General features: G+C 40.1%; 2 protein-coding genes across 6 annotated transcripts; one reads left to right on the top strand and one right to left on the bottom strand.

Annotated features, from left to right (window-relative positions):
* Positions 1–48,268: 48,268 nt before the first annotated feature.
* On the top strand, positions 48,269–144,604 carry Pds5a (PDS5 cohesin associated factor A). Of its 5 annotated transcripts, none has more exons than XM_057771286.1 (33): positions 48,269–48,632; positions 49,455–49,629; positions 79,181–79,384; positions 81,123–81,209; positions 81,682–81,779; positions 86,546–86,672; positions 87,769–87,849; positions 90,498–90,638; positions 92,169–92,284; positions 92,971–93,065; positions 93,690–93,835; positions 94,944–95,095; positions 96,327–96,440; positions 99,739–99,820; positions 100,660–100,708; positions 101,502–101,641; positions 105,337–105,452; positions 111,229–111,334; positions 113,954–114,114; positions 117,497–117,620; positions 118,691–118,849; positions 121,459–121,527; positions 122,878–123,014; positions 125,229–125,352; positions 125,565–125,769; positions 126,742–126,856; positions 128,016–128,148; positions 128,957–129,076; positions 131,771–131,833; positions 132,430–132,575; positions 133,519–133,627; positions 137,501–137,853; positions 142,138–144,604. In XM_057771286.1, exons 2-33 carry the CDS (start codon positions 49,495–49,497, stop codon positions 142,139–142,141), a joined length of 4,011 nt encoding a protein of 1,336 aa, XP_057627269.1. In that variant the 5' UTR covers positions 48,269–48,632; positions 49,455–49,494; the 3' UTR covers positions 142,142–144,604. The 5 variants fall into 5 exon arrangements, with proteins under 5 accessions (XP_057627269.1, XP_057627274.1, XP_057627273.1 ...); XM_057771287.1 differs by lacking the exon at positions 48,269–48,632 and adding an exon at positions 48,813–48,839; XM_057771288.1 differs by lacking the exon at positions 48,269–48,632 and adding an exon at positions 49,154–49,169.
* An 8,937-nt stretch (positions 144,605–153,541) lies between these two features.
* Ube2k (ubiquitin conjugating enzyme E2 K) lies at positions 153,542–214,297 on the bottom strand. The gene is made up of 7 exons (XM_057772542.1): positions 214,036–214,297; positions 184,850–184,943; positions 177,561–177,619; positions 169,502–169,584; positions 159,076–159,175; positions 155,302–155,430; positions 153,542–155,042 (listed from the first exon to the last, which is right to left on the bottom strand). The coding sequence occupies exons 1-7, from the start codon at positions 214,096–214,098 to the stop codon at positions 154,968–154,970; spliced, it is 603 nt and encodes a 200-aa protein (XP_057628525.1). The 5' UTR covers positions 214,099–214,297; the 3' UTR covers positions 153,542–154,967.
* Positions 214,298–238,922: the final 24,625 nt, after the last annotated feature.

Here is a 238,922-nt window from a genome sequence, read left to right as displayed (position 1 = left end):
TCTTCTAGTTAAAGAGCAGTGTGGAGGAACCAAGATCTGGGCACCAAGTGTGCTCATTGCTACAAGGCCTCACCATCCCTAGTCCCTCTTAGTGAATTGTTGAATTATAGCCATGTATATTAACACATGCCCACATTCTCATTTCAGTCATGTGGATGGTGTGGCTCACACCGAGCAGGCTGAGACACGAACATTGCCTTAAGTTCAACACCGGTTTGACCTACACAGTGAGTTCCAGGACAGCTTATCAGACCTTAAAGAAGAGTTAATGCCACGAGATCCCGGGGATCGAACTTGAGTCACAGGGTTGGTGGCAAGTATTTTGTCCACTGGACCATCTCACTGGCCCTAACCTCTTTAAAACACTTCCTCGAAACACGACTGAAACAAACGGAAACAAACCTCCTTTCCGTAAAACCAGGAGACACCTGTACCCACAAGTCTTATACCACATGATCATGAAAACAGAGAAAGGCAACTCCTAGGAGGGCAGAGGAAAACCACGCATCCTGGGAAGACTCAGCAACTGAATGCTGGAAGACTCTATTAGGAATAAGATCCTGCAAACAGGAGGGGTAAGCTGGACATGGCGGGTACACCTGTACCACAACACTGGGGAGACTGGGGCACAAGGATTGAAAGTTTGAGGATAGCCTGGGCTACATAATAAGTTAGAAAGGGAGGGTGTGCAGAAAAGAAGCCTGGGAGAGAGGCAAAGAGGGACAGGGGGAGAGGAGAGGGAGAGAGGAAGAGGATGTGAGGGAGGGCCCTACTTCCCTCCCCACAAGTCCTTTATCTGCGGACAACCAAATGCCTGGCCTGAGGCAGGGTGGGCAGGTCCCTAAATCTTCCCTTCCTTCCTTTCTCTGGGCCGCAGAGCCAGAAGTCGGGGTTATTCTTCCTGGCAGGAGATAAGTGACTCTCTCTCTTGAATCTAAATTGCTAGAGAGAAAATACCTACATACACAGACACGTGCGGGAACACCCCCACTCAAGCTGCTTAGCTACCTACATCTAAGAATCTCACAGGCAGCAAGCCCGCCCCCTCACACCCAGCCTCCAATCAGATTCACAACAAGTCCACTGAGAGCCAGAACAAACATCCACGGATCAACAGGCCTCCAAGGCTTACAGGAAAGCTTCCAACAATAAAGACGGACACCAAAACAAGCAAGCTGGAGGGGGAAAAAAGATTTAGAGATTGCAAAAATAATCCAGGGAGCAGAGGAAAAATTTTGAAAAGTAACTTTATATCCTTGGAGGTAAGATTTTACACCTGCATACTCACATTCTGTAAGGAGGAAAAGAAAAGGGGAGGATAAAGAGAGAACTGACGGAGAATGGAGAGAATGAGCTGGGCTCAGCGCCCTTGGTAGAGTGAGGGTCTAGCCTTCACTAAGCACCGAGTAGAGCCCCCCCCACCACATAATTGAGTGTGGAGCACACACTTGCAATGTCAGCACTCTGGGAAGTGGAGGCAGGAGCATCAGAAGTACCTGAGTCATTCTCAGGGACACAAAGAATTGGAGGCCAGTCTGGGCTACATGAAACCTATCTCAGGAACCTCAGGAACAAAATGTTTTAGGAATAAAATTGTCTTGAGGGAGAAAAGGTATCTTAAAATTTTATTACAGAGCCGGGCAGTGGTGGCACACGCCTTTAATCCCAGCACTCGGGAGGCAGAGGCAGGCGGATCTCTGTGAGTTCAAGATCAGCCTGTTCTACAAAAGCTAGTTCCAGGACAGGCTCCAAAATCACAGAGAAACCCTGTCTCGAAAAAAAAAAAAAATTATTACAGGAGTGGGAGGGGTTGTTTACTCTTTTTTTTCCTTAGCAAGATCTCACTCTATAGGCCAGGCTGACCTAAAATTCACTACATAGCCCAAGCTGGTCTTGAATTCTTGACAGTCCTTCTGATTGTCCCTTCCTGGTATTACCCAGTCGAAATTTTCTAAACACTGGGTAAAAGGAAAGGTGGGAGGGGAAGGTGAAAAATCTTTCAAAGGGAGGGAAAAAGGAGAGCAAAACTTTGTGAGTCAGAATGAATTAAACTTCTCCACAACAGAATACAATGGTTGTTACTCACAAACTTCAGAATTAAGAATAATTTTAACTTAGAATATGGCATACACACTATCCTAACGTTTCACTTCTTTGTCCCCCTTTCGGGATGATGCTGAAGGAGACGTCTGAGCAATGCAAGAGGGCAAAAAGGAAAGGGTGCATATGTCATCAAACCAGGACAGAAAGTGGTGTGGAGGTGAAGGCTGCACAGGAGCCTAACTAAAGACAGACGAGGGCCAGCCGGCTTAGGAGGCTGAAGGAGAGACCTGGCTCCTGTGGGCTCCAGTTCCTACCTGCTCTGGCCTCCGTGCTTACACTCCAAATAAGATAGATATTTAAATACATAAATAAGATGGGAAGACTTCTGAATCTGGTTAGAGGATCAATGCGAGCAAGAAGGAGAGAAAGTTGCTTCCGTCCTTCTAAAATCTGAGGCCCAGGGACAAACGTATTTATGTACTAGTAGTATATGCTCCTGAAACTCAAGGAGGTAGCTCATTTTCCAAATTCAGAAAAAAAATCCACAGAAAAATATCCTGTACATGGGCTGGAGAGAAGGCTCAGTGGTTAAGAGCACTGGCTGCCCTTCCAGAGGCCGCGGGTTCAATTCCCAGCACCCACATGGTTCCAGAGGATCCGACACCCTCACACAGGCATACATACCGGAAAACACCAATGCACATAAAATAATAAAGAAATACTCTATATAGTAATTAATTATAAAATCAGGACCTCATGTAGCCCAGGATGTCCTCAAGCTCATCGTGTACCAGAGGATGACTTACGACTCCGGATCCTCCTCCCTCGCTTGCTGTGCTGGGGTTACTGTGTCCAGCTCCCTCTCTTGCTGTGCTGGGGTTACTGTGCCCAGCTCTCTCTCTTTCTTAAGTATCTGAATACATGTAGGATTTAGTGTGTGCACTTATTTAGGACGAATTCTTAGAAGTGCAATTGGTAGGTCCGTGGTAATGCTGTCCTCTCCACTTTTGTGAGATAGTTTTTTTTTAATTTACTTTACGTTTGTTTGTGTGTGCGCGCGTGGGTTTGCACACATGTGTACAGGTGATTACCACAGCCAGCAGAGGTGTAGCATCTCCCAGAGCTGGAGTTACAGGTGGTTGTGAGGCTCCTGAAGTGGGTGCTCAGGACTGAACTCTTGTCCGCTAAGAGAACACAATACACTCTGAACTGCTGAGCTCTCCAGAATCTGGAACTGGCAACTTTGAAGCGCCACCTCTTTAATTCAGTGGTGTCCTTGGAGGCTGCTGTTTGGGTAGGTCAGTGTCTGATGACTTTGTGAAGAACCAGGGAGGTGCAGGCCAAAGGGTCAGGAGTTCTAGGCCAGCCTTGGTACTGAGACCCTGCCTCGAGGAAGGCTATTGTTTTAGAGTAAGCTTCTTGACAAACCAAATGAAACACCAAAACAGGGTCACTCATGCCAATTTTTGGGGATCCTGAGGCAAGAAGACTGCCTCCAGTTCCAGGCCAGTCTGAGTTGCTTAGTGAGTTCAAGGCAGTCTGAGCTATATAACAACATCTTATCTCAAGGAAAAGAAGAGGTGAAAAAAGCCAGGCAGTGACAGTCACACCTTTGATCTCAGCACTCAAGGCAGGCAGATCTCTGAGTCTGAGGTCAGCCTGCTCTGCATGGTGAGTTCCAGGACAGCCGGGATTACACAGAGAAGCCCTGTCTCAAAAAAAAAATAAAATCCCAAAAACCAAAACCCAAAAAAAAGCTCATCAGTCTTTCATCAAACCTCTTGAGAGGTCTGGATTGTAGAGATAATGGCCAGAATTTCCAAACAGGCCAGTTTTCACTGGCCTGATAAGAACCGTGGTTAACTTTGAAATGGCAGCACTCGGTTCCTCTTTCCTTCAGTCCTTTGGTTAGACCCTGGGGACGCTGCTTTCCTTCTTTTGTCCTTGCACTGGAGTCTGAACACAGGGCCTTGGGCATGTTAGGTGAGTCCTCTGTCTCTGATCTATATTCCTAGTCTTCCTATTATTTATTTATTTTTAATTTTGAGGTGAAGAACCACTCTGTGGTCTAGGAAGACCTGAACTTTCAATTCTTCTCCCTGGGCTTCTGGAGAAGCTGATATTACAGCCGGACAGCACCACTCACTTACTATGTGTTGGTAAATAAAGTCAAGAATGACCCATACACTAATTTTTTTTTCAAGGCAGGGTGTTTCTGTAGCTTTGGAGCCTGTCCTGGAACTCACACTGCAAACCAGGCCATCTCAGACTCACAGAGATCTGTCTGCCTCTGCCTCTGCCTCTGCCTCTAGAGTGCTGGGATTGAAGTCCTGGGCCACCACTGCCCAGCAGATCTGTAGACTAAATTGTTGTTTTTGTCCACGGAGCCTATGATTCTTCGGGGTAACTGATAGAGCCTGGAAAGAGGGTGACGAGGGCAGTCCATGGTGACAAACCTCCAGAGTGACCTGATTCTTTTTCCCTCTCAGAATTGTAGAACCAGTAACCAGATGAGGGAGCAGTTGAACAGTGAAGGAGGTTTTCAGGCTTCACCAGGAACACCACTGAAAGACACACTTCAAACTCAACTTCCTGGACCGGGCATACGTGGCACACGTCGAGCTGTTACACAGGAAAATCCTTTCAGCAAATCAACTCCCCAGCTCTTAGGGCTTCAGGGTTAATGAATGCTGAGTAAAATACTTTTTGGAGTTGGGTAGTGGTGGCACACACCTTTAATTCCAGCCTTCGGGAAGCAGAGGCAGGTAAATTTCTGTGAGTTCTGAGGCCTGAGGCCAGCCTGGTCTACAAAAGCTAGCTCCAGGACAGGCTCCAAAACCACAGAGAAACCCTGTCTTGAAAAACCAAAAGAAAAAGAAAAAAAAAAGAAAAGAAAAGAAAAAATAATTTTGGAGGAATATGCCAATAACTGGAGGGAACAGTCATGCCTACTCTGGGTTGAGTGGATATTGCTCTAGGAATTTGGACTTTGTATCCTTCCCCTGTGTTTATTAGTCTGGTGGTAACCATGACAACTGGCCTAGTACTAGAGGGTGTGTCCTTTAGCATGCAGGTGGAATTGTACACTTGGAGATTGTCTTGAAGATACTCTGACAGCCGTCTTAGTCCTACGGTCTTTGGCTCATCCAGCAGAACAGCAGCTTCTGGCCCACTGGCACCCTGCCCTCAAAGTAGGCTAGGGCAAAAATCAGCTGTCACTTAGGCAGTACTCAAGGTGACACCTTTTGCAGGCCAAGCACATCAGTCAATCAGTGACAGTGCCTTGCTATTCCCAGAAGCTATAAGCATGAAGTCCTGAAGGCTTCTGTGAGGTGTGTGAGGTAAGAGGCAAGAACCCAGAGGGTGACTCTTAGCAACCCCAAGCCCCAAAGTCAGAACTTTAAACCTGTTGTAATAGGGTTGTCAGATATTCCATAACTGATCAATTTTGGAGCCAACATCACCCTCACTCCTTTCCTTCCTTCTCTCTCTGTCTCTCTGTCTCTGTCTCTCTCTCTCTCTGTCTCTCTCCTCTCTCTCCCCCTCTCTCTCTCTCTCCCTCTCTCTCTCTTTTTCTCTCTTTAACTTTTGTTTCTTTGTTTTGTTTTGGTTTTTGGATTTGGGAGACAGGGTTTCTTTTTGTAGCTTTGGAGTCTGTCCTGGAACTCGCTCTGTAGACCAGGCTGGCCTTGAACTCGCAGAGATCTGCCTACCTCTGCCTTTCAAATGCTGGGATTAAAGGTGTGCACCACCACCGTCCAGATTTTTTTTAATACTGAGATAGACAGGCTAGTCTACAGAGCAAGTTCCAGAACAGCCAGGGCAACTACAAAGAGACATCCTGTCTCAATCGATCAATCAGTTAATGAATAAAATATAAAACTGAGATGGGGTCTCTTGTAGCCCAGACTAGCCTCACATTTGCTCTGTGGATGAGAACAGCTGTGAGCTTCTGCTCCTACTGCCTGGCCCTTCTGAGCCCTGGTTTCCAGGTGGGCATCTTCTCACCTGCTTTATGCAATGTTGGGGATTGAACCCAGACTCTGTGTATGCTAGTCAAGTACTCTATGAACCAAACTATAACCCTAGCTGCTATGTCGAATTTCCTATTCTTAGTTCCAGCTCTTAGAAACCCAAACAGATCCAATTCTCCTCAGCCTCAGTGGGAAATCACTATACAGAAAAGGGACTTCTCCACAGGGCAGCGTGGACAGCCGTCCCACCACCCTCTTAGCCGCTCTTACTGTGGCTCTTCCTTCTCTTTCCTTTCCTTGCCCGGTCGCTCACAGATCCCCCTTTCTGTGCCTCCTTGGGTCAGCATTGTTGCTTTCGTTATTGCTGATATTGGGTAAACCTCTGCCATGTCCCAGGTGCCCCCACTTTCTACGCCATCCTCTTTCTTCTGTTAGCTATTAGTAAACCCTAAGAATAAATCTGTTCCCTACTTGGTTGACCTTTCTTTAAAAGCAAACCCCTTCTCTAATTCTGTTGAGCAAAATGTTCTGTGGTTTCCCCTATTACCATCCTTTGACCAACACTGTTTTGGAGAAAGCGCATTGAGACAAGGTCTCTCTCTGTAGCCCATGCTAACCTGGAACTCACTGTGTAGCCCAGGTTGGCCTCAAACTCCTGCTCAGCCTCCTAAGTGCTGATATTATAGGCATGAAGCAAAGAGAATTGGATTTCTATGAGGTTCAGGACAACTAGAGCTACATAGTGAGACCATGTCTTTCAGAGAGAGAGAAGAAAAAAGGACTTTAACAAAAAAGACCTATTGTAAAACCATAGTAAAAATGTTGGTGTTGGGAATTAAACCCAGCTTCCTGCATCCTAAGCACACACTCCACTCCTGAGTTCCACCCCCAGCACTAGTTAAGATGCTCACAACATAGACCTATTTACTTCCTGTCTCTCGTTGTGCAATGTCCTGTGCTTAAAACTCTGCCAGCAAGAAGATCATCACCAGATGCACACCTTCAACCTTGCAGCTCCCAGACCATGAGCCAAAATGAATTCATCCCCACTCACTGCCCTCACTCCCTATTCCCTCCAACAAACACACAAGCCAATATAATCTTGGGTACAGAAGTCAACTTAAAACAGTGGGAAACTGCCAGGCGGTGGTGGTGCATGCCTTTAATCCCAGCACTCGGGAGGCAGAGACAGGCAGATCTCTATGAGTTCAAGACCAGCCTGGTCTACAGAGTAAGGTTCCAAAGCTACAGAGAAACCCTGTCTTGGGAAAGAAAGAGAGACACAAACAAAGAAACAAACAGTGAGAAGCGTTCTTTCCTACTCATCACACAGGACACAAAGTGAGATTTACTGTCTCAGGAAAATACCACCGAGTTTCTTCCTGCAGGCGCCTATACACTCCTACTTTCCCTATACAGCAACATCAGCTGGGGTGGACAGATAGGGCTGGAGAGATAGTTTAGGGTTAAGAGCACCCAGGGGACCAGGGTTCCATTCCCAGCATCCACATGGTACCAGACTCACAACCTTCTGTAACTCCAGTTTCAGAAGAACCGAGAGCACTGCATGATGTAGTACACATACATATGTGTAACCTACATGTAGTACCCATACATACATGTAGTGCACATACATACATGTAGCACCCACACATACATGTAGTACATATACGCACATGTAGCACCCATACATACATGTAGTAGCCATACATACATGTAGTAGCCATACATGCATGTAGTACATATGCACACATGTAGTGCCCATACATACAGGTAGAGCCTATACATACATGTAGTGCCCATACATACATGTAGTACCCATACATACATGTAGTGCATATACACACATGTAGTACCCATACATACATGTAGTGCCCATACATAAATGTAGTACATATACACACATGAAGTACACATAATTGCATGTAGGCAAAATACCCTTGCACATAAAGTAAAATAAATCACTAGAAGAACTCTCAGCCGAGAGAGAGTTTTCAAGGATATGGTACTTATTTTGGAATAGTAGAGCATTCCAGTTTCTATGACTATACATGTCACAACTCACAGAGATCCACCTGCCTCTGCCTCCCAAGTGCTGGGATTAAAGGCGTGTGCCACCACCGCCTGGCTAGGGGCAGTTTTTTGTTGTTGTTAGTCTAATCTTTTTACATTTATTTTTGCTTTTGTTTGCTTGTTTTGAGACAGGGATTCACTATGTAACCCTGCCTGGCCTGGAACTCACTCTGTGAACTAGACTAGCACCAAACTCACAGAGATCCGCCTGCCTCTACCTAGTGCTGGGATTAAAGGCGTGCGCCACAATGTCCACCTACACTTACTTGTTTGTTTAGTATGTACTTGTGCTGAGTCAGAGGACGACTTTTAGAAGACAGCTTTCTCCTCCTACCATGTGAGTCCTGACGCTCAAACTCAGATTTTTAAAGTTGTGGTGCGTGTCTTTACTCGGCGACCCTCCTCACCCACCAATGGAAAGGTTTTTTTGGTTGTTGTTTGTTTTTGTTTTTCTAGACAAGATTTTTTTTGTAGCGTTGGAGCCTATTCTGGAACTAGCTCTTGTAGACCAGGCTGGCCTCAAACTCAAGAGATTTGTCTGTCTCTGCCTCTGGAGTGCTGGGATTAAAGGTGTGTGCCACCATTGCCCAGGACACACACGCACAAAAAAAAAAAAAAAAAAAAATTAAGGGAACTGATGATAAAACTTTTTAAAATTTATTTATTTATTTTATGCATATGAGTACTTGGTCAGTATGAACACCTGCACACCAGAAGAGGGCAGCTGATCTCACTACAGATGGTTGTGAACCACCTTATGGTTCCTGGGAACTGAACTCAGGACCTCTAGAAGAGCAGCCAGTGCACTTAATTTCTGAGGTATCTCTTCAACCCTTGATGATATAACTTAATTAACCAAATAATTGCCTGACATGTACAAAGCCCTGGGTTTAATCTCCAGTACCACAGACATCAGGCATTGTGGTGCATGCCTGTAATCCTAGCATCTAGGGGGTAAGAAAAGGAGGATCAGATCAGCCTCGGTTACACAGCAAGTTTGAGGCCAGAGTGGGCTACGTGACATGCAGTCTCAAATAAAAAAGGGCTGGTGCTGTAGTTCAGTTGGTAAGACGCTTGCCTAGCACACAGGAAGCCCTGGGTTCAATTCCCAGCAACATGTAAAATCAAACATGCCTGCACATGAGAGGTGGAAATAGGACAATCAGAAATTTAGGGTCATCCTCTCCTGGGCTCTCTGTGAGTTCGAGACCAGCCTGGTCTACAAGAGCTAGTTCCAGGACAGGCTCCAAAACCACAGAGAAACCCTGTCTCAAAAAACAAAAAAACAAACAAACAAACAAAAAAAAAAACAAAGATATAAGCAAAACAAATTATATACAAAATAATCATAATAGCCAACTGTTATTTTTATTTTTTTATTTTTTTTAAAGATTTATTTATTTATTAAGCATACAATGTACTGCTGGCATGGAAGGCACCAGGTCTCATTACACATGGTTGTGAGACACCATGTGATTGCTCGGAATTGAACTCGGGACCTCTGGAAGAGCAGCCAGTGCTCTTACCCTCTGAGCCATCTCTCCAGCCCCAACTGTTATTTTTAAATAGCTGGTATAATCCTCATTTGAGTGAGGTCATCTTATTTGTGGAGGCCCAAAAAATGTGAGCCTATTTCTACCATTGATCAAAGGTCAGATAGTTGGAGCCTACCTCTAGATCCTTCAAGGTTATTGTGCTTCTACCTCAACAAAGGTTCCACCTAGACACAGGTCAGAGAGTTTCTGCTCTCTCAAGGTTATTGTCATCAACAGGTGTGGCCATTAGCCAGAGCTTGTACTCCAGGAATAGAAAAGTAGGTGTGTTCCTACCTCAAACAAAAGTCTATCCATCCAGCTAAGTTCCAGTGCCTTTAAGGAGATAGAGCTTTGGATTCCACCCAGGGAGTGATTTGCCTAAAGAATGTTCTAGTCTAGGGTGTGAGCATGACTTATTTTGTTCTAGCAACAGAATGTTTAATTTCCTTGTATCATGTTAATGTATGATTTTTGTCTTACCCCTACCTTTAGGGGTCAGGGATATTTAAAGCAATTGGAAATTAAACGTGAGTGAATTTAAGTACTCACTGGAATTCCCTTCTGATACTATCCTATATGTTTCTCCACTTTATTATTTTCTTTCAAGTCTTCATATTCTTTACTCTATTTCTAATCCCCATGCCTCTACCCTGGCAAGAGGTATTTTTGTCGAGGCTGGTCCCTGACACATATTTGGTTTTTATATTTATTTTTATTTTATGTATATGAATGTTTTGTGTGGGCACCATGTGCATTCCACAGAGGTCAGAAGAGGGTGTTGGATCCTCTGGAACTAGTGTTTTGGACTATCATGAACCATCTTGTGAATAATGGAAGCTAAACCAGGGTCCTCTGCAAAAATCACGTGTGTTTAACTACTGAGCCATCTCTCCAGCACCTTCGTTTTTTTTAAAAAAACAGGGTCCACATGTATCCATGGTGATCTGGAACTCACTTTGTATTCCAGACTGTCTTCACATTTGCGATCCAGCCAACTGAATACTGGGATTACAGGTGTGTGCCACCAAAACCCAGGTTCACAACATTCTATGTAAAGTTGGAGTGGCCAGCCTTTATGCACTCTGGGATTTCAGGAGAGTCTCTTGTAATGAGTCTTTTCTGTCCTACCAGCCAGTTCCCAAGTAATGACACAGAGACTTCATGTTAATTATGAAAGCTCGGTTTAAAGCTTAGACTTGTTCCTAACTAGCTCTTATAATTTAACCCACTTATATAGATCTACATTCCATCACACGGCGTTACCTCTCTTCCATCTTGCCCCTCCTGTTCCCTCTGTGTGTCTCCTGACATCTTCCACACACACACATTCCTCCTCCTCCCTCCTCTCTCTCCCTGGAAATCCCACCTATCCTTCCTGTCTAGCTATTGGCCATTCAGCTTTCTAGTACACCAATCACAGCAATGCACCTTCACATGGTATATAAATATCCCACAACTGTTTCTTGTCAAAGTTACTACCCAGAAATCTTTTTAAAGATACTTTCCTTCATAATTTTCTGATTCTATTTACCTCCCACCCCACCACTTCTGAATCCAGGGTTTTGTTTGGTTGGTTTTTTGAGACAAGGTTTCTCTGTGGGATGGTCCTGGTTGTCCTGGAGCTTGCTCTGTAGACCAGGCTGGCCTCGAACTCACAGAGATCCACCTGCCTCTGCCTCCCAAGTGCTGGGATTAAAGGCGTGCACTACCACTACCTGGCCTGATTCCAAGTTCTTAACCTGTTCCATCTTCAAACAGATTTCACCTCTGCATCTCCTCTTAGGGTCCTCTCTAGGTCTGCCTTCAAAACCATGAATTCAACCATTCTCATCTGGAAGTAAATGAAGCTTGTTTGAATGAGAACAGAGGCCATGACTGCACACAGCATCTGTCATGCGAGTTGGTCACCACTTGCTTTTGGTAGAGGCTGCAAGGTGAACAGGAAGTTATCTAGTGAGAGCAGAGAAGGCATTAGGTGTCGTGGGATTAAACATCAGATTCACAGAATGTGAGGAGGCTGGAACTAGGGTGACTAGAAATGAGCCATCTTACATGGTTGGCATGGAGAGCTTATTCGGTTTGATCTTGTCTTGAATTTGAATGGATGACTCGAGATCACTGGCAGAAATCCTAACCCTCTTGACCAGTTGCTGCAGAGGTGATTCAATATCTATTGTCGTATTTGGTTTGGTCAATGTTTATTTGTATATCTGGTGTTTTACTATTTATTTGCCTTGATTGTGAGTTGTTTTTTCCACTTTTGCTTGTGCAGTTATTCACACTGGATGACACCTTGCCTTTGGCCTAATTCCTATCTCTTAATGATTTTCCTACTTCTCCATTCCCAGCCTTACCGTCTATTAGATCTTCTATATCTGGTCTCATCTTTATTAGATTTTCTTCTCAGTGTACAAGTAGGATGTAGTCTTTCTTGTAAATCTTAATTAGTCTATGCTTACTCTCAGTTGTGGATCTACTGGAAGTCTAAGCACTTTCTTCTCTCCTTTGGGGTAGTCACTATTCTAAACCTTGATGTGTTTCTTTTCCCATGTGGATGCCACCATCTCATAGGCTGGGGTCCCACGCTGAGTATATGAAAAGCAAGCACACTGAGTACCAACCTTCATTTCTCTTTTCTGTTTGTGGATACAGTGTGAGTAGGCACCTCATGTTCCTGCCACCATGCCTTCCTGTCCTGGCGGACTGCCTGTAATCCCTCTTACAGTGTGAGCCACAGCAAATCCTGTCTCCCTAAGCTGCTTTCGGTCAGGTATTAGATCACAGCAGGGGGAAGAACAGCTGCTACTGCTGTGGACCAATCCTTCTGTGCACTGTGAAGATGTGCTGCTCTCAGTGTTAATAAAGAAGCTGATTGGCTGATGGATAGGCAGGATTTTCGGAAAGAGAAAATGTTGAGGGGAAGAAGGGTGGAGTTGGGAGAGATGCCACAAGATGGAGAGCAAGCAGGAAGAGAAGTATGTAGAAGTGAGCCTTGGGGCAGCACATAGATGAAGGGAAAGGTTTAGGTTATAAGAGCTACCTAAAAACAAGCCTGAGCTATCAGACATGAGTTTATAATTCTCTGTGTGGTTATTTGGGGCGTGGCTGGTCGGACAAGGCTGACTGGGCAGTCTAGATGGAAAACTCTGTCTACTTGCTATTCCATCCTGTTTTAATATTTAATTATTTGGAATTAAAAACAAGCTCATTTAGTTCAACTTAAGGTAAATACTATAGGCATTAAATAATAGATCCATTTTCCATCTCTAAAATTTGTCATTTGAGGAGAATCAGCAGTTAAAGGCGTTTGTCACTCTTGAATGAAAAGCTCAACCCCCAGGACCCACACTGTGAAAGGGGGAGAAGCAAATTCTGCACGTTCTTCTCTGACCCAAACCCATTCCTCAGCGCACAAAAGAAATAAAATATAATTTAAAATCTGTCATTTTGAGAAAGTTCTACAAGTCAAAGAATTCAGTGGATATCTTTTGAACTTGGCTCTTATTCCACACCATGTCTTGAGAGTCCCCCAAGTTGTTGCTTTACCCATTATTAATCCAGGGCAGTAAAACAGCTCTGCAGGCTAAATGTACTTGGGAAACAAACCTGATGACCTGAGTTTGATCCCTGGAAGTTACATAAAGGTGGAAGAAACCACTCCATAAAGCGTCTTCCGACAGTCACATGTGCGTTGTGGCATATGTGTTCACACACACATTAATATACACTATATATGCATATATTCTAATAATAGTAAGTAATAATAATTGTCCCACCCAGGAGCAGTGGCTCACATTCAGGAAACTGAATCAGGAAGATTGCTCTGAGTTTGACACTAGCCTAGGTCACACGGTTAGTTCACAGAAAAAGAGAAGAGTCCTTCTTAATACCAAATATCCATGGTCTTCCATGTCACCTCTTAGGCACATTTTTGGTGGCTTTCAGATTAGAGCTATTTTCTTTCTCCCATTTGCTTCTTTTTTTTTTTTCTTAGATAGAGTCTCATGTAGCCCATACTTGCTTCAAATTCTTCATGAGGCAAAGGATGACTTGAATCAATCCCCCTGCCTCTTCCTTCTCAGTGTTTGAATTTTGGTTTTGTTTTTTGTTTGTTGAGAGATTTTTTTTCTGTATAGCCTTGCCTTTCCTGGAACTCACTTTGTAGAACAGGCTGGCCTCAAACTCAGGGATCTTCCTGTGTCTGCCTCCCAAGTGCGGGGATTAAAGGTGTGCACCACCAAACCCAGCTAAGTGATTAGATTAAAAAACAAAACAAAACCTGTCAAACGTTTCCTAGAGTGGTTGACAATGAACTTGACAATGGTTCATCTATTTCAGGTTTTTATGACGGGGTCCCACACATCCCAGGCTGGCCTTGAACTTGCTATAGAACTGCTGATGGTCTTCAGCTCCTGATCCTGTTTCTACCTCCTGAGCACTGGGCTTGAATGGCAGGCATCTGCCAACCTGCCAGCCTTGTCTTCCTCCCAGGTCATTTTATTCACTTGCCCAGCTTCAGAAGTCAAATTTATCTCTACATACAAGATTTATCTTCTGCTTTCCAGATCTTTATCTCAATTCCAATCTCAACACGTCCACTCCAAGGCCACACACTTGGACATCTCAAAACTTGATATTATCAAACACGTACTTCTATTAAGCCTTGCAAACCCAGGCCGCACCCGTAAGGTATCCCGTTCCTTGGTCAACAGCCTCACAAAATCAACTGTTTCATGCTAACTCCTCGGATTCTGCTTCCTAATGCTTTCTTCTATGTTCATCTTGTAAGCCTTGCTTTGGTTTTATTTAGCTATTTACTTCTTAAAAAATGAGATGGGGGTCTTTCGTAGCACAAGCTGGTCTTAGAGTGGCTGTGTGGCAGACAATGACCTCGAACTTCTGAACCTCCTGCCTCCACCTCTTGAATGCTGGGATTATAGGTTTGTGCCATCATACTTGGTTGTTATGGTGCTAGAATCCAACTCAGAATTTTATTCATGCCAGGTAAACACTCTACCAACTAAGCTACATCCTCAACTCTAAATCTCTATTTCTATGCTTTTAATTTATTAGTATTGTGTGTGAATGATGTGCGTGTGTGTGTGTGTTATTAGACAGTTTTGTGGTGTCAGTTCTCTCCTCCCTCCCTTAGGTGCATTTGGGGACTCAAACTAGGGCATTAGGATTGCAAAGCAAGAGCCTGTAACTAACTGCTGAGCCCTCTCACTTGCCCTCAATCCTGCTTTCTAACTACATTTGTAATCTATCTACTTACTGTTTCTACGGGTACCACTTCCCTTCAAGATGTCATAATTCAGCTGTCAGACATGGTGGCACAAGCCCTTAATCCCAGCACACAGGAGGGGGATGCAGATGGGTCTATGTAAATTAGAGGCCAGCCAGGCTGTGTAGAAAGACCTTGTCTCAAAAAGCCAAAACAGGGGCTGGAGAGATGGCTCAGTGGTTAAGAGCATTGCCTGCTCTTCCAAAGGTCCTGAGTTCAATTCCCGCCAACCACATGGTGGCTCACAACCATCTGTAATGGGATCTGGTGCCCTCTTCTGGCCTGCAGACATACACACAGACAGAATATTGTATATATAATAAATAAATAAATAAATATTTTTAAAAAAAGCCAAAACAAACAAAACAGCAAAAACCATGAATCAACCTCATTTCCCCACATTTTTCATACAGCACTATACTAATTCATCTTTCCCCGTTTATTTTTGCTTTCTATCACTATATCTATAATCTTCTCTATCATCTGTTTTGGTTTCTGTGTTGTGTTCTGAGACAGAGTTCCCTACGTCGCCCAAGCTGGTCGCGGCAGTCACTCTGTGTCAGTCTCCTGAGCTCTGGGATTACAGTGCACACCACTGCACCTGGCTCATAGCCTTCTCTTTACAATAATCTGATTGTATGTAGTTCACCATATCTTCGTATGGTGTCTTCTCTGTCTGGAATGTTCTCTTTTCCTGCCTTGCACAGCTGACTTTTATGCACTTGGTTTAGGTATAATTTCTTAGAGGGCAAGGACTTTAGTAACACATCAAGACTTGCTCTTACCTGAAAAAAAAAATGAAGTGATTTCATTTGGACATGTAGTTGCAGAGAATAAACACTATATTTTTTCAGTCCTCCCCCTCCTGCTTTGTAACTGAGTATCAAAATGTCTGAATTCTTCCAGACAGTCTGTTGCAAGGAAAATAAATATGTACAACATCCACAAAGTGTTCTCTTTTTTATTTTATGTGCATTGATGTTTTGCTTGCACGTATGTCTGTGTGAGGGTACCAGAAAACCTGGAACTGGAGTTACAGTTGTGAGCTGCCATGTGGGTGCTGGGAATTGAACCTGGGTCCTCCGGAAAAGTGGCTCTTAGCCACTGAGTCATGTCTCCAACTCTCCATAAAGCGTTCTTTGTTGAAGTGTTTCTTAGTCCTTTCTGTTGGGTGGAATGGGAATATGACAACAGAGGCCGAGAAGCCATCTTGGACCACAAGGAGAAGGAAGGCAGAATCTAGGAAATAGTCCTTCTGCTAAGCCCTGGGATGCCTGCCTTTAGAATTTCTGGTTTTTAAGACTGAAGAGCAAGTGCTTTTAACTGATGAGCCATCTCTCCAACCTAGATGTGTCTTCTACTGAATAATAAAGTCAAATAAAGTGAAAGCCAGCTGAGCATCGGCATTTGTCTCTGTTCCTGGCTAAGGAAGAAATGTGATCGATCAGCTGCCTCACACGCCTGTCTTCACTCAGTCCCCGGCATGGTGAGTTGTACCAGCCGACCATGAGCCGAAACAAACCCTTTCCTCTTACTTTCTTTTTTTAATTATTATTTTTTGATTGTGTGTATTGTCTAAGTATGCGTATGAGTGCAGAGGCCCATAGAGGCCAGTGGTGTTGGATTCCCTGGAGCTGGAGCTCCAGGTGGTTGTGAGCCACCTGATGTGGAAGCTGGGAATTGAACTCAGGCTGTCCGGAAGAGCAGGAGGTGTCCTTAGGCACTGAGCCACCTCTCCAGCCCTACTTTCTTATTTAAATAGCTTGTGTCAGATATTTCATAACTGCATTAAGAAGAGTAGCTGTTGATTCAGATAATGTGTGTTAGAGGCCCGCTCCATCCTATGCTGAGAACCCTATGCTGTCACAGATAACTTACACCTATTTAGTGCCCTGTTACCAGCCTCAGTTCAAAGTACAGTCAGCAAGGGATAGATACCTGTGAGATAAGTGGATGACTGAAATGGATCACTGTATATTGCTATAATTTTTCAAAACTAATCACCCTTTAAGATGAAGACGATTTCATATTATTTCTCTTGGAGATAACCCAGTCTCTAATCTTTATATTTTTGGTGGTTTTTCTCCCCTTATTGCTAGCTTCACAAAATTTATAATGACACTTCAGTTTGTTTTAGCAACATCAGATGAACTTTTAGGATCACTGCTAAAGTTGGTACCCCCTCCTATCAAGTTTTCTTCACGTATAAGATACAAAATTTCCATGCTCGGCCTTGACAACAGAAAACAACAACGTGGGAATGTTACATTGAGAAAAAGAAGCCCGGCCCAGGGACAGAGAGATGCTCAGCATTGAAGAGCACTTACTGCTTTTTCAGAACCAGAGTTTGAACCTAAGCACCCACACTGGGGTGTTGGTGCACTTGCGCTGTGTCCCGGCAGTCAGCTCTGTCCTGCCAGCCTGCTCCCAAGTGACCACACAGAGACTTATTATTAATTATAAATGCACAACCGATAGCTTAGGCTTCTTACTAATTAGTTCTTACATCTCAAACTAAAACATATTTCATATCTACACTTTACCACGTGGCAGTACCGTTTTTCAGCATGGTTTCTTCATTCTCTGCGTTCTCTGTGTCATACTGATGTCTCCTGATTACCCCACCTTTCTTCCCAGTATCCTCTGTCTCCTGATCACCCCACCTTTCTTCCCGGTATCCTCTGTCTCCTGATCACCCCACCATTCTTCCCAGTATCCTCTGTCTCCTGATCACCCCACCTTTCTTCCCGGTATCCTCTGTCTCCTGATCACCCCACCTTTCTTCCCGGTATCCTCTGTTTGACTCTCCCACCTACCCTCTTCCTGCCTAGCTATTGGCCAGTTAGTCTTTTATTAAAATCAATGAGAACAACAAATATTCACAGTGTACAAAAACTTGTTCCATAGCATTTCCCCTTTTTGTCTAATTAAAAGCTAGTTCCAAGGCCAGCTGGACTGTGACTGAAGAAGCATGGGATAAAACCGGACTCTCTGAACATGGCGGACAATGAGAGCTGACGAGAGAGGCCAAGGACAATGGCACGGGGTTTTGATCCTACTTCATGTTCTGACTTTGTGGGAGCCTAGACAGTTTGGATGTTCACCTTCCTAGACCTGGATGGAGTGGGGAGGACCTTGGACTTTCCACAGGGCAGGGAACCCTGACTGCTCCTGGGACTGGAGAGGGAGGAGAAGAGGAGTGGGGGGAGGGGGAGAGGGGCAGGAGGAGGGGGAGGGAAATGGGAGGCGGGGAGGAGGCAGAAAAATTTTTTTTTCAATAAAAAAAAAATTAAAACAGAAAAAAAAAGAAAAAAGAAAAAAAAAAAAGCTAGTTCCAGGACAGGAACCAAAAGCTACGGAGAAACCCTGTCTCGAAAAATAAAAAAAATTAAAAAAAAAAGGAAAGTTTTAACTTTAACATAGTAAAATTATATACAACAAAAACTGTTATCAAGTAAGAATTACAAGGCGGGAGGTGGTGGTGCACAACTTTAACCCAGCACTTGGGAGGCAGAGGCAAGCAGATCTCTATGAATTTGAGGCCAGCCTGCTCTACAGAGCTCATTCCAGGACAGAGAAACCCTGTCTCAAAAATCATCCCCCCAAAAAGAATTATAGTTATAATATCCAGTTCATTTGTATTTGGCAAATTTAGAGAAAATATTCTATTATCTGTCTTATTTTGGTGAGTCTAAAGTTTTATACCTAATTTATTTTTATCATTACTAAGGAAAACTCTAACTTTAATTATTTAATCTTTTTTAATTAATTTATTTATTATGTATACAATATTCTGTCTGTATGTATGCCTGCAGGCCAGAAGAGGGCACCAGACCTCATTACAGATGGTTGTGAGCCACCATGTGGTTGCTGGGAATTGAACTCAGTCAGGACCTTGGGAAGAGCAAGCAATGTTCTTAACCGCTGAGCCATCTCTCCAGTACCTAATTATTTAATCTTTAACTCCATTAAAGACCACAGAAGACTATAATATTACCTAATGATGGGGACATCTGGCTGCCTGGACAGTCACCCAAAGTTCTTTTTTTTGGTTTTTCGAGACAGAGTTTCTCTGTGGTTTTGCCAAAGTTCTTTTGTAATGTTGGGGCATTCATCTTTGGCCTATTGGCCTAGTATATCTGACATATTTCTGACAAGCAGAGAATTTTGAAGGACTATCCGAACTTGTCTTGGTAAAGTTTGAAAGTCACTTTCTTTTTCATACTGCTGGTTCAGGTTGGATGCCATACTGTCAACAATTGAGGCAAGGGCAGTATTTTTGCTCAGTGGCAAGCTTTTGCCATAAAGAAAGCAAACTCCATATGGAGTTTCATCTCTGAGGTGAATTGGTACTACCAGGAGCTGATGTGTCTCACTGTCAAGAAAAGCCTTATATTAAAACGTTTTAAATGCCATATTCTGTAGGTCTTTGAAGTGTTTAAAGATCATCTAAGTATTTATGTTTAACCTTGAAAACATACCTAATATGACTACAAGTTTGATTATTATAGATGACTATTACCTGTATTTCTTAACTATATTTTTAAATGAGCTGCATAAGCCCAATACCCCAGAGTAGAAACATACATAGTTTAACAAAAATAGCTTTATATTAACATCAATAAACTAAAATCCATACCAATGTAAAATATTTTGAGATTAATAGTTGCTTTTAGGTTTAAAGTGGATTCAATAATCTACCCTTTTTTTTCTATCATTCCTATATCATTCTCTTTTTTCTTTTCAGAAAGAGATCCCTGAGTCTAGCCTTCTTTGAACAGTATTTTCTTGACCATGATCAGTAACAATTTACAAACAATCCCCACTAAATGATTATAAACATCTATAGGCCATATTTTGGGAATGTGGACACTGTTATTTTTAGACTGCTTCCTGTTGCTTAGGAGCATTGGCATCTTTGGGGGAACCTTAAGAAAAATCCGGATAAATAATTAAGTTTTGGCTTGAGTAGTCTATGAAGCTAAACCCCTTAGTCAGCAGCCTTGAAAGTATTCTGGAAGCAGAATTCTGGGGAGACTGTAACAGAGGCACTTTGAGAGACTTGCTCACCTGTCATCGTTTTCACTGGTCTCTGGACCCCTTGTTCTGAAAATTCATAAACTTTAAAGGTAACATGCATATCTGTATTAATACAAGCATAGACTGTGCATTGTACACAGTTAGCCAAAAATTGTTTTTTGTTTTTTGTTTTTTTTTTGTTGTTGTTGTTGTTTTATGTTTGAGCAGGTTAAATATACATTACATGTTTTATAGTTTTTCTGGGTTTATTACTATATGTCTGTAGCCAGGTTTTTCAGGAATGGGGTCTTAGTCCATCAACCATATCAACCTAGAATGAATCCACAGCCTCTCACTTCCTGTGGAAATAAAAGCACAATTTTTCTCTAAAGTAACATATCTTTTCAGTTCTATTTTGAAGTCAAGACATTTTAAAAACATATAGGTTGGCTTAATCCAGAAGCCTCCATAATCCAATGTGTCTTAGCAATTGTTGCTCATTCATCAACAATCAAAAAATTTAAAGAGAACACAATAATATACAGAATCCAGACTCCTCATGTATTTTTCATCTTTATGTGCATTTTCTTTTATATTACTTTATTTCTTTTTTAAAGGGCTTTATTATTTTTTAATTATTTTTTTCTATGACTGTCTATATTCCTTCTCTTTTTCTTCTGAAACCTATGTATATTTTTAAACACACTGGAACCTGTTTGGAGATCTCTTCCACCTAGATCTGTCTTTACTGAGCATCTGTATTGTTCTCTGATCGCATGAGCTGAATCTTAAACTACTATGTTAGCCATTGGCACAGCTCAGATTAGTACATGTGCTGGCACATGGTGGCTGGCAGCTGGCTCCATCTCACAAGCTTCTTCTGGGAGATGTGTCTCTGTACTGTTGCTGGTATAAGATTGTGAGACTAGGAAGCCATGTTTAGCTCTATTTCTGCAGGTTTGGAACCTTTTCTTAAGCTTTTTTTTATATGGATATACATTGGCCTGCATTGGGCGTTATTTGTTAGTGGACTTTCTCTGTGTTTGGGCAGTCAGCTCTGTCCTGCCAACTGGCCCCCAAATAACCACGTGGAGACTTATTACTAATTACAAATGCTCAGCAGACCGCTTAGGCTTATTACTAACTAGCTCTTATATCTTAAAGTGGCCCATATTTCTTATCTACACTCTACCATCATTGGTACCTTTTTTTCAGCATGGCATGTTCATCTCCTGCTCTCTCTGCATCTCCTGCTGACCATGCCCTTCTTCTTCCCAGTGTCCTCTCAGTTGGGTTCTCCCACCTAACCTCTTCCTGCTTAGCTATTGGCCAGTCAATCTTTTTCCTTTCTTTCCTTTCTTTTTTCCTCCTTTCTTCCTTTCCTCCTTTCTTTCCTAAAGATTAATTTATTATGCATACAGTGTTCTGTCTGCAGGCCAGAAGAGGGCACCAGATCTCATTACATATGGTTGTGCGTCACCATGTGTTTGCTGGGAATTTAACTCAGGACCTCTGGAACAGCAGTCAGTGCCCTTAACCTCTGAGTTATTTCTCTCTCTCTCTCTCTCTCTCTCTCTCTCTCTCTCTCTCTCTCTCTCTCTCTCTCTCTCCTTACATGCCAATCCCAGTTCCCCCTCCCTTCCAAATGATCTGATGCCAGATTCTGACCTCTGTGGGCCACTGTGGGTACTTGTACACACACACACACACACACACACAAATAATAAAATAAAATATCAGTCAGGTGGTGGTGGCACACACCTTTAATCTTAGCACTCGGGAGGCAGAGGCAGGCAGATCTCTGTGAGTTCGAGGCCAGCCTGGTCTACAAGAGCTAGTTCCAGGACAGGTTCTAAAACTACAGTGAAACCCTGTCAAAAAAAAAAAAAAAAAAAAAAAAAAAAACTTTTTTTTTTTGGTTTTCGAGACAGGGTTTCTCTGTAGGTTTGGAGCCTGTCCTGGAACTTGCTCTGTAGACCAGGCTGGCCTCGAACTCACAGAGATCTGCCTGCTTCTGCCTCCCAAGTGCTGGGATTAAAGACGTGCGCCACCACTGCCCGGCTTAAAATATCTTTTTTAAAATAAAAAAAGAAGCCAGCCAGGCATAGTAGTACAAACCTTTAATCCCTGGCATGTAGGAGGCAGAGGCAGGTAGATCTATGTGAGTTTGATGCTAACCTGGTCTAGTTCCAGGACAGTCAGGGCTACAAGAGAATCTGTCTCAAAATAATAATAATATTAATAACAACAACAATAACATGGCCTACAGAATAATTTGTATGTTTCAAAATCTCTTGGGGGAGTAATAAAGCTTAAATACTATGTATTGTTCTGTTTTGTATTTGCAGTGCTGGAGAGCTCAAACCCAAGGTCTTAGCATTGTTCATGAATGTTTTACTAGTGAGTTGCTATGGTATAGTTCCTGGAAGCCACTCCTATGCTGGGATAAATTGTAATGTCATCAGGAATGTAAACTACACAGACACACTCCGTTAAATCCTAAATAAATGTATCCTAAATACTACTTCTCCCCACATGTCCATGGGCTTTGTAGTATTGCCGATCATAAGGGTAATGCCAAATAGGGGCCCCTTGTCTTTGGTGGGGAGGCTAATCTAAGTTTATAGCTGTTTAAGTCACTTAGTAAATGGGTCTAGCTGCCATTTCTTTTTTTGTAAAAAGATGAAGTTATCAGTAGTGGTGGTACATGCCTATAATCCCAGCACTCGGGAGGCTGAGGCAGGAGGATAACAATTTAGAAGCAGCCTGAGTTATACAAAAAACTCTTACTCAAGAAACAAAATTAATGAAAATTTCAAAATCCTTATACATTAAAAAAAAAAAAAAGGCCTGGGGCTGGAGAGATGGCGCACAAGGTTAATAGCACTGACTATTCTTCCAGAGGACCCGAGTTCAATTCCCAGCACCCACATGGCCGCTGACAACCGTCAGTAACTCCAAGATCTGACACCCTCGCACAAACGTGTGCAGGCAAAACACTAATGCAAATAAATTAAATTTTAAAAATGCAAATTGAAAAAAATGAAATGTAATATACTTAAATTGTTACAAATAACTGGACTACATCCTTTCTGCAGCTACACAGTAATCTGTTCTGTGTGAGGCATTTTTCTCTCTCCCCTCATCGGCTAGCAGGCGAGCCCTTCAGTTTGCAGCTCTCTGCTATCCCGAGTGGTGTCGCCCTGAACACCGGTGTGTAGATGGTTCAGCATTGTGATTTCCTTTCCTTTGGATATACATCCAGTAGTGGGATTGTAGGATTAAATGGTAGTTCTATTTTTAACGTTTTGAAGAACTCCCATGCTGTTTTCCATATGGCGGTCCTGATTTAATTTCCATTCCCACCGATGGCGCTCTTGCACATCCATGTCCTCACCAGTATGCAGTGTCTTCTGGCTCTCATAACAGCCATTCTTGAGGGCAGCAGACTGTTTTGATCGCTGATTTGGCTTTGCTGTTTGTCTATAGTAGCTCAACCCACCTCACCTTTGGTGAGCCAGTGCCGCTGCTTGGCCTCTGTCACCCTGGCAGCCAGTGACTCCCACTGCACTTGGTTTTCTAATTAAATCGTGTGATTACAGTTTCCAAAATAAGGTCCAGCCTGCGAGAAGAGTGATCCCAGAGCTCTTCGGAGATGCTCAGGCTCCTCCCGCACAAACGTAATCTTCCAAAAACTCAACTTCTCAAAAACTTAGAACTTGGAAACTTGGGCTGAGATCACATGGAGCAAAGATTTCATAAGCGAAGACATGTGTTCCCGCTCTTAGACAGGAAGGGGCCAAGGCACTAAGGCGCTTGGCCCTCCAATGCTAGAGGTTTGAATCTGCATGAGGTTGGACAAAGCTAGCAGCTGCTTCCTAGAAGTCATCAGTCGCCCGTGTGGCTGCTGGGCTGGTTCCAAGAAGCTGCCTGCAGGGTGATAGGATTTCCCTCCTTTGTCTCTTATCTGGGTAGAAGCAGACGCTCAGGGTGAACCCAGTACTTTTCCACTCAGCTAAGACTAAGAGGCAGCTTAAAGGCTGGGGTGGGGGAAAGCCATCTTTGAATTTAGAGCCACCTGAAGTTTGGTCCTTTTCAGTACGTCTCCTTATTTCTCCCAGTGAAAAGGAATAATGTTACCGGAGTTAATGTCAGAGCTAGCAAGGCTTAGCCACTGTGCTGGCTACTTTTCTGTCAACTTGACACAGCTAGGTTCATTGAGAAGAGGGAACCTCCAATTAGAAAATGCCCCCACCACGTTGGTCTGTGGTGCAGTTTCTTAATAAGTGATTGGTGTAGGAAGACCCAAATCATTGTGGGGGTGCCACCCCCTGGGCAGGTGGTCCTGGGGTGTAAAAGAAGACAGGCTAAGGAAGTCCTGAAGAACAAGCTTATTAAGTAGCCTTTCTCCATGGTTCTTGCTTTAGTTTGTTTTTGTTTTTGCTGTTGTTGTTGGGTTTTTTTTTGTTTTTTTGTTTGTTTGTTTGTTTTTTGTTTTTGTTTTTTTGGTTTTTCTAGACAAGGTTTCTCTATAGCTTTGGAGCCTATCCTGGAACTAACTCTTGTAGATCAGGCTGGCCTCAAATTCACAGAGATCTGCCTGCCTCTGCCCCCCGAGTGTCTGCTTTAGTTCTTGGCTTGCGTTTCTGCCTTAACTTTCCTGGGTGATGGATTGCAAGATGTAAAATGAAATATATCCTTTCCTCTACAAGTTGATTTTGGTCATTTTGTTTTGTTTGCTTGTTTTTTTTTTAAGACAGGGTCATATTTAGGTCTGACTAAAACTCTCTATATAGACCAGGCTGGCCTCGAACTCACAGAGACCCCAAAGATCCACCTGTCTCTGCCTCCCAAGTGCTAGGATTAAAGGTGTATGTGCACCACCACACATGGTGTTGGCCATGCTGTTCTGTCACAACAATAGAAATCCTAAAATAACCACCCATTCTGAATAGATCAATTAAATGGGTAAAGCAATAGGGAAAAGCAGAAAAGGAGAATTTATTTAGTGAACACCATACTTTGGGTGTTCTTTGGGGTTCTGACATGAGGTTTAGGTTTATTTTGTTTTAATTAATCAATTTAATTTTGAGGCAGAGTCTTATGTAATATAGGCTGGCCTCCACTAGATCTATAGCTATAGAAGACCTTGAACTTCTGATCCTCCACCTTCCCCGCACTGGTATTAGAGGCATACACCACCTCACCTGTTAATGCAGTGCTAGAAATGGAACCCAAGGCAAATGATCTACCCACTGAGTTACATCCCTAATCCAATCGTGTCATGGTGACTGCCCTACTTAGCTGTACACATAAGCACAAGGACCTGCATTTGGACCTCCAGAACACATACAAAAAGCCAGGGCTGGCGGTGTCTCTGTAATCTCAACCCTCCAGTGTGGAGACAAGAGATCCCTGAACCTCATGGGCCAGCCCACCTAGCTGAATGCCAAGCTCCAGATTTAGTGAGCGATCACTTGATGGCTAGTTTTATATCATCTTGACACAAGCTAGAGTCGTTTGAGAAGAGAGAACTTTCTGAAACAGGGTTTCTTTGTGTAGCCCTGGCTATCTTAGAACTAGCTCTGTTGTCCAGGCTAGCCTTAAACTCACAGAGATCTGCCTGCCTTTGCCTCTTGAGTGCTGGCATTAAAAACATGTGCCACCATCTCCTAGCAGGCATGCTGCTCTTAACCTCAATTCAGAGGACCTGAATTCAGTTCTCAGCACTCACATCAGACAGCTCCCAACCACCTGTGATATACCACTGACCTCAGTGGGCCCCTTCACTCACTCATACACACACACCTACACACAGATAATGCTCATATTCCTAATGAAAAATAATAAAATGTGTTTTGCCTGCACTCGTGTGTGTGCACTGTGTGCGTTTGGTGCCCAGGGGGACATTGGGTCTCCTGAAACTGGAGTTACAGGTGGTTGAGAGTCACTGTGTAGGTTCTAGGGATTGAACACAGGTTCTCAACAGGAGCAACAAGTCCTCTTAATCACTGAGCCATCTATCCAGCCCCAATACATTTGTTTGGAAAAGGTGGAGATGATCCAGGAAAACAACCACCTTGAGACCGCCACTCGCATGCATGTGTACGCACACCACAAACATGTGTGCACACCACAAACGTATGTGTGCACATCACAAACCTATGGAATGCCACACACAAACTTTAAAACAAAAATAGATTAGGATAAAAGAGCTTGTGTTTGTCAACAATCATCGAGGGATATTGGGACAATAGCAATTTTCAGCCAACGTAATCATTGTATCTTGTAAATAAATTTATTGTTAATGAATACTGACATTGTGGAAAGACACAAACAAGTCCCTCTATGTTTCTGACATAGCAAATTCACAGTACCCAGACTGGCCTCAAATTCTTCCCTTGCCAGGGAGAATTCTCCTGAGGATTGGAATTAGAAGCATGCACTTCTGTGCCCATCTGTGAGGGCTTTGGTAAAGCCAATGGTGACAATATTAAATGTAGAATCTCTTAGTGGATTTGCATGAGTAAACTAGCCAGGTTCAGTTCTGTGTTCTTCCCATCATTGTCTGACACCTTTAACTGCCATTCTCTCATATGGTCCCTGGGTCTCCATTTACACTTAAGTATTTATTCAGCTGACTTTTTCCCCAAGGCCAGTATACCTTCTCATGGGTCACACTTGCTCCCTGCCTGCTGGGACCTGAATCTAGTTACAGTTCCAGAAACAAAGAGTGGTGACAGAGGTGGGTCTTGAGGTCTTTCCTGGCTGGCTGTTGCTTCTGGTTAGGTATACCATTTCCTCAGGCAACTCAGGGTTCCCTCAAAGCCCAAACCAGGAGGATGGCTGTGTGTGTGGTGCGGGCCATTACAGTGGGCATAGGGAGATCTCTAACTGGCCAAGAAGATTCAGCAGAATCAAGAAATCCCAAGTCCTGCAGGAACTTTCTGCCCAGTCCTGTCCCTATTTTCTTTAGGGAAGAACAGACTTCTTGGAGGTCTCTTTAGAAGGCGAGCTGTAGGGGAAGAACGGGACTGCCTTCATGATAGTCTTTCAGTTCTTCCCTGGTTACCTGCTGAGCTGTAATTTCACCACCCCCCAGGAGGGGGTCTCTGAGGCATCAGGGTGTCTGTCACTATCTCCCTCTTTTGCTGTCTACCTGTTGGTGCTGGCTCACACTACTTACTTTCCCGTTGTTCCTTACAAAGTGAACTCACAGGAATGATGGCGGTGGTAGTACGACCTGCAGTGGGCTAACATATGTTGAGCACATAGTAGGCTAACATATAATTAAACACACAGTGGGGGCTGTGTCTAAGTACTCTGGGTGCTTTATCTCATTAGATGCAGATTTTGTCTAACAGTTTTCTTTGTTTGTTTTGTGATGTTGGGAATTTAACTCAGGACTTCAAAGATGCTAAGTGAGTGATCTGCCACAGAACTGCATCCTGTCTGTCACTTCATTCATTCATTCATTCATTCATTCATTCATTCATTTTGCCAAGACAGGGTTTCTCTGTGTATCCCTAACTGTATGGAGCATGATCTGTAGACCAGGCTGGCCTCAAACTTAGAGAGCCCCCTGCCTCAAACTCCCAAAGTGCTGAGATTAAAGGTGTGCATCACCACCACCCAGCTACTTTTTTTTTTTTAAGAGGGGCTTTGTTACCTAGCTCAGGCTAACCTTGATTTCACAATGTAGTCCAGGATGGATTCAAATTTACAATCCTCTTACCTCCATAGACATGATCTTTGACACCTAGCTGTTATTATATTGTTTTATTTTTAAACTATTCTTATCTTTTTTTATAACTTATTTATTTTTATTTTATGTGCATTTGTGTTTGCCTTCAAGTATGTATGAGATGTCGGGTCCCTGTAACTGGAGTTACAGACAGTTGTGAACTGCCAAGTATTGCTAGAAATTGAACCTGGTTTTTTTGGAAGAGCATCCAGTGCTCTTAACTGATGGACCATTTCCCCAGCCCCTACTTATTTTATTTTATTTTTACTTATTTATTTGATTTAAGACAGGGTCTCACTTTTCAGTCAGGCCTGAAAAATATTCTGTGAAGACCAGGGTCACCATGAACTTGCAGCAATCCTTCTGCCTGTGCTTTCCTAATCCTGGGACCACAGACATGAGCAACCACACCCAGCTTGTCTGTCATATTTTTATTTCTTTCTATTTTTCTTTTTTAAGAAGGGGTCTCCCTATATACCTCTAGATGCTTTAGAACTCCACAGCAGATTGGCCTGAAATACACAGAGAGCTCCCTGGCTCTGCCTCCTGCGTTCTGAGATCAAAGGTGTGCACCTGGCTCGTCCGTCCCTCTTGTACCTGGTAGCATGCACGCGCCTGTAACCTTCTTGCTGCGGAGGCGGACGCAGGATCGCCCTAACCTGGAAGCAGCCTGTCAGCGTGATGAGTTTCAGGCTAGCCATAGCTACAGAGCAAGATCGTTTACCAAAATAAAAGTAAGATCCGGGGGGTGTAGTTCAGCTGGCAGAGTGCCAGTGCTTGCCTAGTATGCATAAGCCCTGGGTCTGGCCTCCAGGACAGCATACAATCTAGCACATGAGAGGTAGAGGTGGGAGGATCAGAAGTTCAAGACCATCCCCCACTACTTCATGAATTCAAGGCCAGCTGAGATATAGGAGACTTATCAAAAAAATTTTTTTTAAAGATTAAAAAGAAAACTTACTTCTTCTAGAATTCATTGCACAGTTAGCAAGACAGACTGGAAGGTTAAAACGATTGCTGTTAAAGTTGACTCCTAAGTTCGATCTCTGGGACCCATATTATAGAAAGAGGGAACTCGCTTCCAAAAGTCGTTCTCTGACCTCCATATTCATGCTGTGGTATGAGTCCCCACCCCAATCAAACAATCACTCACTAAATGTAATTTTAAAAATTAAGAAACAGAATGTTAAAGAAGCACACCTTTAATCCCAGCACTTGCAAAGGAAGGAGCAGAGGCAGAAGCAGGAGCAGGGTCAGGGGCAAAGGCAAGCATATCTCTGAGTCTGAGGTCAGTCTGGTTCATAGAGCAAGTTCCAGAACAGCCAGGGCACACAGAAACCATGTCTTGAAGACAAAACAAAAGAGTCCAACCACATTATCAGTCAACATGACCTCATTAATATTAGAGAGCAGTGCACCCAACATATCAGAGCAAAGGGGGAAGAAGAATTACAAACCCCAACTACTTCTACAAGATCCTACAAGATTTCTTGCTCTAATTAATTTCTTTAGCCTCTAGACAAATCTCCAATAAATGAACTCTGAAGTTTTTTCAAAACTGTTTATCTAGGCAGCCCATATTTCAAGAACTGGTTTCTGGAATTACCTAGAAATATCCATAAAGCAAAAATGGCACAAATCTTTGGAATATTCCTTGGATAAGTCCTATGGTACTGACTACCGGTTCTAAAATGGCTAGGGGAAGGGCTGTAGTGGTGCACATCTTTAATGCCAGCACTTGGGAGGCAGAAGGAGGCAGATCTCTGAGTTTGAGGCCAGCCTGGTCTACAGAGCTAGTTCCAGGACAGCCAGAGCTGTTACATAGAGAAAGCCCGTCTTGAAAAACAAACAAACAAAACCAAACAAACAAAAATCACTGTCTCAGGAAACAGACCAAAACAAAACAAAACAATCCAAAAAAGTGTACTTCTAAACAAACAACACTTTACCATTAAATAATTACAGTTAGCACAACGGAACTGCAGACACAGCTGATGGTTGGCAGACAGCCTCCACCAGTGCTAGGCTCCAAGCACGTCACCTGACAGGCAAAAGTCCAAAGCAGGATTTTAGAAGCAGGTTAGGACGTCCTGGGCTTTTCAAGAACCCCTCTCCATTTGAGAACACCAGCAGCAGCAGCAGCAGCGACAAGAGCGGCTGGAACGGATAGCACACTATTTAACACGATTTAAGTGTTCTGGAACCCTCCTTCAAAGGCAGAGGCTTCATGTTGGTGTGTACCTATGAAGACAGCTCTCAGGTGGGACCTCCTAGTGAGGACAAAACCCCACTGTCAGCTATATAGTGAGCTTGAGTCCACTCTGAACATGAGCCCTTCTCTCAAAAAACAAAACATGAACTCCAGAAAGATGGCTCAGCGGGTAAAGGTGCTTGCTGTGCAAGTTGAGAGACCTGAGTTTGATCCCCAAGACCCACATAAAAGTGGAGAGGACCAACTCCAGGGTTGTCCTCTGACCCTTGTACCGTGGCAAGTGAGCTTTCCCACCTAACAGTTTGTGTGGAAAGTACATAACAAGTAGATTTTTTAAAAAGTACAGTTCAGAAACCTCCCAAGTCAAAATAAACCCTTCCTTAAAAAACAAAACAATGACAACAGAACCACAGGAGACTAGAGAGATGGCTTGGTGGTCAAGAACACTTCCTGCTCTTGCAGAGGAAGATCCGAGTTCTGTTCTGACTAGGGCTCCGGTTCCAGGGAGCAATAGTCTGGCTTCCGTGGTCACCAGATACAAAAGCGGCGCACATACACACTTGCAGACAAAACATTTATACACGTAAAAAGAAACAAGTCTTAAGTGAGTAATCTTCCAAAAAAGGAAAAAAGGAGAGAAGGAGGGATGCATGAACGAACAAAAAAAAAAAAAAAGAAAAAAGAAAAAAGAAAAGAAAAGAAAAGAAAAAAGAAAAGAAAAAATCAGAATCTCCTTAAATTAGCTCAAGTTGGGCATGGGGTAATTCAGTGCAGTCTCAGCTGCTCATCTGAAAAGGAAAAAAAAAGGTTGAGATTAGGAGTTTGAGGCTCGCTATGGCAACACAGTGCAACCTTATCTAAGTAATTAATAAGCAAATAAAGCAGAAAGGACTCCTGCTGAATCTAAGGGCTGAATCTGGCTGAACAAGCACAGATGAAGGAACTCAGGTTTCCGGGGGACACCACCACAAGTCTGTCTCCGGCTCCCGCCTCGTGCAGGAGTGACGGCATTATAGGTGAACAACACCGCGTCTGATATTTTTCTAGATTTATTTATTTTTATTTTATGTGTATGGCTGTAATGTCTGCAGGTGTGACTGTCCACCAGTAGCATGCAGTGCCCCAGGAGGCTAGAGAAGAGCATGAGGTCCTCTGGGGCTGCAGGGACAGAGTGGGAGGAGAACACCCACCAGCGGAGTTCCTCCTGCCTCAGTACTCAGCCCATAGAATACACTGAGGCAACAATGTATATCACACAAGAGACTGTGCAGTGGATGCAGACGTTACAGCTTTATGCAATGTGCGTAGAGCGTGTGCAAGCTTCAGGACCATTTTATAGAAAGGTCCGCCATTCAAAGATGTTGCGTCTGCCCTGATCAATCTTCTAGGTTGCCTGTTTGTTTAGATTCTCTTAGTGGTGCCGGGAATGAAACCCACAGTTGCAGGCAAGTACCCTAACAACTGAGCTGTGTCTCCAACCCCAGAGTTTTTAAAATCTAAGTCATGATTTTAGAGATATCTAAAAAGACACTAAATTAAAGTCTTGCTTTTTCAGTTTGATGGTGTTTGTTGCATATGATTAAAAGTTCTATATAATTAGAGATATAAAGGTAACCAGGGTCTCCATGAACCAAACAGACTAAAACTGACTAAACCAAAGCTGTGCTCAATAGTTTGTCCACATAGTGAGTTCTAGGACAATCAGGGCTAAACAGTGAAACCCTGTTTCAATGGTGGCGCACGCCTTTAATTCCAGCACTTGGGAGGCAGAGTCAGGCGAGTCTCTGTGAGTTCGAGGCCAGCCTGGTCTACAAGAGCTAGTTTCAGGACAGACTCCAAAGCTACAGAGAAACCCTGTCTTGAAACTCCCTCTCCAAAAAAAGAAACCCTGTTTTAAAACAGGGCCAAAGAACAAATCAGCAGGTAGAAACTGTAGTTCTGTATACCTAGAGATATAAGGGAGATTCCTATGTATATTTGTGGAGGTTCATAGGATAGATTTAATTAATTGAATTTCAAATAAAAAAGCAACTTCAAATAAACAAAATCAACACTTCAGCATCCTGTAAAAACAGTCTCTCGCAGGGCAGTGGTGGCACATGCTTTTAATCCCAGCACTCGGGAGGCAGAGGCAGGCGGATCTCTGTGAGTTTGAGGCCGGCCTGGTCTATAAGAGCTAGTTCCAGGACAAGCTCCAAAGCTACAGAGAAACCCTGTCTCATAAAACCAAAAAACAAAAACAAAAACCAAAAAACCCAAAAAAACAAAAAACAGTCTCTCTCCATCAAAAGATAAAATCACAACCATTTTTATTTGAATGGCTTTTTTGATGATTTAGGAATTGAGGTAGACCTCATCCTACAAAATAAAAGGAGACCTTCCACTAAGCAATAGAATAACTGAAACGTTGCTTTTCTTTCTTCCCTCCTTCCTTCCTTCCCTCCCTCCCTCCCTCCCTCCCTCCCTCCCTCCCTCCCTCCCTCTTTCTTTCTTTCTTTCTTTCTTTCTTTCTTTCTTTCTTTCTTTCTTTCTTTCTTTCTTCCTTTCTTTTCTAAGAGAGTCTTGAACAACCCAAACTGGCCTCCAAGCTTGTTTACGTAGCTGAGGCTAACCCTTGATCCTCCTGTCTCCACCTCTCCAAGTGTTGGGATAACAGGCTCACATCACCATACCCATCTGGGTTTTTGTCTGTGAGATAGGGTCACCCTATGCAGCTCCAGGCTATTCTCAGACTGAATCTTCCTGCCTCTATCTCTCTAGTCCCTGGACTACAGTCCTGAATCATTTTACTGGTTTACACTGTATTTTGTTTTTAGAAACAGACTGGCTTCAAGCTAACTGATCCTCCTGTCTCAGACTTCAGAGTAGGCAGGACTACAGATGGGTTCCTCTACACCTATCAAATACCAATAATTTGAAATTATTGCCACCAGGGTCTCCATGAACCAAATAGACTAAAACTGAGAAAACCAAAGTGTGAAGATAATACGTGTTTGTTATGGTGAAACATGTCATCGTGAAATGTCATCTCCATTGGAAGGTTTTTGGAGGGCGGAATATGGGGCTAGGGAGAGAGTTCAGTGGATGAGACCTTTACTGCGCAAGCACAAGGACCAAGGTTCAGATCTCCAGCACACAAAAGTCAGGAGAGCATATAGATCCACCTGTAATCCCAAGGCCCAGGCCTCACTGAGGCAGCTAGCTAGCCATGTTAGCTGAATCAGAGACTTTTCCAGGTTCATTGAGAGACCCTGCTTCAGTAAATAAAGAGAAGCATAGTGAGGGAAGACACCTAGAATTAACCACACGAATGTGTGTGCACTCCCACAGTGCATCCCAAATGAGAACAGACATACAAACATGCTCACCACACACACACACACACACACACACACAGAACCTCACAGAAGGAAAAAAGAGGGTGGAGTCCTAATCTCACTCTGCTTGGGAGACCTCTGGGAGATAACTAACGTTAAATGAGGCCTTTATAAGAGATCTGATGTAGGATGCCGTCTCACCTCACAAAGCCCTGTACTGCATCTGGGGTTTGAAGAGAGACTCTACCAGAAGGAAGCAATCATCAAATATAACTTCCAAGTACTAAATAATCTTCAGAATCTTGGGACAAATAAACTTTTCTTCTCCTCCTTTGTTTCAGTTTTTTGGGGGGCTGGGAAGAAGACGACTCTATGTAGTGCAGGCTAGCCTTGAACTCACATTGGTCCTCTTTCCTCAGTCTCCTGATGCTGGATTCTAAGCATGTGCCATCAGACCCAGCACCTCTTTTCTTTATAACCCAGTCCTTCTGTGATACTTGCTGACACCAACAACACATGGACGAATGCCCCTCATTCTGAGGCAGGGTCTTAGAGTGCAGCCTGAGGATGAGTGGCGGCACTTATGTGTGACCTCAGCATTCTGAGGCTACGGCAGGAAGATCAGAGTTTGATACTAGTCTGGGCTACACAGTAGTTTGAGGGTGCAGGGTAGGGCTGCCTTCTTAAACTTTTTCCACTCATGATCTCTTTTCATTCAAGAAATTAATTAGATTTGAGACAGGGTCTCTATATAGCCCTGAGTGACCCGGAACTTGCTAGGTAGACCAGATAACCTTGAACTCCTAGAGATTTTCTTGTTTCTACTTCCTGAGTACTGAGATCAAAGGTGTGTGCCAGCATGCCCTTGTTTAAGAAATTCTTAAATAAGTATCCAAATCAAACATTTACTCTTAATATTTAATGAAATATTTTAAAAACTAATTTTCTTTGTTATATATCTTTTAATTATATATTTAGTTGCTTATTTATTTACTTTCTCTCTCTCTTTTTTTTGTTTTTTTTTTTTTTTTTTTTTTTTAGACAGGGTTTCTCTGTAGCTTTGGAGTCTGCCTTTAAACTAGCTCTTGTAGACCAGGCTGGCCTTGAGCTCACAGAGATCCGCCTGCCTCTGCCTCTGCCTCCCAAGTGCTGAAATTAAAGGCGTTTGCTTTCTTTTGAAACACGGTCTGTGTAACCCAGGCTGGCTTATAAGTTTCGGCATCACCAAGCCTGACATCAATGCCTTTGATCCCAGCACTCAGGAGGCAGAGGCAGGCAGATCTCTGTGAGCTCAGGGTAGCCTGGTTCCAGGACAGTCAAGGCTCTGTTACACAGAGAAACCCTGTCTTTAAAAACCAAAGCAAAATAAATAAAATAAGCCCCTGTGTGGCCAAGGATAGCTCTGAACTCCTGATCCTTCTGCCTCTACCTCCCAAATACTAGGATTACAGGCATGCACCATTATGCCCACTAAGTTCAACATTTATTAAAACTTAAAGCAGTTCCCATCCAAGGCTTGGGGACCACTGAAGAGGAGGGAACAGAAAGAATGTGAGAGTGGGCAGATGGGCAGGGGAGCTGAGAAATGACTTCTGGAGATGGCAGGGTTACTGCACACATCAAATCACAGCAACTAGGGTCACCTACACAACATGAAGCAGTCAATATCCCATCATGAATGAGGGAGGGGCTCAAGAGGCCCCACTCTTGGAAGGAGAGTCACTCTTTTGTGGGATCATGGCCCAGTGGGTGACCCCATATTCATGCATGTATGGGCAACACTCATTAGACGCAGGGGGTTATTAATACCACACCCCAGAAAAGACATTTGGGGCCTTTAGAGGACGTTAAAGGGAAGCAATGGTGGGTGAATATGGTCAAAATACATTGTATAAACGTGGGGGCTGGTCAGCTGTTAAAAGCACTTGTTGCTTTTGCAGAGAACCTGGGTTCAATTCCCCACACTGACATGGTGTTTACAGACCCGAGTTCAGTCCTAGCACCCACATCGCAGCTCACAAACTTGTATAACTGTAGTTCCAGAGGATCCAAAACCCACTTCTGGCCTCTTTGGACACTGCATGCATGTGGTGTAAGATATTCATGTACACAAAACACTCATACTCATAAAATAAAAATAAATAAAATCTAACAAAACGACAAAAAAAAAGTTGAACAATGAAGCTGAAAATGTTTTATCACTGGTGACAAAGTCATCATACGTAACACTGCAGCCTGACATATTCTCACCTTTGTGGTGATATTCAAATAAAATTATGGCACTAAGTCACGTCAAAGTTTTGAACACACAATTATGTACGGTACATAATACTTGATAATGACCGTGGTATTGATTTACATATTTTCCATGCTATGATTTTTACTTATTTATTAAACTATATTTTTTATCATTATCTTAGTGTGTATTCCAACTAACTCCGTTTTATTTTACTTTCTTGGCTTTTTTTTTTTTTTTTTTTGAGACAAGGTCTTATTTCACCTAGGCTGCTCTGAATTCCAGCTTCCATCTCAAAGTACTAAGATTATAGGCATGTGCCCACATATCTACACTCATCTCCTGATTAACAAAAAGTTCTCAGTGTGTATCGTGTTACGCTGGCTGGAGTCCCATAGATCCATAGATCTCACACTTACTTCGAGTCATAACTAAATCAAGAGGCCACGTCAGCGCTGTTGAGCTGGCTTAGCAGGTAAAGGCGTTCGCTGCCAAGCCTGCGAACCTGAATTTAATCCCTGGAGCCCACACACTGGAAGGGAAGCACTTACTCCCAAAAGTTGTCCTCTGGCTTCCACGCGTCCCACGTGCATGCCCACATGTACACAGACAATAAGAAAGGAAAGTCTGTGTCAAATGACTGACCTATATCATCTGGGTTTGTGCAAATATGCAATGTTTGAATAAATATTAACAGTGTGTTTCTCAGAAGTTATCCTCACTAACAAGGGACATGTGGTTATAGTTTATTTGCCAAAGATTTACCTAAGTCACAGGAACTAACATGTGATTCTGTCCATTTCTGGTTTTCTGGGATAATTATATCACTATTTATTTTTCTTCAACTTTATTTCCCCTATTTAATTTTTGTTGTAGTGGGAGTGGAAGCAGGGTCACAAGGTCTCCTGTAGATTTGACTTTACCTCCTAAGTGCTGGGAACATGGATTTGTATCTCCATGCCATGCCCTTACTACTTCTTTAACCAATGTTTTCTTTGGCATTACTGGGATCAAACTCAGGGCCTTCAAATTCTAGGCAGGAGTTCTATCACTGAGCTACTTACTAAACCTGCTTGTTTTTTTTGTTTTTTTTTTGTTTTGTTTTTTTTTTTGAGACAGGGTTTCTCTGTGGCTTTGGAGCCTGTCCTGGAACTAGCTCTTGTAGACCAGGCTGGCCTCAAACTCACAGACATCTGCCTGCCTCTGCCTCCCAAGTGCTGGGATTAAAAGTGTGCACCACCACTACCTGGCCTTAACCCTGCTTAAATGTCATTTAAATAAAGTAGTTTTTTGTAAGTTTTTCATCATTAAGGTAGAAAACTATTATCTATGTAATACATACATAGATATATCAAACAGCTCTTACAGCATTCATTAAGATTTTTCATTTACTGCTTTCCAAGTAATTCCTTTTCACCTTCCAGAGTATCAACCTTCCAATCACCCATTCATTTCTCTAAGAACTTCTCAGCTAGGCGAGTTTAAATTTTTACCTTCAAAGAGATGACTCCAAGGTGGAGCATCTACAACTCAGGCATGGAAAAAGAACTCGTTCTCTCTAAAGAGGCACCCAAAGCACCTTGCCTGCTACTAGAGGTCAATTCTACATAGGCTTTGGCAGATACTCTTAGATCTAAGCAGCCCAAAGGTTATCTGATGGACAAAACATCCATTTTCACTCAAACTGGATTGGGGAATTTTTCCTGATTCCTTGAGGGTTCTCTCCGGGGAGGGGCTCTGATTTTGAATCCAAGAATCTGGTTCATGTTTACAGTGGTCTTTCGAAGAACACGTCTTCATCCTGGTGGTCATTTATGACTATTACGTGGCCAGCCTAAGACCTGAACGCATAGGCTGTGCTCCTCTCTCAGGTCATTTGTTTATACTGGCAGACACCTTTGTGGGGAAACCTGTGTCTAATGTGTTCCTATCATGATAGCCGCACTCTAGGAGAGTTTCCTGTAAGAGGAAAGTTCAGTTTGTGTGTTAGTCCAGTCACAAGAGAGAGTTCAAAATGGACAGAGACAGCAGAAGTGAACTTCACTATAAATTTTACAAAGGCAGTAAGAATGGATGGGCTTCAGAGAAAATTCAAAAGCCTGTCTGTTCAAAGAAACCAGCTGTGAAGACATATTTTGGAGACCAATTTAGTTCGATTTGTGACTTTCCAAATGGTTTGTTTCTTTTCTTTCCCTTTTTCCTTCTTTCTTTTCTTTTTTTCCCTTTTTTTAAGACAAGGTTTCAAATCTTGGCTGTCCTGGAATTCACTCTATAGGCAGGCTGGGCTTGAACTCACAGAGATTTGCCTGCCTCCCGAGTGCTGGGATTACAGATGTGCACTGTAGGACCCAGCCGTGACAAGCTCAATAGAGGCCTGAGTCTCAGTAGTTTACCCTAAGGCAATACTTGGTTCCAAGAAAGACTACAAACTGACACTACCCAGGCACCAGCCAGGAACAGATTATTAAAAAGAGATTCCTAATGTTCCAGGTTCCAGACATTGTAGATAGGATCACCTCCCAGCACACACCCATTGCTTTTTACCAGGACATCCCTAGATAAGTGTCAGCCAATCAGGGGTCCTGAACCTTAGAAATCCCTCACTCCCACATTTGCTATTGATAAGACCCCAACCCTAACTGAGCTTGGGGCTCTCCAACCACTTTAATACAATGGACACACGGAAAGTCCAAGTTTGTAAACTTGTATAAGAATAAAGGCTCTTTGCTTTTATATACAAGACTTGATCTCTTGGTTGGTTTTGGAGAAACCAACAAGATGGTATCTGTTTCTCTACAGGATTATTACTGAGTTTATGGTGGATGGAGTTCATTAAAGTTTTGAGGCCCAAAAATGTGAGCCTATTTCCATGTTGATCAAAGGTCAGAGAATTGGAACTCACCTCTACTCTTCAAGGCTATTGTGTTTCTATCCCAAACAAAGGTCCCACCTGTAATGGTTTAGATAAAACAGTGCATTTCCCCAAGGGGTGGCAGCAGGCCACGAGGGACAGCGGGTTCCAGGTGGGGACCCGTGGCACATAGGTCACTGCAGGTGGTTAAGGGCAGCAGTGAGTGGGAGACAACAGAAGGTCACAAGGGGCAGCCCCGGTCTCACCACCCAGGCCTCTGTGAGCCCCAGGCAGGTGGGAGGCAGCAGGTGAGAGACCCTGGTGGGTTGGTGGGACAACTGGTCCCATGAGAAGCAGCAGTGGATGAGAGACAAATAGGTACTCCACCCAGAGAAAGTTTGGGTGTAGTTTATTTAGTTTATTATAGTTTATAGTGGGTTATAGACGGCAAGGGGAGAGAAGGGGGAGAGAGAGGGGGAGGGGAGGAGAAGAGGCAGAGGCAGCAGCCACCTCTTCAGAAGAGGGAAGGAAAAGAGAGAGAGCACAGACTGGAAGCAGAAGAAAAATCCACCTGCCTTGGTGGAAGGGGGAGTAGGTGGGGCTTATCTCTTAAAGGGGCAGGACAAGCCCACAACAGATTGTAACACCACCTAGACATAGACCAGAGTTCTGCAACAGGTGTGGCTAATAGCCAGACCTTGTATTTCAGGAATAGAGAAGAAGATATGTTTCTATCTCAAACAAAAGTCTAAGGGTCCAACTAAGTAAGAGTTCTCTTAAGGAGATAACTTTGGATTCCACCCAGGGAGTGGTTTGCCTACAGAATGTTTTGGTCTAGGGTGTGAACGTGACTTGTTTTGTTCTGTCCTACAAAATGGGTAACTGTGGATGTAACCAGGGCTATACAGAGAAGCTCTATCGCAAAGAAATCCAAACTAAATCCTCTAGGTTCATTAAGAGACCTTATCACAGACATCTAAGTGGAGCCCTTAGAGGTTAACCTCTGGCTTACACGTGTACACACACTCCAATGTGTACTTACACACATCCATGTGAGCATGTGCATGTACATATACTGAGTACACACAAATGTGAGGGTGGGGGGAGAAGAGAGAGGGAGAGAGCGGAAAGAAGAAAAATTCAAGAACAGACTGGGTTACAGAGTGAGTTCAAAGCCAGCCTGGGCAACTTTCTGAAACCCTGTCTCAAAATAAAAAGTAAAAAGGTAGATATGTCATAGTACCTGAGAGGCTAAAGCAGAAATACTGGGCGTGATGTTGTAAGCTAATTTCAACAGAGGCAGAGGCTCTTAAGTTTGAGGCCAACCTGGTTTCAGGATAGCAAGGGCTACAGAGACCCTGTCTTAAAACAAACAAATCAATTCTCCTGGTGCCCAGTAGATGCCCTGCCCATTCCAAGAGCTCATAGCTGTCAAATTAACTTCTAAATACTTTGGGTGCACCAGTCAGTGTTGGCACATGCCTTTAATGCCAGCACTTGGGAGGCAAAGGCAGGTGAATCTTGGAGTTCGAGGCCAACCTGATCTAGAGAATGAGTTCCAGAACAGCCAGGGCTACACACAGAAACCAAACAAATGAAACCTAACCTCCTTGGACGTCCTATAGTGCTCTAGGCAGAGTCATTCTTATCTCAGCAGTGACTTTATTAGTCTGGTTATCCTTTCTCCCATTTTCCTCTCTTCTTTCTTCCTCTGTCCTCTGCACTCTCCTCTTTTGCTTTTTGGTGGGAGTGATTTGTTTTATTTTAAAGATATATTCTTATTTTATGTGTATATGTGAGTGTCTACCTGCATGCATGTTCACTATATGCATGCTTAGTGTTACCAGGGGCCTAAGCGGGCGTTAGATCCTCTAGTACTGGAGTTACAAGCAGTTGTGAGCCACCGTGTGGGTGCTGGGAACTAAACCCAGGATTTCTGTAAGAGCAACAAGCACTACTAACTGCTCAGACATCTCTCTTGTTCCTGACTTGTTCTATTTGTGATTAGGTCTCATGAAGCTCCAGTTGGTCTTGAACTCACTATGTAGCCCCATCTGGTCTTCCAATTTGCAGCAACACCCTTGCTTTAGGCTCTCAAATACTATGCCACATTTACCTTTTACTTTTTATTTTGAGACAGGGTCTCAGAAAGTTGCCCAGGCTGGTTTTAGATTCATTCTGTAGCCCAAATGAATTCTTATTCTTTTCTCTTCCTTTCCCTCTCCTCCTCTCTCTGTTTGTGTGTGGTGTATGTACATGTCCATATGGGTGTGTGCATATGCATATGAGTATAAGCCAAAGGTCAGCTTCCCATGTCTTCACTTGTATGTCTGAGATAAGGTCTCTTATTGAACTTGGAGTTTGCAGATTCAGGAGGCTGACTGGCAATAGGCTCCTGGAATCCACCTCTCCCTCTCATATACACACATATAAGCATACAGTCTTTGTAAAAAAAATTGGTAGTTAGTGCACCCTCAGGACAAACCCCTGCATCTTACATATTAATACCACAAGCTTTTCCTGTACTGAAATTTCAGTTTATTGGTCTAATCATAGGAATTTGGATGAGGGGTTACCTATAGGAGCATGAGAGATCCCAGCAGGACTGTCTAATAGAAACTTGCAACATAGGAAGTTCTGATTTTGCATTGTTCAATATAGTAGTCATGAACCATAATACTATAGAAATAATGACTTTTCCTTTTTTTTCTTTTTTTGTTTTTTTTCTTTTTTCATTACCTTCTTTTTTATTGATATTTATTGAGCTCTACATTTTTCTCTGCTCCCCTCCCTGCCTCTCCTCTCCCCCACTCAACCCTCCCCCAAAGTCCCCATGCTCCCAATGTACCCAGGAGATCTTGTCATTTTCTACTTTCTACTTCCCATGTAGATTAGATCTATGTAAGTCTCTCTTAGTGCCCTCATTGTTGTCTAAGTTCTCTGGGATTGTGGTTTGTAGGCTGGCTTTCTTTGCTTTATGTTTAAAAACCACCTATGAGTGAGTACATGTGATAATTATCTTTCTGTGTCTGGGTTACCTCACTCAAAATAATGTTTTCTAGTTCCATCCATTTTCCTGCAAAATTCAAGCTGTCGTTATTTTTTCTGCTGTGTAGTACTCCATTGTGTAAATGTACCACATTTTTTTTTTTTTTTATCCATTCTTAGATCGAGGGACATTTAGATTGTTTCCAGGTTCTGGCTATGACAAACAAAGCTGCTATGAACATGGTTGAGCACATGTCCTTGTGGCACAATTGAGCATCCTTTGGATATATACCCAAAAGTTGTATTATTGGGTCTTGAGGAAGGTAGTTTCTTAATTTTCTGAGAAATTGCCACACAAAGGAGTTGTACCAGCTTGCACTCCCACCAGCAATGCAGAAGTGCTCCCTTTCCCCCCCAACCTCTCCAGCATAAGTTGTCATCAGTGTTTTAGATCTTGGCCATTCTTACAGGTATAAGATGGAATCTCAGAGTTGTTTTGATTTGCATTTCTCTGATGACTAAGGATGTTGTACATTTCCTTAAGTGTCTTTCAGCCATTTTAGATTCCTCTGTTGAGAATTCTCTGTTTAGGTCTGTACTCCATTTTTTTTTATTGGATTATGTGATCTTTTGGTGTCCAATTTATTGAGTTCTTTGTAGATTTTGGAGATCAGTCCTCTGCTGATGTGGGGTTAATTAAGATCTTTTCCCATTCTGTAGGCTGTCATTTTGTCTGTTGACCATGTCCTTTGCTTTACAGAGCTTTTCAGTTTCAGGAGGTCCCATTTATTAAATGTTTCTCTCAGTGTCTGTGCTACTGGGGTTCTATTTAGGAAGTGGTTCCCTGTGCCAATGTGTTCAAGTGTATTTTCCACTTTCTCTTCTATAACGTTCAGTGTGGCTGGCTTTATGTTGAGGCTGTTTTGGGTTTTTTGAGACAGGGTTTCTCTGTGTAGTTCTGGCTGTCCTGGAACTCACTCTGTAGACCAGGCTGGCCTCAAACTCAGAGATCTGCCTGCAGACATATTTTTTTGGGGGGGGGCACAAGCTCACAAAAAAAAATGACAGTGACATTATTATGAAAACTCAGCCTTAGCTTAGGCTTGTCTCTAACAAACTCTTATAACTTAACATCTAGTTTTTAATCTACATTCTTCCATGCACTCATTACCTAATCTCCATTTTGCCCATCCTGCTTCCTTCACGTCTGGCTGGCAACTCCACCATTCTTTTTCCCAGAGCTCTCTGTCCAGAAGTCCTGGCTATACATCCTGCCTAGTTCCTGGCCATTTAGTTTTTTTCTTTAAATTTTATTTTATGTGTCTGCATATATGTCTGTGTGAAGGTGTCAGATCCCATGGAAATGGAGTTACAGACAGCTGTGAACTGTCATGTGGGTGCTGGGAATTGAACCTGGGTCCTCTAGAAGAGCAGACAGTGCTCTTAACCACTGAGCCATCTCTCCAGTCCCAGCCATTTAACTTTTTATTAAACCAAATCACAATGACACATCTTCACGCAATGTAAAGGAATATTCTACAACATTTCCCCCTTTTTATCTAAATAAAAAGAAAGGTTTTAACTTTAACATAGTAAAACTATATACAATAAGAACAATTATCAGATAAGAATTACATTTACAATGTACAGTTCACTTGCATTTAACAATTTTGTTTTCGATTTTGATTTTTTTCGAAACAGGGCTTCTCTGTGTAATAGTCCTAGCTGTCCTGGAACTCAGTTTGTAGACCAGGCTATCTTCAAACTCATAGAGATCTGTCTATCTCTGTCTCCCAAGTGCTGGGAGTAAAGGCATGTGCCACCACCAACTGGCTGCATTTAGCAAATTTAGAGAAAATACTCCATTATCTATATCCTATCTTAGTCAAAGTTTTATAGCTAAACCATTTTTGTCATGACTTGTATTACCATTCTAAAAATATCTTTTAGACCTTAAAACATCTTTTTAAATAAACAAATTAAGCTTTTTATGTTTCTAAACTTTATATCTCTTATGTAAGTTTCTTTTTGAATTTGGTAATAAGGAAAACTGTAAAACGGTAACTATCTAATCTTCATTGCCCATCAAAGTCCCAAGAAGAATAAAATATTACTTGAGTAAAGAGGAAATGCAGAGAAAGAGACTTTTTTTTTGAGACAGGGTTTCTCTGTAGCTTTGGAGTTTGTCCTGGAGCTAACTCTTGTAGACCAGACTGGCTTTGAACTCCCAGAGATCCTCCTGCCTCTGCGCTTCTAGTGCTGGGATTAAAGGTGTGCACCACCATCGCCCAGCAAAAGAGACTTTTTTGTTTTGTTTTTTTCAGGACAGGGTTTCTCTGTAGCTTTAGAACCTGTCCTGGAACTAGCTCTGTACCAGGTTAGCCTCAAACTCACAAAGACCCACCTACCTCTGCCTCCTGAGTGCTGGGATTAAAGGCATATGCCATCACCATCCAGTGAGAAAGCAGCTTCTAAAACTATGCAATGATAGACATCTGGCTACCTGGACATTCATCCAGGGTTCCTCTGTAATGTTGAGGCATCAGTATTTGGGTAAAGTCTGTCAATATCTGACAGACTTTCTGTAAAATAGGAATTTTTTGAAGGACTATCCTACTTTGTCTTGGCAAAGTTTGGCAGTCACTTTCCTTTGCATCCTATTTGTCCAGTTTGGACAGCAGACTGTCAGCAGTCAAGGCAAGAGTAGTTTCTTGCCCAGTGGCCAGTTTTTGTCACAGGGAACGCAAACTCCATATAGAGGTTCTTTGATGCCCATCATCCTTTTTAAATTTAAATTGGTGTTGCCAGGAGCATGTATACAGATGTACACCTATATGGACCCATGTGTATGTATACAGATGTACACCTATATGGACCATGTGCATGTATACGGATGTACACCCATATGGACCATGTGCATGTATACAGATGTACACCTATATGGACCCATGTGTATGTATACAGATGTACACCTATATGGACCATGTGTATGTATACAGATGTACACCTCTATGGACCATGTGCATGTATACGGATGTACACCTATATGGACCCATGAGCATGTATACGGATGTACACCTATGTGGACCATGTGCATGTATACAGATGTACACCCATATGGACCATGTGCATATATACAGATGTACACCCATATGGACCCATGTGTATGTATACGGATGTACACCCATATGGACCATGTGCATGTATACGGATGTACACCCATATGGACCCATGTGCATGTATACGGATGTACACCCATATGGACCATGTGCATGTATACGGATGTACACCTATATGGACCCATGTGTATGTATACGGATGTACACCTATATGGACCATGTGCATGTATACGGATGTACACCCACATGGACCCATGAGCATGTATACGGATGTACACCCATATGGACCCATGTGTATGTATACGATGTACACCCATATGGACCATGTGTATGTATACAGATGTACACCCATATGGACCATGTGCATGTATACGGATGTACACCTATATGGACCCATGTGTATGTATACGGATGTACACCTATATGGACCATGTGCATGTATACATATGTATACCTATATGGACCCATGTGTATGTATACAGATGTACACCTACATGGACCCATGAGCATGTATACGGATGTACACCTATATGGACCATGTGCATGTATACGGATGTACACCTATATGGACCATGTGTATGTATACGGATGTACACCTATATGGACCATGTGCATATATACAGATGTACACCTATATGGACCCATGCGTATGTATACGGATGTACACCCATATGGATCCAAGAGTATGTATACAGATGTACATCTATATGGACCCAGAGTCTCATGTGCTTACAGGAGCATGGCTAAGTATTTGTGGCTCTGCTACTGTAGCAAATGTTTCTCTTTCCCCTAGAGACTATTAACTACCTATACAGATCTTAGGGAAGGGTGGGGCTTTGTGACCACTCTCCCTGAAACAGGATGATTTGAGCTTAGTGGTTCCAGACTAGTCTGTGCAACACAGACCATCTCCAGGGTTAAAGAGGAAGAGTCTCACACAGTGAGTCACACCTCTGAATCCAGCACTCAGGAGGCCAAGGCATGGCTGCAGGGGGTTTGAGGCTAACTTGGCATAAACAGAGAATTTCAGATCAGCGGAAAAAAAAAAAAAAAAGCAAAACCAAGCCAGGCATGCAGCACACACTTTTAATCCCATCACTCAGGAGGCAAAGAGAGGTGAGGATCTGTGAGTTCAAGACCTGATCCTAGGAAGTTTCAGTCAGCCAGCGCTACATAGTGAGACCATATCTCTAGAAAACAAACACAAACAAAACATTCAAGCAAATTTGTCAGAGGCTGGCAAGATGGCTTAGCAGGTGAATGGCTGGCTATTGGTGCCAAGCCTGACCACATGGTAGAGAGAACTGACTCTTTTTCTTTCTTTCTCTCTCTCTCTCCTTCCTTCCTTCCTTCCTTCCTTCCTTCCTTCCTTCCTTCCTTCCTTCCTTCCTTCCTTCCTTCCTTCCTTCCTTCCTTCCTTCCTTCCTTCCTTCGTTTCTTTTTTTGGAGACAGGGTTTCTCTGTGTAATAGCCCTAGCTGTCCTGGAACTAGTTCTTAATAGACCAGGCTGGCCTCGAATTTACAGAGATCTGCCTGCCTCTGCCTCCTGAGTGCTGGAAATAAAAGCGTGTGCCACCACCGCCCAGCAGAGAATGGACTTCTACAAGTTATCCCCTGACCTCCATAGGATTGACTGTTGTGATGTTCTCAAATCTACTCCACAAATAAATGAGTTAAAAATATGTGTAAAAAGACTCAAAAACATCAAGTAGGTGTCCTGCAGTATGTATGTTATTCTAGAAGTTGGGAGGCTATAAATGAGACAATGTCTCAAAAACAGCAGCAGCAAAACAATAAACAACTTTCAGTGGGAGGTTGCTTCTTTTTGCTCTTTTAGAAAGGATCTCCTTGGAACTCATGTTTCACCTGCCTTGGGCCCAAGAAGTTAGTGTAACAGGATTGCCCCATTCTGTGCCCAAAGACAGACATTCTAAAGAGTATCACAATCTGTATCAGTTATGTTACAAATCCCAGAGTTTACTATCTTTTCAGTGCTTACAAAACTATACAATAGTAGGAGGTTTGTAGAAGAGTGGCCCCCTATGCTCTCCCTGCCTCATGTTTTACTAGCTGTTTGTAAGTCTTGAGATCCAGAAATAGCTGCAACCAGAGGCTAGTTAAAAGGCGGGTATTTAAAAGAACATTGAATAAATTCAGCCACCGCTCAGTTTATTATTATAGGACACAGCCATGTCAAGCTCAATAGAGTCTCAGTAGTTTATTCTGAGGCAATACCTGGTTCCAGCAAAGACCATAAACTGAGACTACCCGGGCACCACGCAGAAACTGACCATCCAAAGGAAATTCCTAATGTTCCAACCACTGTAGATAGGATCACCTGCCAGAACACACCCATTGCTTTTCACCAGGACAAATGTCAGTCAACCTGGGGTCCTTAGAAATCCCTCACCCCCACCTTTGCTACTATAAAAACCCAACAATAACTGAGCTCAGGGCTCTCCGATTACTCCAATACGTTGGACACACGGAGAGTTCGAGTTTGTAAACTTGTTAAGAATAAAGGCTCTTTGCTTTTACACACAGGACTCGGTCTCTTGGTTGGGTTTAGGGGGGACTCCGTGATCTGGGCACAACAATCGTCACCATCATCATCATTATTTGCTTTTTTTTTTTTTTTTGATTTTCCAAGACAGGGTTTCTCTGTGGCTTTGGAGCCTGTCCTGGAACTAGCTCTTGTAGACCAGGCTGGTCTCGAACTCCCAGAGATTCACCTGCCTCTGCCTCCCAAGTGCTGGGATTAAAGGCGTGCGCCACCACCGCCCGGCCATTATTTGCTTTTTGACAGGGTTTCTTTATGTATGTAGCTCTGGCCATCCTGGAACTCGCTCTATAGACCAGGCTGGCCTCAAACTCAGAGCTCCACCTGCCTCTGCCTCCAGAGTGCTGGGATAAAGAGGTGCGCCACCACCGCCTGGTTTATTATTCTTAATTCATTTCCTGAAAATTATGTATGTATTGTCCTGATTCATTCGCTTCAATATTTACCTTAAATTACACAAGCACTGCTTCATTGAGTTTTCTTGGCAATCGTTTCCTTTGGACGAAAGAAAAAGTTAAGCTTTGGTGTATTTACAAGTTTTTGAAAAAAAAAAACGAGGCTCATAAACTCACACGAGTCACCCAGGAACTGGTAAATCTGTAAGACCCCACTCCCAGCTCCCATTTTTTTTCTGGGTTTTCACTGTCAGAAACTCCGATCTGTGTTTTTAGCCTGTACCCTAGATGACTGAGAGGCCGGAAGCCCAAGAACCATAGCTTGAGAGCGTCCCGTTGCCAACTTCCGATACTGCAGCTTTGAAAAAATCTTGTGAGGCGTCTAAGGTCGTAGGTTGCGATCTCAGGCGAAGACACAAGACTGAGCAAGCCCACGTTGTGCCCCTTCGTAAAACTTTGCCTCGGCTTCTAGAGCTACGTCTGGAGGAGAAACCAGCAATTTCTCCGAGCAATTAACCATTTTTCTAGCCCGTCCGCTTCACACGTCCCCCACCAGACAAGCTTCCGAGAGCCCCGAACTCCGAGCGGGCCGCGAGCGTCCCAGGTCAGCGCCTCCCGACAGCCGCTTCCCGCCACCGGGGCTCCTCCTCCTCCTCCGCGCGCCCGCTCGGCCGCTGGCCTCACGGAGGCGCCCGCGCGGCCAGGTCTTGGCGCCAAACGGGTGGCGGCGCTGTCCACCCCGGCGCGCGGCCGCGTCGAGCCCGAGGGAGGCGGGGGTTCGGCCGGCGGAAGAAGGGGCGGGAGCGAGGCGCGCGTTGCTCTCGCGTGCTCTCGCGCCGCTCGCGTGACGGGCCCTGGGTGTGCGCGAGGCTCCCGCTCCGCGGGGCACGGGCAGCCGGGAGCGCGCCGCGGCGAGAGGGCGGCGGGTGCGGGTGGGCGCGAAGTGCGGGCGAGCGAGCGGGCCGGCGGGCGGGCGAGCGCGGGGGACGCGCGGGCGTGCACCCGCGCGCGGGCTCTCGGTGGAGTCGCGGCCGAGGCTGCGCTTCCTCAGCCCGACGGAGAGCGGCAGTGTCGCCCCGGCCGGCGCACGCTCGGCCCGCGTCTCCCCCCGCGGCGGCTGCTCCTCGGCACCGCCAGCCCCAGCGCCGCTCCGGGGCGGGCGGGCGGCGGCGGCGGGACCCGCGGAGCCGCTTTGTGTGCAGGCCGACGAGGGGCGGCGGCGGCACAACCACCTGACAGAGGCCTGGCGCTCGCTGCACCGTCCGCCCGCATGAGGAGGAGGTAAAGCGGCGGCCGGGCTCGCGCCCTCGGCGGCGGCAGCGAGGGAGGGACGGAAGGGGGAGACCGCAGGGGAGGGCGCGCGCCGAGGCCCGGCGGGGTCGTCCGGAGCGGCCACTCAGGCCTCGGCGGTGCCGGCTGGCGCCGGGCGGCCGAGAGGCGGGAGACGCCGCCGGGCTCGGTTGCTGAAGTTACGGAACAAAATGTGAAGTGCGGAGCCTCGTCCTCCGCTTCCTGGCGCGGGGCTCGGGCCGGGGGCGGCTGGCGGGGGTGGCGGGCTTGCTGGGGAGGGGCGGCCGCGAGGCGGGGATGCCGGGGGCCCGGGGCTCGGCGCGGCCAGGGCGTTCTGCTCCCGGGCGCCGGCGTCGCGCGTGGGTCCTCTTGGGGACCTAGTTTTGCGGCCTAAGCTGAACCCTCTAGGCCTCGCGTCTCCTTTCCCGGAGGGGACCGGCCAGACGGGGACCCGGCCGCTTCTCCTGGGCCGAGTTGGGGCCTTTGGGTCCTCGCTGGTTCCTCGAGGCCACCAAACTTCCGACCTAGGTGCCCGGGGGTGCATTTCATTGTGAAAAGAGGGCTAGGAAACTCCGGGCGCTGTTCGGTACCTCCCGCGGCCGCGGCAGCCGGGAGCCCAGTGGCTCCGGGGCTGGAGCGGGTGGGGGCGGCGGACGCCTAGCAGGGTTCCGAGTCCCAGAGGTGGAGCGAGGGGTGGGGGGTTCCCCGGTCTCGGGGAAAGAAAGGGCTCTTCCCAGATTAGAGATTTTTGAAATGAAAAAGAGGTTACAAAGTCGCCCCTTTCCCGCTGAACTTTGGTTTTCTGACCGATAGAGGCCGGTAGAGGACTGTGAAAGAAAAGTTATCCCCCAGGATGGACTTCACGCAGCCGAAGCCTGCCGCTGCCCTCTGTGGCGTCGTGAGTGCGGACGGAAAGATCGCTTACCCCCCGGGAGTAAAGGAAATCACCGACAAGATCACCACCGACGAAATGATCAAACGGCTGAAGGTAAGCTTCTGGGTCGATGATCTGCGCTCCGGGTGGCTTGGTGACTCGTGGTTCCCCTGGACTATGCGGCGTGGCCTTTGGAGTTTTGAAATGGGAAGTTTTTAAAGATAGCTTATCGTCTTCTCTCTTAAAAGTATTCCAACTTGGATAGGTTCTGAAAGGACCTAAGTATGGGACATTTAAAAGGAGTGTGATTGTTTACCATTCCTGTTTATTAAGCATAAAAACTCAGATTTGGTTGCTTCTCATCTCCCTGTGATCCCTTTCATTTACTGAATATTGTGGTCTGTACCCTTAAGTGTAGGCAGTGATTTGCCCCGGAAAGTTCCTTTTGGGTTTTTCTGTAGCCTTGACTGTACTGGAATTTACTTTGTAGACCAGGCTGGCCTTACATGGTCCGCCTGCCTCTGTTTCCCGAGTGCTGGTATCAAATGTGGTCACTACTGCTTGCTGAAAGTTACTGTTTTTATCAACTCCAAATAAGACTGATGTGAGCCCAGGCAACCTTTTTTTTTTTTTTAACCTTATGTGTATTGGCGTTTTGCCTGCATACATGTCTGTGTGAGGGTGTTGGATCCCTGGAACTGGAGAGTTACAAGCAGTTGTGAGCTGCTGTGTGGGTGCTGGGGATTGAACCTGGGTCCTCTGGAAAAGCAGCCAGAGCTCTTAACCACTGAGCCATCATCATCATCCATATATCAACACCCCCCACCCCATTTTCACACAATTTTCGAATAGCTCGAAGCTTAACTATGTATACAGTGTGGCTAAATTTGAACTTAAAGTAAAATGATTTAAGTACACACGGCCGGGAAATTTGAGGACTGTATTATCGCTATTTCTGTGAGGGTTTTCTTCCTTGGTGTAAATGTGATAATCCTTAACGTCAGTGTTGTATGCTTCAATTTTGCATTGGTCGGTGTTGGGCTTTCTTTTCTGTGGACATAGATTGTGGATGGAGCCTTACCAAATGAGGGCAGTTTTTGTTAGTGAATCAGTTTCAGGTAGTGATAGTCACTTTGGGGCAACTTACATTCACCAGGGAATATTGTAGGCATTTTGGTTGCCATAGTTGGGGCTTGTTTGGAATAGGGAGATGGGGGCAATGGGTTCTGCTAGGAAACTAACTAGTTTAGGTAAAAGATTTTAAACTTTGTAAGTAGGGCATTGACAGTGGAAATGGACAAAGAATGGGTCAGATGAGCTGTTTGAGAGAGGATCTCCTGTAGCCCTGCTGGTCTTGAATTTACCACTTTCCTGCCTCCACTTTCCAGATGCTAGAATTACACCACATCCTGTTAAAACAGTGATTCTCAAATGAGGGCTGAGACCCCTTTGGGAGTCGAACCACCCTTTCTCACGTCGCATGTCAGATATTTACATTTACCAGTAGCAAATTTCAGTTTTGAAGTAGCAACAAAAATAATTTTGTGACTGATGTCACTACAACATGAGGAACTGTATTAAAAGGTCCCAGCATTACAAAGGTTGAGAACCGTTGTACTAACATGCTTCGAAGTTAAGTCAGACGTGGTGGAAGGCCAGGCAAGAAACATGGTTGACAACTTTTCTGCCTTGTACAACTTTATTTTATGTGCATTGGTGTTTTGCTTACATTTCTGACTGTGTGAGGGTTTTGGATCTCCTGGAACTGAAGTTACAGTTTTGAGCTGCTGTGTGGGTGCTGGGAATTAAACTGGGGTTCTCTGGAAGAGCAGCCAGAGCCAGTGTTCTTGATTGCTGAGACATCTGTCTAGCCCCTTTGTGAAACTTTATACAATGTATTTTTAGGGCCTGGTTTTAGAGTTGAGTATAATGTCTAGTAAGTTTTGTATGTTTAAAATATTTCTGTGGTTTCCTTTCCATTTGTTGCCATTTTGAAAGAATCAGTTTCTTTAATTAAAACGGGTCTTTTCTGTTTTGTTTCCATTCCCTTTTACTGGGGTGGGGAGGATGCATGTGTAGGCAGTGCATATTAACCCAGGCCCTGCTCTACCTACCACCCCAGCCTAAGGCAGGTAAATCTTTTTTGTTTTGTTTTGTTTTTGTTTTGACCTAAAACTTGCTATGAAAATGAGGCTGATCTTAAATTTCCCTCAGTTCTCTTGATTCTGTCTTTGAAGTGTCACTGTGCTCAACTAAAATTTTTATGTGAGAATGCCTATATGTCTGTGTTTGTGTGTATGTGTGTGTACTTGTGTGTTTATGTGTAGGTACATAGGCACTTTTGTGTAAGTTTGTTGTAATAGGAGGAGTGGGGCTGCGTCCCCGGCACCCAGCCGCCCACATGGCTAGCTTATGCCCCGAAATAATTACACGGAAACTGTATTCTTTTAATCACTGCCTGGCCCATTAACTACAGCCTCTTATTGGCTAGCTCTTACATATTGATCTAACCCATTTCTAATATTCTGTGTAGTACCACGAGCTGGCTTACCAGGAAAGATCTTAACCTGCGTCTGTCTGGAGTGGGAGAATCATGGCGACTCCTGACTCGGCTTCTTTCTCCCAGCATTCTGTCTGTTTACTCCACCACCTAAGGTTTGGCCTATCAAATGGGCTAAGGCAGTTTTCTTTATTACTTAACCAATGAAAGCAACAGATAAAATACAAGAACCACCTCCATCATAAGTTTGTGGAGGCCTGTGGACAGTCTTGGGTATTATTACCTTCTGACCTCTGGCCTTTGAAAGAACACCTGTGAAGTCCACCTCCTTTGAGACAAGGTTTCTGATTGTCCTGGAGTTCACCAATTAAGTTAGACTGTTGTGTCCACATGGAGCTTTTTATGCTGTCCTGTGGATTGGAGCTCAAACTTAGACCCTTATACTTGGAAGGAAAGCACTGGTCACTTAGTTTCTCCTTAGCTCTCCAGAGTGAATCTTGGTACTTGTACTGAGAGTTTGTTAATGCTTCATAAAATTATATTGGGTATTTCAGGTAAGACTGAATGACTAAGAAAAATAAAGCTGTTCAGTAAAATTAGAATTATACCTGTATGTGTGTGTTTTTTCCTGTTGTATTTTATTCCCTACCCCAGTTTGTTTTTTAGTGTTTTTGAGACAGGGTCTCTATTTGTCCCTGGCTGTCACAGAACTCATTATGTAGACGACCAGGGTGGCTTCCTCTGGCAGGGGTGCTGGGGTTAAAGATGGTGTTCCAATAAGGTCAGCGACTCAACCCAGGTTTTTGACCAGTTTTGAGGCAGGCTCTTTTTTGTTTGTTTGTTTGTTTGTTTGTTGATACAGGGTTTCTCTGTGTAAAAGCCCTGGCTGACATAGAACTCACATTGTACACCAGGCTGGCCTCAAACTCAGAAATCCACCTGCCTCTGCCTCCCAAGTGCTGGGATTAAATATATGTGCTATTACTTCCTGGATTGAGACAGTGTCTTACTGTTTAGCTCAGGCTAATCTTAGACTCACAGATCCTTCCTTGTCCTCCTGATATGAGTGTGCTGGGATAACAGATGTGTGCCACCAAACCTAGCAATCATCTAGTTTTGATTGTTTAAATTAAGAATATTGAAAAATGTCCCCTGATACATGCCTTATATCCCGGCAATTTGGGAGGCAGAAGCAGGTAGATCTCTGAAGTTGAGGACAGCCTGCTCTACAGAGTGAGTTCCAGGACAGCAAGGACTTCACAGAGAAACCTAGTCTCCAAAAAACAAAACAAAAATTGAAATAGCGAGGCATGGTCGTGTTCACATTTAATCCCAACACTCAAGGAGAGCAGGTGGATCTCTGTCATTTCCAGGCCAGCATGGTCTACATAGTGAATTCTAGGCCAGCTAGGAGTGAGTACACACTGACACCCTGTCTCCAAAAAATAAATAAAATTAGATAAAAGAATATTAAAACCTTGAATTCTTAGAGGTGAACAGTCTTTTTTTTTTTTTTTAATAAGACAATTTGGGTCCAACTTGGATCCTTTATTGTGGAAGGAGAATGTATTCCCACAATTCCTTAGACCTTCACCTGCAAGCCATGCATATTCTCTCTCTCTCTCTCTCTCTCTCTCTCTCTCTCTCTCTCTCTCTCTCTCTCTCATACACACACACAGTAAAGTGCAATGAAAAATTTAAAAACAGGAAGTTATGATATACTTTTCCATTTAAATAAAGATAGATAAATATTAGAAGCATTCTTGACTGCAAAAGGTCAAGGACAACACTGGGCTAGCTATTCATTTATTATGAATTCTTTTTTTTCTTTTTTCTTTTTTTTTTTTTTTTTTTTTTTTTTGATTTTCGAGACAGGGTTTCTCTGTAGCTTTTGGTTCCTGTCCTGGAACTAGCTCTTGTAGACCAAGCTGGCCTCGAACTCACAGAGATCCGCCTGCCTCTGCCTCCCGAGTGCTGGGATTAAAGGCGTGCGCCACCACCGCCCGGCATGAATTCTTTTGTAAGTTAAAGTTCATACACATTTTTATAAATTTTACTTTCTTTTTGGTTTTTTGAGACAGGGTTTCTCTGTAGCCCTAGCTGTCCTGGAACTAGCTTTTGTAGACTAGCTGGCCTCGATTTCACAGAGATCTGCCTGCCTCTGCCTCCCAATTGCTGGGAATTGAAGGTGTGCATCAGTTTTTGTTGTTGCTGTTGCTGTTTAATAAAGACAAAATCACATAGCCCAGGAGACCAGGCTGGCCTTGAATTTAAGATCCTCCTAATTCCACATCTGAAATGCTATGATTACAGGTATATACCACCATGCTTGAGGATTGAGTCTAGTGCTTCATGCATGCTAAACTGGCACCCTACCAATTGACCCATATCCTCAGCCTCTCTTTTTTCCCCCTTCATATTGTTTGTTTTTGAGAGATGATCTCTTCATGCCCAGACTACTCCCAGAATTCTGATCCTCTTATATCCTAGGGGTCACAAAAATGTACCACTACATGAGCTTGGCTCCATACTTTAAGAAGAAAGGCGTACTGTGCCTTGGTGTGCATGTGGAAGTCAGAGAATAATTGATAGTAGTTCTCTTTTTCTACCCCTTGGGTCCCAGGGATTGAACTCAGATTGTTTGGCTTGTTGCATCTTATTGCTAAGCACTTTTATTTATTACCGGCTCCATAATTTTATAGTTAGAAGGATCCTAAAAAATTCTGGAACCCACTCTTAGCAGATGACAAAAGTTATGTCTGTTGTATCTAAATGACTCAGTAGCTGGTTAGTGGCAGATTCAGGGCAGTCGCATTGTATTTGTTTTGGTTCTGATGTAACTTGCATCTAAGGCGTCTTTAGTAGATACGGCTAAATATTTGTGATGTTTTAAAAAGTGTCGAGAACCAGCCTCGGACAAAAATACCTCTTGCCAGGGTAGAGGCGTGTGTATTTAGAAAATATTAGTAAAGGATATGAAGACGTGAAAGAAATTAATAGAGCGGAGACACAAAGTATAGTACTGGGAAGGAGTTCCAGTGAGTGTTTAAAATTAAATATTTCAATTTAAATGTCCACAGCAGCTGGGGCGCACGCCTTTAATCCTAGCACTTGGGAGGCAGAGGCAGGCGGATCTCTGTGAGTTCGAGACCAGCCTGGTCTACAAGAGCTAGTTCCAGGACAGGCTCCAAAACCACAGAGAAACCCTGTCTCGAAAAACCAAAAAAAAAAAAATGTCCATAGCACATGTGTGGAGAGGTAGGACAATTTTGTATAGTTGCTTCTCTCCGTCTGCTTTTATGTGTTCCAGGGATCAAACTTAGGTTGTCAAATTTGGCAATTGCCTTTGCTCTCTGAGCCATCTCACCAGCCCAAGAGTTGTCATAGAGAGAGGAAGAGGGTGGGCTTGCTGGCTGATTTATCTGATCCCTAGCTTGCCGGTTAGCTAAGGAAGACCTTGAACTTCTTATTCTGCTTCTAGCTTCCCAAGGATTCTAAAGCAGGCACACCTCTTTGCTAGGTTTCTTCAGTCTACTCAGGACAATCCTCAGGTTTGCATAGTAAAATATATATATATTTTTTTATTTTTTGTGACATGGTCTTTCTATATAGTCCTGGCTGCCTCTGAAGTGCTGAAGTTGAAAGCGCACCATAATGCCTGGGCATAGTAAAATTTCAATTTCTGTTTTTCAGGAACTACTCTATTTTGTTAGATTTCATTACACTTGGTTTCCTTTTGTTCCCCTTGAATATACTAGGTTCATTTCTGCTTTAATAGATTGTTCACATTGTATAGCCCAGAACATCTTTTGCTATAGGTATCAGTTTTTACTAAGGGAAGTATCTTGTGTCTTAGATTTCTTACTGGGTAGTTAGTTTTTTTGTTTTGGAAGGAGGGTTGTTGTTTTGTTTTTCCCTGCTTTTTCCAGTTAGTGTTTGTCTGTGTAACATCCCTAGCTATCCTGGAACTAGTTCTGTAGACCAGGCTGGCCTCGAACTCAGAGATCTGCCTGCTTCTGCCTCCTGAGTGTTGAGACTACAGGCATGTGCCAACTCCTTCAGGTCATATACCTGAAGTTTTATTAGTACTGGACATTTGTTTCTTTGATTTGTCTTCTGTGCACTAGATCACATTTGTTCACTTATTGATTCTCACAGCATATTCTTCCATCTTAATACCTGGTACATGTACATAACAAATATTTGTTAAATGATTAAATACTTTCATGTAGGGGGATTTTAATCCCTCCTACTCTTAATTTAAATTTTTAAGAAAATTGTATGCTGTGCTCACTTGCAGATGTCAGAGACTATTCTTGGGAGTCAGTTATTGTTGCAGCAAGGTCTCTTTCTGCCATCTTGAGTACTCTGAAGTAGCTGTCCTGCAAGTTTTAAACAATTTTCCTGTCTTCCATTTTGTAGTAAGAGTACTAGAAATATGTTGTTTTGGGAGGAAATTAAGATGTTAAAAGTTCACTTTCCCCCTCTACCTTAATCTAATATAGGATTATAAATATTTATAATTTCTTTTAATTTTGGTCATTTTTCCAAATCTTCTTTTGATTCTGGCCTTTTATTCTTTCATATTTATTTTAAATCTTTTTTCCATGTGCTGGGGTTTGAACTCAGGGAGTTGCTCATGCTTGGCCAGTATTCATTCCTGGCTACAGCCTCCACGCTGATGTAATCTTTTTTATTTTTAGATATATTTATTTTATGTGTATGAGTATTTTGCTTGCATGTATGTCTTTGTACCATGTGTGTGCTTTGCGGCTTCTTTGTCAAAAGAGGGCTTGTATTCCCTAGAATTGGAGTTACAGATGTTTGTGGATTGCCATGATGGTGTTGAGACTGAACACCAGTCCTCTGGAAGAGAAGCAAGTCCAGCCCAGCATAACCTTTTTAATGCATTCATCTAGTATATCTTAAAGTTCTCTTACTATTCTGATTCTCTTATTTTATGGTAAGTATACTATTTAGGGAGAGTTGAATAGAATAGTCTTTTTTACATTATATTGGGAAACATGTCACTATGCTGTTTAATATTTGGTCTTTAGGTCTTTTTTTTTTTTTTTTTGGATTTTTGAGACAGGTTTCTCTTTGTAGCTTTGGAGTCTGTCCTGGAACTCGCTCTATAGACCAGGATAGACCAGGCTGGCTTCGGACTTACAGAGATCTGCCTGCCTCTGCCTCCTGAGTGCTGGTTTTAAAGGTGTGTGCCACCACTGCCTGGTGTGAAGCAAATTTCTTTTCCTTTGCAATTAGTAAGTAGTGCTTTAAAAAATAATTTATTAGACTACCTTGTTTTTTAACTGTTTTATTTGATTTTCTATTGCTGTGTTGGGAGAGGAAGGTATTTATTTTGGTTAGAGGTTACAGTTCATCTAGGGAAAGCCAAGGAAGTAACTGAAGTAAAGACCAAGGAGGAGTTCTGCTTACTGAGTTGCTCTCTATGACCTGCTCAGCTCTCATACATAACCCAGGACTACCCGTCCAGGAATGGCAGTGCCCACAGTAGACTGGGCCCTTCTAAATCAGTCATTAACCAAGAAAATACCCTCAGTGAGGCAGAGACAGGCAAATCTCTGAGTTCATGGCCAGCCCTGTCTGCATTAGCATTTTCCAGGCCAGCCAGAACTACACAGTAAGGTCCTGTCTCAAAAAACACAAAAAGCAAAAGCAAAGCAAAGCAAAGAAAATGCCTCACAGACATGCCTACAGGCCAGTCTGATGGAGGCTCTGTTTGTGTCAAGTTGTTAAAAGCTATCACAATTAGCCATGTTTAGAAAAAAATGTCACAGTTTTTTGAGTTGAGGTTCAGGCTGTCCAAATTTAGCTCTGGTATCCTTTTTAATATTAGTGTCTTTTTCTTTTTGAGATAGTGTCTTACTGTGTAGACTAGACTGGCATGGAACTTGTATTAATTCTCCTGCCTCTGAGATTTCTTGAATCACTTTGTCCAGCTAAAGAATCTCCCCTTTCCAAACTGAGAATTAAGTCAAGGCAAGAGCTCCACTACTACTGAGCTGCATTTCTCAGCTCGCGCTCCCTACTGTCTTTTTGCATTCTCTTTTACCTCTCTTTGACTGGCCACAAGTCTGTATTGGTCACAGCTCCTTCAGGAGACTGAAGCGGGACTACCAGGTGGCACTGATGTAGTCCAACTGTGCTCTGTGAGCTGATGTAGGTAGTGGAAATGGTTGAAGGTCTTGTCGTACAAGCCCACTATGCTTCCTAGCGCATATACCTCCAGCAGGATGATCTTGTCCCAAAGGTAGATCTTCACCATTTTTGGCTTCTCCATAGGTGGTACCTCCTTGGCCTTGTTGAAGCTGCTGAACACAGTGATTGCAGCATCCACTGCAGGCCTTGGTTTAGGGGTCACCTCTGGCAGGTGCTGTAAATTGTACCAACTACTCACAGGACTTGTCCAGCATAGTAGGTGAAATTGAAGAAACTCTACTTCTGCTCCATTTCCAACATCTTGCAGGTACTCAGAAAATAACGCATTGCCTGCACCAGTGCGATTGTCTTTTAAGAAGTGAGCCTTCACTTCTTGTCTAAGGTTTATTTATCGTGTGCTTCCTGGCCCAGATTTGGGAAGCTCTTCTATTCCAGTGATCTTATTTTCAGTTTTAGTAGAAGGTGGCATTAATAAATCAAAATCTAGGGTTTGTATTTGCCTATAGGATATAATCCTTTAAGTTCTCAAAATACAGAGCTAGGAAATGAATTTAAGTTTATTTAATCAGTAAGTCAAATGCCTGTTTGGATACCCCCGGTTGAAACTCATCACATAATTCTTCCTAGGCTTTCCTACTTTTCATGTTTAGGTTTCTTCTTTTTATAAAGTAGGCCTGGTTTCTATAACATTGATAAATTTTCATACTATCCTACTGTAAGCACAAAAGTAAATTCACATCTTTTTTTTAAATAAGTATCAACCATAAGGTTTCTTTCTTTGATTAAAAGTTGAAGAGCTAGGGATTCTGCCCATCTCAGGCTCATTCTATGACTCACATACCTCCTGCCTACAAGATTTCCTTGAAGTTCATTTTGCTTTATTACTGTGTATGTGCATGAGCACACAGGTGCTATGGCATGTGTCAGAGACAACTTTCTGGAGTTGGTTTTCTTTGACCTTTATGTGATTTCCTGGGATCGAACTTAAGTTGTGGGGGTTCATGGCAAGCAAGCACCTTTATTCAGTGAGACATCTTGCTGGCCCTGCAGTTTTGTTTTCCCCATTAGAGAACATGTGAAGTACAGTGTTTCTTAGTTAACTTGAAATTGAAACTTTTAACTGCTTTCTGATGTGTGTGTGTGTTTGTCCAGTTATTTAGAATATATATCTTCTTGAAGAACATTCATAAATACCTTTAAAGAAAGTGGTAAAACGGGGCTGGAGAGATGGCTCAGAGGTTAAGAGCACTGGTTGCTCTTCCAGAGGTCCTGAGTTTAATTCCCAGCAACCACATGGTGGCTCACAACCATCTGTACTGAGATCTGGCTCCTTCCTCTGGCGTGCGGGCATACATCAAGGCAGAATGTTGTATACATAATAAATAAATAAATCTAAAAAAAAAAAAGAAAGAAAGTGGTAAAACTAGGCAGTAATAAAATGAAGTTGCTTTTAGATCCTTGTAAAATAATTCTTTACCAAAATGGTAATTTTGGGCCGGGCAATGATGGCGCATGCCTTTAATCCCAGCACTCGGGAGGCAGAGGCAGGCAGATCTCTGAGTTTGAGACCAGCCTGGTCTACAGAGCTAGTTCCAGGATAGGCTCCAAAACCACAGAGAAACCCTGTCTCGAAAAACAAAAAAACAAAAAACAAAAAACAAAAAACAAAAAAAAAAAAAATGGTAATTTTGTCTATTCAGTTTTCATTGCTTCTTTAATTGCAATTCTTAATATTTTTATACCATGTCCTACTGTTACTATCTTATGGTTTACTTTTTTAATGGACTATTGTTTTTAGAGTAATTTTAGGTTGACAGAAAAGTTAATTGGAAGGGACAGAGTGCCACAGTCTATCCTACTGTGATACCTTTGTGTCCAGATTATCACATCATTATCACTCAAGTTCATATCCCTATTTTTTTTTGCTTTTTTAAAAATTGATATTTATTGAGCTCTACATTTTTCTCTGCTCCCCTCCCTGCCTCTCCTCACTTCAACCCTCCCCCAAGGTCCCCATGCTCCCAATTTACTCAGGAGATCTTGTCTTTTTCTACATTCTACTTCCCATGTAGATTAGATCTATGTCTCTCTTAGTGTCCATATTGTTGTCTAAGTTCTCTGGGATTGTGGTTTGTAGACTGTTGGGTGTCTTCCTCTATCATCCCTCCTTTCTTCCCTCCCTCCCTCCCTCCCTCTCTCTATCCCTCTCTCTCTGCCCCGTCCCTTTCCCTCCCTCCCTCTCTCTTTTTCTCCTTTCCTTTGAGACATAGTTTTTTCACTGAATATGGAGATCACCAAATAGCAAGATTGCCTGGTTAGTGACACCCTTCCAGTCCCCAGTCTTCCAATCTCTGCTGTTAAAGGTGTAGACTGCCATGCCACCAACTTCAGTTTGTTTGTGTATGTGTGTGTATATGTATTTGAGCATATGCACATATATGTGAGTGCCCATAGAGGCTAAAAGAGAAATTTGGATTCTCTGGAGCTGGAGTTATAGGTTGTTAGGAGTTGCCTGATAAGGGTACTGGGAACCAAACTTTTATCCTGGAAGAACAGCAAGGCAGCAAGTGCTCTTCTGAGTTATCTCTCAGTTGTTTTTGTCTGAGAACTCAGTCTGTAGATCAGCCTGACCTCGAACTCACATCCACCTGTCTTTGCCTCCCAAGTGCTGGGATTAAAGGCATGTAAGGCATGTACCACCACTTCCTACTGTCTCCACTTTCTTAACATACTAAAACTATACTTACATACTGTTTATCCTATTTTTGACTCTAAGTGGGGTTTATCACACAGTTCTAAAAATTACATTTATTTATTGTACTTGTTTGTGTGTGAGTGCACACAAGCCATGGTGCACATGTGAAGTCAGAGGACAACTTGAAGGAGTCGGTTATCTATTTTTACCTAATACGAGTCCAGGGATTGTACTCACATGGTTAGTCCTGATAGCAAGTACCTTTACTTACTACTGAATCATTTTTCCAGGCCTAAATTGGCCTTGTAATACTTTGTAGGTTTAGCTTATGTGGCCAAAATGAGCATTTAAGTGCCAATTTACTCATTTTAAATGGATATTAGCAGATTTTTATTTTTAAAAGATTTAAATTTTTTTTTTTTTGGTTGCTGAGAGACAGCCGTGGGTTAAAATTTTTATTTATGTGCATGAATGGTTAGCTTGGACATAAATATGTGTACCATATGTTTGCCTGGTACCTACAGAAGCTAGAGTGTGGAACTGGAGTTACTGATGGTTTGAGTGACCATATGGGTTCTGGGAACCAAACCCAGGTCAGGAAGTGTTTGTAATCCTCCCAAAGGATTTTAAATACTCTTGATGAACAGCATGCTGTAAAGTAGATTGGTTGTTAAGTTTTTGAATTCTTAAATGGCACCTGGTATTGTGTGCAGGTGTGTCATTGATCGCCCATGAAGTGCACATGAGTGCATGTGCCTTCATATGTGTACAGATGCCTTCAGAGGCCAGAAGTGTTGTATCCCCCTGGAGCTGGAGTTACAGGTGGTTGTGAGCCACATGCATTTTGGCCACTGAGCCGGATTAATACATGGTTTTAGCCATGAACCATCTTTTCAGCCCTCCTTTGTTCTGTATTTTTAATTTATGTGTAACAGTGTATTGTCTCCATGTGTGTATTTGTATCATGTTCATGCAGTGCCTGTGGTCAGAAGAGGGTGTTGTATCCCCTGCGACTGGGTTACAGACAGTTGTTAGCTGACCAGTGGTTGCTTGGAATGGAACCTAAGTTCTCTGGAAGAGGTGAAACCATCTCTTCAACCCTTCCCCCTTAATATAAAATAAGCCCCGAGTTGAGTTTTGTTTTTTCCGAGATAGGGTTTCTCTGTGTGGTTCTAGCTGTCCTAGAACTCATTGTGTAGACCAGGTTGAACTCAGTGAAATCTGCCTGCCTCTGCTTCCCTCAGCGCTGGGATTAAAGATGTGCACCACCACTGCCCAGCGGTGATCTTGATACAAAGAAATGATTGAGAACTCTAGAAATACACTTTTTAGATATAATTTTGTATCTCTTTGTTAACTGTCATTTTGCTTTTCTCAAACATACTATTTAAAAGGTGGTATTATTGTTATTATTGTAATGGTTACATAGCACAGGATGGCCCAGAACTCACAATTATCAAGTACAATTTTACTAGTGATTTAAAAAAAATGTTATTTAATGAAGGTAGTCTTCAAGTTATTTATTTGTGAAGGCAGAAACTCTGGGTCTCCAATTGTTTCTCATGCTATCCTGTTCCTTCTCAGGCTACAAGTACAGCACATTAGCACTTAAAGGAGAAGTTGAAGTGGCAGTTCCTACACATTTTGCTAAAGAGATTTGACATAGGGTCTGATATTGTAGCACAAGCTGGCTTTAACCTTTGAGCACAAGCCTTCTGCCCTAGCCTAGTGATATGACTAGAGTGTTGGGGTGTGTCATTTTTAGTTTCCCTTTTTATAAAGCGGGCGTCAAATAAAGACTTGCCTGTTTTTCACTGGTGTATTGCATTCCAGAAGTAATCATTCTTTGTTTTTTAAAGATTTATTTATTATGTATACAACATTCCTTCCATGTGTGCCTGCAGGCCAGAAGAGAGCATCAGATCTCATTATAGATGGCTGTGAGCCACCATGTAGTTGCTGGGAATTGAACTCAGGACCTCTGGAAGAGCCACCAGTGCTCTTAACCACTGAGCTATCTCTCCAGCCCAATTATTATTTGTGTAGTAGATGCGATCCCAGTTGGACTTCTGAGTCTTCAAAAATGAAATCTTTATATGACTTTATTACTTTTCTGTTCATTAGCAAACTGGTAATACTTAATGATGTTATTTAGCAGAATATTTGGGGTAACATATTACTTGAGTGAGAGCAGTTACAGCCAAGTGTGATAGGACATGTTGGTAATTCCAGCACTCAGAAAACAGAAACTGGAGAAGCTTGGCTTTGAGGCTAGCCTGGGCTACGTGCAGCAAAAAGAAAGACAAGATCAGGAGGAGAAAGAGACCTTTGTTTTGTGGTAGTTTTTAAGATTTTTTTTCTTTGCATTTAGTTTGCTTGGGATGCTCAGTTATTATCTATAGTTTATCTTTTGCTATTATTTGGCTGTGTGAGTGTGTGTGTGCGTGTATGTGTGTGTTTTGAATAGGATTTCTCTCTGTAGTCCTGACTCCTAGAACTTGCTGTGTAGACCAGGCTGTCTTTGAACTCAAAGATCCCCCTGCTTCTGCCTTTGATGCTGTGAGAAACATTTAATTGCTGTCTCTTCAAATGTTTCTTCCTTATCCGCCCCCACTTGCTTAATGTTGTTTGACAGTTTAATATCTATTCCATTTCTCTGTCCAAATTACCCTTGTTAATGTTTGTTGTTTTCATTCTTTTTCTACTTTAAATGCCTGTATGCACATTAGAGTGGAGGCCAGATATCACTGTTTAGTATATTCCATCTCCACTTTGTTTATTGATACAGGGTCGTACACTGAACTTGGGGCTCATCTTTTTTTTTCCCCCTGGAATGGCAAGCCCTTGAGATATTCTTGTCTTTACCAGTTCTCCCACCTTTCCTTCCTTGGATTATAGTTGTGAGCCACCACACCCAACTTTTACATGAGCACTGGTAATCTAAACTTAGGTTGTCATGCTTGTATTTTATCAACTGAGCCATCTCATCCCCCGCCCCCCCCCCCCCCCCCCGCGCACACCTTTTTTTTTTTTTTTTTTTTTTTTTTTAAAGCAGTAGACCCTGGAACTTGCTGCCCTCTTACTCGGAGATCATTGCTTCTGCATCTTGAGTGCTGGGATCAAAAGCACACACCACCACACCTGGCATCACTAAGAGTTTTTTCCTCCTTCCCTTCCCCCCCCTTATTTCTTTAATGTAAATAGGAGTTTTGTCTGCATGCATGTCTGTACATCATGTCTGTGCCTAGTGCCTGCAGAAGGCATTAAGTGCCCTGGAACTGGAGTTATAGATAGTTGTGAACCTATGTGTGTTTGCAGGGAGTAGATCCCAGGTTCTCTGGAAGAGCAGTCAGTGTTCTTCACCACTGAGTCATCTCTCCATCTTTTAGTATTGTGTGTTATACATTAGCTGATAGCTTGCAACAGGATAATTGTACAAATTGAGAGGAGCCAGAAATGTTACAGGAAATTGGCCATTTTCCAATGCAGTAGTATATTGACCAAGTGCACTATTTTTTTTTTACTTTACAAATGTATTAGAATTAAAAACAAAATACCTCACTTGACCACTTAGGATTTTTGAAATGTTTCTACACCATCTGATTTCCAAAGACATAATCTCTTGCTTGTTTTTCAGGGCCACCTGGCTTTCTTGTAGTACTAGGGATCATTCAGCTGAGTCCTTACTGTGAAATTCTCTTCAGCTGCTTCATTTGCTTGAATAGCTCAAAGTGGTTGGGTGACAATCTCAATTTCAGAGTGTGCTGTATTCTGTGGTAACCAAAACCATAAATTAGCTGACCAAATGTTAAGGTGGAACCAAAACAATTGACTACAGTCTTAGGTATAATAGTAAAAGGAGCACTCTGATTTCTATCCTTCAGTAGAGAAGTAGCAGTTTGTCACTAGTCCAGAGCATATATTACAGTTTGAAAATAGAACTGTGTTTCATGGGTGAAGTCACATATCTGACTGTAAGCCATTCTGCTGGACTTATCTCATTAGTGGTGCTGTGGAATAGGTGCAAAGATCGTAGGGTTCTAAGACTTTGAACTCCTTACCAGTTAAATTCTAGCCTTGTGAATTCTAACAGAACTCTTTTTTTGTATTTTTTAGGAAGAGTCTTGCCATACAGTAGAAAATTACCTTGAACTCATGATCCTCCTGCCTCAGGATTACAGATAAATGCTATGCTTAGCAGTACAGGATTTTCATAGTAAAATTTGTATAAAGATACGCTACAAGTTTTTTGTCTTTGCCTCTGCTGCCACTTACTGTGATCTTGTAAAACACATCTCTACTCTAAAAGTATTAAAATGGGAGCCTTAGAATTGATGGAGTGTGGGAATTTTTGTAGGGCTGTCACTTTGTTTCTGTCATGTCTAAATACCAGTGTTGCATGGTTACGCTTCTGTCTTTTACAGTCAAAGAAAGAATAAGTAACACATATTTGATTAGGTTACCTGTCATTAAAAGGCAACCCTGAATTGATACCTGGTATCTGACTAAACCTAAACTTGTGTCCTTTTGTGCTGTAAGGAAGGAGGCTAATTTTGGAGAGTGGAGTAGAGTGTCTATGTATGACACAGTGCCATAGTAGGCATGGTGTATTTAACCAGTAGGAACGATCTAGGGCTGAAGATTAATGAAGTCCAGGGTGGTGATGTAGGGTAATGATTGAAATGGCTATGTTTAGCTCCACATCATTAGGCAGTAACTAAGGCAAGAGTGACTACACAATTCGACTGGAGATTTAGAATTCATATTGAAGTCAAAAAAATATGTAATTACTAAGGACAAATAGAAGAGTTATAGGTAGACTTGTTCTTAAAAGGAAATTGTGCAGTTAAGGATGCTAGAGGTAAACATTTTTGAAATCTGAGTTCCAGGCTCTACTAAGGTTTGATAAAGATGAACACTGATGAGATAAATTAATGAGAGCTGCTTTCAATAATTCAGCTGGACCACAAGTATGAATTTGGCCTTTCTGGAGAAGATCAAGGCACATGGTCTTCCTGTGAAGAGTTATGAAAGCTAAAGTGTTAATTGGGTTCTTGGTCTCCAGTGAATTGGAAATCTGAATTCTTACTTTAGGAGCTCTAGACTTAGAAGTTTTCTGAGGATTTGTATTTATTCCTGGATTCAAAATTTACCAACAATAGAAGATATAGATAAAAATTCTCTTTCCTGGAGTTCACTTTTTCTCTTGTAGAGAAGAGTTCTATTGTCTCTCCTTTTCACATGAAGGGTTATAATATCTATATCTATAATAATAAGCTACTCCTTATTATTTGTACCTGGGTTTTGTGGTATTATTGTACTGACACCTGGAGAGATAGCTTAGTGGTTAGTGCTTACCGATCTGTTCCCAACACCCATGTTGGGTGGCTATAGCCACCTATAACTCCAGCTCCTGGGCATCTGATAACTTAGTGGCCTCAAACACCCAAGTTCACATGAACAGATCTGCACACAGACAAATACATATACATAATAAAAAGAAATTTAAAATCCTTTTAAAATACTGATATGTCTTTGGGCCTTTTTTTATTTTTAAAGGAGTGTACAGCTAGGTGGGGGCACGTTCCTGTAATCCTAGCTCTTGAGAGGCAATGGGAAGAGGATCAGTTCACGGCCAGCCTGTGCTACTTGAGACCTTGTCTCAGAAAAGGAAAGAAATGTATACTCATTTACCAAAGAATTATCCTATCTCTGACCTTATAGTCCCCCTAGTTCCTGAAGTGGCTCTTGATTCTCTGTTTGGTCTATAACACATGAGAGTATGCTGGGGATGTCACTCAGCGGGAGAATCATTGTATTGAGGCCTTAAACACTGAGGGGAAAAAAGACGCTTGTTTGTTGATTGATACATGTCAGAGTTGTCATGCTTTAGGAGATGGAGAGATGACTCAGTGGTTTAAGAGCATTGACTGTTTTCTAGAGGACTGGGTTCAATTTCCAGCACCCACATGGCAGCTTACAACTTTCCGTAATTCCAGGATATGACACTCATGAGCCATAACACCAATGCACATAAAATAAAAACAAATTATTAGGGGAAAAATGACTTCTTGTACTTGAAAGGACTGGCATTCAGTTCTCAGTACTCACATGGTAGCTCACAGCCATTCATAACTCAAGTTCCAGGAAATCTCATAGGCACACAGGCAGAACACTCAAATAATTTTCTAAAGCTAATGTAGATGTCATGCATGGTATAAATCATTTTGCTCACTGTTCTAGGGAAATTATACCTTATTTTTTAAAACTATTTTTTTGCTGTTTTTATTTTGAGTCAGGGTCTCACTAAGTAGCCCTGACTTTCCTGGATCTCTCTCTCTGTAGACCAGCCTGGCCTCAAGCTCAGAGATGTACCTGCCTCTGCCTCCTTCCCAATTGCTGGGATTAAAGCTGGGTGCCACCACACCTGTCTTTTTTGTGTGATCCCAGGCTGGCCTGGAACTTCCCACATAGTCAAAGCTGGTCTTGAACTCCTGATCATTCTGCCTCTGTCTCTTGAACCCTGGACTTAGAAATGTGCCACTATATCCACCTTCCTTCTGGTTTTGAGTCTAGGTTTTCTGTTTTCCTTTGTTCTTTTATTGGTATTATATCTAAGAAACCCTCACTTTAACAAAGATTTATGTATACTTTGCTTCTAATATTTTTGTAGTTCTAATTCCTTTTTTAAAAGATTTTATGTGTGTGAGTGTTTGCCTGCTTGTATATATGTGCACTACGTATGTGTTGGTTCTCAAAGAAGATAGAAGAGGATATCCTCTACAACTGTAGTTACAGATGTTGTGAACCACCATATGTGTGCTGTTAATTAAACCTAAGTCTTTAAGAACAAGTGCTAGTAACTGCTGAGCCCCAGTTTGTTTTACTTTTTTAAAGATTTATTTATTATGTATACAACTTTCTGCCTCCATTTATACACACACGCCAGAGGAGGGCGCCAGATCTCTTTACAGATGGTTTGGAGCCACCATGTGGTTGCTGGGGAAGAGCAGACAGTGCTCTTAACCACTGAGCCATCTCTCCAGCCCCTGAGGCCCAGTTTAAATTCTTGAATCCTTTGTTCATTTTAGACATTTTTATGTATTTCAAGCTAAGGGTCTAAATTTAAAGATTTTAATTTTTTCCTTATAACATTTATTAAAAAGCCTTTTTCTTTCTCCATTGTTTTGGCACTGTTGAAAATTAGTTTCTTTTGAACAGAATTTTGATTCAGTTTCATTGAGCTATATGTCTTTGGATCGTACCATACTATCTTGACTACTGTTGCTTTGTAATATGTTTTGAAATTAGTTTGGGCTCTTGTACTTTGCCTTTTTACCAGGATTCTTTTGGTTCTTCTGAGTTCCTTGCAGCTTATGGTCAGTGTATCAGTTTCTGCAGAGTAGGTGGCCCTCCAGCTCAGGTTCCGATGAGGTTTGTGGTGAGTCTGTAGATTGGGAGCGTACTGTGGGCTTTTTGTTTGTTTGATTTTTTTTTTTTTTTTTGAGACAAGGTCTGTAGCTCTGCTAGTTTAGAACTCAATCTGTAGATCAGGCTGGCCTCTACAGAGATCTGCCTGTCTCTGCCCCTGGAGTGCTGGGGTTAAAGGCCCAGCCAAAAAGATTTCTTTTTTTCCTTTAGTTTACTCTTCTAGCACCATTGTCAGAAATTAGAAGACTGTTGGACTGGTTTATGTTTGGACATCTTTTTGTGTCAGTGACCTGGTTTTTGTTGTTTGTGGTTTTAAGGTATAATTATAAATCAAGGGTTGTAATACATCCACAGGTACTCTTTTGCCTAGACTTGCTTTAGCTTCAGGGTCTCTTATAGTTTCCTATGAATTTTAGGATTGGTTTTTCTATTTCTGTAATCTCAGTCATTGGAATTTTGGGATTGCATTGAATATGTATGTGGATCACTTTGGGTAACATGACCGTTTGTTTCCCTAAGCGTGGAGAGCTTTTCTATCTTAGGGCATCTTCTCAAATGTCTCTTCAGTGTTTTAGAGTTTTTATTGTAAAAGTCTTTCTCCTTCTTCATTAGGTTTATTTGTATTTGTAGCATGAAAAATACATTTTTTATATAATTGTTTGAAGTGTGCTTCAAACAGGACAGAGGACAGAGGAAGACTTATGGGAGCCTACTCTTCCCTTTCACTGGATCCCAGTTTCAAACTCGGGTCCCCAGCCTGGCAGCACGTGCCCTTACACATTGAACAGTTCGTCCTTGAGAGCAGTTGGTACGAACTCCAAGCAGAAGTGGAGAGTGCTGCTTACTGGTTTGCTCAGTCCACCTGCCTAGAAATGGGCACATCAATTAACACCTCAGAACCCCCCATAGACTAATCTAATCTGAGGAAATTCTTTAGTTGAGGTTCCCAGGTCAGCAGACACCCTCTTTTTGGTTATTGTCTTTACAGGTACATTAACTTTAGAAATGTCCTTGCCACTGTTTGTGGAGTAGTCAGGTTCTCACTGGCTCCTGAGGTCTACTAGCCTGTTCAGGGAAGAGGGGTGGGGTGGGGTGGGGTAGTAGAAGTCCAAGTTGAGGGATGTGGTAAAAGCAAACAGAGAACTGAGCTTTGCATTGGAGCAGATCTGAGGGAACCAGACACTTAGTTTGCTGGTATTTTCAGACTTTGTCCAGCTGTAAGCAGTCTTGTGAAAGGGGGAAGCTGGATAATGCAGTCATCTAGATTCACCAGGCTTGGCCTAAGGGTCTCGGTTGCAGCAAATTGTACTTGGTAGTGAGGTAGTGCCAGAGGCTGGGCAATATTCTGGACTTGACTCAGTTCTCATAGTCTCCATATTAGTCCACAGGTGGTTGGTCTCACTCCTTGATATAAAGGGCAGGATCACCAACAATCTTATGTCCAAGGCCTACATTCTGCTGTTCCAACTTCTCAGTGGGTCTACGGCTGATCCTGTATATTGTGGCATGGTGTCCTTAGGCTCCCTGACTTGTTTCTAGATTTCTAGAATAGCTCAGTCCTCAGAAAAACAGAAACAGAAGGTCTCCTCTCTTGATGGTGCCAAGCTGACACATTCTGAGCTAGAGCGGTAAGTTGATTTAGTGCCCCCTCAGGACAAACCCCTGCATCTTACATATTACTACCACAAACTTTTCCTATACTGAAATTTCAGTTTATTGGACTAATCATAAAAATTTGGATGAAGGGTTACCTATAGGAGCATGAGAGATCCCAGCAGGACTGTCTAATAGAAACTTGCAACATAGGAAGTTCTGATTTTGCATTGTTCAATATAGTAGTCACGAACCATAATACTATAGAAATAATGACTTTTCTTTTCCTTTTTTTTCTGTTTTTTCTTCTTTTTTTATTACTTTCTTTTTTATTGATATTTATTGAGCTCTACATTTTTCTCTGCTCCCCTCCCTGCCTCTCCCCTCCTCACTTCAACCCTCCCCCTCCCAATTTACTCAGGAGATCTTGTCATTTTCTACTTTCTACTTCCCATGTAGATTAGATCTATGTAAGTCTCTCTTAGTGTCCATATTGTTGTCTAAGTTCTCTGGGATTGTGGTTTGTAGGCTGGCTTTCTTTGCTTTATGTTTAAAAACCACCTATGAGTGAGTACATGTGATAATTGTCTTTCTGTGTCTGGGTTACCTCACTCAAAATAATGTTTTCTAGCTCCATTCATTTTCCTGCAAAATTCAAGCTGTCATTATTTTTTTCTACTGTGTAGTACTCCATTGTGTAAATGTACCACTTTTTTTTTTTTTTTTTTTAAATCCATTCTTAGATCGAGGGACATTTAGGTTGTTTCCAGGTTCTGGCTATGACAAACAAAGCTGCTATGAACATGGTTGAGCACATGTCCTTGTGGCACAATTGAGCATCCTTTGGGTATATACCCAAAAGTGGTATTACTGGATCTTGAGGAAGGTTGTTTCCTAATTTTCTGAGAAATCGCCACACTGACACCCAAAGGGGTTGTACCAGCTTGCACTCCCACCAGCAATGCAGAAGTGTTCCCTTTTCCCCACAACCTCTCCATAAGTTGTCATCAGTGTTTTTGATCTTGGCCATTTTTACAGGTGTAAGATGGAATCTCAGAGTTGTTTTGATTTGCATTTCTCTGGTGACTAAGGATGTTGAACATTTCCTTAAGTGTCTTTCAGCCATTTTAGATTCCTCTGTTGAGAGTTCTCTGTTTAGGTCTGTACTCCATTTTTTTTATTGGATTATGTGATCTTTTGGTGTCCAATTTCTTGAGTTCTTTATATATTTTGTAAATCAGACCTCTGTCTGATGTGGGTTAGTGAAGATCTTTTCCCATTCTGTAGGCTGTTGTTTTGTCTGAGACAGGGTTTCTCCATAGCTTTTTGGTTCCTGTCCTGGAACTAGCTCTTGTAGACCAGGCTGGCCTTGAACTCCCAGAGATCCGCCTGCCTCTGCCTCCCGAGTGCTGGGATTAAAGGCATGCGCCACCACCGCCTGGCTCAGGAGGTCCCATTTATTAATTGTTTCTCTCAGTGTCTGTGCTACTGGGGTTCTATTTAGGAAGTGGTGTCCTGTACCAATGCGTTCAAGTGTACTTCCCACTTTCTCTTCTAGAAGGGAAGGTTCAGTGTGGCTGGCTTTATGTTGAGGTCTTTGATCCATTTGGACTTGTTTTGTGCATGGTGATAGATATGTGTCTATTTTCATTTTTCTACATGTTGATATCCAGTTATACCAGTACTACTTGTTAAATATCCTTTCTTTTTTCCATTTGATATTTTTTGCTTCTTTATCAAAGATCACGTGTCCGAAGATGTGTGTATTGATATCCGGGTCTTCTATTTGGCTCCATTGGTCCTCCTGTCTGTTCTTATGCCAGTACCAGGCTGTTTTCAGTACTGTAGCTCTGTAGTAGAGTTTGAAGTCAGGGATTGTGATGACTCCAGAAGTTCTTTTATTGTACTGGATTGTTTTGGTTATCTTGGTTTTTTTTGTTTTGTTTTGTTTTGTTTTGTTTGTTTGTTTTTTTGCTTTTCCAAATGAAGTTGAGTACCATTCTTTCAAGGTCTTTGAAGAGTTTTGCTGGGATTTTGATGGGCATTGCGTTGAATCTGTAGATTGCTTTTGGTAATATTGCCATTTTTACTATGTTAATTCTGCCTACCCAAGAGCATGGGAGGTCTTTCCACTTTCTGGTGTCTTCTTCAATTTCTTTCTTCAAAGATTTAAAGTTCTTGTCATACAAGTCTTCCACTTGTTTGGTTAGAGTTACTCCGAGATACTTTATGCTATTTGTGGCTATTGTAAAGTTGGGTGTTGATTCTCTGATTTCTTCCCCAGCCCTTTTATCATCTGTGTATAGGAGGGCTACTGATTTTTTTGAGTTAATCTTGTATCCTGCTACATTGCTGAAAGTATTTATGAGTTGTAGAAGTTCCTTGGTAGAATTTTTGGGATCACTTATGTAAACTATCATATCATCAGCAAGCAGTGAGAGTTTGACTTCTTTTCTAATTTGTATCCCCTTGATCTCCCTTTGGCGTCTTACTGCTCTAGCTAGGATCTCAAGAACTATATTGAATAGATATGGAGAGAGTGGACAACCTTGTCTTGTTCCTGACTTCAGTGGAATCTCTGGGAGTTTCTCTCCATTTAGTTTGATGTTGGCTGTTGGCTTGCTGTATATTGCCTTAATTATGTTTAGGTCTGTTCCTTGTATCTCTGCTCTCTCCAAGGTCCTTATCATGAAGGGATGTTATATTTTGTCAAATACTTTTTTGGCATCTAATGAGATGATCGTGTGGTTTTTTTTTTTCAGCTTGTTTATATGGTGGATTACATGGACAGATTTTCGTATGTTGAACCATCCCTGCATCTGTGGGATGAAGCTGACTTGGTCATGGTGGATGATGGTTCTGATGTGTTCTTGGATTCGATTTGCTAGTATTTTATTTAGTATATCAATGTTCATGAGTGAGATTGGTATGTAATTCTCTTTCTTAGTATTGTCTTTCTGTGATTTGGGTATCAGGGTAATTGTAGCCTCATAAAAAGAGTTTGTCTATTGTGTGGAATAATTTGAGGAGTGTTGGTATTAGTTCCTCTTTAAAAGTCTTGTAGAATTCTGAGCTGAAACCATCTGGTCCTGGGCTTTTTTTGGTTGGGAGACTTTTGATGACTGTTTCTATTTCTTCAGCAGTTATAGGTCTGTTTACTTTGCTTATCTGTAGGTCTTGATTTAATTTTGGAAAGTGATATTTATCCAGAAAGTTGTCCATTTCTTTTAAGTTTTCCAATTTTGTGGAGTACAGGTTTTCAAAATATGACCTGATGATCCTCTGTATTTCCTCCTGTCGTTATGTTCCCCTTTTAATTTCTGATTTTGTTAATTTGGATATTCTTACTCTGACTTTTGGTTAGTTTGGATAAAGGTTTGTCTATTTTGTTGATTTTTCTCAAAGAACCAACTCTTAGTCTCATTGATTCTTTGTATTCTCTTTGTTTCTATTTTATTGATTTCAGCTCTCAATTTGATTATTTCCTGTCATCTCCTTCTCTAGGTGAGTTGACTTCTTCTTGTTTTGAAGTTTTCAAATGTTCTGTTAATTCACTAGTGTGGGAATTTTCTGCTTCTTTATGTAGGCATTTAGTGCTATGAACTTGCCTCTTAACACTGCTTTCATTGTTTCCCATAAATTTGGGTATGTTGTGTGGTCATTTTCATTGAATTTTAGGAAGTCTTTAATTTCCCCCTTTATTTCTTCCTTGACCCATTGATGATTCAGTTGAGCATTGTTTAATTTCCATGTGTTTGTGGGTTTTCTGGAATTGGTATTGCTGTTGACTTCTAGTTTTAAAGCATGGTGATCTGATATGGTACATTGGGTTATTCCAATTTTTTTTTATTTGTTGAGGTTTGTTTTGTTACTGAGTATGTGGTCAACTTTTGAGAAGGTTCCATGAGGTGCTGAGAAGAAGGTATATTCTTTTCTGTTTGGATGGAATATTATATAGATGTCTGTTAAGTCCATTTGAGTCATAACATCTGTTAGTTCTCTTATTTCTGTATTCATTTTTTTGTCTGATTGACTTGTCCAGTGGTGAGAGGGGAATGTTGAAGTCTCCCAGTATTAGTTTGTAGGGTTTAATATATGATTTAAGCTTTAGAAGTGTTTCTTTGACATATGAGGGTGCCCTTGTATTTGGGGCATAGATGTTCAGTATTGGAAATTTCCTCTTAATGGATTTTTCCTGTGACTAATATGAAATGTCCTTCTTTGTCTCTTTTGACTGATTTTAGCTTGAAATCTATTTTGTTAGATATTAGGATAGCTACACCCACTTGTTTCTTAGGTCCATTTGATTGGTATATTTTTTCCCAACCTTTTACTTTGAGACCATGTCTGTCTTTGAGGTTGAGATACGTTGTTTTTGTATGCAGAAGCGGGATGGATTCTGTTTTCATATACAGTCCGTTAGCCTGTGCCTTTTTAATGGGTGAATTGAGTCCATTTACATTAAGGAATATTAATGACCAGTGATTGCTATCTCCTGTTAATTTAGTTTTCATTGTTGGTGATGTTAATTTGTGCATTTTTTTCTTCTTCGGGATTTGCTGTAATGAGATCATTAATTGTGTGTTTTTGTTGGGTTGGAGTTTTCCTTCTAGTATTTTGTGCAGGGCTGGGTTTGTGGCTAGGAATTGGTGAAATCTAGATGTGTCATGGAATATCTTGTTTTGTCCTTCTATGGTAATCGACAGTTTTGCTGGGTATAGTAGCCTGGGCTGGCATCCATGGTCTGTATAATGCTTGGCCATGACCTTCTGGCTTTCATTGTCTCCACTGAGAAGTCAGGTGTAATTCTGGTAGGTCTACCTTTATATTTATCTTTTTTCTTTTCAGCTCTTAATATTCTTTCTTTACTCTGTATGTTTAGTGTTTTGATTATTATGTGGCAAGAGGACTTTTTTTTTTTTGGATCCAGTTTTGTTGTAAGCTTCTTGTATCTTCATAGGAATATCTTTCTTTAGGTAGGGAAAGTTTTCTTCTATGATTTTGTTGAATAGATTTTCTGTGCCTTTGAGTTGAACTTCTTCTTCTATACCTATTATTCTAAGATTTGGCCTTTTTATAGTGTCCCATATTTCATGGATATTTTGGGTTAAGCTTTTGTTAGGTTAATGTTTTCTTTAACTGATGAGTCTATTTCCTCTAATGTATCTTCAGTGCTTGAGATTCTCTCTTCCATTTATTGTATTCTGTTGTTCATGCTTGCATTTGTGGTTCCTGATCTTTTTCTCGTGATTTCTGTTTCTATAATTCCTTCGGCTTGTGTTTTCTTTATTTTTTCTATCTCAGTTTTCAAGTCCTGAATAGTTTATATGTTTGAGTTCTTTTTCTTGGATTTCTTTAAGTGATTTTCTCATATCTTCCAATTTTTTTGTTTTTTCCTCCATTTCTTTAAGGTAGATTCTCATTTCATCTTTAAGAATTTCAAACATTCTCTTGAGGTTATTTTTTAGATCATTTTCTTCTGGTTCATCCATATTTGGTTGTTTAGGTCTTTCTTTTGTAGGGTCTTTAGGATTTACTGGTATTGTGTTGCTTTTTGTGGTGTAGCATGTGATCTTACCTTTTCTAATCATCTTTTCCTCTAATAGGTGTGGTTGAGGCTGTCTGAGATTCTGTTGAATGATCTTCTAGGTGCCAGTCAATCCAAAGCTCAGATGCTTGTTCCTCATGGTACAGTCCATGTCACAGTTCTAGTTACCGCGTTGGTTATTTGGTGTTCTTGGAGGTAGCTCAGTGCTCCTGTGCTTTGGTCTGCCTCCCTTGAAGTTTGCTGTCTCAGACCTACTTTGGCCTAGGTTGCTGGCTTTGATCTGTTTCTGTAAATCTTGGTCTGGATCTCCTCCTGCAGAAGTCCTGGCTTAGAGTTGGACCTGTTGTTGTGAAGATTGCTGGCTCAGTCAGTCCTGATCTGCCCCTGTCCCCAAACTGGCTTCGGCTCCTGGTGGAGCTTGTTTTCTCTGTGTCTTAGGTAACTGGTTCAGTCCCGCTCTGGTTTTGGTGGAGATCGCAGACTCTGAGTCAGGTCGTTGGCTCAATCCTGGTCTGCCAATGTCCCAGGACTGGATTGACTCCTAGGGCTGGATTTGCTCCTGGCTTCTGCTCCCAGTGGAGCTTGTTTACTAAATTGTACATTTTTAAATGAACTGCACCAGTACAATAGTTTAAGAATAAAAACAAGCCGGGTGAGGTTGTGCACACCTTTAATCCCAGGACTAGTGAGGCAGAGGCAGGCCGATCTCTGTGAGTATGAGGACAGATTCCAAAGCTACAGAGAAATCCTGCCCCCCTCAAACAAAATAAAATAAAAAGAATAGAAACAAATATAACAAAAATAACCTTAAATTTTTATCATGTACAAAAATCAGAACCGTTGTAAAATATTTAAGACTAGTAGTTGCTTTTTTAGTTTAAAAGTCAATAATCTACAATTTTATCCTATTATTCCTGCATACCTTTTTTTCTTTTCAGAGCCAGGTCCCTGAATCTAATCTCCTTTGTTCAGCTTTTTTCCTTATCATGACCAATAATAAATTGTAACCAACCCCCCTAAGCAATGACAAACATCCATAACCTACTGAATGATCAAAAACCATCCACCCACCTCTTGGGAATGTGCACATTGTGTTCTCTAGACTGCTTTCTGTTGTGGCGTTGGCATCTTTATGGAACCCTGAAAAAAATCAAGATAATCATCAGGTCCTGGGGATGCTATGTCCAGTCTTGGTATGATGAGATAATGCAAAGCTTATCTGAAATTTTGGCTGGAGTAGTCTGTGAGGGTGGATTATCTCAGCCAGCAGACTTAAAGCTGATCTGGATGCAGACTCTGAGGAAACTGCAACAGAGGTACTCAAAGAGGTTGGATCACATGGGCCACGTGTTTTCTTTGGTGTTTGATTCCTTTGCTTTGAAAACACATAAACTTTTAAAGGTAACATACATATCTGCATTAACACAAGTATGGACTATATGTTATTCACAAGGTAGCCAAAGATAAGTTTTTCTTTTTATGTTTGAGCAGGTAAAATATACATTATTTGTCTTGTAATGTTTCTTGGTTTATTTCTTTATGTCTGAAGCCAGGATTTACTAGGGGTCTCCCTTAATCTTGAATGATTCTACAGGTTTTTGTTTTCTGTGCAAACAATAGCATAACCTCTTCTCCAGTGCAGTATATTTTTTTATTTCCATTTTGAAGTTAAGCCATTTTTTCTTTTTTCTTTTCCTTTTTTTGGATTTTCGAGACAGGGTTTCTCCGTAGCTTTTGGTTCCTGTCCTGGAACTAGCTCTTGTAGACCAGGCTGGCCTCGAACTCACAGAGATCCGCCTGCCTCTGCCTCCCGAGTGCTGGGATTAAAGGTGTGCGCCACCACCGCCCGGCGCCATTTTTAAAATATGTAGGTTGGTTTAATTTAACAGTTTCCACATCCAATGTCTCAGAAGCTATTGCTTGTTCATAAAATAATTCAGTCAGTACAACACCATACAGGATCCAGTTTCTGTCTATATTTTTTTTCCCTTTTTTTTTCTGTCTGTATTTTCCATCTTTATGTGACTTATCTTTTTTATAGTATTTTTTTCCTTTGAAGACTTTATCTTACTATTTATAAGCTTGTTTTTATGACTGTTATTTTCATTTTTTTTAAATGGATTTCTTCAGTGTGGGTTCTTTTTTTTTTAAATATTTTATTTATTTATTATGTATACAATATTCTGTCTGTGTGTGTTTATGCCTGAAGGCTAGAAGAGGGCACCAGATCTCATTACAGATGGTTGTGAGCCACCATGTGGTTGCTGGGAATTGAACTCAGGACCTTTGGAAGAGCAGGCAATGCTCTTAACCGCTGAGCCATCTCTCCAGCCGCCTGTTATTTTCATTTTTAAGATTATGTATGTTGTTAAACACACTGTAACCTATTTAGAGTTTCTTTTTTGTCTGAACCTGCTTTACTGCATATCTTCATTTTTTTTTTTTTTTTTTTTTTTTGTCTGAGTGAAACCTTTAACTGCTGTGCAGCTTAGCTCATGGCATGCTGGCAGATCAAGCCTGTAGGCAGTGGCTGGAAGATGCGTCTTTGTTGCTCAGCCTGCATGAAAGACTGTGGTACTACAAAGCCATGTTGGCTCCATTTTTGTGTGTTTGGAGCCTTTTTTAAAAAAGCTTTCTCGGGTTCTGTGTAGGAATATGTGTTGGGTGCCATGTGTAGTCAGACTTTTCTTTGAGCAGCCAGCTCACAAAACATGACGAACTTACTTATTATGAAAGCTAGAATAACAGCTTAGGCTTGTTTTTAACTGGCTCTTATAACTTAAATTAACCATTTTTATTAATTTGCTTTCTGCCTTGTGGCTTTATTACCTCATCTCCTAATAGCCCATCCTGTTTGCTCTGTGTCTGACTGGCTATTCTGCCCTCTTCCTAGAGTTCTCTATGTCCAGAAGTCTCTGTTATACTTCCTGCCTAGTTATTGGTCATTTAGCTTTTTATTAAACCAGTCACAGTGACTTTTAAAAGTAGAAACAAGATCGAATCTTGCTATGTAACTCAAAATGGCTTCTAGCTATTTCTTTAGCTCAAACTCAGCATAAGTTATTTATAATTAAAACTTTCCATCAGAAATAGAACTACATGAAGCATATAATATGGTTTTATATTATACAAAGGCCAGTAAAATTCAAGTGAAGGTTTAATGAGGCTATAAAATGCAACTTTGATTATAAAATGAAAATTATATAAAATGCTAAATACCTTATCAGTTGTGTACATGGGGTCAAAACCGTTTTAGTTAAGTTACATTTGAGTAATGAAATCAAATATATTGACATATACCTGAAGTTACAATTGCTTGAGAATCCGAGGAGGAAATTGGGAGAATTACTTGGTTCTGCTCTGACAACTTAGCAAGATATCATCTAAATAAATAGTTCAATACGATCACAAATGGAAGTTTTTAAGTTATAAGAAATATGGTGTAAAACAGATAAGGTGTCTGAGTAATCTACAAGTTGATTCTTGTTTTTTATAAATTTCCTTGTGTCTGTGCTTTTCATGATTATGATTGTTTTTTCAGTGTGTGGGTGTTGGTGTGCATGCTTAGGGAATGAACCTAAGACCTTTTGCTCTTCCACTGATCTACACAACCCCAGCTCTTTTCCCAAGCTCACAAAAGGAAGGGGAGGAGGAACATCTTTAACTGATTACTAAGTATTATGGGTTGATACTATTTTTTTTTTTTTTTTTACAGATGGTAGTGAAAACTTTTATGGATATGGATCAGGATTCTGAAGATGAAAAGCAGCAGTATCTCCCACTAGCCTTGCATCTCGCATCTGAATTCTTTCTCAGGAACCCTAATAAAGATGTGCGCCTTCTTGTAGCATGTTGTCTGGCTGATATATTTCGAATTTATGCCCCAGAAGCTCCATATACTTCCCACGATAAACTTAAGGTAAATATATTGTTTGCAAAATACCATTCCTTTTATTTTGTCATATAAGAGGGTTTTTGACCACAAGTTTCATATAATTATTTATTATCTACAGATATGACTGGTATAGAATGAGGCTTTGGAAGGTAAAGATCAGAGCTTGTCCTGGTCTGCTTATATTTAACCTTCCTGTTCGTCCTCCAGAAAGCCCAGTCGGATAGATGGAAAGCATAAATAGTGGCTTAATGATAGTTTATAAAACAGTACTATACTAGAATTTAGACAGTGAGATAATTTTCCCCTTATAGGTTATTAAGTAGTGGATATTCAGAACTGCTCATTTTTGTGGTTCTATCTTTTAAAAACAATTGTTAGGGTTGGAGAAATGGCTTAGAGGGTAAGAGCATTGGCTGCTTTTCCGGAGATCCTGAGTTAAATTCCCAGCAACTGCATGGTGGCTCACAACTGTCTGTAATGAGATCTGGTGCTCTCTTCTGGCGTACAGTCATAAATACAGACATAACACTGTATACATAATAAATAAATCTTTAAAAAACCAATTGTTAAGGTGATCTGTTGTAACTGGTTTTATACTGTTTTTGAGTAATTCTTGGGGAAACGGTAATCTTATTATTTATGTGCATGTGCCTGCATGAGTTTATGTGTATTGCATGCACATAGATGCTGGCAGAGATAAGAGGAGGCTTTCAGATTTTCTGAAATGAGTTGCAGATGGTTGTAAATCCCAGACGGATGTGCCGGGAACCAAACTCGGGTTGTGTATAAGGGCAGCAAGTGCTCTCATCTTCGAGTCGTTGCCCCTTTTCAGTACAGTTAGTATTGCCCTCTCATCTCTTGTTTCTTTTTCCATACTTTCAGTCACTTGTGATCAACCAAAATATTAAATGGGAAATTCCACAAATGACAACAGTTCACAAAGCTTCAGTTTGATAAGTTCACTGTCATGCTTTCTCTTGAGACATGCTGTCTGCCCATGAATCACTTAGTGGTTTTCTTTGTTACCTGAGAACTGGACTAGTGTCTTACTGTTCACATTCAAGTCGTCAGCACTTAAATAATGACCCCTTTTATAACTTTGTTTTGTAACTTTTATAATACTGTTCTGTCTCATGGTTATTTTTGTTCATGTTTTACTTTGCCTTATAGACTAACCTTTATCATGGATACGCATTTAAGGAAAAAACAAAATACATGTAGATTACAAGCATCCACTGTCCGGATTACAACAAAACATGTCATTTATGCTATACTAATATTAGTTTGAATGAATGAAAATTTCTTGAGGAAACTTATTAAGGAACAAAGCACCATCCTCAGTACTTAGGTCAATGCCTTACGTTTGTGCCAAATAGCTTTTCATCATCAAATTCAAAACCATGGACTGAAAACTACTTGCTTACATGCCAGGAGAAAAGAGTAGTTTTCCATGGTACAATGCAGAGACAGTGAGTGACAAGTGTAGTAAGATGAAGAATGTTCTCAGATGAGTGTGCAGTAAAAGTCTGTAGTTTTGCTTCCAAAGGATGTTGTTTGTTTGTTCTAATCTGTTCCAGTCATTTAAAATAATGCTGTCCCACAGCATTCAAATAAAGGGGAACTTTGTTTATTGTAGTTTGTAATGACTTCTAGATATCTATACCTCTATATGTAGATAAAGATATGCACTTAGTGTATTGCAAAAATGACAAGTAATAGTGTCTAAGCTAATAAATTTTTTACTTTTTTATTTCTTTAACAGGACATATTTCTCTTTATTACCAGACAGTTAAAAGGTTTGGAGGATACAAAGAGTCCACAGTTTAATAGATACTTTTATTTATTAGAGGTAACAATAATACTTTATTTAATAAATATGATTCCATGTAGTTGCAAATTCTTAAAATTATAATGTAAAGTAAAACTGTTATATATAACTTATTTATTAAATTGTCTTATATTTCATAAGGAAAATATCTCTATGTTTCCTCCGTCTTTAAAAGATGAAGTATATCTGGTGAAAAAAATAATTTGATATTTCACTGTCATTCTTAATCTAAAAATGAATCTTCACAGCTTCTGAAATTTTATATATATATATTTGTAATAACTCCTAACTATTCAGTACTTTTCAACCTGAGACAGTTGATGCTGCCAGTTAAGTTTTTAAAGATTGGACTGATTTTAATTGTGTACATTGAGTCTTTGTAGACTTCACTGTAAACAATTCTACATGTAAAAATTAAATTGTACTCGTGTGCTTTTGTGTGACAGTTCTACATGTATGTGATTAACCAGTTATTTTTATTTGTTGATTTAAGAATTTAGCTTGGGTTAAATCATATAACATCTGCTTTGAGTTGGAAGATTGCAATGAAATTTTTATTCAGCTTTTTAGGACTCTCTTCTCAGTAATCAAGTAAGTTTTTTTAAGCTTTTTAAAAAAATATTGTGTTTATTGAATTGTTATGTACTCTACTATATTCTACTATATAAGCTAAACTCTCTAGATTTCTAGAGAAATTATTTTCTAAGAATATTTCAAAGGGGGAAATAAACAAATTCTGTTGTTTGAAAGCTGTGCTTACCATTTTTCAACTAATTAGTTAATTATTTCCTTGATATAGGGGCTCCTTTGTAGCTCTGAGAGACCTGGAACTTAGGTAGCCAGGTTGGCCTCAAACTTGTAGTTTTCTGCCTTAACCTACTGAGTGATTAAATTATTAGGATTGAGGCAGCGTGCCTGATGTTACACTGTCTCTTTAAATTTGCTGTATTGAATTGGTTGACTTTTCTGTGTCTTTTTGTGTGTTTCAGGCTAAGTAATATTAGAGGATCATAAAACAGTCCTTGGAGTTTTTTTATCTTACTTTTTTAATATTTAAATATTTGACAGTTATGTACATATATATATACATTGATTATTTCACCCTCAGGATACTCGCTTTTTTGTGTTGTGCCTCCCCTCCCCCCGGAATCCACTGAGTCCTGTTAGTACTTTCTGCTGGAATATTTTAAGGCTTTTGTTAGCTTGTTCTTCCACAGATGACCATAGAGCGAGTTCAGCAGTACAGTGCCCATGCCACTTTCAGAAGACAGAGTCCATAGCACTCCTTCTCCTTCTCTTCTATCCTTTCTAGCCCCTCTTCTTTGCTGTTCCTCACTCAAGTCTTGACTAGGAGAGTGTGCAGTGAATGGTATAGGAATTTCATGTTGAGCTGGTCTGTCAACACTTTGACCAGTTCAGAGTCTGCATTATCTGTTGTTTACTTTAGAAACTTTTCTGACCAGGCTTAGAGCAACACTGACCTATGGCTATAAACACAAACATTTAGGGCACGGTTTGATCACATGTCCATTTAGCAAAACAGCAGGAGTAGGCTCTCATCACCAATTATCCCCTTGAATTTCTGAACCATGGGCTTTTGACCAGATTTATTATACTAGGCATGTATTCTCTCTTGTGGAACAGGCCTAAGATCCAATCAGAAAGTGGTTGGCTACCCTTTTCCCTCCCAGCTGTTTGCTTGATACTTTCTGCCACTATGAAAGCTAGCTATTAGGGGAAGTTTTCATGTCAGTTCCAACTTGATTTCTCTAACTGTCCTTCAGCCACAGTACATGTGTCTCCAGTTGTGTAGTGGGCAATCAGAAGCAATAGAAATGGTCTGTGTTATGGGATGTGGGGACGCTCCCCGAACAACAACTTTAAAGGAGGTTGAAAACACCTTGTTTTGAAGAAACTTAGCCATAGAAGCAATGGCATCATAGTGTAAATGGCATGAGACATTAAACAGTGAAGTACTAGGTATTTTGTGCTTCAGTGATGTGGAACAGAAGAGATTAATTAGTTCGTTCACTTACAAACTTTGATAATGTTTTCTTTTTGGATGAAGATAATATGAGTATGTATGTAACATGTATTTTATGAAAGTTTTGGGATGAAATCTAGTGCCTCAAACTTGATAGATACTAGGCAAATGCTCTACAACTGAACTGTAGCCCTGACTCTTGAAAGTCATATATGTTGCCGGGCGATGGTGGTGCATGCCTTTAATCCCAGCACTCGGGAGGCAGAGGCAGGCGGATCTCTATGAGTTCGAGACCAGCCTGGTCTACAGAGCTAGTTCCAGGACAGGCTCCAAAGCCACAGAGAAACCCGGTCTTGAAAAACCAAAAAAAAAAAAAAAAAGAAAAAGAAAGAAAATCATATATGTTGCTTGAATCAGCTTTTCATAGAATGGAGAATCAGTATACTTCCTGGTCAGGAGAATCCAAAACTGATTTCGGTCTAGTTTTTTTGTGGGTTTCTTTGGGAGGTGGGGAGAGGGGTTGGATTTTTTTGTTTTGTTTTTAAGACAGGGGTTCCCAGTAGCTATGGAGCCAGTCCTGGAACTCACTCTGGCCTTGAACTCATAGACCTGTCTGCCTGTCAAATACTGGAATTAAAGGTGTGCATCACCACCACCCAGGTTTTTTTTTTTGTCTAGCACTTTTATTATTTGTTCATACCTAACATCTGAGATGTGTCTTAAAGTATTATATTATATGCATATATATCTTGTGTCAGTTTTAAATTCTCTGCCACATTAAGAAATGGCAGTTAGGATAAAAAGCAGTTGAATTTCATTTTATTGATTCATTGTATCCAAAAGACTTAACCTTTCAGTATGTGACTCTGTTGGGTTGCATGTGAATTTCTAGAAATTTTTTCTTTCTCCTTTAGTATAGTGAAGGTTTTATATTAACTTAAAGTAAACAGATTTGATTAGTGTACTAGCTAAAACATTTAGATCATAAGAGCTTCCTGTGTCATTTTACTTCCAGCAAGCCATTGGAATAAGTGACAAACTTTTATGCTAATTACCATCTTCTATATTACAAAGCCTACTAGGAACTTGATTGTACGAGAAGCCACCATTTTTTGCCCATGATTCAGCGTGGCAGTTTGTCTGGTTTGGGTTCTCTGTGTGTCTGTAGTTTTTTTAACTGGGCGGCACCGGGCAGTAGATTGAAGTAATACAATAATAAAATCACATATCAGTATCTTTATACACTGTATAGGCTTCAGAATTATCAAGAGAGGCAAGCTCTTCAATATTAGAATTTTTGCCAATCCTTTAGTAGCTTCGGACTTATTAGCTAAGCTAGATGTATAGTCAAACCCAGATTAAAGGATTGTTCATATGGACTTCATGAATGGAACATCATTGTAATGTGACACAGAGGAACAATTTGTGGGGGAGATTACTCAGCTGGTAAAGTGCTTGTTGCTTGTCTTTAACACATGTTCAAATGGGTATTTGTACACTATGAATATCTACAACAGACACACTAAAATAACTTAAGAACAATTTCTAACTTTTCATTGTAACAACATTTCATAGACTTTCCTTTTGAAATTTATGATTACTATCTCCAATACTTGTGAAATTATTGATTTGTTCCTCCTATAACCTCTACAAAATCTACTCGAGCTGCATTGAAGCCTTTGTTAATTCATTTCAGGAAATTTGTTACGATATATTTTAGAACTTTTCTTCTGCTTTGATTTGATTTGGGTTTTATACTTGGCTCCTTGAGTTTCTAGATTCTGGGCTTATCTTCTTTTGATTACTCTTCCAAACTCTCATAGGAAGTTCAAAGATTATTTCCAGATTTAAGGAACTTCTCACCTGCATGCGATGATCATTAAGCACTTGAATCTTTAAGTTTGATTCCTGAATAATTCTTTGTTCACTGATATGCAGCTTTGCAAACTTTATTCTGTATGCACTCTGTGGAGAGAACCATTAGGGTCCATGAGGGCTGTCTTCCCTGGGCTAGCCTGTTAGCTTACCCAGAATGTGATACTGTTTTTTTGTTTTTAGTTTTTTTCATCAGTGTGTGAATGAATCCCAATATCAGAACTCTATTGTTTCTGTATTTTTCTCTGTTTTTAGTTGTTTTGGATAAAACACAAAACATAATCTTGTTACTACATCCAGATTCAAGTAAAGTCTTAAGTTTACTGACTTGGATTGGTGAAATTATTCAAATAATTTGTTTTTAAGACAGGATCTCATTGTGTAGATCCTGACTGGCCTAGAACTCCTTATGTAGCCCTGGCTGGCCTTGAATTCACAAGTGTTTCTGTCTCCCAAGTATTGGGGTTAAAGGTGTGCATCACTAAGATTGGCCATGAATAATTTTTTAAAGTCTCTTTTATCTGTCTTCCTTGTATTTTTTCTTTCCTTCTCTTGATATATGGATCTGAGAACTAAGCACTTAAGATTTTGTGTGTGTTGTTTTTTTTGCATCAAGTTGAATATCTATATTCTTCAAGTCATTACACTGCCACACACAAGACATACTGAGAACTGTGAAGTGTGTAAGATATTTTGGAGAGTACACATGAAAGGACTGTCTTTTTAAACATTGTAGAAATTATGGCAATCTCCCCCCCCCCCAAACTTTTAAAAGCTTACATGTTTTCCTTCATTAAATGCTAGATGGGTCAATTATTTAAAAATAGTTGTTGCTTCAAGAAAAATTTTAAACACTTAGATAATCCAGTCTTTCAATTTTGTTTCAAACTTCTGTATTTATACTATAGTATATGGTTCTATCATTCTATAGACTATACATTTTAAAGGGATTTCTTTATTGTATGTATGTGTATATAGGTGACTTGTAGAGAATACTTCATTAGAAATTAAGGTGATGTGTGTTTAGAGTACTTTATAATATGATTCAGTTATCAAGGTAGTCCATTGCTGGGTAGTGGGAGAAGTAAAAATCCTTTAACACCTGAGATTGTTCATGTTGTACTGTGGTTGAATCTAAGGCTTCATGTTTATTTAGTAAGTACTCTACCACTGAGCTCTTTTTCCCAACCTTGTTCTCTCCCTAGAGAGAATCTTGCTTATTTGTTCAGCTGGCTTTAAGCTATGATTTACCCTTCTTACTCTCCTGAATATATATGATTAAAGACCTTTGCCCCTAGGTCCTAAGGTAATTGCTTTAAACTGAAAATTTTGATTGGCATAGTGGCACTTAGGGTGAGGAGGTGCAACCTAAGTTTGAGGTCAACCTGGGTTACAGAGCAAGACCTTGTCACCAGTAAATAAACAAGTATATGAAAGAAAACAGACCCCAGTGAACTTTGTCTTTCTAGATGCCTTAATTATTTTCCCTTCTTTTTAGCAATAGCCACAATAAGAAGGTACAAATGCACATGTTAGACTTGATGAGTTCTATCATCATGGAAGGTGATGGAGTTACTCAAGAGTTACTGGATTCTATTCTTATCAACCTCATTCCCGCACACAAGGTCTGTATAGTATCAAGATACTAAAGATCAGTTTACCTAAAGAAATCAGCTATTAGCCTTTTCCTTTTGCGATTTTATGTAAGAATTTCTTTTTTTAAAAAAAAAAAAAGAATTCCTATTCTGACGCTAGAATCAGTCTACATTGTCTAAAATATTTAATAGTTTTCATTTGCTTTTTTAAATGTGTATGGGCTTTTTTTTTTCCTGCTTGTATATTTGTGCACTGCCTGTGCTCAGTGCTCACAGAGGCCTGAAGAGTGCCTGGAGTTATAGACAGTTGTGAGGCACTAAGCGGTTGCTGGGAATCAAATTCCTATCCTCTGTAAGAGAGGCGACTGCTCTCAATGACACGCCCCAGAAATGTGGTTTTAGCTTCTTTTTGAGAGGTGTAAGATGAGAGAGATTTTAACATGTGTTCTTTGAAACAATAATTGTTTTTTCGATAAATTTTTAACATTTAAACATATGCCATGGCTACCATCTTTCCTAGATCCTTTGTTATAATACATTGGTACATAAGGAAACAAGTAGTCATCATTTCAGAAATAGGTGATCTGGGTGTGATGGCTCACACCTTTACTACAGTCGCTTGGCAGACAGATCTCTGAGGCCAGCTTGATCTGTGTAGTAGTTCCAGGCTAGCCAGTGTTACATAGTTAGGCCCTGTTTCAAAAGAAGGTTGATCAAGGCCCTTCCCAGCCTTTCCTTGTTGTGGTTTAGGAATTTGAATCTTTGGTGATTGGTCTACAATATAACTGAATCACATCCTCAGGACTTCTTCTTCAAGTACAATTGATTAAACAATGAAATATTTAGTATTTGGGGATGGGGAGGGAGCATGCATTTAGGATAATGTGTTTAATAAGTTCATATTGTTTTTAGTTTAGTAAAACTTTCTATAGGTTGGATTTTTGGCAGCCTTTCATATATATTTTAGAGTTTGTTTTGTTGAGTTCATTTGGCTGGCTCCTTCTGTGTAAAACCTTGAATGGAATTCACGTAACTGTTTTCATATTTTGATAAATTTAAATACATAATTGTTCAAATGATGCTGTTTCATCAGTTCATTTGTAACTTTGCATGATTTGTTTTTCAGAACTTAAATAAACAGTCTTTCGACCTTGCAAAAGTCTTGTTGAAAAGGACAGTCCAGACTATTGAAGCATGCATTGCCAATGTATGTATCTCTATACATTTATTTCAGAACTCTGATTCTTGACAGGTGGATTTATTATAATCATATGCAAATACATTTCTCATGAAGATGGTTTTATTCAGATAAAATATGAAAACATACATAAATATGATCACAATTGGAAAAAATGTAGCATAAATGTAAAATGCCTTTAAACTGGCCCAATGATAGATATAACTTTAAAATCTGACCCCTTCTTCTTCATCTGTACTCATACTCGCCGTATCCTCCCAAATATGTGAAACTTTAAATTCTTTCTGGAATTTTTTTCCCTTTTTTTAAAAAAGGGTCTCATTCTATATCTCTGGCTGGCCTGGAACTTTCTAAGTAGATCAGGCTGGCCTCAGAGATCTGCTTGTCTCTACTTTTTGGGTCTCTATCTTCATCTGTATGCATTTGCCTCTTTATGTCTTCTGGGTCATTTTTCTAAAATAGTTTCTTCTTTAATAGATGTTTACAAATATATATTTCAAAAGACTGTGTGTTATGGGGAGCTGGAGGGTCACAGGATAATCTGTAGGAATCAAACTAAGCTCATCAGGTTTGGGAACAAATGACTATCTCCAGACTTACAGCGTTTTTTAAAAATTCATTGACAGCTGAACCCACGTGCCTTTAAGGACAGCACTTGGGAGACAGAGGCAAATGGGTCTCTGTGAGTTCTGAATTCAAGGATAGCCAGAGCTATACAGAGAAATCCTATCTTGACATGCATCTCCCCCCCCCCCCCCCCATACACACCCAAGCTTGTGCATAAGTTAATTCTGTAAAGGAAAAATTGAAATTGAGCGTAAATTTGTTCTTTGTCAAAAAGTAGAATTTTATTTTAAAAAATTTTACTACCTTAAAATAATAATTCTTTTATAAATTTACTTGTGTACATCTATTGTATTCTATGTCTACCTCTATATTTATTTAGGTTTTTATTAATAATACAAGTGAGTATAAATTACACTTATTTTCCTTATTGCCTTGTATTAAAGCTTTTTATCAGTGCTTTCCTTTACAGGTCATCTTTGAGAATGCAGGTCTATCTATTGTGGAATTACCTCCTTATAATAAAATAGGGATTATTTAAATTGTATTAAATTGTTATGTTTGTTATTAAATTAAGACTTTGGTAGGTTGCCTTGAATATCCTGTTCTCAGTTATTAGAAATAACTATCGATAGTTCAGATACACTTCCATAGGTATCATACCATGCTTATTTGTGCGTATACATATATTCTTTTATTTTATATGTATAGATGTTTTTACTACATGTATGGGGGTCAGAAGAAGGCAACAGCCAGCTCCCTTAGGACTAGAGTTACAGATGGTTGAGAGATGCCATGTAGATGCTGGAAACAGTACCTGAATCCTCTGGAAGAGCAGCCAGTGGTCTTAACTGCTGAACCATCTCTCCAGCCCCATTTGTGTATATTTTAAGACTCTATTTATTCTTTTCAAAGACTCCATTGAAATACTGAAATTTTCTGACTCATAATTTAGCTATCTAAAAAGATACATGTAACTTTATGATTTCTGAAACAAATGCTAACCGGGCGGTAGTAGCACACACCTTTAATCCCAGCCCTTGGGAGGCAGAGGCAGGTGTTCTCCTGAGTTTGAAGCCATCCTAGTCTACAGGACAGGCTACAAAGCTACAGAGAAACCATGTCTCCAAAAACCAAGAAAAAGAAATGCTGATTTGTATAGACCTGTGTTTTTAACATTTCAAAATCTGGTTCCCAGCTGGAGAGATGGGTCAGTGATAAAGAATGCTTACAGAGAACCCAAAATTCTCTTCTTAACATCCATGTCTCACAACTGTGTATAATGCCAAATTCAGTGAATTCAGCACCCCCTGACCTCTGTGGTCATATACTCAGAATATATATACACAAATGAAATCTATAAAAAGGAACATTCTCCTATGTGTATGTATGTGTGTGACACTTGTGACAGTTGTAGTACTTTGGATATTAAATATTCTTTTTCCTGTATTCCTTTAGTGTATCCAAGTATCTCTGATAGTGAGGGGGTAGGTGCACACAGTGCAGTTAATTTTCTTTGGAGAAGACCAGAAAATGGTATCATATCACCTGGAACTAGAATTACAGGCAGTTATGAGCCACACTTAAAGATCTTTGGGAAGTAAACTTGGGTGCATTCTCTTAATTCCTGAACCATTTTTAAATTACTAACTTTTGTGTCTTCAACCTTTATTTTTATCATCTAAGTCAAATTGTATTTGGCTTTCACTAGAAATAGAAAACAAAAGAACACAGAAACTTAAAGCCTACCTTAAAATATTTATCACTCAACTCAGGAAAAATAGAATTCTTTAAAATTGAAATCAATTGAGAGTTTAAATTGTGTCCCTATAATGAATTACACATGTCTAAATTTTCAGGTATGTCATCCTTATTTGTAACACAACAGTAATCATTATTTTAATTCATGATTTGATAATATTTGGAAGTTTGTCTTTTGTTTAGATGTCTATCCTCTTACATGTTAGTAATTCAATAGCAATCTGCTGTTCCTTTCAGTTGTATGTATAATGCTCATAGTTCTCTTTGCGTCTATATTTATAGAAAAAATTTTTAAAGTAAATTAACCCTTTTTATTGTAATGTCTCCTATAGTTTTTCAATCAAGTCCTGGTGCTGGGAAGATCGTCAGTCAGTGATCTGTCCGAACATGTATTTGATCTGATTCAGGAACTTTTCGCTATAGATCCTCATTTATTGTTATCTGTCATGCCACAGCTTGAATTCAAACTGAAGGTACCCTATAGGCTTTACAGGAAAAAAAAATGTATAAAATTTTTCACTATTTATCTTAGTTATCTTTTCAACATCGCAGCATGTCTACTTGTTATCAATTGATAAACACAGTGACAGAGATAAAGTATTGTTGTCTTTGAAATTTACAATATTCATACCCCATTACTCAGGAGCTGTAAAGGGTCTGAGAAGCTCATTCCATGCTTCTGCTGCTGGGTAATCATTTATGTATCTGGCTTATGTCAGAGGGGCAGGGGAAGCTGAAGCCTTGTCCTTTGGGCTCCAGGCTCTCAGTACTGCATCAATATTTTTATATTAAATAATATCCATATTTAAGTAGATACTATATTAATTTTATTTATTTTATAAATAATGGATTTAATCATTTTTTTGCCAAATCAGTGTATTGGGGTGTGCTATACACTCATACATATACCAAATAAATATATTATACACAAACAAACTAAATAAATGCAACATTTAAAAAATTGATAAACTATTAATGTAGAACGTTTTAAACTTTGTTCCACTCATTCATTAAAATGGCTATTGTCAGTTCAACATATATCTTCATGAGATAATACTTCACTTAGATCAACACACCTGTATATCAGCAATAAGAAGCTGTTTTACACCTGAAGGCCATTGCAATTCACTTGAGGAACATCTTAAAATGAGTGCTTTAGGTCATCTTAGCAGTTTTATTTTAATAGTTATAGATATAAAGTGTTACGTGAATTGAAATAAATGGATCTGTAAATATAGTCATTCACAAGATTTCCTTAGATTCTATTGTTTTTTACATTTAAGACATTAATTTTTTCTTAAAAGGTTAATGGGATTAACTAGTAAATTTTGGAGGTACTAAACATTGATAATGCCCAGCATTGTTTTATTTATTGCTTGAGAAAAGTTTTTTTTTTTAAAAAATCCATTTTGTTACTACTGTGTTAAAGCCTTAACACAATTGTCATTTTACATTTGTTTTACACAAATGTAGATATTTTATTCCTACTTCCCAAAAACTTTCTGAGAGTGATTAATTTGAGTTTTGAACTCTCAATCTCTTTAGTAGTATTGTTCTTCTTTATCATGTTTTTTAGTCAGTGGAGAATCATTGTTAAAACTGTATATCAAAACCTTAAGTATTCTGTATTCATGTCGAAGTTTCAATTGTAGGAAAGAGTCTTTATGAAAGAAGCTCACTAGGGTAGGAATTATTTGTTACTTTGTCCTTTGTGAAATTTTCTAAAGTTTTAGACAATGTAAAGATTTAATAAAATGCTTATATTTGTACAAAATCTCTATAATCAATGTGTAAATAAGTTGAAAAGTAGGCATGAGTTAGCACTCTGGAACATAGAAGCAGGCCAAGAGAACACGCAATCTAACATGAAATCAGACAAAATTTCTCATAGTAAACAAAAGCTTGTGCTAGTTCACATTGTTCATCATGATAGTTAAAATATAAAATGGTTTCTACTGGGGAAGTAAAATGCAGCTCCCTTCATTGTGTCTTTCTCTTCGTAGAGCAATGATGGTGAAGAACGATTAGCTGTGGTTCGACTTCTAGCTAAATTGTTTGGCTCTAAAGATTCAGATTTGGCAACGCAGAATCGGCCTCTTTGGCAGTGTTTTCTTGGGCGGTAAGAGAAATAACTTAGAATTTTGTATGCTCTCAGAGTCCATATGATTGAGAATACATGCACCAAAACATTAGTTGATATTTGTTGGCTTTTAGGATAAATTGTAGAGCAAAGTATTTATGAGCACAGTTTATACATTCATTGTAACACTTTATGCTTGAGTGTGTTTAGTGCAGCGTGTGGATGTATGCTGAGTATTTTTATTTTGTAGCAAAATTTCAACCTTTAGTAATTAAGGTCATCAAAATCTGTTGTCTGAATTGGAGAATATTATTTATGCTAGTTTTGTTTCAACATGATAAGCACATACTGTTTGCAAAAATGTTTCTAAAGAATTGTGCATCTCCCCCCCCCCCCTTTTGAATATAGGGTCTTTATTATGTAGCTCTGGCTGTCTTATGCTCACTCTGTTGACCAGGCTCTGTCCTTGAACTCATAGATCCACCTGCCTCTTCCTCCTGAGTGCTGGGATTAAAGGTGTGGGATACCATGCTCAGTTCTTTATATTCTCCATAGAATACATCAGCTACCAGTAACCATTGTTGTTCATAAACATTTTTATATTATTTATTTGAAAATAATTATTATATTTATATCAGCAACCATTGTTGTTCATAAACACTTTTATATTATTTATTTGAAAATAATTAATTTGCCTCAATAATATTTAACAATCTTCTATTTAGCTTTAATGACATTCATGTTCCTGTGAGATTAGAAAGTGTGAAATTTGCCAGTCACTGTTTGATGAACCATCCAGACTTAGCAAAGGACCTTACGGGTAAGCTTCCCTTTTTATAAGATAAAATTTTAAAAAACATTTATGTATTGATCACTTGGAATTTTTTTAGAAATTATAAGTTGAGATAATGTAAGCCTTATGACATTGGAGTTAGATACAGAACACATGTACATTATTTTAATATAGTAATATCCCTAATATGTGTAGAAAAAAGGGGATTAGTTAGTTTAGATTGCAATGTTTCATTATTTAATTTAAAGTATTTAATCCTACCTATTTGGCAGTAGCAAATGAAAAGCTTTTATCAGCATAGTGCTACGTATTAAAAATCTAGTTAATTGCTTTTTTGTTTTGATTTTATTTGTATTATAATTTGTTTAGAAATTTAAAGGGTCATTTTGTGTTTTATGTTATGGAATATATGTATGTGTTCTCATTTGACTTTCCACAAAAAAAAAAGTTTCTTAAAATGTACTCTGAAGTAATAAGCCTAGTTTTATGTGCAGTAAAGGCTACTTAGTGATGTCTTATAGGAAATTTTAATTTATCCTGTATTTTGTAAATATTAATACAGACAAAGCTTAAAGTTTTTGGCTTTTTTATCATTCTGAATCATGAAATTTATATGACTAACATTATTTTAATGTTCCTTTTTAATCATAGAATATTTGAAAGTTAGATCACATGATCCAGAGGAAGCCATTCGTCATGATGTCATTGTTACTATAATAACAGCTGCCAAAAGAGACCTTACCTTAGTAAATGATCAGTTACTCGGCTTTGTCAGGGAAAGGACACTGGATAAGCGGGTAAGATCTGGGAGTTTTGCTCTTCCCTCATTTACCATGTTCAAATTGTTTGCTCTGTATGTCTGGTATTATAATACCAGTTCAGCTTTTCTTTGAATCTCAGAATAACACTAAATCTGTAGAACTATTAGTTTTTATGTTTCAAGTGCACATACTACTTTAGGAGACAGCGTCTCACTGCTGTCCTGGAACTTGCTGTGTAGAACATGCTGACCTCAGACTTGCAGAGATCTGCCTGCCTCCATATGCATAGTCTTTGCTTATCTCTATAAATAAGTATGTGGGTTCTGAATCTTTTTTCCTATTATGGCATGGATTTTTTAAAATAATTTATTTTTAGTTCATGTGCATTGGTGTTTTGCCTGCATGTATGTTTATGTGGGGGTGTTGGGTCCTCTGATACTGGAGTAACAGGCAGTTGTGAGCCTCCATTTAGATTCTGGGAATTTTACCTTGGTCCTCTGGAAGAGCAGCCAGTGCTTTTAACTGCTGAGCCATCTTTTCAGCCTCAAGGGTATGGATTTTTCTTATAGCATTTCTATATAAAGTAGAAATATATAATTAAGAACTAAAACAGAAGTGGGGGGGTGGCACACGCTTTTAATTCCAGCACTTGGGAGACAGGGGCAGGCGGATCTCTTGAGTTTCAAGACCAGCCTGGTCTACAGAGCGAGTTCCAGGAGAGGCTCCAAAGTACAGAGAAACCCTGCCTCAATAAACAAACAAACAAACAAACAAACAAATAAATGTAAATAAATAAAACAAAAACCTAAGACATTGAAAACTTTTGTGTACAGAATAAATTAATATAATTTGCAATTTTCATTTTTCCTTTCATTTACATCATTACATATTTAAAGAATTGAAGTGAATGAAATCTGTACTTGGTTTAGTTGGAGGCAAACTAAAAAAATTGGTAAATCATATAACAATACTACCATGGAAAATTAATGAAGGAGCTGGTATCTACCAACAATAGATGTAAAAATGATTAGTAAAACAGTTTGGCAAAGCTGCTTATGAGAAGATGCACTGTGTTGCTGTGGATGACATAGTATTTACTACAGAGCCTAGTGGCTTGCTCATCTCATAAGTGCTATTTTTCTAGTGGCGAGTAAGAAAAGAAGCCATGATGGGTCTTGCTCAGCTTTATAAGAAATACTGTCTTCATGGTGAGGCAGGAAAGGAAGCTGCAGAGAAAGTCAGCTGGATAAAGGACAAACTTCTGCACATCTACTATCAGAACAGCATTGACGACAAGTGAGTCTAATAGTTTGATAAAATTGCTTTTTATTTTAAAATATTTTTATATAATTTTATGTAATTTATTACTAAATATAGAAATAGTTTTCTGTATATTTGTACATATGGTACTTAAATATGATTCTTTTTTTTTTTTTTTTTTTTTTTTGGTTTTTCGAGACAGGGTTTCTCTGTGGCTTTGGAGCCTGTCCTGGAACTAGCTCTGTAGACCAGGCTGGTCTCGAACTCACAGAGATCCGCCTGCCTCTGCCTCCCAAGTGCTGGGATTAAAGGCGTGCGCCACCACCGCCCGGCTAAATATGATTCTTAATAACGTAAGTAGTGTAACAATAGTAAAAAAAAGTCTGGACTTAGGAGTAAGGCAGGATAGAGACTAAAATCTACATTCTATCTCGTCATTTTTATTTATATGTTCTTCAGTTTTAAAACTAAGGAAGTCTAATAATGAATTTAGACTGGAGATAAGAAAAGTCGGATGTGCATATTTTCAGGAAGTAATGATGGTCGATCCTCCTGTTTTTATTACATGACAGCATGGGCAAGGAGCTGAACTACATTCAGGAAGTTGATTAGTTTCTTGAGAATTAGCTGTCCTTGGTATTATAGTTTTCTATTAGTGCTACTTATAGTCTGTAGTTTCAGCCTCCTGAAGATTAGCTGGGACAGTCAAATACCTGTGTTTACAAATGACATTTAAGAAAACAGGGCTGGTGCTACACACTTGTAATCCCAGCACTTTGGAGGCTCAGGCAAAGGTTCAAAGCAAGTTTGGCTTACGTAGCAAGTTTGAGGGCAGCCTGGGATACATGAGACTTGGATTATAAAAAAAAACCAAAAAACAAAAAACACTAATCTTCCCTCCCCGAGAACTGTCAGAAAGAGAATAAACAGGACCAGTGCTGGTAATCCCAGTGCTAGGCAAGGCTGAGATAGAAGGAACTCCCTGAGTTGAAGGCCCGCCTGTGTTACAGTGTGAGACTCTGTCACCTTGGAGTAGCATTCAAGCATTCTTGAAGAAATGTTTTATGATAGATTGTGAAATTAGCTTCAAGTATAAACTGGATACAAAGTCACTACTGAGACTCTGTGAAGGAAGGAGTAACTGTGTACTGACGCTTTTCATTATTTTTGGGCACATAGATTGGTTTAGTAACATTATACAAAATGGTTAAATTCACTTATCACCTCTTAAACAGCATAAGTGTTTTTGTGTGTTTGCTTTCCATAGACTCCTGGTAGAAAAAATCTTTGCCCAATATCTTGTTCCCCATAACCTGGAAACCGAAGAGAGAATGAAATGCTTATATTATTTATATGCCAGCTTGGATCCAAATGCTGTGAAGTAAGTTACTTTTCAATGGCTCATATGTTTCCCACGTGAGTTTTTTTGTTTTGTTTTTCTTTTTTTAATGGGTGTCGGTCTGTGTGTTCGAGTGTTCATGCACACTTTTGATAATGATGTCAGTAATAGGGTTTCAAGTATTCAATTAATTGTTGTGTATGGGTATTTAAACTACCAGCCTTGATACATAGTGAGTTTAATTCTGACCAAGCTACTCCATCTTGACTGAAAAGAGACACACATACAAGTGGACTACGGTGCCATTCATGGTGGTGCACAATTTTAATCCCCATGCTCAGGAGGCAGAGACAGGTGGATCTCTATAATTTCAAGGCCAGCCTGGTCTACAGAGTGAGTTCCAGAACAACCACAGTTCTGTAAAGAGACACTGTCTCAAAAAACTTAAAATAAAACAAACAAACAAAAATCCTAGGGATAACTCATTGGTAGAGATCTTGCCTGGAATTCTGGCATGCCCAAGGCCTTGATTAAACATCAAACACACAGAGAATGCATAAAACACTGCAACTTCAAACTTAAAAGAAAGTTGCAGGAATAGCAGAGCACATAGTAGTATCTATCATATTTGACCATGTGTAATTTGTTTATTCTACCTAAACACATTATTTATATGACTTTAAAATTTGGGGCTGGAGAGATGCTCAGTGTTTAAAAATAGTTGTTGCTCTTCAGAAGTCCTGAGTTCAGTTCTCAGTACCCACATCTGGCTGTCCACAACTGCCTGCAACTCCTGGCCTTTGAGGGCATATGTTTACATAGACACATAATAAAATTGATCTGAAAAAATTTTAATTCAGTATGCAATAATTTACTGTATTTAAATTTTTTAAATTGTCTGTGTGTTACCTAGTGATAAACATCTGTGATTTTATATTACATATTTAGTTTTTACATTTTTTAGAACAGTGTTGCATAAATATTGTATCTGGTTGTTTTATACAATTTGGCCTAAATTTGGAATCTTCCAATCTATGTTTTTCTTGTTGGATTGAGATTATGGATTTTCAATAGAAACCCCACAGGCTAATGTTGTGACCCTGAGACATTTCAGCAGGTGTTATTCATCTCTCTTTGGAAGGTTCGTGGTGGAAGCTAAGGCCCCTTTCAGGTGGCTGAATCTTGCTGTTCGTTGATACCTTTTGTATTTCTTTTCCTTCGCTCCCTTTCAGCAGGGCCTTTTGTAACTCAGACTAGGCTTTAACTTGCTGTGTAGCTAAGGATGACCTTTAATTTCTGGTTGTAATACTGGCATTACAATAGGACACTTGGAACACACAGTTTATATAGTTCTGGGGTTGGGACCCAGAGCTTTGTGCTTGTTAAGCATGTACTCCACTGCCATCAGTCCTCCATTTATATTTATTTCTACATATCTAGACACGAGTATTGAGTCACCATAATTCTTAGAAGTGCTCTTGACAACTGGAATATAGAGGGGATTTGTGTGAGGTAGGAAATCTCTTTCTTTCTTTTCCTGTATGTCTTGACAGGGTCTCATGTAGCCCAGGCTCGTACAGACTATAATGATCTCCCTCCTTTGGCTACCAAGTGCTAGGATTACAGGCATGCTCTACTATGCCTGGTGACAGTTCAATTCATTTTTCAATTTTTATATGATTGTATGCATATTTGTTCAAGTGTGCATGTGCAGCAACATGTATGTAGACATTATCAGACCTTGTCAGGTGTCAGTCCCTGTCTTCCACCTTGTTTGAGACAGGACATTTTGTTCACCTAGTCTCTGCCAGGCTAGTTAGCCCTCAAGCTTCCAAGCATTTTTCTCTCTGTCCAGTATAATCATAGGTACACGGGGATTATTAACATGGATTACTGCTTTCCATGTATTCTGGGATATGAAGAAAGGTCTTTATTTGTGTATAGCAAATATTTCCCACTGAGCATTTTTCTAGCCTAGCATTTAATTTTTAAATTATGATTACATTATTTCGTCTTTCCCTTTCCTCCTTCCAACCACTTATATATCCGCCTTCCTTACTTCCACTTGAATTCATGACCTCTCTTTTTCTTTGCTTCATACTGGGGGGTGTTAACACATGCGCCAAAATATATAAATATAGCCTGCTGAGTTTGATTAGCATTGTTTATATGATTTTAGGACTGATCACTTCGTACGAGATAACTAATTAGGGGGCTCATCCCTAGGGAAGACTATTTGTTACCTCTAGAATTTTAGTTCATTATGGTTCTTTGTCAAGGGCAGGCCCCATGAGATTTCTTCCTTCCGTGTTAGCATGACTATTGGTGGTACCTTGTTCAGGTCTTGTTTAGGCAGCCTATTGAGCTACTGTTAGTAAAGCTTCCCTGTCCATTCTTAAAGGTACAATCTCCCCAGATTTCCTGATCCTCTGGCTCCTAAAAATATTTTTGCTTTTTTGTCTGTAATGTTCCCTAAGTTCTAGTTACCATGGTCATGTTGTAGATGTGTGTGTGAGTTAGGGCTAGTCACAACAGAATCACTTACTTTTTGCGTTTTGATTGGTTGTTTTTTATTGTAATGGTGTTCATCTATTTCAAAGGGAAGCGTCTTTGATGAGGGATGGGAGCTACATTTACCTTTGGGATAAATATTTAGAATGCAGTTAGGAATTATACCAGGTTAGCAAAGTCGTGGTGTAATATGTTTGTCATAAGATTCATGACCTCAAACCTGGCTAGGTGTCTACCATGATTGTCTCTTTGTTGAAGGATAATGATACTAGAGAGCTGTTGGTTACTAAAAAGATATGAGTGCAGCTATTGCATCCTTGGGTCTATTGTACTATCTAGTTGTGGTTCATAGGTGTCACAGCTGGGTAGGACTATTGGGCTGCTTGTGTGGCACTTTGTAGTGCTGTGAAAGCTAGTCCTCAGGGGCTCTTGAGCAGTCTTCATCTCTCCTAGGTCTGTTTTTCTGGCACTCGATAATCCTGTGTCGTTTATTTATCTCTACTCCAGTTTCTGTGTGCCCCCACTTATACTCTTTAACACCTTTCATTTTTCTGTTTTTTTCATTAAACCAGAACTCTCCAGCTCCCTCTGCTTAGAATTAAAGCTTCTTTCAGTCCATTTATGACCTTGGCAAGAACAAATTGATTCTTTGAACCAGGGCATTCACTCAGTGGTGAAATGCCTGCTAAATTTAAACTTCTTTAAATTCTAATAAACTGTTGTTTAAATTTTTTATGTAGGAATATAGAAATAGCACACTTAAGTCATGAAGTTGAACAGTTTGCCGTATTGTTAAATGTTATCTTTTCATGTTTATAACTATATACAGAGCTCTCAATGAAATGTGGAAGTGTCAGAACATGCTTCGGAGTCATGTGCGTGAACTGTTGGATTTACACAAGCAGCCTACAGTAGGTTTATGATTTTTGTTTTAATTTACATATTGCAAGTCACAATTTTTTCAGTAATACGGTGTAATGAAAGTATTTCAAGGTGTTTTAATTTCCAAATGTTGGTTCAGCTGTTTTCAAAGCTAAATTACATTCTTTGTTTCTTCTTCTTCTTCTTCTTCTTCTTCTTCTTCTTCTTCTTCTTCTTCTTCTTCTTCTTCTTCTTCTTCTTCTTCTTCTTCTTCTTTACATTTTTTTTGTTTCTTTCTTGTTTTCAATATTTTAGCTCAAGCTAGCCTAGAAATCACTGTGTTGCCTGTCAAATTCCTAACAGTCTTCCATTCTCAACATTTGGTAGCTGGGATGCTAGTCATACATTAGTTCCTTTTCTTATTTTGGTGTCAGAACACCCGACAAGTTCAAAAGCAACTTAAGGAAGGAAGTATTTGTTTTGGCTTCCAGTTAGGGCACAGTCCATCTAACCAGGAATGTGTTGCAGCAAGAGCATAGGCCCGCTGGTTATGTTGCCAAGGCTCACTGGGAATTCCTGGGCTCAAGCAATACTCCTGTCTTAGTCTATGAGATGACAAGCACATGCTACCACAACTGGCTATTCAGTGTCCTTAATTTTCCTGATAATATCTTTTTTCTTTCTTTTTTTTTCTCTTAATATATGTTCCTTTTCTACTAATCTTTGCTAAAAACTCTTTCTCTCATACACAAACACATGCACGGCAACAAGTAGGTTAGACTATGATGAGTTATTTAAAGATGATGAACATTGTTCAGTGTATTATTTTTTTTTCCAAAATATTGTTAATGCAAATGACTAGTTCTTTCATTTTTGTTTTAAATTTTAGTCAGAGGCTAACTGTTCTGCCATGTTTGGAAAACTGATGACCATAGCAAGTAAGTATGTTTTATTACCCAGTGAGCATGTAATAAATATCAAACAGGCTTTTTTTCATATATATCTCATATATGAATTTTTTCCATGCATATATGTGTATTATATATGTCCCTGTTCAGTTCCCTGGAGCTGGAATTACTTATAGATATGCTTGTGAGCCAACATGAGGCGCTAAGAATTGAAACTGGCTCCTTTCCAAGAGCAACAAGTAGTCTTATCTGCTGAGCCATCTCTCCAGCCACTTAAAACAGGTTATTCATTTATGAATAAATGGTAAAAGATATTCCTTAATTTTGTTTAAAGGAGCCTTTGTCTCACTGTCTTTTACTGGGTCACCAATATTTATTTATTTTATAGTATTTTGTTTTTATTTTTAATTATGTGTAAGTTGAGTTTGAGTCATGTACCTGAGGAGTCCAGAGATAACAGATCCTCTGGTGTTACAGCAATTGTCAACTACCTGATGTGGGTACTGGGTCTTTAGCAGGAGTGGTAAACACTTTTTCTAATAACTTATTTATGTTTATTTTATGTGCATTATTGTTTTGCTTGCAAATATGTCTGTGTGAGGATGTCAGATCCCCTGCAACTGGAGTTACACACAATTGTGAGCTGCAGTGTTGGTGGTGGGAATTGAACCCAGGAGCCTCATTGTTCTTAACTACTGAGCTATCTCTCTAGTCCCTTCCCCTACAGTGAACACTCTTACCTTCTAAATCTTTTCTCCAGCCCCCCCACCAATGTCTTAAAGATACTCTTTCTTTTCTAATATTTATTCTCTTCATTTTATAGAGAATTTGCCTGACCCTGGGAAAGCACAAGATTTTGTAAAGAAATTTAACCAGGTTCTTGGTGATGATGAGAAGCTGCGGTCTCAGTTAGAATTGTTAATCAGCCCAACCTGTTCATGCAAACAAGCTGACATTTGTGTGGTTAGTGAATTATGCTTTTATAATATTTTTCTAATAACTTGGAGAAATCTGTATTTCGTTACATATATTTTTGTGTTTCTTTTAACCGTATGGTAGATGCTAAATTACTTAGTAATGCATCCAAATGCAACTAAATTCTCCTTTCCCAAAGATCTGAGCCAGAGAGACTGGTCCTAGGGAATGACCAAGACTTTTTATTTAATGTGTATTTCTTCACTTAAATGGAAAAGAATTTTTATAATGTTTTGTATGCATGCACTTCCTTCTTTTTTCTCTGAGCATAGAAAAAGTCTGCCAATAATTTAGTTATGATCATGTCATCATACAGGATTTGATTTGTAGAAGAAATAAATTCTTTCATAGACTTCTCTCTTGCACTCCTTATTTTCTAGGAAACTAGTATGATAGAAACTTAGAGAAGAAAACTTTGTGTCTTCAGCACTTAATGCTGTTATGTGTTTGGAATACATTATGCAAAGATTAAGCTTAAACATGAAGAAAAGATTAGCATTTTGGTTACTTATTTTTACCTTTGTTCTGAAAAGGATTAAAGTTGACAATTATTTAAATATGTAATGAGGGATTAAAGATTATAATAGATGTTCTTACAAAGTGGTCAAGGAGCCTAAAACAGTTTTTATTCTTTGTGGGGAACTAAACTGATCATTATGTAAGAAGATGTGCTGCAAGGTCCATTGGACAAGAGAGCTCTTCTTTGCCCAGTTGTATTCATTGGCCAAGTGTCCTGATATTTTCTCCTTTGCACTTACCTGAATAATTTGCTGCTTTAAAGATTACATGTACTTAGAATTTAGTAGTGTTGTAGGTTTCAAAGAATCTTCTCATATAATTGGATTGATACAGTTTAATGACTTATTTACCCATGAGACCATATGGTTTAAAGTTTTGCCTATAAGGAAATGTTAAAGGACGTTTTTCATGCTTCATTTCATAGCAGGATATAGTGACTAAATTACAAGTAGAGCCTGTATTTCATAATATGTGATAGTGTCTTTTTTTTATTTTGGTAAGAACCAGTGCAGGGGCTTAGGATCATGAGGTGTTTTGTTACTAATTAAAAAAGCATGACGACGTGAGTTCAAGTGCCCAGATCCCGTGTAAAAGGTGAATCCTGCACCTCATCTTAATACTGTAGAGGCAAAGACAGATAGATCCTCCCTGAGGACTCACTGTTTTAGTCATAGGTGTACACATGCACACCACACACATAATACAAAGCAAACCAAATACCACACCCCCCAAAAAATGATGATGAAACTAATCAAGGGATACTTTGATTTGAGAGAAAATAGGGATTTTACTTGAATTTGATAATAAGAGCAATAGCCTGAATCCCTTGGTTATACCAGAAATATATAATAGGCTTCAAAAATATGTATTTATGGAGCTGACTTCATGACTCAGCTGATAAAAATTCTTGCCCCCAAACCTTAGAACCTGAGTTCAATTCCTGAAATCCTAATGGTGGACAAGAAAACTGAATTCCAACTTGTCTTTTGAACTCCACATATGTATGCATTCATACACTCACACATGCACACGTGCACACAAGCACACACAATAAATATATGAATAAATGAATAAATAAATGTAAATATATTACAGAGGTCTGTAATTAAAATATCCAGGAACTAATGCAATGAACAGGCAGTGCATGCAGTCATTGCTTCTGGCTTTAAGAATCAGGAAGGTGGAAATAAAGACTATATTTGTCTGAAAAATAGCTTGATAAGTGTGATAGTGTTTGTCTGTGATCCTAGCCTTTAGGAGGTGAGGGGAAGAAGTCACTATGAGTTCATGACCACTCTGCAATCCATAGTGAGATCCTGATTGTGTTTGTTTGTTTCTAATAAATGAATAAAACAGAGCTAGTCAGATAGCTTGGTGCATAAAGGTACTTCCTGTGAAGCTAGATGATTGAAGATGGATCCTTTACCCAAGTGGTGGAAGGAGACAATAGAATCCTTCAAGTCAGTCTCTTACTCCCACAAGCACGCACGCACGCACGCACGCACGCACGCACACACACACACACACACACACTAAAAAATACATATTTTCCCTTGATCACGTTTATGCCATTTTAATTTATTGTTACTTTTAGTAATTTGTATTATACATGGTAACTTGTAGTTTAGGTGACAGAAATAGGTCACTATTTTGATAGCAAACAACATGGTAAGTGTTGTGATAGAATTATATATGGAAGAGCATCACAGAACCCTGGAAGCGTAGAAACAGGTCAGAGAATAACTTACTCTGGAATAAGTGGCTCATGGGTTGAATCTTAAAGGACATGTAGGAACTAGATCACTTTTCTAGTTTTGGGGAGTGAATAGTTCTTTGTAAAAAAGATCTATTGTTCAGTGGCAAGCTCCCACCCGAATTCAGTTCTAAAACCTATAATGAAGGGGAAGACCTGACTTCTGAAAGTAGTCCTCTATCTTCTATATGCAAGTTATAGAATGCACTCACATAAAACACACGCTTCTAATAATAAATAAAGTGAAATTTAAAAAATAGGAGATGACATGTTGTCTGTGACTTGTGATTCGAAATCTGAGTTTAGACCTGGTTGATATGTATTAACACTGCTAAATCACCTGAAAGACCTAGAGACAATAAGGTAAGATCCTGTTCTTGTCAGAGATAATTAATATTACTGCCATCTTTGAACAAATAGAGACAGTTGCTTTGATTCATGAATTCACAATAATGTAAAATAATTCTGTGTTCACATTATTAAAATTCTGGAAAACTACATGCTTCGATTTATCTCTTCCTTCTGATTTTTCAGAATTTAAAAATATTGCCAGACTTTTAAACATAGCACCTCTCTCCCATTTTTTGGTTTGGTTTTTTATGCTAGGTCTCCCTGGCCTAGGCTGTTCTGAAGTTCCTGGGCTTGGTGCTTCTGGAGGGTCTCTAGTACCCCAAATTTATGTATATGCCATTATATGTATGCTGCAAAACCCCTTCTCATTTTAAAGTTTTTATTAAATTTCTGTGAGTGCAAGGGGACAAGTAGGTCAAAGGAGACAGTTTTCTCTCCACCGTATGGGTCCTAGGAACCAGACTCAGTTTTCCTGCTCCACCCCAGCCCCTTTATCCTCAGTCACCTTGCTGCCCTTTCCTTTTTCAAAAAAGAAGTTAGGCCTGGATTGATAGTAGTTACAAGCTCATACTGCTCTTGCAAAAGACTATAAAGTTAATTTTCTAGAACTCACTTAGAGCAACCCACAACTTCTGTAATCTTTTTAGAGAAATAGCTCCGATACTGTCCTCTGACTTCTGTTGGCACTACGTTCATGTGCACAAATGTACATTCACATACATACATAAACACGTAATACTAAGAATGTAATTAGGAAATTAACTGAAAGAAAGCCCAATATTCTATTTAATCATAAAACAATAAAACCATTTATAACTGAATAAATTTTTTTAAATAGAGCATTTATGTTGTTACAGTAAATAGAAATTGTATAGTGGAGGTACAAGTCATTTAAAACTACTTCATCCTTTCTTGTTTTTTTTAACTGTCTGGATTTTTTAGTGATTACTTACTATGTACATTTTTGTCTTCATTTCTTCCTGGTTTTGAATTTTTCATTGCTTTTCTTGTGAAAAATCATGAAGTGATGAAACTTAAGAGTAAAACTTTTCTCTTATAGAGAGAAATAGCTCGGAAACTTGCAAATCCTAAGCAGCCAACCAACCCTTTTCTAGAGATGGTCAAATTTCTGTTGGAAAGAATTGCTCCTGTGCATATTGATTCAGAAGCCATAAGGTAAGCCAGGAGATTTGTGCAGAATAAATACACTCTCATCGCAGAGCATGTTTGTGAGCTTAAGTGCTGGACCCACAGAGATCCGTTCCTTTAATGTAGGAAGTGTGTCCACCGCTCAAGGATCACTATTAAGTTATATTTAATGCCTTTTACTTTTTTTAAGTTCTTACAATTAGATTTATTCTATATGCACTAATTTTCAAAATCCTAGAATATATATAAACAACAAAGAAAATTTTAGAGTTTAGTTAAGCATTTCAGTGTTCTTGTTATGTTCTGTTATGTCTTCTTTTATCACTGTTCTTGATGTCTGAGAACAGAATGGCATATTGAAAATGAGAACTTTGTTTAAAAAACAATCCACACATTTTATTTCTAAGAGTTCACTATTATAAATTTGTATGAATGATTCTGTCTTGTAGTGATAATTGTTACTCATGTTGGTATACTTTGTAGCACTCATTGGTTCTTAATCCAGATATATCTGGATCAGGACACCTAATTTGGTACTCAAGAAACCACCAGTTATTTCATCTGTATGAATCACTACTGTGGGTTCTATGGGAAGGCGTGTTATACTGGTTTTCAAGGGTTGCCATAACAAACTACCATTGGCTAGCAAGATACCTCAGAATGTAACAGGTGTACAGCAGAACATTTATTTTCTTCTAAAGTCCTTTTCCTTCTTTTCGAGATAGCTATCGACTTCTCATTGTGTTTTCAAATGGTCTCTTCCTGTGTATCCAAAATAAATCAGTAACCTACTCTTTTTTTTGATTTTTCGAGACAGGGTTTCTCTGTAGCTTTGGTGCCTGTCCTGGAACTAGCTCTTTTAGACCAGACTTGCCTCGAACTCCCAGAGATCCGCCTGCCTCTGCCTCCGGTGTGCTGGGATTAAAGGCGTGCGCCACCACTGCCCGGCTCTCTCCTTATTTTTTAAAAACAGCAGTCATCCTTGGTTAACCTCATCCATATAATTTCTTTATAGAATTATTCATTAATGTTCTATCTCTAATATAGTCACATTGTGAGATACTGGTCACTAAAATCTGTGAGTTAGAGAGGAACAATTCAGCCCAGAACATCATTTTTACTATGATTAAATTAAGACTTCTTGATTGACTTTCCTCTTTGCAAAAAAGAAAACAAAGGAACAAAAGTTTGGATAATAAAACTTTTGTCCATAGTTTTAAAAAACGTAGATATATTATTTCTTGTCAGTGAGTATCCTTTGATCTGTACCATTTACTTTTCACCTACCCTGCCCTTGTGCAGCTTGCTGTGTCTGTGGTGGATGGAGTGGGGTACAAACTCAGGAGTACATACATGTGTGCTGGGGAATGAATTCAGGATCTTTACAATACTGAGTACACATCAGTATTTATCAAGTCACCCTGGCACTGTAGCATCACGTTGCATCAGATTAAAGATACAGTGTAGTAGGAATAGGAACTCCTGACTGTGCATATTAACTTTGATAGGGATATACAGTGGCATCAGGGAATTTCTCAGGCATCCTTTATGTCGGTAGGTTACTGTTGTTTGAGTCCCAGTGTTAACAAGTCTTCTGAAAACTCAGAAATTTTTTTTGCCATCAGGAGGTCTTTGATTCAGAGAAGAACATCTTGGTTAAGATTTCTAACAAAGTAATTTTGTAAGAATTCCAGTGATCGCCTTTAATCTGATCATTTAAAAAGTAGAGGAAATGGATCTCTTAGTTTGTGGCTAACCAGATTGACGTAGTTAGATCTGGACTAACCAGGGGATGACCCTATATCAAAAAATAAAAGGACATCTTCCTTATATTTAGCCAAATCTTCAGAATAGTAGATTACAAATAAAAAAACTTATTGTTAGGTTTTATGTTAGCTTTTGTAGGTTAGCTTTAAAAATAATAAAAGCTGTGTGTAAAGTACATTGTGTACCCAGTGAAGAATAAGTTACATAACCCAAACTCTGTGAGTGGGTGTGTTATTATAGAAGGTTCCAAGAATAAGCTGTACATCTGATGAGTGGTAAAAGGAAGTACAAATTATAGAGATTAACCAAGTAAGGACTTCTGAGGATATAATCCAGGTCACGGACCTTGAGTTTGTGGGTTACTTAGGTATTCTGAGCTTCAGTTTCCAAATCTATAAAAATGATAGCAATGATAATTGCTACTTGTTTAAATTATGGAGAGGTATATATGTATGTAAATATCATTCATATTAAATAATACTTAAAACATAATTTGCCACACTTGTCTTTTGTATTATATGCTGGCTAATATTGGTAGGTTTTTTTTAGGGAAAAATAGCAGACAGAAAAAAGGGGAAAGCAGTCAAATATTTAGATAGGTTAGTGCTATAACTGAGTAGGAGTGGCTGTTGTTTTGGAACTCACAATGCCTCCTGAGTGCTGGGATTATAGGCATATGACACCACTGCCTGGCTATTTAGGTCTCTTGAGTCTGGATCTCACTATATGTCTAAGACTGGCCTAGGATGTGGAACTTGCTATATAGACCAGTCTGGTCTTGAACTTGTTAGCCCCCTGCATGTTATGATCAGGCCACCCGCCGTGAATAACTTACAGTGTAGAATTATAATAGTGGTTGAAACCTAGGAATGAAAGTAAAATTAAAGTGGGAAGAGGTGAAGATAAAGAACTGAATCATGAGGAAATAATGATGTCATCAAATATGAAAACTATTTTGTAGGAGGAATGGCTAGAACGTAGGTTAATATTTGGCTGAGCACGTAAATATGCTTGCCAACAACTATAATGTTGGAATTTGATCTCCAGAATCCACATGGAAGAGAACTGACTCTTCCACACATGTGCCATGGCGTTTGTGTGCACACACACAGACACATGATAAATAAATGTATGTAAAATGCAAGGGTGCAATTAAGAACATACACTGTTCTTTTTTTTTTTTCCTTCTCTTTTTGAGACAAGGTCTCTCTGCAGGACACTGTCTGGCCTTGAACTCACTATGTACACACACCAGGCTTTCCTCAGACTTCACCTGCACCTGCCTCCTGAGTGTTCAGAATTAAAGGTAACAATACTACTCAGTATATGCTTGGAGCATATGCTGTTCCTGCAGGGAACCTTGTCGGGGACCAGGACAAAAATACCACTTGCCAGGGTAGGGAGGTGGGGATAAGAAATATAAATAAAGAGCACATAGATGTGAAAATAATAAAACAGAAAACATGAAAAGTACAAGGAGGGAATTCCAGTGAATACTGAAATCGCCTGCGTTTAATTTCCAATTGCTTAAAATACCCCGACCACAAGAGGTAGAAGTAAGATTTAAAAAAAAAAAAAAACTACATTAACTTGATATGAAGAAATGAACAGACCAGTTGATGGTCGCGGGGCTACATCCAGTTAAACCTTCTGTTGCTAGAACAAAACAAGTCACGCTCACACAAACCAACCTCTCCCTGGATGGAATCCAGTATTATCTCTTTGAGGGAACTGGAATCTTAGTTGAACCCTTAGGCTTTTGTTTGAGATAGAAACATGCCTACTTTTCTATTCCTGAAATACAAGGTCTGGCTATTAGCTACACCTGTTGACAATAACCTTGAGAGAGTAGAACTCTCTGAACTAAATCTAGGTGGGACCTTTGTTTGAGGTAGAAACACAATAATCTTGGTAAGTTCCAACTCTTTGACCTTTAGTCTAGGTGGAGTTAGGCTCCGTGTTCGGTTCCTACTTGTAGGACATCCAGTGCCACTTTCTGACAGATGTGCCATGCAGAGAGAGGTGGGATATAGAGTTTATGAAGTGGTTTGTGGGTGAGGAGGGAAAAGGAAAAGGGCAGGAAAGGAAAGGGAGAAAGGGGGAGAGGAGAGAGAGGCAGAAGCTGTAGTTATTACCTCTTCTGAAGAGGGACAGAAAGAAAGCAGGCTGGAGATGGGGGGGTGGGGTCAGGAGTGGGCAGGGTTGTGTCTTAAAGAGACAGGGTACCCAGGTGACAGACCAGGCCAGCTGATTACAGCACAGGCACCTTCAAATAAAGAGGAGTGAATTTGTGGCAAGTAAGTATATTTGGAGAAGAAACTTTGGATTCTTTAAATAGTTGACTTTTGGATATTTAAAGATTTTTTTTTTTTAATTTTATTTGTGTATCTGTGTTGGGTTTGTGCAGGTGAGTAGTACCCTTTGGGACACCATGAAAAGGGTGTCAGGTCCCTTGAGCTAAAGTTAGTTATAGGTGGCCTGTAAGCTCACTCACTGAGACATCTCTCCACATCTCATGATTTTACTTTTTCTGTAGTCCATGCTGGCTCTCTGTACTTGCATTTTCTTCTCAGGTGGTGATATTGCAGTTGTGTACCACACACTTCAGGTTCATACTTTGTATTTAAACAAATAAATTCTTTACTACTAGAACTAGTAATGGTAACATATGCCTGTAATTCCAGCTCTTACCATGTAGAGAAGAGACTATCCTCTGCTACACATTGAATTTAAGGCCACCCTGGGCTATGCGAGACCCTGTCTCAGCAAGAGCAAACATTGTTTGATTTCCACGAGTGGTGTGCATTAGTCCCAGCTACTCTGAGACGGGAGGATCACTAAGACTGAGTTAAAGGCAAGTCTGAGCAATATGCAAAGACCCTATGTGATAAAACAAATCATAATAATTTGATTAAAACAGTTATTGCATCAAAGGAAAAGAATCTTTCTCACTCCATTCCTTACCCCATCCCTAACTGTTTCTTGAGAGAGCATCTTGCTGTGTAACCTTAGCTGACTTGGTGTTCACTGTGTAGCCCATGCTGGCCTTGAACTCATGGCAGGCCTCCCACGTTAGGTTCCCTTACAAAGCTGGAATTACAGGCAAGCACCACAACACCCGATTTTGTGTGGCATAGAAGATCAAACCCAGAGCTTGACAAGTTTGGCAGTCTATAAAAACCACATTCCTGAATTCGTATTTGTTTTTATTTTAAATAGTATTAGTTTACTTAGAGAAAGTAACTAGACACCTATAATCTTACCACTTAGGAGACTTGAGTCAGGAAGGACCAAGAGAAGTCAGCCTGGGATACATGTGAGATCTTGTCTCAAACAAATAGGTCTATTCTATTAGATACTGTGATTCTATAAATCAGGTATTATTCTATTTTGTGGTGGGAAATATATGGAAAAGATAACTCTTTTACAGTTTCATGTTATCTACTTGCATGTTTATGAATACAGCATGTTTCTGATTAGTTACCTTTTGGTTATAATTTCTTAGAATGGAATTACTGATGCTAGTGGAATTAACACTATTTTCCCTGTATTTGTTCACTGCTGGATCTTTAAATTACTTTTATTTATTGCGTGTGTTAATGTGCACATGTAGCCACAAATTTGGAGGTCAGTGAACAACTTTCAATAATCCTTGGCATCTCTAATGTGGGTCATGGATCAAACTCGGCATCAGGCTTGCTAGCAAGCACCTTTACCCACTGAACCATCTTCCTGCCCTAATGTCTGAATTTTGTTTGGAGTGCCATTTGCCAATTACTAACTCTCTTTATATGTAGAAATGAATATTGAAATAGCTAATACTAATAGCTTATTTTTTAGTCATTGTTGTTACTATTATATACACATTATGTTTTGGGGAGGGTCACCTAAAAGTAAGCTTACCCATCAAGTGGTCATGCTACAGAAACTTCTTTGACCATTCTCTTTTTAGATTCTCTATGCTTATCATATTTCAGTTGGGATCCAGTTACTAATTCAAGCAGACTTACTAACTTACATTTCCTTCTTTTAATAGTGCACTAGTAAAATTGATGAATAAATCAATAGAAGGGACAGCAGATGATGAAGAGGAGGGTGTAAGTCCAGATTCAGCCATTCGCTCAGGACTTGAACTTCTTAAGGTATTTTTAAAACAATTTTATCTCTGTTTATTTCCAAAGATTCATAACCTTAGGATGAATTCCCTTCAGGATATGCAACAGCAGGCTTACTATACTTTAGATTATGAAAAAAAATGAAAAATTTCTGGCAGAAATTACGTCCCTTTGCTTTTAATGTTTAAAAAATAAGCCAAAACAAAATAAAACAGACTATCATTCTGTAGCCCATGGAACTCTCATTTATCCTTCTACCTCTCAGACTGCCAGGTACTATGATTTCAGCTATTTATCTAGAAATTAGATCTTATAAAAATATTTTTTGCATCTTTAAAATAGTTTTTAATAATTTGCAAAATCATCTTACATAATACTGTAGTATCTTTTTTAAAAGATCTATATATGGGGGCTGAAGGATGACTCAGTAGTTAACGATGGCTTAGCAGTTGGCCGTTCTTCCAAAGAACCCAGGTTCAATTCCCAGCACCTGCTTGGCAGTTCACAACTGTCTATAATTACATTTCCAAAGGACCTGGCAGCCGGGCGGTGGTGGCGCACGCCTTTAATCCCAGCAGGCAGGCGGATCTCTGTGAGTTCGAGGCCAGCCTGGTTTACAAGAGCTAGTTCCAGGACAGGAACCAAAAGCTACAGAGAAACCCTGTCTCAAAAATCCAAAAAAAAAAAAAAAAAAAAAAAACAAAGGACCTGACAGCCTTACGTGCAGACATACATGCAGGCAGAACCCCAATGTACATAATAAATCTTTTTAAATGAATATTATTTCTGATTATTTTTTGCATTCCTGCTCTACTTATGACCATGTATGCCAAATAATCCTGAGTTATCTTTCAGAGAAATTGTATCTGAGGTCGTTGACTGACTACTGGAGTTGTTGACATCATCTGTATGATTGGGACATTTTAAAGCTATTCATTTTTTGGGGGGGAGGGGGATTGGTTCCAGATAGGGTTTTACTGTGTAGTCCTGACTGTCACTCTGTAGATCAGGCTGGCCTCGAATTAAAGTCATGCACCACCACCACTGCCCAGCATGCTATTGATGATCTTAATAAATGCAAAATAATGCATTTACCTATAAAACAGAGCCAGGTATGGCTCAAGAATTTTTACTGTGACTGCAAGTAAGAATTGTTTTCAGGACTAGTGAAAGGATTGGTTCCACGTTACAGAGTGACATGGGAGCAAGACAGTGTTGTCACAGGCTCAAGTGTGTCTTTGTATAACCACAACACTGGATGGAGCTCTAACTGAATTGAGTACAGAGGGTGAGGCAAAAATACATAGGAATTACAGCAAGACAAAATAAAAAAAAGACAGACTTGTGCTGAATGAACAGTGGAGGTGCCAGGGATCAAACCCAGAGCCCTGCTCGTGTGTGTGTAGGACAGAGGCACAGAGTTTAATCTACTGCTTTTTGTCAGTTTTAAAATGGATTTCTCTAGTTTTTCTGCAAGTAAAAAACCTCACTGAGCCTATTTCTGTACTTTTATGATTTATTTAATGTTTACTTTTTAAGAACACGAAGATGGACTGTCGATTTTCTACTTCTTTACTTAGCTCTTGTATCCGATAGAAGCTAGCCTCGTTCCCACATTATGAAGATAATGCAACCATTTCTCAACTTAGCTGGTATAAGTTCCTTAATGGTAGAGACTGGTTAGGGCTCGTGTCCAATACATGTTTGTAATTAAAAGTGCATAGTTATGTCTTTATTGTTGACAATTATGATATGAACTTTCTATGAGGATTTCACTTGACATTTCTATATAGATCATCATTTTGACAGCCAAAAGCTGTGTTTTTTGTTAAAAATCAATAAACTTGGTGCTTTTATTTCAAATAAAAATTTTCTCACTTAAATATATTTATCACTCTCCATGAGAAAAATGAGCCTTTGAGCAGGAGAGATGGCTCGGCACTTAACATGTTTTTAGAGGACTGAGATTCAATTCCCAGCACCCACATGGCAGGTCACAACTGTCTGACAGACACACATTCAGGCCAAAACACTAGTGCACATAAAACAATTTTCCATTTTGTCAGAACTTCCTTTGCAAACATGAGCACCTAAGTTTGATCCCTACTACCCAAATAAAAATGCCTAGCTTTGTATCATGCTTGTAATCCCAGCATTGGGGAACGAGAGTCAGGAGGATCCCAGAGTCTCACTGGCAAGCTATTCTAGCCTAGTGAGCTCCGTCTTGAGCAGAATTGTGTTTCTGAATGTGATGCCCAAAGATTTGCTTGGGCCTCTATAGGCATGAGCCTGGGACATGCGCGCACGCACGCACGCACACACACACACACACACGAGCATGCACAGACATGATTTTTCTTTTTAAAAGAAGATATTCTTTGTTCTATGTGGCAGAAATAATCAAGAGATTAAGTGATTACATCGAAGGTGGCATATTAGCTATCTTGGGGAAATGACTTTAAGCTACCATGCATTGTTTCATTAATGCCTCATGAGTAAAAGTAACTGTATTGTATTGTATTGTATTGTAATATGTATTCTATGTGGTGTAGCTAACATATGTATACCAGAACATTTGTTGGTTGAAAGAAATCTCCTTTTTAATAGATTAGAGCTGCACTCTTAAAGGTGTATCTATTCCTCCAGGTTCTGTCTTTCACACATCCTACCTCGTTCCACTCTGCAGAAACATATGAGTCCTTGTTACAGTGCCTAAGAATGGAAGATGACAAGGTAGCAGAAGCTGCAATACAAATTTTTAGGAACACAGGCCACAAAATAGAAACAGACCTTCCCCAGATACGATCGTGAGTATATTTTCTTTTAACCCAGTTAACACAAAAGTTTATATTTGTGGGCAATTGAATCTTGATTTCTCTTTTATGGAGGAAGATGGGGACAGAAAAAAAACTTCCACTTTCGTGCTGATTTTCTGTCTCCTTTAGTCTCTCTGTCCCCTGCCTAGATCATTGTATCACATTTAGGATAAAGGTAAAAGAACAAACTACAACTGTTTGTTTAGAAGGAAATGACTTGAAAATTTTAGTAATCAAAATGTTATCGCTGGATTAAATATTTTATTACATTTATGATTAATTTTTTAATCTATTATTTTCTTTCAAATTGACTATAAGCTCAGAGCTGTAACCTTCCTGTCCCAAAACAAAAAAATAGGAATAATTAAATAGTGTTCATCATATGGGATATTAAATAATGTTCATCATAAAATATTTATTAATTGCTTGGTAATTGATAATGGTGGCAAGACTATGGGAATAAAGTACATTTATATATTTTAATTTGGCATTTTAGGATTATACTTGTAAAGGAGGGAGACATAGAAGAACATATTAATCCTTGTCTTCAAAGAGCTTGTGGTCTAAAAATGATCTTGTTTATATATCTGTACATATAATGAAAGGATCATTATGGTTAGGCTTGTCGCAGATCTAGGCTGGAAAGATGACTCAGAGGTTCAGTGCACTGACTGCTCTTCCAGAGGTCCTGAGTTCAGTTCCCAGCATTCACATGGTGGCTCAAAACCATCTCTAATGAGATCTGGTGGTCTCTTCTGCTGTGCAGGCATACATGCCGGCAGAACATTAATAAATATTTTCAGTAATTTTTTTAAGGGAATTTGGGAGTTAAGGACATAGCTCAATGGGAGAATACATATTTGACACACATGAGTCCCTCCCTGGTTCAAACCCCTGTGTTATGACATATTCCTCCAGACTTAGAATAGTTCTACATTTTAAGGCAAGACCTTTTTTTAAAGACTGCTGTTTCAAAAGAAGCATTGGAAGCCGGGCGGTGGTGGCGCACGCCTTTAATCCCAGCACTCGGGAGGCAGAGGCAGGCGGATCTCTGTGAGTTCGAGGCCAGCCTGGTCTACAAGAGCTAGTTCCAGGACAGGCACCAAAACCACAGAGAAACCCTGTCTCGAAAAACCAAAAAAAAAAAAAAAAAGAAGCATTGGAAAAATAGATACAGGTGGAATAGTTAACTTTAGAATCAAAGAAGGAAACCTTTTGTTCTTAAGAGGATAAAAGGAATAGACACAAAAAAGCAAAAACAGTATGAAGATGTCAGTAACCACCCTGGTAGCGCCTTTGGATACTAGCACTCTAGAAGCAAAACAGAGGTGTGGGGAAAGAAAGAAAGATTATTTTTGTATCACTTCAGGCTTGCTTTTATAAAAATATTTTATATACCTGTACTTAATCAAAACTGTATCGTCTGGGACTGGAAACGTGGCTCAGCAGCTAAGAGCACACACTGCTCTGCTCTTACAGAAAATACTAGCTTTCTTCCTAGCACTTGTAATGCTTGTAATTCCAGCTCCAGCAGATCTGACTCCCGACGTTCACTGGCACCTGCACTCAAGTGTACATGCCCACACACCGGCACATAAACATAATTACATATTTTAATATATTTATGATGGATGCATCCTTTAATCTGCACATTTTTTTCAAGTTGGGTATAAATTTAGTAGCTACCACCTTCCTGTCCCAACAAAGAAAAATAGGACAATTAAATAGTGTTCATCATAAAAGTATTTATTAGGTCCTTGGTAATTGATAATGGAGAAAATGATCGTGAGAATAAAGTACATTTAAGTGTATTTTCTTTAGTTCACCAATTTTAATAGTAGTGAGCTTACAGATGTGAAATTATGAACAAAAAAACCAAATGGTGCTCAGGCTAGCAAGGCTATTTAGACATGGAAATCCCTAGTTTGGCTATCCATGGAGATAGGCTTGAGATGTTCATAAACATGTCAGATTTATACTGACTATCATGTTTCAGACTTTTTTTGGTTTTCGGGTGATGTGTATGACTTGTGCTCTTGAATATTGCTGTTAAAGTTAAATATTGTTAAAAGTAGGCCTTTATATTTGATGGCATCAAGTTTTTGGTATATAAAATGACACCTTTTAAAAATTGTATTGAAGTTATAACAAATATTTGCTGTAGAGTTCTGTTGCTGTACAGATTTCATCTGATTATAAAAGTATTTATATTTATCATGAAAGCTGAAACTAAGGCTGGGTGTGTGCCTCCATGGTAGTGTATGCATAAAGCTGTGAGGTGTCCCCAGCATTTGGTGGTGAGGTCTGTTCATGAGGCTAGGAAAATAAAAGGAAGAAACTATTTCATGTATGTACCTCTTTTGTAGGTTCTTGTGAGTATATTTCCTTCCTCCACATGTTTTGCCATATAGCCAGCATTTGTTTTTTATTATATTTGTTCCCATATTGTCCTATGGAAAAAATTTTAGTTTTATCTTTTATGTTAGTGTATGATTAAGTAAATTGGGGTTGTTTTTTTGTTTTTTGTTTTTTTTTTTTTCTTTTTAATGGATCTTTCCCTTCAAAATCCAGTTTCATCTTTGAATGCAGTCTCACCTTTTGCCATCTGTGTTACTTTTGGCATTTTCCATATCTTTATGTTTTAGTTTTCTCATCCTTGCTATGGCTATAATAATAGCCATAATAATGGTTCTTTTCAGGTATTAATAGTCATTAGTTGAATTAATACGTGTTCACAATACCTCAAATGGTAGCTACACATACACGTACTAGATGATTATTAGAAATGTTTAATTTCATTTTACCAAACTGAATGTAACTGTGTGTACCTACGCTCACTGATATCATTTCAGCTGTTTAATAAAACTTGGCCTTTTACTACTGATTTCCCATGGCTTCTTTGAAAAACCTGAAGGGAATTATTAAAGGGAACTGAAAAATTAGGAATGTCTACTTAGAAGGTAAATGTGAATATGCCCTGGTTCAAGTAGAATATTAATTAAGGGTAGCTTGTTATTTTCCTATATTCATGAGTTAGCTTTAAAATGAAAATTATTTACTTAAAATAGCCTTTGAACAGATCTGATTAAGTAGGGGAAATGATGAATAAGAAGAAACCTGGGGGGTGGCTGGAGAGATGGCTCAGAGGTTAAGAGCACTGGCTGATCTTCCAGATGTCCTGAGTTCAATTCCCAGCAACCACATGGTGGCTCACAACCATCTGTACTGAGAGATCTGGCTCCCTCCTCTGGCGTGCGGGCATACATCAAGGCAGAATGTTGTATACATAATAAATAAATAAATCTTTAAAAAAAAAACAAACCTAGGATTTATATGCTCCCAAAAATGACAACTGTATTATTATTTCTTGCAGAACATTAATTCCCATTTTACATCAAAAGGCAAAGAGGGGTACTCCACACCAAGCTAAACAAGCTGTGCATTGTATCCATGCCATCTTCTCAAATAAGGAAGTCCAGCTTGCACAGATATTTGAGGTATACCTACTACATAGAATGTTTTTCCATTGGTTTGTCTCAGTCTCTGTCATTTGGTAAGGCTGGAGTCTAGGTCTATAAACCTATTTACATGTGTTCTTACATTACAGTGTGAGCACCTCAGAGCGCCCTTCTACTCAGCACTCTATTCCAGCTGTCAATCTAGCCTCACATATTTCATATTGGAGGATATTCTCCTTACCTTTAGTCATTTCCGCTCTGGCTAATACACACAGACTGTTGACAGTCTTGCTTAAGTACCTACAACCAAACCTGATGGCTAATTCCTTGTCGGTCTATGTATATGATCCTTGGGCAGACAGACTCTGCTTCAGGAAAGGCATCCCTATTATTATGGATTGGAGATGATATGACTTCATGAACCTTTACTTTTTTATTATTCAGTGTTATTTAAAATACTTTCTCAACATAAAAATCCACCAGCATAGCAAATTAGACACAAAGAATTGGAAAATAATGCAGATTTGGTAAAAGACTAATTCTTACTTCTTTTATTTGACTTTATTTTTCCCCTTTATTTTTTTTTCGTATTTTTTCAATTTTATTATTGTCTTAATTACTCTTATATTTTACTGTGTTGAGACACCATGACCAAAGCAACTTGCAAAAGAAATCATTTAATTGGGAATTTGTTTGTAGTTTCAGAGGGTTAGTCCATCACCATCATGGTGGGGAACATGGCAGCTTTCAGACAAACATGGGCATAGAGAAGTAGCTATACACATCTTATTTGTAAGTTGCAGGCAGAGAAATGGAGATACAGGCTTTTGAAATGTCAAACCCCATCAACAAGGCCACATCCCTAATCTTTCTCAAAATATTTCAGTAACTGGGGACCAAACATTTAAACATATGAGCCTGTGGAGGCCATTCTCTCTTGAACTGCAATTAATAAACTGGTAAAATAACCAAATACCTAGAATTCTTAAAATTAATCATGATCATATCACTTAAATCAGGAAAACAGATTGACTTGTACATGGTAAAACGACTGTAGAACATCTAAATGCTTAAAACCAATTGGTGACTTCTCTCGCTTACTTTCATAGCCACTCAGCAGGAGTCTGAATGCTGATGTACCAGAACAACTTATCACTCCATTAGTTTCACTTGGCCACATTTCCATGTTAGCACCAGATCAGTTTGCTTCCCCAATGAAATCTGTTGTGGCAAACTTCATTGTTAAAGATCTTCTGATGAATGACAGGGTAAGTTTCTAATTTATTTATTCAGTTTAGAGTCATGAGTTTAAGGCTGTCTATATATCACAGAAACATTTACTTTTGAATATCTGTGGGGTGAGTGTGTGCATTAAGCCTAGGTACATGTTTTACGTGTTAGATTTGAGGTGACTGATGTGCCTTCTAGGATCTAATCCTTACTGTGTATTAGTTTTAAAATTACATATTAATATAACCTTACCCTATTAATATAACTGTTTGTCACTTTAAAATTATAGTTTCTTATTGAAAGTTTCTTTTTTTTTTTTTTTTCATTTTGTTTTTCAAGAGAGCGTTTCTCTTTATAGCTCTGGCTGTTCTGGAACTCCCTCTACAGACCAGTTTGGCCCAGAAATCTTGCCTGCTTCTACCTCCTGAATGCTGGGATGAAAGGCGTTGTGCCACGACCCCTGCCATTCATTTTTATTTTATGTGTTGAGTGTTTTGCCTGCGTGTATTCTCTGCACCATATGCAAGCTCCACTTTTCTTTGCCAGGAAAAGTCAAGCGCTGCTCTAGAACTAGAGATAGAGATATCATGTGGAAATAGCATATATCTGGAAACAGCACCTTGGTTGTCTGCAAGAGCAGCAATTGTTCTTAATCACTGAACCATCTCTCCAGCCCCCATAATGTATTTTTAAAGGAATCTAACAGCACAGAATTAGGGAAGGTTCAAGTACAAGGCACATTAGGCATGTCATTCTTTTTAGGGTAACATTAAGCACTCTAAACTACTTTTTATTAACATAATTCATATTTCCACCCTCATTGTTGTTTAGTCTCTTCCTCTCTTCATCTCCTGCGCTAGTTTTCTATTTTGCTTTTCAAGACATGGTCTCACTGTGTAGCCCTCGCTGGCCTGAAATTGTGTATGGAGGTCAGGCTGGCCTTAACTCATAGAGATGAGCCACCTGCTTCTGACTCCCAAGTGCAGGAATTAAATCTCATATTCGGCCTTATTGTTTGTTTATCTTTTTAAAAAGAGGAGTGGCTCTACTTGGCTGGTCTGGAATTCACCGTGTAAATCAATCTGGCCTCAAGCTGACAGAAATCTGCCTTACTTTTCCTCCTGAGTGCTAAATTAAAGGCATGTACCACCACCCACAAACTTTTTAAAAAAGTTTTTATTACATGTTTTTAATTAGGTGAGGGCTGTACCACAGTGCATATGTGAGCTTGTGAAGGTCAGAGGGCATGTGATGAAAGTCAGCTCTCTCCTTCCATCATTTGGGTCCTGGAGATTGAGTTCAAGTTGTCAGGCTTGGCAGCGTTCTGAGCCTTTCCTCCCTGAGCTGTTGCGCTGGCGATCATCATAGGTTTATTATTTATCCTCCCAAATAGAAACACCCTTATGCTTATTGAGCACGGTACTCAAATTCCCCTGCGTAACTCTCCAGAACCTCTACATGCTAACTCTATGAATTTAGTCTAGCTATCTTAATGTCTATACTTGTCCTTTTATAACCTAGATTGTTTTACTTGGCATGTTTTCTAGATTCATTTTGTTATGGTATTGATCAAAATTTCATGTATTTTCTGTCCTGCTGAAAATTACTCCTTTGTGTTGTCTGCATTTTGTTTGTTTATTAATTAACAATTTGGGATTGTTTTTCACCTTTTGACATTGTAATTAATGCTAATATGTACAATCAGAATATTTTCTGATCTTTTGGATAAGTAACTAAAAGTAAAATTTCTGAGTTGTGATTATTTGCTATTGAACATTTTTAGATATCACCAGACTGGTTACCATAGTGTCTGTTCATTTTTAATATTTTCACCAACCTATTCTGAAGGTTCCAGTTTCTTTACCTCCTTTTTGAATGGCTGTTTTGACTTTTGAAAGAATAAATATTAAATAATTTTTTATTAAGGGTGTGTTTATTTTATAGTATTTAGAATGGTTTCTGCGTGTTTACTTAGCATCTGTGTGTGTTTTTTGGAGAGCTGTCTACTCAGGTTCTTTAGTACTTTCAGTTGTTTTGTGAAAGGGCTAAATTGGTTTTTTGAAGATAGGGGCTCGTGTAGCCCGGGTTGAGCCCAAACTCTGTGTAACAAAGGCTAAGCTCTAGCTTTGCCTCCCTCCCAAGTTCTGGGATTACGGGCGTTCGCCACTACACCAGCAAGGTTTATTTATAATTCCCCTTCTTTTGATAAGTGCAGGGTAACAAAGATTTCTTCCTGTGTTGTGTGCTGAGTTATAGTTTTAGCCTAGTAAGCTTTCCTTTTAGGTGGTGTTTGTAGTTGGTAGGACAGTTATCTTCAGGTTTCATCTGTCGGAACCCAGGTTTCTTAGCACATTTCTTTAAAAAATTGTTCTTTTCTCACAACTTTGTATGTGTGCCTTTGTTAAGAATGAATTGACCCTTATAACAAAAGTGTTTTTAATAAAAAAAGGTTTTTTTCCTCTCTATTCCATTGCTTTGTATTTGTATTCTTACACCACGATCTTGATTACTATAAGTTTATAGTATGTTTGAAATTGGAAAGTGTGACTCTGCTAATTTTGTTCTCCATTTCTAAGTTCTTTTATCTATATATTTTCACGTGTATATTACTCCACATGAAAAAAACAATTTCTTCAATTGTCTGTAGTCAACAGGTGAGAAGAATGGAAAATTGTGGTCCCCAGATGAGGAAGTTTCTCCTGAAGTACTAGCAAAGGTAAATTTGGATAGGTCTTAATGATCTTTATGTTGGATAAAGGAATGCTTGTGGGTATCCTGTGCTTTCTGTAGTGAGGTGCTTTTTTTTTTTACTTAGTAACTGTGGGATGGGGCATTGTGTGTGTATGTGCACATGAGTGCAGGTCTCCTGAAGTTAGAGTGACAAGTGCTTGTAAGTCACCCTATTGGTGCTGAGAAACCCCATGTGCTTTGTTTGAAAATTCATTGTAAATTAATACTTCTCTAAAGAATTGTAGTTGCCATTGAATTTTTTTTTTTAAGTGTTTGAGTTGGTGCTGGGTCAGTGTTCTAACACTGAGTACAGCCCTATACTTTTCATTATGTGTGAGCCTATATTATTTTGTAATTGTGTATTTTGGTCAGATAGCCAGTAAAGTATACAAAATAATATTTACGTCTTTAACTAGCTTTTTATGTATGGGAGAAATAGTCTTTTAGTAAATAAAACTACAAATAATTATGTAAACACCTTTTTAGTCAAGATGTTTAAGATGAACCAGACCTGATTTATTCAACAGTTTTTGATACTACAGTGATACAAAGGCCTCTAAATAATTATTTTTAATCACCATAGGTTTAGTGACTATTTTTAAGTTTTTAAAGATTTTTAATTGATACTTACTGTACTTTTTATGGGGATTCTTAGCATATATCATTTCTTTGTATTGAGAATGTTCATAGTCCTCTCTACTAGCTACCTTTGAAATGTCCAGTTAATCATTGTTAACCCTAATTATCCACTTACGATTATATTTGAAGTTACTTGGTGCACATGCTTTTAATCCCAGACCTCAGGAGGCAGAAACAGGCGGAGCTCTTTGAGTTCTAGGATAGCCTGGTCTAAATAGTTCCAGGGCAGCCAGGGGTTTGTAGAGAGATGCTCAAATAAACAAATAAAAATTTATTTTGGTTTTTTGAGATAGGGTTTCTCTGTATAGCCTTGACTGTCCTGGGACTTCCTCTGTAGAGTAGGCTGGTCTTTGACTCCTGGCTGCTGGGATTAAAGGTGTGCCACAAAAATGACTAATTCTTTCCAAATACATTGCTGTACCAGTTAGCACCCATTCCTCCCTCCTTACCCTGGCCTGGTCTCTAGTAACCACTGTAGTAATGTGTACCATTTGTCTCCTCTGTTGGAGATGCAACATGTACAGCTCTGGGAAAGTGCATCTTCAGGTTGAACAGAGTGATGTTCTTTCTCAATGTTACTCTCTCAGTATCTGCTGATCAGGATAAGTAGTGTCATTAATCAAATTTGTTGAAAATAATTTTCTCCTAATTGGAATTTTAAGTTGCTTTCTTTTTTTAGCATGTTAATATTTTATAGGTACAGGCAATTAAACTTCTGGTAAGGTGGCTGTTGGGTATGAAAAACAACCAGTCTAAATCTGCCAATTCAACTCTTCGGTTATTATCAGCGATGTTGGTCAGTGAGGGTGATTTGACAGAACAGAAGAGGATCAGGTGAGCTCATCCTAGTTTCCTTGACCATAAGGTTGGGCAAAAGTTGCATACCGTTGTTTTCCTGACCGAGTGTTAGCCTTGCATTATAAGCTTAGGAGTTATCTCTCTTGAATACATTGAAGAATGTTAGCCTTTTTTCATCATTTCCGAAAACTGTGTCTGCTAATAGACTTATAATCATCTCAGTGTTAGTAAACATTCATATTTGGTGACTGATCAGTTATTTTTTGAATTTCTGCTCTTTGTTTAAATTTTTTATGTAATTTTATTTTTGAGACTTTTTTTTTAATGGCTTTGGAACCTGTCCTGGAATTCACTGTGTAGACCAAGCTGGCCCCAAACTCACAGATCTGCCTGTCTCTGCCTCCCAAATGCTGGGATTAAAGGGAAACCCCACCACCACACAGCTAAATTTCTACACTTTGTAACACTGTGAAAAGTGTAGCAAAGACAGATGACCCTGTAATGTCATTGAACAAGTGGAATGGCTCAAAGATAATAAAATGGCTTTTAATAGTGGCTCAAAAAAAAGGGGGGGGGGGTGAGTAGAAGCTTTCCAAGGAATGTTTATAGATGCAAAAGGGGGAAAATGGATAAATTAATTTCGACCTTTCAGTATAGTGAAATTAGTGTCTCTTTTTTGTTTCTTATTTGAGGAAATTGTCAGGTTCCTTATTTCTTTCAAATACTTGATATATCAAGGGCATCAACAAACATAACTCGTGATATTTACTTAAATTTACATGAGAGGACGGACACGGCTATTTTTTATTTCATGAATTCGGTATTTATTAAGTACTGTTGTGTAAAACTGCACCGGTTCTGCTCTGCACTCTACTCATTACGCACTATGGGAACTAGGCTGAAAATTTAAAGACACACACACACACAGACAGAGACAGACAGACAGATGGGGCCATGGGGACATCCTTGATAGAAGAATGCCCACTTTATTGTGCTCAGGGGCAGCTTATATAGGGCTCTGGCCACTCCCCAGCTCTCGGGATCTTTTAGCTGCAGACCCATCAGAGCAACTGCAGGCTGCTCAGAGCAGAGGAAAACAAGTTGTTCACAAGAAATTCAGTGTCTGTCTGGTGGTCCACAGTCCCCAACACTGTTGGATACTAGGTACTGCTGTATGTGTGGGTTTTTTTTTTTTAAGATAATGTTATTTCCTCCAAAAACTATATAATCTGCTCATGAAAGTGTTATATATGACAACTAGTTCGTTATATTATGTTTAATGCTTTGATAAATTGAAGCAATATGCAAAAATAAAATAAAGCCCAACTTTCTCATGGCGAGTAAGCCAACAGAAGGAGCTAGTTTGGCAGTAATGAAAACTTTGGCATACCTTTACAGTGTACTGAAATGCCTTGAAATGAGGTCTCTTAACTCATTGATACATAGGCACAATCCTCACCGGAGCTATATTAAATATTGACAGTTGACTTAGAAAAAAAAGTTTAACTATTTGGAAATCTAAACTAAGTAACATGATATAAATTTAAGTAATACCCTTTTCTCCATCGAATTGAAAATAAATATTTTTGTGTAGTGGGAATTAAGAAAATGGATTCTGTACTTATTCTCCTCTGAGTTGGTACCATCCTTGTAGAACTCTGAAACTTTTTATATCTTTCCTTTTAAACATGTTAATAGTGACACATCCACATTCATGAAACTTGATAAAATAACCATTAAATAAATATATATATTTATATATATATATAAAAACATAGTCTAATCTCTTGTCTTTTCCTTTGAAACATCTGGTACTTTATAATTGTCTGCCTATTTTACTTACAAACTGTGTGAGATTAATGTAGAGTCATAATTATGTGTATAAATATATGTGACAATAGATTTAAAGTGATGATTGGCTTCTATTTGGTTTGTTTAAATCAAGATTTCACAATTAATAGTGTAATTGACGAGGGATTCAGATTGTGACGAAATAGCTTTTCTTAGCATTCTAAGTAGTTTGTTTGATAGAATAAGAAGACTTGCTTTGTTGAATGAAAGTTTGAATGTAGACCATGGGTAGAAACCATAGTTAACTGGAGCTTTTCCTCTACGTTGAGTTCATAGCACAAACAAGTGCCTTTACATACATATTAAGTTACCTACTATCTGTCTCACACTCAAGAAACAATCAGAATTTTATGTGATAATGATGTTTATAGAAATGTTTATTTTTTTGTTTGTTTATAGTAAATCAGATATGTCTCGCTTGCGGTTAGCTGCTGGTAGTGCCATAATGAAGCTTGCTCAGGAACCTTGTTACCATGAAATTATTACCCCAGAACAGTTCCAGCTCTGTGCACTTGTTATTAATGTAAGTGGAAAACTTCTTTCTTGACTTCAAAGTTGTCCTTGTCTTCAAAGTTGAATGTGTTTACTTTGCTTTGAGTACAGACTCGTTTGATATGTGAATATGCATAATAAGATTATTGCTATTGTTCCATACTAATCATCATTTAAAGTGCATGCATGTATGTAAGCAAATTTTTACCCATCTTGTGTATCTTTGTTTTTGTGCTGATACAGGATGAGTGCTACCAAGTAAGGCAAATATTTGCCCAGAAGCTTCATAAAGCACTTGTGAAGTTACTGCTCCCTTTGGAGTATATGGCGATCTTTGCTTTGTGTGCCAAAGATCCTGTGAAGGAAAGAAGAGCACACGCACGCCAGTGTTTACTAAAGAACATCAGCATACGCAGGGAGTACATTAAACAGAACCCCATTGCTACCGGTATGTATATACTTGATAGTTGTCCTAGTCAGTGTTCTATTGCTGTGAGGAGACAACCATGACCATGGCAACACTTACAGAGGAAAACATTTAATTGGGTAGCTTACGTTTTCAGAGGTTTAGTCCATTATCATCGTGGTGGGACATGGTGACATGCTAGCAGACATTTTGCTGGAAGGAGCTGAGAGAGGAGTAGAAGGTACATCTCGATCCTGCAGACAAGAGGAATTGGGACATTGGACATAGCTTGAGCATATATGAGGCTTCAAAGTCTACTCCCACAGTGACACACTTCCTCCAAGAAGGGTTTTCCTCTTAATAATATCACTTCCTATAAGATTATGAGGGCCAATTACATGCAAACAACCACAGTAGTTCACAGTGTACATCAGATAGAGCACTCACATTTCCTTGTAGTTTATGCTAAAATGGTTAACTTTATAGAGTGTTGTCATTGTAGCTGTAGTATGTGTAGAAACTGAAATCTTGTATTGGAGTCATATTTAGCTTTAAATTGTTTGTGGTGGCAAGTACCTTTAATCCCAGCATTTTTGAGGGGCAGAGGCAGATGGACCTCTATGAGTTCAAGGCCAGCTTACTCTACAAAGCCAGATCTAGAACAGCCAGGGCTGTTAGATAGAGAAGCACTGTCTCAAGGGAGCTGGGGGGGTAGTCCTGGGAACTATATTTTCTTATGCAGTCGGCAGTGTGGTTTAATTTGTTCACATTACTCAGATATTAAAGTATGTGCTTTTTTCCCCCTGACTGTTCCAGTCATCTGCTATATAATTTGTTTATTTTTTGGCTTTGATTTCTTGTAGGATAAAAGTAAAAATATTACGGTGTCATCTGAACACACATTCCTTTCCGTTTGTAAATATCTGAGAAAAAAATAGAAGCAAATGGTTAGAATTCAAACAATGAAGGAATTTATAAAAGCTGTTTTCGTTAACCATGATTTTTTCATTTTAGAAAAATTATTATCACTACTGCCTGAGTATGTGGTTCCATATATGATTCACCTGCTAGCCCATGATCCTGATTTTACAAGATCACAAGATGTTGATCAACTTCGTGATATAAAAGAGTAAGTTGTGTGTTTCAGAAATTCCATGGGAATATCATGAATTTTTTTATAATTTATTTTAATTTTTTGTGTATTGGCATTTTGCCTGCGTGTATGTCTATGTTGGGGACTCTGGATCCCCAGGAACTGGAGTTACAGACAGTTGTGAGCTGCCATGTAAATGCTGGGAATTTAACCCTGGACCTCTGGAAGAGCAGCCAGTGCTGCTAACTGCTGAAGTCCAGCCCCTGAATTTTTCTTAATTTATTGTATATTTTTTAAAATGTTACTTTAGAATTATTTCCATTTAACCATCCTTTCCTTACTCTTTTTGTTTCCTATTTATAGATACTCATCTTTCTAAGTCCTGAAATAGATTAATAATTTATTTTAGATTTTATGCTTTAGTTTGGTAATTTATAAAGCTGTGATGAAAATTTCTCCTCATGGATTAAGAATTTATTTATTGGCTTGTATACCATTTTTCTTGGAATGTGCTAGTTGAGGGGGAGGGAGGGAGGGAGGTAGGGAAGGAGAGGGGAGAGAAAGAGAGAGAGGAGAGAGTGAACACTCTACCTACCTAAAATAATAATCATTAGGACTGGTGATGTGACTCAACTGGTCGTGTATGTTCCCTAGTATATATGAAGCTCTGGGTTAGAGCCCCAGCCACACATAGATCAAGCATGGGAGCATAATACCTAATCTTTCTTTTGTGGCATAGTGTGGCCTCAAACCAACTGTATAGTGAGAATACCTTGGCCTCCACTGCTCAGGTGTGTGCGACCACACCTAGTTTGTGTATTGCCAGAGAAAAATGTCATGGCTACATCCCCATCCCCTCATATAAAATGCTATCAAATTAATTCTACATTTTCAGTGGAATATAGCAGGTACTCTAATCTGTAAATCATTTTGGGAACTTGGTGAAAAACAAGCTCTGTCCACATATTTGCCAGTTCGCCAAGTGATGCTTGTGTTTTGTATGATTTGGGGTTCACTTGTCCTTGGAAAATACTCATATCCCATCATCACAGGTTTTGTATTAATGAGTGGGCAAGAGGAGAGAGCGGAAGTGATTTTAGGAGGCTCCGCTATAAACAGCTAAGCTTCTCTGTAAGATGGACTAATCCATTAAGCAAAAAAACCATTTGTTCTGTTCAACGTGTTTCCCACTTAGGTGCCTGTGGTTTATGCTTGAAGTCTTGATGACAAAGAATGAGAACAATAGTCATGCCTTCATGAAGAAAATGGCAGAGAACATTAAGCTAACCAGAGATGCCCAGTCTCCAGATGAGTCCAAGACGAACGAGGTAAGACAGATGTCAGGGAGTGAATATCTAAGGAAAATACATTAACCGACTTGCCTGATAGTTTAGATTTTTTGTTTTCTCCAGATAGGGTTTCTTTGTAGCTTTGGCCGTCCTGAAATTTGCTCTATAGACCACGTTTGCCTTGAATTCACAGAGATTCGCCTGCCTCTGCCTTCTTAGTACTGGAATTAAAGGCAAGTGCCACCATCACCAGGTTTGTTTTTTTGTTTTGTTTTGTGGTTTTTCTTTTTTTTGGATATTTTTAATGTATATGAGTAGGTTGCATGCATGAATATGTACCAAGTGTGTGCCTAGTGCCCATGGAGATCAGAAGAGGGACCAGGTCCCCTGGAACCAGAGTCATGGATTATTATGAGTTACTATGTAAGTGTTGATAGCCAAGTCCATGTCTACAGTAGCAACGCGTAGTATTAACTCTTGAGCCTTCTCTCCAGCCCTATTTTTGAGTTTTTTTAAATGCCTATACTCACAAAGTTTGTTTTTCTGGAAACCGTTAACATTGTACAAAAAAATAATAATAACCCTGAGGAGGGTACAAACTGATAAAATATACAGCAGTCTTGTGTTAGTAACTTCTTTCTAATGAGAGAAAGTGGATATGCTTTTGGTTTGCCTTCTTTACTGGGATTCTGAAGAATGCTGAGCAGAAACAGGAACTGTTCAAGGAGCAAGGGGTAACATGTCTTTCAACCTGAATTTATATATCTGATGGAATTGGTACTTGTGATTATTATGTAATCGTGGAAGTTATGTAATTGTCTTTGTTTTTTTTTTTTTAATTCTCTAGAAACTTTATACAGTTTGTGATGTGGCTCTGTGTGTTATAAATAGTAAAAGTGCTTTGTGCAATGCAGACTCGCCAAAGGATCCAGTCCTCCCAATGAAGTTCTTTACACAACCTGAAAAGGTAATTTTCTTCTTTTTCTTTTTCTTTCTTTCTTTCTTTCTTTCTTTCTTTCTTTCTTTCTTTCTTTCGTTCGTTCGTTCGTTCGTTCGTTCTTTCTTTCTTTCTTTCTTTTTTTTTTTTTTTTTTTTGATTTTCGAGACAGGGTTTCTCCGTAGCTTTTGGTTCCTGTCCTGGAACTAGCTCTTCTAGATTCTAGACCAGGCTGGCCTCGAACTCACAGAGATCCGCCTGCCTCTGCCTCCCGAGTGCTGGGATTAAAGGCCTGCGCCACCACCGCCCGGCTTCATTTTATTTTTCAATCACACTAAAGATAATTGAATTTTTATCATCAATTCCAGTGACGAATATTGTATAGTTTTAAGGGCAGATTTAACCAAAAAAAAAAAAAAAGGAGGAGGAGAAGAAAGAAAGAAAGAAAGAAAGAAAGAAAGAAAGAAAGAAAGAAAGAAAGAAAGCTGGAGAGATGGCTCAGTGGTTAAGAGCATTGCCTGCTCTACCAGAGGTCATGAGTTCAATTCCCAGCAACCACATGATGGCTGACAACCATCTGTAATGAGGTCTGGTGCCTTCTTCTGGCCTGCAGACATACACACAGACAGACTATTGAATACATACTAAATAAATAAATATATTTAAAAAAAAAAAAGAAAGAAAAAAAGAAGCCTATAAATTTATTGAGAAATGGAAGCTTGTTATTCTTCTCTAGGTAGTAGAGTCGTAATGAAGCTTTTTGCTACTGCTCAGTCGTGCATTCTGGGTATGACAAGAAGCTTTCAGGTTTTAAAATTATTTTATCCTATTTTATTAAAATAACTACTTGTGTGTTTTCTTTCATTGTATGTATATTTGTATTTTGAGCTTTACATTCAGGACTACAAAATGCTAGGCATAAAGCTCTACAGTGAGCTTCATTCTCACCTGTACAGAAGGGACAGCACTTGAAAGGCCGAGGCTGGAACATTAACTCAAGGCCAGAGGAATAATGGGTGGATAGATGGATGGATAGACACATAGAAGGCCAGGGGAAAGATGGATGCATAGATTGATAAGATATAAGATGATTGAATATTTGCCTAACATATTAAAGGCATGCTGTCATGCGCCTTGAACGTCAGCAAAGCAAGTTCCAGGACAGCCAAAGCAAAGAAAGCGAGACAGAGAGTCCTCATAGGTACATTTAAGCCCCTCATTCAGTTCTATCACAACTGCATGAAGGTACATTTCCTAAATATACAGTACTATATAAGGCCATTTTTGTCCATACATACAATGTTCTTTAAGTGTGTTTTTAAATGAAAATAGTAAGACATTCCTCTGCAGCCCTATGGGCCACCTCTGGTCCCGGTCGTCATCCCCCCTCCCCCCAGATTATGTCTTGCTATAACGCCCAAACTGATCTTGATCTTGTACTCCTAAGGGCAAATGATCTTCCTGCTTCTGCCTCCCAGGTGCTGGGATTAAAGGCGTGCGCCATCACCACCTGGCAAAATGATTTTGCCATTATATGGTTGCCAGGAATCAAACTTCTGACCTTTGGAAGGGCAGCCAATGCTCTTAACCACTGAGTTATCTCCCCAGCTCTTTGATTTAACTTTTTTATTGACTAATTGGTATCAATACTGTTAGGGAATGTTGTTTACTTATTTGTTTTGTAGTGTGTTTGTCTTTGTAATTTGAACATAGGTCTTACAGTTCTAATAATTCCTGCTTTTTGACCTGTTTCAGACTGGCTTTAAACTTGAGATCCTCTTGCCTCCACCTCCCAGTAACTGGGAATATAAGCATAATCACTTGTACCCAGCATATATTGTTTTTTTTGTTTGTTTGTTTGTTTGTTTTTTGTTTTTTTGCTTTTTTCGAGACAGGGTTTCTCTGTGGTTTTTGGAGCCTGTCCTGGAACTAGCTCTTGTAGACCAGGCTGGTCTCGAACTCACAGAGATCCGCCTGCCTCTGCCTCTCAAGTGCTGGGATTAAGGGCGTGCGCCACCACCGCCCGGCCCCAGCATATATTCTTAATATTAGAAGTTAAGGATAATCTAGGATAAGGCTGGCATGGTAGCAGGAGGATCAGGAACCCAGAAGCTGGGCTACATGAAACCGTTTTTAAAATTACGGTGATAACAAATACATATTGTCTACTTTATCAGCTGAAAAGTAGATTTTATACTATAGTAAGAGGTAGTGATAATACTTTAAACAATATGAAAAACTAGAAATACAGTTTATTTAAAATGGTGAAACTGATTTTCACAGGTACTGCATACACATGGTACGCTTACACAAATGCAGGCAAAACACTTATACACATAAAAATAAAAATGATCTTGCTGGCTGTGGTGGTGCTCGCCTTTGTTCCCACCACTGGAGGAAGGAACAGGAGGATCTCAGTGAGTTTGAGGCCAATCTGATTTACATAGTGAGTTCCAGGACAGCCAGGACTGCTTAAAGAAACCCTGTCTCAAAACAAAGAAACAGAAGTTTGAAATGTTCAAAGGTTGAGGATGTTATTCTATGGGAAAGTTTTCCTGGGTTCACTCAACAGTAGTTTTTACTACAAAGGGAGAAGATGCACCTCCTGCATTTATCCAGGAACAGCTACACAAGGACAGTTGCTGCTTGTAAAACAGATCCTGAAAATACTGTTTAGATGATAAACGTGTTCCATTTTGTTGTTTTGTTCTTTTTTCAAAATAGGATTTCTGCAATGACAAAAGTTATATTTCAGAAGAGACAAGAGTGCTTCTGTTAACAGGAAAGGTACTAACACATCTCCTTTTGGGAGCTTTGTTCAATATGTTTCTTGTGCCTTTTTGCTCCCAGATTATTAGGGATGCATAATGGGGTTTGTATAGCATCTGTGTTCTCAGATATTTTTCTGCAGTTAGCCACTATTCAAAATTATTGCTGTATACTCTTAGCTCTGGTGAAAAGCTTAAAACTGTTTAAAGTTCATAGTGAAGAATTTCATAAATAAAAATAAGTAGTAAGAAAGAAATAATTTGAAACACTGATACAGTAGATAGTCATGAAAATAGGGTGATGTAAGATTACATATTCAATTGTCTATTTCTACGGTAAATGCATCATTTATTTCCATGTGTTTTAGAAGCATGCATTTTGTTTAAATTAAGGAATAAGAGATAGTAAATATTACCTCATTATTAAGTGAGGATAATCCATATGTTTTTGCTTATTTTAAGAGAGCCAAACACGTTTTCTAGATTTATCATAATAATTTTCCAAGAGAATAACCACCCCTGGCTTAAACATTAAAACATATATCTTAGCTGTTTATAAAGTTTTAGGTATTTCTTTCTCTGAAGTGTTTTTGTTGTGTTGTTTTGCTTTTCCAGCCAAAGCCTACTGGAGTGCTAGGTACAGTAAACAAGCCTTTGTCAGCAACAGGAAGAAAGCCGTATGTTAGAAGCGCCGGCACAGAGACTGGAAGCAATATTAACGCCAATTCAGAGCTGAGTCCTTCAGCCGGAAGTCGTTCAAGGCAATTTATGTTTTTCTGAATACATTTTGTTCTCTTACTGCTTGGCTTACGTTTTAACTTATATCCAAGGCATTAGATCATAGGATGAGGTTCTGTGGAATATAAAATAATATTCATGTGTTTTAGGATTTTTTTTTAATGTTGAGACTCAACAGTGTACTGTATCTTTTCAGAAACAGGGTCTCACCGTGTAACTCTGTCTATACTGGAACTTGATGTGTAGACTAGGCTGGACTCTCACCTGCCTCTGCATCTGCTTCTCCGGTGCTGGAATTAGAGTTGTGTGCCACCACGCCCGGCTTACAAACAAAGCCTTGTTTTACACTATAGGTTGTATACTGCAAACTTGTGGCAAGCTTCTTACCTTAGCCTCCGTACTAGAATTGCAAACCTAAATACTAAGACTTTTAAGATTTTACTCTTACCTGAAATTTAAGACTAAAATAGTGTTTAAATCACATCACAGCACATTCAAAAATATAAATTCTGGAAGAGCTATGGTTTAAACCAATGGGGACTCAACCCCTCCCTGGCAAGTGGATTCATAGTAATACAGTCTATTAATAAGTAAAACTATTTTAATTCTGCTTTGAGGTAATGCTTAGAATGATTTCTTTTGGGGGGAATTTTTCTCCCCTGCGGAGACAGGATTTCTCCATGTAACAGTCCTGATTGTCCTGGAACTCGATTTGTACACCATGGTTTATGGCCTCGAACTCACTGAGATCCACTTGCCTCTGCCTCTTGAATGCTGGAATTAAAGGTGTGCGCCAACACTGCCCGGCTTAGAACAATTTCTTGACAATTTTTTTTTGTTGTTGTTGTTAGTTGATTATAGGCAGTGATTTATGTCTTTTGCTATGAATGTTAAATAAAACTGGTGTAATAAAGTAAATGAAAGACCTTTGTTAGTTTTTTGTTTGTTTGCCTGTTTTTCTACTAGGGAACAGAGTTCAGAGGCATCAGAAACTGGAGTTAGTGAAAATGAAGAGAATCCTGTGAGAATCATTTCTGTCACACCTGTAAAGAATATTGATACTGTAAAGAATAAGGTAAATGTTTCTACATTTGTTTGTAGTGCTGGGAGCTGAGGCATGCACAAGTTAGGGCTGGAGAGATGACTTAGCAATTAAATAATAATGATGTTTCAGAAGACCCAAGTTCAGTATCCTATCGACAACTCACAACTGTCTATAACTCCACCTCCAGAGGATCTGACACCTGACCTCCATAGGCACCAGGCATACATAGGATACGCAGGTGTACATGTGAGCAAGATATGCATAAAATAAAATTTAGAGTATGTAAACAAACAGTTTAACAAGTAGAGTTTTCCTTTAGAGATTTTTACTACACAAGGTTGTGGTAAGAAACTTATAGACAGCAGGTTAGTGCAATACCACAGTTTATATATGTGTTTAATTTCATACGCAACTGTGCTTTTGCTCTTTTAAAGTGATTCCTTCTATACCCATCCTCTTCGTTTTGTAGATGATTATTTATAGTAACACACTTTTCCACACTGCTATTCCAAACACTTTAAAAGAACAAATTTGAGAATTGGGTGGGGTGGGGTCTGATGAGGAGATGGATTCCCTGGGGCAGGAGTTGCATTTGGTTTTGAGCTGTTTGAGGTCAGGCGCTAGGAGCATAAGTCAGATCTGATTTTAATTCTGGCTCTGCCACTCACTGGCTTTCATGTTGATTGAGATTGCTTTACTTCTGTAACCTTCCATTCACTTGTAAAATGAAATTAGTTGCTTAGTAGGAATGGCTTGGAACAGAGCATGGTAATAAACAACACAGGAGCTCCTTCACTACCAAAATTCTTGGAATGAAACCACTAGATCTGCTTCTTATGGGATCCGTGTACAGAATTAAGTAAACTGGGCATAAAGAAACTCATAAGGTGCCTTACTGCTATAGACATTAGTCATATATGCTTACAGTAATCAGATGCATTCATAGGGCCTTGTAACTTCACTAGCCATTGTGCTCCTCCCTCCCTCTATATGTGTGTCTGTATTTTTGTATGTTATGCTAAATAGCAAATGCAAGTCGTGGTGCCTGCTCTGACTGATTTGAAATGGTAAACTAAACCTTTCCTTCTCCTTTTTACATTTTCAAAGAATGTTCTAAAGGGTACCTTGACGTGACTTGGTTGTACTTTCAAAAAAGTGTGACATGGTCAATTCTCTTAGGTCAATAAGGGTGATTTTTCCCTCAGTTCTGTCCTTTATTTCTCTAGTATAGGCACTATAAATATATAAGGGAATTTTTAAAAATGTTTTTATTATTTACTGTACATGTGTATATGTCTCTGCATATGTGCTTGTATCTGAGGATAGGGTCGTCCCCCAGAGCTGGAGTTACAAGCAACCTGATGTGGGTGCTGGGAATTGAACTCTGGTCCTCTGCAAGAACAATACATGTTCTTAACGACTGAGCCATCTCTCCAGACCTGGAATATTTTTTGGTGACCAATTTCTCATTAAAATTGATATATAAACCAATGTACTAGCCTGCATGAAAATTGTACATGCACATGTATATGCATTATTGTTATTTGTTTGTTTTGGTGAGGTGTTGTTTTGAGATCATGTCTTAATCTGTAGTCCAAACTGCCCTAGTACTCACCATTTAAACTCCTGAGTTCCTGGCCATCCTCCTGTCTCCACCTCCCAAGGACTAGGATTGTATATGCCCCTACCCGCAACGTGGATATGAATGTTTACAAATCAGTGTATTCGCTCTTGTTTTTTGTGTGGTAAATTGTAACATAAAGGATGAGAACTGTATGTATTCAGAGAACCAAAATTGCTTGGATTCAGGTGAGGGACAGTATTAGAACTGCCTCCCTCCACGTTTAGCTTTTTACTTGCTTTCCTTACATATGTATATGTATGTAATTCTCATAGTGAGTGTGACCTTATAGGTAGTTTGCTTTGTAGTACAGACTGACTTCAATTTGAAATCTTTCTGCCTTAGCCTCTCTAGTGTTGGGATTATTATACAATATTACCACCATGTTGGTTTGATTTCGGGCTTAGCCTAGTGATAGAGGACTTGACTATATATTTATATAAGGCCCTGAGTCACTCCAGTTAATACAGACATTGGCTGTGTGATTGGCACACCTTGTTTTCCCCCAGAATCTCCATGCTTCTTCAAAAGGATTTAAGCATATCCCTGTGGTGTTGCAGTCCATGAGGACTACTCTTGGAAGCACTGTGAGGAGCCCTCCTCTCAAGGGAAGACTTAAAGTCACACTAGCGCAGTGGGTGTGATGCTGACTTCTGGAATTTACTTCGTGATATTCCCCCTGTTGTTCCCATTCATTCTAGAAACATTTTTTCTGAGAAAATTGAAAACTGTTGAAAAGCTATTTTTTGCATGATGATCATTTTCTATTTGTTTTGGTTGGTTTTTGCTTTTTGTCTCCGTATATAATCCAGGCTTATCTGGTGTTTGCTTTGTGACCCGTGCTGGTCTCAAACTTGTAGCCAGTCCCTGCCCCAACTTCCTGCATATAGTGTGTGTCAAGCCTAGCTTTTCTTTTCTTTTCATTAATTGGAATTATATAGTTAAACTTATTCCTAAATGTCATCTGTGCGAAGGTCAATTTTATTCTGCCTGTCATTGTTTCTCCCAAAGCCCATTACACCTATTTGGATGAAATCGGTTTTATTACTTGTAACATTTTACCTGAGGTAATATTGAATTTTAAAACAATTTAGGAGAAGGTGAATTAATGATTGAATTCACATAAAAAAAGCGAATGGATTCGAGTTAGAACAAAACAGATTATTTGAGAGGCAACAGAATAAAGCCTTGTTGATTTATGAAAATATCCCTTCCATGAAAAGTGATACATATGGAGAATGTCCGTAGTAAAAAAGGAACTAACATGAAGGGAAAGCAAGTAGACTTTCTTTACCGCTTACTATTCTTTTGTGTCCATGTGTGTCACATGTGTGCAACTCCCAAGCAAGACAAAAGTGGGTATGGGGTTTCATAGAGCTGTCTCAGTCAGATTTGTCCTGACCGTTGGATACTCCGTCATCTACGTAACTTGTGCAGTAGCTCATCGTTGCAGTGAGTTCGAGAGTTCAGCACTTCCCCTCATCTTTCGTCCGTGTAGTCTTTCTGCCCCCTCTTCTGTGATGAGCACTGAACCTTGGTGTAATGGGGGCGAGAGTGAGAGTGTGTCCCATTTGATATCAACAAGTACTCATTTAGCATCTTATATCCCCACACAACTAAGGTAGCCTCCAGGCACACTCCTTATCCTCTGAAAGCTTACTTTTCTAATGGAATGAAGCAATTCATGAGAAACCCTGGCATCACAGCTCCTGTAAAATGGTTTCAGAGGGACTCTTGATCCAGCTCCAATCTCCAGGTCCCACATGGTAGGGGAGAGAACTGACTCCTGCAAGTGGTTCTCTGACCTCTGTTCATATGTTGTGGGATGCAGTATGCACACGCAAAATAGATAATAAAATGTAATAATGGGTACTTTCAGGGAGCTGGAAAGATGAGTCAGTGGTAAATAGCCTTTGGTGCATGACTAAGACTCGAGCTTGGCTCCCAGTACCCGTGTAATGATCCAGGTGTGGTTTCATATAGACCTGTGACCCCACCCCCACCCCCGCCCAAGTGAGCCAGGAAGGACAGTAGGATTCTTGGAATTCGCCATCTACCAATCAAGCCAAACATCACAAGCTCCACATTTAGGGAGCAACCTGGAATAAGGCTAACTAAACATTGAAGAGGAAGACACACAGTGTACTTCACACACATAAATTGGATTCACATGCACACAAAATTAAAAACTGAATTTATTTTTTTAAAATTTATAATCTTTTCTAATATGCTCAGGTATTTAAGGAATTGGTGTTTACAAATTTGTTTTTGTGCTCTTTTAGGAAATTAATTCTGATCAGCCTACCCAAGGCAACATCAGCAGTGACCGAGGAAAGAAGAGAATTGTAGCAGCAGCTGGTGCTGAGAATATCCAACAAAAACCAGATGAGATAGTAGATGAGTCAGGACCTCCTGCGCCTTCCAAACCTAGAAGAGGACGTCGCCCCAAATCGGAATCTCAGGGCAATGCAACCAAAAATGATGATCTAAATAAACCCACTAGCAAGGGAAGGAAGAGAGCTGCAGGCAGCCAGGAGAGCCCTGGGGGTCTGGAAGCGAGTAATGCCAAAGCGCCCAAGCTACAAGATGGAGCCAAAAAGGCAACACCAGCAGAGAGACAAATTGATTTACAAAGGTAATGTCACTCATTCTCACCATGTGAAGGACCAGGGAAAGTGTTAACAAAGTATTCAGAGTAGGAAAGAACATGCTTCCCCTCGTTGGGGAAATAAAACACATTTTCATTAATTGTATTGTTACAGAAAATATATAAAAACTGAAAGTGATGGTGCCTCTGTAATCTCAGCCCTGTGAGTGATGGTAGCCTCTGTAATCTCAGCCCTGTGAGGCAGAAAGTGATGGTAGCCTCTGTAATCTCAGCCCTGTGAGGCAGAAAGAAGAGCTAATGAGTTCAACAACCTGGGCTATGAAGCAAGGTCTTGTCTCAAAAGAGGGAAAGAGATCAAAAATTAGTTTTTTAAATTACTACTTTGAAGAGAATAACATTCTGAACATAATGGATAAGCCTTTAGGGCATTATGCTAAATTAAATAAACCAGTTTCTAAAGGACATGATGATTCAGGAGTGTTTTTTGTATTTTTTATTTTGCTTGTTTAAAGCCTGACAAGCCTTGAACTTTGGCAGTCCTGCCACCTTAACCTCTTGAATGCTGGGGTTGCAAGTGTGAACCTCTGTTCCTGCAGCTGGGGATTAGCAGCCCCTGTGAGGTTTCTGCCATAGTGGCTCTTGCAGACCGAGGAGACAGACCTTATGTTGATGAAGTTTCAGTGGAGGGCTCCGGGAATGCCCTAAAATTGGATGATTAGGGCTACTGTACTATAATGTGAATATACAAAACTCCACTGTGTTCTGAAAATAGTTTGTTACATAGAAATCTAAGGTGATTTTATTCTCTGAAATGCTGGGGAGTGGAATCATTTTAGATTTTGAATTTAATGGCATTTGCATGTATATAATAATACCTAAGAGATAGAAACCAATTCTAACACAAAATTCACAGTTTTTCTTATTTTGCCTGTGTGTGTTTGGTTTTTCAATACAGCCTTGGCTATCCTGGAGCTCACTTTGTAGACCAAGCTGGCCTCAACTTCACCTTCCACTGCCTCCCGAGTGTTGGGTTTAAACATGTGCGCCACCACTGCCGGACGTGTTTCTTTGTTTTGAGACACAGTCTCACTGTAGACCAAGCTGGCCTGGAGCTGACTTTGTAGATTATTGCTTAACTCTAGGCAGCTTAGGCCTCTCAGGTGCTGGTATTGTAGACATGAGCTACTGGACCTTACTTCTTATATGTTTATACACAAATCCTAAAAACTCCGAGCTGAGAATGTATCTCAGTTGATAAAGTGTTTGCATGTCATGGATGATGTCCTAGGCTTCATTCCCAGTACCATCGAAACTTGGGTGTGGCGGATTAAAAGTTTAAGGTCACACTTGCCTGGTTTGAGACCAGTCTGGGCTACATGAATAAGACTAATGAGTGGGCTGGAGAGATGGCTCAGAGGTTAAGAGCATTGCCTGCTCTTCCAAAGGTCCTGAGTTCAATTCCCAGCAACCACATGGTGGCTGACAACCATCTGTAATGGGGTCTGGTGCCCTCTTCTGGCCTGTAGGCATACACACAGACAGAATATTGTATACATAATAAATAAATAAATAAATAAATAAATAAATAAATAAATAAATAAATATTTTAAAAAAAGGCTGAGTAAATAATAAAAAGGTAGCTTCATGGAATATTTTTAGTGCATATATATTCTTGATGACATTCTATCACTTGATCATGTGTGTAATTTATCATCAGTATTTTGTAGCGTTTCATATTCTTTGTTTTCGGATTAGGGTTGTGTAAACCCTTAGAGTAGCTAATGCTAATACAGTAATGCTTGGTGCTGAGCTGAAGGTGTGCGCTCATGCATTGGAGCTCAGCAAGCTCTCCAGAGCATGAGAGCCTTCCCTCCCTTTGCTTATTTGAATGATGAAGGTATGATTAAACAGCAAGCACAGTGCTGAAATCCTCAGATACTGTACTTTAAAGATAAAGTTGTCTGGATTCTGCTGCTCTTTGTGCTTGTGGACGTTTATTTGCAAGGTGTCCATTTGCAGCTCGTTTGTGTGATCCTTCTTGTGAAGATGAATATGTCACCATAGTTTTAATAACTGTTAGGTAAATATCAAGAATTTAACATAATCACATTTTAAACTAGACGAACTTCCTTCAGAGCACATGCAGAGAAAAGCCCCCACTTTAAGTTTTAGTGAAAAGAAATAAAGGAAAGATCAATAGTTTTGGAAATTGGAAAACTTAGAGTAGTTGGAACACTCAACAAGAAGAAACAAACCATGGTGAAAGTTGGTTAGATTTACCTGTAAAGCAGTGGTCATGACCCCTTTGCCAAACAGCAGCTAACTGTTTAGAATTAACAACAAACTAATTTTATGGTTGGGAGTCAATTCAACATGAGGAACTGTATTAATTGGTTGTAGCATTAGGAAGGTTGAGAACCACTGTTGTAAAGGGGACGCGACATGCTTGTGTGTCTGTGTGTATTAGAAAAAGTTGTCTCGAGTATATGTGGTCAGCCATATAGTAAGGAAGTGTGGCCATTGCTTTAAATAAATCATCATTTTCACCTTAGTAGCCTGTTAACACTGATGGCTGCAGATGTATTTCTTTTTTAAATTAGTCATTTTAAAATCTTTCATCCTGTAAGCATTCAGGACCCTATTATTTCTCCCTTTCTTGTTCCCTATCCCCTTTATTTATCTTATTGGAACTGGTCTCAACAGCTCAACTTTTGTGTTGGGTCTGAGATTTGTTGCTTGAAGAATGATGTTTTCCTATATAGTTCAGTCTGATAAAACCAAAAATAAAGGCCAGTGGTGGTGATGCACACCTTTAATCCTATACCTGGTGTAGAGGCATGGTGGAAGCCTAAGTTGAAGGCCAGCTACTGCTCCAACTTTTTATTTTAAAAAAATTTAGAAACAACGGACTGTCAAAGATAACTCAACCTATAAAAGCACTGGCCACCAAGTCAGACTCTAGTGGAAGCAGAACTGACTGTAATATTAGGACCTGGCCCTGACATATTCCACAGCAAACGTAATAGACTTTTAGATTTTTTCTTTCTTTCTTTTTTTTTTTTTTATGTGTATGGTTTTACCTGTATGTATGTATGTGAGGGCATTATATCTCTGGAACTGGAGTTACATACAGTTGTGAACTGCCATGTAGGTGCTAGGAATTGAACCTGGGTCCTCTGGAAGAACAACCAGTGTTCTTATACACTGAGCCATCTCTCCAGTCTCTATAATAAACTTAAAGATAATAAAATAAAAGACCAGCACAAACAAAAAATACTAGTCAATATTACTGATTCTTAATGTTCTGCTCATACTGAAGGCTTCCATGACAAAGAAGCTATTAATAAAACAGTGGTGGTGACTAGTGTCCATCTTGGTTGGTCCCCAGCATCACATTAGCTAGGCATGGCCACACATGCAGTGGTTCTCCCAGATGGAGGCAGAGCATCAGAAGGTGAAAGTCATCTTGGCTATGAATGGATTTTGAGGCCATCCTGGTCTATGTGAGAACCTGTCTAACAAATAGGCAAGACAGTGGGCAAACAGTCTTCAAACTTACAACGTATGGGAGATTTAAATGTTAGAGAGGTATGATAGTGGATGATAGCTTTCTTTGGGTCCGTGTCTGCCTGGCATACTAAGTGTGGGATCTTGGGAATTTTAGGATCTTGGAATTCTGGTCTTGCAGAAGGATTTACTGGTTTGCTTTGCAGTGAGAAGATGACATAAGCTCCTGCCATACAACTGTTTTATTGGTTTACAGGGTTGTCAGATATTACCCCAGGTCAAGCTTCAGCCTCCTGAATTTGCAGATTATAGGCCTGTGGCTATAGCTTATGTATTAAGTTTTATATAAATATACTTTCAGTAAAAAGTAAATTTCTTTTTAGTCTTTGGTTTGGTTGGTTGGTTTTGTTTTTCTAGGTTTGTTACCAAGTTATTTTTGTTTGTACAGCCCAAAAATCAAGACTTGCTTCACTGTTTATAAATTTGCTGTCCAATTTATAGTTATAGATTTTCTCTTATAATTTCATTTTTAAAAGGATTAATTAAAAACCTGCAGTTCTTCAAGATGACTGGCTTAGCATTTGTAAACAAATAAGTGCTGGCCACAGCACTTGTCAGCTGCGCAGACTTGTGTGTTGGCATTGTGTTTTTCTTTAGCTCTGACTTGTTCCCTAAAACTAGTGAAATTCCAGCTCTGAAAAGAAGTTCTAGTTCACAACTTTAGACTGAAAGTATGAAGCACAGCAGATGTTCTGTGGGCTCGTCCTTCCATGGGTTCTAACTTTGTGTTCTTCTGTTCCTAAGGTAAAAAGAGAACATACTTATACAGGGAGAAAATGAAGGCCAAACAGAAGCAGATTCCAGGTTCTGTAAAAACTTGGATTCAAATGTCCCCAGACAGAAAATGAAGCTCACTTCAAATACACACTCTCTGCCTTGAGAACTGAAAGAAGCTAGCCTTCCTTTTCCACAGCCACAGTCCTCTGGTGGGCGTGTACAGCAGAGACTAGAGAGAGGCTGAAAGTCTCCCTTCTCCCCTCCCCAGACTTTTCCTGGGAAAAGTCAATAATTAAGCAAATTGCTTAACTCTTGGTTCCAGTTCCTGTATATCTGGAGCTTAAAGGCATAATAACCATTGTTTCCATGCTGCAGTTGTCATGAAAGAGTGGAGATGTCCTTACACTGACACTGAGAGCGTCCATCCTCACCACAGGAAAGCAGGTGTCTACTGAACTGAGTCCTTACGGAGATCAGATGGCATTTTCTTTGTGTTCCTTTTGGAAACTTATGTATTATTCTTTCTGCCTGTCTACTTTTCTGCAAAAATGAGATGTACAGATTTCTGTTCCCTGCTATGAAAAGTAATATCGTGGCAATTTTATAAATGTTGCTTTCTGGTTTTTATCAGAATGAGAAAATAATTAAAATTATTATTGATTTGCAAGTCGTAAACACTTCATATTATGATTTGTCCTGTTTTAGTTTAATATAATTTGCAATAAATGTACATATTGTTTCATAAGGAATATCACTTTTAAATGGTTTTGCTCCTATGATTATGTTGGAATATTGGGATTTTTAAAGGAGTAAAGACTGTCCTGGATTTGGTTTTATAATTTTTGTCACCAGATTTTTATTATTAATGTAAAAAAAAGAGGTTTTTTTTCCCCTTTTGTTTTGTCTTTGTTTTTCCTTTGTGATAGAAGTAGATGGACACTGGCAGCTTTGTAAGAAAACAGAGCTGCAGGGTTGCTGTCAGCTTTCAGTTCCCTGCTGTTAGGAAATAAGCCTTTTATTTTTGTCTGATAATTTGGGCTCAATTTTTAACTTTAATTTACAGACAGCTGTTACATCAATATTCTGTTCCTTGGCATTCATTGTTCAGCATAGATAATGTGTGCACCATTTGTGTACACATATTCATATTTCATTTTTGCATAAAATAAATGCTTCTAGATGTCCTATGGAAGTCTTCAATCTTTTTATCATGCTTTCATCTCTTAGGAGTTTTTATGTGAAAGGGCTAAAGTCAGAGAAGCAAAGGAAATGATTCCAGTCACCTCTCAGTTACCTGTGTAAACAGAGGTAATTCTTCAAGGGAGCAATTTTGTAGTCATAAACATAAGAATAACAAAGGCATCTGCAAGAATGGTTGAGGAAAAACTTGAAATTAACTTTTTCTGATCCCTCAGAGTTTTTGCCTGTCTCTACTGTCCCCACTCAGATTGTGCCCAAAGCCCTAGCAGAATGTGCTACTATATTTGCATTATGACTTGGTCTTGATGGGATATATAAAATCATTGAAGTGTCAAAATTTCTCCAGAATGAAATTCATAGATAATATGTCACTTAGGTTCTCATAGATAATTGAGAGTGGGCTATAAATTGACTGGGTGAAAGTTGGCTTTTTTCTATTAAGTATTGTAGCTCTTTTACGTGTACATGTTTGGTGTCAGAAGATGCTAGAGAACAGTGGATACCAATGACAACATTTCTTGAAAGGGCATAAAAGCCCTCTTCTTCCTGCTGCCTCTCCATGACCTTTTAGAAAAAACAAAACATTGCCTCCAGTACGCTGACAGAGTATCTATGCATACGGATCAGTAAGGTCCCTCAATCAATCAGTGCTATATTCTATTTAGAAGAAATCTGAAGTTCAGACAACTTGATTCTTAGGGCCACCGATTAGTCACAAGGTGCAAGAAGGGAAGATTCCTGGGTGTTTAGTATTTTAACAGCACAGCAGAACTGTCCACATTCATTATGGTTCTCTGGACTTCTGCAGCAGGACAGTTATTTTCAGGGTCTGCTCCTCATGGGTGTGTAAGCATGAGGACTAGATCTCTGGCTTGAAGGGAGAGGAGAGAAAACTCTTCAAGGATTAATCCCGAGGGACTCGATTACTGGAAATGTGTCAGGTTTTCTTTGAAAAAGAAAATGTAAAATATCCTAGGAATTTGGTATTTACATCTCAGAGAAATACAACACAAAAGTGCAGACTTATATTTGAGAATTACTGTTAACCCTTTGTGTCTAGTTTGAAGCTTCTTGTATTTGTCTAAAACTACAAGCCAGACTTTTGTATCCTTTGATAAAAGTGTGTATAATGTAAAGTAGTTTTGCATATCCCTGTGCTGCACATGGGCTGGGTTTTTAGAATTTTTTTAAAGACTTTAAGCAGAACCATGTAATTTGTGTAAATGACAAGTGTAAAATCCTTCCATAAAATGCTTACAAATATGCACTGTTTCAAATAAAACCAAGAAATGCAGCATTATATAGGAGTGTGGGAACCTGAATATCCATGCGCCCTGTGTCAAAGGTCGATGAGACATGGTTGCTCACTTCCCATTCAAGCCTCTGATGGAGCTTATAGTGACTGAAGAAGAAAATGCTGGACAATCATTTCTGAAGGATCTTTGGAAATTTTTCTAATGTGTTCTTTAAGCTAAGAACGTAAGAAGGAATGATCTTTGTTCCCTCCTGTTGTGTGGTAAATGTGTCACAAATGGTGGTTTAATAATGGAGAGTGAGCAGATCACGTAAGGACAGAGTAGGAGATGGACAGAATGGGAGGTGGGTCAGGCCATCAGAATAGCTTTACATTTCACCTGTATCTGATCCTCCCCATATTTAACCCTTGATATTCATAGATTCTATAACTTTATCAAACAAAGAACTAAGGTGAAGGATATTTTCTTGGCGGTGTACCTGTGCTGTACTTCTGGCCATTGTTCCACAAACAGTACAGTATCATTTAGCAATTTAACAAAAATGTTATGGTATTTAGTGTATCATTTAGTAATGCCACCTGGTGCAAGGGCAATATCTGTGGCATAGGATAGACATAGTTGTGTATGCCTTTAATCCCAGGATGATCTCCTGAGTTCCAGGCGAGCCATGGCTATCATAAAAAGAAGAGGAAGGTAGTTGGGAACTGATGTGATAGTAAAGTCATATATAGTATGAGAAGGAACACGCAGCTTATTCTCTATTTGGTTAAAAACCATTTTGTGCAACCATTTGTTGTCTTAAGAAATAATATAACAGCTATATGGAAGATAAGCAGTAGAAGCTAGAGTAGAGATATACGTGTCTCTAGACAGATATCCCTGAGACAAAGGGATAGGGACAGCAGTGTGAGCAGCAGGAGGTGGTCCACTTTTATTTAATGCAGGATCTCATGTATCTTGGACTGTTACTGGCTAGCTATATATCCAACAATAACCTTTAACTTCATGGATCCTCCTACCTTCCAGCCCTTTCCCTGGGGTTATAGGTCTGCACCACCACACGGCACTGCAGTGGAAGCCTAGCTACTTTTAAGCCAAACAGAGTTTAATGAGATGAGACCTTGTCATGACAAACTCCTGAGAGCCCTACACAGTTTTTCCGCAGAGTAAAGATTGTGGTAAATGTGCAAATAAGTGTTATTAAATCATTGGACTATATGCTCATTTTTATCCAATTTTATTGAAGTATAATTAAATATGTATGCAGTAAATTACATACTGTATATTAGTAGATGAATTTCTCAGTAAATCTTAAAAGCACATAAACGTAGATAACACATTTTTTGGGACTCATACATGTTAGACATACTAATTCTCTCTGTCCCTGAGCTACGCCCTAGCCTTCACACATCTCAACACCAAGCTCACATTTATTCTTTAGAGGTATATTGGAAACCATCTGCTTATGCTGTGGTCTGGTTGCATTCATTGATTAAAAGTGCCATGTTTTTTCTTTTCGTTCTGTTTTGTTTTTCCTTTTTTTTTTTTTTTTTTTTTAGATCAGGTTTCTCTGCTTAGTTCTGAATGTCCTGGAACTCACTTTGTAGACCAGGCTGGCCTTGATCTCCCAGAGATTTGCCTGTGGCCAGCTGGACTTAATTAAAAGCATTATTTTTTTTTTTTAAGAAAGTTTATTCCCTTAGTAATGTGTGTCCCACTCCTGGCTTCAGTTTTCATTGGTTTCCTTACACTTCAAATAAGATTTTTTTTTTTTGCATGTTTTCTATAATTGTAACCTCTTTGGTTTTCTGTTCTTCATAAATAGAATAATTTCTACTGCCAGTTCTTGCAAGCCTAGTGTAGTGCTGTACCTGGTAACTACGTGATAGCTCTTCTTTTCCTCTACCATGTGGAGTACTCTGGTCCTGCCCCAAACTAGAGGGCAGCACTTGGCTGCTGGACAGCTACCATTGTAGTCCTGTCTACCTTCCTCTCAGAAGCAATAGCCTTCCTTTACATAGTTTCCCCACTTGGGTGGATTTATTGCTTATGTTCCTCAAAATCCCAATGAAAGGCAAGATTGAGACCTTGAATATATGGAAATACCCTACACTGGTACTCCAGCTGGGAATGGAACCGCTAGTTAGAAATGCTTTGTAGGGCCTGGAGCGATGACTCAGCAGTTAAGAGCACTGGCTGCTCTGGCTACTTTTCCAGACGTCCTGAGTTCAATTCCCAGCAACACAATTGGCAGCTCACAACTGTTAACTCCAGTTCCAGGGGTTCTGACATCCCTACGCCAATTCACATAAAAAAAAATCCTTTGGAATTAAGAGAGCCACTGTGAGCCATCTTGAATCCTAGCACTCTGGACAAGACTGAATCTGAGGCCAGCCAGAGCTGTTTCTCAATGGCAATGAGGTGCTCTGGATTGAGACTGGGAGTTTCCATAGACAAGAAATGGTGTTTCATTTTCAGATTTCCCGAATTCCAATTTGTTTTTTGGTTGTTGCTAATTACTGTGAGACAAAATGTGCCTATAAACATTATGCTGGCAAAATGACCCTTTAATTTCTTAAAAATTTGCCATGTTTATTCTAAAATTATTTTTTGCATTTTTTAAATGTAATAATTTTGGATTGGGGAGTTGTATTTGCTTGGTAAGTTCTCACTGTGAGTGCTGCTGTTATATAGCCCAGGTTGCCCTGTGCTCAATACTTTATTCTTGGATGCGCAGTCAGTGGTTTTTTTTTGTGATAATCCATGTAGCCCAGGCTCTCCTCCTGAATTATGCCATCACAGGAATGTACTGCTGTAAGTATATTTCAGGCAAGTTCCAATTTCAAAATTTTTTCTTACTATACTGATCATGGTCATTAATTCTTGATGCCGTTTTCATTTCTTGTTTCCATACCTATTTGTTTTTTCCTTTTCTTGGAGCTGAGTTCACGGCTTTACAAATGCTGGCCAAGAGCTCACCAGCTCATCCCCAGTAACATGTTTGTTTGCCTTGTAAACACTGAGTGTGTGCTGTACGGCTGGGTCCCAGCCCTCTGGTGGGATTCTGGAGTTAATGCTCATATGTATGAACTTAGCTTTCTCACTGAATCCCTTTGAGCAATGCTTTGATGAAGATGATCTTTCATCTCTTCTCCCTCAGGCCTGTCAGCACTGGAGAAGCTATGACTACGGGCTGAGGCGGCAGCTCAGATGCTAATGTACTTGCCTCACCAGTGTGACTTCAATACCCAGCAGCATATGAATGGGCTGGCTGTGACAGCATGATTGTAATGCTGGTGCTGGGGAGAGCTGGGCTTAGTGCTCACCTAGCCTGACCCAGCCTCCAAGCACAGGTCTCAGTAAGAAACCATCTCTAAAAACATTCAAGGTGAATTCATCTCTGGCTCTCATGGCCAAAATACATTTGCACCCACAAACACACGTATAGACCAGGGAGCTACCCATTCATCCTCATTTTCATGCTGTTCCTGTGATCTCCGAGGATCCATATCTAAAGGAGTTTTGATCCTAAGTTTTCTAGTAGGCAGCAGGAAGCCCAGCTTTCAGCCAAATCTCACCCCAGGGCTGCATCGTGCAGCAGCTGATGTGTCAGACTCTGGGTTTACTTGCCCTCTGCAAACAGGTACAGTCTTCCCATTTATTCGCTCCCTGGTGATCATAGCAGAAAATCTGGACCAGCTTTTTGTTTTAGAGGCAGGGTCTCTCTAAGGTGACCTGGTATTTTTGGAACTCACTGTGCAAATCATGCTGGCCTTTTACCTACATAGATCTTCCCTGCCTCTATCTCCTGGTTGCTGGGATTAAGGGTGTGCACCACTACACCTGGAGTGAAAATACTAAATCCGTGCTGCATCCTTTAAGAGGAAAATCACAGCCTACATACCTAACCAGTTGTGAAATAAGACAACCCCACTCAATGGGCTGTTCCTAGCTATCCAACTGCTTATGGCCTCTGCACAGTGCTGTTGGACTATGAATAGTTTGAGACATGGTCACGTCTTGTAATCCAGGCACCTGGGAAAGTCAGAAAGATGACCAAGTTTTGAATCCAGTGTGGTTTAAGTTCCAAGCCAGTCTAGGTTATAACATGAAACCTGAGTTAACAAAGGGGCGGGGGGGGGGTGGAGGGGGACAAAACGAAACACACGAACAGAAGCAACTATATAGTAGAAGCTCAAGAGAAGGCCAAGTTGGCAAATTAGGAGGTATGTTTGTCTAAACAGCACAGGGGCCAGGTGCACGGTTGGTGGTGTCCTGTAAGATCCACGCTAGAGCTCATCACTGCCCCCTGCAGGTGCTGCACCACGGCGTAAAGATCTCTTGAAAAGCCCAAGGGTACCGGTGTTTCTGCTGTGGATAGGTGCCAGCATATTGTTTGCAAGTTACAGCCACAACACTAACTGATGCTGTTTTTGTTGTTTTAGGTTCTAACTTGAAGGGCAATGGATTTTCACAACAATCCTAGCGCGAAGATGCTGAGGCCAGACTCAGTGAACCAGAAAGGGTATCTCACTTGGTTTTCTGGTGGTATTCTGGTAGCCTTGACCTCTGGTGATCATCCGCCCAACCTCCTGAATACTGGGCTGAGTTATTCAGATATGGGTTTTTGGAAAAGAACTGAAAAAGGTAGTGAAGAAGAAACCCTGACCAGCAGGAATTAGAAGTATGAAGGCTGAAGAAAGGCTTTGGTTTTGGTGAGGGTCAGGGTGCTCGGGTGGGAGTGGAACCCAGAGCCTGGCACATGCTTCAGCTACCTCTAAGCTCCTGTGCCAGCCTGCTTTTACCCACCATCAACTCTACTACTGAGGACAAAAGTAGAAATCTCAAATTGCACCCCACAGACCCTATGACCACTGCCTCCTGCTCCCCGTGGTTTTCTCCCTTGCACCATCTCATGCCTATCCTGTCTAGTTTATAGCTTGCTCCGGTTGATCTCGCTGTCTCCCACAACAGTCCTCCCTGGCAGAGTAAAGGCAAAGCTATGGGACTGGGGACAGCTCTAGGTGAAGGGTGACCGACTGCTCAGTGAACATTAGGGTCTGAGCTTGAGTCCCAGCACCACATTCAAAAAAATTATACAAAAAAAGGGGGGCTAGACATAGACACACACATGTAATCCCAGCATTGAGGAGGAACCGGTAGTGACAAGTCCAGTAAAACCCCTTCTCAAGGGATAAGGCAGGGACCAAAAAGAGAAAGATCCTCAGTATCCAACATGCCGTCACATCAGACACAGATACCCTTTACTGCTTTTCCCCTTTCGTTTTTTGAGGCACAGTCTTGTGCAGGCCCCAGGTTGGCCTGGAGTTCCTGATCATGCTGCCTGCACGTCCCAGGTGCTGGGGTTGGAGCAATGTGCCACCATACTGGATAGCTCTAACATTTCATCTCATTTTACAAATGAGGCAAAAGCTAAACATAGTTACCTAGATAAAGAACCGGATAAGAAAAGCCCTGGTCTAGGCCGGGTGGTGGTGGCGCAGGCCTTTAATCCCAGCACTCGGGAGGCAGAGACAGGCGATCTCTGTGAGTCCAAGGCCAGCCTGGTCTACAAGAGCTAGTTCCAGGACAGGAACCAAAAAGCTACGGAGAAACCCTGTCTCGAAAATAAAAAGCCCTGGTCTTTCATGATAGTATCTAACTATATAGCTCTCATGAGCCTGCCTGCCTGCCTCCTGAGTGCTAAGAACACAGGCATCCACCACCAGACTCAGTCACCTTAAAACTAAGTTTAAAATCCAGGACATACCAAGACCATCCAGGACTTGTGTGCATGTGTAAAAACTGAATAGTGCTGCTTCAACCAACAACTGAAGTGGAAAACTTGAAACCCTAGGCCAAAACTATGCCAGACAATGCCCCATGTACAAATAAGCAAATCTGACTAAAAACCTAACCCTTTGCAATTCAAAGACTTGACATGACTCTCAGAATCTATTAGTACATGCACCATTGCGGAAGAAACTGTTGAAACGTCGTTTCTGGCTCTTGTTTAATGTGAAGGCTTAATTCCTTGCCCAGAAATAATACATAAACCATGTGTGCAGGGGGTAGGGAGATACGACATGCATGCATTTATTTTTTTAAGAATTCCCAATAAGGGGGGAAATTCAACATCTTTAAAAATGTGTTTATTTTTTAAAAAATTCAGTTGTATACAAAAGTGTTTCGTAGTTTTTAATTCTCAAGACAAACACCATCCCTCCACCCGCAGCCCACCCTGCTTCAATGGTATATCTGGTAACCAGCCCATTTTCCCCTTACAGGAAGTTGATGACTCAGAACAGATCCTCCTACAGAGTTCACCATCACTAACAAACTGTTTAGAGATCTAAAGAAGCTAACAAGCAAGGTTCTTTCCCTGTGAGGTTAATGAAAATCCCTAAAATGGCAGTAACTTCCAGCAGACACAACAAAGCACCATCAATTGCTGAAAGCTAAAAAATAGATATTTTCAATAATATTTCATTTTCTATTGGAAAAGTCTTTAAATTACATTAAATAAGTCTCTTTTCCCCAAAGAAATTGTCTAGCTTCTATTATGATGCCTGTAAAAGGTAGGTGACGGTAAGAAGACATGACCGATCAGCAACAGCACAGTGCAAGGACTGGATCCACTTGCCTCTGAACTGATCAGACAGCAGCCAAAGGTGACACAATCAGGGCACCTTTCAGTGAGGACTGCAGGCTTCTGAGGCCCTAGAAGTATAAGAGCCGGAAGAACAGGAAGGGAGGGAGGCCGAGCACCCGTTCCTTCCACAGCACATCTCTGCTGCTCATGGCAGCTGCAAACAAGAGAGTCACAGCAAGTGTAGACACTGGAAGTCATGCGACAGTGAGAGCCTGGAGTAGGCTGGTGGGTGTGCATTTACTGAGCCAGGGACTGGAAGGTGGAAATGCAACTCTTAAGCATCAACTCCTTGGAACTAGAAAAAGTAATTAATACAGAATCATTTTGTCAGTCCATGAAATAAAGTTAACTGTAAACAGACACTTTCCTTTTTCTTCTTCCTATCTAAACACTGTTTCTGTCTATGTACAAAATATACCTGACTCCACTATTCTCTGCCCAAATTCATCTTAAGTCCTTATACCACCAAAAACTCATTCTGGTGTTGCTCCACTGGATCCCGAAACACCCTATTTCCACTGCAGTTTAGAGCTCCTAACAAGCATACGCTTACAGTTGAGCTCTGCTTCTCACACTAGGTTTGCTCAGCATCCTCACCAGTAAAATAACATGCTGCATTTTGTAATGCATAACGAGCAAAACCTGCTGCCAATTCCTTCCTGCAGACACATAAGGATTTTTGCATAGTGTTAAATGCCACCAACAATCAGGAATACAAAAAAATTCAAAATAAGTGTTTTAATCTCGTTTCATAGGCTATACTTCTCAAAAGCAAAATACTCGATTCCAAACATTACATATATTTGAAGGTGTTACGTGTTTAACATTTGAGAGCACAAACTCAGGGCAGCTGGTTAGTACCAGTGCCTTAGTATCTACATCCTGTGCTTGCAGTCAAACCTTTCTGTGATCTATCCCAACATGCTTATAACTAAGTTTTCTATTAAAGTTAGGCAGAGACTCAGAAAAAAAAAAAACACAAAAACTGGATTATGTAAAACCCCATTAGAGGGTCAGTGACTTGAAGTAAATCTGCATGCTCTAAATGAGAACCCACTAAAATTACTGGGGAGAAGCAATGTTCCTACAAGGTTGTGGAGTTCCGGCTGACATGGAACTCACAAATCTGCCTGCCTCTGCCTCTCAAAAAGTCTGGGACTAAACCAACACCCAGAACAAAATAGTAACTTTTTAGGAATTTTTAAACTGACAAATTCTCAAACACAGAAATATAAAAATAATTTCACATCAGGGTATTTTACTAAGTCTGAATTTTTAATATTCTGCGCAAAGTATTTAGTACCAGAATAAAAAGCCTAAGTTTGTTGTTTTTGATGAACTAAAGCTACCAATTGTGAAATGAAAACAAAAACAAAGAGGACATCACAGAAATAAAAAAAAAAAAAGCTATTAACACATTAAGTAAAAATGAGGAAAAAGCTCAGCCAGCCTTGAACTTAAGTGTATTTAGCACATACATGATGGGGCCAGTCTGCAACAAAAAAGGAAAAGGAAGGAAGGAAGAAAAACCAAAGCAGGGCTTAACTGCAAAGTAAATGACGCATGGTTCCAGTCATCTGACTTCTCATCTGTGTCTAACCAGACAATATACCCTGACAATATGGGCAAAGAGTAAACTCCAAGATATCTAAATATTAGTGTTACCAAGCTACCTCCACTAAAAAAAAAAATCTTTCTAATCAATAACAGCTAAACTTTCCATGATTTCACACAATCCCATCTAATCTCAGAATATAAAGAAAAGTACAAAGTTTAAGTTATTTAATATAAATAAAAATCTTGTTTCCTTTGGCATCTTTAGGACATAAACTACAGCAATAAAAGGTGTGGCTGCAACAGGAAATGTGTGTATCTGCAAACATGGAGAACATAGCAGCCTGAGTTTAGTGCATGGCCCTAAGAGTCACTGCTAACTGAGAAAGCCTTACAAGCTGCTGGAAGACTCTTCACATCTTCAATGTTATAGTCTAGTTAATGGCTCTTTTATTGCTTGTAGTATCAAGAATATTGAAAAGTTAAATGAAGTTATGCTGAGTTAACAGGTTCAAAAAGTATTTTCCAACTACTATGACTACAAGATGAACACTCCCAGAACTCGGGGGCAGAGGCAGGCAGATCTCTGTGAGTTTGAGGCCAGCCTGGTCTACAAGAGCTAGTTCCAGGACAGAAACCAAAGCTACAGAGAAACCCTGTCGAGAGAGAGAGAGAGAGAGAGAGAGAGAGAGAGAGAGAGAGAGAGAGAGAGAGAGGGAGGGAGGGAGGGAGGGAGGGAGGGAGGGAGGGAGGGAGGGAGGGAGGGAGGGAGGGAGGGAGGGAGGGAGGGAGGGAGGGAGGGAGGAGAAAAGAAAGTGAAGAACACTTCAAAACAACAAACCTCTTAGAACATGATTTTCAAGAGAGCCTTACTTTAATTCAGTCTGATTCCATTACATTTCTGTTACTTATGCATTGGTCCTCAAATTTATATTTGTATCTCCTACGTAACAACTGCCTACATATTCACTTGAACCTTATTAAGATGGTTAAATTAAGTGTCTGAGTCTGCAAAACCAAGAGTCTTTAAACTTTGGAACACAGAGTGAGAAGTGACAGCAAAGAGCAGAAGTCTATGTACAGAAGGGAGGGTTTCAATTCTCACTGTCAAAAACATGATAAAGAAAGCTAGATTCCTAACACGCCCCTATTCCTATGTGCATCTGAAGTATGTACAGTGAGACACCCACAGCGTTTGTGTGTCAACGTGGAGAGTGCAAGAGTGACTCAAGTGTCTGACAAAAGCAAACTCTAAAGTCCCGGTCAGACTTGACACTACTGAAAACAGCTGACTGCATCCTTCAAGTTTCCAAAGACTCCATCAGTTTAAACATGTCAAATTCAATTAAAAAAAAAAAAAGCCTAAGTAGGGTCCTTTATTAAGTCTGGGAGTACTGCAACATCAAGTATTTAATTCTTTTATAAGAGAAATAAAATTGGCAGCCCCATTTTTACATTATTACTTACATAATAAAGCACTCGGACAAAACATTTCAAACCTATGACCTAAAACAGAACAAGGGACACTTCCTCGGCACATTTCCCACCAAACACAGAAATTTACCATGAGAATCTTAGCTTTGGATGGTTAACAGGGAAGGAATAAGAGTGTCCCTACCTGTCCACAGGGACCGAAAAGCTCTGATTAGGTCATCTTAAAGTCTGGATAAATCTCATAATCCGAATTTCCTAACGCTTAAAAGGGTGGTCTTTTCAGCTACCCATCCTAAGAAGTCAAGTACAAGCATGCAAGTAAATTCACAGGCACGAGAATCCATGTTCAAACGCTTAGGGTAGCTGAGATGCAACACAACAATGGAGCGGCGACACTCGAGTGTTTCCCTAGTTATTCCACAGAACCCTGAAGCAAACTGCTAGTCTTGTTACATGGCTAAACACTAACGTAGCATGTTTTTCCATGGTTTTAGCTTAGCTCAAAGATTTTTTACACTATTAAGAAAAAAATTAAAGTATTTCCCCTTTTTAAATTTACACAGACGTTTAATTAGCTTTATTTACAGAGCAGGGAATTTGGTTGTTTTTTGTTTTTTTTTTTTTGCAGTCTCCAATGGTGCCTAGATAACATCATTAGGCAAGAATGCCAGTTTAAAAGAAATTTATGCAGAATCCTAAAAATAACAGATGTTGGTGCTCCTCAAGAAGAGGTGAGCTTGGCTGGCAGCAGCTCCTATGCCTCAGTTACTCAGAAGCAGTTCTGTTGCAGTCTCTACATCCCATGATTTTGAAGACAAGGCCACTATTACTGCATTCTGTAAAAAGAGGACAAGAGCAATCACAACTCAAGGAAGCACTTACTAAGCACTGAAAAACCTCACTAAGGTTTTACACTGAGAATCATACATTCTTTCCTCTACCAATGACTGGAATCAACAAAAAGAATCATTATTAAATTCAATAACAAAACACTATCAACCAAAACTAGATTTCTTTTACATTGTAAGTCTACATGTTCCAAGGACTGGGAGCAGTTTAGAAAGAGGAAATCAAATCAACTCCTCCTGTACTTACCCTATCAAAGCCCATAGCACACAGATTTTCTATTTTTTTGGTGTATTCTGGACTAGAAACTGGTGCTCCAGCATACACATGTGCCCAAAGTCGAGCTGTCTGCTTGAACATTTCAGGATTTTGTTTGTACTACATGGAGGGGGGAAAAAAAGATTAACATGACAATACAGTGACAGTCAACACAGCAGCTCAACTAAGGCTCTGATTCTTCTAGAGAAAACACATTTCTATTTAACATGGGACTCCTTTGGGCTGGGGCTGCAGAGATCAATGAATGGTAGTGCTAGCTTAATAATGAGCCCACAATCACAAGGTCAGTTACCAGCACTCCATGTGACAAAACACAAACTGGTATTCGTTTTCCACTGCAGATGTGTCATTCAAAAAATGAAGCTTTGTGAAAATAAAGGACAAAGTTAATACACTTTAAACAAGCATCTATTATTAAATGAACCCATTATTGAAATGTTCTAATCATTGTACAGCAAATCACACAACTCAACAAAATCAGCTGCACGTTAAATTACACGAACACTGGCTGATAAACATGAGCAACTATGTTACTGGGCAGGGCTCCAGGTGAGACAGCTCTCTTGGAGCCACTCTGTAATCAAGTAAACCCAACCCTAATTTGTATCACTACCATTCAAGAAAATTTAAAATTCAGAATGCTTTTACATAGATTTGCCATATGAATTTGAAAGATGTGAGGTACATCCATTTCTAAAAACTGTCAAATTGTTTAATAGCTCCTTTTTTGTTGTTACTGTTGTTGTTGTTTGAGACAGGATTTCCCTGGCTGTCCTACAACTTGCTCTGGTAGACCAAGCTGGCCTCAAAGTTACAGAGTCTGTCTGTCTCTGCCTCCTGAGTGCAGGATTACAGGCGTACACCACCATCTCCCAGCCACTTATATTTCTTATCAAAGTACTATTTTTAAAGATTTTTAAATATTTATTTACATATGTAAGTATGTGTGCATATATGCACATGCGTGTAGAATCCCCCAGAAAGGTCAAGAAGAGGGCAGTATAGAACTGCGGAATGTGGGTGCTGGGATCTCATCTCTGAGCCATCCCTTTCTCTAGTCACAAGGCAGAAGGCAAAATCAATTCATTCTTTCCTTCTCTCCCCTCTTTTTCTTTTGCTAAAATAAGTTCTCACTATATAGACCTGGCTGTCCAAGAACTCTGTATCTACATCAGGCTTGTCTCAAACTCAGAAATTCACCAGCCTCTACTTAGAGAGTACAGTGGTGGTACATGCCTTTTGTCCTGAACTATAGAGAGGCAGAGGCGGGAGGATCTCTGCGGGTTCAAGGACAGCATGGTCACCTGAAATGGTTCCAGAACAGCCAGGGATACACAGAGAAACCCTGTCTCCAAAAAGAAATAAATAAAACAAAAGATATATTTAATCTACTTCAATACTTTATTACCAAACAAGCAAAATTATTTTAGGTGTTAAAAGTCAGCTTTGATCTTAAATCTCAATCTGTGGAAAAATTAAAGCTAAGCTTCTTAAGAAAGACTTCTGCTACCAAAATGAACAAACAGCATATGTGTGCCAACAGTGAAGGTCGTAACTTCAGCACTTTGAAGTTCAGCAAACTAAGGAGGCATGCATAGAAAAAATGAGATCGTCAAGGGGAAGGAAGAGAAAAAGTTGTCAAAAATATATATTTACATTAACGCCATACAGAGAAGCCTGGAAAGGCGACTCAGTGGTTAAAGAGCACTGGCTGCTCTGCAGATGACGAGAAATCAATTCACAGCACAAACTTCAGGAGGCCTAACTTCTACTCAGGGTATCCGACAACTTGAAAACTTCTTCAGACTTCTATGGGTACTGGCACTCAAGTATACAAGAGACACAACAGAGACACATTTTAAAATTTTTCTTTTTTTCGAAACAGGGCTTCTCTGTGTAACATCCCTGGCTGTCATGGAACTCGCTTTGTAGACCAGGTTGGCCTCAAATTCACTGAGATCCAGTTAGTTACCACTGCTTCCAAAGTACTGGGACTAAGGGTGTGCATCACCACTGCCCGACAATAAGGTTTTCTTTTCTTTTAAGAGCATAAGGATAAAGAAATTTGGGCCAGAAAGATGACTCAGCAGCTAGGAACACTACCTGCAATAAGCCTGACAAATTGAGTTTGATGCCTGAAAGCCTGCCAGGGCTCCCAGCACTCAGGAGGCTGAAGCAGGCAGTTCTCTGTGAGTGTGATGCCTTCTGCTCTACAGAGTGAGTTCCAGGACAGCCAGGACTACACAGAGAAGCCCTGTCTCGAAGAAATAAAAACAAACAAAATAAAAAAAGCGTTTGACACCTGAAACCTGAGTAACATGGCAGGAGATACAGTTGTCCTTGGACGCAAACATTCCTGCCACAAGGTATCAGTACCCACACTTAAACATCAAGCAGGCACGTATATGTGTGCACATGTGCTTACACACACACAAATAATAAACACTTTAAAAAAATTGAGGATACTTGATAAATATTTCCTCAAAGAGAAAGCAAGAAAAACAGAATGACATAAAAATGATTATGATCTCAGAACTTCATGATCTCAAATCACAGGTGTTAAAAGTGTTAAAAAGTTACAAAGTGCACAAAGATAACTTATCATGAAGAACCTTTGCAATGTAAATAGTAGGCTAAGTGAGTGATAGTGAGTTCCTAACCACTTGGTTTTGGTTGTTTTCAGATAGGTTCTTTGTAACTCTGCCTGGCCTGGAATTTACTTAGTAGAGCAGGCTGGTCATGAGCTCACAGTGGTCTGCCTGCCTCTGGACCTCCAACTGCTGAGATTGGATTGCACCTCCACACTTGGCAGTCAATGCTGTTTGAGAGAGGATTTGGGGTTCAGGAAAAAAACTCAAGCACAAGCAGATCCTTGGCGTGCAGTGACAGAGTAGGCGCTGTGATCATCCAGTGATCGATGCAAGGTTAGAAACAGGAGAGGGTAACAATGGCCAGGAAGTAGTGCACTGGGAAGGCAGAGGCAGGCAGATCTCTCTGAGTTCAAAGTCAGCCTGGTCTACAGAGTGAGTTCCAGGAAAGCCAGCCAGAACTGTTATGTAGAGAAACACTGTCTCAAGAGGGAAAAAAAGAAAGGGAGGGAGGGAGAAGAGAGAGAAAGAAAAATAGAAACTGAGAATCAACTGTAAATATAGGGAGAGAAGAGAGAAGTATTTCATACATTGAGAGATGATGTTTAACAACAAAAATGCTCAGTAAATCAGAGGTTACAGTAGAGGTTGGCAAGCTATGTCTCAAGGTATAGATACTCGTAATATTATTAGTAATTTACATCTTTCAAGTCACAGACAGCATGTAACACTGTCCCTGTGACTGCAGATGACTCTGTTCCTATAAAATAAGATTACCCAAACCAGCCATAGTGGATGGGCCTTACCTTATCCTTAAAGGCATTAAAGATAAAAAGTAACACACATGAAAATCACTCCTAAGGCCACTACTGTGGACTCCACTTCTTTGGTAGGGGTCATTAGATTACCACCAGGAAGAAGTCAAGAATGTACGGAGAGAGAGCTACACGGGTGCACAAATGATAAGGCGTATGTGATAATGCTAACTATAGAATCTGGATGGTAGCTACATAGGGACTCACTGTGGAATTCTTTCATACATTAGGAAATAGCATCTATCACATGCCCAATCCAACCATTTCCAAATAAGCTCCAATAAAGAATGTTCATATGCTGACATCAAGTCTAAGAAGTCTTTCAAAATCTGCCTTCTTACCTGATTTGCTACTACTGCATCCTGGGGGTCATCTGGTTCTGCAGCTGCCAACAGCGCTTGCAATGACAATAATACCGTGCGGAGAGTCATTGCTGCCGCCCTAAATTTCAAAATAGAGAAATATCCTGCTTAAAAGGGGCTATGAATGACATAAACGAAGTGTATTATGTATTCTGAACTGAAACAAGAGTTAACAACTGTGTGTATAATTGCCAATTTTTTATTCTTACAATGAGTCTATTTTTAAGACGATTGAAATCACATCCTTACCCAACCTTGCTTTTTCTCATTACCTATCCTGTAAGCTTTATCTACTCACTGCATTGTTAATTCGTTTTCTTCTTAAACAAATATTTTAGATTTTATATGTATGAGTATTTTTTCTTCATGTATGCATATGCACCTAAATGCGTGGTGTCCATAAAGGTCAGAAGAGGGCTCTGGATCCCCCAGAACTGGAGTTACAGATGATCCTGAGCTGCTGCAAGGATGCTGGGAACCAAAGCTAAGTCCTCTGCAAGAACATGTGCTCTTAACCACTAAGCAACCTCTCCAGCCTCTCCAGTCCCTTGCCCATAGTTGTTCTTTTTTTTTTTTAATTTTCGAGACAAGGTTTCTCCGTAGCTTTTGGTGCCTGTCCTGAACTAGCTCCTGTAGACCAGGCTGGCCTCGAACTCACAGAGATCCTCCTGCCTCTGCCTCCCGAGTGCTGGGATTAAAGGCATGCGCCACCGCCCGGCTGCCCATAGTTCTTAATAAAGAGATAATTCAAGTTATTAATACTAATACAACCTATGGGATTTTTTGAAGGAATTTTGTTTTTAATTATAAGAATATTTATGTATGTGTACATAAATGCAGGTGCCTATAGAAACCAGAAGCGGCTGATCCCCTACAGCTGGAGCTACATACAGTTCTCTGTCACCCAACATGGGGACAGGGAATTCAACTTGGGTCCTTTTAACCACTGACCCTCTCTGCAGACATCTCTTTTAAGAGCCTGCTAAATAAACTGCCTTTTAGAAGTTCTGCAATCAGTTCATAATATTCCAACTGGGACAAACAATATTATCACATGGAGCTGGAGACGAATCACAGTTACATAAGTGTACTGCTGTTGCAGAAGACCTGAGTTTAGGTCCTAGTAACCATGCTGGACAGCTCACAATTGCCTGTAACTCTAACTCCAGGAGATTTAATGCTTTCTGTCCTCTGTAGGGACTCACATACAGTATATATACCAATACAGTTACATAATTAAAAATAAAAATAAGCAATGCTTAAATAATGCTTTTAAATATACTTACAACAAACACCTTGTCTTTATGAAGCAATTGTTTGTTTAAAATGAGCTTTACAAATACGGAAATGTTAAAGAATATAAAATCTACAACGCAATGTATTGAAGAATCAACAGTACGGTTTTCTGAGGCCCTGGAGGGCCTCGTTAAGGCAAGACACTCTACCACTGAGCTAAGACCCAGTCCCACCCCTAGCCACAAATGATCATTCTACATCAGCCTTTTCTAATTGAGTTTGTAATTCCTAAAAACAAACAAAAAACCCCAGTTCCCAGCCTCATCTACAGAGCAAGTTTCAGGACAGCCAGGACTACACAGTGAGACTGTGTCTCAAAACAAAACAAACCAAAGCAGCGACTATTTGCACTGTCCGTGGAAAATACAAGGTGATCCTAAATGTTCAGGCTACAAGGTAATTTATTAGAAACAGCATGTGTGAGATCAGTCAGTGTCATTAAATGTCCTTCTCCCCTGATCAGCAGCATCAGCAGGACAAGGGAACCTGTTTTGGGACAGAGTCTAGCTACAGGATGACGAACTGGTTCCTCCTGACTCATCCTCCCAAGTGCTAGGACTTTAGGGCTGTATTTCTCATGCTCGGCTAGATTCTCACTGCACACCTGCTCAATTAAAGCTGGGGTGGTTTGAACAGATTGTCTAATGAAAATGACAAAAAGTAGTCATTTTAATTTAAGCTAACTGGCAACAGCTGTTCTACACCAACACAGTACGTGCAATGTAGGTTTCTATTCCATAGATTAAATGCTCAGTATGCATTGTTCTCTAAAATGATCTTTGGGAAGCCAGGCATGGTAACATAAATACAATCCTAGCACCTGGGAGACAAAAGCAGGAGGTCGCGCTTAGCCTAAGCAATAAAGACTGTCTAATTTAAAGGAGGAAAGGAAAGTAATTAGAATAAAAATATTTTTTAAAGATTCATTCATTTATTCATTCATTCATTTATTATGTATACAGTGTTCTGCCTGCATGTATCCCTGCAGGCCAGAAGAAGGCACCTTATCACACTACCATGTGAGCCACCATGTGGTTGCTGGGAAATGAACTCAGGACCTCCGGAAGAGCAGTCACTGCTCTCAACCACTAAGCCAACTTTCCAGCCCTACAATGAAAATTTCTAATCAATTTATATCTCTAAGGGAAGCTAGAGCAATTAGGAAAACCTGGGATGATGCTTAAAAGTAGCTACTGCAAAGCACTGAAAAAAGTGCTGAAAATATCACACTGGCACCTGGTAGACTCAGAAGACTAAGACCTCAAGGGAGCCCTCAACTACATACAGAGTTCTGGGCTACACTGAGATTGAGTGGAGTAAATAAAACAATAATAGGCTGACATGCTAAATTAGCATTTAAATACAGTAGTTCTTTTCAAGGCTTTTAAAGCACAGGTTGGCGTGCAAACCTTCACTCTCAAGAGTACTGTAGGCAGAGACAGGCAAGAATTCAAAGCCAGCCTGGCCTACAGTTTCAGAACGACCTCAGCTACACACACAGTATTTTAAAAAAAACAAACACTTTTCAAATAGTTATATAGCTTTATATCCTAGCCAACAAAGCAAACGATGTATTTTTTTTCTAGATCTAGGTGTTTAATTTCCTAAGAACTTCAAATTAATTTTCAACCAAGACTTGTTAGTATGTTTAGCACATACAGAGGCTGAGGAGATGGCTGAGTAACTCGTGACAGCAGCCTGAAGACCAAGTTCATCCCCGAACTCAGGTTCCAAGAGAACAGAATCCGTACTGATGTCTTACGACCTTCACACAGCACTACAGACACACCATGTACACATACAGTAAGTTCTTAAATAAAAGAGCAAACAGACATAACCAAATTTAGCCCTTGAATATTCATACTTGTCTTTCCATTACACAAAAAGATGAAAACTCATTCCTTAGAAGAGTATATCACACTAATTTTTGTGAATTTCAGGGGCTGGAGAGATGGTTCAGTAATTAAGGATCCCTGCTGCTCTTTAGAAGACAAGGTACAGTTCCAAGACCCCATAACAGCTTCCATCTGTCTATAACTACAGACATAGGTTTCAACACTCTATGACCTCCACAGGCTCAGACATGCACGTGGTACACATACATGCAACCAAAAGACCAAATATAAGTTTTTAAAAAAATATCTTAATTAAAAAATAAACCTTTCCAAGGTTATGTTTTGTCTCTTCTGTCCTTCGTCTGTCTGTCTATCTTCCCTTCCTTCCTTCTTTTTCTTTTTAATGTGCATTGGAGCTTTGTCTGCATGAAGGTGTCAGGTACACTGGACCTGAAGCTGTAGACAGCTGGGGGAGCTGCCGTGTGGATGCTGGGAATTGATCCCAAGTCTCTGGAAGAGCAGCCAGTGAGTGCTTCTGAGCCACCTCGTTAGCCTCTCTAAGGTTATTTTAAAAAGGCACAAGCACATTTAAAAATAGCCTAGATTTATCAGCAAAAGAATGACTTTTACTAGCAAAACACACACACACACACAAAACACAAGCTGGCGACCAAATGTTCTCAGGAACTTTGTTTTCAGTCAAGCACTCTCTAACATGGAGATCACGGAGCTTATGCCTAGGTCTACCAAGAACTTTCTTACAGCCTTCCTTTTTGATCAACATTGTAGAGAAAGCATCTCACTTGGTGTCCTGAGAAGGCCTGGGACTAATGCTTAATTCCTATATTTAAAAAATAATAATTATGTGTGTATTTTGATAAAGTGTTTTTGTTTTTATTTTTCCTATATTAAAAAAATATGTATGTATTTTGATAAAGTGTTTTTGTTTTTATTTTTGGAGCCAAGGTCTGTTAAATAACAGTGAATAACCTGACATTAGTTGGCCCAGGAAAGGAAGCAACAGCAAAATTACCCTTTAGAAAGGAGCTTTATTAGGGGACATGACATCTGAACCACGAGCAAACCTCAAAAAGGTAGAAAAAACAGAAAATAGTATTCATATATATGTGTGTGTTTCTTATACAGTTTCATATATATGTATATACACACACATATATATATGCACACACGTCTGTCTGTTTTATATGTGTGTATATGTATGCAATAATGTAGGCATGCATCTGACTACATTTTTAATATTTATTTAATGTGTATGAGTGTTTTTTTCCTGCATGTTTGCCTTTGTATCATAGGTATGGCTGGTGCCTGAAGAGACCAGAGGAGTGCGTGGTATCCTGTAACAGTGAAGTTAGTTGAGAGCTACCATATGGGTGCTGAAAAGTTGAACCAGGGTCCTTCGGAAGAACAGACAGTGCTCTTAACCACTCTCTCTGGCAACTACATTATTTCTTTTAAGAAACTATGTTTGGACCAAGAAAAAACTGTATATTTGTGGCTAGAGAGATGGCTTAGCAGTTAAGGGTGCTGACTGCTCTTTCAGAGGACTTGGTTTCGATTTCTAGCTCACAACTGTCTGTAACTCCAGCTTCAGGGAACTGGACACCCATGAAAAACACTAATACACATAAAATAAAAACAAGTAAATTTTTTTATTATTATTTTTTTTTTTTTTGGTTTTTCGAGACAGGGTTTTTCTGTGGCTTTGGAGCCTGTCCTGGAACTCACAGAGATCCGCCTGCCTCTGCCTCCTGAGTGCTGGGATTAAAGGCGTGCGCCACCAGTGCCCGGCTACAAGTAAATTTTTTTTAAAAAGAAAAGAAGTTTGAGCCAGGCGGTGGTGGCACATGCCTTTAATCCCAGCACTCAGGAGGCAGTAGTAGGTGGTCTCTGTGAGTTCAAGGCCAGCTGGTATACAGGGAATTCTAGGAGAGCTAGGGCTACACAGAGAAACACTGTCTCCAAAAACAAAACCAAACAAAAAAAGAACAAAAGAAAAAAAAAAGGAAGGAGAGAGGGAGGGAGGGAGGGAGGGAGGGAGGGAGGGAGGGAGGGAGGGAGGGAGGGAGGGAGGGAGGGAGGATGGTTGAACAGCAAAGGAGAATTTAAACATATAAATCTCCTATCAGCTTGGGTGCACACCTTTAATCCCTCCTGAGGCAGGAGGAGGCAGAGCTCTGCCTGGTACACAGAGCAAGTTCCAAGGAAGCCACGGCTACACAGAGAAACCCTGTCCCATAAATAGATGGATGGACAGACGGATGGATGGACGGACGGATAAAAACAAAGAAAAGAAAAAATAAATAGAAGATGCCTATCAAAACAAAACAAAAACAGAAAATGACAGTTGCTAGTAATTTAACTGTCATTCACTGTTAGCAAACAATGTGGAAGTTCCTCAAAATATTAAATAGAGCTAATATAATAAAAATTAAATAGAGACCTAGTCACTCTACTTCTGCGAAGAAACAAGAGCAGAGACTTCAACAGTCATTCATACACTCAGGCTCACAGCATTATACATAAGCATCAGGTAAACACGGTTCCCACTGATGAATGAATAAATAAACAAAACACCTGAATTTTTAATTATTTAACCTTAAAATGTAATCTGTGACATGTGCAATGACACCATACTAATAAACCTCAAAAGCATTATGTGAACTAAAATAAAAGACATAAAAAAATCAGATTATATTATGATTCTATTGAAGACAACTGGAGTATTCAAATTTATAGTTTTATCTTTTAGATTAAAAAAAGTCCTGGCCAGGCATGTTGGTGCACACCTTTAATTCCAGCACTGGGGAAACAGAGGCAGGTGGATCTCCTGTTCCAAGTTCCAAGACAGCCAGAGTTACATAGAGAAACCCTGTCTCGAAAAAAACCTAAATAATAAAATTAATTCTTGAAACTGTCTGCATAAAGTATATGGAACTTAAGCAAGCTCATGGAGAGGCCTCAAAGATTAATGACCCTGTGCACATTAAGATGCAAGAAACTGCCAAGAAAGGGTTGAAGACAGGGACTCCAAAGGGTTTACTTCAGAGTCGTCTGGGCTGAATATGCAATGAGTCTATCATGTAGTAAGGAGGAAGACTCGCAAACCAAGCCTGAGAGTTTATTTGCTATAGCAGTTAGAATGAAAAGATGTCCTACATGGTGACATGTATTTAAACACTTAGTCCCCAGTTGATAGGACTGTTTGAAAACTTTATGGTAATTTTCGAATGTAGAACCTTGCTGGAGGAAGTAGTCAATAAACCAGGCTTCTACAGCCTCCCCAGTTCCAGATCACTTCACTCTGTTTGCCAACGAAATGTGGTAAGTGGGCTGGCTGCTCTGACTGTCTGCTGCCATTGGTATATGTCATTATGGACTCTTGCCTTCTGGAACTATAAGATAAAATAAACACTTTTATTTCAATGTATACAACATATATAAAATTTTCAAAATAAAAAAGTATTAATTTTTTAAAGTAATATTAGCCAGGTGTGGTGGTGTGCCCTTAAATCCCAACACTCAGGAGGCAAAAGATTTCTGACTTTCAGGTTAGCCTGGTGTTTCTAGTGAGAGCTCAACCTAATAAACAGTAAGTAGACAGATACAGATGGATGGACGGACGTGCGGGCAGATGGGCAGGCAGACAGACGGTATAATGCTGGCCAATGATACTCAATGATACTTTGAAATAACTGTTAAAATACCACATAAAGCCAACTTAGTCAACCTTACAAACTATAGAAACTTTTATCTTTGATGGCATTAACACGTATTTTTATTGTTTTATATTAATCTTTAAAATCTAAATTTGTTAATTTGTATCTGAAAATCTAATTTGTATCTGAAAAAACTCTTGCATTCTATTCATTACTGCCACAAGTGCTGATTAAATTGTACTTCACTGAGCTTTTCAGCACTTCATATGTATAATTAATCTTATTTTAGGAAATACTCAAAGGCAAACAGAAATATGAAATTTCAAAATGTATTTATTAGCTTGGGGTCAGCAAGACAGCTCAGAAGGTAAAGGACCTTGCAGTGTAGGGTGGCAACCTATACCCAGATTGGAAAGACAGACAGAAAAGTTGTCCTCTCACCTCCACGCATGCCGATACCCGAGCTCACACACCACCTGCCCAGAGGAGTGAATTTCAAATAGTAGGCACTGGACAGCCATGAGGCTCAAAGTTCAATCACCAGCAAGGCAAAAAAGAAAGGTGAGAAAGAGGAAGAGAGGGAGGGAGAAAGAGAGGGAGAAACAAAGGAGCCTGCAAGAGAGCTTCACAGCCTGAGTTTAATCCCCAAGACCCATATGGTGGAAGGAAAGGGCTCCTCAAAATTGTCCTCCATCTGCCACAAGCACACCAAGGCACACACATAAACACGTAGGCACAGACAGACAGACAATACAAATTTTAATGATACTGCTGAAAATGACCAGAGTAGAGCAGAGTGGGAAACTGAGGGGGACAGGCCACTGGGATCATCCAGATAAAAGGTAAGTGGACTGTGAATCGAAGTGACAGTAGGGAAGTTGCTTGTGAGATTGCACGTTTATCAACTGCTTTGTGTAGACAGGGTACACAACACCAGAAAAAGGAAAAACCAGGCCAGGTGTGGTGGTGAATGCCTTTAACCTGAACACTTGAAAGGCAGAAATCTCTGTGAGTTCAAGGCCAGCCTGGTCTGCAAAGTTACTTCCAGGCTAGCCAATGGCACACAAGGAGTCCCAGACTCAAAGAAAAAAAAAAATAACGACAAAAACCACCAAACCCAAGATCATACTGAGGCTTCCACCTAACCAACTGAACAAATTAAATGAGGAAGACTATGGAAAGAAGCAAAAGGGTATTTTTTTATTTAATTACGTGTATGGGCATGTTTTGCCTGTAGGCATATGTCTGTGTACCATGTGTGAGCTTAGTGCTCCCTACGCCAAAAGAGGGTGCTGGATTCCAACCTGAATTCTCTACAACAGCAGTCCCAACGGATTTTTTTGTAAGTTAGTATTTCACTATGTAGTTCTGACTGAAGTGGAATTGTCTATGTAGACCAGATTGGCCTCTACCTAACAAAGACCTGCCTGCCTCTGCCTCCTGGATGGAGAGATTTTAAAAAGGTGTGCTTCACCAACTCCCAGTAGATTTCAGATGGTTGGTTTTTAACAGACTTAAGATGTTTATTACCTAATTTAAGTACAGATAAGTGGGCATCAACATGGGCTTGGAGTGTAAGGAGAATACTTATGTGCTGGCAAGATGGCTCGGTGAGCAGAGGCTCTTGACTTCAACACTCATCAAGTTTGACGGTAGAAAGAGGATACCGACTACCAGAGGTTGCCCTCTGCCTCGCTCCATGCTCTACATTTTTACATGTGTACACATACACAAACATGTTTAAGTGTGAAAATAAATGTAAATACATAAATAAGGATATTTGTAAACTGTCAGTTTGTAAATGGGAAAATATGAAATTAGAGTAGTTCATCAAGAAGCAAAGATAAAGAACAAGAATCTAAACTGATTCCTACAGCATTCTCATGGGCAAAAACCAGGGAGACACAAGCAGGTTATGAAGTGGAAACAGGGAAAAGAAAGCCAAAATGGACGTGACGTCCTGGAAGCAAAATAAAAAGAGAACATCTTCAATTATTCAAATATGCACTGATATCACTGAGACATGAAGTTATAAAAGACTGTAAATAAACGTTACAGAAACACAAAACCATGAGACCTTGATTTTAAGATGCTGGCAAAAAAGTCACAAGTCAAAGAGTGACTAGTTAAGTATAGTCTAAAATAAATCCAGAAACTTGATACAAAAAGAAACCAAAGCAGGAATCCTACTCTGTTCTCAGTCAAATAAAGCAAACTTCCCACAGACTAAATGTCACCACTCCAGCATGAGTGCTCTTAAACATCACTTTCTTTCCCTAACACACGATTTCTGTAAGATCAGTGCTCCGTGTATTCTTACCAATGGCACTGCCTTCCTTTGTTTGGTGACATCACATTCTTTTATTTTCCCCTTTCAAAGCAAGGTTTTACTATGTAGCCCAGACTAGCTTCAAACTTAACTATCATCCTGCCTCTGCCTCCCCAGTGCAGGAATCACAGCTGAATATTGCCTTACTCAATTTCATTTTATAGTTCTGGACACAGTTTTTCCATTAATAAGATTATGTGCTAATTAAGAGTAAGAACATTTTATGGCTAAACCTGATCCATCAGATTAATTAGTATTAAAATATACAAGGCTTCATTCTAAATATATCAAATGAGCCAAATGTATTTAAGTCTCTCAGGCCAATGAAGTAAACATGAACGTCATCACACAAAAGAGAAAGTCAAAGAGCACAAAATCTGCTGATAACCACACAACCTAACAAAGAAAGAAGGGATTTAAATCTGAGGGCTACAAGAACAGGAACTCCTAAACAGTCACCCACTACCAGGAGCAAAGAATATACTCCTATAATCCCAACACTCAAACGAAAGGCAGGAAGAAAGCCACAGTTCAAAGGCTAGCTTGGGCTACAGAGCAAAATTTTCTTTAAAAGAAAACAAAAACCAAAAACAAAGCAACCCAGTGTCCTTGTATATGCACATGCACCAGCGAACAGTTCAGCGAGTGAAGATGCCTGCTTCTTCCCACCAAGACCACACTACCTTGAGCTCAGTCCTGGGACACTGCTTCTGCAGGCTGTTGCCTAACCTCCATAGTGTTCAGTAGAAAGCTCATGAGCACACTCACACATACTTAGAAAAAAAAAAAAATCAAACCCAGAAATATTTAAATAAAATACAAAAAACTACAAATAAAAGGGCAAGTGAAGTGAAAGATTTATGCAAAAAAAAACAAAATAACTGGTGACACCCGAGCGCCTTAAATGTGCACAATTAATACAACTCTTGCCTATAAATCATCTGAATAAAAGACGACTGCTTCAACTTACATTTTTAGTCCACTACAAATACCTTCCTTAGACAACAAAGAGGGAAATTTACCAAAATAAGAAATAAAACTCAAGATTTTTTTTAAATGTAAAATTAGTATCTGATATTATTTTTAAAGTGTCCATTTAAAAAGCTATCATGATCTCAATTGAAATATACTTTCAACTACGTACTTAAGAGACTTTATAAACTACTGCCTAAAGTATAACTTATGTTTCGGGGAATTAACACACTTAACATTCTTAGTCTTGGTTCTCCTATGCAACAAAGAAGAGAACAAATTCAGAAGTCTCTTACCATTGATCTTTCAGGATATCCAAACAAATAGCCCCTGTGACGGAACTAATATTAGGATGCCATATTTTAGTGATAAACCGGACCTAGAATATAAAGCACACTTGAGTTTTTAAGCAACAAGAGATAAACAAAACAAAACAAAAAAAACCCAACATGTAAAGGTAAAATAGAACTAGAAGAAAATGACATCAAGAGAAATGATATACTTTATGATAGTTTTCCAAGGAAGCATATAGAAAGCAAAGCTTTCACAGTATGTCAAGGGTAAGGGCAAAGGTCAATGACATATGTTTAATGTTTCTAACGCACATTTTACATACAAACACACCTAACAGTTATCATATATTTACACTGTACCTAGAATTATGCTAGATGAAAAATCCAATATCAAATCCAATAAAATAGCATGTAAAACCAAAAAGAAACATTAAATGATACCTACTTAAGTGTGAGATAAAGTGCATAACAGGCTTAAAGAAAAATGGATGCATATGTACTAATGGCTTATAATGGTCCTAATTTCCCTATACAAGTTATTCTCAAACATTATTATATAATTCAGGAATATTTGAAGGCCTACTATTATATGTCTAACACTAATGAAGAAAACTAAAATCAAGATAGCCGTGGTAGCTAACATCTTTAATCCTAGCACTGGGGAACCAGCAAACAGATCTGTGAGAGTTGGAGGCCAGCCTGATTTACAGAGAAAATTCATACCAACAAGGGCTACAAAAACAAAACAATAATAAATATTATATCACTGTATTCAATGATACCTATCCTCTCTCAATAGCTCTAAAGAATGATCACTACTGATTGCATTTGTGACAGGCCAGGCTCATTCACCTGGTATAAGATCATGCTATTAGCTTGACTTTAGACCACAGCTCACACTTCATCCCACATTCTACTCTCTGCCTCAGTATCATATTCAAGAATTTTGTTGTTGTTTTGCTGCCTGAATTTTGTATGCTATTTCTTTTCTCAGTAACATTCTTCTATACTCTCTTCCCTGCACTAAACTCATATTTTTAGCTTCCATTATTTATCACCTCTTCCTAACCTAATCCCACAGCTTTCTCTACTTTTTCCTGTTATACAATTAACTTTACATCTTTAATTTCTGCCTCGTTTGGTCTCCAGCCACCTGGTATAGCATCTCCAGTGTCTAAAGGACCTGACACTATTATGACAAAACTGTTATCCTGGGGATAAAACAAGAGTCTGCCCCCCCCACACACACCCTTTTATTTTTCAGTTTCTCAAGTCAGGGTCTCTCTGTAGCTTTGGAACCTATCCTGGAACTTGCTCTGTAGACCTGGTTAGCCTCAAACTCAGAGATCTGCCAGCTTCTGCCTCCCCAATGCTGGGATTAAAGGCATATAACTTGGCAACAAGAGCTCTTTTAAATACAGACAAAGTCACTAAGACATATAGGACTTATGCACAGTAACCATTTCTTTTGTTCTTCCAAACAAAGTTTCTCTGTGTAGTCCTGGCTGTCCTGGAACTTGCTCTGTAGACCAGGCTGGCTTTGAATACTGAGATCTAGCCTCTGCAAGCATCACCACGGCCCACCATGTACATGTGTGTACACACATGTGAGTGCATTTAAACTACACTTGAATGGGTCCCTGAAAAGGCTAGAAATGGATGTCAGATTACTTGGAGCTGCCTAAGATGCGTGTCTGCAACTGATCTCAGGTCCTCTGGGAAAGCAGCAAGAGCTTTAAACTGAACCATCCAGCCCTCCAGTGACAATTTCTTTGTAAGAGATAAGCACAAAAATGTACAACTTAATAATCAATCAATACATTAAATTCATAAAGACATCAAAGAATAACTGAAATTATCAGCAATATCTCATGGAAAGCACAGCATTTTGTAATTTTTTAATATATTTTGAGACAAAGTCTCACTACATATCCCTGACAGGCCTGGAACTATGTAGATCAGGCTAGCCAGGAGATCTGCTTACCTGTCTCCCCAGTACTAGGCTTAAAGGTGTGTTCCAGTACACCCAGCTATACTGCAATTTCTTTGTTTTTAGATTTATTTTATGTATATGAGTGTTCCATGGACTTTATGCCATAGAGGGTATCAGATCCCATCAGATAAGATGGTTGTGAGCCACCATATGGTTTCTGGGAACTGAACTCATGACCTCTGGAAGAGCAGCCACTGTTCTTAACTGCTGAGTCATCCATCTCTCCAGTAATCTTAAAGTTCTTCAACCTTTCTATTTTGTTTTGTTTAGAAAATGATGACCTCAAACTCAGGATCCTCCCATCTCAGTTTCCAGTGTAAAGAAATTTTAAAGCTGTACTACACTAATATAGCTAGCTTTTGTAAAAACAGAATTTTAAATTATTACTAAAAATGCCAAAAAGAGTATTTAGGCAAGTAATCTGAGGACAAGTAATCTTGTTCTTGCAGAGAGGGAGTGGTGAGCCACAGTGTTGGATCTCAAACCTAGGACCCAGAGAACACTATACTGCAAAGCACTATATCTTGTTTTTAAAGGGAAAGGAATCTATATATTATTTATTGAAGCTATATATGTACAGAACCAAGGAATTAAAGGGACCAAGGAAATTGTTAAATTAATTCTTATACTGATGTATAATTTACTGTTACAAGAATTTTGAATATAGATGATCCAAAAAAATAATTTTATTCAGGAAGACGATTATCATCTACCCATTCAGCAGTGACAGACTAATACGCCAGCATTCCATCTCTTATTTCTTTTTTTCTTATTGTTTAATTACCAGCTTCCTACTTTCTCACTCTGCCTTTCCAGGGTCTTATGCTTCCCCTAAGCAACCACATGCTTTTCACTCCATTGTTCTAACCACCTGGTATCCACTATATACCAACACTTCTCCCATTTCTTTAATTCCTGAACTGAGTTAACAAAAATTTGAAAACTTAAAAAAATAAAATAAAGTTGGCAGGGATGAAGTAAAAACTGGGAGGTAGAAGGAGAATCATAGATATAGGTCATAGTTAGCTGTGTAGAGTTCTAGGCCTATCTGGACTGAGACTCTGAAAAAAAAAAAACAAAATAACAGGCCATGTGCTAGGGTACATGCTTTAATTCAGAACCCTTGGAAGGCAGAGACAGGTGGACTGCTGAGAAGTCTGGGCAAGCGATACATATTAAAACTGTCTCAGCCGGTGGTGGTGGTGGCAGCAGCACATGGCTTTAATCTCAGCACTTTGGCGGCAGAGGCAGTCAGATCTCAGTGAGTTTGAGGCCAGCCTGGTCTACGAAGTGAGTTTCGGGGTAGTCAGAGCTGCTACACAGAGAAACTTGTCTAAAATAAAAAATAAAAGTTAAAAAAAAGAAAGAAAAAAAAAAGAAATTCAAAACTTACTAGCTATAGTGAGTGTTCAACTGCTACACAAAAATCTGAATATTGTATAGAGATAAAAAAATTGTTACATAACAAAAGATATTGCTTAATCAGTCATATTAGCAACAATTATTCTCTTCCTGCGATCTCCATCTCTCTCACTCTTTACGTCAACAAATATCACAGCTCCTCCTCCGTGTTAGACACAAGTTCACAATTCCATCATTAACGCTGATGAAAAACTTACAGATGCTATATTTGTTCCATAATAGAAAATACTTCACTCAAAGAAAACACTATTATTTAAATAAAAAAAGCAGACCTGCTCCTTAAGGATTGGTATTGGTGAGATGGAGAGATGGCTCAGTGATTAAGAACACTGATTGTTCTTCCAGAGGACCCAGATTCAAGTCCCAGTACCCACATGGCAGCTCACAACTGTCTATAACTCCAGTTCTAGAGGATTGGACAACTTGCACAAACAGTGGGACACCAATGTACATTAAATAAAAATAATTTCTTTAAGAAAATTACAAAATAATAAAGAAAAGATAGGTATAGGTATTTAATAATTTCAGAGCTGAAGAAATGGCTCAATGGTTAACAGAACTGGTTATTTTTCTAGAGGACTGGGTTCAATTTCAAACAACCAGATGTTTGTTTCTTTTTTAAAAAAATAAACTGATTTAAAGAGTCAAAGGTGCAGATCTTTACTGTCTTACTTTAATGTAGAAGGACGTTGTGCATACATTTATGTCTGTGCACCATGTATATGCCTGGTGTCCAGAAGCCCAAAGGAAGGCACTGGATACTGTAGAACTGGAAGAACAGAGACCATTGCTGTGGGATAATGAACTGTACCCTGTCAATTTTATCTTAATAAAATGCTGATTGGCCAGTAGCCAGGCAGGAAGTAGAGATGGGGCAAACAGGCAGGAAGTGGAGGTGGGGCTAGAACAGGAGAATTCTGGGAAGAGGAAAGAGTCTACAGTCATCCAGTTGCAGAAGAAGCAAAATGTACTGCCTCACGAAAAAAGGTGCCAAGCCACGTGACTAACACAGACAAGAATTATGGGCTAATATAAGTTATGAGTTAATAAGAAGCCTGAGATACTAGGCCAATCTATTTATAATTAATGTAGACCTCTGTGTGTTTATTTGGGCTGAACGACTGCAGGACCAGGAGGGACAGAAACCTTGATCAACAGACCATGACCCTTTATGTGGGTTCTGTGACTCAACCAGTGCGCTCCAACTCCAGGGGATACACAGCACTCTTCTGGCTTCCAAGGGCACTGCATGCATGTGGTGCGGATACACATATGCAGACAAAAGCATACACGTAAAATAGAAGAAAAATACTATTTATTTCATGTATTAAACAGCTACATTGGCTCGTCCAGTATTGAGCTGCCCATAATAACTGGGAGTTCAAACAACTATATCCCCAGCCTATCAGCATCTAATTCTAAATTATTTTTATTAACTCAAGAAGAACCCCTGGGTAAAAAGCATTTGCCTAGTAGGCACAAGGCCCCATGTTCAACCTGAACATAACAAAAATAGAAAAGGAAAAAAAAAAAAACCTGAAAGGGTTAAAGACATGAGCCAGTGAGAAAAAGCAATTGATACATAAACCTGAAGATCTGCGACTGAATCTCTCACTCTCTGTCTCTCTCTGTCTCTGTCTCTCTCTCTGTCTCTCTCTCTCTCTCACACACACACACACACACACACACACACACAGGTGAGGTAATGATTTATTCTTACTCCTTTTGCATCAGGATCTCAGCCCAATAACCTAACATACAAACAACCAAATTCTCAATTATCTGGATGCTAGTTAATCTCTTAGCCCAAGTTCTCTCACCTGTCAGAGCTAAAGGTCATTACAGAAAATGAAAATTCACAGCACAAGTGACAGTTATCACTATCGTTATCTAATACAGAAAATGTAATGGCTATAAAGCCTGTTCCTTCCTGTCCATTTCCATGTGAGAAAAAAAAACAAAATATTGCTTGAGTCTAAGAGCTCAACACCAGCACAGGCAACACAGGGAAAGCCCTTCTCAAAAACAAAAACCCACTGGGCATAGTATCACATACCTTAATTCGAAGGACTTGAGAGGCAGAGGCAGGCAGATCTCTATGAGTTACATAGTGGGACACAGTCTCAAAACAAATAAAAAACCCACTACTAGCCAGATGGCTCAGAGAACAAAGGCACTTGTTACCAAACCAAGTCTTACAACTTGAGTTTGATCTCTGGACCCCAAGTGGTAGGAGAAAAACAACTCCCACAGTGTGTCCTTTAAAAAAACATCAAATGTGTGCACATTGGCCCACTTGCATTTACAGAGAGAATGTTTGTGAATACACAATAAGCAAATAATTTTTTTTAAATCCACTCATAAGTGGATAAATGAAAAAAAAACCAGAACAATGATTCTTCTTTGCTTTTATTGGGAGGAGGGGGGATTTTATGTAAGACAGGGTCTCTTCTACTCGGCAGCTCTAGCTGTCTTGGAACTTGCTATGTAGAACAGGTTAGCCTGGAACTCACAGAGATTCACTTACCTCTGCCTTCCCTACCCCCACCCACACCACTACTGGCTGGGATTGAAGGTGTGTGTCACCACATCCAAACCAGTGGTTTTTTTTTAAAAGATGGAAGAATTACTGTTTAATAAACATGCATTTCATTTTAGGAAGATGACAAAATTCTGGAATAAATACTTAGAGTTAAACAAAATGGGAATACATAATACTACTGAAAAATACAACTAAAAATGGCTAAGGGGACTAAGGATGTAGCTCTAGATGTTTAGCTAGAATGCAGAGAGCCCTTCCTCAAATCCCAGCACTCAAGAAGTGAATGCAAGAGGATCAGCAGTTCAAGGTCATGTTCAGTACACATCCAGCCTGTGCTACTCTGTCCCAAAGGGTTAAATTGGCAAATTTTATTTTACTTGTATCTTACAATTACAAAAGGAAAAGCAAACTGTTTCCCCTCAAAAGTCAGGCATATGATAAAACAGATGTTCATAAGAACAGAGTCGGGTGCTCTAAACTCATCCTGGAGCACTGCAGGTGAAGCTAAATGGTAATGTATCTGTCTAATGTGCACAAGGCTACAGGCTCAATCCAGAGTAACAGAAAACAATGAAATATATTCAACCTGGAATTTTTGCTACCACAGTAATTCTTTTTTGTTTGTATTTTGGTTCTATTTTCTCTCAGTTTCTGGTACTGCACCAGAGGGCCTCATTCAGTCCTACAAACTGCCATCTCCAATGGTTACAGGTTCCTATCTATTAAATAGAAAAAAACAGCAGGCTGAGTGATGCATCCCAAAACATTTCAGCTGCTATGATAGGCTAATCACGAACATTACACTATTAAAAGCTACAGATAAAACATAGGAGCAATAATGACACTGAAAGACACAGGTTCAATACATGAATTGGTACTCTTTGTCAGCATTAAATTAATTTTATAAAATACTAATGAGATGGGGGATAGCTCATTACCTAACAGCATTTGTTGCTCGTTCAGGACCCACAAATGGCAGCTGACAATGTCTCAGAACTGCTAGTATCCAGAGTCCAGCTACAAGGGGTATCTTCTTCCAGCCTCCATGGGGACCCATACACACTCAGCATACTCAACATTTACATTCACACACACATTCTCTCTCTCTCTCTCTCTCTCTCTCTCTCTCTCTCTCTCTCACACACACACACACACACACACACACACACACACACACACCTTTGAGAAAATAAAAATACAGGCCAGGAAGGCTAATAAGGTCGTTTAAATCCAGTGTTTGGGAGACAAAAGCAATTGGATTTCTTGGCATCGAAGCCAGAGAGGTATACATAGGGAGTTCCAAGCAAGTTCAGAGCTGTACAGTGAGACACTGACTCAAATGGGGGCGGGGGGGGCAGTTGTCTCAGGTTAAAAATGTTGAATGGAGGGCTGTCAAGATGGCTCGGAGATTAAGAGCACTGGCTGTTCTTTCTGTGAACCCATGTTTAGGCTAGGTTTCTCTGTTGCATACATCTAGAGTAACGCCATTCTCTCTCAATATTCATCACCATTAAAAGAATGGCTTTTCCCTTCTACAATGTGAGCTCCAAAAAAGCAGAGAGTAGAAGATTTATTGATAAACTCCTCGGTATGATTTATTCATTTCTGTTTGTTCGTTTTTGTTATGCTTTGTTGGAGGCTTTCTTTTTGGCAGTAATTAAAATAGAACCCAAGGCCTAGTACATGCAAGCAAAGTGCTCTACCAATGAGCTAGCTAATCCCTGATCCTCAAATAATTTCTAAATTAGTGTAGAAAATATACTTCTTTAAACAACATTTATTTAAAACAAGTAAGAACCTTTCTCTAAATTAGTAATATAGCTAATTAACTGAAGCTAGTATTTGGGCCATTATGAGATACAAATTATACTTCAATATACAGCAATCAATGGTTAGCTTTAGTAAGCTTTGCTTCTCATTATAACTTTAGAAGTAAACCATTGACCAATGCCTGAAATCTTGTCCATTAAGTTTATTCACATTTAACTCTGAATGTTGTAACTTTAATAAAGTCCTTAAATATATTGATATTTATCCATTAATAAGGTGAGTCAAGAAATATAAAATATTTTAAAACTACATGCATAAAAAAAGGTTTACCATACCTTAGGAGGATTAAATGGATATGTTTCTGGTATTTTTATCTCTAGCTGATATCGTCCACCTAAAAAAAAAATGGGAAAAAAACAAATTTGAGAATACTGATCAACTCTAATATGTGAAATCAAATACACTGAAAGACTGTTTCAAAATAAGTATAATTGTGTATTGAGTGCTGAGAAAAATTAAAATTCCAAAATAAACTAATCATTCATGATTTTATAATACTTAAAGCATTAAAAGTCCACTGTATACATATTATATTAATTAGCAGTAACAGAACTAGAGAACCAAAATACATTAACTCTATAGAAAAACCAATGTCAAATATTTCATTATTAATTAGCAGCATAAGGTTCAGAGGTTTTGTTTTTTTCTAGTCCACCTGATAAGAGATATTAACAGGAAACAAGTTTTAAAGGGGGGAGGGCAGCAAGCAATCACAGCATAGACAGTATAGAGACAAAATACACAGATATATCATTAACGAAAGGGAAGCTCTCTTAGCTAGATCTCCCCAGTTTCAGTCTTCCCATTTATGCCCCTTAGACAGGCATGGCGTCACATACCTGTAACCCCAGAACTTGGATAGTACAGAAAGAAGAAAACCACTGTGTGTGTGTGTGTGTGTGTGTGTGAGAGAGAGAGAGAGAGAGAGAGAGAGAGAGAGAGAGAGAGAGAGAGAGAGAGCGCTCCTTTAATCCCAGCACCCGTGAGGCAGAGAAAAGGGATCTCTGTGAGTTTGAGGCCAACCTAGTCTACAGAGTGAGTTCCAGGACAGCAGATACTATGGAGAAAAACCCTGGGTTTTTTTGTTTGTTTGTTTGAGGGGGTGTACCAGGAACTCAAGGCCAACCTTGGCTTCATAGAAAAGTTTAAGACTAGCTTGGGTTACATAAGACCTGTCTCGAACAGAAGAATCAACTTTTGTCCCTAAATTAGATGTCAATATTTTGTTTAAAATTTCAAAATAAAGTCAAAGAACAAAACATAAGAAATAACACTATCCTCTTCTAACAAAGTACTACAAAAAGTATTCTACAAAGTACTAACTAGCAAAAATTTATATAAACCGAAAGCAATATTCTGTTTGGTTCTGATGTTACCTTTACCAACCACAAGTTAAACAAACATTTCTAAAAATTCTAAAAATAAGAAAAATGTAGCTAGGTTCTCAAATGAAGTATTCAAAGTGAACCATAACTCCTTGTTCTGGATCACTGAAGGTGCAAGTCTTGCAAGAGATGAGACTGGCAAAGAATATCCTCTCTTAACTGAGTGTGTAGCACAATCCTACAATGCTATAGTACATGGTATGGGGAGGCTAGAAGATCTCCTGATTCAAAACCCTGCTGACCTACAGAGCAGAGAGAGCATTCAAAGCTAGCGTGCCTTAAACACTCTTCTCCTCTCCTCTCCTCCTTTCTCTGTCTTTGTCTCTCTATCTTCTTCCCCCCAAAAAATTCTACATCTAATTAACCTCCCAGTTCTAGATTTCATGACTAACATGAAAGATTCACTATTAAAAAACAGGTAATATGAGACTGGAGAATGGCTCAGTGGATAAGAGCACCAACTGCTCTATCAAAGGAGCCAGGTTCAGTTCCCAGCACCAACATGGCAGCTCATAACTATCTGTAACTCCAGTTTTAGGGGAGAAACCTGACCCCCTCACACAGATATACATGCAGTCAAAACACTAATGCTCATAAAATAAAAATAAATTTTCAAAAAAGGAAATAAAAGGGTGCTACTCAAATACACATGAAACTAACAGATTTTTCTAATAATCAGAAAATGAGGGGCTGGAGAGATGGCTCAGAGGTTAAGAGCACTGTCTGCTCTTCCAAAGGTCCTGAGTTCAATTCCCAGCAACCACATGGTGGTTCACAACCATCTGTAATGAGGTCTGGTGCCCTCTTCTGGCCTGCAGGCATACACACAGACAGAATACTGTATACTTAATAAATAAATAATTTAAAAAAAAAAAAAAGAAAATGAACCAGATTTTTTAAAAAAAACTAGCCACGTTACTTAATTAGTTATGTAAGTTAGATGTCTCATTACAATATTATTCCTTCATATACATGTGAAAAGTAACATAGAGGTGTGCTACTGGCATTATTAACATCAAATATTCAGTTCTTGAAAAATTTAAGTAGAGAACTGTTGTCAGTATACCAGGGGGTCCTACCAAATCTACCTTTCTCCACCGTTATGAATGTATGCATGTGAATCTCAGAAAAAATAAAGAGCATTTCACTGACAATAGATTCTTTAAGCAACACACACTTGCTGTCCCTCACAAATCCCAAGGTCCACTATCTAGCCCTGGCTGGCCTCAAACCTGCAGTTTTCCTGTCTCAGCCTTTCAGGTGCAGGGATTATAGAAATGCAACATCATTCTCCATCTTCAAAAGCTTTGATTCCAATTCTTTATGTCTTATAAATTTTTTTTGGTAGAGTTCCCCTCTGTTAAATGATATATGAATTGAACAAGAAATCTGGATCAAGAACATATAGTAAAAGTGTAATATAAAGAAAAGCAGTCATAACAAAAGAAAGACAGGTAAGAGTACTAAAAAGAATTTTGTAAATATGGAGATAACCATTTATATTAAGAATTAAGTAACAACCCCAAATACAGGTATAATGCAATTGGCTTGAAAAATATGTAGACTCATCTTTTTCCTTTGTAGCAGTTTACTAAACTTGAGAACAAAACCACAGACTATACTCCACTGAGTAAGTGGCTCTAGCACACACACGGTGTAGGGCCCACACAGGCCCTTCTCTTCACAGAAGATCCTCTTGTTTTTCTGACTAAACTCCCAAGTGTCGGCTTTATGATTTGTCACAAAGTTCTTTCTTCTTAGATGATTAAAATAATTTTAGGAGTAGTTTAAGAGCTACAGATATTTTACATAAATGCTGTTAGATTGTGGAGGTATTTCTACTCCATTTTACATTCGTTTGTCTTATATAACAATTTTCATACAAAATCACTGTAAGATCAGTCATAACATACAATAATTTCTGATGGAGGAGTTAATTTCATTTGTTAAATAAAGAAACTGCCATAGCCCTTTAATAGGACAGAAAATTAGGTAGATGGAGTAGACAGAACAGAATGCTGGGAGAAAGAAGCCGAATCAGGGAGTCACCATGATTCTCCCACTCCAGACAGACACAGGTTAAGATCTTCCCTGGTAAGCCAGCTCATGGTGCTACACAGAATATTAGAAATGGGTTAGATCAATATGTAAGAGCTAGCCAGTAAGAGGCTGGAACTAATGGGCCAGGCAGTGTTCAAAAGAATACAGTTTCCGTGTAATTATTTCGGGTAAAGCCATGTGGGTGGGTGGTCAGGTGCCGGGGATGCAGCACCGCCACTCCATATTACAACAAATTTCTGATTGACAATAGATACGAGAAATACATCATTACGTGACCTCACCTATGCAAACATCATAACCCAATTGACTCTGGGTAATGTAATCTCAAGGGCCCACAGTCATACAAGTGGCCCCATCACTGAATATCTAAGGGACTTTTATAAGCATTATACACAACAATCTTCAATATAATTTATTTACCTTTTGAGGAATAGTTTTTATTCTATTTATGTTTTATGCGACTTTATTTTAGAGATAAGTCTTATTATGTTACATAGGCTAGCCTTAAACTGATAGACTCAAGTAACTCTTCCTCTACCCTCCTAAATAGCTAACTACCAGCATGCCACTACACACTTAGCTTCCAATCATCAAGCATTTAGCAACTTTTTTTTTTAACCTCGTGAGGTGGGAGTAAATTGATGAAACACATCCTCTGTGGACTAGTTATATCTGGGACTTTGGGACTTAAGTGCCCTAGGGTGTCCCTGAATTCAGAGCAATTCTCAGCCTCCCCAATGCTAGGGATACAAGCATGAGCCCACTATATCCAGAGAAACAATTGTGAACTTTAACATCCTCCAAAGAGAAGAAAAGAAGTGGATAAGAATTACTGAACTGCCGGGCGGTGGTGGCGCACGCCTTTAATCCCAGCACTTGGGAGGCAGAGGCAGGCGGACCTCTGTGAGTTCGAGACCAGCCTGGTCTACAAGAGCTAGTTCCAGGACAGGCTCCAAAGCCACAGAGAAACCCTGTCTCGAAAAACCAAAAAAAAAAAAAAAAAAAAAAAAAAAGAATTACTGAACTGCCCATTTAAATTCAGCAAATTTGAAAGAACTTCTAGACAAAAATAACAAAATAACTTAGTTCTTTACCACTAAGTTATTTAGGAAAGGAAATTAAGAAAATTGAGTAAGTAAAATGCAATATGAGAATTTTCCATGTTTATTTTTCTTGACAATCTGGGTTTTTAAATTTATATGTAAAATTGTTTTTTAATGATAACACAAATGAATATTTTAGAGATAAACTTTTATTTAGCTTTAAGTTAGACCAAAAATAAAAGCAGGCTGAGGAGATACAGCTCAGTCTTAGAGCTTGCTCAAAAAGTACATGGCCATGAATTCTAAGGTCAGAATGTCTATCTCAGTTCCAAAAAAAACAGCAAAAAGAAAATACAAACAAACAATTAAAAAAAAAAACCCACAGCCTCAAAAACAAAACAGCAAGCCTTCTGCAGTCGACCAATCTTTCACCTGTGCTTATTTTCAGAAAGAAAAGTTTATTACTTAAACAGCACTTTTTTTCAAACATTGCTATAACATTTTTACAATAAAAAGATCTTAAAATAATCTACTCTTCAAGCACATGTCCCCAAATCTTAGGAAAGCTGTTAAAAATATTCTTATTTTGAAGCACCCGTAGAAATAAACAACTTGTTTCTAATAAATATAGAATGCTTTATATCAATTAAGAAAAATTATATATTATCTACTTGTTACAAGTTCATTTACTTATGAAACATAGCTAATAAGGTAACATTCTTTTCACTGAGCTCAAGAGGTCCCTGTGTACTGTAAGTCTGCTGCAGAGCTCTAGAATATTACTATTTCTTGCATTTTAAAAATATCTGAACTATCTCAAAAAGCACTTCAGGAAGAATTATGAGGCTAGGGATATAGCTCAGTTTATAACTGTTTGGGACCATGCACAAGGCCTTGAATTTGATCCTAAGTACCACAAAAAAACAATAAAAGAGAAAAACAAAACACAATTATAATACTTGTCATAAGCTATTATGACATTATTAAAATCTTCTAATGGATGTCAAAAAAGCTAAATAAGCCAGGTATGGTGGTGCATGGTTTTAATCCCAGCACTTTGTGGGGCAGAGGCAGGCAGATTTCTGTGAGTTCAAATCCAGTCTAGTCTACATAGTGAGTTCCATGAGAGTCAGAGCTACATAGTGAGAGACCCTGGAGGGTGGAGGGAACATGACAAACATGTACAAGCCAGACATACTAGTAGGTATGGAATACTTTCAGTATAATCTTTGTTTGCACTTCAAAATTGGTGCCCGAAGCATATGGATTGTGCTTGTGAGCCCAGCAACTGGAAAATGCAATCAGGAGGAGCAGGAGCTCAGAACAAGCCTCAACCACACAATTGCCAGTCTAAGAACAGTTTAGGTCACAAAAGAACCTGTCTCAAAAAATCAGAGGTGAATAGGGAGAGAGTAGGGGGAAAGCCAGACAAGGGTGACTCACACCTATAATCCCAACACTTAGCAAACTGGAAAGGAGAACCTGCTGAGAGTTAAGCTACAAAGAAAATCTATTTCAAAAAACAAGAAGAATTTATAACAATACTATAGAATCTTATAAGGTCTGGAATGAAAACAAAATTTGCCAACAATATTGGGTTTTTCTGGGGCTGGAGAGATGGCTCAGTGGTTAAGAGCACTGACTGTTCTTCCAGAGGACCCGGGTTCAATTCCCAGCACCCACACAGCAGCTCACAACTGTCTGAAGATCCAGTTGCAGGGGATCTGACACCTTCATACTAATGCACATAAAAAAATAAAGTTAAGTAAACCCTAAAAAAACTGGGTTTTTCTGAAATTCACTACAGATTACTGAGAGTATTACATTTAAAGAAGCCATAAGCGCCTTTAATCCCAGCACTCGGGAGGCAGAGGCAGGCGGATCTCTGTGAGTTCGAGACCAGCCTGGTCTACAAGAGCTAGTTCCAGGACAGGCTCCAAAGCCACAGAGAAACCCTGTCTCGAAAAAAACAAAAAAAAAACAAAAACAAACAAACAAACAAAAAAAGAAGCCATAAGCACCACTTCTAATACTTGGTGAATCCTGATTTAGTCAAAAGCAAAGTTATTTAAAAGCAAATACTTTGAAGTTAAAGGCAAGCTAAATCTCAGCTTTTGCACTTAAGAAGTGTGGCCTTAGACAAGTGACTTATCTCTAAATTCAAATGTCTATTAAACAGGAATTATTATACTTACCGTCTAAGATTAGGTGAAAACTGAATGATAAAATACATGTAATGCTCTTACAAGGAAGGTCTACCACATAAGGCCATATGCTTTCTATTAAACAAATATTTGAACAGTTATTAAGCAAACTGTAAAAGTCATGGTTATCCTACATGACCCAAATTTCCAAATAATGAAGATCTGACTAATAAATCCAAATACTACAGTTTCATCCTTTATCATAAACTTAATTCCAGGTTCAAAGTAAAAAGCTAAAAGACATAAATATGAAAATCAGCAAAGCTATTTTCTTGTTTTTGTATGTTTAAAAATAATCACAAGTAGTTTTAAATAAAGAACAGTATCTGAAAACCTATATAATAATGAGAGCAAATGAAGTAAGAAATGATAGAGAGAAGGAGCTTTTAAAAGTAAAACCAACATCTTATTAGTCAAAATGTTAAAACAAGCTTTGTTACTAGTCACATCAAGGGTATCTGAGTATATCTAAGTTCAAGGCTTAACAGTCTATATTTAATCCTGTCATGCTATACAATGCGTGGCTACTTTAAAACAGAATTGAAAACAAGATAAAGAAAGAAGCTTGACGCTTTACGGCATCGTAGAAGAGAATAAGACAAATGGAATGTTAAATTCTAGCCTATGTAACCTGTAACCTGGCTCTATGAAATGAATTTGAGAATTTTGTTAAAAATTAGCTAAAGCTCAGTAAGAAAAAAATAGTCCAGTTAAGTGTAAAAATCTATCATTTTATAAACTGCAGCTTACCCTAAGCCAAATAAAATTACCTTCCATGAATTTTATAGATAGATGCTCAAGATAACTCTGACTCAATCTTTCAGACAAGCTCTAATACACATAATATTTTGATACAGAAAAAAGTACTTGCCTTCATATGGTGTGTCTGGAGGTCCTGCTATTTCTCCTCTTAATTCTGTAAAATTCTCATCTACAAGATCTACTTTAATTTGATTTTTGCTCGTCTTAAAAATAAACAGAAAATAAATGTTAGTTATACCAGCAAGAAGAAAGTCTATTTTAAAATATTACCTAGTAAAAAACTAAAACCCATTTTTCATATTTATCAGCTTTCGTAAACAAGTCAATGCTTTTCTAAAACCTAAAAAATTTTTCAAGCAAACATATTTTAACTTCAATAGTTTTAATAAAATAGTACCAATTTGAACAAGAGCACAATTGCTTGCTGACCTTAAAAGAATTTTATTAAAGACAAATTATCTTTTTGGCCAATTCAGTGAATTGCTATTCATCTGCAGTTGGCTGCTAAGATACTACCTCTACACTATCTCTGCTCAATCACAAAGTCTATGGTTTAGTAAAAGTCACTTAGGTCATAAGCTCTCATTTGAATTAATCATAACAACTCTAGATATTGATTAAATTACTATACCATCCACTACAATATAAACACTCTATGTAAGGCATTCTTTTCCATGGTAAAAGCCTAAATTTGTTACTAGAATTTGCTAATGCCTTTACTTTATTTTCCTGCTTCATTATAATGCCTTATTTTTCTGCTTCATTTACTTCAATGACAACTATCTTCTGACTATAACAAACCTATTTTAAACTTATCTAAATCTATTTGTTTTGCACTTAATGTTTCTCCAAGTATTTTCATAACCTTGTGACACCCATTCTCAAGAGCCATGGTAACCTTAAATAATTCAGAAAAACACCCAATGTGACTACGTTAGCATTCTCTTCTAAAGGATCTACCTTGCCTGCCTACAAATAAGCTGTCTCCATTTACCGCCTTATGCTTCCCTTGTTATTTTACTAGTCTACATACTGAACGTTCATAATTTACCAGTTTCCTCAACTTAAAACTAAGCTCCTAATGTACAAGTTTTTTATTTGAATTCCATATTTTAATATAAGTAACAAGCCTACATTTATGATAGAGTTTCACAAAAGACTCAATAGTAAATGTTATGATTTTTATAAGCACTTTCTAAATGGATGGAACAGCAAGAATTACTATTGCTTAATGTCTTTAGCATCTTCTTTCACCTCTAAAAAACCATCAACCAGTTTTACTATTTTATATAATATATATTTTCAGTATAGAAACACTATATAACTCAAAATCCACATTTTTAAGTTTTATCACTCACAGTATTTTAATAAAAGCACAGGATGAAAAAACATGACTTTTATGCATCCTAAAAGGTAATGGTTTCTTTCATAACTTTTTATCTGAGATGACAGTAGCTCATTTTTTCAAAATATTTTTGTTCAAAAGATTATTAATGATAAATATACACAAGAACCTCTTCCTGTACCTTAGAAAATTAGCTTTGTATTTGTGGTGGGGGAAATGTATATTTTAGTAAAGTAAAAATACTTTATCCATTATGTACAAGAGTGATAAACTGGAGGCACCAAGTTTTAGCAACCAGTTTAAGCAGTAACACAAGTATTAACTTCATACTTAATTTCTCCCACTAAGAATTTTAAGGAAATCATCAGTGCTTTCAAACACCACTACAGAGCATCCACAATCAAACTTCTTTGTAAACTGAAGTAAGCAATGAAGAATGTCGCAGTAGAACTAACGGATCTAATTAGTCGAGTTTTTGAAGGGAAGAGAAGGTAATAAATTACAAAGAAAACCGCTTTTCTTGCAGTTGTCCCAATTCTTTTTGTTAGTAAAAAAACTAGGTAAATAATTATTAATTTTTAGACCTGTCCTTCTATCTGTCCACATTACCCCCATATTACAATTCAGAGGGGGAAAATGGATCTTTTTTCACCCTTGAGAAAAAAACATTAGTGCATGAAGAATTTACTAAATCAGCTCAAGAAAATACCATTACCATGATGAATCACAACATAAAGAATCATGGTCTAGAGTAGGGTCTTTATCTGCAGATAACTAAAGTTAAAAAAAAATGAAAATTTAAAAACAAAAATTTTCAAAACTCAATTTCTCTATCAATTTAGTAATTATTCTTTAGAGCTTCATGGTTTGATTTAAACATCCAATTATTCCACAACCCGAACTTCCCACTATCCTAACAAAGATCTCAGTGTGATTCAGGAAGGTCAGGAAATGTGGACAACAGCCCTAGAAAAGCCTCTGGAGTCAACTGTGTGCTGAGCCCGGCTGCCCCTGACTCATGTAGTACTTCAGGGTACATCACTAAACCTGGAACTCTCACTTTTATTAACAGAAAATGAGAATTTGTCTTACAATAATTTTGATAACATAAATTTTACTATTTCTGTAAGTTATTTCCTTTTGTTGTTTTTGTTTCTAAAGAGAGTAGTGGTGGTACTGGGATCAATCCCTGGGCCTCTGGGCATGCTAGGTAAGACACCACCAGCACTTTCCTCAGAGTAAATAAGTTACCTATTACCCTTTGCTTACCAAGTACCTACAAACCTTTGATTACAAAGCCTTATTTTGGTTTTGTTTTGTTTATTGTTTGGTTTTCCAACACAGGATTTTTCTATTTAACAGCCCTGGCTGTCCTGGAACTCATTCTGTGGACCAGTCTGGCTTCGAACTCAAGAGATCCGCCTGCCTCTGTCTTCCCAGTACTGAGTGAGATTCCTTAATCCAGTACCTGTGCCACCGCCACCACCCAGCTACTAAACTTTATTTTATAATTTACTTCTCAGTGGAGGCTGCCAGATTAATAATGGAAACATAATGTCTAAGAAGGAAAACCAACATGTTACCCATGAAGAGTGCAACAACCAGAGGCTGTAGCATTTACACAAAACCCTGAAGGGCGGTATTTTGTCATTGCAACTTCAATGAGGGTAACTGCAAAGCTGTTACCCTCATTGAAACTCTGTAACGTTCTTCTACAGTTCAGTATGAGGCAGGAGTTCTAGTCTTGGGTTTTCTGATACTCCTTTGATCCACAAAGCATTATTAATGCCTAAATACAAAATTGATGGCCAGGCACGGTGGTGCACACCTTTAATTGCAGGACTAGGGAGGCAGAGGCAGGCACCTCTCTAAGTATGAAGCTATATAACAAGCCCCAAGGACAGTAAGAAAAACCCAGTCTCAAAATTTAAGGGGGAGGGAGGGGAGATGAGTAAAAGACAGAGCTCTTAGTAAGCAATATAACTATTAAAACACAACAAAGCAGCCGGGCGGTGGTGGCGCACGCCTTTAATCCCAGCACTCGGGAGGCAGAGGCAGGCGGATCTCTGTGAGTTAAGAGACCAGCCTGATCTACAAGAGCTAGTTCCAGGACAGGCTCCAAAGCTACAGAGAAATGAAATCCTATCTCGAAAAGAAAAGAAACAAACAAACAAACAAAAAAGCAAAGCACCATAGACGCTGAAGATAATCTGTATGAAGATAAGTAAATGAACATTACTGCTAATGAAAAAGTGCAGAATCATTTGATTAAGAGTGCCTACACAGCATATCTGAGGCCAGCCTAGACTACACAAGACCTTGTCTCAAAAGAAGAAAATAAGAGGGAAAAACAGGGGAGGAGAAAAGAAATGGTAAGCCACACGGTTCAGTAAGCAAAGGGAGTTGACACTTTCTAGAACCCATATGGTAGAAAGAGAGAACCAGGGGCTGTAGAGATGGCTTGGCAGTTAGGAGCTCTGACTGTTCTTTAGAGAACCTAAGTTTCAATTCCCAGCACCCACATGGCAGCTCACAGCTGTCTGGTACTCCAGTACCAGGGGATCTGACACCTTCACACCAATGCACATAAAGTCAAATAAATCATAAAAAATATTAAAAAAAAAAAAAAAAGAACCAACAACCCACACACCAAGAAAAATTGTCCTCTAAAACCCCTGCCTCTAATTCCCTAGGCTGGGACTAGGCATACAGAACATGTGCTAGGCTGTAACTTAAAGCCCAACACTACCCTTCCCTCACCCCCAAAATGGGTTAACACACTTCTAATACAGTTTCAGGAATGAAAAACAAAATAACAAAAACACAGCACAGTACAGAAAGCAATCCTTGACACTGCAATGCTGAGTGTGAAGTAGCAATATGTGTTATTACTGTTTTTTCAGTCTCCCTATGCAACCCAGGCCAACCTCAAACCTGTGGCAATCTTTCTGCCTCAGCCTACTAAGTGCTGTGATTTCGGTTATGTGCCACCATCCACAGGGAGTATTGAAGATCAAAGCAAGGCTTTTGCACATGCTAGGATAAGCACTCTATCCAGATGAGATGCATTACTAGCCCATAAATAATGTATTTGTTGTTATTGAGTATGGGTGTTACAAGTATGTAAATGCCTGTGCACTACTTGCTTGTCTGGTACCTATGGAGGTCAAAAGGCTATTGGATCCCCTGGAACTGGAGTTACAGAATAAGGTATCTGGGAATTGAAACCAGGTCATCTGGAAAAGTTGCAAGTGCTCTTAACTCCTAAGCTATCTCTCTAGCCCAATTACTACATTTTTAAAAAGTAAACATTTTCAACTACATCTTGCTTGCATTTATTCTAAAATGAAATTTTCATCCAAATATCAAGCTAACATGGTAGTGAATATCTATAATCCTAAGCATTAGCAATGCAGAAGTATAAGGATCACTCAAGTTCAGGGCCAGCCTGATCTATCTACCTATAAAGTTCCAATCCAGATGGACTATATCGCCAGACTGTCTTAAAGGGGAGTTGGGATATGCGCTTTCATGCCCCTCCCAAGGTGTGGTAAATAAGAGTGGGTTTACTTCAGATTACCCATAATGTTACTATTTTTTGATGTTTCCAAGCAGGGGTTGTCCTAGTAACTACATACAGCTTGAACCCACGTAAACTTTGCTCACATGACGTTGCTTAACCCTCCAAATATCCTCAAAATATAAACTAACTGGGCTGGAGAGATGGCTCAGAGGTTAAGAGCACTGGCTGATCTTTCAGAGGTCCTGAGTTCAATTCCCAGCAACCACATGGTGGCTCACAACCATCTGTACTGAGATCTGGCGCCCTCCTCTGGCGTGCGGGCATACATCGAGGAAGAATGTTGTATACATAATAAATAAATCTTTTAAAATATATATATATATACATATACATATATACACACTGATGAATAAAGTTGGCTATTACATGAGACTTTAGTCCACTATTTTTAGGCTACATTCTCAAGGTTCATGATACCAACTAGAGCAGTAACACTCTACCACAGTTACATCCCTCCACCCCTAGAATAAAGAAGTTACCAATTTAAACCGTGCACTGGTGACAAATGCCTTACCCAGCCTGGTCTACAAAGCAGGTTCCAGGCAGCCAGGGCTATTACAGAGAGAAACCCTGTCTTGAAAAACCAAGAAAATAAAAAATAAAGAAATTATTAATTTAAGATGGGCATAGTAGTTTAAATTTATAATCCTAAGCACTTGGGAAGCTGGAGACCACACTGGACTAGACAGTGAATTCTATGCCAGTCTCAACTACATAATGAGAACCTGAGAGGAAGAGAAAGTACACCAGCAAACTGAGAAAAGAAAAGAATTTGATTCTCCACAAGTTGTTTGAAATACAGATTATTAAAGTTTAGCAGCTACCATCTGTTAAGTTTCAAAGAAAGCTAGGACTAGTCTCAGTACCTGTCGCTACTCCCAGTAAGTCTCAGCCCCCTATCCTAAATCTCTCCCTCCCAGGGGCTGGGTTTCCCTTTCTCCGCCTTCTCTTCCCTAGGTAACTCAGGTATTTTGGCTGTATGCCCCCCTTGGTTTCTTGGCTGCCTCTGCTCCTGGATCTCTTGGTCTGTTTGCCCCTCCTTTCTCTTCCTCTCTCACCACCACCCTTCTATCTCATAGTCTGGTTCAATCTACTTGTCATGTTCAGTCTGGACCCTTCCAGATTCATCAAATCTATAACCCTCTCCTCGCCATACCTTAAAGCAAACATGCCCTTGTCTTTTTATTCATCAATATATTTTTAAAAATTTAATACATAATTTTACAACATGCATTGTTTACCTTTCATATTACTCAACAGCTGTGAATAAGTCAAAATTTTTATCTCGCTGGGTGGTGGTGGCGCACGCCTTTAATCCCAACACTTGGGCAGAGGCAGGCGGATCTCTGTGAGTTCGAGACCAGCCTGGTCTACAAAAGAGCTTGGTCGCCGGGTGATGGTGGCGCACGCCTTTAATCCCAGCACTCGGGAGGCAGAGGCAGGCGGATCTCTGTGAGTTCGAGACCAGCCTGGTCTACAAGAGCTAGTTCCAGGACAGGCTCCAAAACCACAGAGAAACCCTGTCTCAAAAATAAAAAAGAAGGCAGAGGCAGGCGGATCTCTGTGAGTTCGAGACCAGCCTGGTCTACAAGAGCTAGTTCCAGGACAGGCTCCAAAACCACGGAGAAACCCTGCTCAAAAAAAAAAAAAAAAAAAAAAAAAGAAAAGAAAAGAAAAAAAAAGTTTTTATCTCAACTTTTTGGTTTTGGTGCTGGGGATCAACCCATAGTGCCTTGGGCATGATTAACAGGATTTCTACCAGAGCTAACACCTATAATCCAAAAACAGATTTTTTTTTTTTTAAATTATGAAGCATGAGGTGTGTAATGTTCCCAAAGAAGAGCTGACATGAAAACCAAGGGAATAAGACATATTAGGAAAGTGAGGACAGGCAAACACATTAAGAGCAGGTTTCTCTGAGTAGTCCTCAATGTCTCTGTAGACCAGGCTAGCCTCAAACTCAGAGATTCACCTGCCTCTGCTTCCCATACTGGAACTAAATGAGTGTGCTACAACACTTTACTGCTTTGTGGTATTGTTTTATTTTGGAATTTTTTTACTTCATAAATTTGTTGGTTGGCATGTGAGATTTGCCAAGGGTGGCCTAAAAAACAGTTGCATTGTTCATGACTAAACGTGACATCTCATGTCATGTTTCACATGTGACATCTCATGTCATGTTTCACATGTGCAAAAAAGCTTAAGAAAAGGAGTAAGCCCTGCCCAGTGTGCAGACAACCAATTCAAATAATTGTGCTAACTTATTTCAGCTAGCTGACCTAGCCATAGAAATAGAATTATATATTTCTAACTATATAACCTCCAAATTAGATAACATGAGTTATTTTTATCTGAATACACTAAAGCAAAAGTGTCTCAGTCCATTTAAAATTTGTTGTATGATTTTAAAAACAGACAATTTGTTGGTTGGTTCGTTAGTTGGTCAGTTTTGGTTGTGGGTTTTCTTTTTAGCCAGGGTGTCATGTTTAGCATTTATTACCTGTAAATGTTTGATTAGTATACCCATAATATATACTTATATTCTTAAGAGTACAAAAACATTTCTTCGGCAGTAAAAAAATCATAATTAGAAAAAGTTCAAGAAGACTTAAAATTAGTTATGGTAATACCTTAAAAGAACACCACTTACATAGCAATTTTTTAAAGACTTATTTATTTTATAAATATGAATGTTTTGCCCACATGCTTATTATCTGTGTGCCATGTGCTTGCCTAATGTTCAAAGAGGTCAAAAGAGGGAATTGAATTGGCAAGAACTAGAGTTACAGATGGTTGTAACCTTGTGGGTGCTAGGGGCTGAACCCAGGTCCTCTAAAAAAGTAAGAAGCGCTCTCAACCTTATTTGTCTCTCCAGTCCCCATAGCTATTTTTCTTAAACTGGCTCTATATCCACTAATTTACAGCATCCCTATGATGGCATGAATGAGGCTCGTAGATCTGAATGCTTGACAGGGATTATAAAGTGTACTCTTGTTGGAGGAAGTGTCACTGGTGGCGAGCTTTGGGATTTCAAATGCTCAAGCGAGGCCTAGTATTAATCAACCTCTCTTCCTGCTGCCTGCCACTCCTGAAGTAGAACTCTCGGCTACCACACCAACACCAGTCTGCCTACATGCCACCATGCTTCTTGCCATGACAATGAACCAAATTTCTGAACTATAAGCAAGCCCTAATTAAATACTTTCCTTCAGGAAGGCATGGTGGCACATGGCACACACCTTTAATTCCAGCATTCCAGAGGCAGAGGCAGGTAAATCTCTGTGAGTTCCTATGATCCTAAAGGTGGAGGACAGATAAATTCAAGAGCAATACAGACTACATAGTAAAAACTGTCTTTAAAATATATTTTATATATGTGTATATTTTATGTATATTATTTATATATATTACATATTAATTGGCATGAACTTGATGAACTCATGATTTTAGTAATAGTTGAGTATAATACAATTCCCCTTTTAAAAAGCTTATTAGCTTAGGGCTAGACATGGCTCAGGGTTTAAGAGCACTGGTGGCTCTTTCAGAGGTTCCAAATTCAATTCCCAACAACCACTTGGTGGCTCACAACCATCTATAATAGTATCTGATGCCCTCTTCTGGACAGCAGGTTTAGTTTACATGCAGAGCACTCATACATAAAATATTAATAAATAAAATTTAAAAAGAAAAAAGCTTAACTTAGAGGCTGGAGAAAAGGCTTAGTGGTTAAGAGCACTGGCTATTCTTCCAGAGGACCTGGGTTCAATTCTTAGCACCCACATGGCAACTCACAACTATCTGTAATTCCAGTTCCAAGGGATCTACCCTCACACAGACAATCATGTAGGTAAACACCAATGCAAATAAATAAGTCATTAAAAGAAAGCTTATCTTAGGTAAATAAACTCAATTCCATAAAAAGATATCCCACTCAGGATTGAACCGTAGAGTGGGAAAATACTAAAACATGTTTAAATTTCAGTGTCTACAGTCCTTATAAAGAAATACTTAATGTAACAAAGAAAATGCATATATTAAAGGGGGAAGACACATATAGCATACATAAGATTCTACTTTGATTAAATGGGGGTGGGGGAAAGACCTGCTAGATAGATGTCTCAGTGATTTTCCAAGGGACATAGTCTTAAACCCAAACATCCATACAGCAGATCCTAACTATCTCTAACTCCAGTTCCAGGACATCCCAAGTACTCTTCTGGCCTCCATGGGCACCAAGCTCACAAGTGGTAAACAGACATACATGCAGGCAGTACCAAAAAAAAAAATTTTTTTAATTCCTTTAAAAAAGAAAGAAAAAGAAACAAAGAAAGAAAGAATCTAGGGTTGGTAATTCTACCTACTCAGGAAATTGAGGCGAGATGATTTCAAGTTCAAAACCAACCAGATCAATTTAGTGAGAGCTTGTGTCAAAATAAAAGGTAAAGAAGGCTGGAGATGTATGTAGCTCTGTGGCACAGTATCTGCCTAGCATGGGAGAAGTCCAGTGTTCAATCTTCAAGACTATAAAATAAAAGACAAAAACGCGGTTCTCAATCTGTGGGCTGCAACCCCTTTGGGTGTTGAGCCACCCTTTTACAGGGGTCACATATCAGATATTCTGAATATCACATATTTACATTGCAATCTGTAACAGTAGCAAAATTAAAGTTATGAAGTAGTAATGATAATAACCACGTGAGGAATTGTACTAAAGGGTCACAGCATCAGGAAGGTTGAGGACCACTGATCTACTTTTATGAAAAGCAGTATAGCTTACTTTCATCTTTTTGTATTTAAGAAAGGTTTTTTTAAATTTTATAGGAGGAAAAAAAAACCACCAGGCAATGATGGGGCATTCCTTTAATCCCAGCACTCAGGAGGCAGAGACAGGTGGATGTCTGTGAGTTCGAGGCCAGCCTGGTCTACAGGGCAAATTTCAGGACAGGCTCCTAGCTACAGAGAAATACTATCTTAAAAAAAAAAAAAAATTATGTGTATGAATGTTTTGCTTACATGTGACCTGCAGAGGTCAGAAGGGGGCATCAGATCTTTGGAAATGCATAGCTGTAAGTTACCATATGGGTGCTGGAAATCAAACCCAGGTTCTTGGCAAAGGTAACAAATGCTCTTTATCACTGCACTGAGACATCTCTCCAGCATCAAATGAACATTTTTTTACTTCTCACAAAAAGTAATTACACAGGACTGTGTTACAAACAATTATTGATTAATTAACTACAACCCTCATTCTTCTATTGATTTTGTTGTTGCTTCTTTGTGTGTGCTTGGAGACAGGGTTTCTCTGTTTAGTGCTGGCTGTCCTGGAACTCACTCTGCCTCCAGAGTGCTGGGATTACAGGTGTGCACCACCACTGCCCGGCTTCAAACCCTTATTCTTAGGATAATCTCCTAGTTTTTAATCAACAAAAATCATACCTCCCCCCCAAATTATTTTATTGCACCCAGATTCCCATTTGCCTTGAATTAAGGCCACTTTCTTTAGCCCTGCAAACCCAAGAAGCAGCTGGCTTCAATCCACCATGAACACTCTGGTTATTTCTAAAGTCCTCACTTTTCTCCTTAGTTCAGATTCCAGGGACATTTGTTAATTAACACTCTCAATCTTGACAAACCTGATTTGTTTTCTTTCATGGTATTCATTTTTTAAAGCCCCCATTAACTCATTTCCCAATTAACTTAAAATAAAATAAATAAAATAACCACTGTTCCTCTCACCCCAAGGCACCACTAATAGAGAAAACACAACCACTGTTAATTGGTTTGTTAAAGGGCAGACCGAAAATTCCAACTAAAAATTAACATTGTCCTAAGTGTTTCTATTAAAGATTAATTTCCCACTTTGTTATGAGTACCACCATACCCTTTTCTTTTTCAGAAACATTGCAACTTTCCTTGCAATCTTGTTGGGGAAAAAACATTCTGATTATTCTTTAGCATCATCAAGTTCTCCTACTACCAACATACAATTCACTCCACATACAATTCTTTTCAGAGCTCCCTCCAGCCTGACTTCCCCAGCTCAACACGCCCTCTCATCTCCATTCTCCTATGCCACTTTCTCACTGGCCTTTCAGTAACGCATTCCAATCAGACTTCTATCTTCACCTTTCCAATACAAACTCCAGCAAGGACATCTATGGCAATTACACTGAAAATTCAATGATAATTTTCCATTCAGCAACCTAACGGGCCAATTTCTTTCTAACACTCTATTCTTGGCTTTAGTGACACTATGCACTTCATTCTATCCTCTGTTAGTGATCTTCAGTAACAATTTCAGTATGTACAAAAGGCTAAACACAAAGACCAGGACTTCATCCTAAATCTCTATTTTAGGCTATTTCCCCATAAGACTCCCCAGCTGAGGCTTTAAATATATCACCTGCTTACCTTACCTATGTTAAATCTCTCTCCAGATCTCGCCTCCAGACTCATAAACTCAACTGCTTGCTTGTTATTTCCATCAACATAAACCTAAAAAGAACATAGCAAAATTCTTGCTCTTTTCCATCTATCTCAAAAATTAGCACCGCCACTAATGACTAAAAGCAGAGCCATGTTTTGCTAATCCACTCATCCTGCTGGTGTGCCTTTTAAGCATATCCCAGCACTACCAATACTCTTCAGGTCCCTACTCAACTCAGGCCCAATTTACTGTCATCTCTTGTCCAAGTCACCTAGACAGTTTCCCAAATGATCATTCTGTGTTTTTTCCTACTCTTTCTCCATAGCAAGCTAATGACTCTCCTTTCTCAATAGGGTGGGACAAACCTGTGGTGACACCACTTGAGACAGGTAGGAAGATCTGGAATTCAAGGCCAACCTACTCTACACAGCGTAGTACCTGATACGAAAAACAGACAATTCCCCCTTTTCTTTTTTACTGGGAGTCTATCAAAACACATTCTTGAACATTGTTATTTATCTGTGCATGGGAGGCATGTGTAGATGAGAAGAATTTGTAATAGGTGGTCCCTTTCCACCATGTGTGTCTTTTCCTGCTGAACTTCAGATATGTTATCTGGAAAATTATTTTGAGGATTTAAAAACAAAAGGCACATCCTTAAGGACTATAGACTGAACATGAAAAGTAGTCTATTAGCTGGGCATAGTCATATCTTTCTGTAATCCCAGCACTCAGCAGGCTGAGATAGAAAGGTCAAGGTTAAAGCCAGGTTAGGGAACAGATCACATACATAGCAGGACCCCATCTCAGAAATCAATAATGCTAAAACCGCCTGGAACACCTCCTTTAGACTTCTCCTACTTATCTAAATTACATATTACTATCTTGTTTCTTGTTATATCCAGAAAGGCAAACCTCCAGATCAGTGGTTCTCAACCTCTGGGTAGCACCTGCGGATATTCTCATTACAATTCCTAACAGTAGTAAAATAACAGTTATGAAGTAGCAACAAAATTATTTTATAGTGGGGATCACCACAACATGAGGAACTGTATTAAAGGGCCGCAGCATTAGGAAGGTTGAGAGCCACTGATTTAGTTCCTTTTTTCCTCAAATCCCACCCATATCCTCACAGCCCTTACCTCCCAACCCCCTTCATTCCCCGCATTCACACACACACACACACACACACACACACACACACACACACACCAAATAAACCACCCAAACTTTGTCTTTTCCTTTAAACCCCACATTGACTCCCACAGTTACTTAAAACCCAAATTTCTCTCTTAAAACATTTGAAGTGGGGCTGGAGAGATGGCTCAGCGGTTAAGAGCATTGCCTGCTCTTCCAAAGGTCCTGAGTTCAATTCCCAGCAACCACATGGTGGCTCACAACCATCTGTAATGAGGTCTGGTGCCCTCTTCTGGCCTTCAGGCATACACATAGAAAGAATATTGTATACATAATAAAAATAAATAAATAAATATTTAAAAAAAAAAAACATTTGAAGTGATCTGGATCCTACCACCTTTCCCAGTTCATCTTTCATCACTGCCCAAATTCCTACTATGTTTAAACAGACCCCGTTTCTTCTGAGTACTGACCTTAACAGTTTCAAGTCCAGTAAGACTATCATTGCTAATGTCTGAAAACAATAAAACAGGGATGGGGGGTCAGATGCAGTGGCACACACCTTTAATCTCAGCAACCAGAAGACCTTTAGTGTCAGCACTTGGGAGACAAGAGGTAGGTAGACTACGAGTTCAAGGCCAGCCTTGACTTCACAGTGTAGCTGAGTAGCTGTTACTTCCAGGACAAACGAGGCTACACAGGGAAACCCTATCTTGAAATTAAAAAGGCCTGGTGGTGAAAAATTCAAGGTCATTCTCAGCTACACAGTAAAGTCAAGGCTGGCCTGGGATATAAGGCCTTGTCTCAAAACAAAATGCAGATGTAGATGAGAGATAAAAAGAAAAAGAAAATATTTCCATGGTGGAATTACACATAACCTTTACTATCTATCTAAAGCAAACCTGTAGCATATATTTACAAAAACTAAGAAAATAATTAAGCCGAGTGGTGATGGCACACGCCTTTAATCCCAGCACTCAGGAGGTAGAGGCAGGTGGATCTCTGTGAGTTCGAGGCCAGCCTGGACTACAGAGTTCCAGGACTGGCTCCAAAGCTACTGAGAAACCCTTTCTTGAACCCCCATCCCCCCCCCAAAAAAAGAAGAAAGAAAAAGTAAAGTAATTAAGCTGAGCAAGGTGAGCCCATGCTTTCCATCTCAGGAGGCAGTATCAGGCTCATCTCTGTCTACAGCCTGATCTACATAGCAAGTTGAAGACCAGCCAGGGACAGATATGACACCCTGTCTCCAAAGAAATAGATGGGGAAAGGAAGATAAAAGAAAGATAATTAAGTAATTTCTTCCCATCTTTAGTTGTCATCATTATCAGCTTTCCATACATAAGTAAGTATATTCAAATTTACCCTCCAAGTATTGTTATGTAAAGGTTATTCCCAAGGAACTCTCTCCCTGAGGTCAAACTAAATTACTCAACCTTACAGCTTCCCTTAGGCTATACACACACACTTAAAATTAGCTGTTCAGTATCTCACTGCCTTAATAGGCAAAATCTACTCAGTAAAGCAATGACAATGTCTATTTTATTAATGTAAGCAATACTCAATTATCTGCTGAATAAATAAAAGACTATGAAGATAAACAAAAGAACCCACAGAGATACAGATGATGTCATAATATACTACATAGTCCCTTGAGATCTTCAAAGGGGAAAACAACAAAAGCCAAAATAACTTCCTTTTGCAACCTTCCTAGGTTTTTTTGTTTTGTTTTGGTTTTTGGTTTTTCGAAACAGGGTTTTTCTGTAGCTTTGGAGCCTGTCCTGGAACTAGCTCTTGTAGAACAGGCTGGCCTTGATCTCACAAAAATCCACCTGCCTCTGCCTCCCCAGTGCTGGGATTAAAGGCGTGCGCTACTACCGCCCAGCAACTTCCTACTTTTTCACCTGGACGTCCATTTTCTAAATAAAGGACTCAACTAAATTAGTAGCTCATACATGGAATAGATGAGCACCTTGACCTGGAGCCCATCTTTAACAATTTTACACTTCTCCTAGTTACAGAGCAGAACAAAATTATTACTTTCATGATGGCTGGGATAAGCTCCCCAAAAAACCTTTAAATTTATTTAACTAGGTCACCCACCACCTTTGATGATACATCAGTAGCTTTGTTTTTGTTTTCTGGTTGGTTGGTTTTAAAAAAAAAAAACAGGGTTTCTCTGGGTAGCCCTGGATGTCCTGTCTCTATAGACCAAAATCAAGAGATCCTCGGCCGGGCGGTGGTGGCACACGCCTTTAATCCCAGCACTTGGGAGGCAGAGGCAGGGGGATCCCTGTGAGTTCGAGACCAGCCTGGTCTACAAGAGCTAGTTCCAGGACAGGCTCCAAAACCACAGAGAAACCCTGTCTTGAAAAACCAAAAAAAAAAAAAAAAAAAAGAGATCCTCCTGCTTTTGCCTCCCAAGTACTGGGACTAAAGTCGTGCACCACCACACCTGACACATCCCCATTTCTTATGGTGCAATTGGAGGAGAGTGCAGCACCTCACAAAGTACGCATCTTAAGACAAAAGGTATGAGCAAATCCAGAGAAATTTAAAAAAAAAAATGGCCTGGGGCTGTAGAGATGGCTCAGAGGTTAAGAGCACTGACTGCTCTTCCAGAGGTCCAGAGTTCAATTCCCAGCATCCACATGGTATCTCAAAATCATCTATAATGAGATCTGGTGCCCTCTTCTGGTGTGCAGACATACATGCCGACAGAACATTATACATAATAAATGTTCTTGGTTGGGTTTTTTTGTTTTGTTCGGGACGTGGTTTCTCTGTGTAGCTTTGGAGCCTGTCCTTGAACTTGCTCTGTAGACCAGGCTAGCCGAGAACTCACAGAGATCTTCCTGCCTCTGCCCCCCAAGTCTTGGCAAGTGGCACCACTACCAAGCTAATAAATCAATCAAAAAAATAAAAAATGAATTAAATAAAATTTTTTTTTTAAAAAAAAAGGCCAGACAGCTGGGCATAGAGGCACACACACCTTTAATCTCAACACTCTAAGAAGAGGTTAAGAGTTCAAGACCTGTTCTATATGAGGTCCAGGCCAGCCAGGGCTACACAGTACACCTTGCATGGGGACAAGGTCTGACATACATAACCATCCAGGCCTCGGGATATGACTGAGTACTACAAATGTGGTACTAAGTTTGCATGGAAGCAGAGATATCTTAGGGGAGCACTTAGGTTAATTTAGAAACCAGACACAGCATAAACCTGTAATCCCAGCATTCAAGAAGCTGAGGCTAGGGGCTGGAGAGATGGCTCAGCGGTTAAGAGCATTGCCTGCTCTTCCAAAGGTCCTGAGTTCAATTCCCAGCAACCACATGTTGGCTCACAACCATCTGTAATGAGGTCTGGTGCCCTCTTCTGGCCTTCAGGCATACACGCAGAAAGAATATTGTATACATAATAAATAAACAAACAAACAAATATTTAAAAAAAACTGAGGCTAAATTTTAAGCCCTTTCTCATCCAAAATAATAAATGGATAAAAGCTGCTGCAGGATATTTGTATACCGTGTGAAAATGTAATCTGTGATTGGTAAATAGCTAGGCAGGAGGTATAGGTAGGACTTCCAGGCACAGAGAGGACTATGGGAAAAAGAGAAGCAGAGTAGCCAGCCAAATGTGGAAGAAGCAGCAGGGGCAGTACAGAGAGATGAGTTAACAAGTCACAGAACAGTATATAAATTACAAAATACAGGTTATGTGATAAGAACTAGTTAGAAACAAGACTAAGACAAGGCTAAGAGAGCATTCATATTAGTAAGAAGTCTCTATGTCATTCCTTGTGAGCTGGCAGCCCAAAGAAAAATTGAACTACAGAAAACATTTACTTGCCGGGCAGTGGTGGCGCATGCCTTTAATCCCAGCACTTGGGAGGCAGAGGCAGGCGGATCTCTGTGAGTTCGAGACCAGCCTGGTCTACAAGAGCTAGTTCCAGGACAGGCTCCAAAACCACAGAGAAACCCTGTCTCGGAAAACCAAAAAAAAAAAAAAGAAAACATTTACTTATAAAATTAGCCCAGCAAACTTTGCTTTCAAAGACCTCGAAAGAATGGAAAAGCAAAAAACCCAGGATAGCCAAAAAATCCTGTACAATAAAAGAACTTCTGGAGTCATCACAATCCCTGACTTAATACTCTGCTACAGGGCTACAGTACAGAAAACAGCCTGGTACTGGCATAAGAACAGACAGGAGGACCAACGGAACCGAATAGAAGACCCGGATATCAATACACACATCTTCGAACACCTGATCTTTGGTAAAGAAGCAAAAAGTATCAAATGGAAAAAAGAAAGCATATTTAACAAGTGATGCTGGCATAACTGGATGCCAACATGTAGAAGAATGAAAATAGACCCATATCTATCACCATGCACAAAACTCAAGTCCAAATGGATCAAAGACCTCAACATAAAGCCAGCCAGCCACACTGAACCTTATAGAAGAGAAAGTGGGAAGTACATTTGAACGCATTGACCACTTCCTGAATATAACCCAGCAGCACAGACACTGAGAGAAAAAATAAATGGGACCTCCTGAAACTGAAAAGCTTCTGTAAAGCAAAGGACATGGTCAACAAGACAAAACAACAGCCTACAGAATGGGAAAAGATCTTCACTAACCCCACATTAGACAGAGGTCTGATCTCCAAAATATACAAAGAACTCAAGAAATTGGATACCAAAAGATCATATAATCCAATAAAAAAAATGGATTACAGAGAATTCTCAACAGAGGAATCTAATATGGCTGAAAGACACTTAAGGAAATGTTCAACATCCTTAGTCATCAGAGAAATGCAAATCAAAACAACTCTGAGATTCCATCTTACAATTGTAAGAATGGCATGATGACAACTACAACTGATGACAACTTATGCTGGAGAGGTTGTGGGGTAAAGGGAACACTGCTGCATTGCTGGTGGGAGTGCAAACTGGTACAACCCCTTTGGATGTCAGTGTGGTGATTTCTCAGAAAATTAGGAAACAAACTTCCTCAAGACCCAATAGTACCACTTTTGGGTATATATCCAAAGGATGCCCAATTGTGCAACAAGGACATGTGTTCAACCATGTTCACAGCAGCTTTGTTTGTCATAGCCAGAACCTGGAAACAATCTAAATGCCCCTTGATCGATGAATGGATAGGAAAAATGTGGTACATTTACACAATGGAGTACTACACAGCAGAAAAAATAATGACAGCTTGAATTTTGTAGGAATATGGATGGAGCTAGAAAACATTATTTTGAGTGAGGTAACCCCAACACAGAAAGATAATTATCACATGTACTCACTCATAGGTGGTTTTTAAACATAAAGCAAAGAAAGCCAGCCTACAAACCACAATCCCAGAGAACTTAGACAACAATGCAAACACTAAGAGAGACTTACATAGATCTAATCTACATGTGAAGTAGAAAGTAGAAAATGACAAGATCTCCTGAGTAAATTGGGAGCATGGGGACCTTGGGGGAGGATTAAAGGGAGAAGGGGAGAGGCAGGGAGGGGAGCAGAGAAAAATGTAGAGCTCAATAAATATCAATAAAAAATAAAAACAAAAAAACAAATATTTATTAAAAAACTACATCCAAACAGTTAATGAGAAATCAGTATATATCATTCATATATATATATATACTCAGCAATAAATTGGAAATAACTAAATGTCTAACAAATGTAGAAAGTATTCTGAACTTTTTTTTAATTCTAGGGACTAAAGAAACGGATCAGCAGTTAACAGCACTGACCGTTCTTGCAAAAGACTTGGATTCTATTCTCAGCACCGACACTGTGATTCCCAACTATCCCTAACTCCAGTTCTAAAATACCCAATGTAGTAGGGCAGCCAGATATGCACACGATATACATTCATACAGGCAAGCAAAACAAGCATGCTTATAAAATAAATATAATCTAAAAAAAATACTCCTTAATATAGACTGATTTACAAAGGAAACACAAAATGCTTTATTATCAAATGCTTTAAGAGCAGCATTAATCAAGCTAACTCACAGATGAGTAAGACAATCTCAACAGACAATTTGAAGCAAATATAGAAAACTACCCAGTCATCACTGGAGAAGAAAACACATAAAAATTGAGAGGAGAAGCTAGAGAGATGATTCAAATGATTAAGAGTGCATGCTGCTCAATTCTCAGCACCCATACCAGGGGGTCACAGTTGCTGTAATTTCGGCTCTAAGGGACCTGACATGCTCTTCCGCCCTGCTCAGGCATACACAAATACACACATACACATGTTTTCTTTAAAAGATCTACTTTAAGCACTTGGGAAGCAGAGGCAGGCGCATCTCTGTGAGTTCGAGACCAGCCTGGTCTACAAGACAGGCTCCAAAAAAACCACAGAGAAACCCTGTCTCGAAAATCAAAAAAAAAAAAAATCTACTTTAGGTGGTGGCACACACTTTTAATCCCATCATTCTTCCAGAAGCAGAGGCAGACAGATCTCTGAGTTCAAGGCCAGCCAGAGCTACAGAAAAACCCTGTGGTTTAAAAAAATCCATTAGGGGCGGTGGTGGCGCACGCCTTTAATCCCAGCACTTGGGAGGCAGAGGCAGGCGGATCTCTGTGAGTTCGAGACCAGCCTGGTCTACAAGAGCTAGTTCCAGGACAGGCTCCAAAGCCACAGAGAAACCCTGTCTCGGGGGGGGGGGGGGATCCATTAGGGAGCTGGTGGTGGTGGCGCACACCTTTAATCCCAGCATTTAGGAGGCAGACGCAGGCGGATCTCAGTGAATTTGAGACCAGTGAATTTGAGGTCTACCAAGTGAGTTTCAGGACGGCCAGGACGGTAACACAGAGAAACCCTGTCTGGAAAAACAAAAACAAGACAAACAAACAAAAAATCCAATAGGGTTAGAATGTAGTTCAGCGGGTAGAACAATTGCCGGGCACCATTCTTTTGGGTGCTGGGATTATATGCATGTGTCTATGTACTTGGCATAAGGAGGTTACAGAACCAAAGGACTTTAATCCCAGCACTAGGGAGGCAGAGGCAGGGGGGTCTCTTATGAGTTGGAAGTCAGCCTGATCTACAATGAGTTCCAGGACAACCAGGGCTATGTAAAGAAACCCTGTTTCAACAAAAACAAACAAACAAAAGCAAAGAATTGGGAATCAGGAAGTTGGATCAACAGGTAAAACAAAGACTGGTAAACTGAAACTGAGCTCAATACCATTAATCCACATGGTGGAAGCAGAGCCAATTCCTGCAAGTCATCCTCTGAGCACACACACACACACAATTCATTTTTAAGAAAAAGAGCTAGTGAGATGGCTCAATGGTTAACCCATATGATGAAAATAGAGAACTGACTCCCACAAGTCATTCTCCAACCACACATCTGCCATACAAACACACTAATAAATTCAATGGGGGGTGGACATAAAAGTTTGGTCCAAGTCCTACAGCTCAACTTAACAGCAAGTTCACTACTATTCAAGCTTTGAAATACAAAATCTGAAGTTTATACAGGGATAAAAGTATAAATCTGAGCCTTGATAGTAAATAGGCCAGAAAAGCTATAAAGGCTATGACTATGAAATAGCAGAGAAAGAACATAAAGGAAAATGACAGTATAAGATCATTTTCAGTTTTTTTATATTTCATGTATGTATTTTTGAAATAAGGCCCTAGCAGGTATGGAACTTACTATGTAGACCAGGCTAGCTGTGAACTCATAGAAATCCACAAGCTTATCTCTCAAAAGCTAGGATTAAAGGCTTAAAGGCATGCACCACCACACCTGACCTTTTTATTTTTAATTACATATACAAACATGTGTCTTCATGGTCCATGTGAGTGATGTGTCCAGGGTGGCCAGAAGAAGATAGTGAATACCCTGGAGCTGTACTTACAAGAGGTTACAAACAGCACAAGGTAGACACTTAGAACCAATCCTGGGCAATCTGCAGTTGTAACTACTCTTAACAGCTGAACCATAACACTAACCCCTATTCTAAATGTTTGTGTGTCTCCATAATGTAGATGGAACTAGCAGTCAATATCATAGAACTCAACTTACTTTTTATTATATTTATTTATTTCCTGGAGGAAGAATGCACATGTGTCATGGCACAAGCATGTGGGGCTCAGAATTGCAGGAGTCAATTCTCTACTTTCACTAGTGGATCCTGTCTAGACGTTCCTACATGATGACAAAGCTCTGAGTTAAAAACTGAGGTAAACTCCCATAAGCAGTTGCTAAGGGGCTAAGGCGCTAGCTCAGTGAGGAAAGCAAAAATGTTAGCACCGGAATGCAAATCTCCAATGCCCATGTGACAAAGTTCCAGTGTCTCTACAGTGAGATGAAAAGCAAGGACACAGAATCCCCCAGAAACTTCCAAGCCAGTCAGCCTCCCATAAAACATAAAGAGAGGGCTGGAGACATGGCTCAGAGGTTAAGAGCATTGCCTGCTCTTCCAAAGGTCCTGAGTTCAATTCCCAGCAACCACATGGTGACTCACAACCATCTGTAATGGGTTCTGATGCCCTCTTCTGGCCTGCAGGCATACACACAGACAGAATGTTGTATACATAATAAATAAATAAATAAATATTTAAAAAAAAAAAACATAAAGAGACATCCTGTTTCAAACAAGATGGAATGGTAGAGACCAACACCTGAAGCTGTCTGTCCTGTCCTCGCACTGTGATGTGTCTCCCCCATATGAGACCCTGTCTCAAGAAAAAGAAAGAGCCAGAATCAGTATTTAGACTTCAGTAGAAAAACTAGAACTTAAAATTTAATTATAATGCCCACACTCTTAATTACTAAATTTACTACTTTACAATTCAAGAATTAAATATTTCTGCCTCCTGGCAAGTTTAAAATTTCACATAAAGAGGGAAAAGAGAAAAACAAATACCTAATATTAGAATATCACTCTTTGCACTTTTTTAGTATTGATTTTATTAATATTTATTAGTATTAGCATAAAAAGACTTCTCAAGAACACTGACATATTGTATTTGTAGTAGTGTCCTTCACCATTAACTAGCTTTGTGTCATTGACCAACAACTAATCTCTTTGGACGTGTTTTCCAATCTTTTTCTTTTTTTCTTCAAGACAGGATTTCTCTATGTAGCCCTCGCTGTCCCAGAACTTGTTCTGTAGACCAGGCTGGCTTCAAACTCAGAGATCTTCCTGCCTCTGCCTTCCAAGTGCTAGGATTAAAGCCGTGCACCACCACTGATGGGCACTGTTTTCCAACCTTACTGGTAAGGAATTCATTATGGTATCTTTGTGTTCTTAAAAACAAAACAAAAACAAAACCACACACACAATAAATTTTAACCATTTCTAAGACTATTAACTATAGTGGGTTTGAGTTTATTTGGGGTTTTGTTGCTGTATGGCTTCTGAGCCAGGGCCTGATGTAACTCAGGCTGGCCCTAAACCCCTAACACTGTCTCCAATTCCCAAATGCTGGGGTTATAGGCATATGTCACCAAACCTGGAGGGTTTTTGTTGAGACCAGGTCTCTCTCTGCAGCCCTAGCTGTCCTGGAATTTGTTTTGTTTTGGTTTTTCGAGACAGGGTTTCTCTGTGGTTTTGGAGCCTGTCCTGGAACTAGCTCTTGTAGACCAGGCTGGCCTCGAACTCCCAGAGATCCGCCTGCCTCTGCCTCCCAAGTGCTGGGATTAAAGGCGTGCGCCACCACCGCCCGGCTCTGTCCTGGAATTTGATATGTAGACCAGACTGGCCTCCAATTCAAAAACAATCACCCCGCCTCTGCCAATAGACTGGATGCTTCCATTAAATCCTGGAGGGGAGGTTTTCAGGAGGTTTTTTGTTTGTTTCTTTGTTGTTTTTTTTTAAACAAAAGATTTCGAAGAGCCCTCTGAAATAGCTTAACAAGTAAACCGGTCTGCAAGGCTCATGACCTGTAATCCCTGGAACCCCCAGTGCAGAGAACCACCTTTCCAAAATGCAAAAAAAATTTCCATTTTTAAGGGCATTTTTCTTTTCTTTTTTTAAAGATTTATTTATTTATTATGTATACAATGTTCTGTCTGCATGTGTCCCTACATGCCAGAAGAAGGCACCAGATCTCATTACAGATGGTTGTGAGCCACCATGTGGTTGCTGGGAATTGAACTCAGGACCTCTGGAAGGAAAGTCAGTGCTCTTAACCTCTGAGCCATCTCTCCAGCCCCTTAAGGGCATTTTTCAAAAACCCTCAAACTTTAACCATACAGTATATACTTATATCTATTCTTTTACTCATACACACTAATCTGTGCTACAAGAAATCAGAAAAGGTGGACATAGGGGCATATACCTTTTATCCCATAGGACTGAGTAAGCAGTGAATTCAAAACCAGCAGGTAGGGCAGAGCATGGGCACTCGCCTTTAATCCCAGCACTTGGGAGGCAGCAGCAGAGGCAGAATCTGTGAGTTCTACATAGCTAGTTCCAGGACAACCAAGACTAAAGAGAGTTTGTTTCTGTCTCAAAAAACAAAACAAACAAACAAACAAACAAAAAAAAAACCAGCAGGTCTACACGGCATGTTTCCATGTTTCAGGTCAACGAGGGCTACATAGTGAGACCTGAGATTTTTAAAAACAAAATGAGAAAAATAACTGGTGGCAAGGATACTTTTCCCCAAAGATAACAAACAGAATATAATAATTTCACTGCTACAGACCTTTCTGTTCTAAACAGATAAAACCATCTCTTTCCCACCCCGGCCCTCTCACCTGTCTGTGCCAACAAGTTCACTAAAGTTCATCTCAACCTTTTTTTCTGGATCCGGCCCACAAACCTCTTCCATTCTCACACCCATAGAACACCCATGACACTCCAGTGCTAAGGACAAAAGCCAGTCTTACAGGTGTTAGGCAAGCACTCTCCCACTGTACTCCCAATCTTAACCAAACACTGTTACTCACCATTTATTTACTACTTTATCAGTCTAATCAAGAAAGTCTTTGAGGTGTTGAGATCAACATGCTCAATATGTTCACAGAAAATAAGGATATACTTTACAAAGGAATGACATGCCAAAGAAGCCAAGATGCATCTAAACATTTGCCACAGACCAAAGTCTCTCTTTTGTAGTGCTGAGGATAGAATCTAGAGCCTCCTACAAGCAAGACAAGTGTTCAATCACTGAATACATGTCCAGTCTTACAGTCTTAAGAGTAAAGTAAGCCAGTGGTGGTAGCACACACCTTTGATCCCAGCACTTGGGAGGCAGAGACAGGCAGATCTCTAAGTTCGAGGCCAGCCAGAGATGATACACAGAGAAACCCTGTCTAGGAAAAAAAAAAAAAAAACAGTAATGTAAAGGTCATGGATAGTGATGCATGTGTTTAGTCCCAGCACTAGGAGGGGGAGGCAGGCAATTTGAGTTCAAGCCAGACTGCTCAACAAAGTGAGTTACAGTCAGGGCTATGAAAAGACTTTGTCTCAAAAAAGAAGAAGCAGCAGGATGGTAGTAGTGCACACTTTAATCCCAGCACTTGGGAGCCGGAAGTAGACACATCTCTGAGGACAGCCTGGTCTATAGAACTCTAGGACAGTCAAGGCTAAACAAAGAAACCCTGTCTTGAGGGGTTGGGAAGACAAAACAAAAACTAAAAGAAGGGTAAAGTAAAACAAGAAATGTAATCCAACAATATCACTTGTACCAGCTTTTGTTTTTTAAAGCACTCTGTAAGGCTGCTAAGTTCAGTTCTCTCCAGAACCTCATTAGGCACACTAAACAATCCACACAAAACTGGAGCTTATGTAACTGAAGAAAAATTCTATTCTTGCTGAGCAGTGGTGGCAAAAGTCTTTAGTTCCAGTGCTGAGGAGGCAGAGGCAGATGTATCTAAGTTTGAGGCCAGCCTAGTCTACAGAGTGAGTTCCAGGACAGCCAAGGCTACACAAACCTTGTCTTGAAAAACTGAAAAATAAAAATCTACTCTTAAAAATTGTTGGACCTCATATATATATATATATACATATACACACACACACACTCAGTAGTGGAGTACTTACCTACTAAACATAAAAAAAATGTTAAAATTTTTTTTCAAACTCTAGTTACATTATGTTTCTTATAGATAACTACCTTTTTCTTTAAATCAAAATGGAGACAAGGTAGGATATGGCTCAGTGGTAAAGCACTTACCTACATCAACTGACACACACACACAGAGAAAGAGAGAGAGAGAGAAGAGTGTAAAGGAAGGGGAAAGAATTAAAGGGGAAAACAAACAATCTTTTGTTCTAAACACAAAAGATTCAACCAATCTTTGGATAGACACTACACATCTTACATAGTGACAGTCTCACAGGTTCTTCAGAAGGAGTTCTGTCTACAGTAGTGGGTCTCACCGACTGGCAGTCGAGAAACACTCACTAGACACTACTGACAAGGGTAGTAGGTTCAGCAGCAGTAAGAGCGCCAGTGTTAGACACTGGAGATACTCATGCACACCTTATGATGCACTAGAGAGCCAGTTACAATTCAAAAAAAAAAACTGCTCAAAATGTCACTAATTCTAGAGTTAAGAAACTATGCCTTAGAGAGGTATGGTGGTCCATGCCTTTCATCCCAGAATTCAGGAGGAAGAGGCAAATGGAGCACCGGTAGTTGACACCAGGATGGTCTAAGCAGTGAGTTCCAAAGCAGCCAGGACTGCAGAGAGGAGAGTTTCTGCCTTAAAAAAAGAAAATAAAGAAAAGAAAAACAAAAAAGAAATACAAAGGGGGCTGGAGAGATGGCTCAGCGGTTAAGAGCATTGCCTGTTCTTCCAAAGGTCCTGAGTTCAATTCCCAGCAACCACATGGTGGCTCACAACCATCTGTAATGAGGTCTGATGCCCTCTTCTGGCCTGTAGGCATACACACAGAACATTGTATACATAATAAATAAATATTAAAAAAAAAAAAAAAAAAGAAAGAAATACAAAAAGAAAAAGAAACTATGTCCTACATAAATCAAAACATATTCTTTCATAAGTTTGCAAGCTACTTGCATATAAGATAATCAAGGCCAAGCTAGATCAACTCTAGTAAATTTCATAAATTTTAAACTTATTATGAAATAAATGCTAAAAAAACTTAGTAGACAACAAAAAAAAATGAAACAACCTTGTTTATACCACAGTAAACATTCCCTTTGAGAATACAAGAAAATGTCAGCAAACTATAGCTAAGAATTATGTATTAAAAAAGTGGCAGCTATGAGCATAAATATAAACCAATTTATACACTTATTTAAGGGCTTTATATCACTGAACTGCAAATTTAAAAATATTTTATTTTGAAATTCAAGTGAACCTTTAAATTATAGTTTATACTATTAATGAGTTTATATTAACATTAACTAGTGCTTAAATGCTTTAACAAGTAATACAAAGTACTGTAAGTAATAAAAATGTAGGCCCAATTTTGATAATTAAAAGTATGTCTATCCTTACCAAGCCATGACAGTGTAGTGCATATTAACATAAGCAAACCCAAATTCTAAAGTCATGTTTGCAGACAATTTAACGTCTCTGAACCTCAATTTTCTCACCTAAAAAATATATCTACTTCAAAGATCTATTGCTAAAAATTAGCAGTAATACATAAACAATAGAAGAGGCATGTTGCAAATGGCAGCAGCGGTAATTGGTAGCAATAATACAACCCATGAATATACTAAAGAATGGCTTAATCTGTTGATCATCACAAGTAGCAATACACCTGACTTGACTCAAACTGTAATGTATTCTAGGTAAATTTTAATTCTGAGCAACGCTCAATCACTACTTAAAATCAGTCATATTCTAGAGTATTTAAAAGATAAAAGGCCCATCTCCAAATAGTACTTTATGAAAGAATAGATGCCACCTTTATTTCATTAAGTACCATGCACATGACTCAAAGTTCAAAGTGCCCAGTCATGCAACTTCCCCAGTTTTACCTACTTCTCCTAAATCCTTTCTCTGCACTGTACTAGCAAACACACACCACCCCTTTTGTGAGTGCCTCTCCACAATACCTGGCTAGGTCTTTCACATTTTATGTTAAATGCTTATATTTTAACTAATACATTCAGCAAATTCCTATGATCAGAATTAAGTGAATGGCAGCTATCTTTACCTGTATTTTTTGAGACAGGATCTCTCTCTGTATCCCTGGCCATACTGGCTAGAACTCACTGCTTTTGCCCACCACCCCTCTGCACCCCTCCCCAAACCCCAGCACTGAGACTAAAGGCATGCTCTGTTAAGAGTTATCTTTACAAAGTACTTAGAAACAGATCAAAAGTAAGTCATTAGATCCACCAAAATTCTTAAACGCTAGCATGTGAATCAAACCTGGTACACTGAAGATTTACATGAGGTGACATGCTGAAACAATTACTTGATTAGCTATTTAAAAAATATATTTATATTCTTAAAAAGAAAATATATAGACTGCACTATGGGTCCTTATTGAGGTGAAAATTAATTAACACAGCCTACCTATGGAACTGGACATAATAATGTATGAACTAAATATTGGTTAAGGATAAAACTATCTGTTGGTTGAGCTTTTTTACATTATTAAATGGTTTTTTGGTTTTGTTTTGTTTTTTTGAGACAGGGTTTTTCTGTGTAACAGCCATGGCTGCTCTGGAACTCACTCTGTAAACCAGGCTGGCCTCCAACTCACAGAGATCCACCTGCCTCGGCCTCCCAGTGCTGGAATTAATGGCGCATGCCACCATGCCCAGCTGACGATATTAAATTTTATCTGATCTTTTCCCAGTATTCGTTGCAGCTTACTTTCCTGGATAAGTTCCTGCTACGTTTACAGAGGCACTGTTCCTGGATAACTTGTGTTCCTTAGAAAAACTGACAATTTTCTTTAATTTCATACATTAGAATAAGCTTTGACTGTATTTGCATGTGTGGGTCTAGAGGTCATGTGGGTCCTCAGGCCTGAACTCAGGTCATCAGGCTTGGCAGCAAGCCTCCTTTACCCACGGAGCCATCTCCTCAGCCCATCACTTAAATAGAAAGTCACATCACATAAAGCAGATATTATGGATTTTCAGGGCTTTTAAAAGAAGCGTTAGAGGTCTAAAGACTTGTCTAATCTTACTGTTTTAGGGTACTAACAAAATATTCTCTTATTTTTCATTAAGAATATTTATGTACAATCCCAAAGTACATTTGCTTATTAAAGAAAAAGTTAAAATTACTGTTAAAATTTGTGAATATGTGAATACAGACATTCACGCTGTTTCTTCATTGTTCCACAAAAATACAAAGTCATCCTTCCATTCAGAGTTTTGGCAAATGAATACAGAGGTCAGAGTTCATGCTTTGCAAGACGGATCACTACTTATTTCTTAGTCTGTTCACCAAGTCTGCTAATATATCACTTCAATTTTAAGTAACTTTCTACATGTCTACTTGGAAAGATGGATAATTATCTGCAGACTCTGACACAATAATGCTGGAGCGCTAAAAGATTTGTAACAATTACTCATATACTTAAAATGCCTAATTTTAAAAACCATTATTGACATTATTAAAATATCAAGCATATAAGAAAAACATAAATAGCACTACTTATTGGACAATGGAATGTGAACCTTGAGGAAAAACAACTATTTCCAGAATTTTCTTGCTAAATACAAACAAAATCTGGCATTTTTGTTCACTCGGGTCTGAAGAGTTGTACTATTACCTGCACAGCTAAGTCAAATTATTAAATCACTTTCTATATTCCACACATGTATGGCCAGTATTAATGTATTTAAATTCTGAAGGACTCACGGGTAGCAAAAGTCTTATTTTTTAATAAGCTATTTCGTGGTATGCTATTTTGTGTCAAAACAAACCTAACTCAATAATGAGCTACAACAATGTGCAGCTGAAGAAATCGCTTGTTTTTACTAGGGCTCTTTTCAAAAGTTAAGACAAGTACGAGGGACATCGCAGTGAGGTTTCACAGGACACTAGTCACAGCGGCATTGCCCTAGGAGAAACTATGATACTGGTAAACACTATTTTGAAATAAGCCACTCATCCACTTCATGAATTTTCCTAGATCAAATCATTTAACATAACAAACAACTTGCCTTTCACCAGACAAAAAGCTTTTACATTGTCGATGCTGAGGCGTAGGTACTGGTGGAGTATGTGGAAAACAGGTAACTAATTTAGAATTAATTTCCTAGATGTAGCGAAAAATGCTTCAACGCCCCTTCCAAATACGATACTGACCATTATGTCTCCATGGGGCCCCCAACAGTCTACTATAAGGGAGTAATTGAATGTCTTCCTTTCCTCCATGCCGAAGGACTCTGTAGGCGCCGTCCTCAAAGAAAAGACAGCAAAGGCCTGGCAGGTAATACCTAGAGTCCTCCCTAAAAGTGGGGGCCTAGGAGGTGCGCTGCTGCCGGGGATCTAGTTACTCTCTTCCCCCTTCCCCCAACCCACTTCCCGGGTTTTCTCGGCCTGCTCCTTCCCCACCCCGGAGTCACACATCCAGATGTTGCCGCCGCCTTGGGGCTCTCTCTCCAGAGCTCACGTGTCCCCGACAAGACCTTCTGCATCTGCCCCCCAAACCCTGGTCCTCCCCAGACCGCCCGGCCGCCCGCGAGCCAGTCTATCCCAGGGCCCCGGGAGGGGAGGGAAAGGCGGCAGGAGGAGGAGGGGAGACCGCCGCTTCCCCATCGGCAGAGGCGGCCGCAGCGAGGCCGGCCGGGCCCGTCGGGGTCGCGGAAGGAAGGGCCCTCCCGCCCCGGGCAGGCATGGGGGTGTCCGGTAGCTCATTTCTGACCTCCTCGCTCTTCAGCACCTCCTTGAACTCCCGCTTGATTCGCTGCACCGCGATGTTGGCCATGTCTCTGCCCGCAGCTGATTCGTACCCGCCTCCTCCGCCACCGCTACGACCACCGCCACCGCCGCCACCTCTTCCTCCACCGCCTCCTCCCTCAGTGATTCAGACCCGAGCACACGAACGCTGCCACCGCCACCCTTGCCGCCGCGTTCCCCCCTCAGTGTAGAATCACCTCCGCGCCCGGCCACCAAAATGGCGCCGGGTCCGCGCATGCGCACCACGCTGACCCGGGCGGGCGGCGCAGCCGCTCCAGTGGTAGCCCCATACGTCTCAGCAGCGAGCCCGCGCCGCGCCGCGCGTCTGTGCCGGGGCTTTGGCCGCGTGGCTCCGCCCTGCCGGCGTCTGGGGCGAGGAGGGTGCGGTTTCCGCGCCCGGTCAGCGGGGTCTGGGCCTGGCGGGTCCTCCCCTGCCCCTTTGCCCCTTTGGCCGGGAGGCTCGGAGCCCCACCCGGCCTGAGCCCCGCTCTAACTCTGCCAGACCCAGAGCCCACGGGCTGGAGGTGCCTCCCTGTGTCTAGCCGAGGAAAAAAGCTATGCAGGAACTCGGTCCTGCCCTGCCGTCCGTTGGTAAACCCCCCTCGGGAAATCCACTGCCGTTGCTTTTGTTCTGGAACCATGATAACGCAGCTATTATTCGGTCATCGCAGGTATCACAGAGACCTTGAGGTTGTGTAATGGTTGGATCCCATGGCTTGTACTTGGTCCAGGTATTGCCAGGGAGAGGCCCGTGGTTGGTTTAAAAGCCAGAAGTTAATCTTTAGCCTGTTTGGATAATGAATGCTGAGCTGGAGAACTAACGTGTTTTTCAAACTTGAATGTCTTCAGGATCCCCGGAGAGCTTGTTAGATTGCTAGGCCCTATCCCTAGAGTGTGGATGGGCCTAAGAATTTGCATTCTTAGCAAGAACCCTGGCTACCTGTTTTTCAGCGAGAACGGCTGAATTAAGCATATGAAAGAAAAAAAAAATATATATATATATATTATAGTGGAAGTTGGAGAAAGAGACACTCCTTAAGAGGAAGACGGAGCGTTAGACCTACAAAGGTGTTCGGCACTGATAGATTTCAGTAAGCAGTGAGTGAGTATAATTGAATGGAGAAGAAGATAAACGAGTAAAATGTTTTAAGTGAACAATAATCTTGAAAGGCTATTTGAAAGTAGCTAATAGAGCCGAGAAGTACTTTGAAAATAACATTTAGAGATAATGAAAGTGTTATTTTAGTATGTTTCTTGTATTTCTTCACCTAATCAATCAGTTGAATATTCTAAGACTAATACAAGCTGAGTATGGTGGTACACACTTGTAATTCCAGAACTCGGAGTCAGAAGCAAAAAGATCATGAGTTCGAGACCAGTCTTAAGAGTGCTACAGGAGCCGAGAGAATTTTTTTACTCCCCCTTCTGTCCTATGCCACCTCCGTTGTCAGCTACGATTTCCTCATCTGTGAAATAAGAAGGTTGTTTAGACTTCAAAGAATCCAAAATTCTGAAACATCTCAAAACATTTCCCTGAGTAGACATAAATTATAAAAACTTGTAGCAGAGCCCCCTAGTGGTTGTAAGGGAGCTCAACTGTTACAACTAAACACTACAAAGAATTTTTGTCATGATAGAAACCTAAGAATATTGTAGATATTTGTGCCCACACGACTTAAAATACTTTTTATCACACTCTGCCTAACCTCAAGAAACTTAACAATAATCAAACAGAGAACAAGTTAGAAAGGTCTGATAATTTCTTTGAAAGATAGGGAGTCGGTAATGTTTCTTCTGTGCCGAAGCTTGACCCCAGGACCTGTGCGTGCCGAGTATGTGCGCTGCGGACTGTGCGTGCCGAGTATGTGCCCTGCCGACTGTGCGTGCCGAGTGTGTGCGCTGCGGACTGTGCGTGCCGAGTATGTGCCCTGCGAAATGTGCATGCCGAGTATATGCGCTGCGAACGGCCTGTGGCCCAGCCAGGTTGTGGTGTGTGTTTATGCTTAGGCAGACTCTCATTATACAACCCAGGCCGACCACAAAGCGAAACTTTTCTGACTCAGCCTCCCTAAGGCTCAGACTACGGACAGACACCACCACACAAGGCTCAGGTTTATGAATTTTTTAGTGCAAGTAATTATTTGATGGCAAATCCCGCTTTTGGAATTCATTCTAATAGAATAACACTTTAACAACATTCTAGAGAGCCGAAAGGATGTAGCTGGTGATACCTGAATAACTTCATGAGTAGGCTCATAGCAGTGTTGATGTCTTAGTTTTGGCAATGCTCCGCAGTAATTTACAATGTTCGCATTACCAGAAGGTAAGTAAAGAACATACAGAAATCTCTACTGTCTTCGCAGCTTATCTGTAAAGCAGTCATTCTGAACTGGGCTTGGCGCCTTACTCCCAGAACCCCAACTACTTGGGAAGCTAGGGCCAGAGGTCAGCCTAGAGGAAGAAAAAAATCTGGTCAAGAGAATGGTGTCTCTGGTCTGGGTGGAGACCCGCCAGTCCAGCTAGGCTAGTTGAATCGGCTAAGGGACCACCTTCCGCCTACTAAAGAGAGAGATGGCATGATTAGTTCTTTAATGATATGCTGTACTTTTCCTTCCCAGAGTCTCCGCCCCTAGTGCAGCTCAGCATCTGAGCTTTGTATGGTTGTCAGTCTGCCCACATTTCTGAATTACTCAGAAAAGTTTACTTTTAGTGTTTGCTAAGCATGCTTTTCCTTAATGCTTGGGCTTTTCCCCCAACATTTTGGGCTTCCTTAACTCTTTCTATAAAGGTTCTCACTGTATGACTGCTTATTTTTCATGTGTCTGACCTTTATGTCACCTTAAATGGCTTCCTCCCCTCCCCATCTCCTCCAGCTAACTGAAGTGTAGAGCTCACCTGGCTTGGGTTTTTATTTTCTTTATCTGTTGTTCTTGAGAAAGGGTCTCACTGGAGCTTTGGCAAGCCTGGAGCCTAGTGGTAGACCAGGCTGACCTCAGAAAAGACCCATTTCGTGCCAGGTGGTGGTGATGCATGCCTTTAATCCCAGTACTCAGGAGGCAAAGGCAGGCAGATTTCTGTGAGTCTGAGGCCAGACTGGTCTACAAAGCAAGTTCCAGGACAGGTAGGAGTGTTTCACAGAGACACCCTGTCTAGAAAAGCCAAAAGAGAGAGAGAGAGAGATAAAGAAAAGATCACCTCCTGAGTGTCCTGAGTGCAAGGATTAAAGACATGCATTTTTGTTTTAATTATCTTTATTTCCATTTGAGTCCATCCTTAAATTCTTTTATTAATGAGACTAAAAACCCAAAGGATAATCCCAGTAATATCAAGACCTTCACTTAAGAAGGTATTTTTTTAAATTATTACAAAAGAATCTAGGCAGAAGTGATTGCCTATATTAAAGGTGCTTTTAATTCCAAGCACTCAGGAGGCAGAGACATGTGGATCTCTGAGTTTGAGGCCATCCTGGTCTACAGAGTTCCCTCACAGCCAAGGCTATGCTAACCTTGAAAAAATATATATATTACTAAAGAAAGAACTTAAGATGTGGGGGGAGGGGGGAGTCATGGCATATGTGTGAAGGTTGTTGAGACAATTTGGGGAGTCAATTCTTCCACCATTCGGTTCCAGGGATTGAGCTCAGGTCATCAGGTTGGCAGTGTTAGAAATAATCTCAGGGTTGAGAAAAGAACCCACCATTCCAACTACAGTGTCCACACAAGGCCGACTTTACTCCTGACCGATAAGGCGTGCTCAGAAGGATGAACACACTGAGACAGGAATGCATTTGGTGTTTCCTCTAACTCAGGTAGTGACTGTGCCTTTTCCTCAAGGGCTGGCCAGCTCCCACCTCCCTGTCTTAATGTAATTGTTATAAAAGGAATTGGTGCCCAGGAAATGAAGGGAAGCGAAAGAAAGAAAGAAAGCGAAAGAGGTCACTGCTCTAGGTCATCAGATTCCGGGGATACTGCAAACCTTGGACCTTTGTGTAAACAAAGGAGGGATTAAAATATTTGCTTAAAGTCTTACAAGGTAGGAGAAGTGATAAAAACACTTGGACTCCCTGTTGTAAACACAAGTTTTAGAGTATGACAGAAAAAGACCCATTTGATATTTCTACTGCAACAAGCAACTCCCTGCTGAACCATCTCACCAGCCCCTAGATCTGTCCCTAGTAAACTACTTCCTCTAGGACCTCCTTAAAAAATGTCTATCAGCTCCTCAATAATAACATGAAATTATGAGTCCATCAATGCATCAATATATTGATTAGGTCAAAGCCCTCATGATCCAGCTGCCACTCAATGCTTGGATCCACTGATTGGGGGACCAAGTGTTCAAAACATGCATGGTTTCAGGGAGATACTTGATGCCCACGCTATAACAAACACTATGCAATGCAATTCATATTAATGTATTACCATTTATATGCCAGGAGAGATTACATTTGCATATGTAGTGTTTTGTGAATCTTTAAGTGGTACCGGAAAAATTTGTAAGCAGCTGAACAACAGTAGCCATCCTTGGAAAACAAACTTAAGTATTTGGGGAAAGAAAAGGAGGTTGTTAGGGCCTACCAGTGAGTGCTGAGCCTGACAATTGAGTTCTTTCCCCAGAATGCAGACTTCCACCATGCACGCAGGTGCACACAAATAAATAAAAAAGTAAGTGAATGTTCATCATATCATATATCCTGTTGTGTTGGCTTATATTTTTGTTTATTTGAAGCAGGGTCTCAGTGTGTAGTGAAAACTGATCTCCAACTTGTGATCCTCCAGCATCAGCTGCCCAAATTTTAAACATGTGACTCCACACTAGTCTGGAGATTGTTTTCTTTCTTTTTTTTTTTTCTTCAAAACAGGGTTTCCCTCTGTAGTCCTGGCTGCCTTGGAACTAGCTCTGTAGTCCAGGTTGGCCTCAAAGTCACAGAATCCACCTACCTCTGCCTCACAAGTGCTGAGATTAAAGGCATGTGCCACCACCGTTGGGCTAAGATTTTTTTCTTAATGTTCTCTGTGATTAAATGGCAAAGTGGTATATTAACAAAGTCTGCAGTAAAGCCACTTTGTGCCACTGAGTTGTGAAGAAAAAGCCACTTTATTCATGGGACACAATTTTTACTGGAAATGGCTGAAGCATGCAATATTCATGCAGACTAAGTTATTTAGTAGGCTCCCTGACCTGGAAGGCTCTCCGGACTCTTCTTCCTGCTGCCCACTGAGAGTCTGAGGTTCACATAAAATAGCCTCACTTCTCCCACAGATCACTGGGCCTCTCCACCCAACACTGGCATTTCCCACCAGTGAGGACTCTGGACTCGTGGTTTCTCACCTTCTGACCTCGTTAAGCCTTGGTACCAGGGAACCATGGCGCTCTTGGCTCAGAGCCTTTGGCCCCTGCTCTGTGTTTGACAAATCACTGAGGAGTCTGTGCCTTCTCGAAATTGACCCTCTCTGAATTCCTGGGAGGCTAAGAATTACAGACTCTTAGGTCTCATTTATCTGCCTCACTCCTGGGAACTTTGGCATCGTCTGTAGCTCCAGCTTTTGCGCTATTTAAGGGTTCTAAACTTGTCCGCCTTTGCAGTCAGCTTTGGCCCAAATACCCCTTGGATATTGCTTTCTGATCCACTCTCTTCTACCTGCAACCAATCTGCTTTCTCGTTCACTGGCAGCTTCACCTTCCATTCAGCACTGGCAATTGGGTCTCCGGTGTGTAGCCTCTAACCATTCCCCTGGATGTGAGGCTTCATTTCTCAAGCACAGTCCTCTCCTCACCTTCTGGCTTTTCTCAAAGTTCTGGTACCGGGCGACTGTGTCTCTCTCCGGCTCAGAGCCCTTGGCCCCTGTGCCTGCTTAGCTGCTCCTTTCTGAGTTCCTGGGACTCTAGGAATTGCAAACCCTTGGATTGATCTTCTCTGCTTCACTGTGGGAACTGTGTCATCTATCGTCTGTATGGCCACGCTCCCTTTGGGATGTCTTTTGGAGACCCACTGACCACTCCTTTCAAATCAAATCTGGCCTCGGTATTCCTTACACCAGGCAGTCAGGAAACGGAGAAAGAATTCTCCACTTTCTTTTTCTGTCTGCATTCCCTCTCTAAATGTCCTGTCTGCTTGCTGCAACATGCAGGTCAGATGGATAAGCCAGCTTCCTCTTGCTCAACACACACCGGTTTTCCCTTTCTTTTTATTTACTCAAGTCCTGCTTCCATTTGGCCCTGGTGACCTTTCCCCTGTCACTTTTCCTTGCCTTCTCAAGAAGGAGACAGCCTTGCTAGTTTGGTACAAATTTGTTCTGTTTCAGTTTTTACTATTGACTGCCCTCCGTAATCAGCCACCTGTGTCTCCTGGTGAATCAGCTAGAAAGAGGGTGTCGAGGTGCTGCCACGGTGATGGGGAAGGAACAGGTGCCTTAAGTTGTGAGCTCCAGGAGTCAACTTGGATCCACCTCAGACTCCATTTTACCAGATCCAAGTGGCGCCTGACGGTTCCACGGAGCCTGGACAGTAAAGTAAAAGTCAGCTACCCGGGGACGTGGCCAGCACCCCAGCTTTCTCAGGTCCCCCAAAGATGACTGATGCTCCCCAGGTCAACAGGAAGCAGTCTCAAGAACACGACATTCTCATCCCTGCCTCACCCGCTATCCCTTTCAAACTCCTCACCTTTTTATAATAAATGAAAGGGAGGAGGGTTAGTATTCAGGCATCTGTCCTGGCCTGCCCTTGGGGTCCTGACAGGATACTCCTCTGCTGCAGTCACTAAGGGCGCCTTCTGTGCACATGCCTGCTCCCTCTCGCTCTTCCTCTTACCTCTTTCCCATTCTCTCTCTTCTGCCACTCTCATCCTCGTGGACTGGTCTCTGTCCCTCTCTTTGTCCCCTTTTCTGCCCCTTCTTTCTCCTCTTCCAATAACCCATGTGAGCACTGTATGGTGTGACTCCTTCCTGGCCGCTTTTTAAATTGTAACACCGTGTCTCAAAATAATAATAATATAATAATAATAATAGTAAAAGGTTTCAGTACCCTGGTATTAAGTCTCTCCACAAATGTCATAAGCCAGATCAGGCCGAATAATTATGTTCATGTTTAATTTGAGCAAAGCATTCCCGGGTGTTCCCAGGGAAGAAGAGAAAAATCAGGAGGGAGAGCCACATGGCAGATTGGAACCATGACTTAAATAGCCTGTGGGTGTGGTCTTTAGCATCTCAGGGAGAGGAGCTGCGAGTGGTGGGCTTCCTTAGGGGTAGGGCCTGGAATAGGAGGGGCGGGACTGGGTGGAGCTTCCCAACAAATAGTAATAATAATGGGGTCTCAGAATTTCCCTGTTTATAGAAAATATGCAGCTACAAGTGAGAAGTAATAGAGCCGTCACGTTTCTCACTGGGATCACCAGTTGCCTTTCCCATAGGCCCTCTGCTAAGATCCCAATTGTCATTGCTGAGTTAGTTAATTCCTTTCACCTTTCTGAAGCAGAGCGCTTTTAGAGCCTAGAGTCACTGAGAAGCCACAAGGCTCACCTCAAAGGCCATGCATTGACCAAAATGAGAACTTACTGCTAAATGAAGTTCACACCTAGTTTGCATTTACTGAATATTTTAATTGTGTCATTTACTTATCGATCATTTAGGAGCACAAATACTTCCTAAATACATCAACGTTACTGAGTTGATCATGTTTGCTCTCGCAAACGAATTCTCTGTCCTCATCTAGTCTGCTCTGTGCTCTCCAGTGCTGCGAGTATAATCTACAGTAGTCTCTGCACCAGTGGGCTCCCTTGAGATCTGTGTTCCCTGTAAGTGTGGCTGATGGGACACTGACAGAGGTGGAGCTGAGGGGCGGGGCGCTGACGCGTTCATTTTCTTCCAGAGCCCACACTTCCTGTCTAGTGGCTCTCCCAGTAGGGCTTTCATCATTCCACTGAAATCCATTATTCAAGCATGTGGATTCCAAGGCTTCCTGATATTGTTAGCCTTTGTCATCTTTAATGCTTACAAACAATCTTCGTCAAATTCCTCTCTGTAGCAACCTTGAGATGAAGCTATGCCTTACTCTGAGTTACTAAACATTGTAGAGCAATAGCTTTCAGGCTAAACATTGCCCTGTGTGAATCCATTTTATAAAACAGCAGTACTCTTCGTCTTAAGTTCAAATGACAAGGCCTAATGACTTCACAACTGTTTGTGGAAGTAAACAACCACCATCTATCCAATATAAACCATGAGGCACAGACTGATAGCTTATTTACACAGAGTATTAATACTTAACAAGCCTATCAGGAACACTTTGGCACGCAGAGTTTTCTGATACTGTTTTGATACCATGATCTGAACATACTGGGGGGAAAAAAGAAAAAAAAAATGTGAGTTGTCTAAAGGAGGGGTCTCTCATATTAGGTATAGTGGCACTCAGCGCCCCATCAACAGACACCTGTCTGTCCCTGAGCCTTCAGCATGCTTCTGCTGCCTGACCTCGTCCACTCAAACTAGAATTCCTGCAGAACTCTAAGATCAGCTCTGTAATTGGATTTTGATGTTAAGATTTATTGTGTGAGCTGGGCACATGCCTGCCTTTGTGAGTTCCAGGACACCCGAGGCTACACAGAGAAAAAAATTGCTGCGTGACATTTCCTGAAGAGAGGTATGTCTATTCACCCTAGATAAGATAATGACAGACCAAAGAAAGGATTCTATCCAAACCATTTTGGTGAACCCACGAGTTTATTGGGGTTAACTTACAGGAGTGTAGGTGACTCCTGAGCAGCTGCATCACCAAGAAGTCTCACCCCTCCTACTATCCTCTGCCACACACACCCAAGACCCCATACGGCACAGTCAAGATTGGTCCAATGGGACAGGAGGGTGTGGTGACAGAAATTTCAAGTGAGGGTATCATGTATCCACCCTTCTCTTCCACACTAACCCTCACCATGAGGGAACTTAGCGTTGTGCTCCCCCGACCCCTGCTGTTTTGTTGGAAGGACTGCAGGCCAAGATTTTCTGTAGGTCACTAAAACTGCTGCTGCTTTGTCATAGTGGTGGTCATGTCACAAGAGGAGATGTAAACATTTTTAGGAACTAGAGAGATGGTTCAGTGGTTAACTTAATATTGCAGAGGATCCAGGCTTGGTTCCCAACACTCACATGGTGACCTACACTATGCATAACTTCAGTTCCCAAGGGTCTGGGTCTACTGGACTTTACAGCCTTCTACATGCATGTGCTACACACACATACACATAAAAAATACACATATTATTAAGTCTAGGCTAAAGAGATTGTTCAGTAGTTGAGAGCGCTGGCTCTCCTGAGTTCAATTCCCAGCACCCACACGATGTCTCACAACCATCTGTAATGAGACCTGGCGCCCTCTTCAGACATGCAGACAGAACACTATAATAAATAACTTTTACTAATAAATCTTTAAAGACCTATATAAACCGTGGTAGTGTATACTTTTAATTCCAGCATTCAGAAGGCAAACACAGGGATCTAGTGAGTACAAGGCTAGCCTGGTCTACTTGATAAGACCCTGTCTCAAATAAATCTTTGATGTCTAATCTTCATTGCCAACTTGAGCGGATTTACAGTCATCTCAGGATGTTTCTGTGAGGATATTTCCAGAAAGGTTTAATGAAGCACAATAAATAAAAGAAAGAGAGAGAAATTGGGGTTCAACCTGAAGATCTGAAAAGCAAAGCAGCCAGCCACTGGCTTTTACCTCTACCTCAGTCAGAAATAGTGATCCTGCCTCCAGGAACCTCAGAATGTGTCTGAGAGCTGTCTCCTCCATTTTTAATCCTCTCTAGGGCTGGAATCAAAGGTGTGCACCACCACTGCTCGGTTTCTATGGCAAACCAGTGTGGCTACTGGAAGTAAAGGGCTGTGTCATTGCTGCCTGATTTGTAACGCTGATCAGTGTGGCTGTTTTACTTTTTTGATCCTCAGGTAAGCTTTATTTATTAAAATGCAAATGAAATGCCACTCTGGTTTAACTGAAGAGGGATAATCCACCCTGAGTGTGGGTGGAACCATTTTGTGGGCAGAAATTGAAGACTGAATAAAAAGGAGAAGGTAAGCCAGGCAGTGATGGTGCATACCTTTACTCCCAGCACGAAAGGAAAAAAAAAAAAAAAAACCAGACAAAGCCTGGAGGTGGCAATGCACGCCTTTTATTTATTCCAGCATCCGGAGGCAGAGGCAGGTGGATCACTGAATTCAAGGCCAGCCTGGTCTACAAAGTGAGTTCCAGAACAACCAGGACCACACAGAGAAACCCTGTCTCTGAAAGAAAAACAAAGGGGGGAGGGGAGAGCACAGCACAGCATTCACCTTCCTCTGCTGTCTGACCACAGAGGTGATGTGACCAGTTGCCTCTCACCCCTCTGCCCTGCCTCTCCTGAGATGGTGGACTGTGCTCTGAGCCACAGTGACAATGCCCGAAGTTGCTTTGGCCAGGTATTTTATCGGTGAGAAATCTAGCACAATTTCATTATGTAAAGTGTAATGTCTGCCCTGAAAGTTACCAATTAAAGTTGGAATAAAAGAGGCCTACCTGCAAGTCTTACGTCTTTGAGGTGTTGCTAAAGGAGTATGGGGGTGCCTGTGAGAGCACAAAGCCTTTTATGGCTCTGTCATGCTTATCTTGAGAGGCTGGCATCCCAGAAACTCAATGACCACCTAAGCCAGGGAATTCCAGATATTTGCCTCCTGAATTCAAAGAATGAAATTCATAGACCACCAAGGGGAGATTTAGAAAAAGATTTAGAAAAAAAGGCAGAAAGAAATCAATAAGTAATGAAGAGAATGCTAAGGAAGTTATAAGAATGTTTTCTGTTGTTTTGAGACAGGATTTCACCATGTGACTCTGGCTGGCCTGGAACATATGTAGATTCGGGTGTCCAAAATGCACAGAGATCTGCATGCCTCTGCCTCCCAATGATGAGATTAAAAGTGTGTGCCATCATACCTGACTACTTTTGGTGAAGAAAACTAAAAATATTCTTATATGAAAATTTTTGTATAGTAGGATAGGATTTTGTCCTAAAGTGACCATGACAAGTCAGAACTGCTGGCCTGAAGTGGGACATGGGGGCTCCTGCTTGTAATCCCAGCACTTGAGAGACTGGTGCAAGAGGTTTTCTGTCTCTAAGCCTGAACTAGTCAGTTCCAGATCCTACCTAAATAAAAACAAAAATAAGCCATAAGTGGTAGTGCACACCTTTAATCACAGCAGAGAGGGGCAGAGGCAGGAGGATGTTTTACGAGTTTGAGGCCAGAGTAGTCTACATAGAAAGCTACAGGTCAACCAAAGCTAACAGTGAGACTGTCTCAATGTCCCTACACTGCCACCATAAAACACAATCAAAGCTGTCCCAAAGGGAAGGAGTTTGTATCCTCAGAGACCAGTTCTCTGTCAAGTGAGAGAATGTATAGGTGCAGAAATTACTCTGAAGGAGAATTTATGAAAAACTGTGTCTCCAAAATCTTATCGACTAAATGAAACCTCAATGCCTGGAGATTTTGGAATGTTGCAGTCTAGAACCTAATTAGAATTTATCTTCAGCTGTCTTTAACACCTCTAAGGAGCCATTCCTCGCAGCCACTGTGTCAGACCTAACATCCTGATAAACATATAAAAGCCTTGAAATTTGTCTACTTGGCAGAACCCTGTCTCCAGCAAGGGCCTGAACATTGCTATTAGAGATCTAAGCTTTCTCATGTTCCAGGAATGTATTTTTCACATGCCTTGATGTATTACATCTTTGTTCTGTTATAAAAACTCCATGAAGCCGGGCGATGGTGGCGCACGCCTTTAATCCCAGCACTCGGGAGGCAGAGGTAGGCGGATCTCTGTGAGTTCGAGACCAGCCTGGTCTACAGAGCTAGTTCCAGGACAGGCTCCAAAGCCACAGGGAAACCCTGTCTCGAAAAACCAAAAAAAAAAAAAAAAAAAAAAAAAAAAAACTCCATGAAGCCGGGTGGTGGTGGTGCATACCTTTAATCCCAGCACTCGGGAGGCAGAGGCAGGTGGATCTCCGTGAGTTCGAGACCAGCCTAGTCTACAAGAGCTAGTTCCAGGACAGGCTCCAAAGCTACAGAGAAACCCTGTCTCGAAAAACAAAAACAAAAACAAACAAAAGAAACTCCATGAAACTGCTTCCATGGTGAACCATGGTATTTGGGGAGATCCAAATCTATGTTGCTGGGCCATGGACATTCACTTTTGGCTCCAGAATAAACTCTTATTCCTTTTTTTTTGTTTGTTTTTGTTTTTTTTTTTTGTTTTTCGAGACAGGGTTTCTCTGTGGTTTTGGAGCCTGTCCTGGAACTAGCTCTGGTAGACCAGGCTGGTCTCGAACTCACAGAGATCTGCCTGCCTCTGCCTCCAAAGTGCTGGGATTAAAGGCGTGCGCCACCACCGCCCGGCTCTTATTCCCTTTTAAATGAGAGCTGTGTTTTTTTTCATAGACACTGCTTGTGCAATTTTGTACCTTACCTGAAGCTTAAAATTACATCAAGTGCCAACCTTTAGGATGTGAACTGAAGCAGCCCTGACATATTCAAGCTCATCATTTTAACCTTTTGAATCCTTCTCCATGGCCTTAAGCTGAATATACCCAGAAACACGTCTCCCATCTTCCCTTGAAATAAACTCAGTATCCCAGGAATATCCCCTCCCTATGTGACTATGTGTGGGCTGGCCAAATAAAGTCTTCAGGATTTCTTTCCTGGAAGAAGCACTGTTTGGGAATAAACACTGTGTGCTGTTCCATCTCTTGGTTGTGCTTTGCTTGTGTGTGCCTGCGTTTCTGGTTTCAAACCCAATGCTCCATGCCTGCGAAGTGTATTAGTTACTGTTCTCAGTGACATGATGTCATACCTGACAGAAACAACCCATAGAGGTTTATTTTGGCTTGTGATTCGGGGGTACAGACCATGATGGCTGGGAAGGTACAGTACTTGGTGAGTCTTAATCATGCTTGGTGCATGTATACAATCATTGCATGCTGGCAGATCAGTGTCTGATGGACCTGCAGCTGGACCCTAAATCCTCAAGCCTTCCCACCTGTACCCCACATCATCCAACTAGGTACCACACACCTCCTGAAATAATGCTACTAGCTCTGGGACCAATTGTTCATACACATGAACCTGTGGAGATATTTCACATCCAGACCTTAACACAACCACCAAGCAAACACTCTACCACTGAGCTACTGCCCCCTCTTATAGCATTTGATGTGCAGAACCATAATTGGTGTCGTTGCTGCTTAGCCTTTACACCATAATAAGCAAATGCTTTTAATAGGAAATAGTAAGTGAAAATTTTGAGCATGCATTTAAGAATTTCTCATTTTATCTCACTTGAAATGCAAATGAATCAAGTTCTATTCTGTATATTTATAAAGCACACATACCAGTACATTTTGGGTTTTGGAGATGATTTTTTGTTTGTTTTTGTTTTTTGGGTTTTTTTAATTGATTTTATTGAGCTATACATTTTTCTCTACTTCCCTCCCTGCCTTTCCCCTCCCCTTCAATCCTCTCCCATGGTCCCCATGCTCCCAATTTACTCAGGAGAGCTTGTCTTTTTCTACTTCCCATGTAGATTAGATCCATGTATGTCTCTCCTAGGGTTCTCATTGTTGTCTAGATTCTCTGGAATTGTGATTTGTAGGCTGGTTTTCTTTGCTTTATGTTTAAAAACCACTTATGAGTGAGTACATGTGCTAATTGTCTTTCTGGGTTGGAGCTGATTTCTTTATGTAGCCTTGGCTGTCCTGGAACTCACTTTGTAGAACATTCTGGCCTGCCTACAGCTCCCTACAACAACTTGGGAGGCAAAAAATAAAACTGGCTGGGCTGTGGTGGTGCACACCTTTAATCCCAGCTCTCATCTGGCAGAGGCAGTGGATCTCTGTGAGTTCAAGTCCAGCCTGATTTACAGAGTGAGTTCTAGGACAGGCTCTAAAGCTACAGAGAGAATATCTTTCTTGAAAAAAAAAAAAAAAAAACAAAAAAGGAAAGAAAAAAGAAACAAACAAAACAAATCGTTGGAGCTGGAGGTGTAGCTCAGTGGTAAGGAACTTCCCAAGCATGCCCTCGGCCCTCGGTTCAAGCCACTGAATGCCAGGTTATGATCATGCACACCTTTAATTCCAGCACTTGAGAGGCAGAAGCAGGCAGATCTCTTAAAGTTTGAGGCCAGCCTAATCTACAAAGCAAGTTCCAGGCTTGCCAAGACTATAAGACCCTGTCTCAAAACAAAGAAAACAACAGTTAACCACAATAAAAGAAACTGCATAAGGGGTTTCAGAGAGTAGACATGTAATATGAAAGTCAGGGAGGGGGCTGGAGAGATGGCTCAGTGGTTAAGAGCATTGCCTGCTCTTCCAAAGGTCCTGAGTTCAATTCCTAGCAACCACATGGTGGCTCACAACCATCTGTAATGAGGTCTGGTGCCCTCTTCTGGCCTGCAGGCATACATGTAGACAGAATATTGTATACATAATAAATAAATAAATAAATAATTAATTAATTAATTAAAAAAAAAGAAAGAAAGTCAGGGAGGGGGCAATGCTGGAGGTGAAAGGTTTAAATGAGGGTGAGCTAGGAGAACAGCAGAGGAGTTGGGGTAGGGATAGGTTATTCAAAGTCAAGAATGTATGAAAAGTCCTTATGAAAACTCACTACTTGCCAGACAAAGTAGTGCACATTTTTAGCCCCAGCACTTGGGGGGCAGAGGCAGGCAGAGCTAGAGTTTGAGGTTATTCTGTTCTATAGAGTGAGTTCCAGGATGGCCTGGGCTACATAGCAAAACCTTGTCTCCAAAACCAAAACCAAAACCAAACTAACCAACCAAAGAAACAAAAACAAAAGAAAAAGATCTGATTACTTTGTGTGTGTGTGTGCGTGCGTGCAAGTGCATGAATGCACATTTGCATTAGTGCCATGGCATGCATGTGAAGGTCAGAGATCAACTAGTTAGAGGTGGTTCTCTCTATCCACCATGTGTGTCTCAAGGCTTGAACTTGGGTTGTTGGGTTGGTGACAAGTGCCTTAATCTGGTAATCCATCTCTCTGTGCCCCACTACTTGTGTAAACTACTTAAAAATATACTTCTTTTTTTAAAAAAGAGTTTGAATACAGGTAAAGGTTTTCATGCAGATATGGTTATTAAATGAAAATCCTAGTTAGGCCTGGGATATATCCCTATAGTTATTGGTTAGGGAGGCCTCAGAGACTCCCATAGCAACACAGCTGTTGCTCTTAGTTACTGTCACAGGGTTTTCTTTGCTGTGAAAAACACCATGGCCACAAGCAATTGGAAATGGCTTATTATGCTCAAACGTCCGCATCAGTCTGTCACTGAAGGAGAAGCCATGAAAGAATGCTGCTTACTGGTTTGCTCCCCATGGCTTTCTTAGAGCACTCAGAACCATCAGCCCAGTGGCAGCACCGCCCTCAGCAAGATGGACCCTCCCACATCCATCATCAGTCAAGAAAATACACTATAAGCTTACCCCTAGGCCCATCTAGTGGAGACATTTTCTGACTTGGAGTTCCCTCTTTCCAGATGACTCAAGCTTGTGTCAGGCTGACATAAAACTGGACAACACCGTTGCCTGCCCTGAGTAGAAGATAGGCTACTATTGCTGTAGACACATCACACTTTGGTTGAGGACTTAGAGAGAAATCAAGCTGGCACTGACTTGAAAACTTCTCCCTGATGGGTTAGTTTTTGTTGTGTTTGTTAGGAAAGGAGAAGACATCAGCGGCCTTCCCAGCCCAGGACCCTGAAAAATGCTGTATACCTCCTGGCCAGACAAAAAAAGGATTACCGATGCGCTGGCTGCGTGACTGCTATGACGGGGTGGAGAACCAGCCAGCTTTTCATTGGCTCTTAGGCATGCTTTACAGCAGGAAATTCATGCCTATTACTACTGTAAATCTGGGGGTGAGTACATGCCTGTGTGTATATAGGGATATATTATGCACACGCATGAGGAGGCCAGAGGTCAATATTGGGTGTCTCTCTCAATTACTCTGTACCACTGATCTGGCTAGCCCAACTGGCCAGCAACTTCCAGAATTCTCCTGTGCCTCCCCAGCACTTAGATCACGGGTGTGAAGAGCATCTAGCTCTACATGGGCGATGGAGATCTGAACAAAGGTCCTCTGCCTTGAACAGCAATCACATTACTGACAGGGTCATCTCTCCAGCCCCCAAGGTGTTTAAGCTCCTGTGAATGAGATTGTTTCCCTGACTTCTTTCTCAGCATGTTTGTATTGGTATATGAAAAGGTACTTATTTTTGTGCGCTGATTTTTTTTTATCCTGATTCTTTCCTGGAAACGTTTTCAGTTCTAAGAGTTTTTCTGGTGGAATCTGTGGGGTCTCTTAAACGTAGACTGGGATCATTTGACATGCTCCTTTCTTATTTGTTTCCCTTTAATTTCTTTCTGTCTTGCTGCTCTATATAAGACTTTGGGGAGGGAGAGAAGGTCCAGCAGTTAAGAGCATTGGCTGCTCTTCCAGAGGACCCAGGTTCACTTCCCAGCATGCACATGATAGTTCACATGTATGTAACTCTTGTTCCAGGGGATTCAACACCCTCATATAGACATAACTTCAGACAAAATGTACATAAAATAAAAATAAGTTATTTTATTTTATTTATTTATTTATTTATTTTTTGGTTTTTCGAGACAGGGTTTCTCTGTGGTTTTGGAGCCTGTCCTGGAAAATAAGTTATTTAAAAAAAAAGACTTCAAGCACCACATTATGTAAGAGTACAGAAAGTAAACACTTATATTGTTTTAGATTTCGGCAAAAGTGCTTTGAGTGTTTCTGCAATTATTATAATGTTGGCTATAGGTTTGTTATATATATAATATATATTGCTTTGTTTTATTTTTCTAGTTATATTTTTCAAATTTATTGTGTGTTTGTGTACATGGACATACTACAATTTGCTTGTGTAAATCAGAGGGCAGCTGGCAGCACTTGGTTCTCTCCTTCCACCATGTGGGTCCTCAGAGTGGAGTTCAGGTCATTGGCTTGGTAGAGGCAACTTCACCTGCTGAGCCATCTCACTGGCCCCCTATTTCATTATGTTTTTCTTGTCATGTTGAGGATCAAATCAAGGGTCTCTGCTGTGGAGTTCCACCCCCAGTCAAGAGCACTAATTTAGATCCACTTGCTGCTTACCGAATCCATGCTGTACACCCTGTCTTCATCCTACAATCTCAAAAGCCATTTATCTAATTATCCACTCCAGGATGTTGCCAAGGACAAATGTGGTCATGAGTTTATTGTTTTTTCTTTTTAGAAAATGAGGACACTTGTCCCTTTCTAGTCACTTGGTACCTTTCCTGTTCCTAATGCAAACATTTCTGGTTCTTTAAGCAAACCAGGTAGGTAAAGTTTTGCCAAAGGTCTAGATCCCGTCTCTTGGCCTTAATTTCCCTCCTCACCATGCAGTTCCTAAAGAGATGGAAGCCAAGGAGGAACTGATTGATTTTGCTCCTTTCTGTCATCTGTCATCATTGTACCTTCTGTTCCTCGTCCTTCCTGCTTGGAACATCGGTTTTCCTGACATTTGCATATACTGCTAGAAAATGCTATTATCATAGCTAGTAGTTCTGGACTAGCCTATTAAATGCATCACAGTCAGCTTAATAAAGACCTTACTTTAAAAATATTTCAGCCTTTCCAAAGTATATTTACTGTTGTTCTCTTGTGTAACAAATATTAATTATAACTCACAAAATACCATTTTTATGAAGTATTTCACTTGTAATATTTATCCTAAAATACAGACTTTCAGACAGTAACACTCCTACCTTAGTATTAAAATGGAATCCTTTAAAAATGGCAGAAACAGCCGGGCGGTGGTGGCACGTGATTTTAAGCCTAGCATTTGGGAGGCAGAGGCAGGTGGATCTCTGTGAGTTTGAGGCCAGCCTGGTCTACAGAATGAGTTCCAAGACAAGCTCCAAAGCTACAGAAAAACCCTGTCTCCAACTGCCCCCTCCCCACAAATGGCAGTAATAAAAATAATTCTATCTCTCAAAGTACAAAATAATAACTCAGGAAAAAGACAAGATGCTATTTTAATAGTGGAAATTTTGTTTTAATACTTTTTCCTCTTCCAAGTAATTCATTTTCTCTGGGGAGATAAGCTAGCCAGCCTTTCATTTTACCACTCGATCTGAATTTCCATACATCTAATTGTTAGCAAGAAATCAAAGAACTGAAACTCCATGTTCGATTGTATCATCTATGTAATTTCAAATCTCAAGAGACAGCCCACAGTCATCTCTTTCCACTGGCAGAGTTTATACGGGTCAGTTTTGGTGTTTAATTTCGTCTCACCCTCCCTAAGTTCTCTTACTGTGGCAGTATTTTCAGATCAGTTTGGTAAACTGTTCAGAGCAGTTACTATCAGCCCTCGCTTACTCTTGGGCTATAACCGAGTCAGTGTCTGCCTTGAAGGCACCGAAGCTGGTTATCTTGTAGTAGACAAGATAGTTAAGAACAAAATCCAGTGTAGTGTGTGATGCAGGAACTGCTTGGGGGCGATGTCCCAGGAGGGTCAGTTCCCGCTGTCAGTTCAGGTAACCGCTGGAGAATGCAAGCAAATGTGTGGCCAGAAAAACTTTGTGTTTGTAGGTTTTGGAAACTCGGTCTCACTTTGTGGCATGGACTGGCAGACTCACTACATAGCCAATGATGGCCTTGAACTTCTGATCCTTCTGCCTCCACCTCCTCAGTGGTCTATCTGGTGAGGCTATCTGAAAAGATGGATAGGTGTAAAACAAACACGAGATAGAAAAGATGTTCCAGACACGCAAAACGGTTTTGTTGTACGCAGGAAGCAATGAAGCAACTGAATGAAGCCAGGGATTTTCAGAATGGACTATGGATGGCCTCCAGCCCGGTTCCCTGTAGTCTATATTCCCTTCTGCAGTCTCATGAGCCGAGTCTTCACTGGCAACTTTACTCTCATCAGCTTGGTCTTCCAAGCTCTGACCAGAATGGCCTCACTGGCTCTGCTTGCCATACCTAGGTCTTCTCTAGCCTGAAAACTCCCCCAACGCTCTTCCCGAATGTCACCTGATGGAGTTTATCACAGTGTTGATCCCACCCCTGGCACCAGTTTTCTGTATTTGTTACTTTTCTCTATCCAGTCACAAATGCTTCACCAACTTAAGGAAAGAAGGGCTCATTTAAGGTCATAATTCGTTGTTGAGGGGAAGCTATAGTTGTAATGATTTAACAGCAGGGGAGGGTATCTTAGCCACCTGGAACCAAGGGGTACCACAAAGTCACACCACTGCAACGGAGCTCACGTGAGAGGTTTATGGGTGTGTGTGTGTGTGTGTGCTCACATGCAGAGATGGCCTATGAGTGAGGGGACAGAAGAAAGAGAGGGGAGACTATGCTGGCTTTTTTTTTTTTTTTTTTTTTTGAGACAGGGTTTCTCTGTAGCTTTGGAGCCTGTCCTGGAACTCCCTTTGTAGACCAGGCTGGCCTCAAACTCACAGAGATCCGCCTGCCTCTGCCTCCCAAGTGCTGGGATTAAAGGCGTGCGCCACCACCGCCCGGCTTTTTTTTTTTTTTTTTTTTAAGATTTTTTTTTGAGACAGGGTTTCTCTGTGTAACAGTAGTCCTGGCTGTCCTGGAACTCACTTTGTAGACCAGGTGGCCTCAGACTCAGAGATCCTCCTGCCTCTGCTTCCCGAGTGCTAGATTTAAGGCATGTGCTACCACCACCTAGTGATGCTTGCTTTTTATAAGGGGATACAGCACATGCGAAGAGGGAAACTGCGACTCAGCGGCGGCAGTAGCCGGAGTATGGTATCTTGGTCGCTGCTGCTGTCCTGCTGTTGCTGGTTGCCTTGGTGTGAATGCCCGGATGCTAGCGACAGAACGACTCCACCTGTGGAGCCAGGAGTCTGAGACAGCAGTCATACTACGTCAACCACGTCAACGAATCGCCGCTTCTCCCTCTGTTCCCTTTTGATTCAGTGCTGGACTGTGGAATGGTGTAACCCACATTCAGAGTTGGTCATTCTTTTTCACGTAAACATCTCTGAAAAAAACTCCTCACAGACACACCCAGAGAGGTGTCTCCTAGATTCTAAACCTAGTCAAGTGGACAATGAAAATTAACCATCACAAACTCCTGGCAGAAACTCACCACCAAACAGAGATTTTGTGACTTTTTAACCTCTGAAATTGGGATAAAACTATGCTTATAAAAGTGGTGCAAATACAAAGTGTTATCACTGTAAAATATAAGAAGGCACTATTTCTCTATAGAGCAAAAAAATAAATAGAACACAAATTTTTTATATCTGAAACTTCTCTTCTAGCCCAATTTCTGTTCTAAGACATAGCAAAAGAACGTTATGACAAGTGTTTAAAGTGTGCATTTCTACAGTGCACCCAGCAGTGAAAAGAAAATGGAAAAGGAGGAGTGCTGAGATAATACTGAAAAAAATGTAAATACAATAAAATGGACAGAAATGAGAAGGCTGCAGGGCGTGATAAAGAGAAGGCAATGCAGCAGGGCAAAGCGAGTTTCTTTCCCACAGTGTGGGAACTGTTTTCCTTGCCACAGCCTTTGGCTGCGTTGTGCTGAGAAACACTCCTTTGTAATTATTCAGTGTTTCTCAACTCTGAAATGGCTCCTTCTCTAGTCTGTTTCTCTCAATTCTGCCTTAAAGGGAGAACACTAGAAATGCATCGGGATCCATAGGGAGGGAGAAGCAGATGAGGGGCTGGAGTCACCATGAATATGCAAAGCTCTTCTGATTGAATGGAAGAAGGAAAGTCGCCAAACGCCCATGACCCCCTTCAGGGAAACTTGGATGAGACTGAGGGATTGGAGGGATGCTGAATACTGGTGAACTAAACTGGCATGGATTATTTGGTTGGATGCTTTTTTCTTTTCTTTCTTTTTTTTAAAGATATATTTATTTATTTATTGTGTATACAGTGTTCTGTCCGCATGTATGCCACCAGACCAGAAGAGGGCGCCAGATCTCATTATAGATGGCTGTGAGCCACCATGTGGTTGCTGGGAATTGAACTCAGGACCTCTGGAAGAGCAGGCAGCGCTCTTAATCTCTGAGCAATCTCTTCAGCCTCCTGCTCTTTTCATTTTTAGTTATTTGATTGTTTAGATGGGGTATCACGTATTTCATGGCTTTGAACACTATGATAGTTAGATTGTTGTGTTTGGATGATGGAGCACGCCTTTATTCACAGCACTTGGGAGGCAGAGGCAGGGGGATCTGTGAGTTCGAGACCAGCCTGGTCTACAAGAGCTAGTTCCAGGACAGGCTCCAAAACCACAGAGAAACCCTGTCTCGAAAAAAACAAAAAAAAAAACAAACAAAAAAAAAGTTTTGTTGTAAGCCAGGTGTGGTGGCACCCAGCAGTCACAAGGCAGAGGCAAGTGGAACTCTGTAAATTCAAGGGCAGCCTTCTCTACATAGGGAGTTCCAAGGACTACACAGAGAAACCCTGACTTGAAAAACGAACCAAAAAAAAAAAAAAACAAAAAAAAAACAACAACAACAACAAAAATAAACAAACCCTCTTTGCTGTAGAAAGTATGTTGCAGATGGAAAGTGATGTCAGGGGTGAATAGTGATTGGGGATGACAATCAGGAACTAAGACAAGAAGTTTTATGGAGACAAACGGCAGAACACCATGACTGGAACAGGAAGGCATCCAAAATGACCTAGACTAATGAGAACCTTGATGCAATCACTTCTTCAATTTTGTGCCGACTAGAGATCTACTTCAATGTGTGCATCTCATAGTGAACCTGAATACAAGAGATAAAGGCTCCTACTCAAATTGGTTAAACACTAAGGGCAATATTTGGCTCACAAGTTTGAAAGGTGGAGTAGGCTTCAAGTCGCCCTGCAGTACCCCCAGTTATGTTTTCTAGCGAGTCTCTGAAATCTGTTTTCTTCCAGGGCAGTATTTTCCCTTCGGCTGGTTTTGAAGACTGTGCTAAAGTTAGGCTGGCAAGGTGGCTTAGGGTATCACAGCCTTGCCCCACAAGCCTGATGATCTGAGTTCAATCCCCAGAACCTATGGTGGGAAGATAGAACTGACTCTCAAAAGTTGTTCATTGGGGCTGAAGAAATGGCTCAGCAGCTAAGAGCATTGGCTGTTCTTCCAAGGGACCCAGGTTCAATTCCCAGCACCCACATGGCAGCTCATAACTGTCTGTAGTTCCAGGGGATCTGACACTTTCACACAGACATACATGCAGACAAACCACCAATGTGTGTAAAAGAAAAAGAAATAAATCATTAAAAAGAAAAAAAAAGAAAAAACAGTTGTCTGTTGACTTTCACATGCTCATTGTGGTACACAGTTGCCTGTAAAAAGAAAGCTTTTACTGTTTTGACCTCATGACTCATGACTATGTTGGGGGCGGGGGGCGGAGAGGTCTTTTCTTCCTCTAGATCTCATTTCTAGTGCCTAGATCGGGTCTCATTTATGCCAGCACAAAACCATTCCTTGGGACTAAAAAGGTTTTGTGCTTATTTAAACCAATCACTTACAAGGCAAGGGATTTGGCCAGGATCTGCAGACAATGAAGGGGACCCTCAGAACCAGAGTATAACAAAGAGAAGATAATCACAAAGCCCATTGGAGTGAATCTAGAAGGCGGTGGAATGTGATTCCAGAGCGTAGAGATACAGAGTTGGAGGTCATTTGCATTGACATTATTTTGAAGACTTGGGAGAACTTGAGCTTATTTAGAGCGATAGTGTTTTGTGAGAAGAACAAGAGAAGACAGAGAAACAGAGAGCCCGTTCTGGGTGATGGAAGACAGCAAAGGAAGGTGAGATGGGGCCAAAGAGGCAGTATTTGTGGGACCAAAGCCAGAACAGTTACTTGTTAACTCTGAAGCCATGACTTGAATGTTTAAGAAGTACATTTTGTAGTGTTGGGAAAATGGTTCAATCTATTAAGTACTTGCCTTGCAAGCATGTATATTTTTTTTTTCAATTATAAACTGATTGGCCCAGTATCTCAGGCTCTTCTTATTAACTAATTTTTTTAAAATATTTATTATGTATACAATATTCTGTCTGTGTGTATGTCTGTAGGCCAGAAGAGGGCACCAGACCCCATTACAGATGGTTGTGAGCCACCATGTGGTTGCTGGGAATTGAACTCATGACCTTTGGAAGAGCAGGCAAAGCTCTTAACCACTGAGCCATCTCTCCAGCCCTTATTAACTAATTCTTATAACTTACTTTAACCCATTATTCTTATCTGTGTTAGCTACATGGCTTGGTACCTTTTTCAACAAGGCAGTCAAATCTTGCTTCCTCTGAGGCTGGGTCACGACTATGGACTGAAACTTCCCTCTTCCCAGAATTCTTGTTGCCCTGCCTCTACTTCCTGCCGGGCTATTGGCCAATCAGCGTTTATTAAACAAAAGAAACAAGTCTTTACAGGGTAAAACCGTTGTCCCACAGAGCATGTATATTTTTTAGTGTTGGAGAGATGGCTCAGTTTATTAAGTACTTGCCTCAATCCCCAGAACACACACTTTTAAGAAGCCAAGGTAGCCCAATGAGATGCTCAGCAAATGAAACTATACACACACATTTGTATTTTGTTTTCTTAGTCCTCCAACTCAGTGAAGTTCTTCAGGGGTAGATGCTCTCCTGTTTATTTCATTTTCTCCATCACTATGTCCTTCAAAGGTTGCCTCTTTCTTCTCTAATTTTTAATTTTTTTTCTTTTTACTGTATCTGTGTTTTTGTGCATGTGAGCATGCCACAGCAAATGTGTGATCAGAGGCTGGCTTTGGGGAGTCAGTTCTCAAGTTTCTCTTGTTTCTGCTGCTAAGATGTGTATCCCAGGCTAGCTAGCCTGGGAGATTCTTGAGTGGGTCTCCTGTCTCTGCCTCCCAACTCCCTAAAGGACTGCTTGGATTTCAAATGCATGTCACCACATCTGGCTTTGTTTGTTTGGTTTTTCAAGACAGGGCTTCTCTGTGTAGCCCTGGCTGTCATGAAACTCAGTGCTGTGGCGTGTTGGCCTACTAGGAAAGCAAGGGGTGTTACAAGATTACAGACTGTCGTTATAATCAGGACACTAAGGAAATGGGATTCAAAGGGAAAACACAGACTCACTGAACACCCGACAGGTGGAAGCCGTCGTGTCCCACCACTCTTGCTGACCTCTCAAGAGAGCGAGCATGTCTCTTCTCTCCACTAATTAGTGTACACATAGCACCTCAGACCACACCATAAGGGCTGGTACCACAAAAGCTATTGGCTGAATGAATTCCACAACAATCCCCCTTTCATCTAAATAAGAGGGTTCTAAACCTAATACAAAACTTTATACAATAAGAACAAATATCAAAAAAAAAAGAAAGAAAAAGTAGAAGCATGCACAAAAATTGAACTACAACCAATATGAACAACATCAAGTAAGAAACACATTCTAGGGGGCTGGAGAGATGGCTCAGCAGTTAAGAGCACTGGCTGCTCTTCCAGAGGTCCTGAGTTCAATTCCCAGCAACCATATGGTGGCTCATAACCATCTATAATGAGATCTGGAGCCCTCTTCTGGCCTGCAGGTAGGCATACAGGCAGAATACTGTATACATAATAGATAAGTAACATCTTTTAAAAAAAAGAAACACATACTAAAGTAACATCTTAAAAAAAAAAAAGAAACACATACTAAATGCCCAGTCTATAGGTAATTAGCAAATAACAGAGATTATTTCAATAGTTGTCCTATCCTGAGAAGTCTAAGTTTTGTACCTAAAATGTCTTAGCTAAGTTATGA

Source organism: Chionomys nivalis, chromosome 6 (assembly GCF_950005125.1).
Source record: "Chionomys nivalis chromosome 6, mChiNiv1.1, whole genome shotgun sequence".
Lineage (NCBI taxonomy): Eukaryota > Metazoa > Chordata > Mammalia > Rodentia > Cricetidae > Chionomys > Chionomys nivalis.
This window is presented reverse-complemented; position numbering and strand designations above follow the sequence as displayed.

Coding starts and splice junctions, on each gene's coding strand:
- Pds5a (XM_057771286.1), top strand. CDS start 49,495: ATGGACTTCACGCAGCCGAAGCCTGCCGCTGCCCTCTGTGGCGTCGTG. Junction 93,836..94,943: donor AAAGGACACTGGATAAGCGG/GTAAGATCTGGG, acceptor CTATTTTTCTAG/TGGCGAGTAAGAAAAGAAGC. Junction 132,576..133,518: donor TCAGCCGGAAGTCGTTCAAG/GCAATTTATGTT, acceptor TTTTTCTACTAG/GGAACAGAGTTCAGAGGCAT.
- Ube2k (XM_057772542.1), bottom strand. CDS start 214,098: ATGGCCAACATCGCGGTGCAGCGAATCAAGCGGGAGTTCAAGGAGGTG. Junction 184,944..214,035: donor AGGTGCTGAAGAGCGAGGAG/GTCAGAAATGAG, acceptor TTTATTTTTAAG/ACGAGCAAAAATCAAATTAA. Junction 155,431..159,075: donor ATGCAGTAGTAGCAAATCAG/GTAAGAAGGCAG, acceptor CCCTCCATGTAG/TACAAACAAAATCCTGAAAT.